Below are 253,750 nucleotides of genomic sequence, written 5' to 3'. Positions count from 1 at the left end.
AGGGAAGGGCTGGCAGCCTTAGTCCTGGGGGGAAAATCCAGTCAAGTGGCCCATTTTTAGCCCCGCCCATTATTAAAAGCCCCTCCTACATTTAATAGGCCACTCCCAACACACACTGTACAGCTGACATTCTATAGTTGAGGCCTGTCTCTACACATCATACGGAGAGGGGAGGTCCGTCCTGGCTGCACTGCCTGCTTATACAACAAGCTACAGCCAGGAAGCTCCTCCGCTCTCCTCCCTCCCCAGATCCTGCTTAAGGCTTGTGGTTCCCCCCCCACCATCTGCTACCCGCCCGTGGACTGCTGCCCCCTTTCGTCATCCTCACCCAGCTCTGAATCCTCCTTCTGCAAATGGCAGGGGAAGGAGCCGGAGCATCTCCTCTCCTACATAGCGCCCCCTACCTCTTACATCCAGTGATGTCACCTTTGTTGTAGACGTTCTCTTTCCTCATCTTCTCCATTCAGACCAGACCGCCATGATGATTTTTCAGCCATCTCCCGTCTCTGCAGAGATTGAGAAACAGACATTAGTTTGCTGCCACCCCCAATACTATACTGCAGAAACAGTCCCCCTGAAATACTACTACCACACAGATAGTGCCCCCAATACTGTACCCGCTATGCCCCCAATACTATACTGCAGAAACAGTACCCCTGGGAATACTACTACCACACAGATAGTGCCCCCTTAAACAATTATTGGCACACAGTGCTCTAAAAAATAACTGCGCCCAGACACTAATAGTATAAAGATAATGTCCCCCAAAAATAATAGTGCTAAGCTGATACTGTGCTAGGGTGCCCCCCAAAATCCCACCAATAGAAATAATTCTCTGCCAGAGCACACTTAGTAGTAATAATGCCCCTATAGTGCCCTAGTAATCATGTTCCTCATAGCCCCCCAGTAGTAGTAAAGCTCCCTATAATACCCCCTAGTAGTACTAATTTTCCCTATAATATGACAGTACATGAAATACCCCCGCTTAGTGCCCGCAGTTGAGCTAATGTCCCCCTGATGTATGCCAGTATAAAATACCCCTATATAGTGCCCCAGTAAATGCACTCATACTGCTCCTCTCCCCCTTCCCCATAGTGTCCCCCATAATATGCCAGTAAAAAAAAATGCCCCTTAGTGCCCCCAGCAGATGCCCCTATAGTGCTCCTCTCCCCCATGGTGCCCCCCCATAATGTGCCAGCAAGAAATGCCCCTATAGTGCCAGCTCCCCCCCCATAGTACAAGCCCCCCATAGTGCCAGCCCCCCCATAGTGCCAGCCCCCCCCCCCATAGTGCCACCTCCCCCCATAGTGCCAGCTCCCCCTATAGTGCAAGCCCCCCCCCATAGTGCCAGCTCCTACCCCATAGTGTCAGCCCCCCCATAGTGTCAGCCTTCCCATAGTGTCAGCTCCCCCATAGTGCCAGCCCCCCATAGTGCCAGCCCCCCCTATAGTGCCACCCCCCTATACTGCCAGCCCCCCATAGTGCCAGCTCCCCCATAGTGCCAGCCCCTCCATAGTGCCAGCTCCCCCATAGTTCCAGCCCCCCTAATAGTGCCAGCTCCCCCTATAGTGACCCCCCATAGTGCTAGCTCCCCCAAAGTGCCAAATCCCCCCATAGTGCCAGCCCCCCCCCCATAGTGCCAGCCCCCCCATAGTGCCAGCTCCCCCTATAGTGCCAGCCCCCCCCCCATAGTGCCAGCTCCCCCTATAGTGCCAGCTCCCCCCATAGTGCCAGCTCCCCCCAAAGTGCCAGATTCCCCCATAGTGCCAAATCCCCCCATAGTGCCAGCTCCCCCTATAGTGCCAGCCCCCCCCATAGTGCCAGCTCCTACCCCATAGTGCCAGCCCCCCCATAGTGTCAGCACCCCCATAGTGTCAGCCCCCCCCATAATGTCAGCCCCCCCTATAGTGCCAGCTCCCCCTATAGTGCCCCCTCCCCCTATAGTGCCCCCCATAGTGCTAGCTCCCCCAAAGTGCCAGATTCCCCCCCATAGTGCCAAATCCCCCCATAGTGCCAGATCCCCCCCATAGTGCCAGCTCCCCCATAGTGCCAGCTCCTCCCCCATAGTGCCAGCCCCCCCATAGTGCCAGCCCCCTTATAGTGACAGCCCTCCATAGTGTCAGCCCCCCCATAGTGCCAGCTCCCCCTATAGTGCCAGCCCCCCATAGTGCCAGCCCCCCCATAGTTCCAGCCCCCCCTATAGTGCCAGCTCCCCCATAGTTCCAGCTCCCCCATAGTTCCACCCCCCCCCCATAGTGCCAGCTCCCCCTATAGTGCCCCCCTATAGTGCCAGCTCCCCCAAAGTGCCAGATCCCCCCCCCCATAGTGCCTGCCCCCCTTATAGTGCCAGATCCCCCCCCCCATAGTGCCTGCCCCCCAATAGTGCCAGCCCCCCGCAAAGAAGAAAAAAAAAACAACACTAATACTTACCTCCATCAGCAGCGATGCAAGCCTCTTCTGGCCTGTGTCCCTGCTGTGTGCTGCCCGGCTCAGGCGTCGCAATGATAATGACAAGAGAAGATACAAGCGGCACTTCTGCTTTCAGCGGTGCGGTGCGCGCGTCCCGGGAGGAAGATCCACAGATAATGGTATAGTAAGGACCAGCACTCGCTTCAGTAATAATTTCAAATAGATTTAATGGTCACATACAAATGATAAGTGACGCGTGCGTTTCGGCTACTGTGAGCCTTTGTCAAAACATAGTGTGTACAAGTTACAGACAATTTAAATAGACCGCGATAGAGCAGGAAATGACATCAGGTTACCATGGCAACATTGTAAACAAAGGACACAACAATGCAGAGATAGTGATAGAACAGGTGGATGAGCAGCTGACATTAATTGCTTGATAGGGCACCAGGCTAGGCACTGATGTAAGCTGTGAATCATATAATGCTGGGGATGTAATATAACATGCTGGATGCTAGTTATTATAACAAACTAATTCAGAGAAAAAAAGAGAAAAAAGAGCATAATTAATTCACAGTACACCATGCTTTACACTGCCACATTTTGCTAAACCTTGTTATATGATGCAAAATACTGAATGCAGCGGTGCTGCTATTATGCGTGGTAAACTTACGCTCTGATCAAGCACTAAATGATATAGATTGGAGTCAAGTTCTCTGTGGAAGAAAGAAAGAGGGAACATGTTGAGAGAGTCACTGCACAATAAAGTTTATAAAAAACTGTTTAAGTCATAATCACGATTTAATCCCTTTGGTTCTAGGGTTTGGAGGCGATGGATCCAGAAGGCTTCTCTTTTTTTGAGCATTTTACACCTGTCTCCTCCTCTCCTGGGCAGTGATACGTGCTCTATAATCTGGAAGCGTAGCTGGGAAATGGCATGTCGGTGTTCCTCAAAATGATGTGGGATGGGGAGTAGTAAATTTTTCTTTCTAATAGTAGATTTGTGTTTACAGAAACGGTCTTTCATCCTCATGGAGGTCTCACCGACATACACAAGACCACAGGGACACTTCAGGAGATAGACAACGAAATTACTATTACAAGTAAAGAAGCCATTTATTTTAAATTTTTCCCCTGTGTATGGGTGGGTGAAGTGTTCCCCTTTAATGACACTAGAGCAGTGTATACATTGAAGGCATGGGTATGTCCCATTCTTGGGTGTTGAGAGGGTGGCCTGGCGCTGGGTATGTCTGTCACTACCTACATCAGCCCTGACTAGGATGTCTCGGATGTTTTTGCACCTTTTGTAGCATATCATAGGGGGAGATTGAAATTCCGTGACATTGGGGTAGGCTCTGCTGAGAATACTCCAATGTTTGTTGAGGATAGTCCTGCATTTGTTGACCCAGGGGTGGTATTTCACCACAAAAGGGACCCGTGGCGGTTTAACACTAGTAGTGGTACTGTCTTTAGGCGGTTTCGCCTGTTGTGTATTTAACAGATCTCGCGGATGTCACGGAATTTCAATCTCCCCCTATGATATGCTACAAAAGGTGCAAAAACATCCGAGACATCCTAGTCAGGGCTGATGTAGGTAGTGACAGACATACCCAGCGCCAGGCCACCCTCTCAACACCCAAGAATGGGACATACCCATGCCTTCAATGTATACACTGCTCTAGTGTCATTAAAGGGGAACACTTCACCCACCCATACACAGGGGAAAAATTTAAAATAAATGGCTTCTTTACTTGTAATAGTAATTTCGTTGTCTATCTCCTGAAGTGTCCCTGTGGTCTTGTGTATGTCGGTGAGACCTCCATGAGGATGAAAGACCGTTTCTGTAAACACAAATCTACTATTAGAAAGAAAAATTTACTACTCCCCATCCCACATCATTTTGAGGAACACCGACATGCCATTTCCCAGCTACGCTTCCAGATTATAGAGCACGTATCACTGCCCAGGAGAGGAGGAGACAGGTGTAAAATGCTCAAAAAAAGAGAAGCCTTCTGGATCCATCGCCTCCAAACCCTAGAACCAAAGGGATTAAATCGTGATTATGACTTAAACAGTTTTTTATAAACTTTATTGTGCAGTGACTCTCTCAACATGTTCCCTCTTTCTTTCTTCCACAGAGAACTTGACTCCAATCTATATCATTTAGTGCTTGATCAGGGCGTAAGTGTACCACGCATAATAGCAGCACCGCTGCATTCAGTATTTTGCATTATATCACAAGGTTTAGCAAAATGTGGCAGTGTAAAGCATGGTGTACTGTGCATTAATTATGTTCTTTTTCCTCTTTTTTCTTTTGAATTAGTTTGCTATAGTAACTAGCATCCAGCATGTTATATTATATCTTTGGAAATATATCATTCAGTGCTTGATCAGAGCGTAAGTTTACCACGCATAATAGCAGCACCGCTGCATTCAGTATTTTGCATCATATAACAAGGTTTAGCAAAATGTGGCAGTGTAAAGCATGGTGTACTGTGAATTAATTATGCTCTTTTTTCTCTTTTTTTCTCTGAATTAGTTTGTTATAATAACTAGCATCCAGCATGTTATATTACATCCCCAGCATTATATGATTCACAGCTTACATCAGTGCCTAGCCTGGTGCCCTATCAAGCAATTAATGTCAGCTGCTCATCCACCTGTTCTATCACTATCTCTGCATTGTTGTGTCCTTTGTTTACAATGTTGCCATGGTAACCTGATGTCATTTCCTGCTCTATCGCGGTCTATTTAAATTGTCTGTAACTTGTACACACTATGTTTTGACAAAGGCTCACAGTAGCCGAAACGCACGCGTCACTTATCATTTGTATGTGACCATTAAATCTATTTGAAATTATTACTGAAGCGAGTGCTGGTCCTTACTATATGCAATGATAATGACGTCATCGCACTGCCTGAGCCGGCCTCTGATAGGCTGCAGGCATTAGTGCCTGCGGCCTATCAGAAGAACAGGGGAGGGACACGCCTCTCCCTCCCCTGCCCCACAGCACACAGCACGGCCGCAATGACATCCAGGGCCGCGCCACCTGTGGTGATGATCGGCGGTGCGGCCCTGAAGAAAAAAAAAATATATATTTTTTTTTTTAAAGACGGGCGGCCCAGTGGCCGTTTATTTCGGGCGGCCTGGGGGGCAATTGCCTCCCTGCCCCCCGGCCCAGCCCGCCCCTGTTCTCCTCTTCAGATGCCGTGGTCAAATGTTACCACGGCATTTTTGCAGTCCGGAAGCGGAAGTCGCGCAACAGCGTTCCCTGACTGAGATCGGGGAACCTGTTATATCTATAAAATAGCCCGAAGCCTCAAGCAGGCTTCGGAGCTTATTTTAGGACTATACCAATACAGGCCACTAGTTGGCAGCATTGTATTGGTATATTGAAAAAAATAAGTTTTTACAAATATAAAAAAAAAAAAAAAAAAAAAAGTTCAAATCACCCCCCTTTTCTTAAAATAAAAATACTTAACCATTAAAAAAAAATAAACATCATGGGCATCGCTGCATAAAATGCCCATACAATATATTAAAATATAACAATATTAATGGCGTAATGGAAAAAAAAAAAAAACAGCCAATTTGCCATTTTTTGTCACTTCAACTACCCAATAATTTTTTTATAGAAAGTGATCAAAAAGTCGCACACACTTCAAATTAGTATCACTAAAAAGAACAGATCGTCCTGCAAACGTACACATAACTACAAAAACGTTATAGGAGTCAGAATATGGTTAAAAAAAATTTCCTCAAAGGTTTAATTTTTTTTATCAGTATTAAAACGCAAGAAAAATTATACAAGTGTGGTATCGTTGTAACCGTACTGACCTGGAGAATAAAGATAACAGGTCAATTTTTCCGCATAGTGTACAGTGTAAAAAATAACCTTTCTCAGAATTGCATTTTTCCCAATTCTACCCCATTAGGAATTTTTTTTCCTGCTTCATACTACATGTTATGCAACCGTAAATGGTGCCATTAGAAAGTACAACTTGTCCCGCAAAAAATAAGCCCTCATAAGGCTATGTGAATGGAAAAATAAAAAAGTTAGGACTATGGGAAGTCGGGGAGTGAAAAACAAAAACGCAAAAAAATTGAAAATCTTGTCAGGGAGGAATCTGAAGTACAGATCCACTGATAACAAGTCTAAGATATCCCTCTTCTCATGGCAGATGTCATGGCCAGGAGAAAATAGCCTTTTAAGGCTAGGTATTTATGTGGGACCTCATCCAGAGGTTTAAAGGGAGATGAGCTTAAACGTTTTACGACTTAGACTAAGTCCTATTTTGACACAGATCTCAGTATGGAAGGTCACATCTTAGTAAACCTTTCAGGAACCTGTTCATCAAGGACTCTTGTGACAAGGATAAACTCAAAGGATAGACTTGGCCAAAATTTATACTTTTTAGGCTGATGTACTCAGGCCTTTTCCAAATCTTTCCTTCAGGAAGCCTAAGAGGCTGATAATCTGCTGTTTGGAACTATCTACTCCTTGAGTACAATTCAAGCTGAATAGATTCACTTGATCCTTGTGTAAGCCTTTTAAATGGATTGAGACCTGGCTATAACAAGGTCTTCATGACTATGTCCGAGAGGCCTGTAGGTTGTTATAGAGGATGTCCAGTTGAGTCTCCCCAGGTCCTGGCAGAGTTGAGCGCTCTACAGTAAACACACACAATTTCAACTGGGGGAAGTGTTCAGATATACTCTTTTCAAAAGGACCTTTTCATGGTTTGAAAACCAGAGTGTGGCAATGTCTTCATGACTGAATCAGAGAGGCCTTTGGATAGTAATAGAGGATGGTCAACCTTCAGGCTGTCAGACTGAACCTTTTTAGGTTCAGAATCAGTTCCCTAGACACACACGACCTGTACTGAGGGAAGTCTCCAGTTACTCCTTTGACTCATCTGAATGAGTTGGGAAGCATGACCTTTTGGTAGATTGAGAACCAAAATGTGGCAAGGTCTTCATGACTGAATCAGATAGGTATCTAGATAGTAATATAGGCTGGTCAACCTTCAGGCTGTCAGGCTGAAGCTTTTCAGACACCCAAGATCTACACTGCGGGACGTCTTAGTAACACCTTCGAATCATCTGAATGAGTTGGGAACCATGACCTCTTTGGCCCGAACAGTATGATAGCTGTACCGTGGCCTGGTCTAGCCTGATTTTCATCAATACCCTAAGTATCAAGGAAACCAGAGGCAAAATGTTGGCCAGCCTGAACCTCCAAATAATGGATATGGTGTCCTCTGCCAAGGGATTGTCCTCCTGATAAAGGGAAAGGAATGTTCCATCTAACTGTTGAACCTGGTCGCCATGAGATAAATCTCATACTTCCCACATCTTGGCGATCTGCTTGAAGATCTCTGGATTCAGAGACTGTTCTTCTGGAACTGCTCCAGTATAGGGTTAATACCACCCAATCCACACCTCCCAGAACAATCTAATAGTCCAGCATAATGAATAAGCGGAAACATAGCAAGAAACTAACAAGCAAAGCAAACCATCTGTCCAAGTCCGCACAGGACAGAAAAAACATAGGGTAGGAGGAGCCAGAAGTCCTTATATAGGCTCACGGGTCTCTAATTAATTAGTAATTTGGTTAAATTAAAAATTCCATCTGTCCTACTTGTTAGACTAAGGACGTACTGAAGCACTATGGGGGCTTTCCCACAGGAGACCATGTTAGATAGAAATAGCTTCTCTCTGGAACAACACATCATGAATAAATGTGCATTTGTGTAGCTATAGGATTACAGAAACAGCAGTTGTCACCAGCCTCCGGAACATCTCTAGCCTGGACAACCCCTTTAAGTACACTTAATCCCCCATCAGGCACAAGAACTACATCAATGTCAGAGTCCACTCCTCATGACACATAGTGACACCTAGTGGTAATCTGTGGAAGTGATGTGCAGCGCAAATAAACGCGAAAATACTGGGCAAGGACTCTCCTGAGCTCCTATATAAAACTACAGAAGACATGAATTTTAAATGTGCATTTCTTTTCATAACTATGTTAGTAGCAGATTTCTACCATATACTGATCAGTATTGTTACTAGACTACGCAGATCCACCAGCAAATTAGGGTTATCTTTGGTGGCAGTATTATAGTAGTTATATTCTTGTACATAGGAGGCAGTATTATAGTAGTTATATTCTTGTACATAGGAGCAGTATTATAGTAATTATATTCTTGTACATAGGAGCAGTATTATAGTAGTTATATTCTTGTACATAGGAGCAGTATTATAGTAGTTATATTCTTGTACATAGGAGGTAGTATTATAGCAGTTATATTTTTGTACATATGAGCAGTATTATAGTAGTTATATTCTTGAACATAGGAGGCAGTATTATAGTAGTTATATTCTTGTACATAGGAGGCAGTATTATAGCAGTTATATTTTTGTACATATGAGCAGTATTATAGTAGTTATATTCTTGTACATAGGAGCAGTATTATAGTAGTTATATTCTTGTACATAGGAGCAGTATTATAGTAGTTATATTCTTGTACATAGGAGGCAGTATTATAGCAGTTATATTTTTGTACATATGAGCAGTATTATAGTAGTTATATTCTTGAACATAGGAGGCAGTATTATAGTAGTAATATTCTTGTACATAGGAGCAGTATTATAGTAGTAATATTCTTGTACATAGGAGCAGTATTATAGTAGTTATATTCTTGTACATAGGAGGCAGTATTATAGTAGTTATATTCTTGTACATAGGAGGCAGCATTATAGTAGTTATATTCTTGTACATAGGAACAGTATTATAGTAGTTATATACTTGTACATAGGAGGCAGTATTATAGTAGTTATATTCTTGTACATAGGAGGCAGTATTATAGTAGTTATATTCTTGTACATAGGAGCTGTATTATAGTAGTTATATTCTTGTACATAGGAGCAGTATTATAGTAGTAATATTGTTGTACATAGGAGCAGTATTATAGTAGTTATATTCTTAACCAAATTTCTTTTTATTCAAAGAATAAAGTACATCTTACAATCACATACCATCGTAGTATTGATGAAAAGGTATTATTACAAACCTTCTATGAAAGTTACAATTATTGCATATTAGTGCATCATATGGTGTGTAAGATAAAGCCAAAAATGTAACAGACAATAAAAGTATAAAACAAAGGGGAGGAAAGGAGGGGTAGGGAGGGGACGGGGGGGGGGGGGGGGGGGGGGATGTTAAGAGTTTTTCCAACTCCGTCAAGTAAACCTTCTATAATTCTTCCAAGGTGACCAGATTTTAAGAAAGCGGGAACGTGTGTAGGATTCCCAATGGGCCAGTTCTTCAAATCTATAGATCTGATCCACCTTGTCTCTCCACATGGAAACAGTAGGAGGTTCAGTCTCTTTCCAAAGCAGCAGAATCAGCAGTCTCGCCGCCGTAATAAGCATAGTGGGAAGATCAGATCTACAGGGAGACAGCGAATCATTGGGGCACCAAAGTAAGATCAGTTTGGGATCTAGCTTAACCTGCGTAACACATACTACATTGATCAATGCTTCTATGTTTGACCAGAAAGCCTTGATCCTCTCACAATGCCACCAAATGTGTGACAGGGAACCTGTATCCTTTTTACACCTCCAACGCTCACTTGGAATGTCTGCATTAAGCCTAAGCAGAAACTCCGGGGATTTGTACCATCTTGTAAGCAGCTTATATGAGTTCTCTTGTATCCTAATACAGCGGCTAAAGCCGTGGGAGTGTTAGAGGACAAAAGCCCTTTCTGGTTCTGAAAGGCGGATGGACAGTTCCCTTTCCCACGAATTGAGAAAGTGTAGCTCAGGAGGGGAGGATGAGAGTAATTCTTTATATATGGTAGACAGTGGTTTGGGGATCCTACGGGTGTCTGATAGCCTTTTATCCCACCAAGAGGGAGGGCTAGAGGTAGTTGGGGGTGGTAGTTTTATCAACTTAATATCCTTCTGCAGGGCAAATCCCTGGAGGAAAGGGCGTTTTTGATTTTGGGGTCATTCAAGACTAGGGTCTAATCCAGGTTCCCATCTGGGGTCCGGATCTCACTTAAAGGAATCTCAGCTAAGAGAGGCCAAATGCCTGAAGGCTTCTTAGCTTCCGGGTGAATGTAAAACTGCAAGGAGGAGAGTGGAGTGCCTGGTATTGGAAATGTAAGCACCTTGGCTTTAAATTGCTTGGCCCATTCAACCAATAGGCTCTTCCAAAGGGGTGATAAGGAGGAACTACCTGGAGAACAGGGGGAAAGCCCCCAAAGGATCCGCTTCATTTTGGTGGAAAGCAGAAAGCGCTCTAGACGCACATATGGAGCACTATAGGCTTTATTGAGGAGAGATAGACCTCGGAATAATTGAAAGGCCGCATAGTAGGAGCCCATGTCAGGCAGACCAAAACCGCCAAACCTCTTCTCTCTGGTCAACACCGAATATGCAATTCTGGAGGGTTTATTACCCCACAAAAAGAGAGAAAAAACTCGGCGAATGTCGACAAAAAATGAGTGCGGCAGCCAAATAGGCAAAACCTGAAGTAGGTACAGAAATTTAGGGGCTATAAAAGTCTTGAGGTAGTTCCTCTTTCCACACCAAGATAGTAGTTATATTCTTGTACATAGGAGCAGTATTATAGTAGTTATATTCTTGTACATAGGAAGCAGTATCATAGTAGCTATATTCTTGTACATAGGGAGCAGTATTATAGTAGTTATATTCTTGTACACAGGAGGCAGTATTATAGTAGTTATATTCTTGTACATAGGAGCAGTATTATAGTAGCTATATTCTTGTACATAGGGAGCAGTATTATAGTAGTTATATTCTTGTACATAGGAGGCAGTATTATAGTAGTTATATTCTTGTACATAGGAGGCAGTATTATAGTAGTTATATTCTTGTACATAGGAGCAGTATTATAGTAGTTATATTCTTGTACATAGGAAGCAGTATCATAGTAGCTATATTCTTGTACATAGGGAGCAGTATTATAGTAGTTATATTCTTGTACACAGGAGGCAGTATTATAGTAGTTATATTCTTGTACATAGGAGGCAGTATTATAGGAGTTATATTCTTGTACATAGGAGGCAGTATTATAGTAGCTATATTCTTGTACATAGGGAGCAGTATTATAGTAGTTATATTCTTGTACATAGGGAGCAGTATTATAGTAGTTATATTCTTGTACATAGGGAGCAGTATTATAGTAGCTATATTCTTGTACATAGGAGGCAGTATTGTAGTAGTTATATTCTTGTACATAGGAGCAGTACTATAGCAGTTATATTCTTGTACATAGGAGCAGTATTATAGTAATTATATTCTTGTACATAGGAGGCAGTATTATAGTAGTTATATTCTTGTACATAGAAGCAGTATTATAGTAGTTACATTCTTGTACATAGGAGAAGTATTATAGTAGTTATATTCTTGTACATAGGAGGCAGTATTATAGTAGTTATATTCTTGTACATAGGAGGCAGTATTATAGTAGTTATATTCTTGTACATAGGAGGCAGTATTATAGTAGTTATATTCTTGTACATAGGAGCAGTATTATAGTAGTTATATTCTTGTACATAGGAGCAGTATTATAGTAGTTATATTCTTGTACATAGGAGGCAGTATTATAGTAGTTATATTCTTGTACATAGGAGGCAGTATTATAGTAGTTATAGTCTTGTACATAGGAGCAGTATTATAGTAGTTATATTCTTGTACATAGAAGCAGTATTATAGTAGTTATATTCTTGTACATAGGAGGCAGTATTATAGTAGTTATAGTCTTGTACATAGGAGCAGTATTATAGTAGTTATATTCTTGTACATAGGAGCAGTATTATAGTAGTTATATTCTTGTACATAGGAGGCAGTATTATAGTAGTTATATTCCTGTACATAGGAGGCAGTATTGTAGTAGTTATATTCTTGTATATAGGAGCAGTATTATAGTAGTTATATTCTTGTACATAGGAGCAGTATTATAGTAGTTATATTCTTGTACATAGGAGCAGTATTATAGTAGTTATATTCTTGTACATAGGAGCAGTATTATAGTAGTTATATTCTTGTACATAGGAGGCAGTATTATAGTAGTTATATTCTTGTACATAGGACCAGTATTATAGTAGTTATATTCTTGTACATAGGAGGCAGTATTATAGTAGTTATATTCTTGTACAGAGGAGCAGTATTATAGCAGTTATATTCTTGTACATAGGAGCAGTATTATAGTAGTTATATTCTTGTACATAGGAGCATTATAGTAGTTATATTCTTGTACATAGGGAGCAGTATTATAGTAGTAATATTCTTGTACATAGGGAGCAGTATTATAGTATTTACAACCCTTCCCACATTCCTCTTGGCAGATCATACAACATGTACTAGTCAGAATGGGGTGGCAGTGAGCAGAGGAGAGAGCTCTTTATATAGTAAAGAGAATATCATCATATAGGACCCTGTCTCCACTGCATTTGATGTTTATGAAATGTTTGTATATCGCTCAGGGAGTGTTGGGCTCAGAATAACTCTATGACACATTTATTTTGTGCCGATGAAATGTCCTCTTCTGCCAAGTGGGTGATTCTGGATACGTGGACGTTTACATGATGCAATGTGTCATTCACAATTAATACATCAGTCATTTCAGATACACCAGTAGGACTCACATTATACTGTAATACCCATGACCTTTGCTACCGGCATATAAAACATTTCCTGCTATTAATGGAGCACAGCAGGGGTGATGTAACGTAGGAGACCTGCTTTATATCTGGTCAGCAAATGACTTCCCCTCCCCCCACATTACCTCACTGATCAACAGCGCCCCCTAGTGAATTTGCAAGAAAAGCTGAGCCCATCTGTGAGGCACATCTATCTATACTTTGGCATAGGGGGTATAGAGGCTGCAGACAACCCCCTCCCCCAGGTCTTGATACCAAGGAGGGGCAGATCTTTTACCTACAAAACTCTACTAGTATGAATGGCAGAAATAACACTTGCCTGTTATAAAAATCTAACATTTTGTCCACCACTAGAGGGAGCCTTATACTATTCTGTATTTGAGTTTCATGCATAAACAAAAGGGGATAAAAGTTTTTGTAATAGGACAACCCCTAAAAGTGGATACATATTGTCGCAGTTATTTTTCTGCAGTAGCCCCATATGGTCACCAGATGGCAGCACTACTCTCAGCATCATTCTCTGTACAGTGTAGTTTATAGACTATTTTAGGGACATTCTTGTAAGCAGATTCATTTGGAAACCTCTAATCCTTTCCCGCCATCTTGAGAGCTTGTTCTTACCCCTTGGCAGCCGGGACTGGTTCTATCAATGTATACCCGGGTTTAGGCGGGCAGGATGGCACAGGGTGAAGTTCTCTACGTACTGTTAAGCAGCACACTGCCTCGTCTTCACTTATCTCTGATACTTCGCTCATGAAAGCGCCACTTAACCTCTAATTTTATCCTTGTCTGAACATGAATTCATTGGATTCCCTGTGGTGTCAGAGGCTGAAGAGGGTCCTAAGCGGCCATAATATCTGACAGTATGAACCTGCGTAACCCGGGTCTACTGCCCGCCTTTCAGCGTCTGAGGTTCTAGCAGCCAATGCCGAGATGCCCATATAATTATGCCAACCACAGTGCCCTCAAATAATATCAGTCGGCCAGATATCCCCATAACATTGCCAATTAACCACAGTGTGCCCATAACAGTGTCATTTTGTCACATATCTCCATCATTGTGCCATTTGCCTATAGTGCCCCCATAATAGTGTCACTCAGACACATATCTCCATAACAGTGCCAGTTCACCATGATGCCTTCGTAATATTGTCAGTCAGCCACATAACCCTGTCGTTTAGCCATAGTGCCCTCATAATAGTGTCTGCTAGCAACAGTGCCCCCTAATAATGCCATCCAACCTGCTATGCTGTGGGCACTACAATGGCTATTTTGGCCCAGTATGAGTGTTAGGCCGGAGAGGGGAGAAAGCTGCTGGAAGACGCCTCTGTCAGCGCCTTATCTCCCTGAGAACAAAAGGATTGGGCATGCTGAAATCCAACTGTCCAATCCTTCTCTGCCCTAACATTAGTCCTGGGTGGGGAATCGGGATGATTGACTGATCCCACCATCTGACGTGTATGACCAGCTTTACTCTTTACGTACATTACAAAGGCTAGGGTAAGAGATAACGACAGCGGGGCCCATGTCAGGGGCACCCACAGGACCTCAGCGGGGGCAGGGTGTGCAGCGCCCGTCACACCATGATATAATCATGAGGAAACCATAAATCATTTTCATGTCCAGGAAATCTAAGTATGAATTAATACGGCTGCCATATTGGCTGTCACCCAGCTTTCCTAGAAGCAGATATCACCAAGAAACAACTAATGTTTTTTTTTTTTTAACAAGACGACTCGAGGATTTCTATGAACTTTTTTATTTTCTTATTTTATTTTGCAGGAATACGCCTTAAAGGGGACCCCCATCCCCGTATAGGGTAACCTTGGCAGTCACCATCTTGTCTGGATCAATACGGGAGCTCCGGGAAGTGCTTCCGTGATTCCGTGAAATCTATATAGGGAATTTCCATGAGCTCAGAGTGGTCCTGCTGCGTATTTATAGGCGGTCCTCGCGGGCTTCCCTCGGCAGCGCAGTCTGCGAGGGTGAGATCTCTGTCGGGTCACTTCTTGGGGCGTTTGCCGGGGTTGCTCCCTTTTCCCCTTGCTTTACAGCCATGTTTCAGGCCTTGTCTCAGGTTGCCTGGGATTCTATACATAGGGCCGAGGCTTTGAATAGGCAGACCGACCCCCCTCTTTGGCCGTGTCATCGCTGTGGTATTTTTGGGAATGGCAGCTGCAACCCCCCCCCCCCCCCGCAGCCTCTTGTGATGTATCTGAAGCTGCATAGCACACAGGTAGAGGGACGCCATAGGGGTGCATGCCAGACCCTCACCAATGGGCACAATGATGGGGCCGGGGCGTACGGACAAGGGGATGGGGCACGCTTAGGAGCGAAGGAGGTCAAATCCCACTGATCAAACATTGATGTCCTATTCACTCAGCAGTTGTCACTTCCATGGCTGCTCTTACCCAGCAGGGGGCGACGATAAGCACAGGCTCAGGAGAATGTTTCCCCCCCAGGGTAGAGAATTGGAAACCTGTGCTTCAGCCTGATGCATGATGGGAGAAACGTCCATTATCAAAAATCAGATCGTAGATGAATAAAAAAAAGATTGCAGTTTTTTTTTTCAGAAACGGCGCCACCCTCAGCCATAGGCTGTGTGTGGTATTGCAGCTCAACTGAATATAAGACACGGCCCATGGATGATAGTTTTGCTGATTAAGGGGAAAAAAAACTATTATATATTTATCTAATCACGTAAAACCCATTAAATATCACACAGACTGTACAGATTATAAAGATGGAGAATATTTGCCTTTTACACGATGTTAAAAAAAAGGATTCGGTGACTAGTACTTACATTGACTTACATAGTAGGGCGCCACCTGGTGTTCAAAGTGTATGGCAATGTGTACGTCCACCGAATGAGCTGAGCCGCTGGTGGACGCACATGCTCAGTCCCTCTCCTCACAGCCAGGTCTTTACACAGGGATCCTCTCTTCAGCCAATAGAAATAGCTTTCTGCTCCGCCTGTCAGGAGCGGAGTAGACCCTCTGCAGTAGTTTAGACTGGATTATATTGTCAGCTGCCAGAGGGGGAAGGAGACTGATTCTGTCCAGAGACCATCAAAGAGGACACAGAAGAGCCCAAAGTTATTTTTCATGCAGGAATCACTGCCAATGACTATAAAGAAGCTATTGCGTCTGGCATGAAAATAAGCCATGGGATAACACAGAGAGAGGACCCGTCACCGCTCCTGACATGGTAACATCTTTTCTCATAACCCTGTGTTGTACAACCATTCCTCTGTTATTCCTACTGGAACGTAATGAATACACCTGGGGGGTGCATCCCTGCACAGCCCGACACTGTCATTGCTGATTGGACCGATATTGTAGGGATACACACTCAATTTATTCCCACATTTTCAGGAGGAATAACAGAGGAACGACACGACGCAGACTTCTGAGAAATGATTCCCCAGAATTGAATATGAATTTTTATGTCTGGAGCGGTGACGGGAGGGGCAGCCATACAGACGCCCTGCAGATCTTGCGGCGCTGGCGCTGACAACAGTCATGGGGTGGTGGCACGGAGCGGTTACAGGAGACGGGTGGTAGTTTTAATGCGTTACGCGATCCGGGTGGGATCAGCGATACCGTGAATTATAAGAGCAGCGCGGAGATACTGTAACAGGCTGGTATGTGAGCGGTGCCAGGCGGCATGCTGTGACAGGCTCATGCCACACGCCAAATATCTTTTTTGTGTCCCTGTCTGTCCTGTCCAGGGGGGTCGGAGTGTCCCTCAGGAGCCGACGTGATGGATCGCAGACCAGTAGAGCGCTGTGATTATGTCGGAAGTGATAGGAGAGGAATGCATCGCTGACATTCATCTGCTCCATGAGGGGGTGTTCTGACCATTACGTTATCTTATACCCAAAAGAAATCCGTGTGGCACGCCCCAGCATACCTCTCTGTGCCAATCAATCACTGGCATGGCCGCCGCACAGTATGAAACAGATCCCGCCAGGAGGCGTTCATGCCCCGGCCTCAGCCTCCACCTGTTTCTGCATTACAACCCTTCAGCTTCTTCTCTCCTGTGTTTCTGGGGGACATGACAGAATCAGCTGCTGGAACATTTTATCTGGAGACTAAAATTAGGATTGTTTCTGGGTGAGGAGGAGCGACTCCGCAGCTCGGATCCACACACGACCAGGACCCCCAGGCTAAGGACCCTTCACCAGACCCCAGAAGTCACCGGCAACTAGAAGACCTCAACTTTACAGAGCGGGAGGGAAGTTCAGCGTTAAGGTAATTAAAGGGATCCTCCAGCTCATACCATGAAGGTGGTCTCTGTTATCAGCCATGTCTGACTATGGTGGTCTTCAGTGGAACGGCTGAGAGATGAATATCTGCCCCCGTTATTTCTGGTATTCACAGTTGATAGGGGTAAGCCTTTGCAAAATATACTTCCCCTTTGCCTCATTTTGGTGGAGGTAAAGGGAATAAAGCAGCTTCCATGCAGGGTCGGCCTGGCCCACCAGAAGATCCCCCCGAGCTATGGTAATATTGGACCCCCAGGGCCCTTAAGGTCCTATGTACAGAGAGGGTGGGCCCTTAGAATCCTTTCCTCTGGTGGGCCCTTAGAATCCTTTCCTCTGGTGGGCCCTAGGGACTTTAGTCCGACGCTGCTTCCATACCATAGGAAAAAAAAATTCCAACCTCAAGAACTGGCGGAGCCCCCAGACCTTGTACATCAGGGGTCTCCAACCTGTAGCTCTCCAGCTATTGCAAAACTACAACTCTCAGCGTGTTCATCTTCCGCGCTCTTTTGTGTCTTCTTTTCCCTTTGGTTATTTTTACAACTTGCAAAGGCAGTTTGCGTTTCAATTTCCTTACCACCCTCTGCTTGCTGTCAGTGCATGGGACAGACTTACACCCAGAGATGAAAAACTGTCCGAGTTTAGTAGGTTTGAGGCTGAGATGACATGACAAAATCAGCGGCAGAAAAATCAGTAACTGAAAACAGGTCCTTTTGGTGGCAGATTTGTAATTTGGTGGAGGTTTTAGAGGAGTTTTTTTTTTACAAGAGTATTAGAAGAGTATTTGGTGGAGGTTTCTCTGCTTCCCCATTGACTTCTATGAAATCTTCAATCAAATCTGCTTCCAAGAAGTAACATCACTTCTCGCGCATTTTTTTTTTAAAATCAGCTACTGAAAAAACTTTGATCATTAAAGTCAATGGAGAAACTGTTGGGGAGTTTTGAATGTGTTTTTAGCAGAGGGAACGCCTTTTTTTAGCAGCTGAATCAATGGCAGATTTTACCCTCAGACTTTGTCTAGGAGGCAATAAGCACCTCAGCAGCAACAAGATTTTGAGTTTGTTACAATGTATCAGCCTGTAGTTTTATAGACTTGACACAATTGTAGCAAAACATTCAGCTGTGAGATGAGTTAAAGGGGTTATCCTGCAGTAGAAAAACATGGCAGATTTTTTTTTCCCAGATAAAGCTCCGCCCCTGTCTGTGGGTTGTTTCTGGTATTGCTGCTCCGTTCCATTGAAGTGAATGGTAGCTGAGCTGCAATACCAGACGAAACCTGTGGGCAGGTGTAGCGCTGTTGTTGGAGGAAAGCAGCCATTATTCTGTAATCCTGGGCAACCCCTTTTAGTCCAGGATGTGCACCTAACCTACAGATGCAAATAGGAATTTTGCCATTCACTGACAGCAAGCAGATGTATGTAATGTCTTGATACACAAAGTTTATTAAACAGTTGCTGATCTTTTTATTATTCAGAGATTATAGGGTTTATCCAACCCCTATAATGCCCTACCAAATGTCTGGGCACCTCATACAGGTTATATTTGCCCCGCTCCACAGCACCCGCGTCTCTACTGATGCCCGCACGGCCGCCGCTGCATCTCCCCATAGCACGGATCAAAACATCCGGGAACGGGGAGGGGCAGCCAATAGCAGGCTGCGACCGGGACGAGTCTTCCTGGCGTCACCCGTCATGCTAGAGAGGCTTGTCCCTGTCGTGGCCCGCTTTTGTTGCCGGCTGTTTTGATCCGCACGGAAGATTCATTGGCGGCCGTGCGGGCATCAGGAACGACGCAGGATGAGGTGCCGGGGCATTTTGGGGGGCAACCCCTTTAAACATGATTCATATAAAACTGTAAAAACCATGAACATTCCATTAAACCGCCATATTGGTCTCAGGCGTTTCTGAATTCTGCTGTATATTATAGCCACAGTTATTTTTTTGTGCTCTGATTTTAATGGTTTATTTTTTTTTTCTTTGCAGGTAGATGGCGGCTCTGTCCCTCCCGCCACAGAACTCACACTTGGGTTTAGACATGCCAGGGAGCGCTCCTCGCTTTCTGTCTTTTCCTCGTGCAGTCACAGCGCCCATAGGCACATATGCCGTCCTGCGGTGTCGGATCAGCGGAGATCCACCGCCCAGTGTATTGTGGGAACGCGTTGGAAACATCCGTCTACAGCTGGACGACAGATGCTATGCTCAGAGAGACGGGGACTGGTACCAGTTAGTGATCAGCGACCTGCAGCTGGAGGATTCGGGCCATTACATGTGCAGAGCTAGTAACTGGTCAGGGGAAGGCTACGCCGGCGCCAAACTCACCGTGACGCTCAACAGTGCCGTGGTCAATGAGCCACGTATTGATCTATCGAATGAAGCATTTCCATCCACAAAGTTGGCCAACATGTCTTCTTCCATCATGGAGCCTTCTATCGAAACAACCCAAGAGCCAACTCCACTGGACGCAACCAACAGCCTTGACCAGCACTCTGAAGACCCCGACGCCGCTCCATGTTTTCTACTCCTTCCAAGGTCACAGAGGTTGACCCGTGGTCAAAGTGGGGAGTTCACATGTAAAGTTTTGGGGAAACCAGAGCCTACGATTCGTTGGGAGAAAGATGGAAGGGGCCTTGAAGAGATTTTTGAAAGGTCTCATTACCAGTTGTCTCCTGGGGGTCACACCTTAAGTATTTTTCAAATTCGCCCCCCAGACGCTGGCGTCTATGTTTCTCGAGCCACTAACTCTGTTGGGCAATGTTTGGCGGCAGCTGTTCTGCTGGTGGACCCGACTCCTCGTCAAGGTCCAGAACCAATTCCGGGGGACCCCCCGGATCAGGTGAAAGTCTTCACAGTCCAAGAAGGGAAACATGCCAAGCTTCGCTGTCTGGTGACCGGTAAACCAAGGCCTGAGATTGTCTGGCGTAAAGATGGACGCGCAGTCAGCCCTGGACGACGAACTCTCATTTATGAAGACCGAGATGGGCACTTTATACTCAAGTTGCTGTTCTGTCGCCAACAAGATCGAGGCTTGTACGTGTGCGGTGCCTCAAATTCAGCTGGAAACACGCTCAGTGCCGTCATGTTACATGTAAGAGGTATGTGGGTGGAGCACGAAATTTAATTTGACTGCTAAATATGAAGTTCCATAATATATAAGTATAGGTTAGCCAACGTTCCTCAAGGGCAGGGATGGAAATAGGGTTGTTTGAATGGTCACAAAGGGCACATAGCTATGAACGGGGCCCCATGTGCATTGATTGGCTTGGCTCCTGGATCTTGGCACCTGGATCCCACACTTGCATGGGTTTTAGCCACGTTCTCAACTTTTTTGGATGGTTATTTCCTAATGTTGGCCCTACCTACATATTTACATAAGGCTAGGGTCCAGGAATTTGACTATTTAAATGGGATGAAGGGGAGGGAGATCGGCTAGAACTATAAACTAGTCAACAATTTCACCTTGAGGGCATATCGGTAGGATGTGTCATCACTGGAGATCAGTGGCGTAGCTAGAAATGACTGGGCCCCACAGCAAATTTTTGAATGGGGCCCCCCTCCCCCCAGTAATTTTTTCGCGACCCCTTCCTTTCATGCCGCCCCCCTTCCTGTGGCTAGTAAAGATCGCTCTCTCAGACCAGGCCCGGCAGCTGCTCCATCCGTCCTGTATATAATTTCATTGTGTAATACTGTTGAGGGGGCCCTGACCAAATCTTTTAGTCCTCCTCCTCCTGGATTGGGCCCCTTCTGGGTCAGGGCCCCAAAGCCTGCTTCCCCTATAGCTACGCCCCTGCTGGAGATGATGGAGACACAGAAATATGCATAGGTGCTGAACAAAGAAGGGTATGAGGTTTTTAATCAAGACTATATGCCGACTTGCTTAATGGTTTAATTTAGATGCATTGCAAAAGTATGCACACCCTTTTAGGGTACATTCACACGGCCAAAACATGGGTATTGGCCGTGTGCGTTCCGGCCAGCCCTATGATAGAAATGCCTATTCTTGTCCGCGATTGCAGACAAGAATAGGACATGCTCTATGTTTTTTACAGGGCCGCGGAACGGAACTACGGATGCGGACAGGACACGGTGTGCTGTCCTCATCTTTTGCGGCCCCGTTAAAATAAATGGGTCCGCACCCGTTCCGCAAAATTGAAAGAAATAGGGTCGTGTGAATGCACCCTTAAAGGGTTTCTGTCACCCTGCAAAACTCATTTTTTTTTTTTTGGATAGTTAGATTGCTCATAGTGCGATATAGCAGAATATAATGCTCTTACTTACTTTCATGCGGCCGATTCTTTATAAAACGAACTTTTATAATATGTAAATGAGGGCTCTACCAGCAAGTAGGGCGTCTACTTGCTGGTAGCTGCTGCAGAAATCCGCCCCCTCGCCGTGTTGATTGACAGGGCCAGCTGGGATCTCCTCCTCCGGCCGGCCCTGTCAGTAATTCAAAAATCGCGCGCCTCGCGTCATTCGGCGCAGGCGCTCTGAGATGAGGAGGCTCGTATCCTCAGCACTCCCTCAGTGCGCCTGCGCCAATGACGTCTTCTCTTTCGGTGATGTCATCGGCGCAGGCGCACTGAGGGAGTGCTGAGGATACGAGCCTCCTCATCTCAGAGCGCCTGCGCCGAATGACGCGAGGCGCGCGATTTTTGAATTACTGACAGGGCCGGCCGGAGGAGGAGATCACGGCTGGCCCTGTCAATCAACACGGCGAGGGGGCGGATTTCTGCAGCAGCTACCAGCAAGTAGACGCCCTACTTGCTGGTAGAGCCCTCATTTACATATTATAAAAGTTCGTTTTATAAAGAATCGGCCGCATGAAAGTAAGTAAGAGCATTATATTCTGCTATATCGCACTATGAGCAATCTAACTATCCAAAAAAAAAAAAATGAGTTTTGCAGGGTGACAGAAACCCTTTAATGGTAGAGGATTTCCAGAAAGTCTAAAATAAAAGTAAGTTATTACACGGCCATCTAATCCCTTGCATTCATTCCCTTTTTTGTACCGTATTGTCTCCTGTATGAATTATGACCCATGCTGTCCCATTTCTCCAGAGGTCGGCGATTGCTTTCCAGCTCCGCTGAGAGATGTCGCGGTGAGGGAGGGGCAGGACGCCATTTTGGAGTGCTCAGTTCCGGAAGGGACCCGGACATCTTGGTACCTGGAAGATCAGAGACTTCATCCAGGAAAACGGCATCATATGGAGGAACATGGTGCCATTAGACGCCTGATAATCCGAGGGGCCCGGACAGATGATGACGGGGTTTATGTGTGTCAGACTCATAGAGGGGCTCAGAGTATTGCAGAAGTCGCTGTAAGAGGTGAGGTCCACAACCACTTATACAATGTCACACCTTCTGACTCTCCGCCCCAACTCTGCCCAAGGAAGGCCACTAAAAATTCCCACAAACTCCAACCTTCGTGCACATTTTCATAAGCCCCACCAACGTTTTGACCCATGTTGCATCTAAAGACAAATTCAAAATTGTACCGGTTTCTTGTTAGCAGACAGCATGTCTGACAGCGGACAGAGCTAAACTGCTGTCTGTTGCCAACGGCAACCAGCACAATTTTGAAAACAGCTCAAAAGCTGTTAAAGCAGGGTAGACTACACTTTTATAGTCAGACTTTAGGTTTTGTAAAAGCTGCCAATGGTATTACACCCATCTATAACCAGAATATGGTATCTCTCTCTCTCAGGGCCCATTGTGAAGAAGTTGCCCCGACGTTTGGAGGTTGCCGAAGGTGGAAACGCAGCGTTTTGTGCTGAGACAGAGAGCGAAGTGGAGCAGGTCGGCTGGACCTGTGATGGTCACATCCTCTCTGAGGATCATAGAACGGTTGTGAAGAGTTTTGGAAGGACGCATGTACTTGTGATAGTCGGGGTGACAAAAAAAGATGGCGGTATAATACAGTTCCACGCTGGGCTTTCTGAGTCCTCCTGTCAACTCAGAGTGAAAGGTAAGAGACACCAATCAGACAATTATGTTATGGGGTTCTTGTGTCAATTATAGATGACTGACCCCCAGTGAGGTGCGAGGTTCAGTGATGGCTCATGCAGATTGTCATTGAGTTCCTCCTAAGGTTTGGGCTTCAAACAGGCTTTTTTTGAGATTTTAAAGGGGTTATCCCATGATTGCTATAAAGAATGAAAATCAGACATCATAGGGTACATGACAATCTGTTTTTAAGGCTACTTTCACACTTCCAGTTTTAATTCTGGCAGGCTGTACTGCTGCTGGATGCGGACAGAACGTCTACCGGCCAATTCTCCTCTTGTCTGGCGGAACAGCTATGCTGGAGTTTCACACCGGAGTTGTGAAAGTAGCCTAACAAAGCAAGAACCTGCCCTGTACCTCACATGGATCCGGAGATCTTCCCATTCATTGATCTGCTGGCAGCCCTGCTGGGTGTGTCTCCTTTCTTAGGGGTTGTGTGCTTTCCGCTGCAGCTCTCTCCCTATCACAGCTCAGGGAGCATGTCCTTTATCAGGGGACATGTCATTTCTAATGACACTGTCTCGCTATCACAGCTCAGGGGTCTTGTCCTTTCTCAGGGGGCGTGTGCTTTCTGCTGCAGCTCTCTCCCTATCACAGCTCAGGGGGCTTGTCCTTTCCCAGGGGGTGTGTGCTTTCTGTTGCAGCTCTCTCCCTATCACAGCTCAGGGGGCTTGTCCTTTCTCAGGGGGTGTGTCATTTCTGATGATGCTCTCTCCCTATCACAGCTCAGGGGGCTTGTCCTTCATCAGCGGGTGTGTTCTTTCTTCTGCAGTCTCTCCCTATCACAGCTCAGAGGCTATGTCCTTTCTGCAGAAGCTCTCTCCATGTAACTATCACAGCTTCTAACTGTAGATAGGGCTGGTGGCAGTTGAAGGATGGAACTGAGCATGTGTGACCACCTCAACGATGTTACTTAGGTGGATAGAAAAATAAGGAAAAGAGCAAACAGCAGGTGGCGCTATACAGATACATTTTATAAAGTAACTCAGGGGCTATACTAAATTTTGAATTACATGCAGTTACAAAAGTATTCAGATCCAGGTGCTAAGTTGAAAAACTTAGAATATTTTTTTTCAAAGGGAAAGCAAAATCATCCATATATAATCGATGGATATCTGACCGCCAACACCCCTGCCGATCAGCTGAATGAATGGCCAGTGACGATGCAGTAAGCTCCCCCTAGTGGTGGCGGCACTCTGTGTCTATGCAGCCGATTTAGTTCTTTGTATTAAAAAATGGTTGGACCTAAATGTGATAAAAGTTGGAGGGTCACTTTAAAAGCTAAAACGGATGCAGTTTATTATGCATTTGTACGCATGGGAATGCTTGGTATCTAAGAGGTTAATCCGAGGGTGCCTCTTGCAGTGCTGAGCCACCTCTTCTATGAATATTGTTGGATTAACAAAATCCCACGTGGCGCAGTCCTGTTACATGTCTCACTAATGAGATAACCAAATGCTCCTCCGTATGTGCAGCCTTCGTCTCCCCTCCAGTCACTCCTAAAGTCACAGCTTCACCTTCTGAAACTTTTCTTCCATATTAGGAAATCAGAGCAATTAAAGGAATAGTCCGGGACACTAGACCGATACACTGTGTCAGGTCTGCTTCAGGGCCTGGGGCGGAGCATGACACAAGGATTCTCTCTATGGTGAGATCAGAATCAATGTCATGCTCCGCCCCCTCCTTGGACACTAACCCAGTGCATCTGTGATACCCAGCGGACAGTATCACACAGCCAGGCTGGGCTTAGATACAGCAGTTCATCAGACAGTATCACAAAAGATGGGCATAGATACACAGTTCAGACGGCAGTAACACACATGCTAGTTTAGATACACTGGCTCTGCAGACAGTATCACACATCATAGGCTTAGATACACTGGCTCTGCAGACAGTATCGCACATCATAGGCTTAGATACACTGGCTCTGCAGACAGTATCGCACATCATAGGCTTAAATAACACTGACTCAGCAGACAGTATCGCACATCATAGGCTTAGATACACTGGCTCTGCAGACAGTATCACACATTATAGGCTTGGATACACCCACTCAGTGAAAATTATTTCATATAAATATAGAATTTAACACAACCTCCAGGAATTCTCTTGTAGACATCTGGCAGATAGATAGTCCCTTACCTAATTGTTCTGTCCATGATTGGTTGGAACAGTGATAAGGGAAGAGCTTAAAGGGCTTCTGTCAGCCCACTAAACTTATATATATTTTTTTGTGTACTTATAATCCCTATCCTGCGATATATCTATACATTATGTTATTAATCATTTTAGTTCAGTAGATATGTCAAAAAACGTACTTTTATAATATGCTAATTACCTGTCTGCCAGCAAATTGGGGCGTCTACTTGCTGGTAGCAGCCGCAAAAAACCGCCCCCTCCTCCTGTTGATTGACAGGGCCAGCCGCGATCTCCTCCTCCGACTGGGCCTGTCAGCATTTCAAAAATCACGCGCCTGTGTTGATTTGGCGCATGCGCTCTGGCCCTGTCAATCAACAGGAGGAGGGGGCGGTTTTTTGCGGCTGCTACCAGCAAGTAGACGCCCTACTTGCTGGTAGACAGGTAATTAGCATATTATAAAAGTACGTTTTTTGACATATCTACTGAACGAAAATGATAAATAACATAATGTATAGATATATCGCAGGATAGGGATTATAAGTACACACACAAAAAAAAAAAAAAAGTTTAGTGGGGTGACAGAAGCCCTTTAAAGGGGTAGTGAGTGGGAATTGAGCTGCGGTACGTCGGCGCGACCACTACACAGTGGACAAATACTTCTGCTTCCCAACTCCATCCACTGTATAGCTTCCAAACAGGCGGCTGCTCATACCAGCTGATCAGTGGAAATGGCGGGTGTAGAACCCTCAACGATTTGATATTGATGACCTATCCTATTGATCTTCAATATATAAAGACCAGAAGACCCCTTTAATGTTACTCTGTCTCCATTTTTCTTTCATAGTCTTCATTGTGAAATGTTAGCCAGTTGTTTAGTCTGTCATGGTTTCTGTCATTTGATGTTCCTTGTTCTCCATTGTTTAGTCTTTCTTGGTCTCCATTGTGTAATATAGCTCGGTCTCGTTGCTTGGTCTCCATTGCTTGGTTTTCCAAGGTCTCTTCTATGTAATGTAGCTCGATCTCCATTATTTGGCCTTTTGTGATTTCTATTGTAGAATTTTGCGCGATCTCCCTTGTTTGGTCTTTCAATGTCCCCATTGTGTAATGTAGCTCCATCTCCATCGTTTGAGTCTTCGTGTCTCCATTGTGTAATGTAATTTGGTCACCATAGTTTGATCCTTCTTGGTCTCCATTGTGTAATGTAGCTCAGTCTCCATTGTTTGGTCTTTCATGGTCTGTGTTGCATAATGTAGCTTGGTCTCCATCATTTGGTCTTTCTTGATTTCTATTGTGTAATGTAGCTCGGTCTCCATTGTTGGATCCTTCTCAGCCATGATTGTGTAGTGTTGCTTGGTCTCCATCGTTTGGTCTTTCTTGGTCTCCATTGTGTAATGTTGCTTTGTCTCCATTGTTCAATCCTTCTTGGTCTCCATTGTGTAATGTAGCTTGGTCTCCATTGTTTGGTCTTTCATTGTTTCCATTGTATATCTATCGTTTGGTCTTTCTAGTTCTCCATTGTGTAATGTAGCTCGGTCTCCATTGTTTGATCCTTCTCGATCTTCATTGTGTAATGTTGTTCGGTCTCCATCGTTTGGTCTCGCTTGGTCTCCTTTGTGTAATGTTGCTCAGTCTCCATCATTTGGTCTTTCTTGGTCTCCATTGTGTAATGTTGCTTGGTCTCCATTGTTCAATCCTTCTTGATCTCTTTTTTGTAATGTAGTTCAGTCTCTATTGTTTGGTCTTTCATGGTTTGTGTAATGTAGCTTGGTCTCCATAGTTTGGTGTTTCCTAGTCTCCATTGTTGAATGTTGTTCGATCTCCATTGTTCAATCCTTCTTGGTCTCTATTGTGTAATGTAGCTCAGTTTCCATTGTTTGGTCTTTCTTGCTCTCCATTGTGTAATGTTGCTTGGTCTCCATTATTTGGTTTTTCTTGGTCTTCATTATTTACTGTTACTCAGTCTCCATTGCTCAATCTCAATCCATTGGAGATAAAGCAGTGAGAGAAGGTGTAACGCACCTAGTTGATCAGTTAGGATCTCAACTGCGGAAGCAATGGACATCCACTATTATCCCACCGCCCTTGTTTTTGGATGTGGGATTCGCGGTTACTCAGTATGTACCCCAGGCGTCTCTCTCAGTCTTGGGCGGAGAGTTTGGGGTAACAAAATCATTTACCGCTATCCCTCTAATTAGTTACTGCCGGAAAGGAAGGTCCCCCAGTATTACAGGAGTCACAAGTTAGTATAAGCTTGTGCACAGTTCAGAGTTAGTATATAGTATGCCCTCAGTTTAGTATATAGTATGCCATAGGTTCAGGGTTAGTATATAGCATGTCCACAGTTTTAGTATATAATATGCAGCAGGTTCAGAGTTAGTATAGCATGTCCTCAGTTTAGTATATAATATGCAGCAGGTTCAGAGTTAGTATAGCATGTCCTCAGTTTAGTATATAATATGCAGCAGGTTCAGAGTTAGTATAGCATGTCCTCAGTTTAGTATATAATATGCAGCAGGTTCAGAGTTAGCATAGCATGTCCTCAGTTTAGTATGTAGTATGCAGTAGGTTCAGAGTTAGTATAGCATGTCCTCAGTTTTAGTATGTAATATGCAATAGGTTCAGAGTGAGTATAGCATGTCCTCGGTTTAGTATATAATATGCAGCAGGTTCAGAGTTAGTATAGCATGTCCTCAGTTTAGTATATAATATGCAGCAGGTTCAGAGTTAGTATAGCATGTCCTGAGTTCAGAGTTGGTTTGGGAATATCGCCTCACACCAGCAGGAACCACCCCACTCTGAGTTCCAGGACCTTAATCAGAGCAGGTAACAGGCATATACTTGCGGTTAGTTGGTCCTGGCTAGGAAGCCAGCAGTGGGGAAGCCAGTGGAAAGTAGGTAGGCAGTCTTTCACAATGTTGTTTGGGATCCAGGTCTGGATATGTGGACAGAGTCCTCAGATGCAATGGAGCTAGCAGGGTGCGCACTCCATTAGTGGAACACCCTGCTTAGCACCTGTCTTCTATTTAATGCCCGGAGGTAAGTGGGCGGAGTCACATGGAGCCGCTGCGATACAGGCTGTACTGTTACAGTACCTCCCCCTTAAGGGACCCCTCCGGGGTACCCCACTAGGAGAGGATCGGTTGGGAAATCTTCTATGGAACAATCTTTGGAGTCTGGGAGCATGAACGTTTTGCACATCTTCCCAAGAGTCATCCTGGGGACCATACCCCCTCCATCTAACGAGATACGTCTTCTTCTGGAATCAATGAGCTGCTCAACTTCAAATTCTTCTTCTCCTTGGACCTCTATCGGTGGCAAGGGTCAAGGATCATTTGATGGGAACGGCCTAGGTCTAAACGGCTTCAGTAGTGACACGTGGAATGTGGGATGTACCTGTAATCGAGTAAGAAGGGTGAGTCTCACCGTGTTGGGGTTAATAATCCTATCTATCGGAAAAGGACCCAGGAATTGTCTTCCCAATTTCTTGGAAGGTACCCCCAACCGAAGGTTTCTTGTTGATAACCAAACCGAGTCTCCGACCTGGTAGGGAGGATTTTCTCTCCTACGACGGTCGTAGTAAAACTTCTGTCTTTCCTTTGCCCGTTGAAGGTTGTCTTTAGCGTCTTAAGGGTAGTTTGCAAAGTGGTCAGATAATCGTCTGTGGCTGGAACGTTTGTGGGAAGGCTGGTTTGAGGAAGAGACCTAGGGTGAAATCCGTAATTAGCAAAGAATGGAGTATGTAATGTGGAGGAAATCGTAGAATTATTGTAGGCGAATTCAGCGAGAGGAAGTAGGCCCTCCCAGTCATCCTGGAGAAATGAGCAGTGACATCTGAGAAACTGTTCCAGACACTGATTCACCCTTTCAGTCTGCCCATTAGTTTGTGGGTGATAGGCGGTAGACATTCTGTGGACGATTTGAAGTGCTCTCCAGAATTTGGATACGAATTGCGAACCCCTGTCTGATATGACCTGGCTAGGAATTCCATGTAACTTAATAATATTAGACAGGAATACGACGGCCGTTTCCTTGGAGGAGGGTAACTTCTTGAGGGGCACGAAGTGTGCCATCTTAGTCAGCAAATCCACTACCACCATGATGGTATTGTTTCCTCTGGAAAGGGGAAGTTCAACTATGAAATCCATCGAGACCCATTCCCAGGGTCTGTTGGCGATGGGAAGACTCATTAGGAGACCATAAGGTCGGTTCCTGTCAGTTTTACATGAGGCACAGGTCTCGCACGTGGAAACGTATTCCTCAATTTGTTTGGTCATCTTTAGCCACCAGAAGTTCCTGCGTATCAGGGTTGTGGTTTTAGCAATGCCGGGATGTCCCGCGAGGGGTAAATTATGGCAAAGTTTGATCACCTGATTGGTGAGGGAGGGTGGTATATACAGTTGGCTGTCCTTGTAAAGGAGACCCTGTTGGTTCTGCGAAAGACCAGGGGGGGTATTAGCATGGTCATTAATTAGAGCATCCTTGAGCTGGGTTTCCAACGTTATGGTGGCAAGGACGAGTTTCTTCGGTGGAATGATCCATGTGGGGGCCGTGTCTGAGGTGCGAATTTCAGCCAGTCGTGACAAGGCGTCGGCCTTCCCATTTTTTGAGCCTGGTCGGTATGTAATTTGGAAGTTAAACCTGTCAAAAAAAAAACTCCACCGTACTTGGCGGCCTGATAGTGTTTTATTGGTTTTCAGGTATTGTAGATTACGGTGATCCGTATAAATTGTGATGGGGTGTTTTGATCCTTCAAGTAAATGCCTCCAATTTTCCAGGGAGCATTTTATGGCAAGGAGTTCCTTTTCGCCTATGGGGTAATTGAATTCGGCGGTATTTAGCGTCCGGGAGTAGAACCCGATAGGATGTAACGGAGTTGAAAAAGAGCTTCGCTGGGACAGAACGGCTCCTATGGCTGCCTGGGATGCGTCTACTTCCAGCACGTAGTGATGGTTCGGATTTGGGAGAGTCAGTATCGGTGCCGTAGTGAACCTGTTCTTTAATAACTCAAACGCTGATTGGGCGTCCTTGGACCAAACGAACTTCGTGTTGACACTAGTTAAGCGGGTTAGTGGTTTAGTGGTAGCGGAGAAATCTTTAATAAATTTCCTATAGAAGTTTGAAAACCCCAGGAACCGTTGAAGAGCTTTCCTGGAATCCGGGATCGGCCAATTTTGGATGCAAGTGATTTTTGAGTGATCCATCTGGATACCCTTGGGTGAAATTATGTATCCGAGGAAGGGAAGAGAAGTAGTCTTGAACACACATTTTTCCTGTTTGACGTATAAGCGATGAACACTTAACCGTGCAAGAACCCAACGGACATGTTTCCTGTGATCGTGTAAGTTATCGGAATACACTAGTATATCATCAAGATAGATGATTACACATACGTCCAGTAGATCCCTAAAGATGTCGTTAATAAAATTTTGGAATGTGGCAGGGGCGTTGCACAACCCGAAGGGCATCACTGTATACTCGAAGAGTCCATACCGAGTGCGGAAGGCTGTCTTCCATTCATCACCTTTTCTGATCCTAATTAAGTTGTATGCGCCTCTCAAATCCAGCTTGGTGTAGATTGTTGCTGTTTGTAATCTTTCTATGAGTTCGGATATTAGCGGCAAGGGGTACCGATTTTTGATTGTTACTTTGTTCAAGGCTCTGTAATCTATGATGGGCCTTAGGCTTGAGTCTTTGTTTCTCACGAAGAACATCCCTGCTGCTGCCGGGGAGGTTGAAGGCTGAATAAAACCTTTTCGTAAATTCTCTTCTAGGTACTGTTTGAGGTGAACAAGTTCTGGTTGTGCCAATGGATAAATTCTACCCGTGGGTATCTCACTACCCGGCAGCAAGTCTATGGGGCAATCGTAAGATCTATGGGGCGGAAGAGATTCCGCCTTCTTTGCGCTAAATACCTCAGCAAAGTCTGCGTATTGGCTGGGAACCTGGTTCACTCCCACGTGCATGAGAGATTTGAGAGGAAAGCAGGTCTCCATACAATAAGGTGACGTAAACTGAACTCTCCCCTGTTTCCATAGGAGGGTTGGCTGGTGTATTTGCAACCATGGCAATCACGGGAAACAATGGAGAGTGTATGATATCAAGGGATAAGAATTCTGTGTGGTTATTTTCACATGTCACCATGAGGGGTTGAGTCTGACTGTGGATAGGACTAGAAGTAGTACCGTCAATGAAACTCACGGATATCGGAACGTTTTTTCTCATGTGGGGAATTTTATTTCGCTCAACCAGATGCATGTCGATAAAATTCCCCGAAGCTCCCGTGTCCACCATGGCTTCAACGATAATCCGGTTTTGGTCCCACTGTAAGGTGAGAGACGTGTATATGTAACCACCAGTACTATTTTTTGTACTGCCTAAGGTACAAAACGTGCCGCTCTTACCTTCGCACTTCTTACGTATCGCTGGGCATCCGTCAACGGTATGGTCAGCAGACGCACAGTATAAACAGAGGTTGAGGTTACGTCTCCTGGCTTTCTCTCTCTCGGTCAGAGGTCCTCGGATCGCCCCAATCTCCATCATCTCTACAGCAGGACCCTGGCTGGACGGTCTTGGGTTGGGTGTGAAGCCTGAGACTCTCTCGGCTCTGCGTTCCCTCAGCCGTCTGTCAATGGTGGTGGCCTTCTGCATCAAGGCATTAAGTGTAAGTGGTAATTCTCCTTGGGCTAATTCGTCCTTCAGGGCCTCGGAAAGACCTAGGCGGAACTGATTCCTAAGGGTGAGGTCATTCCATTCAGTCTCCCGGGCCCAGCGAGTGTATTCCGCAATAAAGTCCTCTACAGGTCGTCTCCCTTGTTTAAGGCTGCGTATAGCGGTCTTAGCGGTCAGCTGTTTACTATGGTCCTCGTAGAGAAGGGCCATTTTTTCAAGGAACAGAGAGAAGGAATCCAGGACTGGGTCTTCCTTTTCTAAATAAGTATTGGCCCATGCTCTGGGCTCCCCCCTGAGGTAAGAGATCATGGTAAGTACTTTTGTTCTGTCAGTTGGGTAAGTCCGGGGCTGCAGCTCAAACATTAGTTTGCACGTGTTCAGGAAATCCCTGAACTGCCTTCGGTCACCCGAGAATATCTCAGGTGGGCTGACCTTGGGTTCTGGTCCATCACGGGGGTGTCCTGGCCCCTGAGTGACAAGTTGCCGTAGTGCCTGGTTTTCTAGCTGGAGATGTTGTACAGTCACGTTGAGGGTCTCCACCCTCTTAGTGAGGGTGACGAAGTGACCTGCAACCTCCGCTGGATCCATGTGGGTTCCACTAATATGTAACGCACCTAGTTGATCAGTTAGGATCTCAACTGCGGAAGCAATGGACATCCACTATTATCCCACCGCCCTTGTTTTTGGATGTGGGATTCGCGGTTACTCAGTATGTACCCCAGGCGTCTCTCTCAGTCTTGGGCGGAGAGTTTGGGGTAACAAAATCATTTACCGCTATCCCTCTAATTAGTTACTGCTGGAAAGGAAGGTCCCCCAGTATTACAGGAGTCACAAGTTAGTATAAGCTTGTGCACAGTTCAGAGTTAGTATATAGTATGCCCTCAGTTTAGTATATAGTATGCCATAGGTTCAGGGTTAGTATATAGCATGTCCACAGTTTTAGTATATAATATGCAGCAGGTTCAGAGTTAGTATAGCATGTCCTCAGTTTAGTATATAATATGCAGCAGGTTCAGAGTTAGTATAGCATGTCCTCAGTTTAGTATATAATATGCAGCAGGTTCAGAGTTAGTATATAGCATGTCCTCAGTTTAGTATATAATATGCAGCAGGTTCAGAGTTAGTATAGCATGTCCTCAGTTTAGTATGTAGTATGCAGTAGGTTCAGAGTTAGTATAGCATGTCCACAGTTTAGTATATAATATGCAGCAGGTTCAGAGTTAGTATAGCATGTCCTCAGTTTTAGTATGTAATATGCAGTAGGTTCAGAGTGAGTATAGCATGTCCTCGGTTTAGTATATAATATGCAGCAGGTTCAGAGTTAGTATAGCATGTCCTCAGTTTAGTATATAATATGCAGCAGGTTCAGAGTTAGTATAGCATGTCCTCAGTTTAGTATATAATATGCAGCAGGTTCAGAGTTAGTATAGCATGTCCTCAGTTTAGTATATAGTATGCAGCAGGTTCATAGTTAGTATAGCATGTCCTGAGTTCAGAGTTGGTTTGGGAATATCGCCTCACACCAGCAGGAACCACCCCACTCTGAGTTCCAGGACCTTAATCAGAGCAGGTAACAGGCATATACTTGCGGTTAGTTGGTCCTGGCTAGGAAGCCAGCAGTGGGGAAGCCAGTGGCAAGAAGGTAGGCAGTCCTTCACAATGTTGTTAGGGATCCAGGTCTGGATATGTGGACAGAGTCCTCAGATGCAATGGAGCTAGCAGGGTGCGCACTCCATTAGTGGAACACCCTGCTTAGCACCTGTCTTCTATTTAAGGCCCGGAGGTAAGTGGGCGGAGTCACAGGGAGCCGCTGCGATCCAGGCTGTACTGTTACAGAAGGTTTCTGCTGTCCCAAAATTCCTCCCAGCCAAAGACAATAGGCTCCTTAGCGCCATCGCTTCCCCATACCTTTCCTTTGTTCAGACGTTCTAAGCATGTAACTGTCTCGAAGGAAAACAATTTTGTACCCTTTTTATTTTAATTAAAAAAAGAAAGTCCAAATAAGTTCTGCAGCAGCCAGCCATAATACATACCCTATCTGTTGCAGAACAGAGGGCTTTAATCATTTCGTGGTTAGATAGTTAATACGATTGAAAAAAGACATAAGTCCATCAAGTTCAACCAAGGTTGAACTTGGTTGTTTGACTTCCTTTCTGAAGGAGATTCTGGTGTGCACCTTTTGTATACTTTTGTCCATATGTAATTCTATATTGGCTCACCCTGTATCATGAGCCAATATAGAACATGCCAATTTCTCTGTTCTTTAGCCAGGGGGTCCAGCATTGCCTCAGCCTCTGGAGAACCATCTAACAGAACACTAGATGTTGGACAACCCGTGTGCCTCAGCTGCCAGGTGCCCAGCTCAGGGGCCAAAGTGCGCTGGATGAAGGATGGCCAGGAGGTGGAGGCAGTAGGACGCATCTCCCTCCAGTCAGATGGCAGAATGAGAAGGCTTCTTATCTCATCACTGGATCGGTTAGATAGTGGGACCTACACCTGTCACCTGGGTAATGACAGCACCAGCTTCACCGTCACTGTGTCTGGTAAGAACGTCTGTAACCCTGTCCTCTGGTCATATATCCACTATGGGGGGAGAGGGGATGGCATTTTTCTTTAAAAAGACCCCCTTTGCCATCCAAATATTATTAGTGCTAATGATTAGATGATGGGTTCTAGTTTAGAAGTGACAATATCTTACCCGAAAAGGCCCATACAAAACTGATAGACTGTGTTATGCTTGATGTAGGGCCTGAGGAGGCGGAGCATGACACAGGAATTCAGACACCAAAGAGAGGATCCCTGTGTCAGGCTCCACCCCTTCAGACTTTGCACAAGGCAAAGCACATCATATCAGTGTTCCTCTAATTTCATGCCAATGATTATCTTCTGTATTGATGATGATGGAACTTGATGTTGGGGTTCTATATTTCTAGAGCCTCCAGTGAAGATCATAAACACTAGTAATAACACAGAACACAAGTGTGTGAGCGGAGAACCCCTGGTGCTGAGCTGTGAGGTGTCCAGAGAGAACGCTCATGTGCGCTGGTATCGGGATGGGACGGAGATACAGGAGAGTGAGAACATCAGGCTGGAGTCAGATGGGGGACATCGAAGACTGATCATTACCTGTTCCAAACCAGCAGATGCTGGAGAGTTTGCCTGTAATGCAGGAGAAGACTCAGTCTTCTACAACGTCTCCATTTCAGGTATAAACCCCCATATTACTGTAGAAAGTCAGCAATAAGATATGGTTAGCACCTAGAAAAGTACTGACAAATGTACGTACATACATATAACCTACTGAAAAACCTACTGATTATGTACATACATTACTTATCCTGTACTGATCCTGAGTTACATCCTGTATTATACTCCAGAGCTGCACTCACTATTCTGCTGGTGCAGTCACTGTGTACATACATTACTTATCCTGTACTGATCCTGAGTTACATCCTGTATTATACTCCAGAGCTGCACTCACTATTCTGCTGGTGCAGTCACTGTGTACATACATTACTTATCCTGTACTGATCCTGAGTTACATCCTGTATTATACTCCAGAGCTGCACTCACTATTCTGCTAGTGCAGTCACTGTGTACATACATTATATTACTTATCCTACACTGATCCTGGGTTACATCCTGTATTATACTCCAGAGCTGCACTCACTATTCTGCTGGTGCAGTCACTGTGTACATACATTACTTATCCTGTACTGATCCTGAGTTACATCCTGTATTATACTCCAGAGCTGCACTCACTATTCTGCTGGTGCAGTCACTGTGCACATACATTACTTATCCTGTACTGATCCTGAGTTACATCCTGTATTATACTCCAGAGCTGCACTCACTATTCTGCTGGTGCAGTCACTGTGTACATTACATTACTTATCTTGTACTGATCCTGAGTTACATCCTGTATTATACTCCAGAGCTGCACTCACTATTCTGCTGGTGCAGTCACTGTGTACATACATTACATTACTTATCCTGTACTGATCTTGAGTTACATCCTGTATTATACTCCAGAGCTGCACTCACTATTCTGCTGGTGCAGTCACTGTGTACATACATTATATTACTTATCCTGTACTGATCATGAGTTACATCCTGTATTATACTCCAGAGCTGCACTCACTATTCTGCTGGTGGAGTCACTGTGTACATACATTACATTACTTATCCTGTACCGATCCTGAGTTACATCCAGTATTATACTCCAGAGCTGCACTCACTATTCTGCTGGTGCAGTCACTGTGTACATACATTACTTATCCTGTACTGATCCTGAGTTACATCCTGTATTATACTCCAGAGCTGCACTCACTATTGACATCCTTCCTATTAAGCTGTCTTATGTCATCTCCCTACTAAGCTCTTGATTCTTCTCATTCTATATCTAGAGCCTCCAGTGAAGATCATAAACACCAGTGATGACACAGATCATAAATGTGTGAGTGGAGAACCCCTGGCGCTGAGCTGTGAGGTGTCCAGGGAGAACGCCCATGTGCACTGGTATCGGGATGGGGTGGAGGTGGAGGAGAGCGAGAACATCAGGTTGGAGTCTGATGGAAGACATCGCAGGTTGATCATCACATGTGCCAAACCGGAGGACTCGGGGGAGTTTGTCTGTGACACTGGTGACGATTCGGTCTTCTACATGGTGTCGGTGACAGGTCAGTGACAAGTTCCAGAGCGTTCACACTTCTGCCTTCCTGTAACCAACAACTAATTCCAACGTCTAGGAGTCTGGTCGGAGAGCAGAGATAATAATAGAGCCTGAGACAAACAACCGGGCGATTAGGTATTAAGATGGGTGTAATGAAGAAAACTCAAGAGGGTGGTGATAAGACAACTGGATCCAGGTCAAGTCACCCCCATTAACCTGGAATGTCCATGACCTAATCATAGGCACAAGACGAGTGGAAAGTGTCCATGATGCGATTTTAGTGGTCGGGTATGAAATAAATATTTTTGGTGTAACGCAGAGCAATGGAACATTTTCAAAACTTTTTTTTACCACAATGAGGGTAAAGAATAATTCTGTGAAAAGGATTTCCACCCAAAAATTCCAAATAGTGGAGGGGGGGGGGGGGGTCACAGACTTGATGATCGGCTTATTGTTAAAGGGGTATTCCGATTAGAACATGGTAGTCCTTATCCAGGATTGTTGTTAGCAGGGGACCCATGTTGTAGGCGGGTACACACTGAGAGAAGGCTGGGCAAACATAAGTAGGCAGGGCCAGCAATACTGTAGTACAGCACAAAATATTGCCCCAACAGAACTAAATACCAAAGTCCAGCATAAAATACTGCCCCCCCCCCCCCAGCTGCAGTGTTTGCCGCCCTGAGGATAGCAATACAGTTGAATGCAGGAGGGCACTTTCCGCCACCGACCAGGTGCATAAGAACATGATCCGTCTAGCATTAATAAATGCTGAGAGTGTCAGACCGCTATGTACTCGGAGGAGGGCTTGGGCAGCCCCCTGAGACATCGGCCCACCGGGTCTATGGCCAGTCTGTCCTTGGTTGTTATATCTGAAAGGTTGGGACGCCCATCGCTAGAACGAGGATGGTGTTCTTCTGATGTTCTTCTGCACAGTTCACCGACACTTTGGGTAAAGAGCCTGTACACAGTATTACAGAGCATCAGGCACTACATGTGCCGCCATATGGAGCCTCCATACCACACTGTAGAATAGGTACAGTATATACTCCACTAGAAGTAATGATGCCATACAATGTCTGAGGGAACATGCCACAATTTATTTTAGCCAGATTTTGTATAGCTACAACATTAAAAAAAAAGGTTTCTATGTAAAAAAAAAATGACCTGATCAGTGATCCCCAGCGATCAGCTGTAATCAGTGGAGAAATACACCAGGAAGCTTTCAATTTCCCTGCAGTGCCACCACAGGGGAAAGGAAGTATTACAAGAATTAGCAATGAGTTCAGTAGTACATACACAAGTGGTGGGTCCTCCAGAGAGCGACAGATGGGGTTTCTTATGTCAATGGGCAGATTTAAGGTCTAGTTATGATCACTATATAAAGCACTTGTCTGTCTTCCTTAGAGCCCCCTGTGAAAATAGTGAACACCAGTGACAATGTGGAGTACAAGTCCATGAGTGGTGAGAGCGTGGTACTGAGCTGTGAGGTCTCCAGAGAGAACGCCCCGGTGCTTTGGTACAAAGATGGTGTGGAGATACAGGAGAGCGACAACATCAGAATCCAGTCACATGGAAGAGAGCGCAGGTTAATTATTTCTACTGCAAGACCAGGAGACTCTGGAGAGTTTTCATGTGACGCTGGGCAGGATTCCATTTTTTACAGTGTCACTGTAGCAGGTGAGTGTTGCTACTCCTCACATACCATGGTCTTCAGTGATCTATCAACTGACATGGGGCCCATGTTGACCTGACAATGCTTTCCCTGCTTCCTGTGACAGTGTCAAAGCCGCTACTTACAGTCACCACTAGAGGGAGCTCATTGTACACAGATTTATAAAGCTCCATTGTGTTCAGCACTGTATAATTCCCTATGCAAGGAGCTCCCCCTAGTGGTGGTAGTATGCAACCATAGTTACATAAATTACCAAGTGCGAAAAACAGAGGCCCTCTCATATACACCTGGAGTAGATTTCAGCTATAACTTACGTCAATTTTCTGGTGTAAATTCTTGTAAATGTGCTGGGTTGTGATGGCCCCAACCCTTAAGTTAACCTCTGCCCACTTTTTTTTTAATAAGTGTTGAAAACAGTGTATAACTAAACAAATAAACATAAAAAGTTGCAAAATGTTTGTGTAAATTGACATTCGCAGCACATTTTGCTACATTTTTACCCCATAAACCTTTTGTAAATGACCCCCAATGCATGTGTCGAATTAAGAATCTGAATTCCACTGTGGATTTTCCACCTGCAAATCTGGACAGAAAGTCTGCAGCATGCTTGTGGCTGTAGCCTGTGTTTCCGGAGGTTCTCAGCACTGTCTCTCTATATATTCACATGGGTGAATAAAGGAATCATTGCCGGAGTGCAGTTCATTTTCTGGATTTATTGCTGGGGTAAGAAGTCTATTCCCTTGGAACGTGCACCTGATTTTTTCTCATCACTGCCAGTGCCGCCATTTTTCCTGGATATATATATATATATATATCATACAAGCAGTAATCATGGGGGAGGGGAAGGGGGAGGATACTTTTCTAGATTTTCTCCTAGAAAACCTTGCAGTCATTCTCTATCTACTGTGAAATGGCTGATAACAGGTAACAATAGACTGTACAACAAATGGAGAAGATAGCCTTCAGATCCGCAGTTCTTACAAAATAGTTCCAAGCTAAAATCTTGGATGATTATATTTCTAAATTCTCTTTTAATCTTATTATTCGGCTTCCAGTATCTTTCTTTTTTTCTTTTTTAACACGCTTGGGATTTTCTCCCCTTTATAGTCAGTCAGCTGAATTCAGAGACCTTTTTATGATAAAAGATAAGCATCTAAGTGTGTCAGCACAGTGTCAGGCAGCAGCCAGGAAAGTGTCAATGATACTGGATGGGGGAACAGCTTTGTATAAATCACCGTCCCCTTCACACGGGGAAGGCATCTCAAAGTCACATCACTTCTTCATCCTCCCTCTGCAGTCTGCACCCTTCAGCTTCTAGATAGAGATTATCTCCGGGAATGTATTCTCCAGCTATAATGTGACAGAATAATAAGAAAAAACGTGTGTTCTGTGAGATGCAAGGTACATTCAGCTCTAGGAAAGGATTTTTATCTCCATATGCGTTATGGGATGGAGTAAAGTTCTAGACTGGAACCAGAGAAGAGCATGAGAGAAATGGATATATATTTAATAAAAATATAAGAATGTAAAAGAAAAGAAAAAGAAAATAACCTTAATTTATATCCCAAAAAGCATCCATTTTGCCTGACCCTCCCTCTCTCTCCTCCAGTGCTGGTGCCTGTGAAACAACATGATTATGTACAATGTCTACAAAGAAGCCAAGTAAACAAAGTTCTACCTCTTTTAGCTAAGCCCCACCCCTGAGGAACAGGAGGAGAGACAGACCACTGATATTTGCAACACAACATTCTCTTGTGGTATTTATGAAGGTTTTCTGTACTCTTTAGATCCTCCAGTGAAAATCGTGAACACTGACGACGATGCAGAACATCGGCGCGTGAGCGGAGAGCGAGTGGTGCTGAGCTGTGAAGTGTCAAGAGAGAACGCTCCGGTGCACTGGTATAAGGATGGTGAGGAGCTGGAGGAAAGTGAAAACATCGTCATAGAGGCGGACGGTTGTCACCGCAGGCTGATCATCCAATCTGCCCAAACCCAAGATTCAGGAGAGTTTATGTGCGATGCTGGAGATGATTCTATTTTCTACAACGTATTTGTGAAAGGTCAGTGACTTGAGGGGGCACCCTTTCTGGGGCTCCTGCCTGATAGTAGCTGGGGTGCCCTTGATGCAGGGTGTGGAGAGTGCGATGGCTGGTGTAGGTGTAGGATACAGTAACAAGACCAGATGTAGAAGAATAAACTGTACACAGTGCAATTCTCTCCCAGATGACGATGTATGGATTTAGGCAAGGATGGGAGTTATGGCTCTCTCTGTAGATTATCTTGCTATAGTCTCTCTGGCTGGCAACAGTAACTTGGCAATAATGGCTGTAATGTCCACTTCGGGATACAAGGTTTTGAAGGCACATCTAGCCAGGACGTGTTCAGGTGTGAAGGTGTCTTAACAGTATCCCTCACAGCAGTAAAGTCTGAATGGCTGTAGTAGCAGGTTACCTTACTGACTCCTATGCTTGGCCATGCAGATTCCAAGTTCTCCTTGCAGTAAATCACACAGAAATCAGTTAGTCTCTGGAACTTGAGGCCTAAGAAGGAGTATGAAGCAACAGCTTCCTTCCTCTCTGAACACTCTCCTAAGACTGACTGAGCAAGGGCTGAACCAGGATTATTAACCCTGGTTGTGCCATCAATCCCCAGCTATGCTGGGGGGGGGGGGGGGGGGGTTAATACATAACATAGCAATATATTAACAATACATAACATTTAATTGACAAGCCATTTGTAGGTAGGTGCTCCGGGGTACTGTACATACAGCTCCTCAATGTTGTCACCCAGTGATTAACCCTACCATTCATTGTCCAATAACCAGTCCATAGGGTGCCATACAAATAATATTGCCACATGACGTTTAAAGGCTATGTACACCTTAGGGGGCATTTTTTTTAACAATTGCATTTTACTCACTCAAAAATGCCTCAGAAGATGTACATAACCTTTAATAACAGGGCCATAAACTAGAGAAGGCATGAGGAAATAAAGAAAGGCTCCCATTAACTGCAGATATGGAAAGAAGAGAGTCCTAGGTTGCATTGTCCTGTCGGCAGTGAATACTGAATAAGCTAAACCCAGGTTTTTTTTGTCATATAAATTTTATTATTTTAACCCTATAATCCTGTACCTCTCTTTTTCTCTGTAGACCCTCCTGTCAAGATAATAAGCACGAGCGACACCAAAGAGATCCTCAGCGGGGAGCGCCTGGAGCTGTGCTGTGAGGTGTCACGAGAAAACGCAGAGGTCTATTGGTACAAGGATGATGAGGAATTACAGGAAAGTGAGAACATCATACTCGAGGTGGATGGTTGTCACCACCGGTTGATCATTCTCTCGGTACAGACGGCAGACTCCGGTGAATTTGTCTGTGATGCCACTGAGGACTCTGCTTTCTTCAATGTGACTGTAACGGGTCAGTTTTCAATAGATATATAAATATAGTACTGCCTTGAATTTTTCAGATTTATCATTCTGTTCTAGGCATCGAGCAACCAGTACTGCAATCCAAGGTTAAAGTTGCATGAAGGTGCAAGTTGTGCATTTGCAGTGCTAGCTGCCTTACTTTACCCACCATAAGTAATATCGTATGTTTGGGAATTGGCTCTGAGTTGAGGTCTATGCTACGCAGCTGTCTTATGCCATCTCCTTACTAAGCTCTTGATGCTTCTCATTCTATATCTAGAGCCTCCAGTGAAGATCATAAACACAGATGATGACACGGAACATAAATGTTTGAGTGGAGAACCTGTGGCGCTGAGCTGTGAGGTGTCCAGGGAGAACGCCCATGTCCGCTGGTATCGGGATGGGGTGGAGGTGGAGGACAGCGAGAACATTAGAGTGGAGTCAGACGGGAAACATCACAGGTTGATCATTACATGTGCCAAACCGGAGGACTCGGGGGAGTTTGTCTGTGACACTGGTGATGATTCGGTCTTCTACACGGTGTCGGTGACAGGTTGGTGACAAATTCTATTATATCTCTGTAAGATACAACATATTTCTCAGTAATATTTGCAGTATATGTGTTGACTCCTTGAATCAGAAGCCCCACCACCACTATGGATGAGAACCACATGAAGACCATGGATTAACATTTTTTGTTCATGTAGACTTCCCAATTTAGTTGGAAATAGAAAGCTTTTTTACCTACCATACCTGTAGTAAAGATACACAATGGGCATGACGTACGTGAGTGTCGTGACATCACAGCTTTCACATGGTGTCATGTCCTTGCTTGACCTCATATGACATAATTTGTCCTGCTATGGCCAGTATGAGACAAAACAGTAGTCTATTAATGATAGTAGTGCTCAAAAACAACTTCTGTGGATCGTGGTTCCTCCCTCGAAATGAAGGAACTCTTGGATGTCCAAGACATCCAAGTGCTTACCAACAAGGCAAAAATTTATGTAGCAGTGACCTTATGGTCAAAAAGATCTAATCACCGTTTTCCTCCCCAGAACCTCCTGTGAAGATCTTGAATGCAGATGATGACACAGATGAAAGGTGTTTCAGTGGAGAAGAGCTGGTGTTGAGCTGTGAGGTGTCTCGGGAGAATGCCCCAGTCCGCTGGTACAAAGATGGGGAGAGAATGGAAGACAGCGAGAGGGTCCGTCTTGAGTCCGATGGGAGACATCGCCGTTTGGTCATCCTCTGTGCACAGACACAAGATTCCGGGGAGTTTGTCTGTGATGCTGGTGATGACTCAATATTGTACAATGTGACTGTGACAGGTATGAACACATTATAACACATGGGGTCATAAGTATGGAAGGGATGCTCTTGCCATTTGTGTTGAATGTTGCACCAAATATACCATAATTCTTTTTATTTTTATGGTTTTGCATTTCAAGTACATTTATTCTAGTGGGAAGGTATAATGGAGATAGACATGCTAAAATAAAGGCCTGCTTTTTTGCAATAGGGCGCTCAAATATGGTGTAGTTTCCCCAGATATATTGCATGTGCCCCATGGTAATGAGTTTGCAATATGTTTAGGAATTGAATGAAAGGATGTGTCGTGCCCTGAGTGAAACACAAGAGAGGCGCTGCTTTCCTATGTTTTGATGTTGGGCATTATGTAATAAGGTCATCATGCAGTATGTATACACATAGGCATACATATTCAAGTAAAATGGATTGAGTTGCGTTAGGCTACTTTCACACTAGCGTTTTTTGCAGATCCGTTATTCTGTTACAATAATACAACCGCATGCATCCGTCATGAACGGATCCGGTTGTATTATGTCTTATATAGCCATGATGGATCTGTCATGAAAGTCAATGGGGGGCGGATCCATTTTCTATTGTGTCAGAGAAAACGGATCCTTCCCCGTTCACTTACATTGTGATTTATGACGGATCCGTCTTGCTCCGCACCACATCGCGGACAGAAAAACGCTGCATGCAGCCTTATTCTGTCCGCGATGGGGATGCAGCCGAACGGAACGGAATGCATTTTGCTGCATTCCGTTCTGTTCAGTTCAGTTTTGTCCCCATTGACAATGAATGGGGACAAAACTGAAAGGTTTTCTTCTTCTATTGAGATCCTATGACGGATCTCAATAGCGGAATTGAAAACGCTTGTGTGAAAGTAGCCTTACCAGTCCATAGGCAAAAGCGGTGCTGTTTTTGGAGGTAAAAATAACACTCTTTTGTTTTTGCCTCTTCAGATGGCCGAAGACATTAGATTATGGTTAGTTTAAATAATGACACTAGGGGTTCTGGAGCAATGATGCCTAATTCTCTAGAACAATGGCTCAATGGCACTTGATGCTCCAGTATATTGTTATTTGGCGCTCTAGAACAATGACTCAGTGACATTTTACTGTGTCGCTTGGGGTTGTAGTACAATGACTCAGTGACACTTCATTCTCTAGAACAGTGGCACTTGGGGCTCTAGAAAAATTACTCAGTAACATAGTTTGTAAGGCTGAAAAAAACATCCCTCCATCCAGTTCAGTCTGTTATCCTGCAAGTTGATCCAGAGGAAGGAAAAAAAAAAACCTGTGAGGTGTTCTGGAAACATTAGAGAAGCACAAGTCTTTCTTTTATAAAATCACTTTAATCTTCGGTAGCAGTATCCATAAATCCTGATTTTTTAAGAGACATTTTAATTATTCAGTATTAGTGGCATTTGTAGCACCAGTACATTGATTCAGTAACACTAGGGACTCTAGAAAAACGACTCGGTGACATGTGAGGCTCTAGAACAATGACTCAATGACACCTAAAGTTCCAGGACAATAGCTTAACGTCATTTGGAGAGCTAGAATAATGACGCTGGGCACTGTAGAACGCTTGGTGGCAAATGAGACTCCAACCACTGATGTCATGATATTTGTTGCTTGTGTTTCCATGAAAATGTCATATACACATGAAGCCATAATGGTGACCCTACAATAAAGGCACATGGTTTTTGTTGTACCATAAACAAAAGGCACCTTCATATTTTGGAGCCTATAAAATTGATATGTAGCATAGGGATATTTAGAATCTATGGATGAGAGCAAAAAACATTACCTGTAACGTTACATGGAGAACTAGTTTTGAACACAATCTGTTTCACTCTCTTTTCTTTCAGATCCTCCCGTGAAAATCGTGAACACAAGTGATAATGTTGAGCACAAGTGTCTCAGTGGAGGGCGAGTGACACTGAGCTGCGAGGTGTCCAGGGAGAATGCCAAAGTATGTTGGTACAAAGATGGTGTGGAAGTAGAAGAAAGTGAGGACTTTATTCTGGAGTCAGATGGAAAATATCATAGACTCATCATCCCTAATGCTCAAGTCCAAGACTCAGGAGAATTCGTCTGTGATGCCAAAGATGACTGTGTCTTCTATAATGTTCTGGTATCAGGTCAGTGGTCTTCTGCATCTCTTTCATATATTGTTTGACTGGTAGAAGAAATTCAAAACTGGAGATTTCCCATAAATTGTGTCTTTTGAGTAAGTAATACAGTCGTGGCCAAAAGTTTTGAGAATTACATAAATATTGGAAATTGGAAAAGTTGCTGCTTAAGTTTTTATAATAGCAATTTGCATATACTCCAGAATGTTATGAAGAGTGATCAGATGAATTGCATAGTCCTTCTTTGCCATGAAAATTAACTTAATCCCAAAAAAACCTTTCCACTGCATTTCATTGCTGTCATTAAAGGACCTGCTGAGATCATTTCAGTAATCGTCTTGTTAACTCAGGTGAGAATGTTGACGAGCACAAGGCTGGAGATCATTATGAAGACAGGTGTCTAAGGTGAAGACAAATAAGTCACAGGGGCCTGATGAGATACACCCAAAATTATTAAAAGAGCTTAGTGGTGAGCTGGCAAAACCGTTAACAGATTTATTCAACCAATCATTAGTAACAGGAGTCGTCCCGGAAGATTGGAAATTGGCAAATTTCGTGCCCATTCACAAGAAAGGTAGTAGGGAGGAATCGAGCAACTATAGACCAGTGAGTCTGACATCAATAGTAGGCAAATTAATGGAAACCCTATTAAAGGATAGGATTGTGGAACATCTAAAATCCCATGGATTGCAAGATGAAAAACAACATGGGTTTACTTCAGGGAGATCATGTCAAACAAATCTTATAGATTTTTTTGACTGGGTGACTAAAATAATAGACGGTGGAGGTGCAGTAGACATCGCATATCTAGATTTTAGTAAGGCTTTTGACACTGTCCCACATAGAAGACTTATCAATAAACTGCAGTCATTGAGCATGGACTCCCATATTGTTCAGTGGATTAGGCAGTGGCTGAGTGACAGACAACAGAGGGTTGTAGTCAATGGAGAACATTCAAAACAAGGTCATGTTACCAGTGGGGATCTGTACTGGGACCGATTTTGTTTAATATCTTCATAAGTGATATTGCAAAAGGCCTCGATGGTAAGGTTTGTCTTTTTGCTGATGACAGAAAGATATGTAACAGGGTTGATGTTCCTGGAGGGAAACGCCAAATGGAAAAGGATTTAGGAAAACTAGAAGTATGGTCAGAACTCTGGCAACTGAAATTTAATGTGGATAAGTGCAAGGTAATGCACCTGGGCGTAAAAACCCAAGGGCAGAATATAGAATATTTGACACAGTCCTGACCTCAGTATCTGAGGAAAGGGATTTAGGAGTAATTATTTCAGAAGACTTAAAGGTGGGAAGACAATGTAATAGAGCAGCACGAAATGCCAGCAGAATGCTTGGATGTATAGGGAGAGGTATAAGCAGTAGAAAGAGTGAAGTGCTTATGCCGCTGTACAGAACACTAGTGAGACCTCACTTGGAGTATTGTGCGCAGTACTGGAGGCCATATCTCCAGAAGGATATAGATACTCTAGAGAGAGTTCAGAGAAGAGCTACTAAACTAGTACATGGATTGCAGGATAAAACTTACCAGGAAAGGTTAAAGGACCTTAATATGTATAGCTTGGAAGAAAGAAGAGACAGAGGGGATATGATAGAAACTTTTAAATACATAAAGGGAATCAACTCGGTAAAGGAGGAGAGCATATTTAAAAGAAGAAAAACTACCACAAGAGGACACAGTTTTAAATTAGAGGGGCAAAGGTTTAAAAGTAATATCAGGAAGTATTACTTTACTGAGAGAGTAGTGGATGCATGGAATAGCCTTCCTGCAGAAGTGGTAGCTGCAAATACAGTGAAGGGGTTTAAGCATGCATGGGATAGGCATAAGGCTATCCTTCATATAAGATAGGGCCAGGGAATATTCATAGGATTCAGATATATTGGGCAGACTAGATGGGCCAAATGGTTCTTATCTGCCGACACATTCTATGTTTCTATGTCAGGCTGATTGGGTTAAAATGGCAGACTTGACATGTTAAAAGGAGGGTGATGCTTGAAATCATTGTTCTTCCATTGTTAACCATGGTGACCTGCAAAGAAACGCGTGCAGACATCATTGCGTTGCATAAAAATGGCTTCACAGGCAAGGACATTGTGGCTACTAAGATTGCACCTCAATCAACAATTTATAGGTTCATCAAAAACTTCAAGGAAAGAGGTTCAATTCTTGTTAAGAAGGCTTCAGGGCATCCAAGAAAGTCCAGCAAGCGCCAGGATCGTCTCCTAAAGAGGATTCAGCTTCGGGATTAGAGTGCCACCAGTGCAGAGCTTGCTCAGGAATGGCAGCAGGCAGGTGTGAGCGCATCTGCATGCACAGTGAGACGAAGACTTTTGAAAGATGGCCTGGTGTCAAGAAGGCCAGCAAAGAAGCCAAGACTGGGGCAAAGTCATATTCTCCGATGAAGCCTCTTTCCGATTGTTTGGGGCATCTGGAAAAAGGCTTGTCCGGAGAAGAAAAGGTGAGCGCTACCATCAGTCCTGTGTCAAGCCAACAGTAAAGCATCCTGAGACCATTCATGTGTGGGGTTGCTTCTCATCCAAGGGAGTGGGCTCACTCACAATTTTGGCCAAAAACACAGCCATGAATAAAGAATGGTACCAAAACACCCTCCAACAGCAACTTCTTCCAACAATCCAACAACAGTTTGGTGAAGAACAATGCATTTTCCAGCACGATGGAGCACCGTGCCATAAGGCAAAAGTGATAACTAAGTGGCTCGGGGACCAAAACGTTGACATTTTGGGTCCATGGCCTGGAAACTCCCCAGATCTTAATCCCATTGAGAATTTGTGGTCAATCCTCAAGAGGGGGGTGGACAAACAAAAACCCACTAATTCTGACAAACTCCAAGACGTGATTATGAAAGAATGGGTTGCTATCAGTTAGGAATTGGCCCAGAAGTTGATTGAGAGCATGCCCAGTCGAATTGCAGAGGTCCTGAAAAAGAAGGGCCAACACTGCAAATACTGACTCTTTGCATAAATGTCATGTATTAGTCGATAAAAGCCTTTGAAACGTATGAAGTGCGTGTAATTATATTTCACTACATCACAGAAACAACTGAAACAAAGATCTAAAAGCAGTTTAGCCGCAAACTTTGTGAAAACTAATATTTTTGTCATTCTCAAAACTTTTGGCCACGACTGTACAATCATATGTGCTCTGGTCCTAGAACCTCCAGCTAGAGATTGGTGATTCCCTCCCTAAATGGTGATGATTTATTAATCTTCTGTCTTCCAGATCCTCCAGTGAAGCTGGTGAATACCAGTGATGACACAGACCTGATGTATCTAACTGGCGAACAAGTGGAGCTAACTTGTGAGGTATCAAGAGAGAACGCCTCTGTACAATGGTACAAAGATGGAAATGTGGTGGAAGAGATGGAAGACATAAGACTGGAATCGGATGGGAAGCATCGTGGACTTACTATTCAATCTGCCCAAATGCATCACTCGGGAGAGTATACCTGTGATGCTGAAGATGACTCCATCTGTTACTATGTAAAAGTTACTGGTAAGCAGAGATGATTTTCCCCACAAAAGTTTTTCCACCCAAATTTTTTTTGGTCTACAACACCATTGATGATGATATCTCATCCTGGAGACTTCTCTACTGGTGGTAGTCCTAAGTGAAACTTTGTCATTGTATACAGACTAGCATTATGAGACTCAATCGCCCAGTTTCCCCAGATCTTCAGATTTGCAGCCACAATTGGCGATAATCATTTAAGGTCAACAAAAGTCAATCACAAAAGCATGTCAAACCAATCCACTCAATCATCCTGGTTGGATCACCATGAATCCAAATTGACAAAACTGAACAGGTCCATTCACCCATCTCTAGTCAGGTATCATAAAGTCCGGACGGTTTGTTGCAGTTTTTTTTTTTTTTAAAAACAATTTTTATTTCGGAAAAATAAGCAAAATACAGTCAATACATCACATGTATTACTCGTGCACGCAGGCATGAGCGTCAAAGGTGAAGTTAAAGCACATTGTACACATATGATGATATTTCCAAATTTTCCATTTTCTTTTATTAAATCCCCCCCAAATAATAAACATACCCACCCTCCTCCCCCCAACTGTTTCCCAACTTGCGATGTCATGACAACATATCTCAGAAGTACTCTCGGGCTATTTATTTCCAGACCCTTATAGCATAAAGTCTTAACCGGTATCATATATTAACGTCCCCCACTTTTAGGCCCTAAATTACCTCTAATCCATCTAACGTCCCCTTCAATTTCCCTTCTAGGTACCATCGTGTGTGCACGAAGGGCATGACTACCTCTATTTTTTCTTCTATTGTCAGCGAATGCTCAATAAACTTTTTCCAAGTACTGAAAAATTGTTTTGCAGACCTTTCTTTGCTATGTTCCACCTCTAGTCTGTCTAAATACATAATATATTTCATCACCCCCATCGCCTCCTGAAATGTGGGTACCGTAGGGTGTATCCAGTGCCTGAGTATGGTCTTTGTAACTGCCAGAAGAAACAAGTGGATACCTTTAACTTGAGTTGAGTGGGATATTTCGCCTTTGTCATCTAGTGGTATGTAGTGGAAGATGCAGTGTAAAGGTGTCAACTGCGGCTTTAACCCCCAAACCTGCTGGATATATTCAACGGTTTCCACCCATAAAGACTTTAGGTTGGGGCAATGCCATAAACCATGGAGCAGGTTAGCTTTTTGCTGTAGGCATTTGGGACACCACCTCAAGTAGTGTGCTGGTGCATCCTTATAGGTCAGATCAAAGGCATATGTTGCCTTGTGCAGTAATCTGAAGTGCATCTCTCTCCACGTTTCGCTGGATATCGCCTGTCTCACTCTCTTCATCCCTTCTCTCAACGGTTTGTTGCAGTTGAGGCTTGAGAGACAGGGTCAATTCAAGGATGGTCTTGCCCAAATTTTATTTCAAGGTGAGAGCCATTAGCGATCATGGGAACGGAAAATGTAGTCAAATTTTTTTTAATTTTTTTTTATCACAAATTGTATTTTGAAATAATTAGTCCCACAAGGACAAATATATTTTGGTAATTTTTTTGCTGTTTTTTTCTTTCTTTCTAGAGCCACCAGTAAAGTTTGTGAATACAAGTGAAGACACGGAACTGGTATGTGTGAACGGGGAGCCTGTGGTGCTAAGCTGCGAGGTGTCCAGGGAGAATGCACGTGTACGCTGGTACAGGGATGGGGTAGAGGTGGAGGAAAGCGAGAACATCAAGGTGGAGTCTGAAGGTCGGAAACGCAGGCTGGTTATACATTCGGCACAGGCACAGGATTCGGGAGAGTATGTCTGTGACGCAGGGGACGATTCTGTATTCTACAGCGTATTAGTGACAGGTAAGACTGTTATACTACTGCTTGATAGGTCTCACTAAACTTGTGCACATAAGAAAATGGAGTTATGGGGTGGAGCACAAATATAAAATATCCTATATACAGTATGTTCTCAAATCAGTGTTCTTCTGTTATCGCCTGTCAATCTCCTCTTAAATTTTCACACAATATCATATTTTCTATCTATCTCCACATTCATCTCGACATCACTCCACCCTCCTACTCTTTTATCATCTGTTCTGGATAAACTTTTCTTTATGATACTTTTTCCTATGAATTATTACAGCCCTGCCTTAAAAATTTAGGTCAGCTACATGATCAACTGCTCTCTCCTCCTCTATATAATAATCACTCCACCATTTTCCACACTCTTTCCACTGTCCTGCAATTTTGTCATAACGTGACCATCCTTCCATAGTATCATAACTTCAATGTCCCTCCATATCATCATTCCTCTGCCCTTCAACATTAGAAGATTAGAGATATAAAAAAGTTGTGATTGGTGGCACTTGGCAAGCCAAGTATTGCTCCCCCACTCTCGTGTGACACGTGATTGCCAGTTCAGTTGGAGGAAGTGGCTTAGTCCATTTGTCAATTCGCGCATTGAGCTATATGCACCGAGCAGTGGAGAAGGCAGAAGCAGTAATAAACTGCTTCTGCCTTCTTCTCAAGTTCTTTGACAGCTGGAAAGCCAATCTAGATCTCCCTGGCAGCAGTATTGTCCTCTGCATACCACTCCCCCACTGGCAGCAGTATTGTCCCCACATGTCTCACCTCTCTTGGAGACTTGCAGGACAGCAGCAGTGAGGCTGGAGTTCTTCTGTGCTTGTCTCCCCTTGTTCTAGGGATTGGTGGGGGTCTCAGCAATCAGATCCTCACCGATCACAACTTTTGATATATTTCTGTGACATATCAAAAGTTTTTTGAAAGTTAGTGACCCTTTAAATCAGTGTGATTCTATTTTCTGCTGTTGTGTCTCTCCATGTAACCATTCAACTCTCCTCCAATATCATCTCAGCTCTACCCTCTTTCCCTATTGTCAAACTCAAACTTCCTCCATATTGTCAAATTTCACCTTTTCATATTGTCAAACTCTTTTCGTCTCATTAGTTCTGCATTCTGTCCTAAAATTCAGTTATTTTCTGTCATAACCCTGTTATAATGGAACAGTATAACGGAATTACTAATGCTGATGCGAACCTGCCCTAAGTCAGCTATTCTTTAATATTAGCATAGCACCCTCCTGCAATCATCACTCCATTCTCCTCCAATAACATCATAACTCCACTGTTCCCAACTGAACATGACACAATGATCATAAAACTATGCGGCCCGTGGCCTAATTTGCCTCTCTGAGTTATTTTCAGCCATATTTAGGTTTTTTTTCCACTAGTCCCGTCATTAATGACATACTGTATATAATAATTATTATTATCTGCATATTTCCAGATCCTCCTACCAAGATTGTGTTCCCAGAAGTCCGATCACAGGAACTGGAGCATATAATAGGAGCGAGGGTGGAGCTGGCGCTGGAAGTGTCACGTACCAGTGGGAAGGTGCGCTGGTTCAAAGATGGACTGGAAGTAGATGAAGATGAGAATCTGCAGGTGATCTCCGAGGGAACTCGCCGCTGTTTAATCTTGTCAAGAGCCAATGTGGACGACTCTGGGGAATACATCTGTGACACAGACAGTGACTCTATCACATTCGATGTCAATATATCTGGTGAGGAAATTCAAAGAGTGTAAATTTACCAAACCCACAGATGCCAGCATCAAACTGGGATATCTTGGAACCAGTAGAAGCACTTATTCTGACATCCCACCCCCTGGTCATTCAGAATATAGACATGACCACGTGGTATGCATTCTGTGTTTACAATGTTTCCTTAACCCCCTTTCTGATGCAGTGATTTTCTGTTTTTTGTCTTTCCGTTTTTCGCTCCCTGCCTTCCTGGAGCCATAACTTTTTTATTTTTCCGTTGACATAGCCGTATGAGGGCTTGTTTTTATTGCAGGACAAGTTGCACTTTCTAATGCATTATTTCACATTGCATAGAATGTAGTGGGAAGCTGGAAAAAAAAATTCAAAATGGGGTTTTGTTTTTACGGCGCTCACTGTGCGGTAAAACTGACTTGTGCTCTTCATTCTCCAGGTCAGTAAGATTACGGTGAATATATATATATATATATATATTTTTTATATTTTTTTTTTTATTATTATTTTTTTAAAAATTTAACTTTTATTTTTACTTTTTTTAGGACCACAACATGCATTGATCAGATTGCAATTTGTTTAGGGTAATGGCATTTTCCCCATTATACTATGCAGAAATAGTTATATTACAATTCAGTATTGCCACCTGCTGCCCTGAATTGTAATATACAAGTAATGAACCTGGAAGCCTAGTACAGGCTCAGGCTCATTTGAAGGGCATCTGAGGGGCTAAATGTTCATGATCGGCATTACCGCCGATCGCGGACATTAGCTGTAGGTGTCTGCTGTATGAAACAGCAGGCACCCACTAGCTATGGCACTCGCTCGACCTCCGGAGCGGGCGCCATCTTTAAAGACCCAACATCCGTCGTACATGTATGGCGGATGTCGTGAAGGGGCTAAAGCAAACATCCATTAAGTAGTTTAGAAATGCTGGATAAGTCAGTACCTAAGGGATTGATTACCTGCTGTGTAGTTTCCTTTTTGGCTGCTTTGTAGCTCAGCTCCATTAGCTCCATGAGAATAACACCTACATATGCCCACATGAAAAGTGAGAAGTCTTGCTCCACACCATATACAAAACCACAACATGAAAAATCGAGCAAGGCAAAATATAAAAATATCAATTCGTTTATTAGTCCAAAATCTCAATTAAAACATATTTCTCGCTAATGTCATTGGGGGACACAGCACCATGGATATACGCCCAGCTACCACTAGGAGGCGACAAAAGGTTGGCTCCGCCCAGGTGGGCTGGGCTATACCCTCTCCACAGACACTAGGCTAATCAGTTTTAGTCTAGTGTCCGTAGGAGGCAGACACGACCTGCTCTTCTCCTGCAGGTCTTGCTGCTACTTTTTTTTTGCTTTTTTCTATCTACCATTCCATGCTATGCCCTCTCCTGGTCTTGTTGGGTCACATGGTTCTCCCGCACCTGTGCGCCCAACTTTTTGCATGAGATTTCCTCCCCACCCTTAGGGAATGCTTTGGGACATCCCATGGTGCTGTGTCCCCCAATGGCATTAACGAGAAAATTGGATTTTTGTACTTACCATAAAATCCCTTTCTCGTTTAATTCATTGTCGGACACAGATTCCACCCTTTGTTTTCATTTCTCTTTCTGTCACCGGGCTGATGTTCTTCTTCCTTCACCGGTCCAGGACATGTTGGTTCTTTGCTTTTGTTTCTCTCTCCTACTGCTATTGGTACAAACTGATTAGGCTAGTGTCTGTGGAGAGGGTATAGCCCACCTGGGCAGAGCCAACCTTTTTCATATCTAGAGTCGCCTCCTAGTGGTAGCTGGGCGTATACCCATGGTGCTGTGTCCCCCAATGAATTGAACGAGAAAGGGATTTTACGGTAAGTACAAAAATCCAATTATCTCAGAAGCATGCTGGACATTGTTAGAGATAGCCACAAAAATGCAGAGTACACATAGTCCACCATCAATGTCATAACAGGTAAGTGTAGTGCAGAATGATGAAAACTCAAAAATAAGGAAAAAATGTACACAATAGAGAATTATTTTATGGTAAATAGGTCAAGAAACGTGCTAAATAATGTGCTAATAAATGGAAAAAAAAACATCTACGGTGCTAAATGATAATAGTAACCAATAAATGGTATATACAGTATATACAATATAGATATATGCACATTTCCTGACCAACAGAAAATAAACTGAATTCGCAACTACAAGAGTAAAAATTTAGAAAAGATGACATCCACAATATCAGTAATGCCTACCCTGTGACATGATGGAGAACACACCGCTAGACAAACAAGTCCACCTGGACGCGAGTTTCACCTACTGGCTTCGTCAGGAGGTGTGTGTGTAATAAAAAGCCAAGTGCATATGTGTTTGCAGCTGTTTGCAAGGCCTATATATGCCTGGCTTTCTATTACTAATTTTATGCTAAAAATAATTTTTCCCAAGCTCTTTATTAAAAAAATATATGAAAAATTGCCAATTGGTAGTGGGTCAGCCATAAATAACGCCATAGTGCTACAGGGGTGTGCCGCTATATTTATTGATTGTGATATACTCTTTATTAAAAATGTTCAGCCATTTCTGAGAAACAGGGTTAAAAATCAGTCTGTTTGCAATCAGTTTCTGCTTTCTTTGCATCCCGTCATCTGATGTCTTATTGGTAGCACTTATCTGTGATCTCCTGACCTCATAAACAGTTATATGAGCCATATTCTTATCAGTTATCAGAGTGCTATTCATGGGCTGTCAGATGATGGGATTCAAAGAAAACAGACTAATTTTTAACCCTGTATCTCCGAAACAGCTGAACACTTTTGATAAAGTGAAGAAATGATTTTTAGCCCACAATGACTAAAATGCAAACATAAAAAAATGCCCCATTAACCTGATTGATGATAACAATGAGGACCCCATTTTTTTTACTTTGTTTCCTTTGTGCTTTTATTAATATTATGCAGAACCTCCTGCCAGGTTTGTAAGCAGCGGCTGCTCCCCTCCTGTACTGCACGTGACTGAGGGGGACCCCCTGTCCATACAGTGTGTGCTGTCTCGCACACCCGATGTCATTCGTTGGTTTAAGAATGGGACAGAAGTGACACCAGATGGGAATCTGACTCTGGACGATGAGGAAGAAAAGTGCTCTCTAAGCCTACTGCGTGCGCAGCCAGAGCACGCCGGAGAGTACAAGTGCAACGTGGAAACCGACTCTCGGACCTTCCAGGTTCATGTTGATGGTGAGTAAGAACTTATAAAGACGCGTGGATGTATGCCGATCAAACACTGTAGTAGCATTTTCATTGTACTTCACTGTTTAAACTTTTTATATTTTTGATTGTTTTATTTACTTTTTATTTTAAACAAAACAAAAACATTTTATTGTGATGGATCTGAGTATAGTGTAATATATTCAAATTGTATCTTTTGATTGTGGTGCTGGAATCCAAGTCAAAAGCAGCAAAATTAGTTGTTACAATAACATTAATAGTTATATTAAAATTAAATAAAATAAAGTTAGATAAAAACTAAAACAGATGAACAGAAAAGAAGGCAGAAGATTAACCATAGAAGGACAAACTCTCCTTTTGTATCTCTGTACAGCACAGGACCTGCTGTATATATTGTATGACCTTTTCTGTACATTGAAAACATTATGAGATGTTTATTTACCTCCTGACAATCGCTCTAGTGCACGAGATGCGGAGATTAGATTATGAGTTCAGCTAGAGACAGGAGCTGGTCTGATAGATTGCTGAGGAATGGGCAGGGGCAGACTGGGGATTAAAGTGGCCCTGGAAAAATAACTGGCCCCATGTTGTAGGCGGGTCCAAATTGACAGAAGGTGGAGCCAGCAATAACACAGTGCAACACAATATACCTCCCCAGCAAAATAGCCAAATACCACAGTGCAGCACAATATACTGCCCCAGCAGAACTATATACCACAGTGCAGCACAATATACTGCCCCAGCAGAACTATATACCACAGTGCAGCACAATATACTGCCCCAGCAGAACTATATACCACAGTGCAACACAATATACTGCCCCAGCAGAACCAGATACCACAGTGCAGCACAATATACCGCCCCAGCAGAACCAGATACCACAGTGCAGCACAATATACCGCCCCAGCAGAACCAGATACCACAGTGCAGCACAATATACTGCCCCAGCAGAACTATATACCACAGTGCAGCACAATATACTGCCCCAGTAGAGCCAGATACCACAGTGCAGCACAATATACTGCCCCAGCAGAACTATATACCACAGTGCAGCACAATATACCGCCCCAGCAGTGCCAGATAACACAGTGCAGCACAAAATACTGCCCCAGCAGAACTATATACCTCAGTGCAGCACAATATACCGCCCCAGCAGAGCCAGATACCACAGTGCAGCACAATATACTGCCCCAGCAGAACTATATACCACAGTGCAGCACAATATACTGCCCCAGTAGAGCCAGATACCACAGTGCAGCACAATATACTGCCCCAGCAGAACTATATACCACAGTGCAGCACAATATACCGCCCCAGCAGAGCCAGATAACACAGTGCAGCACAAAATACTGCCCCAGCAGAACTATATACCTCAGTGCAGCACAATATACCGCCCCAGCAGAGCCAGATACCACAGTGCAGCACAATATACTGCCCCAGCAGAACTATATACCACAGTGCAGCACAATATACCGCCCCAGCAGAACCAGATACCACAGTGCAGCACAATATACTGCCCCAGCAAAATAGCCAAATACCACAGTGCAGCACAATATACTGCCCCAGCAGAGCTATATACCACAGTGCAGCACAATATACTGCCCCAGCAGAACCAAATACCACAGTGCAGCACAATATACTGCCCCAGCAGAACTATATACCACAGTGCAGCACAATATACCGCCCCAGCAGAGCCAGATAACACAGTGCAGCACAAAATACTGCCCCAGCAGAACTATATACCACAGTGTAGCACAATATACCGCCCCAGCAGAGCCAGATACCACAGTGCAGCACAATATACCGCCCCAGCAGAGCCAGATACCACAGTGCAGCACAATATACTGCCCCAGCGGAACCAGATACCACAATGCAGCACAAAATACTGCCCCAGCAGAACCAGATACCACAGTGCAGCACAATATACTGCCCCAGCAGAACTATATACTACAGTGCAGCACAATATACCGCCCCAGCAGAACCAAATACCACAGTGCAGCACAATATACTGCCCCAGCAGAACCAGATAACACAGTGCAGCACAATATACTGCCCCAGCAGAACCAGATACCACAGTGCAGCACAATATACTGCCCCAGCAGAACTATATACCACAGTGCAGCACAATATACTGCCCCAGCAGAACTATATACTACAGTGCAGCACAATATACCGCCCCAGCAGAACCAGATAACACAGTGCAGCACAATATACTGCCCCAGCAGAACTATATACCACAGTGCAGCACAATATACCGCCCCAGCAGAACTATATACCACAGTGCAGCACAAAATACTGCCCCAGCAGAGCCAGATACCACAGTGCAGCACAATATACTGCCCCAGCAGAACCAGATACCACAGTGCAGCACAAAATACTGCCCCAGCAGAACCAGATACCACAGTGCAGCCCAAAATACTGCCCCAGCAGAACCAGATACCACAATGCAGCACAATATACTGCCCCAGCAGAACCAGATACCACAGTGCAGCACAAAATACTGCCCCAACAGAGCCCCAATATACTGCCAAGCAGAACTATATACCACAGTGCAGCACAATATACTGCCCCAGCAGAACTATATACCACAGTGCAGCACAATATACTGCCCCAGCAGAACCGGATACCACAATGCAGCACAATATACTGCCCCAGCAGAACCAGATACCACAATGCAGCACAATATACTGCCCCAGCAGAACCAGATACCACAATGCAGCACAATATACTGCCCCAGCAGAACCAGATACCACAGTGCAGCACAATATACTGCCCCAACAGAGCCCCAATATACTGCCAAGCAGAACTATATACCACAGTGCAGCACAATATACTGCCCCAGCAGAACTATATACCACAGTGCAGCACAATATACTGCCCCAGCAGAACTATATACCACAGTGCAGCACAATATACTGCCCCAGCAGAACCGGATACCACAATGCAGCACAATATACTGCCCCAGCAGAACCAGATACCACAATGCAGCACAATATACTGCCCCAGCAGAACCAGATACCACAGTGCAGCACAATATACTGCCCCAGCAGAACTATATACCACAGTGCAGCACAATATACTGCCCCAGCAGAACCAAATACCACAGTGCAGCACAATATACTGCCCCAGCAGAACTATATACCACAGTGCAGCACAATATACCGCCCCAGCAGAGCCAGATAACACAGTGCAGCACAAAATACTGCCCCAGCAGAACTATATACCACAGTGTAGCACAATATACCGCCCCAGCAGAGCCAGATACCACAGTGCAGCACAATATACTGCCCCAGCGGAACCAGATACCACAATGCAGCACAAAATACTGCCCCAGCAGAACCAGATACCACAGTGCAGCACAATATACTGCCCCAGCAGAACTATATACTACAGTGCAGCACAATATACCGCCCCAGCAGAACCAAATACCACAGTGCAGCACAATATACTGCCCCAGCAGAACCAGATAACACAGTGCAGCACAATATACTGCCCCAGCAGAACTCTATACCACAGTGCAGCACAATATACTGCCCCAGCAGAACTATATACTACAGTGCAGCACAATATACCGCCCCAGCAGAACCAGATAACACAGTGCAGCACAATATACTGCCCCAGCAGAACTATATACCACAGTGCAGCACAATATACCGCCCCAGCAGAACTATATACCACAGTGCAGCACAAAATACTGCCCCAGCAGAGCCAGATACCACAGTGCAGCACAATATACTGCCCCAGCAGAACCAGATACCACAGTGCAGCACAAAATACTGCCCCAGCAGAACCAGATACCACAGTGCAGCCCAAAATACTGCCCCAGCAGAACCAGATACCACAATGCAGCACAATATACTGCCCCAGCAGAACCAGATACCACAGTGCAGCACAAACTACTGCCCCAACAGAGCCCCAATATACTGCCAAGCAGAACTATATACCACAGTGCAGCACAATATACTGCCCCAGCAGAACTATATACCACAGTGCAGCACAATATACTGCCCCAGCAGAACCGGATACCACAATGCAGCACAATATACTGCCCCAGCAGAACCAGATACCACAATGCAGCACAATATACTGCCCCAGCAGAACCAGATACCACAGTGCAGCACAATATACTGCCACTCTGCACCACAGTCTAAAACTGTATCATCACCCTGAGGACGGCAATATAGTGGAATTCAGGACAGCACCTGCGGCCGCTGACCAGGTGCATAGGTGCCTGATGCTCCTACATTAATTAATGCTGAGAGTATTAGATTTTAGGTACCTAGCTGGCGGACAAAAGGAGGGCTTGGGTGGCCCTCTGGGCATCGGCTCACCAGGAAATTTCCCTGTAGGGTCTATGGCCAATCCGCCATTGGAATAGGAGTTGCAATATACGAACACATATGTGGGATAGGTATCAATTTGCATTAATTGTGTTCAGACACATTTAGGTCTTAGGGTGAATATCCTCACCATTTAGTTTTTTTATCTAAATAGGTCAAACATTCTTACAGAAATTCAGACGCCACTAGAGGGAGCAGACTGTTAAAGGGTCAGGTTCTCACATTGTCATCTCAACTGACCCTGTCAAACAAAGAGGAGCAAGGGTGCACAGAGTGGCTTGGGCCCGCCCTCTGGGCACTTAAAGGGATTGGGCCGCCCTCTGGGCACTTAAAGGGATTGTTTCATGTCAGCAAGTGGCATTTATCATGTAGAGTTAGTTAATACAAGCCACTTACTAATGTATTGTGATTATCCATATTGCCTCCTTTGCTGACTGAATTCATTTTTCCATCACATTATACTCTTCTCGTTTCCATGGTTACGACCTATCACGGTCGGCGTGGCTATCACATACGTGACACATAGGGAGGGAACGAGGAAGGCCCTGCCCAAGTGAGAGGGAAGGTGGTGACCCCTGACTCACCTGGCGGCTGGCACCTGGCTGCCCTGACGTCCCTAGACGGGTTCCTCACCCGTACGCCGATCACGTGCCTAAAGCCCTGGCTTTCCCTGAGCTGAGCCCTAGATAGTGAACAGGGCGATGGGAACACTAGTCCGCACCACTAGCTCTAAGGGAAAACACCAAGGGGAGGACAGACAACACAGACTCAACATATAATCCCAGGTGGGCGACAACAGGAGACAACAATAAGCCCAACAGGGATCCGGAGGGTAGCACTCTGGAACGACAACCAGGATTCACAACTCCAGTGGGTCAGTATAGATGTCCAGGCAAGAAGCTCTATAACTGGCAACTAGAGAAGTGTGAGGGGAGAATATAAGGAGGTAGGGAGTGGCAGACAAGAAACAGCTGAGGAGGAGAAGCTACGGATCCCTGAGTGAGACAAAAAGGATAGCAAGGCAAACACAGAAAACAATCACTAAGAAACAACGTGATCTTTAGATATAGAGCGCGCAGCCACCCGCTGCGACTTCCTGACCCCGGGTATAACGGAGTCAGACGTGGCTCTTGATACCCTCGTGACAGTACCCCCCCTTTCACGAGGGGCCTCCGGACACTCAGGACCAGGTCTCTCCGGATGAGAGGCATGGAAAGTCTGAATTAACCTGTTGGCGTTTACCTGACGCTGGAACCCACATTCTTTCCTCGGGACCGTAACCCCTCCAATGCACCAGATACTGAAGAGAGCGGCGGACCCGACGAGAATCAACAATTCTGGCTATTTGAAACTCCAGATTACCAGCCACAATGACAGGAGGAGGTGGCAGCGGCGATGGTTCTAGAGGTGGAACATACTTCTTGAGTAACGATTTATGGAAGACGTTATGGATCTTAAAAGTCTGAGGTAGCTCCAGGCGAAAAGCCACAGGGTTAATGACGGCTACTATTTTATAGGGACCAATGAACCTAGGACCCAGTTTCCAAGAAGGAACCTTCAACTTAATATTCCTAGTAGACAACCACACATAGTCATTCACTCCTAGGTCCGGACCTGGCGACCGTTTCTTATCGGCCATGCATTTATATTTACCACTCATCTTTTTCAAGTTAACTTGCACCTTCTGCCATACCGATGAAAGAGATGAAGAAAACCTTTCCTCTTCGGGAACCCCAGAAGACCCCCCCTCTTTGAAAGTACAAAATTGGGGATGAAAACCGTATGCACCAAGGAATGGTGACTTGCCAGTGGACTCCTGATAATGATTATTTATGGCAAACTCAGCTAACGGTAAATATGATGACCACAACTCTTGGTTTTCAGACACAAAACACCTTAAATATGTTTCTAGGTTTTGGTTGGTACGCTCAGTCTGTCCATTCGACTGAGGATGGAAAGCTGAGGAAAAGGACAAGTGAACCCCCAAACGGGAACAAAAAGCTTTCCAAAACTTAGAAATAAACTGGGTTCCCCGATCCGAAACCACATCGGAAGGGACCCCGTGAAGCTTCACGATTTCACTGATAAACACCTGAGCGAGAGTTTTAGCATTAGGAAGTGCGGGTAGCGCAATAAAGTGTACCATTTTGCTAAACCTGTCTACTACTACCAAGATAACTGTTTTACCCGCCGACAACGGTAAGTCAGTGATGAAATCCATTGACAGATGTGTCCATGGCCTATTGGGGATGAAAAGTGGCAATAAAGACCCTGCTGGACGTGTATGAGAGACTTTCGCGCGTGCACAAGTAGAACAAGTAGACACGAAATCCATTACATCCTGACGCAACCTTGGCCACCAAAAACGACGAGATAAAAGCTCCAAGGTTGCTTTACTACCCGGGTGTCCAGCAAGTGCCGAATTATGATGTTCTTTTAATAATTCAAGACGCAGGTTTAACGGTACAAACAATTTCTCTGAGGGGCAAGAGGCCGGGGCGTCCCCCTGAGCCTCTAACACCTTTCCCTCTAGAACAGAGTGTACAGCAGAGACAACCACTCCTCTTTGTAAAATAGGTACCGGATCACAAACGTTACCCCCTCCAGGGAAACTACGAGATAATGCGTCTGCCTTGGTATTTTTTGCCCCAGGACGATAGGTGATTACAAAGTTAAATCTGGTAAAGAATAGCGACCACCTAGCTTGTCTAGGGGTGAGACGCTTAGCCGATTCTAGGTACAGAAGGTTCTTGTGATCCGTAATCACCGTGACGGGGTGGATTGCTCCCTCTAAGAAGTGACGCCACTCTTCAAGCGCCAGTTTAATCGCCAACAGTTCCCTATTTCCAATATCATAATTCTTCTCCGCAGAAGATAATTTTTTGGAAAATAAAGCGCAAGGACGCCATTTGCCAGGAGACGGACCCTGAGACAATACAGCCCCCACTCCCACCTCTGACGCATCTACCTCGACAATAAAAGGCTGGGAGACATCAGGTTGAATTAGAACAGGTGCCGAGGTAAACCTCTCCTTTAGAGAGGAAAATGCATCTTTAGCGGCGTCAGACCATTTGGAAAAATCTGTCCCCTTCCTAGTCATGTCGGTAAGGGGTTTAACGATCACTGAATAATTTTTAATGAACTTTCTATAGAAATTAGCGAAACCCAAAAACCGTTGTAGGGCTTTAAGGTTCTCAGGAAGATCCCAATCTAAAATTGCCTGGACCTTCCCAGGATCCATGCGGAAACCTGAAGCAGATAATAGATATCCCAGGAACTGTAATTCCTGAACGGCGAAGACACATTTTTGAATTTTCGCATATAATTTATTCGTCCGTAGGACCTGCAGTACTTGCCTGACATGCACCTCATGTGTTTTCAGATCAGCCGAATAAATTAAGATATCATCTAGGTATATGACTACAAACCTGCCGATGAGATGACTAAAAATATCATTAACGAAATGTTGGAAGACAGCAGGGGCATTGGTCAGACCGAAAGGCATAACTAGATTTTCATAATGCCCCTCAGGGGTGTTAAAAGCTGTCTTCCACTCATCCCCTTCCTTGATACGAATCAGATTGTAGGCCCCCCTAAGATCAAGTTTGGAGAACCACTTAGCACCCGCAATCTGATTAAAAAGGTCAGGAATGAGAGGAAGAGGGTATGGGTCACGGATGGTTATCTGGTATAACTCACGGAAATCTAAGCAAGGACGCAGGCCCCCATCTTTCTTTTTAACAAAGAAAAACCCTGCAGCCACGGGTGAAGAAGAGGGTCTGATGTGTCCCTTAGCCAGACTCTCGGAGATATAATCTTTCATGGCTTGTCTCTCGGGACCCGAAAGATTATACAACCTGGACTTGGGTAATTTTGTCCCGGGAATCAGGTTAACCGGGCAATCATAAGGACGATGAGGTGGTAGTTTCTGACAACCCTTTTCAGAAAAAACGTCCTCAAAGTCTGAAATAAATGTAGGTAGGGAAGCTATGGAGGCGATTAAGCAATTGTTATTTAAGCAATTCTCTCTGCAATGCTCACTCCACTCCAATATCTCCCTGGCCTGCCAATCCACCACTGGATTGTGCGCTACCAACCAGGGAAGACCCAATACCACCGGAGAGGGAAGGCCCTCCAGAACGTAACATGAAAGACACTCATTATGGTGGTCCCCTACCCGAAGGTGTAAATTATGAACAATGTGGGTGAGGTTTCTCTGAGACAGAGGAGCAGAATCTATAGCGAATACGGGAATAGGTCTCTGCAGCGTACAGAGAGACAAACCCATAGTGCGGGCAAAATGGGCATCAATCAGGTTTACCCCTGCTCCACTGTCTAGAAAAAAAGAAATAGACTCCGTCTTAACACCAAAAACAATGACCGCTGGTAACACAAATTGAGATGTTCGTATGGAGGAAACGTATACTCCCCGGCTGACATCCTCCGCACAGCCCGGGGTTAGTAGTTTTCCGACGGTCTTTTGTTTTTGAGAAAGGAGGGACAGACATTAATGAAATGACCCTTCCCCCCACAGAAAAAACAAGCCCCCCCCCTACGGCGAACCTCAGGAGGACGGACCTGACGAGAAGTTCCCCCTAGCTGCATAGGCTCATCTAAGTCAGTACAGGCTGACTGTTGCTTGGGAGAGGTAACCAATTGCTCTGGAATTTTCGATCTCTCCCTAAGACGTCTATCTATTCTGATAGAGAGGGACATAACAGCATCAAGGGAAAGGGGGGTCTCATACAGCGCCAGTGCATCCTTAACCCTTTCAGATAACCCAGAGCAGAACTGACTCCTGAGAGCCGGGTCGTTCCACTGAGTATCCGTAGCCCACCTACGGAACTCTGAGCAATATTCCTCTGCTGACCGATCTCCCTGTAGGAGTCTCCGTAACTTCGACTCAGCCAGGGCGACTCGGTCAGGGTCATCATATATGAGACCCAAAACCCCAAAAAAATCCCTCCACTGACCGAAGAGCCTGAGAACCAGGGGGTAACGAGAACGCCCAGGATTGCGGATCCCCCTGAAGCAGGGAAATGACAATCCCTACCCGCTGTTCTTCATGACCTGAGGAGTAAGGGCGCAACTTAAAATATAATTTGCAGGCCTCACGGAACGTCGCAAATTTGTCCCTTCCCCCAGAAAATCTGTCGGGAAGAGCAACCTTGGGTTCAGTGACAACCTGGTTACCCCTAGCAACCGCTGGGGGTGCGGTCTGCTGAATTTGCTGCTGTTGTTGGAGAACAGACGCCTTCAATCCTGCCACCTCCAAAGACAGGCCTTGAAGCTGTTCTGCCAAGGCATCAATAGGATCCATATTGGATTCTAAGTAGAGAAAAAAAAACAACAAATAAAAAATTATATAATTTTTTTTTATTTTTTTTTCTCAAAAAGTAAGGGCCAGTTATAATATCACGGTCGGCGTGGCTATCACATACGTGACACAGAGGAAGGGAACGAGGAAGGCCCTGCCCAAGTGAGAGGGAAGGTGGTGACCCCTGACTCACCTGGCGGCTGGCACCTGGCTGCCCTGACGGCCCTAGACGGGTTCCTCACCCGTACGCCGATCACGTGCCTAAAGCCCTGGCTTTCCCTGAGCTGAGCCCTAGATAGTGAACAGGGCGATGGGAACACTAGTCCGCACCACTAGCTCTAAGGGAAAACACCAAGGGGAGGACAGACAACACAGACTCAACATATAACCCCAGGTGGGCGACAACAGGAGACACCAATAAGCCCAACAGGGATCCGGAGGGTAGCACTCTGGAACGACAACCAGGATTCACAACTCCAGTGGGTCAGTATAGATGTCCAGGCAGGAAGCTCTATAACTGGCAACTAGAGAAGTGTGAGGGGAGAATATAAGGAGGTAGGGAGTGGCAGACAAGAAACAGCTGAGGAGGAGAAGCTACGGATCCCTGAGTGAGACAAAAAGGATAGCAAGGCAAACACAGAAAACAATCACTAAGAAACAACGTGATCTTTAGATATAGAGCGCGCAGCCACCCGCTGCGACTTCCTGACCCCGGGTATAACGGAGTCAGACGTGGCTCTTGATACCCTCGTGACACGACCACCCTGCAATCGAGCAGCGGTGGTCGTGCTTGCACACTGTAGCAAAAAGCACTGGCCTCTCTGGTGGCCAGGAACATGTCAGCGCACATAGGCTGGTGCTTTTTCCCATAGTGTGCAAGCACGACCACCACTGAAGAATTGCAGGGTGGTCGTAACCATGGAAACGAGTAGTGTATAATGTGATGGAAAAATGAATCCACCCAGCAAAGGAGGCAACATGGACAATCACAATACATTAGTAAGTGCCTTGTATTAACTTTCTCTACATGATAAATGCCATTTGCTGAAGTGAGGGAACCCCTTTAACTTACCATTTGCATATACATTAAAAATACTTTTTCTCATTACTTTCCAAAAAAGCCATTGTGCCTGGTTCATCAGGGATTTTTCTGGTGACAGACTCCCTTTACATTCAGTGCATACACAGTCAGCGCCCCCTAGTGATGGCTGTTGATAGGACCTCACTGCCTAAAGAAACGTTTAAATAACAAATACTTTATTCAATATACTATTAAAATGGAAAAAACAAAGGGGAAGCAAAAACCACCCGAATATCACAGGTTCGATTAGGCAGGGAATAAACAGCCAGAATTTTATCATCACTCTGTCTGTGCAGGGGATGTGGCAGAACTCCGGCCATTGCAAAGATACTTTATTATATATCAAATCTAATTACGTGATATAAGAACTTGGTAAAATCATAGACATCTTCAGTGATAACTAATGAACAGCTACTTCAGTTTTTGATAAATGTCTCTTGATGTTGGTAAATCATCTGTCATGTGTGTCCCCTCATCTGTTGGTCAAAGATCAGGTCTACATCTCCATGGTGGGGCTGGATATGGTGGCTCGCTAAGGCTACTTTCACACTTGCGGCAGAGTGATCCGGCAAGCAGTTCCGTCGCTGGCAAAACGTATGCCAACAGATGGCATTTGTAAGACTGATCAGGATCCTGATCAGTCTTAAAAATGCCTGATCAGTCATAAAAAAAAATGCATTGAAATGCGCATGCGCAGACCGGAAGGACGGATCCGGCACTAATACATTCCTATGGGAAAAAAATGGCATTCAGGCAAGTCTTCAGTTTTTTTTTCGCCGGAGATAAAACCGTAGCATGCTGCGGTTTTATCTTTTGCCTGATCAGTCAAAATGACTGAACTGAAGACATCCTGATGCATCCTGAACAGATTGCTGTCCATTCAGAATGCATGGGGATATGCCTGATCAGTTCTTTTCCGGTATAAAGCCCCTAGGACGGAACTCAGTGCCGGAAAAGAAAAACGCAAGTGTGAAAGTAGCCTAAGGGAACTGTGAAGTTCCTCTACACCAGTGTTCTTCAAGATGCCGCACAGGAGAGCATTGTGATAATTAGTGGGGGCCTGTCTCTGACCACAGCGATGGTCTGATGGAGGGTGCTAAGCAAGACTGTCTGCTGTGCTGAAGGTCCAAACAAAGAAGAGGTAGAAAAAAAAGAGTTACTTCAAAATATTATATCCAGAAAGCCATCCACCCATTTTTTTTAAAAATACATAGAATATTCATATGTAGACAGTTAATATGTGCTAAAAAAAAAATTGGGATGGAAGTATCCCTTTAAGAAAATAACTTTAGCATACTTACAGGCCCATCAGTGTGCTCTGCTGTCTGAGGCCCAGAATATACCGAGACAGCCTAGATGTTTAGGGACATATTGCCTTTAAAACCCGTATCCCACATCAGAGTAAGGGGGCATGGCATTTTATGGTATTCCCCATCTCAGCCTGCATTAGTAATCAGATTTATTGGGGAGATTTAGGAAGAGAGCCTTTTCATGCCAGCTGTACCCACCATGGTGGTGAATGTCTTGTGTGATTTCTGCTGCATATGTGGTGTGGTCATTGCCTTACTTGCCTTTTCTCATCATTCTTGTAAATACAATTTGCTTGCAACCTAATTGAAAGGGGGATTGAAACTGCAGTTAGATTCTGTCCCCCCTCCGTTATCAACTGGGACTCTTAATTCCTCTCGGTGTTTGGTTCTTGGAAGAGACTGTAGTGATGTTCTTAGAGCGTGACCAGATCATGCCGCGGAGGGTGTGCACTGTGTCTGAGGACCTCAGGCTGGCCCTCTCTCTGTCCCGATCTGACTCTGAAGTGAGATGGTACAAGGACGGCGAGCGACTACAGGACAATCCGCACATACTAATGGAGGAGAGGGCAGCAGAGCGCTCACTGACCATCCTTGGAGCAGTGCGTGATGACGCGGGGGAATATCTGTGCGATGGCCGCAACGACAGCTTCAGCTTTTATGTCACTGTGGGAGGTAACAGGAGTGACGAAGAGGCACTGCAACCAACACCCTCCTGCATTATATCCCCCTAACACCCAAATCCCTGCATACCCCTTTCCCCAGCCTATGCTGTGAGACACCCAAATTGCATCCCTCTGACATGTTAAATGTCAGCCTCACCCATCAAAGTCTCTTGGATGAAATCACCTTTAAAAGAGATGTAATGAAAATACAAAAATCAAATAATTTCATAAAATGTAAGAAATCAAAAGCAATTCCAGTCACTGTTCAGATTAGCAATAATGGTGCAGCAAATATTTCAGAGTTACATGGCAAAAAACATTTCAAAATATTTTTTTTTGGGGTGGTGTGCTGCCTCCTATGTACAAGACTATAACTACTATAATACTGCCTCCTATGTACAAGAATATAACTACTATAATACTGCTCCTATGTACAAGAATATAACTACCATAATACTGCTCCTATGTACAAGAATATAACTACTATAATACTACTCCTATGTACAAGAATATAACTACTATAATACTGCCTCCTATGTACAAGGATATAACTACTATAATACAGCTCCTATGTACAAGAATATAACTACTATAATACTGCTCCTATGTACAAGATAGAATATAACTACTATAATACTGCTCCTATGTACAAGAATATAACTACTATAATACTACTCCTATGTACAAGAATATAACTACTATAATACTGCCTCCTATGTACAAGGATATAACTACTATAATACTGCTCCTATATACAAGAATATAACTACTATAATACTGCCTCCTATGTACAAGAATATAACTACTATAATACTGCTCCTATGTACAAGACTATAACTACAATAATACTACCTCCTATGTACAAGAATATAATTACTATAATACTGCCTCTTACATACAAGAATATAACTACTATAATACTGCTCCTATGTACAAGACTATAACTACAATAATACTGCCTCCTATGTACAAGAATATAACTACTATAATACTGCCTCCTATGTACAAGACAATAACTACTATAATACTGCTCCTATGTACAGGAATATAACTACTATAATACTGCTCCTATGTACAAGAATATAACTACAATAATACTACCTCCTATGTACAAGAATATAACCACTATAATACTGCTCCTATATACAAGAATATAACTACTATAATACTGCCTCCTATGTACAAGAATATAACTACTATAATACTGCTCCTATGTACAAGACTATAACTACAATAATACTACCTCCTATGTACAAGAATATAACTACTATAATACTGCTCCTATGTACAAGACTATAACTACAATAATACTGCCTCCTATGTACAAGAATATAACTACTATAATACTGCCTCCTATGTACAAGACAATAACTACTATAATACTGCTCCTATGTACAAGACTATAACTACAATAATACTACCTCCTATGTACAAGAATATAACCACTATAATACTGCTCCTATATACAAGAATATAACTACTATAATACTGCTCCTATGTACAAGACTATAACTACAATAATACTACCTCCTATGTACAAGAATATAACCACTATAATACTGCTCCTATGTACAAGACTATAACTACAATAATACTACCTCCTATGTACAAGAATATAACTACTATAATACTGCTCCTATGTACAAGAATATAACTACTATAATACTGCTCCTATGTACAAGAATATAACTACTATAATACTGCTCCTATGTACAATAATATAACTACTATAATACTGCCCCCTATGTACAAGACTATAACTACTATAATACTGCTCCTATGTACAAGACTATAACTACAATAATACTGCCTCCTATGTACAAGACAATAACTACTATAATACTGCTCCTATGTACAAGAATATAACTACTATAAACATGCTCCTATGTACAAGACTATAACTACAATAATACTACCTCCTATGTACAAAAATATAACTACTATAATACTGCTCCTATGTACAAGAATATAACTACTATAATACTGCTCCTATGTACAAGAATATAACTACTATAATACTGCTCCTATGTACAATAATATAACTACTATAATACTGCCCCCTATGTACAAGACTATAACTACTATAATACTGCTCCTATGTACAAGACTATAACTACAATAATACTGCTCCTATGTACAAGAATATAACTACTATAATATTGATTCTATGTACAAGGATATAACTACTATAATACTGCTCCTATGTACAAGACTATAACTACTATAATACTGCCTCCTATGTACAAGAATATAACTACTATAATACTGCTCCTATGTACAAGAATATAACTACTATAATACTGCTCCTATGTACAAGAATATAACTACTATAATACTGCTCCTATGTACAAGAATAAAACTACTATAATACTGCCTCCTATGTACAAGAATATAACTACTATAATACTGCCTCCTATGTACAAGAATATAACTACTATAATACTGCTCCTATGTATAAGAATATAACTACTATAATACTGCTCCTATGTACAGGAATATAGCTACTATAATACTGCTCCTATGTACAAGAATATAACTACTATAATACTGCTCCTATGTACAAGAATATAACTACTATAATACTGCTCCTATGTACAAGACTATAACTACTATAATACTGCTCCTATGTACAAGAATACAACTACTATAATACTGCTCCTATGTACAAGACTATAACTACTATAATACTGCTCCTATGTACAGGAATATAACTACAATAATACTGCCTCCTATGTACAAGAATATAACTACTATAATACTGCTCCTATGTACAAGAATATAACTACTATAATACTGCTCCTATGAACAAGAATATAACTACTATAATACTGCCTTCTATGTACAAGAATATAACTACTATAATACTACCTCCTATGTACAAGACTATAACTACTATAATACTGCTCCTTTGTACAGGAATATAACTACTATAATACTGCCCCCTATGTACAAGAATATAACTACTATAATACTGCCTCCTATGTACAAGAATATAACTACTATAATACTGCTCCTATGTACAAGAATATAACTACTATAATACTGCCTCCCATGTACAAGAATATAACTATTATAATACTGCTCCTATGTACAAGAATATAACTACTATAATACTGCTCCTATATACAAGAATATAACTATTATAATACTGCTCCTATGTACAAGAATATAACTACTGTAATACTGCTCCTATGTACAAGAATATAAGTACTATAATACTGCTCCTATGTCCAAGAATATAACTACTATAATACTGCTCCTATGTACAAGAATATAACTACTATAATACTGCTCCTATATACAAGAATATAACTATTATAATACTGCTCCTATGTACAAGAATATAACTACTGTAATACTGCCTCCTATGTACAAGAATATAACTACTATAATACTGCTCCTATATACAAGAATATAACTACTATAATACTGCTCCTATGTACAAGAATATAACTACTATAATACTGCTCCTATGAACAAGAATATAACTACTATAATACTGCTCCTATGAACAAGAATATAACTACTATAATACTGCCTTCTATGTACAAGAATATAACTACTATAATACTACCTCCTATGTACAAGACTATAACTACTATAATACTGCTCCTTTGTACAGGAATATAACTACTATAATACTGCCCCCTATGTACAAGAATATAACTACTATAATACTGCCTCCTATGTACAAGAATATAACTACTATAATACTGCTCCTATGTACAAGAATATAACTACTATAATACTGCCTCCTATGTACAAGAATATAACTATTATAATACTGCTCCTATGTACAAGAATATAACTACTATAATACTGCTCCTATATACAAGAATATAACTATTATAATACTGCTCCTATGTACAAGAATATAACTACTGTAATACTGCTCCTATGTACAAGAATATAAGTACTATAATACTGCTCCTATGTACAAGAATATAACTACTATAATACTGCTCCTATGTACAAGAATATAACTACTATAATACTGCTCCTATATACAAGAATATAACTATTATAATACTGCTCCTATGTACAAGAATATAACTACTGTAATACTGCCTCCTATGTACAAGAATATAACTACTATAATACTGCTCCTATATACAAGAATATAACTACTATAATACTGCTCCTATGTACAAGAATATAACTACTATAATACTGCCTCCTATGTACAAGAATATAACTACTATAATACTGCCTCCTATGTACAAGAATATAACTACTATAATACTGCCTCCTATGTACAAGAATATAACTACTATAATACTGCTCCTATGTACAAGAATATAACTACTATAATACTGCCTCCTATGTACAAGACTATAACTACTATAATACTGCTCCTATGTACAAGAATATAACTACTATAATACTGCTCCTATGTACAGGAATATAACTACTATAATACTGCTCCTATGTACAAGAATTTAACTACTATAATACTGCCTCCTATGTACAAGAATATAACTACTATAATACTGCTCCTATGTATAACAATATAACTACTATAATACTGCTCCTATGTACAAGAATATAACTACTATAATACTGCCTCCTATGTACAGGAATATAACTACTATAATGCTGCCTTTTACAGTATGTGCAGTATAAAAATATACTGTTGATATTAGACTGGAATTATCGTAGGCTTGTAGGGACAGGTGAGGTGCTGTCACTGTAATGCAGTATATATCATTTAAAGGTTATCATTCTAAAGACATTGTTGGGTGTAATCTCTAACTTCTTTACTGACACCTTCTATTATATTTGCCACCTACATTATGAAGGCTGATGTGCTCATTTCCATAATAAAGCAAACATATTAACAGGTTCCTTGGCCTAACCCACATTGCCTGCTTGTAGTCAAGCTAACCACTTTTCATAAATTTGCAGAGCCCTCCTTTATCAACCTCATCCACCCTTCTGTGTCCTTGCTTTGCCTCCTTCCTCCTCCTGTCATGCCTCCATTATACTGTTCTATGCCTCCAAGAAGCCTCATAACACCCCCCATGCTTGCAATGCCTCCCTGTCAGTGCCTATTCTCGGATGACATTGCCCGTAGTGACGTTTCGTTTGCTGTTTCGGCTGAGAAGGGCTGCATTTCTACTTGCTTGGCGGTCATTTTGTGGTGATTTTGTGTATTCTATTTTTTTGCCTTAATTTACTCTTCTCTCTCTTAGCTCCTCCGGTCACCATTGTGGGCAACACTGGAAGTCCAGAGCACCATACTTTGATGACCGGGGATGACCTGGTGCTTTCCTGTGAGCTATCTCGGCCAAATTTCAAGGTGAGCTGGCTGAAAAATGGCGAGGAGATAGTATCTGCGGGACGAGTCAAAATCACATCTCGAGGAGTTCACCGGCAAATTACCATACAAAGTGTTCGACCTTCAGACTCTGGCACATACACTTGTGATGCTGGCACTGACCAATTACATACAGAAGTCCATGTGGAAGGTAAGGAACCATATGTAGTGTATGGACCATCTCTTTACTTTTGCTTTGGTTTCTATCATGGTGAGGTCATTGGCCATCACATATAATTAAATGTTTTTGATGGTTGTGTCTCTTCAGCACCACGGCAAGTGGAATTTATCACTGAGCTCCAGAACGTCACAGTCCTGGAAGGAGACACTGCCACCTTTAAATGTGTTGTATCTCCGGATGATGTGATCCTCCACTGGGAACTCAATGGATCCCCTGTCAATTCAGACCGAAGAGCCAGCATGGCGAGTAATGGACTTTGCCACTCTCTAACCCTGAATGGCTGTCGCTTGTCTGATTCTGGCACCATGACTGCTAATGCCGAGGGGCTCATCTCACGGGCAAGACTACGAGTGCAAGGTAAGAAGATGTGTTGCTATCATCTGCATTGGTTCCTGGAGCACAGAAGGCCTACGCATTGATGTCAATCTGTAAGCAACCATCCAAGGAAGGGTTACGGTCATGCACAGGATGTGAAAGAGTTGATATTACCTACCAGTAGTTGGGAGTTGTGGTGAATGTCACTTCTTTGGTGTTTTCTCCTCGTTACCATCTAGGCAAACTGCCTTTGCTTGAGGGAAACAGGAAGTGACTTAGGTCCGAAGAGAAAGTATGTTGGAGGAGTTGGTAGTGTTGTTGGAGATGATCATATTGTTGTTCCCACATCACAAGGGCTGCGGTTGGCATACTGAGTGTGATATGTCAACACCGTGGTCAGTTATGTGGGACAGTCTGGGAGTCACAGTAGATAAAAAATGTCCAGTCTTCTTACTTTCAATGTGATGGATCCTGAATTTTTTGGGTTGGACTGTTGGAGTTCTTTAACAAGACTGTGTTTTTTCCCACAGAGGCTCATGTGATGTTTCTTCAAGGGCTGGAAGACACGGAGGTGGAAGAGGAACAGGATGTCACTTTTGAGGTCCGGGTCACCACAGAGAAGGCAGAAGTTCATTGGGTGAAGCAGGGAGTTGTTATTCAGCCCAGTGATAGGTTTACTCTTCAAGACTCTGGGCACAACCATACACTTACCATCCATGGTGTCCAGGCATCTGACAGAGGGAGGTACACCTGTGAAAGCCTCCACGACCGAACCGATTGCCGTTTGAATGTGCTACGTAAGTCTCATTGTTTTTCTGGGAAACCATATTTCCTCTTCCAGACGACTCTAGGTTCACTATTTTTGTTATTCTTCACAACAGCCCGAAGTATCGCAATAAAGAAAGGTTTAACCGATGTGCGATGTAAGGAGGGAAGTGACATCGAGTTTTCGGTGGAATTGTCTCATGATGATTTGAAAGGAGAATGGTGGAAAGGAGGCATCCGTCTGACCTCTGATGAACGGTGCATCATCAGATCAAGTGGACGGCAGCATTTCTTGCGCCTTATAGACCTAATGCTTCCAGATACTTCAGTGATTGCTTTTACCACTGATACTTTACGCACCATGGGGCAGCTGACTGTCATTGAGCATCCACTTACCATTACACAACCACCACAAGACTTTGTTGTTAATGAGTCTGGGCTAGCAACATTCCAGTGTGAGGTCTCCAAACAAGAAGCTGTTGTGACTTGGAGCAAGGTAACAAAAATGATTCCTTACTCTATTATAATACTGCCCCCTATGGATGACAATATGTATTGGCCCATGTAGATATGAAGAAAGGAGAACAATTCTGAAGGGCATCTTGACTGTAGGTTTTCAGAAATGTTCTGGTTCTCTTACAGGATGGAGAAGAGTTGGTTCTGAGCACATTGTGCCGTATGTTTTCTGTGGGACGACGGAGAATACTTCATATTAGCCAGTGTGGCCCTCAGGATGCTGGGACATACACATGCCATGTGGATGACTTGAGTGCATCGGCCACGTTGCGTGTTCTTGGTAAGTCTTCTCAACTCTCCTGGAATATCCCGGAGGCCCCTGAAAATAGGTGAGATCTGAGACACCCTGAAGAGCAGGATGTTTTCAGGAGTCAATGCCCAAGACTGAAGAGGGGTGCCGAAACAGGGAGAGGAGAGTATCTGCACATCTTGTCTGTGGTCTGTATTTTGGGGATAGTCTAATCAGGAGTTTGAATTAAGAGGCAGTCCGGTCTGGAGTCTTGAGAGGGAGTTTGTTTTTGGGGCCTGTGTAAGTTTGAAGGAGTTTGTTTTGGGGCCTGCATAGGTTTGTGGGATCTGGGGAGTCTTTTTGGGGGGTCTGGTCTTGGATTTCTATTTGCTTATGGGTTCTGGTTGGAGTTTGTATTTGCTTATGGGATTGTGATTTTCTTTAGGGGGTCATATGCACTATTTGGGATTTAAATGCTGTCGGTTAAGGGTCTGTTCTATATAAATGTTTCTGAACAGGTACTACAGGGTGGTCCACAAAAAAGTAGCCCGACTCCAATATCTCCAAATCTATCTTAGTTGTCCACAGAAACCAATCAGAGCTCAGCTTTCATTTTTTTCGAGCCCTGTAGGAATTGAAAGCTGAGCTCTGATTGGTTGCTATGGGCAACTAAGTCTGATTTATTATTCAGTCTGATACAAGTGGCTATTGTGTCAGAAAGATGGTGTTCTCCACGGAACATCGAATAGTGATTGTGGAAAGCTATGTACGAAGCAGATCGATTAAGGAAACGCAAGAGACCTTTGCCGACAAGTCCCCAGGAACAAAACCACCAGCGAAACTTTATTTTCTGAGTCTTCTTCGGAAATGACATCAAACTGGCTCTGTTGCAAACATGAAGAAACCGAGGCCTCCATCAATCAGAACGGCTGAAGTTGTGCATGAAATTTAGCAGCGGATTGCAAGTAGCCCCCAAAAATCACCTTGAAGACTGTCTCAGCAAGTTGGTGTATTATGAACAACGTGTCAGCGAGCCTGAAACCGCACCGAATAACGTGTGTGCAGGAAGTGAAAGAGACTGACAAAGCGAAACTTATCAATTACTGGACTTGGTTGCTGACTATGATTGCTGACAGACATTTGGACCCATTGCTGTACTTCATGACGGACGAAGGACACGTAAATTCCCACAATACGAGGTTCTGGTCAGCTGAAAATCCCCATTTGACTCATGAAACACCTTTTCACGACCAGAAAATTGGCGTTTGGTGTGCAGCGTCAGGAACACGAATAGTGGGCCAAATTTTCTTCAAGCCAACTGTGAATGCCACAATTTACCTGGACATCTGTGAAGAGTTTTACAACCAACGAACGCCAGAAGAAAAAATGTCCAACAAGATGGGGCACCACGCCGCACCTCAAGGAACTCACTGGACGGTTCATGAACTATTTACGGAGGAGCGAACTGTGAGTGAGGGGTAATGGCCACCATGTTCCCCAGACTTGTCCACATGAGATTTTTAACTGGGGGGAAATTTAAAACAGAAAGTGTCCGCGAACAATCCACATCCCCTGGAGGAACTCAAGGAGAACATCACAAACACCATCTGTAGCATCACACGCCGTATCAGCCAACAGAATCCAACCTGCCCAAAGATGCAGAGACATGAACGGGGACCACTTTCAGCATCTTCTGTGACTCGTGGGTAATGAAACAAACAACCCACCTGCTCGTTCATCTTGTCATACTATCGCAGGAGGCGGAAGACTTTTTCGTGGGCCACCCTGTGTAACCAATAGCAACCAATCTGAAGTTTCTCATCATCTAGTAAAATGGTTGTAAATGTTCTAAATTTTTGTTTTCACAGAGCAAGAGCCACAAGTGCTGAAAGACCTGCAGGATGTTGAGATCATGGAGAACGACAATGCGGCATTCATCTGCGAATTGTCCTGTGCCCAGGCCAAAGGAGAATGGATCAAAAATGGAGAGAAAATAAAAGTAACATCTACAACAAAGATTCGCCAAGAAGGTATTTATCCCACAAGAGAAAACGTTTAATCAATAGTAAAGTATTTACTAAACTGACAAATAGGGGCCAATATATGCCCTCTGTTATGCCATAAAGGGACATTACACCCAAACTCTATCATATCTTCACTTGCCGTGCAGTTGAATTTAGATTGCCCCATTTCAAGTTACAGGCAGGCTGTCGGCTGAGTGTAGTTTTCATCAATGGAATGAGTGGTTGAAAAGGTCTCTGCCCCTATTATCACTATTTTCCATGCCCTGGTAACCCTAGTAAGTTAAAGGGAATGCCTACCATCTTAGTAGACGCGACTTATTTTATCTGACCTATATATTCATTTTGTAGATCCTTTCCTGTTATTTCTGACACATGGTTTATTCTAATTTTCGCTAAAATTCAGATATATTCTTCACTTGCAGTACCACAGTTCACCACTGCAACTGGCAAATTTGTTCATAGACGGTAATACTATAGCGCCCCCAGCTTTAGTTGAGAGCTATCTTGACCAAAACTCTGATCTTTTACATTCAATTGAAAAGACAAAATTAATGGAAAACCTAACAACGTCTAACAGATCACTTTCCCAGAACGTTAAACACTGCAATGTATTTCATGCTTCTGTAGGAAGGAGACACTTTCTCCTTATTTGTGGGGCTCAATGTGAAGACTCTGGAGAAATTTTCTTTCGAGCAAGAAGAGTAGAGTCAAGAGCTAAACTCAAAGTCAAAGGTGAGAAGCAAAATCTCCTCTGTATGCAAGTTTCTTCAGCAGATTAAACCTTTCCAAATCAAGAAATTCAGCAATCAGTGCAACAGTAACTCCAGACACCATAATATAACATGGCACAGAACATTGGTTGTTGCTTTCCAAGGCATTTTTGGTGGATGACTGTATGACACTAGTTCAGTGTATTCAAAATATTTATTCCTACTTACATGAATATAACTATAATATTGCTCCTATGTACAAGAATATAACTACAATAATACTGCTCCTATGTACAAGAATATAACTACTATAATACTGCTCCTATGTACAAGACTATAACTACAATAATACTGCTCCTATGTACAAGAATATAACTACTATAATACTGCTCCTATGTACAAGAATATAACTACTATAATACTGCCTCCTATGTAAAAGAATATAACTACTATAATACTGCCTCCTATGTACAAGAATATAACTACTATAATACTGCTCCTATGTACAAGAATATAACTACTATAATACTGCTCCTATGTACAAGACTATAACTACAATAATACTGCTCCTATGTACAAGAATATAACTACTATAATACTGCTCCTATGTACAAGAATATAACTACTATAATACTGCTCCTATGTACAAGAATATAACTACTATAATACTGCCTCCTATGTAAAAGAATATAACTACTATAATACTGCCTCCTATGTACAAGAATATAACTACTATAATACTGCTCCTATGTACAAGAATATAACTACTATAATACTGCCTCCTATGTACAAGAATATAACTACTATAATACTGCTCCTATGTACAAGAATATAACTACTATAATACTGCTCCTATGTACAAGAATATAACTACTATAATACTGCTCCTATATACAGAAATATAACTACTATAATACTGCCTCCTATGTACAAGAATATAACTACTATAATACTGCTCCCTATGTACAAGAATATAACTACTATAATACTGCTCCTATGTACAAGAATATAACTACTATAATACTGCTCCTATATACAGAAATATAACTACTATAATACTGCCTCCTATGTACAACAATAGTACATAATACCATAGTTACCAGTCTAGAGGTGTCATCAGTTTGGTGTTCATTTCTGTCCCTCAGTACTCTCTATAATTTCCATTGAGTTTTGATATCAGTCTGATATAATCTTCCTCTAGAGTTACCGGTCCGCATTGTAAAATCACTGAGGGACAAGACGGCTCTACAAGGTCATCGTGTGATATTTGAATGCAAGGTCAGTCCGGCCCGAGCTCGAGTCACTTGGCTGAAAGGCAGTGAAGTCATTCTTCCTTCAGACAAGTATCAGTTCACCAGTGAGGACGCTTATCGTACATTGCTCATCAATGACGTGGGCTCTGAAGATGAAGACATCTATACGATGAAGACCACAGGAGGCCAGAGCTCGGCCCGATTACTAGTGGAGGGTGAGCACTAAAAGCTAGGCTAAATTTGAGAGATGCCAACCCCACTAGTCATGTGTAATACAGTGTAGTATATTGTATATATTATTTTACAGCATACTAGAAGGGCTTTTAGCATACATTAAAATAAGTTTCGGCCAGTTACCATTGCTTGAAGATTTTCTACAAGCATGCTTTAAAGTTTGTAATATTCTCAATGCTCTGAACTCACGTGGTTTGGCCACTTAGGAAGACAGTCACATGTCAAAATCCAGCTTCTACCAACGTAACTTCCTTTACCAGTTTTCTGACCTAGGCTATGAATGGGATGTCACTTCCACTGTAGATAGGGCCAGAACTATTCCTCTCTCTGAACAAACTCTCTGCATCCACCTCATCCACGAATGCGCCAGATAGAGGAATAGTTCTTGCTGCATCCACAGCGGAAGTGATTTCCCATTCATAGTCCAGGCTGGCAACATGGTCTGTGGCACCTGGATTTTTAGAACCGGAGTGTCAAGTGACTGGGTTCCTGGGAGGTCGAAGCATATTACAAACTATCGGGATCCGTGGGTGGGGTTGGCAATGACATCAGTCACAGGCTTCCAAAGTTTAAAAGACAAATACATTTTATTTTCACCAAAAACACAATGGCAGCCAAAGAAACGCAGTCACTTTGAGCAATCCACAGGAACCACAAACATAATGAAAATACCTGCTTGTCTGGGCACTAACTAAACATAGGTTTCCTCCCCTATTAACTCAGAAGAACAATGGAAGATTAGGCTTTACACAGCCAGCAGGTCAAGCAGCTTCCAAGCTCTGACCCTGATTGAGCCTTCCAGCCCTGTCTTTATTCCCCTAGTAACGAGCCCAGCACATGCACCTGAGTTGCAATTGGCTACATAAAAATTTTGAACTGGAGTAAAGAGGGAATGGCAAGTCCCTCTACCAAACTTACCTGCCATTCCATAAAATATCCAGCCCACAAGACATATTTGAGAAAAGGACCTCAGCAGACTTCACTTTGCTGAAGAAGCATTGTGAGATACACTCCCCCTCCAGTACTTTACCAGAAACCATGTTACAAAATGTTATCCTATAGGCAAGTTATGTGTAGGTAAGGTAGATTTGCTGGACCCACTGGGTCCTGGAAAATCCACTTAAGGCACTGATAAAGATCCTGGAGCAAAAAATAAGCTTGTTGTCTCTTTGCACTGGTCTGTTTCAGGTTTAGCCATCCAACTATATAAATGTCTGAGAAATGTAAAAGTGACCGCCCCCGATGATGCTTGTTTCGAGTGTGAGGCGTCCATTCCTCTGTCCAGACCACCACAGTGGAGTCTAAATGGGGTCATGCTGCACAATGGAGGTGACATCATTATCGAGGCCAGGGGGAACCGACACAAGCTTACCCTACAGAACACCTGTCCTGAAATGTCTGGAACTGTGAGATTTACAGCTGGAAAAACACGTTCAGAAGCACAGCTGATTGTACAAGGTATGCAGATCACTCCATATACAGCGAAAGGACCATATCTGTGTATACGTCCTGAACACATTCCAGTCAAAGGCATACAACATGATCTCCCCACACAGCCCTTGTGCTCAACTTACAGTCTATACTTATTTTATGTGCCCATATTATTAACTCTGAAGTCTTTCCAAACATGGTGTACCCACAGGGGTTAATAGACCCACATTCACTTCCCTGATCAGGTGTGGATTTGAATTTTTGGGAGCACGGAAGGAATAAGGTCCACCAGAGAAGATCCTAATGTTCTGTATTGATGGAGTACCCTCCATCTGTACAGAACCTAATGACAAGTGATTGGCTTCAAATTGAACTTTCTGTGGCTGGAACTTATTGTGTCAGAGCCTCGGTCCACTGGAGGATCATCTGGTAGTCTAGAGATCCAGCCCAAAGTTGTTTAGGAGATTGGTTCACCATATTGGATTTTTGAAGTTTAGGGATTCACCATGGATATATTATAACACAAGGGGTAGATCACCTCACTGGCTCCCTCAGTACCCCCTACCGCCTTTCCTTTCTATTTACCAATGTCTCTGAGCTAGGTTCCTTTTACATGGGGCAACTTAACCGCCAATCTAGTGCCAATCGACCATATACAAGTTGGTCGGTGATCATTTAAAGGGAATCGGGGGAGCGGCAGGAAAATCGTTATTGCGATTGTTCATTCCCCATTCACTTTGCCTATTGTCCTTACTGGGGCCTAGAAAGAAGCACCTATATACTAACGTATCTTCTTCGCTTTTGTCTTTCAGAAGAACAATAGGAAGATGTGCCTGTGTAACCGCCTGCATTGTCTCATGTTCCTCACATCCCAGCCCCAGATTAGGTAGAGCAGTGCTCATACCAGTGCCAAATGCCAAGGCTCGGTTGAAGCCAAGCTTTTCTTAAGTCTTTAGGTGTGGGTTCTAGACCCTTGTATTTATTTTTGAACCTTACTCTAAACCATTTCCACCCGTCCCTCCCACCTGGAAGACAGCGAGAAAAATGGAGCAGTATATCTAGACCATCAGAGCGACCAGTGAATGGAAACAAGGACAACTAGAAGGTGCCAATGGAATGACTCAAGGAGACACAGGAGTATGAGAGAACGGATGACAAAGGGGAATGTAGTCAACCAACACAAAAACTTTTTGTACAATGTGCTCTTCAGACATGGGTGTGTTGAGTTTTTTTTTAACAGCTACGGAGCTAGAGTTTAGTCACAGGGTCACAGACACCAAAATCTCACCAATCGATCTTACGCTTGGAAGGACACGTGTGACCAAGGCCTATCAGTCACATCTGTCATTTGGAGGTAAAGGGTCCACTGCAAGATTTAGTAGTCACATTCCACTGTGGAATGCCTCCAGATCAATAGGATGATGGCTAGCGACTAGTTTTGAGGGCACAGCGTCTAAGAGTCACCTATGAAAACAGCCTCTTAATTACTTGGAGATATCCATCCCTGATATGTCCTTTGGTTTTGGTCTCATATATAGCATAGAGTTGGATGTTTGAGACATTGCTCTTGAAGTGGGATTTCCAGTTTTCAGACCATGGAAGTTCATACTGGTGAAGTCTTTGATCTAGGACCACTCCTTATATCCATAATGATAGGCTCTGGATTTTCAATTGAGGATCCACGCCAGAAATCAGAGGCGGACACTGCGATTTCTGCCGCATTTGTGCAGCGTCTGTGCTGGCGGATCCTCGTGAAAATTAGACCCATTCAGTGTGTCTGATCCATGGCTTTTTCTAGTGGAATCAGTGAGAAAAAGGAAAAAAATTTTTACACCATATAGAAAGCCGCATGAAATTCTCTATCAATCCACACCAACTGCATGTCTATGGGGTTTTAGCAACCCTGTCCCATGGTTCCGGAAATATCTGTGGCTGCACGGTAGAGAAGAAAATCAGCTGCAGAAATAAGTGACACAGGGATTAGCCCCGTGGTATCATAATTTGACTAATCCTTGTACAGAGCTCCTGTGGACCTCCTGCACAACCTCAGCAGAATGCAAGGGTATAGCCTTAGAATTCTGTTGTGAAAATACAAATCAGATTTTAATCTGATGTGTGAACATATCTTTCGATTTCCAGTAATAGCACTCTATAATACCCTATTAGTGATGGCCACTCAGACTTCACCAATGTGATCTCATATGTAGCTACGACCTAGAAGATGATTTTGGCTGGACTTCCCCTTTAAGTAGAGATTTACAACACAGAATATGGCTTATGACGTGTTCCTTAGAGAAGGGAAATAATGATTTACAGAAATTCCAAATATATATATATATTTTTTGAAATAAAGGAATATTGCACTCACAGACAGGGAAGGGATAACTGTGTATTTGGGGGGCTGACTGTTTGGAGCTAATGTGTTATCACACTGCTGTGACTTTCTCTACATGTCTCTCCACCTGCGTTCTCAAAGTTTTTGGCCTAATAAACTTGTCCATCTGATCGCCTGTCTTTTCTTTTGGAATATTACAGGCAGTTTCCATGGGGCGGTGGACTTAACATAGAGGCAGGGTATGCACCTGCTGTTCAGCCTTGAGAAGTGGGACACAGCTCTGAACTGCTTCCCATTTTTGCCATTACACAGTAGAAGAGGGCCACCTAGAGACACCCCTAGGGGGAGCTCTCTGCAAATGTATCTATACAGTTGCCCACCAGTTTATATGAACCATATTCAGCGAGCTCCCCCTAGTGGTATCTGCAGGCAGCCAAATCTGCTATCCAGATATGAGAATAGACTTTTGGACTAAAAAGGTGTGGTACGTTTTGCAGTCGCTTAGTGAGACCTATTCTATGGTTATAGTTACGTCCATGCTTTCATATAATGTATGTCAGGGGTGTCAAACTCAAATTCGTCGGGGGCCGCATCAGCAGTTTGGTCCCCCTCAAAGGGCCGGTCCCGGCCTGACCTGCAAGCGCTGACTGGGGTCACATAGCATTATACTGATTTATGATGCTATGTAACCCTTACAGTTCTGGAACGTGTTGGATAACACTGACATAATGCTGTCAGTGTTATCCAACACATTCCAGAACTGTAAGGGTTACCGTATTTTTCGCCCTATAAGACGCACCGGCCCATAAGACGCACCTAGGTTTTTGAGGAGGAAAATAAGAAAAAAAAAATTTGAACCAAAAGGTGTGCTTTTGGTGGGTTTTGAACTAATTGTGGTCTGTGGGTGGCACTGTTATGGGGGATCTGTGGATGGCACTGTTATGGGGGATCTGTGGGTGACACTTATGGGGGATCTGTGGGTGGCACTGTTATGGGGGATCTGTGGGTGACGCACTGTTATGGGGGATCTGTGGGTGACGCACTGTTATGGGGGATCTGTGGGTGACACTTATGGGGGATCTGTGGTGACACTTATGGGGGATCTGTGGTGACACTTATGGGGGATCTGAGGGTGACACTTATGGGGGATCTGTGGGTGACACTTATGGGGGATCTGTGGGTGACACTTATGGGGGATCTGTGGGTGACACTTATGGGGGATCTGTGGGTGACACTTATGGGGGATCTGTGGGTGACACTTATGGGGGATCTGTGGGTGACACTTATGGGGGATCTGTGGGTGACACTTATGGGGGATCTGTGGGTGACACTTATGGGGGATCTGTGGGTGACACTTATGGGGGATCTGTGGGTGACACTTATGGGGGATCTGTGGGTGACACTTATGGGGGATCTGTGGGTGACACTTATGGGGGATCTGTGGGTGACACTTATGGGGGATCTGTGGGTGACACTTATGGGGGATCTGTGTATGACAGTTATGGGGGGGATCTGTGGATGACACATATATAGCATCTTATGCTATGTGTCATCCACAGATCCCCTCCATAAGTGTCCCTGTAGTGTGAATGACCCCCAATACACGGGCTAGGGGCCGGCATCTGCTTTTATAATGACAGCGGGGCCCGTGCAGTGACTATTCTACTACACGGGCCCCGCTCACTGTATAATCCTATGTCTAATAGTTAATTGTAATTGTATGTAATCGCATAAGGAGCGCTGTGTATTACGGTACTTACAACTACAAGCGCTCGCCGCTCTGTAGGTAGCAAAGAGGAGGCAGGAGGCAGGCCAGGAGGACAGGCGCTGGCAGCGTGAGTCATACGTCACGCGCCTGCTTCATTCATAAAGTGGGCGGCGCAGGCGCGTGACGTATGACTCACACTGCCAGCGCCCGTCCTCCCAGCCTCTCGGCGAGCGCTTGTAGTTGTAAGTACCGGTAATACACAGCGCTCCTTATGCGATACACCTGATACAGGAGCCGGGAGGAGCGGGGGCCGCCTGCGGCTACGCGGGCCACATGACGAGGTCTGGCGGGCCGGATTCGGCCCGCGGGCCTTGTGTTTGACACCCGTGATGTATGTAGTCAGTGAAAAACTCACTGCCAAACACTGAGCAATGTGCATGAAATGTTCCTCCAGAATATCTGGGTGAGGGTTTGGTAATCTGCTACTGGCGTCTTGCCTTGTAGGACAGGTTACGGGCCTAATGGCCTTGATAAGTGAGATTATGCAGGTTGTCTGTGTTCTTACACCAGCAGCTGCATTGTCCGTTCATTATTTCTAACATCTTGTTGTCTTGTTCTTAAAGTGCACATCCAGCGAAAGAGCCAGTCTTGCCTGTGCTCCTTAAAGGGCATCTGTCAGCAGTTTTGTACCTATGACACTGACTGGCCAGTTATATGTGCACTTGGCAGCTGAATGCATCTGTGTTGGTCCCATGTTCATATGTGCCCGCATTACTGAGAAACATAAAGTTTAAATATATGCAAAATGAGGCTCTGCTCTCTCTGCAGCTGCCACACCTTCTCCACTTGGATTGACAGGACCAGGAGTGATGATGTTTAATACAGGATGACATTTTTATACTGTATTATACTCCAGAGCTGCACTCACTATTCTGCTGGCGCAGTCAATGTGTGCATACATTACTTATCCTGTACTGATCCTGAGTTACATCCTGTATTATACTCCAGAGCTGCACTCACTATTCTGCTGGTGCAGTCACTGTGTACATACATTACATTACTTATCCTGTACTGATCCTGGGTTACATCCTGTATTATACTCCAGAGCTGCACTCACTATTCTGCTGGTGCAGTCACTGTGTACATACATTACTTATCCTGTACTGATCCTGAATTACATCCTGTATTATACTCCAGAGCTGCACTCACTATTATGCTGGTGCAGTCACTGTGTACATACATTACTTATCCTGTACTGACCCTTAGTTACATCCTGTATTATACTCCAGAGCTGCACTCACTATTCTGCTGGTGGAGTCACTGTGTACATACATTACTTATCCTGTACTGATCCTGAGTTACATCCTGTATTATACTCCAGAGCTGCACTCACTATTCTGCTGGTGCAGTCACTGTGTACATACATTACATATCCTGTACTGATCCTGAGTTACATCCTGTATTATACTCCAGAGCTGCACTCACTATTCTGCTGGCGCAGTCAATGTGTGCATACATTACTTATCCTGTACTGATCCTGAGTTACATCCTGTATTATACTCCAGAGCTGCACTCACTATTCTGCTGGTGCAGTCACTGTGTACATACATTACATTACTTATCCTGTACTGATCCTGGGCTACATCCTGTATTATACTCCAGAGCTGCACTCACTATTCTGCTGGTGCAGTCACTGTGTACATACATTACTTATCCTGTACTGATCCTGAATTACATCCTGTATTATACTCCAGAGCTGCACTCACTATTATGCTGGTGCAGTCACTGTGTACATACATTACATATCCTGTACTGATCCTGAGTTACATCCTGTATTATACTCCAGAGCTGCACTCACTATTCTGCTGGTGCAGTCACTGTATACATACATTACATCACTTATCCTGTACTGATCCTGAGTTACATCCTGTATTATACTCCAGAGCTGCACTCACTATTCTGCTGGTGGAGTCACTGTGTACATACATTACATTACTTCTCCTGTACTGATCCTGAGTTACATCTGTATTATACTCCAGAGCTGCACTCACTATTCTGCTGGTGGAGTCACTGTGTACATACATTACATTACTTATCCTGTACTGATCCTGAGTTACATCCTGTATTATACTCCAGAGCTGCACTCACTATTCTGCTGCTGGAGTCACTGTGTACATACATTACTTATCCTGTACTGATCCTGAGTTACATCCTGTATTATACTCCAGAGCTGCACTCACTATTCTGCTGGTGGAGTCACTGTGTACATACATTACTTATCCTGTACTGATCCTGAGTTACATCCTGTATTATACTCCAGAGCTGCACTCACTATTCTGCTGGTGCAGTCACTGTGTACATACATTACTTATCCTGTACTGATCCTGAGTTACATCCTGTATTATACTCCAGAGCTGCACTCACTATTCTGCTGGTGCAGTCACTGTGTACATACATTACTTCTCCTGTACTGATCCTGAGTTACATCTGTATTATACTCCAGAGCTGCACTCACCATTCTGCTGGTGGAGTCACTGTGTACATACATTACATTACTTATCCTGTACTGATCCTGAGTTACATCCTGTATTATACTCCAGAGCTGCACTCACTATTCTGCTGCTGGAGTCACTGTGTACATACATTACTTATCCTGTACTGATCCTGAGTTACATCCTGTATTATACTCCAGAGCTGCACTCACTATTCTGCTGGTGCAGTCACTGTGTACATACATTACTTATCCTGTACTGATCCTGAGTTACATCCTGTATTATACTTCAGAGCTGCACTCACTATTCTGCTGGTGCAGTCACTGTGTACATACATTACATTACTTATCCTGTACTGATCCTGAGTTACATCCTGTATTATACTCCAGAGCTGCACTCACTGCAACTTTGTTAATAAAGAATAAAATAAAAAAGCCACACGTTACTAGAGAAAGAATTGATAGATAATAACCCTCTTCGCCGCTCAATCCCACAGGAAACTTTCTTTCAGCTCCATTATGAAGGTAGTGAGTTTACCACATCTTATCCGCTAAGAAACCACAAACAGACTTCTGAAACCTCATGGAAATATCGGTCACTTTAGGACGTAAACATATAGACAGAACCCAGGAGAGAAGGCAATCCCTCAGAATAGACAAAGATGAGGGAAGGTCATACAGCTCACCACTGAACCAGGTCCAAATCCCTGGAAGATGTGACGGTGCACGGAGAAGCTGCTCTAGAAAAGGTCCAAGAGAAATCCAGCACTGCGCCTCGATAAAACGGTTCTTTATGGGTCACTTTTTAAAAAGATCCATAAATTGCTTTTATATTTGTTGGGTACAGCTGATTTGCCATTATATTTATTAAATGTAAGTATAATAACACAAATTGTCTGTTGTCTACTAGGCTCAAGGTCTTCTCTAAATGGGGGGGCTGTTCCCATGCAACATGACTGGTCAGGGTGGTCTGGACACGTTATCTCTGGGGCAAACAATGCATTCCAAGCGTCTGTTACAGATAGTTTTTTCTGTGCCCAGCACCTTCTCCGTGCCAACTTTGATAACATTGGAAAAATCTGCAGAAGAAGGACAGAGCATTCTGAGACATCCACAAAGCACAGAGACTTCTTTAGACAGACAGCTACAGTCCATGTACAGTTATTCATAGGACTAAGGAAGAGACGGCCATTCAAGGAGGTCTGCGAGACGTCAAGAGAGATGACATACCCAGTGCCCAGGCAGAACTGAGACACGCGAGACTTAGTGTCTTAGTGACATCTCGTATAGCACAAGAGATATACAAGGGTGAACTTCAAGAAAGCAAGTTATTTGATCAGATCTGGTTCATGTTTGACCTGAAAATGTCATCAATGGTTCTGGTGTTTGTTGTGTTCTTTGCCATAACATTCGCCAAGACAAGCCAAGGTTGTGAGATGCCCAAGGCCGAGCGTCAGTATATCCTGGACAAGGTGAAGACAAGGATTGTGGAGGCACTGGGGTCTCCTCCACCAACCACCGCTACATCCCCAACACCATCTCCAACCCTAAATAGTCCCATCCAGTTGGAGGAGAGGATTCTACGTAAGAGACACAGCCAAAAGAGAGAACATGGTCTGGAGGACACGTCTCAGGTGATATTGTTCCCTACATTAGGTGAGTGACCAGGGCTGGGCGGACATTCGAATCAGATGCATTAACATTGCAACCCCTCGCTGGTCAAATGCAACTCAAGTGTATTATGACCATGGTGGTTGGCACAGTGCCCATGACCATTGTTGCCCAGGGGCCCCAGACCACTTGCATAGCTGTAAAGTGCACTTGAATTTTTGGGAAGGATTACTGCCTCTCCTACTTGTTTTAATAAAATGGTGGTTCTTCATGGTCAAGGAGTGAATTATAGATTTCTTGTCTTATAGTCATGGTAAGGACAACCCTGGTGACCTACAGCAGCTCTTCAGAAAGACAAACAGCTCCACATGTCTCTACCTGTAAGAATACTGGCTATCCTTAAAGGGGCTGTCTTATCTTAGACATTGGTGGCATATCATGAGGATATTGTACACAGTGTCATCTGCACTTAAGTATCAGGTGGTGGCAGGTAGAGGGCTTATAAGGCCAAACAATCAAAATAGAAGATAACATGGCACTCAGCAGAAGTTTTCATCAATAGTAACACAAGCTTCCATTGAGTGCCGTGGTACCTTCTATTTTGTTTATATTGCTAGGATTTGTCACCAATGTCAGAAAGGTGCGAGTCCCACCTCTGGAACCCACACCTATCTCCAGAACGGGGAACCTGAAGTGAGTGGAGAGTGCGCTTGGTCGGCAATTTTCGGAACTCCCATAGAAATGGAGTGCATACTAAGTGCGTTCTCTTTCACTTTTGGGGGCAAGTAGTGAAGATAGGTGTGGGTCTCAGAGGTGGGAGCCGCATCTATCTGACATTGGTGACACATCCTAGCGATATAATCAAAATAGAAGGTACTCAATGGATGCTTGCGTTATTATTGATGCAAACTTCTATTGAGTGCCATGGTATCTTCTATTGTGATTGTTTGGCCTTACAAGCCTGACACCAGCTAATACTCGGAGTGCAGGTGATATGCCACCAATGTCTAAGATGAGACAGCCCCTTTAAGGAAAGCCAGTATTCTTACAGTTGGAGATACGTGGAGAGGTTTGTCTTTCTGTAGAGCTACCATAGGTCCCTGGAGTTGTCCTTACCATGACTAAGGGCTCATGCACACGACAGTATTTTGTGTTCAGTATACTGGCCGTTTTTTTTAGTTCAGTATGCGGTACATATAGTAAACCATTCATTTCAATGGTTCAGAAAAAAAAAAATGGTGTTTCCGTGTGCATTCCGTTTCAGTACTTCCGTATTTCCGTACCGTGAAGAGATAGAACATGTCCTATTCTTGTCCGCAAATCACGGTGCTTGGCTCCATTCAAGTCAATAGGTCCGCCAAAAAATCGGAACACATACGGAAATGCATCCGTATGTCTTCCGTATCCGTTCCGTTTTTGCGGAACCATCTATTGAAAATGTTATGCCAGCACATTTTTTTTCAATGTAATTACTGTATACTGTATATGGCATACGGAAAAACGGACCGGAAAAACGGAAAGGAAACAAAAAACGGAACAACGGATCCGTAAAAAACGGACCTCGAAAAACACTGAAAAAGCCAAACGGTCGTGTGCATGAGCCCTAATAGACAAGAAATCTATAATGTGAGATGGCACAACCCCTTTAAAGAGACCAGCTGTGTGTTGAGACTTAGTGGCAATGCTCCTGCCTAAGCTGCATCCAAGGCAGCCAGAATCCTTCTCCTGCTGATGAGGGTCAAGCCCCCCGAAACAGCTGTCTACAGACAGATATATGGCTCGGCTATTTTCCCATGTCAAATTCCAAGGCTTGTTAAAAAGTCTGACTTTTACTCATAGGGAGTGACTAGTGGCACTAGCGAGATGGTTCTCTTTCCCTGGGAGATACCGCTTTCCACACGTCAGAGTAAGATACTGGGTCACCACGGAATTTGTAGGTTTATATGGGAGTTATCTTGAATATCCTAATACACTCTGACTCATGGGTGTAACAAGGACAGTGCATGACTGAGGCCACTAGTGCCTGTGAGGCGGAATGCCAGGGGGTGCTAACAACCCACTTATTTAGATACAGGGCTAGGGCAGCAAACTGAACTTTTGCCCAGGGTAAAAAGAGGCATCTCCAACCTCTGTGCATATTGTTTTCCCTTGGAGCATTGCCAATAACTCTCCATACCAAGGAGCACTTCCAGTAAGTCTCTATACAGAGCTGTTCTCTTTAAGGAGAGCCAATAAGCTACCTAAGCCATGGGTGAAATAAAATGTGGCCGGGAGGAGGGGGGGCAACCGATTGGGCATGTGCCTTGTATTCTGGGTGTCCATAAGGGGCTATGGAGGCTATAGGTTTTGAAGGATATTGCAGAGTTTTCAGCAAGCTGGCACTGACATAACAGCGGATGTTATCCCAAGATGGTGGAATGCGGTGGGGCGTCATACTGAGTGTAGTTCTCTACAGTTGTCAGTAGGTGTCGCTTTTTCTCTACCATCTACACTGAAGAAGAAGCATCACAGGTCTCATAGACATGTTGAAGCCGTCACCAGGAAGGCTGTAAACACTCCATGTGCTGCCATATGGCATCAAATTCAACCCTATGAGCATTACTTTTTGGGGAGAAATCCTCCATAATATGACATGATGGAACATGTCATGATATGTGATGACCGTATCGTGGTAGGCAACAGAGGAACAGTGCAGGCTAATGAATACCGTAATACCCTTAATATTACAAATGTGAAATTTCACATTTGCTCACTACAAGTTCCCCTCATTTTGATGCTCTCGGATCTTCTCCTTTAGACAGTTCCTTGGTTGCCACAATATATATGTTTCTAGAATTGTCTTGGTACGAGTTCTTACTATATGACCTTCTTGCAGATGTCCTGTGTGAGACTCCAACACTTGAGGACCCCAAGACAGAAGAAGGCAACAGTTTCACCTACATCTTCCGTCCATCTCCTCACATCTTAAGTCGACGAGTCTCATCTGTGCAGTTCTGGTTTTTCAATGGAGGGTCTCCAGCAGACAACTTCACTTGGTACCAGAATTTCTCAACTGATGACCCAAGTGCTCTGAGGTCTGAGCCGTCTACTCAATCCCGTGTGACAGAACTATCACCCCAAGGGTCTCCGACCCTTGGCACTGACAAGTTGAGTGATGATGATGATTCTGTTTCACCTGAGGAAAGTATCACTAAAGAGGAGACTCTTCATAATGTGGTGGACATACAGGTGCTATCACAGAAGGAGCAGGTCACTGTGGCCACATCCAAGGTGGAGAAAATGGATGACTGGATTGTCTTTCACCTGTCCCCTGCTTTTTTGAATTACGTCACAAGAGGTCTTTTTGTTCTGCTAGTTCATTGTCCAACATGTCCTTGCTCCGAGCAGCCTGAACATAACCCCTTCCTCATGTACATTACCCATCCCAGTCAACGTGGTCGGAGGTCAGGAATTCCATGGTCTCCATCTGCTCTGGAACTTCTGCAGAGGCCTCCAGCACCTGGTGCGGACACTACACAATGTCATCGTGGTTCCCTCAACATAACCTTTGAAGAGTTGGGTTGGAACCAGTGGATTGTTCACCCTGGAAGCTTCCAGTTCCACTACTGCCATGGGACCTGCTCCCCAAACCATGGCCTAAGCACGGCTCTACACTGGGGGAACTGTTGTGCTGCACTACCCAGCACCATGAAGCCTTTGAGAGTCACCACCACTACGGATGGTGGATTCTCTTTCAGATATGAAACTGTGCCAAATCTTCTGACTCAAGACTGTGCCTGTAGCTGAATACCTTAGCCTATGTCCACATCTGCATCATGGAATTCTGTTTTTCTGTGGCATCATAGGAGCAGAAAAACAGAACTCGAGTGGTGACTGGTCAGTCACATGACAGACGTCAAAGGTGCCTGGATGACTGACTTATAATGGTGTCCGGAACGTTACCAGAAAAAAATCACTGTATGCTACAGTATATTCTCCTGCAAAAAAAGATGGAAGCTTGGAACGCACATGTAAACAGAGCCTTAAAGATGGCTCTTAGATGACCCATAGGCAGCCACTTGGTTTGCTTCTAGGATATCTATGCCCTTGGCATATGATAAATCAGCTCCAGCAGATTTCACATTTCTTTTTCCAGAAAAGCTCTGAATGAAATGTGGAATCTGGTTGCTATGGGCAACTAAGCCACTTTTTCCTTTACACCAGTTTTGATACATCTACCCCCATTCACTGGTGTTGGAGAACATGTCTCACTGAGAGGCCATGAGTAGAGATGAGCGAACTTCTGTTTTAAGTTCGGCGTCTAAAGTTCGGCTTCCGGTTAGCGGAGGATCCCGATATGGATTCCGAATTCCGTTGTGGTCCGTGGTAGCGGAATCAATAATGACCATTATTGATTCCGCTACCACGGACCACAACGGAATTCGGAATCCATATCGGGATCCTCCGCTAACCGGAAGCCGAACTTTAGACGCCGAACTTAAAACAGAAGTTCGCTCATCTCTGGCCATGAGTGGCTACAATGTAGAGACTGTACTGTAACAGTGTCTGCTCTGGGTTCTGTTGTTTCCTCGCTTTCTGGCTTTTTATAGACAATTCCAATAAAAGATCTGTCTCAGAATTATTTTGTGGCAAGTGCAATTAATAATCACAGATCTTAAAGTGGTTATCCCACGATTAATAATTTTTTTTTAAAATGAAAATCCAATATCATATAGCACATGACAACCTCTTTCCTACAAAGATAGAACCAGCCCTGTTCCTCTCAAGGAATCCAGAGATCCCCCCATTCATTGCTCTAATTGTTCTGCTAGATTTATTCCAGGCTGGCAGCTCAGGAGGCATACACTTTCTCGGGGGAGGGGGAGGGGGAGGGGGGGGGGGGGTTCCCTTTCTGCTGCAGCTGGTGACAGTTGAAGGTTGGAACGAACATGTGCATCCACCTCAGTGAGCCGGACAGTGAGATTAGAATGAATAACTCCGTGCAATTACATTAGTGTTCAGATCCAGGTGCCAGCTTGAAAAATGTAGAATATTTTCCGTGGGACAACTGTTAAGGGATTACTGTGTAATGAAAAGTTATACAATTTTCCAATATACTTTATTCATGGTTTACTCCTGGGATGAATGTCAGTCCTGGTCCTGCGGCAGTCCATTTACACGTGCCGATAATCGAGTGTTCATGAGAACACTTGTACTCGATCACTGGTCCAACTAACATGGCGGCAATCAGGTATCAAGCGTTCATGTCAGCTGATCGCATCTTTTCTCTGGTCTGCAGCACATCTCCCTGCATAGTTGGTGGGTGTGCATCAAAAAATGTGCAAACTGGTACGGGGACCAATGATTCCTTGCGCCCCCATACAGTTTACATTGGGCATTGTAAAATGTATTTATTTTATGCACTTAATTAGCACTACTATATTCCGCAGCACTTTACAGATATTAGCATCAAATTGCCCCCAGTGGGGCTCACAATCTAAGGTCCCTATCAGTATGTGTTTGGAGTGTGGGAGGAAATCAGAGAACCTGGAGGAAACCCACGCAAACACGGGGAGAACATACAAACTCCATGCAGATGTTGTCCTTGGTCGGATTCGAACCAGTGCTATCCACTGAGCCACCGTGATGCCCCTTAAAAATTGGGACTGGTTACGGGCTGAAATCGGCCAGTGCAAAAGGACCCTTACTGTACCGTGTCCTGTAAAGAGCCATGCACCAGAGATCCTGAAATCCACAAGGAGCAGATATAACAAGAATATGGAAAAATGTTCCCTATTCAAAAATAGCCTTTACTTTCTGCATCATTACAATCCCTTTAAGCATTTGCGGTGTATCCCCAAGTGAGTACAGCGCACCCATAGAGACGAATGGAGGGGCAGTGTGCATGCCTGACCTGCTGCACCTTTCATTTAGAAGGGACCCCATCCTCATGATCGGTACTAGGGCTCCCAATGGTAGGATCTCCACCAATATAATATTTATCCCCTAACAAATGGGTAGTTTTGCCATTCTGCCCCAAAGCACTGGTCCTTTAATTTGGGCGTTACTGGCACTATATGGTTGTATTATGGTACGAGTGTATTGTGTGGGCATGGTATGCTGAAATGTTGGATTTCAAAGTTAAAACATGAAACTTTATTGGATATGTATTAAAACTAGTTCATTGGGCCAGAGAAACTATAGAACATCAAAATAGAAGAAAAAAGAAAATAAATTGCTATTGGCCTAAGACCAAATACACATTGTGGCCAAAACGTATTGTCACTGCCCCCTATGACACCTTTTGACATGCAGGGGGCGAATGGTCACAATGTGTTGTGCACTGCAATATAGAAATACACAGGGCACAGAGATACACTGTAGCTAAACAGCTGGCCCCGCACTACGCATGTCCGCTGTTTGCCAGTGGGCATTGTATGGCAGTATTATATGACTGTGTCATGGCCCGACTGAGGGTATATCTGACCTGAACTCACAGCATCAGAAGGATCTAGGGATCTGTGATGTGGGGAGTTCAGGTCAGTTTAAACAACGGTCACAAATAGAAACATAGAATGTGTCGGCAGATAAGAACCATTCGGCCCATCTAGTCTGCCCAATATACTGAATACTATGGATAGCCCCTGGCCCTATCTTATATGAGGGATGGCCTTATGCCTATCCCATGCATGCTTAAACTCCTCCACTGTATTTGCAGCTACCACTTCTGCAGGAAGGCTATTCCATGCATCCACTACTCTCTCAGTAAAGTAATACTTCCTGATATTACTTTTAAACCTTTGCCCCTCTAATTTAAAACTATGTCCTCTTGTAGCAGTTTTTCTTCTTTTAAATATTCTTTCCTCTTTTACCTTGTTGATTCCCTTTATGTATTTAGCAGTTTCTATCATATCCCCTCTGTCTCGTCTTTCTTCCAAGCTATACATGTTAAGGTCCTTTAATCTTTCCTGGTAAGTTTTAGGCCTCATGCACACGACTGTTGTGTGCACCCTTGGCCGTTGTTCCGTTTTCCGTGATTTTCTGCGGACCCATTGACTTTCAATGGGTCCGTTGAAAACTCGGAAAATGCACCGCTTGTCATCCGCCTCCGTGATCCGTGTATCCTGTCCATCAAAAAAATAGGACCTGTCCTATTTTTTGGACGGACAACGGTTCACGGACCCATTCAAGTCAATGGGTCCGTGAAAAAACACGGATGCACACAAGATTGGCATCCGTGTTTGTGATCCGTAGGCTACTTTCATACAGATGGATCCGAAGATCCGTCTACATAAAAGCTTTTTCAGAGCTGAGTTTTCACTTCGTGAAAACTCAAATCCGACAGTATATTCTAACACAGAGGCGTTCCCATAGTGATGGGGACTCTTCTAGTTAGAATATACTACGAACTGTGTACATGACTGCCCCCTGCTGCCTGGCAGCACCCGATCTCTTACAGGAGGCTGTGATCCGCACAATTAACCCCCCAGTTTTAATTTCATTGGTGGCCAGTGCGGCCCCACCCCCTCTATTGTATTAATATCATTGGTGGCCAGTGCGGCCCCCCCCTCCCTCCCTTTATTGTATTATCATTGGTAGCCAGTGTGCGGCTCCCCCTCCCTCCCTTTATTGTATTATCATTTATGGCCAGTGTGCCCCCCCTCTATTGTATTAATATCATTGGTGGCCAGTGTGCGGCCTCCCCTCCCCCCCCCAATACTTAGCAATATTAGAAGCATCATACTTACCTGCTGCGCTGTCTGTGACCGGCCGGGAGCTCCTCCTACTGGTAAGTGACAGATTATTAAGCAATGCGCCGCACAGACCTGTCACTTACCAGTAGGAGGAGCTCCCGGACGGTCACAGACAGCGCAGCAGGTAAGTATGATGCTTCTAATATTGCTAAGTAACCATGGCAACCAGGACTGCAGTAGCGTCCTGGTTGCCATGGTTACCGATCGGAGCCCCAGCGATTAAACTTGGACTCCGATCGGAACTCTCCGCTGCCACCAATGATCGGGGGGGGGGGGGGGGGAGGCCGCACACTGGCCACCAATGATATTAATACAATAGAGGGGGGGCCGGGGGGGGGGCGCACACTGGCTACCAATGATAATACAATAAAGGGAGGGAGGGGGGGCCGGGGGGGGTGCATACTGGCTACCAATGATAATGCAATAGAGGGAGGGGGGCCGGGGGGGGGGGGGGCGCACACTGGCTACCAATGATAATACAATAAAGGGAGGGAGGGGGGGGCCGCACACTGGCCACCAATGATATTCAAACTGGGGAGGGAGGGCGGTCTGCCCCCTGCTGCCTGGCAGCCCCTGATCTCTTACAGGGGGCTATGAGATACGCACAATTAACCCCTTCAGGTGCGGCACCTGAGGGGTTAATTGTGCGTATCACAGCCCCCTGTAAGAGATCGGGTGCTGCCAGGCAGCAGGGGGCAGTCATGTACACAGTTCGTAGTATATTCTAAAATGAAGCGTCCCAATCACCATGGGAACGCCTCTGTGTTAGAATATACTGTCGGATATGAGTTTTCACAATGTAACTCAAATCCGATGGTATATTCTAACATAGAGGCGTTCCCATGGTGATGGGGACGCTTCAAGTTAAAATATACCATCGGATTGGAGAAAACTCTGATCTGATGGTATATTAATAGGGGACTTCTGACTTTACATTGAAAGTCAATGGGGGACGGATCCGTTTCTAATTGCACCATATTGTGTCAACGTCAAACTGATCCGTCCACATTGACTTGCATTGTAAATCAGGACGGATCCGTTTGGCTCCGCACGGCCAGGTGGACACCAAAACGACTTTTTTTTCATGTCCGTGGATCCTCCAAAAATCAAGGAAGACCCACGGAAGAAAAAACGGTCACGGATCACGGACCAACGGAACCCCGTTTTGCGGACCGTGAAAAAATACTGTCGTGTGCATGAGGCCTTATCCTGCAATCCATGTACCAGTTTAGTAGCTCTTCTCTGAACTCTCTCCAAAGTATCAATATCCTTCTGGAGATATGGCCTCCAGTACTGCGCACAATACTCCACATGAGGTCTCACTAGTGCTCTGTAGAGCGGCATGAGCGCCTCCCTGTCTACTGGTAATGCCTCTCCCTATACACCCCAGCATTCTGCTAGCATCTCCTGCTGCTCTATGACATGGTCTGCCTACCTTTAAGTCTTCTGTAATAATGACCCCTAAATCCCTTTCCTCAGATACTGTGACATGTAAAACATGTCCGGAACACATTCATGTGAACAGTCCCTTATTGTGATATTGATGTCATTCAGAACTGCAGATACCAGCCACATAGAATATGGAGCTACCCCGGACAGCAGACCAGCAGTATGGAAGTGCACGTGAGAAAATCTTACTGACATTTAATGCCACTAAAGTGTAAAACCCGCAGAGTAAACGGCAGCTCGGGATCAGCGCCAGAGAATCCTGGGGCATTTAACATTTCGTCATGTAACCTGAGAAGTTGTCAGGTTGTCACCAGCACAGCACAGTACTTGCAGGACCAGTCTGCCCGTCTTGTCCTCCGTTGCTGCCTTTGTAGTGAAACAAAAAACATTGTCTAAGAAACAATTAAATGGGGGCCACAGATGACGGCAAAAGGAGAAAATGAGATAATGAAGAGGTAATAACATCTCAGAGTATGTATACACAAATGTCAGCATCATGTTTACGCCCATCATTTCTAAAAGAGCAATCATATCAGATATTATGTTTTTGTCCTTAAGGAGGCAGTATTATAGTAGTTCTATTCTTGTACATAGGAGGTAGTATTATAGTAGTTATATTCTTGCACATAGGAGGTAGTATTATAGTAGTTATATTCTTGTACATAGGGGCAGTATTATAGTAGTTATATTCTTGTACATATGAGCAGTATTATAGTAGTTATATTCTTGTACATAGGAGGCAGTATTATAGTAGTTATATTCTTGTACATAGTAGGCAGTATTATAGTAGTTCTATTCTTGTACATAGAAGGCAGTATTATAGTAGTTATATTCCTGTACATAGGAGGCAGTATTATAGTAGTTATATTCTTGTACATAGGAGCAGTATTATAGTAGTTATATTCTTGTACATAGGAGCAGTATTATAGTAGTTATATTCTTGTACATAGGAGCAGTATTATAGTAGTTATATTCTTGTACATAGGAGCAGTATTATAGTAGTTATATTCTTGTACATAGGAGCAGTATTATAGTAGTTATATTCTTGTACATAGGAGGCAGTATTATAGTAGTTATATTCTTGTACATAGGAGCAGTATTATAGTAGTTCTATTCTTGTACATAGGAGCAGTATTATAGTAGTTCTATTCTTGTATATAGGAGGCAGTATTATAGTAGTTATATTACTGTACATAGGAGGCAGTATTATAGTAGTTATATTCTTGTACATAGGAGGCAGTATTATAGTAGGTATATTCTTGTACATAGGAGGCAGTATTATAGTAGTTATATTCTTGTACATAGGAGCAGTATTATAGTAGATATATTCTTGTACATAGGAGTCAGTATTATAGTAGTTATAGTCTTGTACATAGGAGCAGTATTATAGTAGTTATATTCTTGTACATAGGAGCAGTATTATAGTAGTTATATTCTTGTACATAGGAGCAGTATTATAGTAGTTATATCCTTGTACATAGGAGGCAGTATTATAGTAGTTATATCCTTGTACATAGGAGGCAGTATTATAGTAGTTATAGTCTTGTACATAGGAGCAGTATTATAGTAGTTATATTCTTGTACATAGGAGCAGTATTATAGTAGTTATATTCTTGTACATAGGAGCAGTATTATAGTAGTTATATCCTTGTACATAGGAGGCAGTATTATAGTAGTTATATCCTTGTACATAGGAGCAGTATTATAGTAGTTATATTCTTGTACATAGGAGACAGTATTATAGTAGTTCTATTCTTGTACATAGGAGACAGTATTATAGTAGTTATATTACTGTACATAGGAGGCAGTATTATAGTAGTTATATTCTTGTACATAGGAGGCAGTATTATAGTAGGTATATTCTTGTACATAGGAGGCAGTATTATAGTAGTTATATTCTTGTACATAGGAGCAGTATTATAGTAGATATATTCTTGTACATAGGAGTCAGTATTATAGTAGTTATAGTCTTGTACATAGGAGCAGTATTATAGTAGTTATATTCTTGTACATAGGAGCAGTATTATAGTAGTTATATTCTTGTACATAGGAGCAGTATTATAGTAGTTATATCCTTGTACATAGGAGGCAGTATTATAGTAGTTATATCCTTGTACATAGGAGGCAGTATTATAGTAGTTATAGTCTTGTACATAGGAGCAGTATTATAGTAGTTATATTCTTGTACATAGGAGCAGTATTATAGTAGTTATATTCTTGTACATAGGAGCAGTATTATAGTAGTTATATCCTTGTACATAGGAGGCAGTATTATAGTAGTTATATCCTTGTACATAGGAGCAGTATTATAGTAGTTATATTCTTGTACATAGGAGACAGTATTATAGTAGTTATATTCTTGTACATAGGAGGCAGTATTATAGTAGTTATATTTTTGTACATAGGAGCAGTATTATAGTAATTATATTCTTGTACATAGGAGCAGTATTATAGCAGTTATATTCTTGTACATTGGAGCAGTATTATAGTAGTTATATTCTTGTACATAGGAGCAGTATTATAGCAGTTATATTCTTGTACATAGGAGCAGTATTATAGTAGTTATATTTTTGTACATAGGAGCAGTATTATAGTAATTATATTCTTGTACATAGCAGTTAGTAGTTCGGGTATGGCTACAGTGGTTGCCCAACAGCTGTTGCGGCCAAGTTCGTTTAGTGGTGATCCCATAGAAATGAATGGGATCGTTGCGCCTGTCTCAAGAAATCCAACACTGCTGGATTTCTTGTGACGGCATGGCAATCCCATTCATTTCTATTGGATCACTGCCACTCAGCAAACCTGGGTGCAACAGCTTTTGTGTAACCAGCGTAGCTGTACACTTAGGCCTCATGCACACGAACGTGTGCCTGCCGGGCCCATGCTGCCGGACCACAATGCATGGGCTCCGACCATAGGGTCGCCTCATGCGGACACATTCACTTGAATAGGGTCCACAATCCGCACCACAAAAAAAATATTGCATGCACTACTTTTTTGAGGTGCTTCCGTGGGGTTCCGCAACAACCTTCCGGACTGCAAACCCATTCAAGTGAATGAGTCCACATCAGGGATGCACGCTGCTGGTGCCCGTGTATTGCGGACCCGCTGTTTGTTGGCCACAATACGGCCTGGCAACAGCCATGTGCATGAGGCCTTCGTGTTAGATTTTATTGGGGGCTGCAGCCATTTTCTCTATGTACCATTAATACAACTAACTAGCAGCTAGTGACACCTGATAATTCGCTAACGCAGAGTGCCAACTAATGAGGTGATGAAATAGCCACCGTTTTCTGGGAGCCTCAGGTTCTAGAGACAAATTGATCTTACAAAGCTTTTCTACGGACGGCAGGCGCACACGAGAAACATCTGCACAGTGTAATATCCGATTCATCAGACTTGAAGCAGGCACGGACGTCACCGGTGAGACATTGGGGGGTAGAAGTCAGAAGTTGACAGTTACCCAAGAAATTGGACTCAATTCAGGAATGTAATGAACCAGATTAAGTGTTCTAAAAGGAAAAGGGAGGGGGCGACTGGACAGAACTACAAGCTGCCATGTGGGACCGGTGGAGGGTCGGACTTTCCTGAGGGCCAAGTGTAAAACCAGGTCAGGAGCTGCCTGAAGAACCAGGACTGGCACTGATCAGACAAAGCACGGACAGATCTGGGATAATGACACAACTATGATCAGTTACTCCGTCTTCACTACGCTGTCTGTTGGATCCTACCCCATTCTTTAGGGCTCATGGACACAATCGTATTTATTTTGCGGTCCCCAAAAAACATGAATGAACATGATGATTTCCGTTTGCATTCTGAAACGGAACAGCTGGCCTGTAATAGAACATTAGTTAGAACAGTAATTGTCCGTAAGGCGGACAATAGGACGTTTTATCCGTTTGCGGAACGGAAATACGTACACAGAATGCACACTGAGTAACTTCCATTGAAATGAATGGTTCCGCGTATGGTTTGCAAAAAAACAAAAACGGACACGGAAAGAAAATACGTTTGTGTGCATGACCCCTTACACTGAAGGTCTGTTCGGTTATGGGCAGAGACAAGTCCTAAGTAAACAGATTGCTAAGCTTTGAGTCAGCAGTGAACGAGGCATGGCACCAGCGTGTGTGAACAGGTCTGTAGGACCAGGAAGATGCAGATATTTGTGTATGTAGGCGGAAAAAAATTAGTGACTCACAGCAACCATCACTTCTGTACGCTCAACTCCACCCTTACCCAAGCCTTTAAAATCAATCCACCCCATGCTTTATACTGCAGCTCTGCCTGTACACTGCGTGCAGAATTATTAGGCAAATGAGTATTTTGACCACATCATCCTCTTTATGCATGTTGTCTTACTCCAAGCTGTATAGGCTCGAAAGCCTACTACCAATTAAGCATATTAGGTGATGTGCATCTCTGTAATGAGAAGGGGTGTGGTCTAATGACATCAACACCCTATATTAGGTGTGCATAATTATTAGGCAACTTTCTTTCCTTTGGCAAAATGGGTCAAAAGAAGGACTTGACAGGCTCAGAAAAGTCAAAAATAGTGAGATATCTTGCAGAGGGATGCAGCACTCTTAAAATTGCAAAGCTTCTGAAGCGTGATCATCGAACAATCAAGTGTTTCATTCAAAATAGTCAACAGGGTCGCAAGAAGCGTGTGGAAAAACCAAGGCGCATAATAACTGCCCATGAACTGAGAAAAGTCAAGCGTGCAGCTGCCAAGATGCCACTTGCCACCAGTTTGGCCATATTTCAGAGCTGCAACATCACTGGAGTGCCCAAAAGCACAAGGTGTGCAATACTCAGAGACATGGCCAAGGTAAGAAAGGCTGAAAGACGACCACCACTGAACAAGACACACAAGCTGAAACGTCAAGACTGGGCCAAGAAATATCTCAAGACTGATTTTTCTAAGGTTTTATGGACTGATGAAATGAGAGTGAGTCTTGATGGGCCAGATGGATGGGCCCGTGGCTGGATTGGTAAAGGGCAGAGAGCTCCAGTCCGACTCAGACGCCAGCAAGGTGGAGGTGGAGTACTGGTTTGGGCTGGTATCATCAAAGATGAGCTTGTGGGGCCTTTTCGGGTTGAGGATGGAGTCAAGCTCAACTCCCAGTCCTACTGCCAGTTTCTGGAAGACACCTTCTTCAAGCAGTGGTACAGGAAGAAGTCTGCATCCTTCAAGAAAAACATGATTTTCATGCAGGACAATGCTCCATCACACGCGTCCAAGTACTCCACAGCGTGGCTGGCAAGAAAGGGTATAAAAGAAGAAAATCTAATGACATGGCCTCCTTGTTCACCTGATCTGAACCCCATTGAGAACCTGTGGTCCATCATCAAATGTGAGATTTACAAGGAGGGAAAACAGTACACCTCTCTGAACAGTGTCTGGGAGGCTGTGGTTGCTGCTGCACGCAATGTTGATGGTGAACAGATCAAAACCCTGACAGAATCCATGGATGGCAGGCTTTTGAGTGTCCTTGCAAAGAAAGGTGGCTATATTGGTCACTGATTTGTTTTTGAATGTCAGAAATGTATATTTGTGAATGTTGAGATGTTATATTGGTTTCACTGGTAAAAATAAATAATTGAAATGGGTATATATTTGTTTTTTGTTAAGTTGCCTAATAATTATGCACAGTAATAGTCACCTGCACACACAGATATCCCCCTAAAATAGCTAAAACTAAAAACAAACTAAAAACTACTTCCAAAAATATTCAGCTTTGATATTAATGAGTTTTTTGGGTTCATTGAGAACATGGTTGTTGTTCAATAATAAAATTAATCCTCAAAAATACAACTTGCCTAATAATTCTGCACTCCCTGTATATATTGGCTTCTGTGTATAAGCAGAAGTTCAGCAGGAAGGCAGTAGATTATTGCTGCGACAAGAAAGCAGGGTCATAGCTGAAAGCATGGCCTCCCACTGCAAACAATGGAAGGTGTTCTCTTTAGTGTGGAAACCAACCAAAAAAAAAAGTCTGACTGAAAGGTTCATTACTGGTGCAGGTTTTGGAATAAAATCATAATTATTATTATTTTTTTTTTTTATTCTGCAGTGGTGTAGGGAGCTTGGAAAAAAAATAAAAAAAGGCAGCACAATTCAGTACCAGCTAAGTACCGGTAGATGAGGATTTTCAAACTATCATGTAGGTGGGAATTTTGGGTGTAAAAAAACGAACTCACCTGCAGTGCAGAGTTTCAAATCTGCAGTATGCGAGTTGCTTCTGGGGATTTCCAGTTCAGATTTTAACCTTTGTAGTGCAATTGGTGAGATTTGGGGCAAATCCGCAACGAAACCTGTAAATTAGGTCTCATGCACATGGCTGTAGTTTTGGTCCACATCCTTTGTTGATCGGAGGTGCACTCATTCATTTGAATGGGGCCACGAAAGATGTGGACAGCACACCATGTGCCAACCACCAAAAATAAATATATTCTCTGCAAAATGGAGATGTATATTCATTTGTAATGAAATGCCGGACGCACATGGCCAATATCTGCGACAAAAAAAACCCAGATACAGCCGTGTGAGGCCTCATGCACACGACCGTTCAGTTTTTCTTGCAGTCTGCAAATTGCAGAGCCACAAAATACGGAAGCCGTCTGTGTGCCTTCCACAATTTGCGTAACAGAACAGGCGGCCCATTGTAGAAATGCCTATTCTTGTCCGCAAAACGGACATGTTATATATTTTTTTTCTGCGGGGCCACGGAACGGAGCAACATTGAAGTGAATGGGTCCGCACCCAAGCCGCAAAACCTGCAGCTCGGATGCGGACCAGAACAGTCGTGTGCATGAGGCCTGACACTTGCAGATTTGGTGCTTAAACAGCATAAGGCCTCATGCACACGACCGTATTTTTTTTTTGCAGTCCGCAAAACGGGGTTCCGTTTTTCCGTGATCGTTTTTTCGTCCGTGGGTCTTCCTTGATTTTTGGAGGATCCACAGACATGAAAAAAAAAGTCGTTTTGGTGTCCGCCTGGCCGTGTGGAGCCAAACGGATCCGTCCTGAATTACAATGCAAGTCAATGGGGACGGATCAGTTTGACGTTGACACAATATGGTGCAATTTCAAACGGATCCGTCCCCATTGACTTTCAATGTAAAGTCAGGAGTTAATATACCATCAGATCGGAGTTTTCTCCAATCCGATGGTATATTTTAACTTGAAGCTTCCCCATCACCATGGGAACGCCTCTATGTTAGAATATACCGTCGGATTTGAGTTACATCGTGAAACTCAAATCCGACAATATATTCTAACACAGAGGCGTTCCCATGGTGATTGGGACGCTTCAGGTTAGAATATACTAAAAGAACTGTGTACATGACTGCCCCCATGACCTGTCACTTACCAGTAGGAGGAGCTCCCGGCCGGACGCAGACATCGCAGCTCGCAGGTGAGTATAATGGTTCTACAAATTGCTAAGTAACCATGGCAACCGGGACTGCAGTAGCGTCCTGGTTGCCATGGTTACCGATCGGAGCCCCAGCGATTAAACTGGGACTCCGATCGGTACTCTCCGCTGCCACCAATGATAGGGGGGAGAAGGCCCACTGGCCACCAACGAGTTAACTACAGGGGAGGGGGGGGGCCCACTGGCCACCAATGAGTTAATTACTGGCCACCGTCTGCATAAAAGTAACCTACGGCCACGGATGCCAATCTTGTGTGCATCCGTGTTCTTTCACGGACCCATTGACTTGAATGGGTCCGTGAACCGTTGTCCGTCAAAAAAAATAGGACAGGTCTTATTTTTTTGACGGACAGGATACACGGATCACAGTCTCGGCTGCAAAACTGTGCATTTTCCGATTTTTCCACGGACTCATTGAAAGTCAATGGGTCCGCGAAAAAAAAAACGGAAAACGGCACAATGGCCACGGATGCACACAACGGTCGTGTGCATGAGGCCTAAAAGTACACTGCCGTGTGCAAATATGCATATAGTCAAAAATATTGCAGGGTCTCTGAAACGTAATACCCTATATATTTCATTTCTGGAGATGCACAATAAAAAAAAAACACTGAGCCGGGTTTTTTTTTTTTTCCTTTTTCTTCAACATTTTATGTATAAAATAAACAAATTCCAGTACCAGAAACTTTTAAGAAACAGATGCACAAAATACAAACCCCCTCCAAGTAACAAATATTCTACAATACACGAGATGAGGTTCTGAGATGAATAGTACGATCTTCAAGCGTGTCCAGCATAGGAATGAATAAAGCCCCCTCCTCTTAGCAGCATATGCAACGCCGCCATTCATTTCAAGGCACTGGAGAAGGGAGCGGAGATGACGTCACAGACTTCCACCCCGCTATAAAGCTTAGCCCTGTCTATGCGCTGGGCTGAACTGGTAAGTGTGTGTATAAAGAATGCAGCCAACAAACTGAGGGGCGCCAAAAATCTATCAACGGTTCCAGTCTAACAAAACTGGCGCCCCCTACCGTGTAGACAGGAAGTTGCTTTTATTTCAGTGGAGTCAAGTGCGCAAAGGGGAAAATTTTGCTTGAAATATGTATTTGTTTTGTACATTAAAGGAGATGTCCAGGGTTACAATAAAAAAAATAAATAAAAAAAATGTCTATTTTCCGTAGAAGCAACTCCGCCCCCTTTTCAGGGGAGTGGGACTGAGCTGCAATACCAGACACAGCCTAGGGCCTCATGCACACGACGTTGTGTGTTTTGTGGTCCGCAAACTGCGGAACGGCACGGACAGCCTATTCTAATCCGCAAAACAGACAAGAATAGGACTGCTTATATATTTTTTGCGGACCACAGAACGGAGCAACGGATGTGGACAGCACACGGAGTGCTGTCCGCATCTTTTGTGGCCCCATTAAGGTGAATGGGTCCACACCCGAGCCGCAAAAAACTGCAGCTCGGATGCGGACCAACACAACGGTCGTGTGCATGAGGCCTAAGGAGAGAATTTTTTATTTTATTTTTTAAAAAGGAGGCGCTGTTTCTGGGAGAAGGAAAATTAAGTTCCTGGAAATCCTTCAAGGACTGGATTGTATTTAGTGGAAATGGGTTAGGTACAATAAAAAGTCAAAAACATTAATCTAAAAAGGAACTTAAAAAAAAAAAAATAATCACACACCTAAAAGAGCTAATAAAAAAGTTTTTATAAAAAAAAAAATATATATATTTATACCAGGGATAGGCACCTCATCTTTCGGTGGGACCCCAATAAAGGAATGTTCAATTCTAAAAGGGGTTATGCAGCCTTAGGTCTGCATAGGCCAGCTGTTGTAAAACTACAATTCCCACCATGCCCTTCTGTAGGCTGATCGCTGTAAGCAATCTTTGCATGCTGGGAGTTGTAGTTTTGCAACAGCTGGAGAGCCGCAGTTTGGCCCTCCCCTAATATTGATGGCCTAAGTCAGAGATCGTCTTCCTGCGCTTCCGTTTGAGAGAGCATAGGTTGGTGGGGCTCCAACAGGACCGCTGTTTGAGGGCCCGAGCTCTGGCAGCTTCTCCAATGGTTTACATTGGTCCAGATATTGGTCCATAGCTCCGTACCTTTAGTAGTGGCAGCGCAAGGTACTGCAGCTTTGTCCCATTCAAGTAAATGGGATGAAGCTGCAAAATCCTGCACCGCTGCTACCAATATTACAGCGTCTGGTGGCACAAAGTGGCTGGGCCGCCATTAATAAATGTAGAGGCTGCAGTGCTTGGGGCGCCGAGAGTCAGTCCCCCACAGACCCAATATGGTTGGCCAACCCCTTTAACTTTTCACTTGCTTTTTTTTTTTTTATAAAAGTGTTCATCACCGCTGACCGAGTTTTTTTGTTTGTTATGTTGCACGTAGATCGGTGCAAATAAAAAAAACTTGCAAACTCTGCTTTAAATTGCACCCTATACTGAGGACTTTCTTACATAGCAATTACCTAACTATCGGCGACTGCTGCCAGCACACAGACTGCAGGGAAGTGCATTTTCCACAGGAGTGACTCGTTAAACTGAAATTACTCACAGCGATTGCCATTTGTGCGATTTTCTAATATATTCTACACAAGAATCTACAAGATGGAGCTCAGCCTCTCAGTAGGAGTGCAGGTCCTTAACTTCAACACCGAGAGGACTGCCGCCTCCTCCTCCCTCCGCTTCCCACAAGAAGACACTTTTGGTATTTGCAAAGGAGAGGGTAATGGAATGTGCAGTTTTCCACCTCTTTGCAGCCGGTGGAGTTTTTACAAGCCATCGAGCAGTAAAGAAAATAAAAAAATATATAAAATGTTAACGAGAAGAGGTCTCCCCCCCCCCTCTAACAATGTAAACTGGAATGGAACATCTCAGCCCTTAGAATAGCTATGCGGCACTGCTGGGCAGGTCCACTACGAGACTGGAGGTGGGGGAAAACCTTTACTGGAATGTTTAATGCTAAGATAAAAAATAAATCGGGGTAAATTTCCCTCCCCGAACCGTTAATGCAATCTCCCAGACCATATTATCTTGTGCATTCAGCGTCGGCACAGCAGACGAGACCCTGTGTGAAGTCTGTACAATATCAGCCTGTGAGACAAAAACACCACGACAGTCACAACAACTGAACAATAATAAAATAGAACAGCGACAATGTCCGCAAATGGCTGGCAGTGGTTGAAGTGTGCCAGGGATTGGACCGTCTGTAGTACCAAGGTAACCAGCTTCAAAAAATAAAATAGTACCGGTAGTTTTCCCTTTTGTTTATCTCCATCAAGGTTATTTGGTTCTCACGGAAAAAAATAATAATAATAAAAAGATAATAAAAATATAGAAAAAAACTGAAATAATTCTCCCTTTGACACTAAACAGAAAGCTGAAATGGGATTAGTACCACTGCCGGGAGTAAAACTAGTCGGAAGGTGCCACCTGCAGTCTTCCATGTCCCGAGAGGTGGCAGCCCGTGTAAACCAGTGGCGTTAACCTTCTCCCACATCTGGCGGCTCGGCGCCGCCCCCTGACAAGATGGAAAATTGAGATTTCAAGAGCTTTCCAAGACACGATGCAGCTTGAGCAGGCAGAACAGCGGCGAGCATGGACTCCGCTCACGTTCCCTTGGGAGGGCAGGAGGTGGGGGGGGGGGTTAGGACCCCATGGCAACTCAATTCCAGTCATAGTATAGGACCTGCAACCCCCCCAAGCTTCACATTTCCCCACCCCCATCTTGCAAGGATCACAAACCTGTAGAGAAAGAAGAAAACACATTGTAAGGACGGGTGGACGTGTGATGATCTGTCCCTTTAAATAAAACCATTATACGGTACAGCTGTGTACAGGACGGAGTGGGCATGCTGGTTTACGGATGAAGGCCCTGTTCACATCAGTATCGCGCCCTACACCAGGTAGTGGCCATAAACGGTACTGCAGCTCTCCGGCATATCTCGCACTTTGGTGGCGTATTGCAAGAATATGCCACCAATGTCTGATAGGGGCAGGTCCCCTCCAGAATAGGGGCCCCCAAAAGCGAAGGAGAGCGCACCGCACATGCGCGGCCACCTCTCCATTCACCTCTATGGGGAGTCGGGAAAGCTGTACCATTCAAAACAACTACTCTGTGTATGGAGCTGTGCTGTTTCGGTGCCTGTTCAAGCAGCCAATTGTGGGGGTGCTGGGAATCGGAGCCCCCACTAATCTGATATCGATGACCTGTCCTAAGAGGAGGTCATCAATATCAAAGTCCTAGAACCCCTTTAAAAAGAGAAATAAAGTATGGATCACCTGGGAAAGTGGTTCTAATTCTCCCATCCACTCACTAATCGCTCAGGATTACATGTAATCCACATACAACAGTCATTAGGTCTTTCTGAATGGGGAGAGGGCGCGGTGGCTTTTTAAAGGGTGTGACATGTAATGCACCTTCCAGATCAACCTCTTGACAGCCCCTTATCTCTCTTATATCCTAAATGAAGCTGTTGCTTTAAGTCAGTGCAAAATGCCCATAGCGACAAGATCTAATACCGCCATCCCTCAACCGATAAAAATTATATCGGCAAAAAATAAATAAATCCTAGTTACAAAGCAAATAAGCGTCCTCGTATGGCTCAGTGCAGGGCCACGCGATGCTGCAAGAGGTCCATCGGCGCTTGTTTAAAAGGCCTTTAAATGGAACAATGCAAAGAGGACAAACGATCCTTGGTACGATTGTTCCCCCCCCCAAGCAGTTTGGTCATCGATCGGTGAGAAGTTGAGACGGCCCAACGATCGGCTGAACAAACATTCGTTCCTAACCACCAGTCAGTATTCAAGGGCCTTAAAGGGAGTGTCAGACAATTCACAGTTAAAGGGGTTGTCTCGTGACAATAACTTATCCCCTATCCTGTGGATAAGGGACAAGAGTCTTATTGTCGAGAAACCAACCGCTGAGGCCCCCTGCAATCAAGAGAACAGGGGCCCATGTCCTGTTACAACAGAGAGACGGACTTACTGTATGCGCGTCTACCACTCCATTCAGGTTTATGTGACTGCCGGAGACAGCAGAGAACGAGCGCTTCATCACCAGGGGATAAGTTGTTGTAATAGGAGAAGCCCTTTAAATCAAGTACAATGCCTTGTAGAGCTAGCTAGGCTGAATGTAATGACGCCTTTCATTTAGCGATCCGTTGCTTCAGTCAGGAGAAAAGGTATTTTTAATCCATATTCAAATAAGCAGTTAAGTGCAATGAGGGCGGGTCCAAGTCAATCTGTGCACCCTTCCTCCTCTGGCTTCCTCTGTCACAGCCCGTCCCCCTCCTTGCGTCCTGCATAGTGACCTTGCCAATCCAGAAACAGAGGGCGCGGTTTCCAGTGGAAGCAGAAGGAACAAGGTTGCACAGAATGGCTTGGGCCCGACCTCATTGCACTTAAAGGAGGAGTTATCCAACCCCTATAATGCGCCCCTTGTATACATTATACTTACCTGCTCCCCAAGACACAACCCGTGAAGCTAGGGAGGCTCATCCCGGTTATCGGCTGCTCCCCCTGTCGCTGGATATTTTGATCCGAACGATGGGGAGATGCAGCAGCGGCCGTGCAGGGATCCGGAGCAACATGGGTGCCGGGGAGCAGGTAAGCATATTGTATATGAGGGGCCCCATTATAGAGGTGGGATAACCCCTTTAGCTTCTCATTTGCATATGAATTAAAAGTGCTTTTTCTCGTTTGCCAAGTGACAGGATTGCCAAGCATCCAGACGTTTCTGGACAGTCGGTAAAAATAGGCGACGTTTTTCCTGTGTCATTGAAAAAATAAAAATAGATGTTTCCGTAACTTTTTTTTTTTTTAGGTTGGCGCCACTTGACTAGATTTTGATTTATATATTTTTTTTATCATTCATTATGGTTTTCCAAGTTGTCCGTGATTTTGGGATAAGTTGAACAGAAGAATTTTTTTTTTTTAAAACACAACCATAAATAAATCTGGTAACCCTGCATCATTACAATCGGCTGAGCCTAGCCCTACCGGACATTGTAGCTGGCCTAACGGTGAATTTTCTGGTGACAGATCCCTTTAAGTAAAACGAATGGATTTAAAACAGTTAACAAGGTAATTGAGGCATCAAGATAAATCCCATTAGGAGTATCGATACCCATCAATTACCAATCATCCCATTTAACTAGGGCTGAAACGATTCATCGATTTAATCGAGGCAAAAAAAAAATCCGTTTAAATCACGTGACCACGAAGCGCGAGTGAAGTGAAGCTTCTCAAATCACCGCTCCGTGGTCTCCCGACTCGGCACCGCGCTGCACTGGCCAGGGCCTTGCGTTCACATCTAGTCAGCGCGCTGGCTGACGCTGTGTGCGACGTCATGTCCCTCCCAGTGCATGCTGGGATGAAGGCGCGTCTCCTGCGGACTCAATGTGTCAGCGCACACCGCACTGCCAGGAAAGGTAAGTATATAGTTAGCGGCAGGGTGGGGGGGCGGGCAGACGACTTTTGATGAAGGGGGCACCCGTGATTTGGTATGGAGGGGGCTGATCTGATGGGAGTGGGGGACATGGTGGATGGCATGGAGACACTGGGGAAGGGGGACATCATGGCAATCTGGATGGCATGGAGGGGCTGATGGCAGTGCCATCATGGGGCACATGGCAATGGATGGCATGGGGGTCTGGCTCTGATTGCAGCAAGGGAGGGTCTGATGGTGACAGTCTGGGGGTCTGATCATGGTGGCATGGGGGTTTGATTGCAGGCTTTCGGCGGGTGGTGGTGGGGGAACGACTGATTTGAGGGCAAGGCTGACTGACTTTGGGGGGGGGGGGGGGGGGGGGGGGGTGCAGTCTTCTCAAAATGCTATGTCACTGTGCAGCTCTTCTTATCTGGATCTCCATTACAGTCAATGGGCATCCAGCTATGACAGATGAAGCCAGGGAACTCCGGCAGTCTGATCCTCCACCAGAACAAACTGCCGGAGTTCACAACATAAACCTTAGATCCACATTCTGGCAGAAGAACAGCCAGCTGGCGTATTCCGTATTGGGTACAGCCGGGTACAACCAGCTATATGCTCTCATTGACTATAATGTGGTCCAAGGCCATCTGGCTATGTTCTGGCATACATGCTGGGTATCGTCCAAATTATTATTTTTTGTCTGGCCAAAACCCAGCTTTAATGCAGTAACAAGTCGGGACCCCATTCTCCCTGTTCTTCTGACAATGTATATTGCAGCTGTAAAAGAAGCCTTATGAGGGTGAGCGCAGTTATGTGCTGTATCACTGTAAGAAATAAAAATATTGTTTTTATAAATACGTTATTTTAAGAAGGTTTCTTATTAGAGTACTCTATTAAATTGTAAAAATAAAAAAAATCTATAGAATATTTGATTACTAAAATAATTGACTACAGCCCTACATTTAACAGATCCATAATACAAAAATTACAAAAATCCAGCAGTTGGTGTCAGTGCATCGTCATGGGCCAATGGACCAATCACAATAAGCAGCAAAGGGAGAAGGCGCCCCTGAGCCAAGGTGGCTCGACGGGGAAAACCATTCTGCGTTGACGATGCATGCCGCTATACTAGCTCATCCAGGCAGCAGGCACACTGCATGTTCTTAGGCTGGGTTCACACGGGCGTTGCGGGAAAATGTGCGGGTGCGTTGCGGGAACACCCGCAATTTTTCCGCGCGAGTGCAAAACATTGTAATGCGTTTTGCACTCGCGTGAGAAAAATTGCGCATGTTTGGTACCCGAACTTCTTCACAGAAGTTCGGGCTTGGGATCGGTGTTCTGTAGATTGTATTATTTCCCCTTATAACATAGTTATAAGGGGAAAAAAAATAGCATTCTGAATACAGAATGCATAGTAAACTAGCGCTGGAGGGGTTAAAAAAATAATAATTTAACTCACCTTAGTCCACTTGATCGCGTAGCCCGGCATCTCCTTCTGTCTCCTTTGCTGAACAGGACCTGTGGTGAGCATTAATTACAGGTAAAGGACCTTTGATGACATCACTCCGGTCATCACATGATCCATCACCACGGTAAAAGATCATGTGACGTACCATGTGATGACCGGAGTGATGTCATCAAAGGTCCTTGACCTATAATTAATGCTCACCACAGGTCCTATTCAACAAAAGGAGACAGAAGGAGATGCCGGGCCGCGATCAAGTGGATTAAGGTGAGTTAAATTATTATTATTTATTTTTTTAACCCCTCCAGCCCTATTGTACTATGCATTCTGTATTCAGAATGCTATTATTTTCCCTTATAACCATGTTATAAGGGAAAATAATAATGATCGGGTCTCCATCCCGATAGTCTAGCAACCGTGCGTGAAAAATCGCACCGGATCCGCACTTGCTTGCGATTTTCACGCAACCCCATTCACTTCTATAGGGCCTGCGTTGCGTGAAAAACGCACAATATAGAGCATGCTGCGATGTTCACGCAACACACAAGTGATGCGTGAAAATCACCGCTCATGTGAACAGCCCCATAGAAATGAATGGGTCGGTATTCAGTGCGGGTGCAATGTGTTCACCTCACGCATCGCATCCGCGCGGAATACTCGCCCGTGTGAAAGGGGCCTTAAGGCCTCACGCACACGACCGTACGAGTTTTGCGGTTTGCAAATTGTGGAGCAGCAAAATACGGACGCAGCCCATGTGCTGGCCACACTTTTTTTTGTGGACACACGGTCAGCATTTTGGGGGACATATTCTATTTTTCGGCAGAATGGACATTCACATGTCCGTTCTGCAAAAAGATAGAACATGCGGAAAACGCAGACCACGGACCCACTGAAGTCAAGTCAAAAAATGCAGGACAAGGACGGAATCTGTATTTTGCAAATCCAAAATTTGCAGACTGCAATATACATACAGTCGGTCGCATGACGCCTAAATCGGGAATCTTATGTAGTGCATGGGTGCAAAAAAGAAGAAGTGGAATGGGCCTTCTCTTACCAGCCTTCTCGCAGACTCCCCCTTTCTCCTGAGCAAGGTTGAGCCTGTTCTGTTCGGCAGCTATGCTGTTGGCCTCGGGACTGCTGCTTCGAGATGCGTTGGCAGTGTCAGCTGCGGGGTTCAGCTGGAAGGCCAAGTCAAGGTGTTCTTGGGCCATCTTCAGGTGCTGCCGTAGCCTGTCCAGCTCATGCTCGTTTGAATGAGTCACGGGCAGCTCGTAGGCCCCGTTCTGGGGATACAACAACTTGCCGTTTGGCACCTTTCCCTTTTTCAGCACCGAGTGGTAGTTGGGAGGCGCGCTGGGAGACTTTTTGGGATATTGCTCTCCCTCAGGCGCTTTGCTCTTCTGCCGGAGAGTGTCTCGAATACCACCGACACCCAAATGGAAGAGCTCACAGAGGTTGAGCAGAAGGCACAGGGCGCTGACGGCATACATGATCAGCAGGAATATGGTCTTTTCGGTGGGACGGGACACGAAGCAATCTACCGTGTGGGGACAAGGGCTCCGAGTGCACACGTAAGATGGGATCACCTCGAAACCATACAATACATACTGCCCCAGGAGAAACCCAACTTCTAGGCAGCTGCGGGTGAGCAGCTGCACAACATAGACCTTCATCAGGCCATCTTGCTTAATGCGGCGACGGCCGTCGTGTTTCTTCTGGTCTCCCTCTTCTGCATCTTTCTCAGTTTCCAGCACTTCGCAGATCATGGGATCTTCTTCATTGTTATCCTCTGCTTCTTCGTAGTCACGCTTTGCCCCGCGATGAACCATGGGTGCCTTTCTCTTGGGCTTGTACTCTGCCCTCCCCAGCTGCCTGCGGTACTCGTCAGGGCGACGCGCAATTTTATGCATGGCGAAGCCCAGGTACATGATAGACGGAGTGGTGATGAGAATAATCTGGAAGACCCAGAAACGGACATGTGACAAGGGCGCAAATGCGTCGTAGCACACATTCTCACATCCGGGCTGTTGCGTGTTACAAACAAACTTGCTCTGTTCATCATAATAGATGGACTCCCCACCCACTGCCGTCAGGACGATCCGGAAAATGATGAGGACCGTCAACCAAACCTTCCCCACGAAGGTGGAATGATTGTTGATCTCTTCGAGGAGACGGGTTAAGAAGCTCCAACTCATTCTGAGCCACAGTCACACCTGGAACGAGAAGAATCGTACAATTAGTCAGACGAGATAGCACAAGTCGGAATGAATGGAGTTTTAAGTGCTAAAAGCTGACAATGTGATGATTTAAGAAACACCCCGACACTCCACAAACATTCATTATTCACAACATCGCTCTCCGGAGGACAATCTAACCATTATAGGACACCACCTAGAAACGGGTGCAATGTTTCCTTAGATGCAGACACCCATCGTCATCCTGCGCAACACCTACATCGCCCTGCAACGCAGAAACCTGGACGTACAGAGTCCTTGTACGTATCGCTGTAGTACATTTTGGAGACGATTGCAATGCAATTTGATTTCGGAAACATCGCAGCTTGTGAACATACCCTAAAGGTCGATCTCCAAAACCCAAAGCAACTGCGCAGTCACAAGGTGTCGTTTACCGAAACGCTCCCCAATTTGCACGCAAATGACCAGGAAGCAGGCGGTCATCATCAAGCCTTAAAAAGCCCCAAATCTTTACACGTAACAGCAGCAGGGCCAGATGAGAGGGCTGCAGATCCCACCGTGTCTGCACATTATGCTGTGGCCCATTTGTCTGGGCAGTCGCCTTCAGCTGAACAAGCATCCTTCCCTGGCAAGAGGCAAACACGTGTCAGCTCAGCGCACACGCAGGAAGTCAGCGCTGTCACCGCAAGTGCAGGATGCAGATGGAGAGGCAGTTATGTACAAGGGAAGGGGGGGGATTTGTGGTCTCACCCCATGACAGCGGGCAACTGATGTAACTAACACCAACGCCGCAAAAATACATTGATCACTTCTTACAGGGATATTCTTATTATGTAACAATATCCCTTATCCACAGGATAACTATTACGTCCTACCACTGGGACCCCCACCGTACACAAAAATGGGGGCCCTGAACTTTGTGGGGGGGGGAAGGGGGCTCCACTAAGTGAACGGAGCGGCTCTGCCATCTCAGAAACTGCGAAGCGCATGCCCGACCGTCCGCTCCATTTCAGGCCTCCCATTCCCTGTGACTGGTGGGGGTCCCAGTGGTAGGACCTAGTAGTTAGCCGCCCCTTATCCACCAGCTTGCCGGAAGGATACCCCCGTTCTCAGAATCAGTGGTGTCCCGGCAGTTGGAACCCCACGAACGGCTATCCCCCTATCCCGTGTATAGGGGATAACATTCAGGCAAGTCATGGCACAACCCCTTTAAGCTGCCCATCTACTTGGCCAAAAGTTTTCCCTCGACGCCACTGACTTGGCCAACCATGCAATGGGGGGAGAGAAGAAAACTGCAGCCAGACACCGCAGGCCTCATGCACGTTAGTAGGAATTTTGTGGTCCGCAAAATACAGATGACGTCCGAGTTGCGTCCATTTTTTTTTTGGCGGACCCGTTGAATTCAATGGGTCAGTGGTCTGTATTTTGCGGACAAGTATATAGGACACGTTCCATCCTTTTTCGGAATGTACAGACCAATGCGGAAGGCACGCGGGTGACAACATATGGCTGCCATTACAGATCCCGCAGCACGTGATCGCCAAGCTCTCGGAAAAGCTGGAGCTTATGGCAAGCAACTGATCGCTGCCACGTTAAAGGGTCCAGCGCCAATCCCGCCCCCCTTGTGGACGCCCTGCAAACCAGATTCTAAATTCTCTGTTCCCAATCTGACCAGATAAGCGGCTCGATCCACAAACCAGTCATGATGGGAAATGGCCGCACTGTAAGTGCAAGTGAGCATCCCAGATGGAATCCCCTAAGTAGCCTCTTCCCGCTCATTAGAGGCCCGATGACCCCGTGACCTCCTTCTGACACCCTCCACAACAATTACCGCTCTTCACTCATTCACTGACCTATAACTGTAACTAGGATGGCGCTTTTAACCCTTTTGTGTCACCTGCATATATTTTTTTTACACGAGTCTAGACTCGTTCTAAACCAGGACAGAAAGCCTGTGAAGAACACCGTTTCACCCATCTGGTATATTTCTGTTAAATTTTGCACTGAGACAAATTACAGCAACATCTGGTGAGGTCCTGACTACGGAGCGCTGCAAGAAGTTACTCAGAGCAGACCTCCCCCCATCTTTAAGACTCCTTTCCCTTGTGCGGCTGCTGCCTAATACTTTCCTCACTGCCGGCTTATGATCATTCTTGCAGTAATGAAGTCTAGCTTTTTTTTTTTAAAGAAGTTAATCTGAACAAGCACAGCTGCAGCATAAAGCATGGGGGACAAAACAGCAGCACAAGACAGGATCTGGGTCAGAACATCCGATCGTGCAGGACGAGCGAGCAAATATCAACCAGTAAGCGACGCAGGTAACATCACTGCCGCCCTGGTACTCGGCAGGCTACACTTTGTCGCACGTGATAATTGCGCAGGATGTGTGTGAAAGGTAAGGCTGCCTCCTCTACACCGTAAAACAAGCAAACAACCGCTGTGTGCTCACATCCCTGGACGTGCCAAGACATCGCACCTGGTTAAACTGGTTGCGGGACGTATTCCCGTGCATCGCTGCAGAGAGGGAAAACCTAGAAGGCGAAACAGGCCCCTCCGCCAATCACATAGGGGCTGGTTCCTGCAGACCCGAGAGAGCGGCCAGGTGCGTGCCGACCACGTGACGCCAAAACAAGCAACTGGGAGATAAGAAACGCGTGACCGGGTCCGAAAAGTTTATCATTGCCCAGAACAGACAGATGCGATTTTTTAGTAACAGTCGCCAGCACGCATCTCTGAGAAAGAACGTGGGGGGGGGGGGAAGAGAGCGAGGTAAAGATGAGCTCAGTTAAATCACATTATATTGGGAAATTGCATGTAAGGCAGTTCCCTCAGGGGCACACAATAAGCTTCCTGACCGTAGCCCGATCCCTTAATATGGTAATTTGGTATGGACGGCCATATACTCTTTCAATGTTTGCATCATTTCAAAAGGTTGAGCTTTTTTTTTTTTTTTTTTATTTCCGGTCATGCACATTCAGGTGTTCCACTATTATTAGTGAGGTTCGGGAATTTTTTATTTTTCCTGAAGATAAGCGGCGCCATTGTTATGCAATAGACAGTTGTCACAACTGGCTATTGCATAACAATGGCGCCGCTTATCTTCAGGGGAAAAAAAATAATAATAATTCCCGAACCTCACTAATAATAGTGGAACACCTGAATGTGCATGACCGGAAATAAAAAAATAAAATAAAAATAAAAAGTGCAATAAGGAGAAGTTTCGGGGGCACAGGGACCGGCTGTTAAACATCGCACACGGACTAAAGAAATTCTACGACTGGGACAAAAGAACAGATTCCTACAGCAGGACAGTGCAAGGTGTGCAACGGGACTATCCCACTGCGTCCATGGGAACGCCAAAGTCAGGGGCAATGGAGCGCTAATCCTTCCCATTCTATTTGCTTATTGGGGAGGGGGGGGGGGGGGGGGTCAATGTCCTCTAATTACAATCACATGAGCTTTTTTTTTTTTATCTCCCAGAGACCTGATTACAGGGAGCTGCTGGAAAGGGTCACACAGAACGAAAACACCGGGTTATACATTTCACACGCCACCATAAAAGACCGCGGTGCCTCCATTTTTCGACCTTTTTTTTCCCGCTTTGACTCCCAAAGTAAAAACACATTTACTGCACTGGAAAGCAAAGTGTTGAAAAAGGGAGCGCCAACATAAAACAGACCACAGAGTTAATGTACGGGCGTGCGAACAGTGCCTTACAGGAGGGCCACAGCGACCACCTCCGCCATCGGGGTATATGCCCACAATGCGCATTACACAGGAAGCAGAAAATCCACAGCGTAACCCACTATCCGCTAAATAAAGTCTCTTGTACAAGGTGCAGATATTTTCAGCTGTGGTGCGGATTTCGCGCTATGCAGCGTGACGATCGTTTCTGCAAGTAACATGCGGATTTGGTGCGGAAACACAAAACTACGCAAAAACCTGCATAAAAGGCACTGCCTTATAGATAGCTCACAGCGCCTTCCTCCAAAAGCTTGATCCTCTATCTGCACACATTGCAGATTATACCCATGTTTTTTTTCATGCGGGAAAAACCTTAAGCATAAGGCCTCTTGCACACAGCCATTGTTCGGCGGTTCCGTGCATTGGGGACCGCACAGGCATCATCCGTGCAGCTGCCGCGACCGATCCAGACCCATTCAATTTGAATGGGTCCGTAGTGCTTCCATTCCGCACCACATTACGGACACATTCAAGTGATCTGTGTGCATGAGCCCTGCCCCCAAGGCCCTGGTTTGGGTCCGCATACGAGCCGCATTTTTTGCAGGTCGGACGCGGACCGATTCAGTTCAATGGGGACACAAAAGACATCCGTTCTGCGGTAAAAAAAAAAAAAAAAAAGGAAGAAGGATAGGACTTTGATGGCCGGACATTTAATTACGCAAAACACAGAAAGCACATTGCCGACATTAGTGTTTTGCAGATCTGCAATTTGCAGATCGCAAAACGGACATGGTCGTGAACATAAGGCCTAATACCGGACCTGCAAAGTGTATGAGATTAGACAAATCTCACTTAGGCCTCATGCACACGAAGGTGTCAGTTTTGCGGTCCACAGAGCATGGATGACGGCCATTTGGCAGAACAGAACTTCCAGCCCTCAATAGGGCAGTCCTATCCTTGTCCGTGATATGGACAAGAACGCGGATGCAGGCAGCAGCACACGGAGTGCTGTCCGCATCTTTTGCGACCCCATTGAAGTAAATGGGTCCACATCCCACCCGCAAAAAAGCTGCTCGGATGCGGACCCAAACCATGGTCGTGTGCACAAGACCTCACAGTGTGCACAAGACGCCCAGTGTGCAGCGAAAAGAATAAAACCTGTGCACCACTTTGAAACATTTTCCGGACCAAAAGCACCAACTCAAGTCTATGGATCCGTGAAAAACAAACAGACAGTACACAGAAGCCACCCATGGTCGGTCCGACTTTCACAGACCATTGCTAGGAGCCGCTCTGGAAATCTTTTCAGCAAATGTTTTCACTCACGTAAAAAAAAAAAAAACTCACGGAACACAATTTTTTTTTTCACAGATGTGTAAACGAAGGCCCCACCATGAAGCATATCCCCATCCGGCGCACCTAACGCACAGGTTGCAAGGACCGCTACAACGTTGTCGTGCAAATACTTCACAGAACTCGGTCCTCAACTGACTCAAGAACAAACATTCTTGTCATTTTTGATCATTTTACAGTCAGAATCTAGGTACCGGGGCCCGGCAGGGCGCATCACCCGGAGGTGCCGGCAGGGCGCATCACCCGGAGGTACCGGCAGGGCGCATCACCCGGAGGTACCGGCAGGGCGCATCACCCGGAGGTACCGGCAGGGCGCATCACCCGGAGGTACCGGCAGGGCGCATCACCCGGAGGTACCGGCAGGGCGCATCACCCGGAGGTACCGGGGCCCGGCAGGACCCTGCTTTATTTTACTTGTTTTGAGAAGAAAACGAATATTTGTAGCCTCCGGGCACAGAAAAGAAAAAACATTGAAAAGAGACAGGAACAAAAAGGGCAAGAATGCAGTGGGGGAGGGTACAGGTGGGGGGTGTCCGGGAGGTGAGAGGTGACATATGGGAGAGTTTAAGACACAGGATTTAATTACAAAAAACACAAAGCCAACATTCATGAACGGAGGAGCTCTGGAGAGGACCATGACCTTCCTGAAACTTGCACCCAAGAGCTAGCAATTTAAAATCTGGGTGGCTGCAATAGTTTACGAGGCAGCTCCAAGATCTCAAGACTGTGGACACGAGAAAAACGCCACGGCCATAGGGTCAGGATACGCCATCACTGGTACCACGGTGAAAGTGGCCCCTAAAGGAGGGAATCGGCAACCTCCGGCACTGCAGCTGTTCTGAAGTTACAACTCCCAGAATCCTCCTTTCACTTCTATGGGAGTTAGGCCTCATGCACACGGCCGCCGTTTTGGCGGCTTGGATGCGGACCCATTTACTTCAACGGGGCCACAAAAGATGCGGACAGCTGCTCCGTTCCGCGGCCCCGCTAAAAAAAAAAAAAATATAAACATGTCCTATCCTAAATAGGCATTTATATTGACTTTTTTTTGCAGATCCGCGGACCGCAAAAATGGAACAGTTGTGTGCATGAGGCCTTACAACTACAACGAAGGAAGAATGCATGCTGGGAGTTGTAGTTTCACAGCAGCTGGAGTACAGGACTTTGCTGATCCCTGCCCTAGAGGGTCTACCTGACTTAGGTCCCTTCAGTTGCACCCAGTAAGTGATCCCAAATCCTACAGAGCAGTTTACAGTATGGGTATTACGTTTGGAGTATATGGCGGTAATATTTGGTACGTCACACGATATATCGGCCTATGGCAGGTGCAGTGTACCCTATGGCCATGTCCGGTATATTTACTACACTTTTGTGGAAGGATTTTTACTAATCTGCAGCAAAAAGCAAGGCCTGGCGTCACACGTGTGAATGAACCCTTACATAAGGGCCAGATGCTCCTCCATCTCAAGACGAAGCCGCATGACACAAAGAGGCATCACATTGAGAAGACAATGGACAATGGACCCGTGCTGCCCCCCAACAAGGGGTCCGACAGAGAACACCAGACGGAAACAAACTGTAAACCTGGACTACGGCCTGCAAGCCTTAAAACAGTGGCGACATTGTACGGTCTGCGCAGCACGACAGGAAATTCCTTTACAGCGCACACGCCGCCAACCGCTAAAAATTAAAGATACGAGGCCTACACCCAGCAACATAAAAACCGCTCTGTGGTACCAGAACGCAGGTTAGGAGACCATTCACGTCCAACGATCGAAGAAAACACTGACAAGATGGAGGAGATTTATCAACACTACAGCAGGGAGAACCGGAGCAGTTGCCCACGGCAACCAATGAGGCCGCTGAAATATGAGACCTGATTGGTTGCTATTGGCAACTGCCCCATCACCATGCACAGTTTTACCACATCTCACCCAATATATACAGTGATGGGGCGGATATCTGGGACCATTGGGTCACTCCTGACCCGACAACTACAAGAAGCATCCAGTGAACGGGGCCGAGTTGTGGTACAGCGGGTACCTGCAGTGCGCCAGGACAGGAGCCGCACTGCCCAAAGAAAAAAAAAAAAAGAAAAAATCTTAAGGGGGCACCCTCCCTTGAATAACACGTTACACTCCTGGCCGCCATGGATGGCATCACTGCCTGCAACCAATGCTCTCCTCAGACACCAGAGCCCCCACGGATACCCTGTAGTCTCCCGACAACGCACCTACCGGGCCGCTGACAACAAACAGTCTGATAGAAGTGAATGGAAATGAAGTCAATGAGGCCATTCACTTACAGGACGGCGACCCAAGCTGGGAAAGATTACCGCCTAGTCCTGGCCAGATCCTCTAGCGCAGGGGTGCACAACGTTTCCTGGTTGGAGGCCACATTGCCAGAATGAACCAATGACGAGGGCCGAAATTAAAATTTAAAGGTGTATTAACAACTGAAATATTGTACTTATGGAATATTGAACACACATTATATACCATTAATGTCTAGTTACACTTCCAGGACTCCCATCTAATGGCAGAAATACATGTAAGCAGCCACAAGACATAGGCATACATGTCTGTTACCAGATGGTTGGGGGCCGCACAGAATGGTATCAAGGGCCTCATGTGGCCCTCCATTTCTTTGCAGCATAACTACCCAATAGGCAATTTTTGAACCATGCCAGGCATCTGTGCCATTTCAGCACCCGGTCTCATTGTTTGCGCCGTGCCTGGCCCCTCCATCCACATTTGCGCCGTGCCTGGCCCCTCCATCCACATTCGCGCCATGTCTCATTATCTGCGCCATGCCTTCCCCCTCCATCCATCCATATTTGCACCATGCCTGCCCCCTCCATCCATCCATATTTGCGCCATGCCTGCCCCCTCCATCCATCCATATTTGCGCCATGCCTGCCCTCTCCATCCATCCATATTTGCGCCATGCCTGCCCTCTCCATCCATATTTGCGCCATGCCTGCCCTCTCCATCCATATTTGCGCCATGCCTGCCCCCTCCATCCATCCATATTTGTGCCATGCCTGCCCCCTCCATCCATATTTGCGCCATGCCTGCCCCCTCCATCCATCCATATTTGCGCCATGCCTGCCCCCTCCATCCATCCATATTTGCGCCATGCCTGCCCCCTCCATCCATCCATATTTGCGCCATGCCTGCCCCCTCCATCCATCCATATTTGCGCCATGCCTGCCCCCTCCATCCATCCATATTTGCGCCATGCCTGCCCCCTCCATCCATATTTGCGCCATGCCTGCCCCCTCCATCCATCCATATTTGCGCCATGCCTGCCCCCTCCATCCATCCATATTTGCGCCATGCCTGCCCCCTCCATCCATCCATATTTGCGCCATGCCTGCCCCCTCCATCCATCCACATTTGCGCCATGCCTGCCCCCTCCATCCATCCATATTTGCGCCATGCCTGCCCCCTCCATCCATATTTGCGCCATGCCTGCCCCCTCCATCCATCCATATTTGCGCCATGCCTGCCCCCTCCATCCATCCATATTTGCGCCATGCCTGCCCCCTCCATCCATCCATATTTGCGCCATGCCTGCCCCCTCCATCCATCCATATTTGCGCCATGCCTGCCCCCTCCATCCATCCATATTTGCGCCATGCCTGCCCCCTCCCTCCATCCATATTTGCGCCATGCCTGCCCCCTCCATCCATCCATATTTGCGCCATGCCTGCCCCCTCCATCCATCCATATTTGCGCCATGCCTGCCCCCTCCATCCATATTTGCGCCATGCCTGCCCCCTCCATCCATCCACATTTGCGCCATGCCTGCCCCCTCCATCCATCCATATTTGCGCCATGCCTGCCCCCTCCATCCATCCATATTTGCGCCATGCCTGCCCCCTCCATCCATATTTGCGCCATGCCTGCCCCCTCCATCCATCCATATTTGCGCCATGCCTGCCCCCTCCATCCATCCATATTTGCGCCATGCCTGCCCCCTCCATCCATCCATATGTGCGCCATGCCTGCCCCCTCCATCCATCCATATTTGCGCCATGCCTGCCCCCTCCATCCATCCATATTTGCGCCATGCCTGCCCCCTCCATCCATCCATATTTGCGCCATGCCTGCCCCCTCCATCCATCCATATTTGCGCCATGCCTGCCCCCTCCATCCATATTTGCGCCATGCCTGCCCCCTCCATCCATATTTGCGCCATGCCTGCCCCCTCCATCCATCCACATTTGCGCCATGCCTGCCCCCTCCTGTCACCTTTTTACACCAAGCCTTCACCCTCTATTCACTTTTTGCACTTTGCCAGTCATTTATTTACCCGCTTCAGACTTCCTTGCGCTCTGCGTTAGCGCAGAGGTATCGCGTCCACTCGCAGGCTGCTCCGGCACTGTCCTGCCCGGGGTCTTCTCTGTCTCTCCCGGGTCCCGCACTGTCCTGCCCGGGGTCTCCTCTGTCTCTCCCGGGTCCCGCACTGTCCTGCCCGGGGTCTCCTCTGTCTCTCCCGGGTCCCGCACTGTCCTGCCCGGGGTCTCCTCTGTCTCTCCCGGGTCCCGCACTGTCCTGCCCGGGGTCTCCTCTGTCTCTCCCGGGTCCCGCACTGTCCTGCCCGGGGTCTCCTCTGTCTCTCCCGGGGTCTCCTCTGTCTCTCCCGGGTCCCGCACTGTCCTGCCCGGGGTCTCCTCTGTCTCTCCCGGGTCCCGCACTGTCCTGCCCGGGGTCTCCTCTGTCTCTCCCGGGGTCTCCTCTGTCTCTCCCGGGGTCTCCTCTGTCTCTCCCGGGGTCTCCTCTGTCTCTCCCGGGTCCCGCACTCTCCTCCCCGGTATATGGAGGCGACACAGGCGCCAAAATAAGCGCCCAAGACAAAGACGCCGGCGGCGGCAACAGCATGGGAGCCGGGGCTTTATGGGCGGCGATCAAAGTGAAGGGTCTCCCCTCCCACCAAGTTTAGGATTTGGGAAGGAGGTCTAGACAAAGAGGAGACTCCCCTCCCCCCGGAGCCCGGCTGATGCTCCCGACTTCCATGCCCCAGCTCCTCACCTCCACTCTGCCAGGCACTGGGCTCCTGCTCTCCTCCACAGGGCAGGGTGGCACTTGGGGGGGAGCAGCCAGGACTATGCTTGGGGTATAGAGAGGAAAGAGCAGCAGCCTGCAGAGGTCAGGAGTGAGGTGAGGATGCCAGCCTGTCCTCCCTGTGTGCCCACCCTATATACCACCCTGTATACCAGTCATCACTCACACCACCGTATTTTCAGTCCCAAATGAGTTTTGCGGAACGGGTGCGGACAGACCCATTAGTTTCTATGGGGCCACAAAAGACGAGGACAGCACACCGTGTTTTGTCCGCATCCGTTGCTCCGTGCCGCAACCCCGCAAAAAGATTAGAACATGTCCTAGGCATTTTCTATGATAACGGCGTCATGGGCCGGTATCCGTGTTTTGCGGATCCGCAAAACACCACATTCCTGTAAATGTAGCCTCAAAAAATCAGGGGCCGCAAAAAAATGTGAGGCTGTCCGCATCCATGCAGCCATTATAGAACATATCCTATTCCTGCCCTAGGGCTCATGCACACGGCCGTGGCCATATTGTGGGTCCGCAATACATGTCCACCAGCCGTGTGCATCACGGACCCATTCACTTCAATGGGTCCACCATCCGGGAGATGCGGAACGGAGGCATTCCTTTTTTTGCGGTGCGGACCGTCGGATGCGGATAAATGGGTCCGCGATCCGCATGCGGCTGTCCCGCGGTCGGTGCCTGTGCATTGCGGACAGCAATTTACTGTAGGCAGAACGGGCACCGGAGCCCTTATGTTCATCGGCATGAGCCCCGAAGCAGTTGCGGCACGTACACAGCCAGTATCCGTATTTTGCGGATCGGGTCCATTACCACAGCAGTGCCCATGTTGCAAACCAAACACAGCAAACCCACAAAACACGGGCACAGGCAGTGACCCACTGACTTCAATCAGTCCATGATCCACGAGATGCAACAAAACACAGGACAGGTGCGGAGGCGCGGACCAGGAAGCACACCGGCAACTGGCAATTTTGCGGTTTTGTTTTTCACTCCCGCCTTCCCAGAGCCATAACTTTTTTTTTCTTATTATTTTTCTGTTCGCATCGCCGTATGAGGGCTGTTTTTTTTGCATAAGAAGTTATACTTTCTAATGACAGCAGTTAATATTGCATACGATGAAGTGGAAAAAAGAATTCCAGATGGGATGGAATTGTAAAAAAAAAACAACACAATTCTGTCAGAGTTTTATGGCTTTTCTTTTTACGTCATTCTCTATGCGGTAAAAATGTACTTGTTCCCCTCATTTTCCGGGTCAGTACGATTACAGTGATACCACATTTATATAGTTTATCTTGTATTTTATTACTGAAAAACATAAAAACTTTTTTTCATTTCACCCCAGCATTTTTTATATTTCCATCTAGGGAGTTATGTGATGGCTGATTTTTTTTGCGGTTCGATCTGTAGTTTTTATTAATACCCTTTTGGAGTGTGTATGAATTTTTAAACGCTTTTTATAAAAAAAAAAATTGGGAGGTGAAGCGACAGAAAGATGGCGAATCGGCCATTTTGATTCTTTTTTTCCCATTACGCCGGTCACTGTACGGAATAAATACGTTTATGTTTTAATAGTTTGGCCGTCTTGGGAGGCAGCAGCGCAGATCATCTTTATATTTTTTATTGGTTATTTTCATTATGGAGAAAGGGGCTGATTATATATAGTTTTTTGATTTTTAAAAACTTTTAAAGACTTTTTTTTTACACTTACATTAAAGGGTCCTGAAGATAGGTCACCAATAAATAAAAAAAAGAAGCAGACAACACCTTTAAGTCCCCTTAGGGGACTTGAACATGCAGTCGTTAGATCACTTCTCCCATACACTGCAATGAATTACCATTGCAGTCTATGGGAGATTCGCTATGTTCCTATGTTGATACAAGCAGGGCTCCATAGGGACTATCGCTGTGGTAGGCATGAGGCCACCACAATGACGTTTGGGCCCTGGTTGCACAGCACTACTGGGGAAAGGCCTCTCGGATGCCGTGGTCACAGCACCTGAGGGGTTAAATGTCTGAGATTGGCGTTAACACTGATGACAGACATTAACTTCTGGCATCTGTTGCGTAAAACAGCAGCCATGGCGTCAAGGCTGCTTCGGTGGAGTTAGGGCTTTTGCAAATGACCAAATGTATCTTGCGGTCCGCAAAAAACGGGTCTGCAAAAAACACGGGTGGCATCCGTGTGCATTCCGGATTTTGTGGAACGGGACAGCTGGTCCCTAATAGAACAGTATTATCCTTGTCCGTAATGCAGACAATAATAGGACATGTTCTATTTTTTTTTGCTAAACGGAAATACGGACATATGGAAATTGAATGCACACGGAGTAACTTGCGTTTTTTTTTTGCGGACCCATTGAAATGAGTGGTTCCATATACGGTCTGCCAAAAAAACGGAACGGACACGAAAAGAAAATCCCAGTCCCAGTGGGACAGTTCTGGATTTCAGATGCTATTACTGGAGGTTTGTACCTGTCCCGCTATTCACATTGGCACACCGCACCCTAGACCTTTGCTCTGACGCTCCTTCCCCCCCAAGCACTATGTAACGTCATGATGTGGGGACACGGTGGTGGTGGACATATGGAAAACTGTAGTGGCCTCAAGTAGCACGTCACCACCGAAGCCAGTCATTGGCTGGTGCAGTACATGCGACCATGGCCAGCCGAAAGTAAACAGCGCAGGAACCGGAAGATGGAGACAGCAGGGGCAGCGCGGAGGACGGCGGGGAGCAGGTAAGTATGAATCTTCTGTTTCAGAGGGCATGCTGCAGGCACTTGATGAAAAAAATACCTATTTCCCGGAAAACCCCTTTGAGATTGACAGCTGAAAGTTCTGCATTTCCTCATTGCCTCCCCCCCTATTGTGACCCTATTGATGACAAACCGTCCCCGATCCAGCGGGACAGTCCTGAATTTCAGAGCTGGAGCTTCTATAGCGCATCGCTCCTCTGCCTGTGCCCGCTCTGCTAAAGCCTGACATAGCCCCTGTATACCAGGCTTTAGCGGAGCAGCGCTGTGCCATGGAGTTCCTACCTGTACAGTTCCTACCTGTGCAGCGTTATGAATTCCGTTGTAGTTTACTTTCCATGATAACGGAATTTTTGGACGGAATGCAAAACGGAAGCCTTTAAGAGGCATTCCGTTTTGCTCCATCCTAATACTTGTCTAGCGCCACAAATAACGGTTCCATTTCGTTGTTTTGTTCCGTTATACATGACGCGAAAAAAATAGTCCTGTCGACAGGATTTTTTCTCCCCCATCATGTATAATGGAACAAAACGGAACCGTTATTTGTGGCCGTAGACTCTGATAACGGAACCTTATAACGAATTTCATAACGCTGGTGAGAACCCGCCCTAAGCGCGGCCGCAGGATAGTCCGTACCCCCATACATAGCGGTGTACGGGACTACGGATTCTGAAGCACAATAGGTGCATAAGCATCAGGCACCTATTTTGCTAGGAAAAGTAAAAAAAACTAAAAAAAATTAATATAGTAGAAAATGTTAAAAACATTTGCAGTGGGTTTTAATAAAGTTTAGTTATAAGTTAAAGTCCAGTTTAAATTGAAAAAAAAAACTGCAAAAGTATTCAAAATGAAGGATGGCTTATCATTTTGGTGGGGAAATAGTTAACCCCCTCCCGTGTTTCTCCTCTGCTTTTCCCCATTATTCTTCCCGGACCCTCCTCCCCCTGGTAACAATCCCTCCTATTTTTCCGAACCAGCCCCCCTCCCCGCTCTACACCCCTCTGTCACTTCCTTGGGCCTCCAGACCTGAAATCTAAAACCTGCTTCGAAAAAAAAAGAAAGAAAAGAACTGGGGCATAAAAAAAACTTGTGGACCGGACGTCCTTGGTGAACAAAGGGTTAAGTCGCACTTGGCGAAAGCTGGGGATCACAATACAAGGAGCTGCAATCCATTGTATAAAATTGGGATTTTTTTTTTTGCGGTAGTGAAATGGCGGTCATGTGACATGAGATGTACACGTGTGATTTCGTACGGCTCTTGGTGGCGATCACCATGGAGCCCCTTATACGTGTCCTCTCTGCAGGAGCCCTTCGCAGTTTCTATTAACGTAATCGAAATGGGCAAATTGCGTTAGAATTAAGGCCACGTTCACACTGGCGCTCTTATGTCTGACAAAAATAACGTAAGCGCCAGATCCGTCACATGATGGACACGAACAGAGCCCACGCGGACCCTCGCTGACCCTAATGGAGTCTGTCAGGTTTCTGTTATGCATTTCATCAGACAAAATAGCGCAGCATTTATCCCGCGTTTTGAACGGAATCTACATAATCTGTGACGCAGATGGGAAAGTGGCCTTAAAGGGAGCCGCCATTTTGTCAGTTTTTTTTCTACAAGGGGCAGATTTCTAAAAACTGACTTGAAAGAGGTGAGCTGTCTTTGTTGCCCATAGCAACCAATCACAGCGCAGCTTTTATTTTCCACTAGCACTCTGAGAAATGTAAGCTCCGTTCTGATTGGTTGCTATGGGCAACAAGACAGTTTTCCCACAAATGTCTGCGATCCCGCAGTTCCCGGTTGCAGCCATGCCGCTACGTGCGAATGTACCGTGTCGTGTGATTTAAGTAATACATGAAGTTGTGGTCGGGCTCCTAACCGCATGTCCCCATGTGAACTCGTTTCTGACGGTCGTAATATTGGGATATATTCGCACGCGGAGGATTTATCGCAGACAAGCTCACTGGAATTCGCACTAATTCACACTGACCTAGTAAAAATCATGTTTGTCACCCCCTACCCGGAGACTACAGCAACCAAGGAACACGCCTCATAGCGAAAATCCTGCACCACTAATTACAGCCCCGTCTCCCAACCTGATCCTCCGCTCAGAGGCACAAAGACGCGGTGGGAATATGTCTCTGAACGAGGGTCAAGATAGACCCAGCTTTCCCAGACTCCTTGTCTCCGTGCTCTTTTTGGCTGTTTTTAAGGCCTCATGCACATGACCGTAGTTGTGTTCCGTGTCCGTTGTTCCGTTATCCGTGATTTTCTGCGGACCCATTGACTTTCAATGGGTCCGTTGAAAACTCGGCTAATGCACCGTTTGTCATCCGCGTCCGTGATCCGTGGTTCCAGTCCGTCAAAAAATATAACCTGTCCTATTTTTTTCACGGAAAACTGTTTGCGGACCCATTCAAGTCAATGGGACCGTAAAAAAACGCGGAGGCACAGAAGATTGTCATCCACGCATCCGCGTCCGTTTTTTGTTCCTATCATTTGCATGGCAAACTTGACTTAGACTTTTTTTTACTTTCCTTCATGTCTGGTGATCCTCCAAAAATGAAGGAAGACACACGGAAACAGATCACGGAACAACGGAAGCAGATTTTGCGAAACGGAACACAACAACGGTCGTGTGCATGAGGCCTAAGTCATATTCATTTCCACGAAAGTTGGGAGACAGTCAGTAGGGTGGTCACCCAGCTTTCCCAGGAACGTATATAACAGCACAGTTTTTGTTTAGGCCTCATGCACACAACCGTTTGTATTTCGCGGATCCGCATACGTATACTGTTCGTGTCGCATGCACATATTTTGTGGCCACATTGATTTCAATGGGTCCTCCGTCCATATTTTAGTGAAATTGGCGCGACGGCAGACCCTTTGAAATCGGACCGCATCCGTATTTTGCGGATACGCAAACTGCCAAAAGGAAACCGTCGTGTTCATGAGGCCTTAGCCGGTCATAGATCTGTGTAATCAATTGATGTAAAGTTTCAGATATGCGCAACTACGGAGCGAGCGGCAAACTACCGTATATACCTGACTCCTCAACCATCATCCGCCATGAAAATTAATCATCATCGCCCCTCCCCCCGCCTTGAAAATGAATCAGCCGCCAAATTCTTATCCCCACAGGTAGCCGGCTTTTGCCATCCCCCCTCTTTCCCGGCTGCATGGAGCTTTAAATGCCCCTTTGTTATTCAATGAGGATTCTCCTCTCAAGCCGAGTGCTTCAGAAAAAGAAAAAAATTCCATTACAAAAACACAACAAAACAAAACAAAAAAAATCTGTTTTACAAAAATAACCTTTTCTTGTTCACTTCTCTGACGCCCTTCCCCTCAACGTAATTTTTTCCTTTCGGGAAAAAAACTAAGTCAGAGCTTTAGAAATCACGATCTGGTTACAAAAACTCCAGACTTTTTAACTTTATCCAAATATTTCCATGAGTGAATCATATGGGACGAGGCATGCAATCTCGGCTGCACGCACTTCCTTGGGGGGTTGTAAATAAAGTTTATTCGACAGAACACGAGGGGACTTGAGATTTAAGTTGTCCACGTGCAAGGTGACAGTGATAAACGTTATTTATACAGATCTGGAGTATCCCTTTAAATTTAAAGGGGATCCAATCCTTTTGGAGATTTTGTCCCTTTTGGATATGTCGTATGCAGATATGTTTCCACATCACCCCTAGAATCTGCTATAGGTTTCCCCTTAACTGTAAAAGATTGGTAACCGAGAATGACCCCCAAAATGCACCATCTGTGCCACTTTAACCCACAGGATTAACCGTACATTTAAACTCCCACCCTATAAATGCTTCCCTAGGGTCCTCTTCATCCAAATTTTGCTCCGTACCCCGAACAGACACAGCTGTCTTTACGATCCTATGAAATAAAACTAGGATGGACGCAGATTTTGACCGCTATCTGATAATTATCATGATGGCGGTTTTCGCTGACCACACAGGAATTCCTCACTGGGATGTGAGGAACCAAGAAACCACATTGTAGCAAACAAAACACCAACAACTGCTCTTCCTCAGCAATTACTATGTAAAAAAATAAAAAAGTTTCAAAACTTTCCCCAAAAAGTTCTCCGCCATATTCCATCTCCCAAATCATCGTTACTTTATGAAGAATCCCCCCCCCCTTAAGCAAGATTGTATCAAGTGAAAAAGTTTGTGCTCCCCTCTCCCTGCTACGTTTTAGACTTGAAGGCAAATCCAGATGTTAGTCCCACACAAGACCCCACATAGTCCCTATGGTGGAAGGCGCAGCCTTACCTTATTAACGTGGCACCCTGCTGTACCCTCTCCCGGGACCCTTCCCTCGTGTCAGCGCAGGCAGATTATTAAGAAAAGTTTACGTAGACTGGGGAAGGATGTGTTGGGATTGCAAGGATTGGGAAGGGGCTGAGCCTGCAGCACCTCCTCCCTGCAGCAGCCCGGCCGCCCCCACCCACCCTCACACTCAGTCTATCCCTCTCCTGCCATCATCAAATATTTCTTCCAAAAATGCCAAGAATTATACTCCGTGGTCTTCAACCTGCTGTTCTTCCAGCTGTTCTGAAACTGCAACTCCCAGCAGGGCACGCTCGGAGTAGTAGTTTTGCAACAGCTGGAGAGCCACAGATTGGAGACCTGCGCCGCGGGAACAGAGTGGCAGAGTTTTGGGGGGGGGGGTCATTTACAAAGACCGTCTTTTATTCCCCTTTTGCGCCGGCTATGCTGACGGAAGATGCGACTTATTTATGACGAAGCGTGTGCCTGGTGGAAAAACTAGACCGATCCCTGGCTGGAGTCGTTTTTTGGCGCCATTTGCACCAGTTTCCAGGCGTAAATGTTCATAAATTTGTTGGGGCCACACCCTCAACACTTGAACGCGACAAAAGAGGGTTACGCAAAATTTTTACGCCAAAAACAGATGTAAAAATGTTTGTAAATGACCCCCTTTGTCTGTAATAGCAGTCATGATGGCTGTGACCCAGCTTTCCGGGAAACAGATAAACCTAATAGGCAGTTGGGTAGCTTGTCAGAAGTGGACGAGTGCTCCCAGTGACTTTTTTTTTTCTTAAAGGGCTATGCGGTCGGCAGGGCGAGCGGGCTGTGCTGCGCTATTTCCGAAACTCCCATAGAAGTGTATAGGGTTTATATGATGACAGGTTTTCCAATCTCAGCCATGAATGACAGATTTAGAATATCCCTTTAATTTAGAGGGAAGTGCTTCCTTCACACACAAATTTGGTTTGGTGAGTGGTGGGTTAAAAAAAAAAAATCTTTTTCTTTTCATGTTACATTCAGTTTTTGATAGTGTTTTAATTCGTGGCTTTTTTTAAATCCGTTTTTAGATACTTTTTTTCTTCTTTTTTTTAAAAGCCAGAGCATAGTGCCATTTAAAAAAAAATACTAAAAACATGCATGTCCGAACTGCATTACAGAATTCCCATAGACTGACAGCTAACATCTGGAGGTGGTGTTTTTGTTTTTTTATAGAAAACAAAACGCACCAAAAATGCATGTTTAAAACCAGCCTTTAAATTAAAGTTAGGCCTCATGCACACGACCGTGCATTTTTTTGCAAACCGCGGATCCGCAAAAAAACGGAAGCCGCCCGTGTGCCTTCCGCAATTTGCTGAACGGAACGGGTGGCCCATTGTAGACATGCCTATTCTTGTCCGCAAAACGGACAAGAATAGGACATGGTATTTTTTTTTTAGCGGGGGCCTCGGAACGGAGCAACGGATGCGGACAGCTTTGCGGCCCCATTGAAGTGAATGGGTCCGCACCCGAGCCGCAAAAACTGCGGCTCGGATGCGGACCCGAAAAACGGTCGTGTGCATGAGGCCTTAGGCCCAGTTCACCCTGCAGATATTGTAATGGCACGGTTTCTAATGTTTTTTCAGGTTGGATGCCACAGACCTGCTAGCGGTTTAGCCCCATTGAATGGCACTAAACAGCGAACGAATACCCGCCGTGGCATCCGTCCGGACACTGCGCCAAGAAAGGACTCTTTTTTTCGTGTGGTTGCGGCTTTAAGCCGCCAGTTGCATGAACGGCAGCACGTCCGCCTGCTGAAAACAATGGGAGGCGGATTCCGCGTGGTTGTTCTGACTTTGCCAAAATTCTGGCGCCTTGTAAATAGGGCCTTAAAGTCCTTTAATCCCACATCCAATAATCCAGAAACTCCGATGATACAAGGCAAAGGATATTTTGTCGTAAGGGTCCCAGCGATCACATTTATTACCTGTTCTGTGGATGGACAATGGATGATGTTGACATCTGAACCCTTCCAGGGACTTGCAGAATGAATCACAGCTTAGTGAGAGTTTAGTGTAGAGAAGTGCTCGTCCCTCCCGCTGACATCTCGCTTCTACTTCTGTTTTGGCTATTTTTGATCATTTATGACCCAAAGTTCTCTGGTATCTTGTGCAATGAGTGAGGGTCCGGACGTAAGAGGTCATATGAGCGAGTATGATGCCGGGCAGCTTCTCCTCGTGACATTAATTATGACATTACATGTACCATGGTAATGAATAAAAAAAAAAAAATCTGTTTAAAAAAAGTGGGTGAAAATCACATATTTTAAATGAATTCTTTCCTCTTCCATTCACTTATTCACATGGCCACAAGCCCATATCCTGGGCATGAAGGTTCAGTCGGCTGGTAGCCCCAACGTTATTTGGTACCATTACCCTTCACGCCCCACCCCTCGGCTATTTTTTTCGTCCTTTCCTTGACTACTTTGCTTTTCTATACATGGTTATTTCTTAAAGTGACCACACACATCAGGTAGATGTCAGCCCCACCTGCCAGTTTTGGCAAGATCGGCAGTCCATTTAGTATATACGGGGGTCACCGGACTTTGCTCCAACAGATGTTGGAGGAAGGGAGGATTAGGTATGTTGGTCTTCAACAAGCCCGATCCCTTGTTCCCACAGGTAGATAAGCCGATGCCAGAGAAATCTAGCAGCAGCTTAAGTCCTTGGGTTGGCCGGAATGTCAATATCTGGGCTCGTCTGAGATTTTTTTTTCTTTTTCTGGTATCCACCTTAAAGCGTCACTGAGCCTTAAATGAATTTTGTATTAAACAATAGTGCAGTGTGTGTACATGAGGAATAACACTATTTCTGGCCATTACTTGTATCTGCCGTTTTTTTTAGCAGGTTTCCTCTGTGCTTTCTAAATGTCTAGTTTGCAGTTCTCTCAGACATGGTGGGTGGAGACTAGCTGCCATCCGCTGCACCCATAGAAAGTAGAGGAGAATCTGCTCCATAACTGTTTCACAGTCACTCAGGAGCTGTGCAGTCTCTTTTTGTCTGTAACTGTCTCATCAGCTCCTGCTCACTCTCCCACACTCCCCCTTCATAGACTTGCACTGACACGTGTAATACGATCCACCTGCAAAGATGATCTGTCCTGGACGGGAATAAGGATAGGCTCACACCTCCACTTAACTATCGACTATAATGGGATACGGATTTCATCGCCAGACCCTATTGACTATAATAGGATCCATCCATTTTCTGGTGAGATGCTGACTTTTGGCCAAACAAAATCTGTTGTTTTGGCCAGATTTGGCCTAGACATTTCTCACTGATAAAACATATTACAAAGTTTCTTGTGGTCGCTTTTGAGTTATGCAAAGCTGCATCCAGATGCAATGTTTTTTTCACGGAAGCCCCATTCGCTTCGACGGGGACAGACTGAGTGAAAAACACAGTATAGAACATGCTGCGATTCTCATGCAATGGAGGAATGAAGCGTGAAAAACAACGCTCATGTGTACAGACCCATCGAAATGAAGGGGTCGGGATTCAGTGCGGGTGCTATGTGTTCACTTCACGCATCGCACTCAGACGGAAAACTCGCTCGTGTGAAAGAGGCCTTACCGTTCTGAAGTTTCATGGATCGGCCTCCTGGGAATGTGACGCTCCTGTTCTAAAAATCCAGGTTTTCGGCCTGGGCTATGGACGGAACGGCACGTCTGAGTTCCTCTCCCTGGTGCATGCACAAACCTCTGAATCCACCTCATCTGTGCATGCGCCAGGGAGAGGAATAGTTCTGGCCCCCGTAGTCTAAAGTGGCGCCCCGTCCATAGCCCAGGCCCGAAAAACCTGATAAAGGACATGACACCAATGGAAGCTGGCTTTTCAGAAGAGGAGCGTCACGCATCGGAACTGGATTCCTGAGAGGCCGATCCCCGCAACTTCGGAACATTGAGTATATTGCAAACTTTCTTCTACAGGTGTGCTATGTGTAACTGTTGGGTCCCAAACCTGAAGGCTGTAGGGGTCCAATACTGACCCCAACGAAGTTTGAAGTTGGAGGCATATAAAGGTACAGTAGATAAAGGTACAGTAGTAGAGGAGAAGTCTCTGCGGCATCCAGCGTCCATCTACAGCACCCCCTAGTGGTGGGCCCCTTGTTTGTATAGCCTGCTATCAGGCCTGCACTTTCATCCTCAGAAAGTATAGAAGATGTATCCTGGCAATGATAGGGTTAAGCCTATTCTACACCGCCCTGTGGGTATCCTTAATTACCAACTTCTTCCCCTCTGATCAGAACAAAACCTTATGCAATGCTTAAAGGAGTCCAGGAAGCTGAGATACGTGGGGCTGTTTGCTGGTGAGCGTCCACACGTAGCAGCTCTGCAGTGACAAAAAAATATATCTAAAAAAATCAAGTAAATTAATTATTGTAATTGGAAAGTTTCCTGGAGGACCATGATCCTTTGCAGTGGGTGTCACATTCAGCGAGGCTGCAGTTGTGGTCACATATGGTTGACAGGGCAAATAAAACCTCCATTTCCTTGTGTACGAGGATGATGTGTCTTTCACTGGGGAGTAAATGACAGTTTCCTTACATTCTGTTTGACTCCACATGTCAAAGATACTTAAAGGAGCAGCGTGTAAAATGACACTTCTTTAAAGAGACAGTCACAGGGTGGAATCCTGAGTGTAAATTGACACGGCAGCAGCTTTAAATTTGGACAGAAGGTCAATTTCCACTTCCTAAAATCTCACCCACCTTGCGGAGACTGTAAAACGCGGCAGATTTCCCACACACAAATTCGCAGCGTTCTTTTTCCGTGTGGACGTACCCTAAAGGTTTGTCCTTAGACTCCTGTGGGCTTCAATAATATTTTTTTTTTTACAATTCACCTGGATTATGGAGAGTTCCAGAAAAACTGCGTTTTAGTGTCCGTCTGACGAAACTGAGCCAAACGGATCCTGGCCCACAATGTAAGTCAATGGGGGACGGATCCGTTTTCTATGACACAATCTGGAACAATAGAAAACGGATCCGTCCTCCATTGACTTTCAATGGTGTTCAAGACGGATCCGTCATGGCTATGTTACAGATAATACAAACGGATCCGTTCATGACGGATGCAGACGGTTGCATTATCTGAACGGATCCGTCTGTGCAGATCCACGACGGATCTGCACCAAACGCGAGTGTGAAAGTAGCCAACTTATATGCAGAATATATCATTCAAAATGCTGGACTGGATAAAGCAAAAGCTGGAATTAGAATTGCTGGAAGAAATATCAACAACCTCAGACATGCAGATGATACGACTCTTATGGCAGAAAGCGAAGAAGAATTAAGGCGCCTCTCGATGAGGGTGAAAGAGGAGAGTGCAAAAGTTGGCCTAAGTCTCGACATTAAAAAAGCTAAGATCATGGCATCAGGGTCCATCCCCTCCTGGTAAATAGAGGGGGAAGAGATGGAAGCAGTGTTAGATTTTGTTTTCTTGGGCTCAAAGATCACTGCAGATGATGACAGCAGCCATGACATTAAGACGTTTGCTTCTTGGAAGGAAAGCAATGACAAACTTGGACAGTGTAATTAAAAGCAGAGATGTCACCTTGCTAACAAAAGTTCGTATGGTGAAAGCCATGGTTTTTCCTGTAGTAATGTATGGTTGTGAGAGCTGGACCGTAAGGAAGGCTGAGCGGAGAAGAATCGACGCCTCGGAACTGTGGTGCTGGAGAAGACTTCTGAGAGGTCCATGGACTGCAAGAAGATCCAATCAGTCAAGAAATGAACCCTGATTGTTCACTGGAAGGAGCAATACTGAAGCTGACCACATAATGAGAAGGCAGGAGTCATTGGAGAAGACCCTGATGCTGGGAAAGATCGAAGGAGAAGGCGACGGCAGAGAATGAGATGGCTGCAGAGTATCATGGAAGCAGCAGACATGAGCTTAGGCAAGCTTCGAGAGACAGTGGAAGATAGAGGGGCCTGGCGTGCCGTGGCCTATGGGGTCGCAAAGAGTCGAGCGCGACTGAACAAAAACATTTCACCTTTGCTTTAAAATAAATGACTCTGATCTGCAACTCTCCAGCCATGGCGCACCTACAACTCCCAGCATCTAGGGCATACTGGAAGTTGTAGTTTTGCAACAGCTGGCACAACAAGGATTTGAGACCACTGCTTTGAATGACAAGAACATCAAAGAGTATCTGTATTGACACTTTAATCCGTGGTGTTCAGCACTTGGCTTCCAGGATTTAGGACTCTCGGGATGCTTGAAAACATGAAAGTCCTGAACGTCATTAAAACGGGAGACGCCGTATCTTTAACACCAGTTCCCACCCAAGTCTTTATGCCTGTCTTTAAAATCTTTTGATTATTTGAAGGTGTTAATAGACTTCCATGTTGACGCCCTGCGACTCCTGCCACCCAAGAAGACACCGGCATTTTAAATGGTACATTAAAGACGGAGGGCCAGGTTACAGATTTTGCATTTGGACCCAGTTTCCCCACGGTACACCTCTGATGTAAATAGCGCCAACATTCTCTTGATTCATCTCATTAATTACCTTTATAATAAATCCAATCACTATTTTTCTGATACATAGCTCCAAATCCTCTGCTTTCTTTCACAAAGCCATAGTATGAAATGATAGAATTCTGACCGCCTGCAGCCACCACTAGGGGGAGCGCAGTGCGTACAGATTTCTACAGCTTGCATTAATGATAATCTGATGGCTGTAAACTCATATGAAGCAAGTTCCCTTAAATGGCCACTCTAGAACCTTTTCTGGGAGACTTACTTTTGTAGCCAGCACCTCCCCACTCAGAACTGGCTGACAACAGTGAGCAACAGCTTGCACTCCATTGCCCATGAAATATGCAGATGATAGACTTTAGGTGTAGTGTTCCTTTAAAAGGGTTATCAAAGACTATAAAATGCCCCCCATATGCCGGGCCCCTCACAATGAATATACTTACCCCGCTGCCCTCCTGGTCCCCGCACCGCTGTTGCTGCTTCTCCCCATGCGCAGATGAAAACATCCGGGGGGGGGGGGGGTTTGCAGCCAATGGCAGATGGGGATGAGCCTCCCTAGCGTCACCCTTGATGCTAGGGAGGCTTGTCCCCGTCCCCGCCTGCCATTAGCTGCTACCCCCCGACACCGTATGTTTTCATCCGAGCACGGGGAGAAGCAGCAGCGGCGGTGCGGGGACCAGGAGGGCAGCGGGGTAAGTATATTTTCTATTACTATGGCATTATTGTAGTTTATTTGGTTTGCAGAGTGCTGTAGCATTGTCTTTTTTGCTATAGATATTTTGCTATATATATAGAAAAGGAAAATAATGGCGGCACTGGGAAAACACAAGGAGGGTGCCTTTCCACACTTGCGCGCATGCTACGGTTACGTCATTTGAGGAAGCCACATCATGATCTTCATGCGACTTGACGCCTGCGCACTGTTTACATCTGAACGCCGGATGTGGCGGTACATGACATGTACGGTACGGATAATCGCACCGGGTATGTCGTCGCTTCCCCCTCCCTTTGACAGCATCATCTCTTCTCGCCCCTCCTACTAATTGTGCACCTGATTTTTATTAATTGATCAATATACTTTTATGTTATATTGGGTTCACTTTATAATGTATTTTGTACACATCAGTGATGTATTTGCCGTTGATATACATGACACTGTTATATATATATTTTGATCTTTTTTACATATGCACTATTTGCACTTTATTGTACATGTTTGCTAATTGATTATACTGTGATGTAATAGGGGTTGGACTATATATACCCCACTTTTGCACTGTGTTCATTGCTTGAAAAAGGCTCTTGTATGAGCTGAAACGTTGCCATCCTCATGGGTGAATAAACACCACTATCTTTTACTTGGAGTGCTGTCCGTTTTTCATCTCTATATATATATATACAAACCGGATTCCAAAAAAGTTGTGAATAAAAACTGAATGCAATGATGTGGAGATGGCAAATGGCAATATTTTATTTGTAATAGAACGTAGATGACAGATCAAACGTTTAATCCGAGTAAATGTATCATTTTAAAGGAAAAATACGTTGATTCAAAATTTCACGGTGTCAACAAATCCCCAAAAAGTCGGGACAAGAAGCAATAAGAGGCTGGAAAAAGTAAATTTGAGCATAACGAAGAGCTGGAAGACCAATTAACACTAATTAGGTCAATTGGCAACATGATTGGGTATAAAAAGAGCTTCTCAGAGTGGCAGTGTCTCTCAGAAGACAAGATGGGTAGAGGATCACCAATTCCCACAATGTTGCTCAGAAAGATAGTGGAGCAATATCAGAAAGGTGTTACCCAGCGAAAAATTGCAAAGACTTTGCATCTATCATCATCAACTGTGCATAACATCATCCGAAGATTCAGAGAATCTGGAACAATCTCTATGCGTAAGGGTCAAGGCCGTAAAACCATACTGGATGCCCGTGATCTCCGGGCCCTTAAACGACACTGCACCACAAACAGGAATGTTACTGTAAAGGAAATCACAGAATGGGCTCAGGAATACTTCCAGAAACCATTGTCAGTGAACACAATCCACCGTGCCATCCGCCGTTGCCAGCTGAAACTCTACAGTGCAAAGAAGAAGCCATTTCTAAGCAAGATCCACAAGCTCAGGCGTTTTCACTGGGCCAGGGATCATTAAAAATGGAGTGTGGCAAAATGGAAGACTGTTCTGTGGTCAGACGAGTCACGATTCGAAGTTCTTTTTGGAAATCTGGGACGCCATGTCATCCGGACCAAAGAGGACAAGGACAACCCAAGTTGTTATCAACGCTCAGTTCAGAAGCCTGCATCTCTGATGGTATGGGGTTGCATGAGTGCGTGTGGCATGGGCAGCTTGCATGTCTGGAAAGGCACCATCAATGCAGAAAAATATATTCAGGTTCTAGAACAACATCTGCTCCCATCCAGACGTCATCTCTTTCAGGGAAGACCCTGCATTTTTCAACAAGATAATGCCAGACCACATTCTGCATCAATCACAACATCATGGCTGCGTAGGAGAAGGATCCGGGTACTGAAATGGCCAGTCTGCAGTCCAGATCTTTCACCTATAGAGAACATTTGGCGCATCATAAAGAGGAAGGTGCAACAAAGAAGGCCCAAGACGATTGAGCAGTTAGAGGCCTGTATTAGACAAGAATGGGAGAGCATTCCTATTTCTAAACTTGAGAAACTGGTCTCCTCGGTCCCCAGACGTCTGTTGAGTGTTGTAAGAAGAAGGGGAGATGCCACACAGTGGTGAAAATGGACTTGTCCCAACTTTTTGGGGATTTGTTGACACCATGAAATTCTGATTCAACATATTTTCCCCTTAAAATGGTACATTTTCTCAGTTTAAACTTTTGTTCCGTGATTTATGTTCTATTCTGAATAAAATATTAGAAGTTGACACCTCCACATCATTGCATTCAGTTTTTATTCACGATTTGTATAGTGTCCCAACTTTTTTGGAATCCGGTTTGTATATATATATATATATATGTGTGTGTGTGTTTTTAAATTAATTAATTTGATTAATTTTGAAATGTATTGTCTTAGCGGTCGAAGCATCTTTTTTTCTTATTCAGAGCTCCATATGCAGTGCACAGATTTAAAAGGTCACTTCCTGCAGCCACCACTAGAGGGAGCTTAGGAGCTTAGTGCATACTGATAATACACTAAAGTCAGAGATAACACAGTATGCGGTATGCTATGCAGAATGATGGAACTAAAAACAGAATGATGAGAAGAGGTGGAGATTCACTTTAAAAGAACAGCAGCTCACTAAAGACCCCCCTTCCCCCCCATGTTACTAACTTAGGGATCACATCCTCCTGCATTCCTACTTCTTATTTCCTCTGCGTATTCGCCACTTTTTGTGGCACCTTAATGTTGAGCTCAGGGTGGCCATATATTGAGCATGTGATCTAAGGATTCCCATAATTCATAGAAAATATCAGTCTGGAGAGCAGGTGGTCCAAGTTGTCTGCACCAAAAGACCTTACTGCTTGAAGGGGAGTACCGGTACAAACATTCATGGTATCTCCCCATTCATTGCTCCAACTGCTCTGCTAGATTTATTTCAACTTATTAGCTTAGGGGATGTGCACTTTCTCAGGGGGGGTGTCCTTTATACTGCAGCTGGTGGAAGTTGAAGGATGGAACTGAGCATGTGCGGCCATCTCAGTGAGCAGGACAGAGAAATTAGAAAAAGTGCAAACAACAGATGGCGCTATACAAATATATTTCAGTGATTAGCTGAGTGGCTATAATAATTTTTTATTACATGCAATTAAAAAAGTATTCAGATCCTGGTGCTGGTTTGAAAAATGGAGAATATTTTCTGTGGGACAACCCACGAGGTGACAGAAAAGGATAACTAAGAACTGAAGTTGGTAGACCTTCAGAGCAGTCATCTCTCACCTCTGTGTAATACAGGGGTGTCCCAGACCTCTATCGTTAACTAGGAAATACAGGGGTGTCCCAGACCCCCATCTTTAACTGCAATGCACTTAAAATAAGTGATTTTCTATCTGTCCTTTGGTACCGGACCACCTCGCCCTGTGAAGACACGTATTTCAGAAATTCTTGAAGAAATATTCATAAGTGCATGAAGCTCAGGCATTTCCACTTGGAGTAATTCCAGGGGATGTAGATCATCCTGAAGGGAAGGGATGGTGAAACGCAATCCAAAGCACGGCAGATCAGCGGGCGCTGGGTTGTTTCATATCTTTCAACATGTCGAATGGCCAGACGGAGAAGATTAAAGGATGCAGGATCGGCTTGGGGGTTTCTGATGCCACCACCAATAGTTTCCCTGGTCTCTACTCTACAACTGAATGCATAAGACTTGCTCGATGAAGTGGATCAAAAGCCCTGAGCTGTTCCCAAAGCTTGCCCATCCTTCCCTCTGACAACCCTCTAAATAAATACAGGGCCCCAAAACTGTCCCTCTGAAGACAGACCCAGATGCCCTAAATTCCAACCACTTAAATACAGACCTAGGGGAGACCCCTTATACAAATACTGACCCCCTGAACAAATACAGACCTCTGACCAGACCCTTTGAATAAACACAGACCCATTAAATACAGATCCACAGCAAAATCCCTAAATAAATTCAGACCCCCTAAACTAATATGCTTACTGACCCCTTAAAAACAGACCTAAGGCCGACTGTATAAATGAATTCAAACCGCAGCCGGAACAGATCGTCAACCAGACCCTTTGAATAAACACAGACCCCCTAAATAATTCCCTCTACCTCCTTGCTGCTCTCTACTGCGGCTTAAGGACCTGCATAGATCATGTGACCATATGCTGGTCCTTCTTCAGGTCTTTTAGATCATTGCACAAAGCAGCTTGGTCATGGTATTTGCTGCAAATCACAGAAAAAACTGTAATAAAATCTCAATGTGCATGAAGTATTCAGGTCAGAGATCACTGCACAAAGCGGTATTGTTGCGGATCATCGCAATGCAACTGCAATCATATATCACGTCTTCGGGCACTTTCGACAGCCGTGGTCCCCCTGGAGGCCACCCAAATCCCCTCATAGACATTTCCTCTGATCCCCTCTGATCAACCTCTCAGACGGACCGCTCCCCACTGTTTTCGGATGAAGGCAGCCATGTTTTTATATCCCAGTACAACCCTTTTAATGCACTGGTGCATATGCGTCACCAGTGCCACCAGTACAGGTCCGTGCCATCACGTCTTGGGGCTTCACCCTAATATAGAGTCACTAAAGACCCGCCACATACATGCCAGGTGCCAGACTCCTGATAATCCATTATGCAACCATTTTTTTCAGATTATCAGGCTTCCTAGGAACAAAATTATTTTGATGATGACTTATGGGTCCTTTATAACAATTACAGGAAATGTTTTGTAACTTTTCTGAGCCCTTAGTCCATATAACAATTGCAAGAGGCATGTTGTTTAAGGTGGTGAGGTATAATTTGGCAACGCCTGCACCGCATGCTGGGTAGAACCGTTCCATTCTGATAACCCAGGGCAGCACGTACTGTAAACACAGCACCAAATATCTAAATCCGGAGTGCAGGATACAACAGGTACGATGGGCACAGTTTATGCAAAATCACAATTACTCAACTTTCTCGACATTCCTCCTGAATACGTGCACTCATACAGGACTGCTGCAAATCCTGTTTTCTGATTGTTTACTTTTTTATTATCCTGGAAAAATGCAACCTGTTTATGAGTCATTTGTCAAACTGTAAGAGTGAGGACGGCTTGAGGTGCGGTTATCAAAACAGAAAAAGCCTCAATTCCGTGCAACCTGAAGAGTGACAGAAACATCTGCCTGAGAATCCGATTTTACAAGATGATAGCTTCTTTAGTGATTATCACATCCAGCTTCCCACAGCAGCGCAGAAAGTGCAGTCAACAGCTGCAGGACTCTGTATCCACCCAGTGTGAACCTCTAGACTAATTGGAAACATAGTGAAGGTCTGTTCAACAGGATGTCGCAAGAGATGATGAAATAAATGTCACAAGTGCAGTATTTACATCCAGGCGTCACACCCTAGAAATGGCACATATGCTCCTACGTACAATAATTACCATAATACTGCTCGTATGTACAACAATATAACTACTATAATACTGCCTCCTATGTACAAGAATATAACTACTATAATACTGCTCCCATGTACAGGAATATAACTACTATAATACTGCTCCTATGTACAGGAATATAACTACTATAATACTGCTCCTATGTACAAGAATATAACTACTATAATACTGCCTCCTATGTACAAGAATATAACTACTATAATACTGCTCCTATGTACAGGAATATAACTACTATAATACTGCTCCTATGTACAAGAATATAACTACTATAATACTGCCTCCTATGTACAAGAATATAACTACTAGGGTTGTCCCGATACCGATACTAGTATCGGTATCGGGACCGATTCCGAGTTTTCTCGGCGGTACTCAGCCGCCGATACCCCGCCCCGATACATAAATAGAATACTATGGGCGTAACTATGGGCGGGGCCCGGTGCAGTCACTGTACTCTTACACCGGGCCCCGCCGCTCACCAAAGTATTTATAAACGTGAATCCTTATCCTGTTTACTAACGCTGCCCTCTCCCATGTTCCCATGTCCCCCCTGTATCCCCACAGCACTTACTTAAGCTTCCATAGCAGGCAGAGCAGACGGCACCAGTAACGTCACTCACTGACGTAGAGCGCCTGCTCCGCCCACTTTATGAGTGAAGCAGGCGGAGCAGACGCGCGACGTCAGTGAGTGACGTTACTGGTGCCGTCCACTCTGCCTGCTATGGAAGCTTAAGTAAGTGCTGTGGGGATACAGGGGAACATGGGAGAGGGCAGCGTTAGTAAACAGGATAAGGATTCACGTTTATAAATACTTTGGTGAGCGGCGGGGCCCGGTGTATTGGGGGACACTGTTATGAGGGGGATCTGTGGATGACATATAGCAGTGTCATCCACAGATCCTCCCCATAACAGTTCCATCCACAGATCCCCTATAACAGCACCATCCACAGATCCCCCACCAAATAACAATGCCATCCTCAGATCCCCCCACCCCATAACAATGCCATCCACAGATATCCCACCCCATAGCAGTACCATCCACAGATCCCCATAACAGTGCCATCCACAGATCCCCCATAACAGTGCCATCCACAGATCCCCCATAACAGTGCCATCCACAGATCCCCCATAACAGTGCCATCCACAGATCCCCATAACAGTGCCATCCACAGATCCCCATAACAGTGCCATCCACAGATCCCCATAACAGTGCCATCCACAGATCCCCCATAACAGTGCCATCCACAGATCCCCCATAACAGTGCCATCCACAGATCCCCCATAACAGTGCCATCCACAGATCCCCCATAACAGTGCCATCCACAGGTCCCCCATAACAGTGCCATCCACAGGTCCCCCATAACAGTGCCATCCACAGATCCCCCACATGACAGTGCGTCATCCACAGATCCCCCAAAACGGTCACATGACATTTAAAAAAAGTATCGGTATTCGGTATCGGTGACTACTTGAAAAAAAGTATCGGTACTTGTACTCGGTCCTAAAAAAGTGGTATCGGGACAACCCTAATAACTACTATAATACTGCCTCCTATGTACAAGAATATAACTACTATAATACTGCTCCTACGTACAATAATTACCATAATACTGCTCGTATGTACAACAATATAACTACTATAATACTGCCTCCTATGTACAAGAATATAACTACTATAATACTACTCCTATGTACAAGAATATAACTACTATAATACTGCTCCTATGTACAGGAATATAACTACTATAATACTGCTCCTATGTACAGGAATATAACTACTATAATACTGCTCCTATGTACAAGAATATAACTACTATAATACTGCCTCCTATGTACAAGAATATAACTACTATAATACTGCTCCTATGTACAGGAATATAACTACTATAATACTGCTCCTATGTACAAGAATATAACTACTATAATACTGCCTCCTATGTACAAGAATATAACTACTATAATACTGCTCCTATGTACAAGAATATAACTACTATAATACTGCTCCTATGTACAATAATTACCATAATACTGCTCGTATGTACAACAATATAACTACTATAATACTGCTCCTATGTACAATAATTACCATAATACTGCTCGTATGTACAACAATATAACTACTATAATGCTGCTCCTATGTACAAGAATATAACTACTATAATACTGCTCCTATGTACAAGAATATAACTACTATAATACTGCTCCTATGTACAAGAATATAACTACTATAATACTGCTCCTATGTACAAGAATATAACTACTATAATACTGCCCCTATGTACAAGAATATAACTACTATAATACTGCTCCTATGTACAAGAATATAACTACTATAATACTGCTCCTATGTACAAGAATATAACTACTATAATACTGCCTCCTATGTACAAGAATATAACTACTATAATACTGCCTCCTATGTACAAGAATATAACTACTATAATACTGCCTCCTATGTACAAGAATATAACTACTATAATACTGCTCCTATGTACAGGAATATAACTACTATAATACTGCCTCCTATGTACAAGAATATAACTACTATAATACTGCCTCCTATGTACAAGAATATAACTACTATAATACTGCTCCTACGTACAATAAATACCATAATACTGCTCGTATGTACAACAATATAACTACTATAATACTGCTCCTATGTACAGGAATATAACTACTATAATACTGCTCCTATGTACAAGAATATAACTACTATAATACTGCTCCTACGTACAATAATTACCATAATACTGCTCGTATGTACAACAATATAACTACTATAATATTGCTCCTATGTACAGGAATATAACTACTATAATACTGCTCCTATGTACAAGAATATAACTACTATAATACTGCCCCTATGTACAAGAATATAACTACTATAATACTGCTCCTATGTACAAGAATATAACTACTATAATACTGCCTCCTATGTACAAGAATATAACTACTATAATACTGCTCCTATGTACAAGAATATAACTACTATAATACTGCTCCTATGTACAAGAATATAACTACTATAATACTGCCTCCTATGTACAAGAATATAACTACTATAATACTGCTCCTATGTACAGGAATATAACTACTATAATACTGCCTCCTATGTACAAGAATATAACTACTATAATACTGCCTCCTATGTACAAGAATATAACTACTATAATACTGCTCCTACGTACAATAAATACCATAATACTGCTCGTATGTACAACAATATAACTACTATAATACTGCTCCTATGTACAGGAGTATAACTACTATAATACTGCTCCTATGTACAAGAATATAACTACTATAATACTGCCTCCTACGTACAAGAATATAACTACTATAATACTGCTCCTATATACAAAAATATAACTACTATAATACTGCTCCTATGTACAGGAATATAACTACTATAATACTGCTCCTCTGTACAGGAATATAACTACTATAATACTGCTCCTATGTACAAGAATATAACTACTATAATACTGCTCCTATGTACAAGAATATAACTACTATAATACTGCTCCTATGTACAAGAATATAACTACTATAATACTGCCTCCTATGTACAGGAATATAACTACTATAATACTGCCTCCTATGTACAAGAATATAACTACTATAACACTGCCTCCTATGTACAAGAATATAACTACTATAATACTGCTCCTATGTACAAGAATATAACTACTATAATACTGCTCCTATGTACAAGAATATAACTACTATAATATTGCTCCTATGTACAAGAATATAACTACTATAATACTGCTCCTATGTACAAGAATATAACTACTATAATACTGCCCCCTATGTACAAGAATATAATTACTATAATACTGCCCCCTATGTACAAGAATATAATTACTATAATACTGCTCCTATGTACAAGAATATAACTACTATAATACTGCCCCCTATGTACAAGAATATAACTACTATAATACTGCCCCCTTTGTACAAGAATATAACTACTATAATACTGCTCCTATGTACAAGAATATAACTACTATAATACTGCTCCTATGTACAAGAATATAATTACTATAATACTGCCTCCTGTGTACAAGAATATAACTACTATAATACTGCCTCCTATGTACAAGAATATAACTACTATAATACTGCTCCTATGTACAAGAATATAACTACTATAATACTGCTCCTATGTACAAGAATATAACTACTATAATACTGCTCCTATATACAAGAATATAACTACTATAATACTGATCCTATGTATAAGAATATAACTACTATAATACTGCTCCTATGTACAAGAATATAACTACTATAATACTGCTCCTATGTACAAGAATATAACTGCTATAATACTGCTCCTATGTGCAGGAATATAACTACTATAATACTGCTCCTATGTACAAGAATATAACTACTATAATACTGCTCCTATGTACAAGAATATAACTACTATAATACTGCTCCTATGTACAAGAATATAACTACTATAATACTGCCTCCTGTGTACAAGAATATAACTACTATAATACTGCCTCCTATGTACAAGAATATAACTACTATAATACTGCTCCTATGTACAAGAATATAATTACTATAATACTGCTCCTATGTACAAGAATATAACTACTATAATACTGCTCCTATGTACAAGAATATAACTACTATAATACTGCTCCTATGTACAAGAATATAACTACTATAATACTGCTCCTATGTACAAGAATATAACTACTATAATACTGCTCCTATGTACAAGAATATAACTACTATAATACTGCTCCTATGTACAAGAATATAACTACTATAATACTGCTCCTATATACAAGAATATAACTACTATAATACTGCCTCCTGTGTACAAGAATATAACTACTATAATACTGCTCCTATGTACAAGAATATAACTACTATAATACTGCTCCTATGTACAAGAATATAACTACTATAATACTGCTCCTATGTACAAGAATATAACTACTATAATACTGCTCCTATGTACAAGAATATAACTACTATAATACTGCTCCTATGTACAAGAATATAACTACTATAATACTGCTCCTATGTACAAGAATATAACTACTATAATACTGCCTCCTATGTACAAGGATATAACTACTATAATACTGTTCCTATGTACAAGAATATAACTACTATAATACTGCTCCTATGTACAAGAATATAACTACTATAATACTGCTCCTATATACAAGAATATAACTACTATAATACTGCTCCTATGTACAAGAATATAACTACTATAATACTGCTCCTATGTACAAGAATATAACTACTATAATACTGCTCCTATGTACAAGAATATAACTACTATAATACTGCTCCTATGTACAAGAATATAACTACTATAATACTGCTCCTATATACAAGAATATAACTACTATAATACTGCCTCCTGTGTACAAGAATATAACTACTATAATACTGCTCCTATGTACAAGAATATAACTACTATAATACTGCTCCTATATACAAGAATATAACTACTATAATACTGCTCCTATGTACAAGAATATAACTACTATAATACTGCTCCTATGTACAAGAATATAACTACTATAATACTGCTCCTATGTACAAGAATATAACTACTATAATACTGCTCCTATGTACAAGAATATAACTTCTATAATACTGTCTCCTACTAAATGCAGCATTCTTATGCACCTTTAGTGTTTTTTTAATGTAAGAAACTTTTCTACATGAAGACATGCTTTTAGATGGCAGAACCGTATGATATGTGTTTTCACCATTGCACACTTCTGCCGCAGGTTAAAGGGAACCTGTCACCGTGATTTTGGGTATAGAGCTGAGGACATGGGTTGCTAGATGGCCTCTAGCACATCCGCTATACCCAGTCCCCATAGCTCGGTGTGCTTTTATTGTGTAAAAAAAACGATTTGATACATATGAAAACTAACCTGAGATGTGTCCTGTACGTGAGTGGAGTCAGGGACAGGACTCATCTCAGGTAATTTGCATATGTATCAAATCGTTTTTTTTACACAATAAAAGCACACAGAGCTATGGGGACTGGGTATAGCGGATGTGCTAGCGGCCATCTAGCAGCCCATGTCCTCAGCGCTATACACAAAATCCCAGTGACAGGTTCCCTTTAAATATCTGGAGCTCTTGTGGAGCGGGTAGAGCTGTTATGAGAAGACATGGAGTACATGGATGGCACGCAGCTATTCTGGAAACAATACAGACTGTGCTGCTGGCAGGACACACGCCTAGATCCTGTTTGGGTGACACTGATGTATCCGGGAATCATTCTATTCACGGCCTGTTAAATTCTGTGTAATAGAGTGCTGACAGCTGGATGATTCCTTCAGGTGCTGGACCAGATTATAGGCAGTGCACATTCACATGCCCGGAGGGTCTTCTTCCATCCCGCACTCCCTGTCGGGCTGGTTCTTTAGATCGGTTGGTGTAACAACAACTCTCAACATGCTCTTACCATTGTCCTGCCAATTCTGTGAGCTGTAATTTCACAAAGCTTTTAAAGGTTTGCTATAGGGACTAGCATTTAGTAGTCAGATCCCTGGAATTCACTGGCCCTATTGTCTTAGAGTTAGGGCTCATGCACACGACCGTATGTATTTTGCAGTGCACAAAAAACTGATCCGCAAAAAATACGGATGACGTCATTGTGCATTTCGTATTTTGCAGAACAGAACAGCTGGCCCCTAATAGAACAGCCCTATCCTTGTCCGTAATGCGGACAATAATAGGACATGTTCTATTCTTTTGCGGAACGGACATACGGACACGGAATGGACACGGAGTAACTTCCATTATTATTATTTTTTTTTGCGGACCTATTGAAATGAATGGTTCCGCATATGGTCTGCAAAAAAAAAAACGGAACGGACATGGAAAGAAAATACGTTTGTGTGCATGAGCCCTTAGTGTCACGGACATTCAGAGACATACAGACGTTCCCGCGACAGGTGGCAGGAGATCTGTGAGACTGGCAACACGTGGTTTGATCTGACATGTTTTCCTTTTGGATCAAATGACGTCTGTGTTGTTTCTGGTGCCTACCTCACCTTACCTCAAAAAATGTTCTGTCTCCCTCCCATTTCTTCTTGTTGCATGTTGAAGCTCTACTTGGAACCTTGTTAAGATCCAGCCATGCTAAATATGATTTTTTTTGCCATTTTTCAAGTGGTCTTCAACTTTTGATCAGGACTGTAGTTGTTTCTCCCACTATGCTATGCGGTTTATAGCTTCTGTTGGACTTGTGGTTAGCTTGTGTTTGGTTCTCGGCTGAGTTCCTGGTGCTACCAAAGCTTCATTGAAGATACTGTTGCTAGAAAAAGTATGTGAACCCTTTGGAATGATATGGATTTCTGCACAAATTGGTCATAAAATGTGATCTGATCTTCATCTAAGTCACAACAATAGACAATCACAGTCTGCTTAAACTAATAGCGCACAAAGAATTAAATGTTTCAATGTTTTTATTGAACACACCATGTAAACATTCACAGTGCAGGTGGAAAAAGTATGTGAACCCTTGGATTTAATAACTGGTTGAACCTCCTTTGGCAGCAATAACTTCCACCAAACGTTTCCTGTAGTTGCAGATCAGACGTGCACAACGGTCAGGAGTAATTCTTCACCATTCCTCTTTACAGAACTGTTTCAGTTCAGCAATATTCTTGGGATGTCTGGTGTGAATCGCTTTCTTGAGGTCATGCCACAGCATCTCCATCGGGTTGAGGTCAGGACTCTGACTGGGCCACTCCAGAAGGCGTATTTTCTTCTGTTTAACCCCTTCAACCCCGGGCCTGTTTTCACCTTCCTGGCCAGGCCATTTTTTGCAAATCTGACATGTGTCACTTTATGTGGTGATAACTTTAAAACGCTTTTACTTATACAGGCCATTCTGAGATTGTTTTCTCGTCACATATTGTACTTCATGACAGTGGTAAAAATAAGTTAAAAAAAAAACATTTTTATTCATAAAAAAATACCAAATTTTCCAAAAATGTTGAAAAATTAGCAAATTTCCAAATTTCAATTTCTCTACTTTTAAAATAGATAGTAATACCTTCAAAAATAGTAATTACTTTACATTTCCCATATGTCTACTTCATGTTTGGATCATTTTGAAAATGACATTTTATTTTTTGGGGACGTTAGAAGGCTTAGAAGTATGGAAGCAAATCTTGAAATTGAATTTCCAAAACCCACTTTTTAAGGACCAGTTCAGGTCTGAAGTCACTTTGTGAGGCTTACATAATAGAAACTGTAAAGGGGGAATATTAATCACCAATATTTATGCAAATATCGATAATTAATATTCATAAATGGGAGGAATCATCTAGTGATAACTCCGCCCATTTATGCCTTTATATATTAATAACAATACCTTCGCTATGCTTCACACTGATCACTATGCTAGCTGCATGCGCCTTACTAAACTAACTATCGCCAATAACCACACGCCACACAGATAGTTATAAACCAAACACAGTATTTATTACTAACAATACACTACGCACGCAATACTAACAATACAGCACTAAATATACAATCCTAAACTACACTACACAGCACAATCCCAAATTCCACCCCACACACTATCTATATAATACAATAATACATTTGCATACACACAAATATCAGCAACCCACCCGCCTGACTAATCACTGTCCCTAAGGGGTACAAGGAGTTAAACACAATGGTGGCTCTGCAGGGGTTATTACCTGCAGGCCAAGGGACACAGGGTTATGAGTTATCAGGACAGTGGTAGCAGGGATCAGGCATTGAAGAGGTTAATGGTCAGGACTCTGCAGGGACAGGGCAATGCAGAGGTTAATGGTCAGGACTCTGCAGGGACAGGGCAATGCAGAGGTTAATGTTCTGCAGGGATTTATTCACCCACTATATGTCACAGTCTAATATTTGCTTATAATTATATATATCTATATCAATGGAATAGATATATATATTTATAGCAGCACACAACAATATAAGTAACAATACACTATTACGGTACTAACTACACTAACACATTCCCATATTCCACCCATAAACTAACTAGACAATTCACACATACAAGTATATAACAATCCCACCCGTCTGTCCTGTACACTGTCCCTACGGGGTATGACAAAGGGTTATAAGGATTTGTTTGCAGAGCAGAAGCATGCTCTACAAAGGAACCAAGGCAGGGAAACAGGGGTTATTCAGGGTTCAGGGGTCTATGGGGGGTGAACCAGGGGAGAGCAGGCACACAGGGAACCAGGGGTAACCAGGGGAGACCAGGGGTAACCAGGGGTGTCTGTACTCACTGTCCCTACGGGGTTAACGGTGGCACTGCAAGGGAGTGCAGGCCACAGACACTATAGATTCAGCACTGCAAGGGTTACTTGCAAGTGAGTGCTGAGGTTTACCAGGGGTACAGCAGGGATCAGGGACACAGCAGGGAGTGGGGGTAATCAGGGGTACTAATAGGGCCACAGGATCAGGGGTACAACAGGGGAATACAATAAGGCAAGGGTTTGGGGGATCAGGGTGTCCAGTAACACGGCAAGGGTAAGGGGTTACAGGACCAGGGGTGATATGTGAGGGGTAGGTAGGGGCTACACAGGTACTTAGGCCTTATCCAGGTGGTCATCATGAAGCTGCTCTCTCCCCTGCGTCTCTGAATCTAGTCTGGTTCCAAGAGAGCGCACCTCTGGCCGGTTCGGGGTTTTATAGCCCAAAAGCAACCCCCTCCTCCTTCCTCAGGGATGTGACATCATAGTGTCACTGTGACGTATGCCTGCCTACAATCCCCAGAGTCCCCCCCCCCCCCCTAGTCCCAAAGATGCTGGGAGTAGTGGGATGGAGTTTTAGCCATGGGCAGAGGTGTGGAAAAACAGGTTCTCAGGTTCTTGATGTCTGGTTAGAAGGTCCCCTCACAAACGGTGCCAAAGCGTCTGATTGCTTTGGGCCTGAACAAAAGGGGACTAGATGCTAATCAGCTGTTATCCTACAGGCTATAACAACTCTGTTGATAACAGTTGGAATTGCATATATGCATATATATATACACAGATGCTTGGGGGCTCATCTATAAACACATACAAAACCGGGGGTATGAATGGGCAGCAATAAGCCCACATACATACTGTCATGCTGACATAAGTGTATATACATAGACACGTGTGCAAATACATACACACATATCTATATATACACACACCCTCGCATATATCTGGGGCATCACATACAGGGGACATATATAAGGGGGCACATATATATACTAATATAAGGGGGATTATAAGGGGGCACAGCTTCCAGGGACCACATATTTCCCACAGGGGCCACCATGAGCCCCTGGGGACCACCATGGGCAGACGTGCGCAGATGCTGGGCACATCTGCGCACATCACCCCATGATGCGGTGGTTAATGTATGCATATATATACCATACATGCCCGCACGTGTTTGCAGGCATGCATGGATATATATGCACACGTCTCAACCGTTCCTCAACAGAAACCACCCAAAAATGACCCCATTTTAGACACTACACCCCTCAAGGTATACAAAACTGATTTTAAAAACTTTCTTAACCCTTTAAGTGTTCCACAAGAATTGATGGAAAATGGAGATTAAATTTCAGAATTTAACTTTTTTGGCAGATTTTACATTTTAATCCATTTTTTCCAGTAGCAAAGCAAGGGTTAAATCCAATATTTATTACCCTGATTCTGAGGTTTACAGAAACACCCCACATCTGATCGTAAACTGCTGTACGGGCACACGGCAGGGCGCAGAAGGAAAGGAACGCCATATGGTTTTTCGAAGGCAAATTTAGCTGAACTGGTTTTTAGATGCCATGTCCCATTTGAAGCCCCCTGATGCACCCCTACAGTAGAAACTCAAAGTGACCACATTTTGGAAACTACGGGATAAGGTGCCAGTTTTATTGGTACTATTTTGGAGTACATATGATTTTTTATTGCTCTATATTATGTTTTTTGTGAGGCAAGGTAACAAAAAAATGGATGTTTTGGCACCGTTTTTATTTTTATTTTTTACAGCGTTTAACCAAGAGATTAGGTCATGTGACTTTTTTATAGAGCAGATCGTTATGCACGTGGCAATACCTAATATGTATACCTTTTTTATTTTTTTCACTTTAGCACAATAATATCAGTTTGGAAGCAAAAAATAATCATATTTTAGTGTCTCATAGTCTGAGAGCCATAGCTTTTTTATTTTTTGACCGATTCTCTCAGGTAGGGTCTCATTTTTTGCGGGATGAGGTGACAGTCTGATTGGTACTATTTCGGGGGGCATACGCCTTTTTGATTACTTGCTGTTGCAATTTTTGTGATGTAATGTGACAAAAATGGCTTTTTTTTTTACACAGTTTTATTTTTTTTACGGTATTCACCTGAGTGGTTAGGTCATGTGATATTTTTATAGAGCTGTTATGGACGTGGCGATACCTAATATGTATACTTTTTTATTTTTTTCACTTTAGCACAATAATAGCAGTTTTGAAGCAAAAAATAATGATATTTTAGTGTCTCATAGTCTGAGAGTCATAGTTTTTCTTTTTTTTGGCGATTGTCTTAGGTAGGGGCTCATTTTTTGCGAGATGAGGTGACGGTTTTATTGATACCATTTTGGGGGGCATACGCCTTTTTGATCGCTTTGTGTTGAACTTTTTGTAATGTAAGGTGACAAAAATGGCTTTTATTTACACAGTTTTTATTTTATATTTTTTATGGTGTTTATATTACCTAATATGTGTGGGTTTTGTTTTTCTATTGTTTATTATAAAATAAGGGGAAAGGGGCGTTTTTTTTCTTTTTTACTTTATTAATTTTATTACTTTATAAATTTTATTAAAAACACTTTTTTTTAAAACTTTTTTTACTTTACTTTATTTATGACATTCACTTTTGGGGGTCTGATCCCCTCTGCAATGCATTACAATACATCTGTATTGTAATGCATTGCCTGTTAGTGTATGACACTGAGTCATACACTGACAGGTTGCCTAGGAGACCGGGCCTGAGGCTGGATCTCCTGGGCACCCGTAGAAGGCAGTTCCCGATGCCGTGCAAGGGGCATCGGGCTGCCTTGTGTCGCATCGGGTCCCCGCCACAGCAGCGCGGGGACTCAATGCTCTCCCTCACCTGACACAAACCTCTTCTATGTCACGGTCAGCACGGACCGCAGCATAGAAGGGGTTAATCCGCCGGCATCGGCTTTTACAGCGATGCCGGCGGATACAGCAGGGGCCCGGCTACCACGGACTGCCGGGCCCCTGCAGTGATCGTGCGCGCACCGCTCCGGTGCCCGCGCAATCACTGTGACGTACTATTACTTCAAATTGCGGGAACTCAGTGGTTCCCATGACGTAACAGTACGTCAAAGGTCGGGAAGGGGTTAAGCCATTCTATTGTTGATTTACTTCTATGCTTTGGGTCGTTGTCCTGTTGCAACACCCATCTTCTGTTGAGCTTTAGCTGGTGGACAGATGGCCTTAAGTTCTCCTGCAAAATGTCTTGATAAACTTGGGAATTCATTTTTCCTTCGATGATAGCAATCCGTCCAGGCCCTGACGCAGCAAAGCAGCCCCAAACCATGATGCCCCCACCACCATACTTCACAGTTGGGATGAGGTTTTGATGTTGGTGTGCTGTGCCTCTTTTTCTCCACACATAGTGTTGTGTGTTTCTTCCAAACAACTCAACTTTGGTTTCATCTGTCCACAGAATATTTTGCCAGTACTGCTGTGGAACATCCAGGTGCTCTTGTGCAAACTGTAAACGTGCAGCAATGTTTTTTTTGGACAGCAGTGGCTTCCTCTGTGGTATCCTCCCATGTAATCCATTCTTATTTAGTGTTTTACGTATCGTAGATTCCCTAACAGGGATGTTAGCATATGCCAGAGACTTTTGTAAGTCTTTAGCTGACACTCTAGGATTCTTCTTCACCTCATTGAGCAGTCTGCGCTGTGCTCTTGCAGTCATCCTTACAGGACGGCCACTCCTAGGGAGAGTAGCAGCAATGCTGAACCTTCTCCATTTATAGACAATTTGTCTTACCGTGGACTGATGAACAGCAAGGCTTTTGGAGATACTTTTATAACCCTTTCCAGCTTTATGCAAGTCAACAATTCTTAATCGTAGGTCTTCTGAGAGCTCTTTTGTGCGAGGCATCATTCACATCAGGCAATGCTTCTTGTGAAAAGCAAACCCAGAACTGGTGTGTGTTTTTTATTGGGCAGAGCAGCTGTAACCAACACCTCCAATCTCATCTCATTGATTGGACTCCAGTTGGCTGTCACCTCACTCCAATTAGCTCTTGGAGATGTCATTAGTCTAAGGGTTCACATACTTTTTCCACCTGCACTGTGAATGTTTACATGGTGTGTTCAATAAAAGCATGGTAACATTCTTTGTGTGTTATTAGTTTAAGCAGACTGTGATTGTCTATTGTTGTGACTTAGATGAAGATCAGATCACATTTTATGACCAATTTGTGCAGAAATCCATATCATTCCAAAGGGTTCACATACTTTTTCTTGCAATTGTAAGTGTTTCCTTTCTTTTTTGTATTTTGTTTATATATATATATATATATATATATATGTGTGTGTGTGTGTTGCCTTTCCCTGTTGTTTGTCATTAGGCCTGAGGGAGACTCCTGTTCGTCCTTCTCTTTGGAGGAACAGGTAGACTCAGTCCTGACATTAGTTCCAGGGTCCTATAGGTTGAGATAGGATTCTAGATATCCGGTGTATGAACTTGCCTACCTTTGGGGCCTGTTCATACTTGTGGTCTGTCAGGACTGGAGTTAGGGTTTTCTCTAGGAGGTGTCCATCTTCCTTCCCTAGTTTCCAGGCCTTATTCTGGTATCCCCTTTCCCTCCTATGCTCGGTGTGGTGTTTTCCTCACACACACGAGCGTGACACTTAGGGGCTCATGTAGGGGTGGGCGATATAGGCGATATGCGATATAAATTTGTGCCACGATATGGATTTTGTGCATATCGCCGGACCGCGATATGATCGCGCTCTCGGCGCGCACCATGTTCTCCTGAGCCGGCCCGGCACAGTGGAGGGAGAAGGAGGGAGTCTCTCCCTCCCCACTGTGCGCGGCTGCCGCTGACCACCAATGAGAACAGAGTAGGAGGGACTGTGGCCACTGCGCCACCAATGAATGTGCCGGCCATATAACCGATCGGAGCCCCAGCATTACACTGCTGGGACTTCGATCGGTTACCATGGCAGCCAGGAGTCACGCTACTGAAGTCCTGGCTGCCATGGTATGTTAGTGAGCAGCATTATACTCACATGCGCCGTGGCCGCCGGTCGCTCCTTCTTCTGTCTGTGCGGCGCATTGCTAATGCTTATAGCATTAGCAATGCGCCGCACAGACCTATGAGAAGAAGGAGCGCCCGGCGGCCACGGCGCACGTGAGTATAATGCTGCTCACTAACATACCATGGCAGCCAGGACTTCAGTAGCGTGACTCCTGGCTGCCATGGTAACCGATCGGAGCCCCAGCATTACACTGCTGGGACTCCGATCGGAACTGCCCACTGCCACCAATGATGGGGGGGAGGAGGGGGACCCTGTGGCACTGCCACCAATGATTAATACTGGGAGGGAGGGGGGATGGGTTTGAGTTACCAGAGGGGGCTGATAAGAGGGAGAGGCTGGGGGGCACATGAGAGGCTGGGGGGCAGATCAGGGGCTGGGGGGCACATGAGAGGCTGGGGGGTGGATCAGTAGCTGGGGGGCACATGAGAGGCTGGGGGCGGATCAGAGGCTGGGGGGCGGATCACTGGCTGGGGGGCGGATCAGAGGCTGGGGGCACATGAGAGGCTGGGGGGCGGATCAGAGGCTGGGGGGCACATGAGAGGCTGGGGGGCAGATCAGAGGCTGGGGGGCGGATCACTGGCTGGGGGGCGGATCAGAGGCTGGGGGGGCGGATCAGAGGCTGGGTGCACATGAGAGGCTGGGGGGCGGATCAGAGGCTGGGGGGCACATGAGAGGCTGGGGGCGGATCAGAGGCTGGGGGGCACATGAGAGGCTGGCTGCCATGGTTAGCTCCCTGCTGTTGTGTGCACAAAGCACAGGGCAGAAGGGAGAGTGTAAAGTCCTGATCACCCTAATAGAGCTCTATTAGGGTGAATATGACAAGGGTACTAGCCCTTAAAGGGAACCTGTCACCGGGATTTTGGGTACAGAGCTGAGGACATGGGTTGCTAGATGGCCGCTAGCACATCCGCAATATCCAGTCCCCATAGCTCTGTGTGCTTTTATTGTGTAAAAAAAAACGATTTGATACATATGCAAATTAACCTGAGATGAGCCCTGTCCCTGACTCATCTCACATACAGGACTCATCTCAGGTTAATTTGCATATGTATCAAATCGTTTTTTTTACACAATAAAAGCACACAGAGCTATGGGGACTGGATATTGCGGATGTGCTAGCGGCCATCTAGCAACCCATGTCCTCAGCTCTATACCCAAAATCCCGGTGACAGGTTCCCTTTAAGGAGGCTAATAGTTATTAAATAAAAAGTAAAAAAAAAAAATGTTTAAACACCCCCCCCAATAAATATAGAAAACAATATATTGCGATATATATCGCATATCGCACATGCTTAAAATTATATCGCAATATAGATTTTAGGCCATATTGCCCACCCCTAGGCTCATGCACACGACCGTATGTATTTTGCGATCCGCAAAACACGGATCTGCTAAAAAAACGGATGACATCTGTGTTGCATCAGTTTTTTTTTGCGGATCCATAATAACAATGCCTGTCTTTGTCTGCAAAACGGACAAGAATAAGACATGTTTTATTTTTCTGAGGATTGGACTTGCGGATATATGGAAACGGAATGCACACAGAGTCATTTCCATTTTTTCTGCGGACCCATTGAAGTAAATGGTTCCGCATAGGTGCTGCAAAAAAAAAAAAGAACGGAAAGAAAATGTGGTCGTGTGCATGAGGCTGTAGCAGTTATAAATTAATTTTCAGTATAAAAATACCTTTCTAATATTTGTATTGCTTCTATGTTTCTCCCTTTGGTTCTTCTTCAAATCTGTGCTGTTTTTGGTGGGCTGTGGACAGAATCAGTCTCCTTCCCCCTCTGGCAGCTGACAATATATTTGCTTCTTCCTCTTCCTGCAGAAGAAGTCTTTACAGCCAAACCACCATGTTACTGCAGTGGTTCTGCTCCTTCCTCACAAGCAGTCTGAAATCTATTCCTACTGGCTGCCCTGTAGTGAACAGAGGACCTGGCTGCGGGGAGGGTGACTGAGCGTGTGTGTCCATTAGCGTTCAGCTCTTTCAGTGGTCATGCACATTGCTATACATTTTTGAACACCAGGTGGCACCATACTATGTAAGCAAATTTAAGCCACTGTTTCAATGAGATCATTTAACTATGTAATGAAGTAATAAGAGAGGCGGATCCTCAACATTCACTGTCAAGAGTGTGGGGTGTACACAGAAACCATAGGGCCCCACAGAAAAATTTTGAATTATACCCCAAATTAATGTCTGTTAGGGTGCCCTCATACGACCGTATGCATTTTGTGGTCCGCAAAAAGCAGATCCGCAAACAATATGGATGACGTCTTTATGCGGACCCATTGTAACAATGCCTGTACTTGTCCACAAATTTTTTTTTGCGGGGCTGCGGAATAGACGGACGGATGTGGACAGCACACGGTGCTCTGTCCGCATATTTTGAATAGGTTCGCATCCGATTGGCAAAAAATGCAGATCGGATGCAGAGCAAAAATACAGTTGTGTGAATAGGGCACAGTTGAACGCCAGTTGTCACTTCACACATGCCTGCAGCCACCACTAGGGGGAGCCCAGTAGATACAAATTTATACTACCATAGAACGCAATAGGAGCTGCATAAATCTTTATGCAGTGGGCTCCCCCTAGTGGCAGCTACGGGAAATTAATTTTTAAACGTGGAGAAGCCGTAAAATCAGCTCAGTGTTGCCCCTTTCCACCGTGGGGCAGTTTTGTGCTCTGCCTTCAAGCAAGGTGTGAGCTCTGGATGGACATGTAGCATGCTGCACAGGAGACTTGCTGTCACGCAGAAGTACAGCGTCTATGGACTGAGATCAAGATTTTGCAGAAGGGTGTTAAAAAAAAAAACTGACTACAATATGTCTAGGACTGTTTGGCTGATCGCCCTGCAAGTGGGACGCATTTAACTCTTGTGTTACAGATGTTTTAAAGGGGAACTCTGCTGGGGGAAAAAAAAATTATTCAATATTGTTACAAGGATTCTCTAACAAAAGTCTGATGGTATTCAGGGTATACTGCTGTTGGGACTCTCAGCAATCTCTGCACTTGTGCCAGTCTTCACCGTCATTCTGGCATTCCATTCATAAACCAGGAGGCCTAGGAAGACCAATGCTATAGAGTGTGGATTTATTTCAGCGCTTGGGATTGTGAAATTTATCGTCTCTAGTCAGGATTAGTAATTAAATATCAGTTTTACTCCAGGGAATCCAGCCAGAAGAGCACCAGTGATTCACTGGGCCAGTCACGGAGTGAACTGGGTGTCGTGTGTCAGAAGTCAGGCGAGTTCAAATGTCTCTGTTTTCGAGAAGATGACTGGGTCTATTCAGACTTTCCTTTTCGTGAAATCTCGACTGCTTTCTGCGATAAGAACTTCCTGACAGAATTTCCATAAGTGAATCTCTGTATACCGCCCTGTTACTTCAATCACGGGGACAGTTCATTGCAATCCAGACATAGCTTCTACTAAAAAGTTAAAGGGGTAGTCTGACATTTTGTTTTTCCAGGAACTTCACAGGCAGTGGCTGGTATTGCAGCTTAAAATTATCCACTATAATGGGGCTAGGGACGCAATACCAGGCACAGCCTATGAACAAGGGTGGCGCTGTTAATGAAAAAAACACAGATAGTTTTTTTCTAATCTCATACAAGCCTTGCTGCTTCATACTGAGGAAGGAAGATGAGGCGAGAGCATTCCCCAGCACTGCTTCCCTGATTTCAAGAACTGGATTTGGGCTCCTTGTTCTCCAACAGCAAATTTGTGAAGACCACGGCGCTTGTGATGGAGTTCCTCACCCGGTTCTCCAGTTTTGAAAACCCATTTGTTAATAGAGGGGGTATCCTTGGTTCAGGATTGGAGAGCGGTTACAAAGAGCATCTCTCTCTCTCTCTCTGGAGGACCTGTCCTGTCCAGTATTACACAGGCCACCCATTAATTTGAATGGACAGTGTGTAATGCTTCATTTCCCCCTGTGGTGGAGCTGCAGGGAAATTGAACACTCACTGACAGATTGCAGCTGATCGCTGGGAATCCCAGCAGGAAGATATACTTTGCAATCAACGTATTGCCAAAAAATAGATGTTGCCTAACATGGAGAACCCCTTTCAGTAATCCCAATTTGTTGGACCACCATCCACCAGTGATTGTGAGCCATTGCTGCAGTCCAATCAACAGGAGAAAGGTTTCTAGAGAACCTTCGCTGAGATATGTGAGAAGATACTATGGGTGGGCTCTGAGCATTGGTGGGTTTTGTGCCATGCCCCTTTGACTGCTATCGGCTTTAATTGAACGTGGGGGGACAATGTTGGGTCATGGATTGGGCATCTATTGGAGAGATGGCAAGAGAGTCCAACGGGATCTGTAGCATGGCTAAAATCGTGACCACAAGGTCACTTTAAAGGGGTCATCAATATCAGAATGGCGGGGGTCTGACTCCGTGCATCCCTGCCAATCAGCGGGGGTCTGACTCCGTGCATCCCTGCCAATGAGCAGATCAGCGGGGGTCCGACTCCGTGCATCCCTGCCAATCAGCGGGGGTCTGACTCCCAGTCTTAATGACCTATTCATTGAACTGGTAACACCTAGATGAACCTACATTACAAACTGCTGGCAATTCATTCTTAACTTCTAGCAGGATTAATAGAGGAATGGGTGCTCCAGAACTGTTACTGCATTCCTCTATTAATCATGCTAGAAGTTAAGAATGAATTGCCAGCAGTTTGCAATGTAGGTTCATCTTGGTGTTACCAGTTCAATGAATAGGTCATCAAGACTGGGAGTCAGACCCCCGCTGATTGGCAGGGATGCACGGAGTCGGACCCCCGCTGATCTGCTCATTGGCAGGGATGCACGGAGTCGGACCCCCCGTGCAAGTAGTTACTAACAGACATGTAAGTAGAGTTTAGAGGCTTGAGTCACCATATCGCTAGGATATCCCACCGATATCAGATGGGACCCACACCTATCTCTAGAAGGGGGACCAAAAGGGAACACCTTGCAATGGATCTTCATGGACCGTGCTGTGAATTCGTTGCAGAATTTGCATGAAGATCCACAACAGAATTTTTTTCAATCGCTTGTAGATGTACCCTTAAGGTGGTGGTGGGTCCTCGGACCAGGCAGGGGTCCTATGCACCTCGCATTGGATAGGTCCTCCACAGTTATGGTCACTGAGGCACGGTAGGGTGCATATCTTTGCTTTTTCGGTCGCCCCCATTGTCCCATAGTATAATGGTTCTTGTACGTCTCTAGATACTCTTCTTATATGTCACTCCCTGCTTGTACCAGTTTGGGCGACATTGTCTTACTCAGGTCCCACCCAGACAGGGGCTTTGTGTGGATGAAATGAATAGGCAAAGGATAAAGACATCTACTACTCCCAAAGATGTTAAAAAGAAAAGAACACAACTCTCATCATTGTAAATTCCAGCATCTAGGGTTTCGCTCCAGTAATAAATCTCTACCTGGGCTGAGTAGCTGGTAGAAGCTTGTGCAAAAAGTCAACATGTTCCGGCATAACTTCTTCAAGGAGATTTGGTTTCTTAGTGAAACTGTTAAAACAAAGGGATATTTAAAACCGTTTATAAAAAGATCTAAGGGACTTGACAGGGTTGCAAAAACAGCTAAAGAGTTACAGTTGCAACTCAGAATATTGCTGAACTGAAACAGTTCTGTAAAGAGGAATGGTCAAGAATTACTCGGGACTTAATTCTTTGTGTGTTATTAGTTTAAGCAGACTGTGATTGTCTATTGTGACTTAGATGAAGATCAGATCACATTTTATGACCAATTTGTGCAGAAATCCATATCATTCCAAAGGGTTCACATACTTTTTCTTGCAACTGTACATGGAGATCACCCAAAACGTCAGCTACGACCTCCCCCACCATGGCTCTACCTTTACAGAGACTCATAATTTGGTCATGCAGGGAGCTGCATACTGAAGTAATGGTGAGTTCAATGGATAAACAGTATACGGTAAGCTCAAAAGCTCCCCCTAGTGGTGGCTGCTGGCATCTTGCATGTGTATTACTGCCATATACTTGCTAGAAAATACTGTAAGGTTGTATGTGTATATTACATTTTCCTCTCTGCTAGTGCCCGCTGCTGTTTATCCTTCTCGTCCACCTTCTCTTGCATTTAGCGGTGGATTATCAAAGTCTCTGCTCTCGTCCCCTTATTGCTAGCATAGTGATCTCATAGTGACGCAGACCAGACCCTGTTCAGTCATTCATATCTACTTCTAAAGACATATACATAGCTATATCTCTCTCTAGACTGTGGAGAAGGAAATTGTGAAGGCATCACATTCCATAGTGCTGTATATTAGCAGAATCGCTGGGGCTGGGTGTGAGGGACTATTTTCTATGCAGGGAAGACCTGACTGCAAGGCACTGTCACGGATGATGTTGCAGAAAGCTGGAACTTATAAATAAACATCCGACTGGCTTGATCCCAAACTAAGGAGCATATGGGTGAACCCTATAAAACCCCTAGTGCTCTCCCTGACTGCTATGCCCATGCAAAGGTCTTTATGGTAGATGATTGCATGCCCTCGTACCTTATACTATGTGACACCTGAAAACCCTATAATAGTGAGGGGACACGACCACCGTCTCCCAGCACTTAATACAGACGGAGTCAGGGTCACCTACAATCAAGCCAGCAAGGAAGCACAAATAAACGAAACAGACTTATCTGAGGAATCAGGAGAAGCAGCATCCAGCAGTGAACAACTCATCCAGGAAGTAGTATAAACCGCAAAGTGAGGCAGTATGGGAGGGAATATAAAGGGAGATAATCAGTGCAAATAGGTAACAGCTGGGAGAAGGAAAGGAGATGACAAAGTGAAACCAAAACAAAGAACGTCATGCAAGAGGTAGCGAAGAACGTCTAACAGACCTTCTCACAGAGCTGGCGGTGACAGGCACTCCTGGCAGACACAGGTCCTTGATGGTCACATGTGAAGAGCTGCTGCCCACCCACAGAAAGGGAAGAGACCAGAGGTGCAGAGGGGTGATTAAAGAAGCTACATAGGGTTAACAGCGCACTTTGTGCCTTCTGTATCTGCCTGGGTTTATACATCAGGGTATGGCACTGTGGAAGAAACAAACGACAGCCTACCTATGGTACTAAGAAATTCTGAGTTGATAGAGGAGCACAGGACCCTCATTTAGGGCAGAACGTGGCTTCAAAGAGTGTCTATGTCTCTGGAGGACCCGGCGTGGTCACACATTACCCAGGCAGTCCATTAAGTTCAATAATAAATATGTAATGCTTCATATTTCCTGTGGTGGCGCTGCTGGGAAATTGGACACTTACAGACAGGTTCTCCATCTGATCGCTGAGGGTCACAGCAAGAGGAAGATGCTTTGATCAGCTTAGTTTTTGAACAAAAGATTATTGTCTGAAGTGAGGAGAACCATCAACCACTTTCGCTCTATCACTTCCTCGTCCTTCCAGCCACCATCACAATGAGTCTTGTAATGGGGCAGGAAGGATTCCCTACTGTATCAAATCACCGTCCAGCCTGACCATCGTTAGACGACCATCATGACCACCTTCTTGCTTGTCATTTGAGCCATGCCCCAGGAACTCCCTCAAACCCACCTGAGGCAGGCCCCTTGTGTGCAGAGCTAACATGAACCTAGCCCATTTTTAGCCTGATAGAGCCTGAATTGACGGGATCGTCTTTGAAAATTGAAGGGGTTGGCCCATCTCACACATTGGTGGCATATCACTGGGATCTACCCCCAATGTCTGATAGGTGGACAGTCTTTGCAAATTCAGGTCTGTTGGCAACTACACTTTGGCCCATTTGACCACACTCAAGTTCACTCTTTGGTAACGCTAATGTTAGCTCTTTGGTAACATGGTAATGTTCCACCACTGGACCAGCTAGGGGCACCTACGTAATCAACACTAACCAAAGAGGGTGATGTGGGTGACTTGTGCCATCTGGTTAGTTCCTTTCCTTACCATGGCGGGGAGCCCGGTGGCATCTTCCTCCCTGATACACTGAAAGCGCACTCTTACCTGTGCAGGGTAATCCCGCCATTGACATTTTTGCATCATTGGCTCATAGGAGCCCATTGTGTTATGCATGGAGAATACATTTACCACATGTTCTCATTCCAGAGCCTCAACAAGGATTTTTCTATCATTCCCCGCCAAAGGCTTTGTAATGCCCTCAGTTCAGACAGATCCAGGAAGGTGCAGGATATGCAGACAATGGTCGCTGTGTTGAAGGTTGCCCTTATGTTATGTTAGCGCGTTGTCACACGGGAAACACGTAATCCTAGATTGTTTTTAATTGGCGTTACATCGTTACCTGAGGAAAACAACCATGTTCTGTATTGCTCGTCTGTGCAAAGAGGTTCGTAGCTATTGGGGGGGGGGGGGAAGGGGCACCTGGGTGGGCCTAAAGGTTCATTTGCCAGAGACAATACTTTATAAATGGCTTGTTAGGTGGGGTCTAGGATAGCACCCCAATTCAAAGTGTACCCTAAATAAGTTTTTATATTGCTTTTGTATATTTTGTAGATTTTTTGTAGATTTTTGCTCATATGTTCTTCTTACTTTTTTTTAGCATGTTTTGCAATTTATCAACTTAAGATCACTGTAAGTTGTCGTACAGACAGGAGGTGGCCACCACGAGAAAAGTAAAGGGGTGTTCCAGGACTTTATTTTTAATTATTCCATCGATCAAAGATATATTTAATATACTTTATTTCAGATAAACTGATGTGGAGATTCAGACCACGTGACCAGATCTCCCCTCTTCCTCTGACCTACTGATCATATGCTGTACATCGAGCCCGCGATCTAGGCCTGTTTGTTTCTTGCCCAATGTGTGTGTTGTCGGCAGTGATGTCATATATATGTGTCTCACTGCGCATGCGCATAGTGTAGGTTCCGCCACAGGCTTTGAGAAGCAGCTCTTAGAGCCTACCAATGTGCGTGACATCAATTCTGATACCAATATTAGGGGAAACATTTGCATCCTGTAGCTAGGAGGTGTACTAAGCAGTGGTCATGAAAAGTTGCTGTATTGGGCAGGTCCAAATGTTCATAGGAGAGTGAACACACGGCATTCTGGGAATTGTAGTTTGTAGCTACATTCTTCAGAGCTGACGTGCCCCTATACCAAATGTTCACCATGTAAACAAGCAGTGAAGGCCTGGGGCATCTGGTGGTCAAATACGTTCAGAACAACTGAAAAGTGAATGAAAGTCCTTTATATTAAACATTTTTCCTGGTTCTACAACCCCAAAACAGTGTTACCTGTGAGGAGTCCATGTAAGGAGTCCAGTGACCCTGCTGCAGAATCCAGGAGTTACAAAGAGTCCACTTTAAGAATCACTGGTCTAGGGAGTTAGTAGTAAATCCAATTCTCGTTTGGCAGTAATGGCGCTCACTGTATCATCGGGTGGCCCGGACTACAGAAGGGTGTTGAGGAGGGGAGAGTGTACAGCCATTGCCTGGTTGAGTTACATCGAGAGCAGTATTGCTTTGACTATACTTTCTTCCACCACTGTGGCTGTCACTTTTATGGTCAATCTATGAAAAATAGACTATAGTGCCAAGTGATTGCTCTAGATCGGGTTATCTTCTTCTGCAACTTTGGGTTCCATCATTGTGTCTTGAACCTGGGCCGAATAGAGGATTACCTGCTACCCTGGTGGGATAGTCCAACTTCGATGCACAAAGCCTAAAATATTAGCCCATTGTACACATAGACAGTTGAGTCCCATTATTGTGACCACTTCCTACTTTTGACGTCGGCAGCTCATGAAGGAAGTCATGTGTGCTGAGATGGCTTGGTGGGTATATAAGGTGTGCTGAGCTGGCTCGGTGGGTATATAAGGTGTGCTGAGCTGGCTCGGTGGGTATATAAGGTGTGCTGAGCTGGCTCGGTGGGTATATAAGGTGTGCTGAGCAGGCTCGTGGGTATATAAGGTGTGCTGAGCTGGCTCGGTGGGTATATAGCAGGTGTGCTGAGCTGGCTCGGTGGGTATATAAGGTGTGCTGAGCTGGCTCGGTGGGTATATAAGGTGTGCTGAGCTGGCTCGGTGGGTATATAAGGTGTGCTGAGCAGGCTCGGTGGGTATATAAGGTGTGCTGAGCTGGCTCGGTGGGTACTCTTCAGCCATCTGAAAATGCACATACTGTAGAGCATCACACCAGAAAGTTACACCAGTACCACTTTAACTACGACCACGAAAATTGCCACCATAATTTGCAGCAGTTGCCACCAAAATTTGCTTCAAAAAAGAGTTCAAGAAATGCACAGATTTCTGAAGCCTTCTAGTAAGATCAGCCCTCGTCCCGGTGTCCAGCACCCCAGGAAGTAAGGCTTTATGCTGATTGAGCGGCCACTTATCGTCTCAAACATGTTTCCTATTTGTCATCAGCTTGTAGCTGGTCTATTTCTTCTCTGCCGCCCTTTGACCTCCTGTAACTGCCCCCCACCACCAGAAACAAAATACTCTTAGTAAACTTTCACCCCTTGACTGGTGCTAGAAACCAAACAGGATGGGTACAACGTGAGTGGATGACTTATGACTGGATTTAAAGGAAAAATAAAATGTTTAAAAAAAACTGTAATTAATTTTTTTTTAAAAACAACCTACAATGAGAGATGGGTCTGACCTGGACCAAGAAAAATATTGAGGCAAAATAAATCAAACCTGAAAACCTTCAGCCACAAGGAGAACATAATGTACAATACATAAGCAAACAGACAAAATGCAGCAGCACCCAGTGGGCGCTAAAATTTATGCAAACACTGTGGCTACCTGGAAACTGGAGCCGGGGCCACATAGCAAATGGGACATGTAGGGCTACAACTAGAGTTGGGGCTTGATGGTAACTGGCTGGTGCTACACCTGGGCCTACTACATGGTGACTGGGACAAGGGGGCTACAAATGCAGCTAGGACTACACTGCAAATTGGCAACTTGGACAACTGGGTCTGTGGCTACATGGTAACAGGGGCAGAATGGGTTAAAGAAATAAAAGAAGCACTACTCACCATTCCCTGCCACTGTTGTTCTTCTGCTTTCCGGACCAGGCACACCATGCAGGAAGTTGCAGGAGATGCCCACCCAACCAGTTAATGGTTGAGCGGTCATTTGCTTCCTGTGTGTCGTGTCAGACCAAAAAGCCTAGACCAGTGGGGGCCCAGTAAGTGGTGAGTTGACCAATGTTTCTCTTTTTTTAACCCATTACACCCCTTTCCTAAAACTTTTTGTCCCACTGAACAACCCTTTTGAATGAATTGCAATATTAATTTGGCCAAAAAATAAAAAATGTAGATCAATTACCTTTGGCCCAAGTCAGAGGGGGGTAGAAGATGAAAGGTCGCCTTCCATGACCTCTGCCCAAGAATGTGATTGCTATTTTGTCTAATTTTGGAGAAAATGATCAGATATTTATGTGATGGGCGTCCATACCCAGGCCTGAAGGGGATCATTAACAGCTGCCCCGGCTCCGGGAATAATCCTCTTATTTTACTCACAAGAAACCCGAGCTTTGTTTTTCATGTTGGAGTTGCTAGAATAAAGCAAACAAGACGAGGACTAATGGACAGCGCTTATCTTGGAGAAATAAAACACATGTCGGCCGCCCTTAGAGGACGAAGGAACGGCTCAGCTGTACCAGGACGAATGCAAGAACCTGGGGAAACCGATTTTTTTTTGACATTTTTTAACTTTCATTTTTAAAGTTGACCATAGTTTAGATTTGGTTATCGATTTGCAGGGAAATTCTGCAAATTTTTAATCAACTTTGTGCTTCAGTTCCTCACCATTTTCAAGATCTGTGCTTGTTGTCAGTGAAATGTGAAACTATTGTTTACACTCAGGGGCTGAGAACCTGAAACCGAAACACATGTAGGAAAACAGAAGCCTAAAGTTGTAAGGACCGAAGAAACAAACGGATTGTTAAAGGGATCTGTCTCCAGGAAATTCAGAGCAAGCACAATACCTTGTAGGGCTGGTTCAGAAGAACGTAATGATACCGTTCACCTAGTGATCTGTTACTTCCTTCTGGAGAAAGTTACTCCATATGCAAATGAGCAGTTAACTGCACCGAGGGTGGGCCCAAGTCAGGCTGCTGCAGAATCAGCTCCGTGGCTCTTTCTTTCTCAGGACTGGTGAAAGTCTTAGGCCTCTTTCACACGGGTGTTGCGGGAAAAGGTGCAGGTGCGTTGTGGGAACATGCGCGATTTTTCTGCGCGAGTGCAAAACATTGTAATGCGTTTTGCACTCGCGTGAGAAAAATCTGCATGTTTGGTACTGTTAGCGCAGTTCGGGTTTGGGTTAGGTGCTGGGTAGATTGTATTATTTTCCCTTATAACATGGTTATAAGGGAAAGTAATAGCATTCTTAATACAGAATGCATAGTACAATAGCGCTGGAGGGGTTGGTCATCACATGATACATCACCATGGTAAAAGATCATGTGACGGACCATGTGATGACCGGAGTGACGTCACCACAGGTCCTTTTCCTGCACACAGCAAAAAAGAAGACAGAAGAGAAGCCGGGCTGCGCGAGCAAGTGGATTAAGGTGAGTTTAATTATTATAATTTTTTTTTAACCCCTCCAGCGCTAATGTACTATACATTCTTTATTCAGAATGCTATTATTTCCCCTTATAACCATGTTATAAGGGGAAATAATAATGATCGGGTCTCCATCCCGATCTTCACCTAGCAACCGTGCGTGAAAATCGCACCGCATCCGCACTTGCTTGCGGATGCTTGCGATTTTCACGCAACCCCATTCATTTCTAAGGGGCCTGCGTTACGTGAAAAACGCACAAAGAGAAGCATGCTGCGATTTTCACGCAACGCACAAGTGATGTGTGAAAATCACTGCTCGTGTGCAGAGCCCCATAGAAATGAATGGGTCGGGATTCAGTGCGGGTGCAATGCGTTCACCTCACGCATCGCATCCGCGCGGAAATCTCGCCCGTGTGAAAGGGGCCTAAGAGCTCAGACTCCAACCAACCATAACATAATGGTATGTCCCTGCAATATGCCATCACTTTATAAAGTGGGAATACCCCTTTAACTCCTTAAAGACAGGGCCAATTTTCATTTTTGTTTTTTACTCCATGCCTTCCCAAAGCTATAACTTTTTCATTCTTCTGTTTGCACAGCTGTATGAGGGCTTGTTTTTTTGCAGGACAAGTTGTACTTTCTAACAGCACCATTTACTATTGCATATGAAGTAGCTGGGATTTGGAAAAAATTGGCAAATGGGCTGAAACTGGGGGGGGGGGAAATGTACTCGTTTTAGGAGTTTCGCTTTTATGGCGTTCCCTTTTTTCTCCAGGTTGGTACGATTACAGCGATACCACAGTTAAAATAGTTTTTTCTTGTGTTTTAATACCTAAAAATAGTAAAAATCTTGAACACAGATTTTTCTATGCAATGCCATATTCTGATCCCCATCACTTGTTTATATTTGTATAAGTCTACAGAGCTGTGTGAGGGCGCATTTATTGCGGGCTGATCTGTTGTTTATATTGATACCATTTTAGATTGTGTATGACTTTTTATTTATTTATTTTTGGAGAGATGAATCAACAAAAGTGGCAAATCGGCCATGTTTATATATTTTTTTCGTTACAGTATTCAATGTACGGAATACATATTTTTATATTTTAATAGTTCAGGCATTTTGGGACGTGGTGGTAACAATTATCCTTATTTATTCATTGTTTATTTTTAATATGGGAAAAAGTGGGGTGATTTGAATTGATATTTTATATATATATATATATTTTTTTTAATTCACTTATTTTAAGTCCCCACAGGGGACTTTAACATATGATCATTTGATCGTTTCTCCCATAGACTGCAATAACATTCTAGCCTAATTATGTTTCTGTAGAGCCCTGTCACAGGCTATAGGAACAGCGCTGTGGCAGGCCTCGGAGCGCTAAGAAGGCCCGAGGCTGTCACAGCAAGCGAACAGCTCCCTCGAACTCAGTGCGGGGGAGCCATTCAGGCCCCTGTAGCGCAGCGCTCGAAGGGTTTCACTGCTCAGATGCCGTGGCCGCACTTGATAGTGGCATCTAAGGGGTTAAATGTTGGTGATTGCCATTATTGCCCATCGTGGACAATGCCTCCAGGTGTCTGCTGCTGAACAAGCGCCATTTTTAAATGCCATGTAAAAGGGCAGTGCATATATTGAGTGTATATATATATATATATATATATATATATATATGTATATTGTGGGGATTCGCTCTGGTATACAGGGTGTGCGGACGCAGTACAGAGGCAAATTGCCAGTTCTTAAATCAAACTTCCGTGTTTATTCACACATAAAGCAAAAACAAAACGTCACTTTGCAGTCTTGGTGTTAGTTCACACACAATGGAAAGTCCACATAGCAAAAATCACCTTGTTGGAAGCTCTGCCTCCAGCAGTCCATAGCAGGCTTTTTAGGGGGCCCGTTTACATTACAGACGGGTCTCAGTCCTCCAGCACGGCACAAGCCTCAGATCCAAGAACACACACGTCCTGAGCTCCACTGTCAGACTGAGATAATCCTCCCCACCTGGCAGTGCTGGCTGGTTTTTATGCCTGGCAAAACCCGGCCTGGAACATGGGGAGTAGTCACCCACCCAGCACTTTGACTACTTCCAGTAAGAGCCGTCCTGGATCAGCTATACAGTCATACTAAGTAACTGCTGCTGACACATAAAAACCGTCTCTTACTCCACCGAAGCCAGGAACCTCGGTGACACATACCTATATATACACCAGCCTAGTTATTATGCTCTCCCCCACCTTCTGTTTAGGAATTGTTTATGACATGGGTGTGTGTGGTGCCATGGTGTATCTGGGGGGTGCTCTCATTTACACATTGGGCAGGAATTCCTTTGTATGTACAGATCCTGAACCTCAGGTGGCAAATTGGCAGTTATCTGTTACATTCTGAGTGCTTGCATTCCGTCACATGCACATGATGATTTCATATCCCTGCGCCTTAGGTTGAGGAGGGGGGAGGTGGGCTGCTATGGGCTTATATTAGCCCAAGCCAGTACAAAGGGTCTCTCCCTCTCTCTCTCTCGCTCTGTTGGGATCATCACCACAAACAGAGGAAGGACTTCGCACATAAAAGAGTGGACATGAGTTGAGCCAAGCCGCCCCCCTGAGAAGCCAGAATCTACCCCAGGACAACGAGCAAGCGAGCCTTAACCCCTGGAAAAAAAAAAACCATACAAGCGAGGATCTTCCCCTAGGAACGAGCATTAACCCCTGGAGAAAGAATCCTTGGATGGCTGAGTAACCCTTTCCGTATCCCCCTAGACCAGTGGTCGGCAAGCCGCGGCTTGCGAGCCACATGCGGCTCTTTTTATCCTTGAATGCGGCTCTTTGGTGCGGGTGGGCGGCCGCGCAGCCATATCGCGCCGCTCAAGCTTGCAAAATGTCCGTCATGCGCCTCCTGCCCCGTCTGTCTGCTCCTTCCACTTTATGAATGAAGCAGGCAGGAGGCGCATGACGGAGGGTGAGATGTCACGCTGCGCACAGCGGCGGACTTTCTGCAGAACACCGGCCATGTGAGGAGTGGTGAAGAGGCCGCCGCTCAGGTCCAGGAGGAGCGAAATGTCCTGCAGCAGAAAGGTAGGAACTGCCCCCGGTGTGTGCACAGCGCCAGGCACTGCCCCGGCCCCGCCGCAAGTGTCCCTGTCTCCTCCCTTCCCCCCACTAATACATTACTTTACTTACTGGAGGGCACTTATGGGGGATATCTGTGGAGGGCGCACTTATGGGGGATATCTGTGGAGGGCACTTATGGGGGATATCTGTGGAGGGCACTTATGGGGGATATCTGTGGAGGGCACTTATATAGCATCTTATGCTATATATGTGTCATCCACAGATATCCCCCATAGGTGCGTCATCCACAGATATCCCCCATAAGTGCGTCATCCACAGATATCCCCCCATAAGTGCGCCCTCCACAGATATCCCCCATAAGTGCGCCCTCCACAGATATCCCCCATAAGTGCGCCCTCCACAGATATCCCCCATAAGTGCGCCCTCCACAGATATCCCCCATAAGTGCGCCCTCCACAGATATCCCCCATAAGTGCGTCATCCACAGATATCCCCCATAAGTGCATCATCCACAGATATCCCCCATAAGTGCGCCCTCCACAGATATCCCCCATAAGTGCGCCCTCCACAGATATCCCCCATAAGTGCGCCCTCCACAGATATCCCCCATAAGTGCGTCATCCACAGATATCCCCCATAAGTGCGTCATCCACAGATATCCCCCATAAGTGCGTCATCCACATTACATCCACATCTGCAGACAAGTTTAATAAAAGTAAAAAATGATAAAGATAAAATGAAATAATAATCAAGATCCAAATAAAAGAAAGTACATATAAAAGTATGTAAAAACACACTCTGGGCTCATGCCCACGAATGTAAGGGCGCCGTGCCTGTGCTCTGGACCGCAAATAGCGGTCCGCAATGCACGGACACAGACCATGGGGCAGCTGCATGAGGATCGCGGAACCATTCACTTGAATGGGGTTCGCGATCCGCATCCGACTGCCCGCACCGCAAAAAAGTAGCGCATGCTGAAGTGAATGGGTCCATGATGCGGGCTGCACATGGCCGTGTGCAGCCCGCATCATGGACCCATTCACTTCAATGGGTCCAGGATCGGGGATATGAGTGCTACAGTGTGCTTCCGTGGTGCTTCTGGCTGTGCCTCCGCACCGCAAAAAGGTAGTGCATGCGCTACTTTTTTGCGGTGCGGAGGCACAGCCGGAAGCACTCTGTAGCACTCATATTCCGGATCCTGGACCCATTGAAGTGAATGGGTCCTTGATGTGGGCTGCACACGGCCAGTGCCCGTGTATTGCGGACCCGCCGTATGCGACCTGCAATATGGCAACGGCGGGCACACGGTCGTGTGCATGAGCCCTAATAGTCCTCACTGGTACTGTTGACGCAATATTTTAGGTTTTAAAAATGTGGCTCTCCAAAGAAATTTCAATCGTGGTTTTGGCGATTTTTGGCTCAGTTGAAAAAAAAGGTTGCCCACCACTGCCCTAGACCAACGAGCATTATTATTAACCCTATCATTCCCTAAATCCCACTGCCACCAATATTATTAACCATTTCCCTATATACCCTTGCATTAATTCAGCGCACACTGTTCAGGAAAGAGGCAGAGTAACAGGGAGAATAAAGAATAAACAGGCGGAGTCAACAATAGCATGATCTACGCTTATTTATTAATATTATTATTAACTGCAAATATTCATAATTAATATTCCCTTTTACACCCCACATTTCTGCTGTATATGTACAGTATGGCAGTCATCCTTAAAGGGTTAAGAGAAAAATGCTTTCACATCTCCAGTTAATATATTGGGCTGGATTTAGATGGTCATTTCATCCGAGCGGCACGTATCTGCTGTAGCAGTAGATGTGGCTGCACCGTTACAGAGCATTCTCCACCATTTTACTTTTGGATATTTCATCTTCTTTTATTATTCTTCCCCAATTCTGTAACAGAGGATGAGACGAGTAATGAAGCCGATATATTCATCATAGACCTCAAAGCAACAGTGCCCCAAGTGGACAAATGGAGAACAGCAACGTTTCATGAAATTTTTATTTATTTTTTAAAACTGCTGTCAGAATGTTGGAAGCATCATATTTGTGTGCAGATGGATGTTTTTTTTTTTTTAAGTATCTGCTGGCACTACCAGTGGGGAGGGGCTGAGTGGGGGCCATTAGAGGCAGAGTGGGGAACACATACAGGTGAAACTCGAAAAATTACAATATCATGCAAAAGTCCATTTATTTCAGTAATACAAATAAAAAGAAATTGCATTAATGCAGCTTAAAATTAGAATTTTGTGAAAAGGTTCAATATTCTAGGCTCAAAGTGTCACACTCTAGTCAGCTAAATAACCCATACCCCCTGAGCAAAGGGGACCTCAAAATTGTGACTTTGAGGTTTCATAAGCTGTAAGCCGTAATCACCCAAATTATAACAAATAAAGGCTTGGAATATCTCGCTTTGCATGTAATGAGTCTCATATGTTAGTTTCAACTTTAAAGTTGCATTACTGAAATAAATGAACTTTGCACGATATTCAAATTTTTCGAGTTTCACCTGTGTATATATATATAAGCAAATATACCTGTATGTAATGGGGCAATATTTATACTGGGGGACAATATGAAGGCTATTTGATGTTCAGAGGGCACTATGGGGAGGAAATAATGTATACTGAGGGCACTGCAGGGATTGGGATTTAAAGGCTATGTACAACTATGGCGGCAATTTTTTTTACTATTGCATTGTACTCATTTTGAACTAAAAATAATTTTCTAAATCGGTCTTTATTAAAAATGATGAGCCATTTTCCCTGCACTACTTTGAGTTTACTAGCAGGATCTCTATTTTCTCTCTTTTCAGTCAGGCAACTAAAGCCCAACTGAAAAAAAAGGGTTTTTTTTGCCTAAAATGAGTAAAATGGGGTGTGGCCTGACTATGGCGGTGTGAGGATGCACAATTGTGGAGCTCCCACCACGAGGCTGAGAAATTGCATGCCAGCTCTCCTTCAGGCTTCATAAAGGCACCTATGGTACGGACAAGAAAGGGGTCCCTAGCGGGCACTCCCTCAGCGAACAGGGTGGTCTACACCGTTATTTTACAGCTGGAGCGGCCAAAGAGGAATAACAAGCAGGCCGCAACCCGGGAGCCGCTCTATTCCGTCCAGCTCAACAGCATGCTACATCCCCGACTCCGGAGGAGTCGACTGCTGAATCGGAAGCACCGCTGTCAACGACGAGGCGCTTACCTGGAGAGTCTCCCTTACTGTGTTCACTGAGTAAACGAAAAGCTCTGCTACAGCGCAGCACCATGAGGCGGCCGCCATTTTGGGATGCAGATCAGATCTCCAATTCTTACCCAGGTAATGCTCAGACCCCAGATAACACAAGCATGGCAGAAGGTGGGAGCCCAAAAGAGGAATGGGACTGGAGGGAGCATATGAAGCTACTACACACTAAGCAATGGAGAAGTTTGTAGAGAGATTGGAAAACTCATACAAACAGGAGTTATCCACGATCAAGGCCAATGTACAAGCTATAGAGGAAAAAGGTGGCATCCATGCAAGACCATACAGCAGCTAAGGTAGAAGAATTGGTGACACAAGGGGAACATAGAGATCGCCATATAAGCCATCTATACCGTTTACATGATGACATAGAAAATCGCAACAGAAGAAACAGCATAAGAATACGCGGGCTCAAGAATCCACCAAAACGGAGGACTTGATTCTTACATTACAAGGCTTATTTAGCGCTATTTTAGAGGGAAAAAAAATCTCAGAACGCCTAGAGTTGGACAGAGCTCACAGAGCCTTAGCCCCCACCAACCCAGACCCTTCCAAACCAAGAGACGTGATTTGTCATCTCCATCACTATGCAGTAAAGGAAGAGGTTATGAAGAAAGCTCCCAACTTCTCTACCATTGATTTCTATGGAGCTACCTTCACAATTCTACAAGATTTATCACGAGCTACCCTGGCCCAGAGAAGAGCCCTTAAACCCTTATTAGACCTCCTCAGTGACATCCCCTACTCTTGGGGGTTCCCGTTTCAGCTAATAGTAAGGAAGAACGGACATCGTATAGAGCTCAGAGACCCTGAAGACCTCAACATGTTCCTTACAGCACTTGACCTACCACCAATTTAGCTGCCTGACTGGCAAAGCACACCTCCTCTTCCTTGGCGCTCAATAATAAGACCTAGGAGCATTCTCCAAAAGCATAGCAACGTGGTTCATCCTACCTGAAGTTACTGCAGAACTTGGAGAATGAAGGCGAATATTTTGGACTCTAGATCACGTTCAGACGAGATGAGTCAGACTAAGTACAGTACAAATATAGTGAAGTTCCTCTACGTCTAATTGTTATATTTAGTTGAATTATATGTATTCCTAAGGTCATCCCTTTCTTCTTAAGGTTACCTAACCAGAACTAGAGTCACTTGGTTTAATAATCTACCAATCTGATGGTCTTGGTCAGAAAGAGTTGATAACAGCTTACAGATGTGAAGAGATTCAGCTAGGCTTCTCAGCCTCGGGGCGGCTTCCTTGTTCGGTCTTTGGAAGACCGTTTTCCACTACACCTCTCGTCTCAATTTTGTTAGAGACGAGGTGCTCTTCTCTTCTGAAGGGCTTTTGACTTGCTATGTTATATATTTTTTCCTTTTTCCTTTCGTTGCCTTCTCTTTTCCCGCCTCTTCCTAGCCAAACCTCTTCCGGACAATTCACTGTCTTGGAGGTCCTCAGTCTACTGTTCAGAAATCACAAGTGTCCAAAGAACTTGTTTAAGTTTCAAGTCGCAGACAGACCCATCCGGACGGTTCCTATTCCTGAAGCTGAGGATCCACGAGAGGATGTACACCATACCTACCAAATATTAGACCAAGTAAAGCACTTACAGGTATTTTGTCCAACTTAGACGCTTTTGCGGAGGGGGTTGTGTTGCTAGGAGGCGATTTCAACATGATCATGAAGCCCTTGTTGGACTCTTCTACGGGTAAAACAACAGTTCCCCGGTCAACAATTCTTAGAGCAAAACAGGCACTACACTCTAGTAACTAGTAGATGTATGGCATATACTACATCCTACAGATAGGGATTATACCTATTTTTCTCCAGCTCACCAATCTTACAGTAGACTAGATAGGTTCTTGATATCTCACCACGCATTATCCTTCCACCCGGACACGCATAGAGGGACTCCAGTCTGGTCAGATCACTCTCCAATTTTTTATGTCGCTAGAGTTACCAGGCCTGACCACTAAGGAATGGACAATGCGACTAAACGAAACCCTTATGCGCGACAGTGTGTGCAAATCTGACATTGCAAATACCATCAAAGAGTTCATTGAAAATCACTCAACTGATGATACGGCTCTCCCACTGCAATGGGAAGCTTTAAAATGCGTGGAGTATTCGTACGTCACGGAACTAGACTTAAGAAGGAAAAGGGAGTTGAGGTGCAACAACTGCTAACTCATAGCTACCTTGGGACAGTCACACAATCACTAGACCCAAAGATTCTTACTGAACTTACCATGTCTAGGGATCAGCTTAAAAGATTACTCTTAGAATCAATTCATAGAAACGCTGAACGATTCCGTAGTTACCTATTCGAACATTCCAATAAACCCGGGAAACCGTGATTCATGCATCCTGGTCAACAGGCTAGCTACATCCCCACCGTAAGAGACAAGAGGGATACACCAGTCCACCAGCCTGCCCAAATAGCGGAGACCTTTAAAACATATTACGAGAACCTATACAACATAAGAGGACAATTGGTCGATATGCGGGTTGAGGACTTTGAGAGTCGGATAAATACTTATGTTGAGGAAACTGCACTACCTTCAATATCTAAAGAGGCGAGTGTGGAGATGGAGGAGGATTTTTCTGATAATAAGAAGATCAGAGAGGTTTTAACTTCTTTGAAGTCCGGGCCCAGACGGCTTCACGTAAAACTTCAAAAACTTTAAAGATCTTCTCGTACCTTTCCTCTTTTTTTTATTTTAAACATTCTTTATTTTTCCATCATATACAAGTACAGTGGGGGGAGCATAACAAATACCATACTCAACATTAATGTATTCAGTCGCTTCATAGAAATATAGTAAAAACAGGTATATTCACAACTCAGGAATCAACAATGCTCCCACGCCCTGTTCCTATTTCCAGTAATAAAGAAAAGTACTACTTTTTTTTCCCTACCCAACCCAGAGACCTTCCCTCTTCCCTTTCTTGTCGGCTTGCCGCCTCCGGAGCCCGGCAGAAACAAAAATAAGCCCATCAAACATGCAACTTCCTCCAACACCCAAATAAACTAAATACATCACTAAAGAGGTGGATATCCGGTCGGGCCCAGCATGCAAACTATAACTATTTTGCCCATGTCCTTTCCCATTGTGCCAACAGTTTTTTCGATATACATGCGATTTTCTCATATTGTTTCACCTTATCCATCAGGTTTTTCCATTCTGTGTCATGGTCTTACCTTCTTGCTGTTCTCCCTCGTTTGACATGTGCTGGCGGCCATCTTGGTTTCTGGGGTTCTTGTAGCCTTCCACCCCGCGGCTCCTCCTTCCCACTGGGAGGAGCTGGATGCCTAGCTCATATATATAGGAGGTCTGTGGCGTCAGTTCCTTGCTTGGTCCTCCTGTGTTCACATGCTTCTAAGACTGCTGCTGCTTCTGGTTCCTAATCCTGGCTTCGTCTGACTTCCCTGCTGGTTCCTGATCCTGGCTTCGTCTGACTACCCTGCTGGTTCCTGATCCTGGCTTCGTCTGACTACCCTTCCGGTTTCCTGACCTCTGGCTACGCAAAGACTCTGCTTCGGTTTCACCATCCGTTTGGACTTTTGCTTTATAGCTTGATTTGCAATAAAGCCTTCTTATTTTCACTTATCTCTTGTTGTACGTCTGGTTCATGGTTCCGTGACATTAGGACCAAGCCATGAATTCTGACGGTACAGGGCCATCCTCGCTACCCACGCTGGTTGCCAGACTTGATCAGCAGGATCACCTGTTGGGTCGGTTCGCTGTGGCGTTGCAAACCCTGCTTGAACGCACGGCTCATTTCGCTCCTACTGCCGCTCCGGTTGTTGCGCCAGAGTCTACCCCGACACCTGTTGTTGCGCCTGCGGTGTTTCGGGGTATGTCCGGTTCTGCCCCTCTTCCACAGCGCTTTGGGGGAGAGCCAACTCAGTGCCGAGGTTTCCTTAACCAGGTGGGCATTTATTTCGAGTTGCTGCCACATGCCTTTCCTACTGAGAGATCAAAGGTGGGCTTCTTGATCTCGCTGCTCGCAGACAAGGCCTTGGCCTGGGCCAGCCCTTTATGGGAGAACAACGATCCGGTGGTTGCCGAGTTTTCCGGTTTCATTGCTTCTCTTCGGAAGGTATTCGATGTGCCGGCTCGTGCTGCCTCTGCTGCGAAGCTCCTTATGTCCATCAGACAGGGTTCACGATCCGTAGCCGAATACGCCATTGAGTTTCGTACCCTGGCAGCAGAGGTGGGCTGGAATAATGAGGCTCTGGTCGCTGCTTTCTCTCATGGTCTCTCGGATGCCTTGAAGGATGAGGTTGCAGCTAAGGACCTACCAGTGGAGCTCGAGGCTCTTATTTCTTTCCTGATTTTGATTGACACCAGACTCAGGGAGAGACCTTCCTTTAAGGAGAGCCTGCGGAGGTCTTCTAACAGATTGGCGCCTACGTTTGCTATCCCACCCGTGCCTCCCTCTCCTCCCACGCCTCCTGGGGATGACTTGTCTGGGGGTGAACCCATGCAGCTGGGGTTTGCTCGCCTGTCCGAGGGGGAGAGGGCACTCCGGAGACGCGAGGGCCGATGCATGTACTGTGGTCTCGGTGGGCATTTTCGGTTGGCATGTCCGAACCGTCCGGGGAACGCTCGTACCAGATCCTGTCGGGGGCAGATCTTGGGTGGAGTCTCCTCGTCCCCGGTTTCCCGTGTTGACAAACCACTGATCACTGTTGTCCTCTCCTGGGTCGGGGGCTCGGTGACGACCCAGGCGTTGGTGGACTCTGGTGCTGGTGGTTTGTTCATTGATAGTATGTTCGCTGCCGCCAATTCCATTCCTCTGCAAGCTCGAGGTTCCCCACTGGCTCTTGAGGCGATAGACGGCAGACCCCTTCTGCCGCCACACGTGACTCATGAGACCCTTCCAGTGGGGATAGCCATTGGTGCCGTTCACAGAGAGTCGGTCTGCCTCCAGGTTATTTCGTCTCCACACTACTCGGTGGTCTTGGGGTACCCCTGGCTCCAGAAGCATAATCCGACTTTCGATTGGAGATCGGCCGAGATCCTCTCGTGGTCACCGCAGTGTGGGGCTAGTTGCATCCATGGGCCTGCCAAGTTGCTGTGTACTTCCTCGGACTCTCTGTTGCCTCCTGAATACGAGGAGTACCGGGATGTATTCGATAAGGTGCGTGCGGTTGCCCTACCTCCGCACCGCCCATACGATTGTGCCATAGAGTTACAATCTGGTGCCGTTCCTCCCCGTGGCAAGGTCTATCCACTGTCGGTAGCGGAGAATGAGGCCATGGAGGAGTACGTGAGGGAGGCGCTTTCACGCGGACACATTCGCAAATCCTCGTCCCCGGCAGGGGCTGGATTTTTCTTTGTGAAAAAGAAGGGCGGTGAGTTGAGGCCTTGCATCGATTACAGGGGTCTCAATCGCATCACGATCAAGAACGCTTACCCGATACCCTTGATTTCCGAGCTGTTCGATCGCCTTAAAGGGGCCACGGTCTTTACCAAACTCGACCTGAGGGCGGCATATAACCTGGTAAGGATCAAGGCGGGCGATGAGTGGAAGACCGCGTTTAACACCAGGACCGGTCATTATGAATCCTTGGTTATGCCCTTTGGGTTGTGCAATGCGCCCGCAGTCTTTCAGGAATTCATCAACGATGTTTTCCGTGACCTGTTGCAGCAGTGTGTGGTGGTCTATTTGGATGACATCTTGGTATATTCTGAATCCATGGAGGCCCACATTCTGGATGTCAGACGAGTGTTGCAACGGTTACGAGAGAACAAGCTGTTCGGTAAGCTTGAGAAATGCGAATTTCACCGATCCCAGGTAACCTTCTTAGGGTACATCATTTCCGCTGAGGGGTTCTCCATGGATCCTGAGAAGGTTTCGGCTGTCTTACAGTGGCCCCAGCCCAGTGGTCTTCGTTCCCTGCAGCGCTTTTTGGGCTTCGCCAATTATTATCGGAAGTTCATCAGGGACTTTTCCATGCTGGCCAAGCCTCTCACGGATCTGACCAGGAAGGGCAGTAATTCCCAGGTCTGGCCGCTCGAGGCCATCCGAGCTTTTGAGACCCTAAAATCCGCCTTTGTGTCGGCTCCCATTCTGTCGCATCCCAACCCTGGGTTGCCCTTTGTCCTCGAGGTGGACGCGTCTGAGACGGGAGTAGGCGCCCTTCTGTCTCAGCGTAGAACACCAGAGGGTCCTCTGCTTCCTTGTGGGTTTTACTCCCGGAAACTGTCTCCCGCGGAGTGCAACTATCAGATTGGTGACAGGGAGTTATTGGCCATCGTGCAGGCCCTTAAAGAATGGAGGCACTTGCTCGAGGGTTCGGTGGTTCCGGTTCTCATCCTGACGGACCACAAGAATCTGACCTACCTTTCTGAGGCCAAGAGATTGACACCACGTCAGGCCAGATGGGCTCTGTTCTTGTCACGTTTTAATTACGTGGTCTCCTACCTACCCGGTTCCAAGAACATCAGGGCGGATGCCTTATCACGGCAGTACTCCGAGCTGTCCAGGGAGGAGTCGATTCCGACCTCGGTCATACCTCCGAATCAGATCTTGGCCGCCATTCGCACCAGCCTGACCTCTCCTCTGGGTGAGCAGATTTTGGCGGCTCAATCTGGTGCTCCCTCTGGGAGACCCAACGGCAGATGTTTTGTGCCTGAGGAGTTGCGCACTCGGTTGTTGCGAACCTACCATAACTCCAAGACCGCGGGGCATCCTGGAAAGAATCAGCTGTCCTGGGCTGTTTCACGTCTGTTCTGGTGGCCTTCCCTACGTTCCGACATCGCCGCATATGTAGCGGCATGCTCCGTTTGTGCCCAGAGTAAGTCCCCTCGGCACCTTCCGTTGGGGCTTCTGCAACCCATAGCTACCGGGGAGCGCCCATGGTCACACCTGGGGATGGATTTCATTGTGGACCTCCCTGCATCCCGAGGCCATACGGTCATTCTCATGATTGTGGATCGGTTTTCCAAAATGTGCCACTGTGTTCCTCTCAAGAAGTTACCCTCTGCACAAGAGTTGGCCACGATTTTTGCCAGGGAGGTCTTCCGGTTGCACGGTTTGCCCAAGGAGATTGTGTCGGATCGGGGGAGTCAGTTTGTGTCCAGGTTCTGGCGCGCCTTTTGCTCCCAGTTGGGGATTCATCTCTCCTTCTCCTCGGCCTACCACCCTCAGTCCAATGGGGCCGCAGAACGATCCAATCAGGCCTTGGAGCAATTCCTTCGTTGCTATGTCTCCGATCACCAAGACAATTGGGTTGACCTCCTGCCTTGGGCTGAGTTTGCCAGGAACACGGCGGTGAACTCTTCCTCTGGGACGTCTCCCTTCTTGGCCAATTATGGGTTCCAACCTGCCGTCTTACCGGAGGTATTCTCTCCCCAGGATATTCCTGCTGTGGAGGATCACCTTTCCGTCCTACGTGCTTCTTGGGTACAGATCCAGAAGTCCCTTGAGGTCTCTGCGCAGCACCAGAAACTCCAGGCTGATCACAGACGAGCGCCTGCTCCTTCCTACCAGGTCGGACATCTGCTCCTTCCTACCTGGGTTCCCTCCGCAGATGTCCGAGCCTTCCACGCACGCTTCCCTCAGAAACCGTTTTTTGCTCCGCGGAGGAGGGGCCCTTGAGGGGGAGGTACTGTCATGGTCTTACCTTCTTGCTGTTCTCCCTCGTTTGACATGTGCTGGCGGCCATCTTGGTTTCTGGGGTTCTTGTAGCCTTCCACCCCGCGGCTCCTCCTTCCCACTGGGAGGAGCTGGATGCCTAGCTCATATATATAGGAGGTCTGTGGCGTCAGTTCCTTGCTTGGTCCTCCTGTGTTCACATGCTTCTAAGACTGCTGCTGCTTCTGGTTCCTAATCCTGGCTTCGTCTGACTTCCCTGCTGGTTCCTGATCCTGGCTTCGTCTGACTACCCTGCTGGTTCCTGATCCTGGCTTCGTCTGACTACCCTTCCGGTTTCCTGACCTCTGGCTACGCAAAGACTCTGCTCGGCTTCACCATCCGTTTGGACTTTTGCTTTATAGCTTGATTTGCAATAAAGCCTTCTTATTTTCACTTATCTCTTGTTGTACGTCTGGTTCATGGTTCCGTGACATTCTGCAAGAGGAGGGGGGGGGGGGGGGGTCAGATGATCCCCACTTTCTTGCAATTATTACTCTAGCTACTAGCATACTTTTCAGCCAAGCTATAAGGTCCTGCCTTTTAGGGTTATCAGATCCCAATGTCCCCAGAATAGCGAGCTCTACTCCCATTTCCGGACCATTACCCAGTTTATTTACCAACAATTCATATATTTCTGTCCAATATTGCTGAATTTCGTACCTTTCCTCTTGAGAGTGTTCAATATCATCTCGCCTAATTGCCCCTTTTCTAAACAAGCACTAGAAGCGCACAAAGTCGTGATCCCGAAACCCAAAAAGGATCCTACTATCTGTAACAACTACCGGCCCATATCACTAATCAACTGTGACATCAAAATGTACTCCAAACTATTAGCAAACCGCCTCAATAAAGTGCTTCCTGGGGTCATCCATGGGGATCAAGTAGGGTTTGTACAAAGCATAGAAGCTAGAGACAATACCATCCGAACAATCAATCTCATCTCCAGAGCAAAGAACTACAGGGATCCTTTATGTCTATTCGCAGTAGACGCGGAAAAAGCTTTTGATAGGGTACATTGGAGATTTAGGATGGCTGCTTTGAGACAGATTGGCCTAGGTTCCAACTTTGTAGAGAAGATATGCGCTCTTTATACCAATCCCACAGCTAGAGTTAGGACTAATGGTATACTCGCCCCCTCGGCTTATTCCTGTCTGATTCCCGACGCGCTCTTACTTTTCTTCCCGCTCCGAACTCTGACAGGAATAAGCCGGTTGTAGAGATAGAGTCGGAGCAGGGTGCGCGCCAGTGGCAGGGGCAGACTGGGCATGCGCTGCTCTTATTGGGAAAAGCAGCGCATGTGCAGTTACAATAAAGCCATGGGCGAGCTTTCTCTAAAGCTCCTCCATGTCGCGTGCAGCCATGGACGAACCGGCTGCACGCAGAGCGGGGCCGAGCTCATTATAAAAACATTACCATTCGGATTTTTTTAATAAACTATATTAGGAAACTCTTTTTTACCCTACCTCCCACTATATAGTGGAAAGTACTTATATAGTGGCCAACCCCTTTAACTATCTTCCCCTGCAGAAGAGAACCTTAGAAGACTTACAGAAATACTCCTTGAAACATTTCTCATGGTTTGGTAGAATGGGCATCTTACCAGTCCCTATATGCGTGCCTGGAAGGTTCTTTGTGGCCCTGGCACGCTTCGTGTGGGGATCCAGTAGAGTTAGGATAAGCATCAAAGTACTGACTAAACCCAGACGTAGAGGGGGACTAGGGTTACTAGACTTAAAGGGAGTCTGTCACCACCATATGGCCATATACAGTGCTTACATTGTCCTATCGCACACCTACACATGAATGTAATGGTACCTTTGTTATTTTCTTTAGACTTGCAGAAGCTGGAAAAACTAAGTTTAATTCATATGCAAATGAGCACTGGCAAGTGCCCCGCGGCGGCGTTCACCGTGCTGGAGCCCAGGCTCTGCCTTTTTTCATTGTTTCCCCGTCCCAGCCTCTGCCCGCGCTCCTATTCCTTTGCATCATCCTTCGGTCCGGCCGAGATCCCGCGCCTGCGCACTGCCTCACCGGGCCGGGGCATGCACACTGCGATGCCCATTGTTGGCACGGCATTGCTTTAGCTACTGCGCATGCGCAAAACCAGCTGCAATGTGGCGTTTGCCGGCGCAGTAGTTAAAGCGATGCTGTGCCCGCAATGGGCATTGCAGTGCGCATGCTCCGGCCCGGCGAGGCAGTGCGCAGGCGCGGGATCTCGGCCGGACCGGGATTTTACTGGACTTAAGCAATCCAGATGTAGCTTCTTACTTCCAAAAATGTGAACAGATCTCCAAAGCTCACCTGTCCACGTGGTGTCAGAAACCGGACACAGACATGTAGGCATTAACCCTTACGCCGTCTCCTGCTAAATAAAAACACCTATATGGAATGGGAGGAGTGCGGATACCAAGAAAAAAAAAGGGGACAGAATGCAGACATGCCTAACTGTGAAGAAATCCACATGATCTATGTACCGGTATAGGTTTTATTTAATACTTTAGCAAAATAAAACTTTTTACTATGAATATTTTTTAAAGGGGTTTTCCCAAGGAGATTTGCTTTTAAAGGGTTTCTGTCACCACACTTTTTACTATTAAACAGGCTGACATTATACATGTGCAAATGTCACCTGAATTTAACTCTGCTATTCTTTTTTTTTCAGTGTGCCCCCATTTTTTAGCAATTATAACTTTTATTATATGCTAATTAGCCTCTAGGAGCGGGGGGGGGGGGGGGGGTCTGAAAAAAAAAGAATAGCAGAGTTAAATTCAGGTGACATTTACACATGTATAAGGTCAGCCTGTTTAATAGTGAAAAGTCTGGTGACAGAAACCCTTTAAAAAGACCATATGATTTTTGCTATATATATTTTTTTAACAACCTCTGGCCCTTCAAAAAGAAAAAAATATATATACCAGCCACCACTAGAGGGAGCTCACTGAATACAGATTTTCTATTGAGCTCAATTGAAGCCGTAGAGCTCCATATGCTGTGAGCTCCCCCTGGTGGTGGCTGCGGACAAGTAGAATTTTATCATTCAGCTCTATGGCTGTGTAATGGGAAGCGGAGAATTTGGAGATCTGCATCAGGAAAACAGAACTTCAACCCCTAAAGATGTATTCTGAAAATCAAAACAAAAAACATGATCTTTAAAAAAAGCTCTAAAATGGAGTAGAAACTTTATTACAGTTTTTCTTAAAACTAGTATATTTCGGCAAATTAGCAAAAGCAAAAAAAAAGGAACAAAATGAATAGTGCAATATCTTTCTTCTCTCCTTGCTAGACGCAGTGGTTCCATCTTCTTCTGTGGGGTCCAGGATTACCAGCCCGTCCCCGTGCGTTACGTTTTCTGAACACAATCCTGCTGTGCCGGAGTAATTCTCATATGCATAATCGCTATCTGGTACACGGCAGATATGACTCTGGTGTTTCATGGGTCACCTGGTTAAATCGTATGTGATACTCCGCTTCCCATGGGACTCGGAGCCACTCAATTATCTCTTTCGGCAAAGCTGGGTCCTCTGTCCACAGAAGCCATGCGCTCTCCTTCTGTTGCGTCTGTAAGTAGACAAGATGTCACCAAGTTGTCACTAACTGAATATGCAGCTGACCCCCGCCCCCTTCTAGCCACTCAGCTGCACCAAGCAGATACAATTTTTTTTCTAAAAACTTTCCACTAAATTGACAACTTGCAGTACCACTTTCCGCCACTGCAAGCGACATACTTTACCATAGACACTAATGCAACAGCGCCACCAGCTGAAAACTTCAATAACACTGGAATATCTGTGGTTTCGGTTGTGTGAAAAATATTTACTTGATCGCTTCAAATGATTTTTAAGGTATGTCAATGACTAAAAAACCCAATTTTCCTTTGTTATCTCTCATCCTGCACCATCTCCCCCCTTCCCCCCTTATCTTTCACATCAGTATTTCTGCAGAATGAAACCAGTGAAGTCACGTTCAGGAATTTCACTACAGGCGGGGTCAGTCATCACCCGTCATAAATCTAAATATTCCCATAATTGCGGTTTACAGCTGTGGATGCTCACATTACCGCAGCATGATCATATTCTCCTCCGTAAAACAGACCTGTCGCACGTGTATGTCCCTTTAAAGAGGACCTGTCGCCCAAAAATGCAATGCAATCTGAAAGCACCGTGTTATAGAGCAGGAGATGTATATATTTGTATGAAAAGATTCAATAAAACCTGTAATTTATACATTTATATCTCTCGGTACAGGAGGGAGGGGTTATCAGTGATTGACAGCTGTGTGTGTATACGTGCAGATAGAGAGACAGCTGTCAGTCACCGATGACTCCTCCTCCCCGGACCGATCGCTCTTCACAGGGCTGCAGATGTAAATGTATTACTGAATCTTTTCCCACAAATACAGTGAGGAACAGAAGTATTTGAACACCCTGCGATTTTGCAAGTTCTCCCACTTAGAAATCATGGAGGGTCTGACATTCACATTGTAGGTGCATTCCTGCTCTGAGAGACAGAATTTAAAATAATAATCCAGGGAATCACATTGTATGGTTTTTAAAGAATGTATTTGTCTTGCACGGCTGAACATAAGGATTTGAACACCTGAGAAAATCTGTCTTAATATTTGGTCCAGAAGCCTTTGTTTGCAGTTCCAGAGGTCGGACGTCTCCTGTAGTTCTTGACCAGGTTTGCAGACACTGCAGCAGGGATTGTGTCCCACTCCTCCACACAGATCTCCTCTAGATCTGTCAGGTTTCGGGGCTGTCGCTGAGCAACATGGAGTTTCAGCTCCCTCCAAAGATGTTCTATTGGATTTAGGTCTGGAGACTGGCTAGGCCACTCCAGAACCTGGATATGCTTCTTATAGAGCCGCTCCTTGGTTATCCTGGCTGTGTGCTTCGGGTCATCGTCATGTTGGAAGACCCAGCCACGACCCATCTTCAATGCTCTGACTGAGGGAAGGAGGTTGTTGCTCAAAATCTCACAATGAATGGCCCCATTCATCCTCTCCTTAATACAGTGCAGTCGTCCTGTCTCCTTCTCAGAAAAGCACCCCCAAAGCATGATGTTACCCCCCCTTCCCCCATGCTTCACAGTAGGGATTGTGTTCTGGGGATGCAACTCATCCTTCTTTTTCCTCCAAACACGACGAGTGAAGTTTAGACCAAAAAGTTCAACTTTGGTCTCCTCTGACCACATGACTTTCTCCCCGGCCTCCTCTGGATCATCCAGATGGTCATTGGCAAACTTCAGACGGGCCTGGACATGTGATGACTTGAGCAGGGGAACCTTCCGTGCAATGCATGATCTGAAACCATGACGGCGTAGTGTTCTACCAACAGTGACCTCTGAAACTGTGGTCCCAGCTCTCTTCATGTCATTGACCAGCTCCCCCCTTGTAGTTCTGGGCTGATTCCTCACCTTTCTTATCATCAGTGATACCCCACGAGGTGAGATCTTGCATGGAGCCCCAGTCCGAGGGAGACTTTAGCCTCTTCCATTTTCTAACGATTGCTCCAACAGTTGATCTATTTTCACTAAGCTGCTTTGGCAATTGCCCCGTAGCCCTTTCCAGCCTTGTGGAGGTCCACAATTGTGTCTGTGGTGTCTTTTGACCGCTCTTTGGTCTTGCCCATGGTAGTAGTTGGCCTCTGACTGACTGTGGGGTGGAGAGGGGTCTACTAAGTTAGATTAATGAGTGGAGTAGAGGTGGACTTTTTAAAGGCATAGTAACAGGTCTTTGAGAGCCAGAATTCTTGCTGTTTCTCAGGTGTTCAAATACTTATGTTCAGCCTTTGCATGCAGACACTGGACGGCGCTATTCTAGCATGCAGGCACTGGACGGCGCTATTCTAGCATGCAGGCACTGGACGGCGCTATTCTAGCATGCAGGCACTGGACGGCGCTATTCTAGCATGAAGGCGCTATTCTAGCATACAGGCACTGGACGGCGCTATTCTAGCATACAGGCACTGGACGGCGCTATCCTAGCATGCAGGCACTGGACGGCGCTATTCTAGCATGCAGGCACTGGACGGCCCTATTCTAGCATGCGGGCACTGGACAGCCCTATTCTAGCATGCAGGCACTGGACAGCACTATTCTAGCATGCAGGCACTAGACAGCACTATTCTAGCATGCAGGCACTGGACAGCACTATTCTAGCATGCAGGCACTGGACAGCACTATTCTAGCATGCAGGCACTGGACGGCGCTATCCTAGCATGCAGGCACTGGACGGCACTATTCTAGCATGCAGGCACTGGACGGCACTATTCTAGCATGCAGGCACTGTACGGCGCTATTCTAGCATGCAGGCACTGTACGGCGCTATTCTAACATGCAGGCACTGTACGGCGCTATTCTAGCATGAAGGCACTGTACGGCGCTATTCTAGCATGCAGGCACTGGACGGCGCTATTCTAGCATGCAGGCACTGGACGGGCCTATCCTAGCATGCAGGCACTGGACGGCCCTATTCTAGCATGCAGGCACTGGACGGCCCTATTCTAGCATGCAGGCACTGGACGGCACTATTCTAGCATGCAGGCACTGGACGGCGCTATCCTAGCATGCAGGCACTGGACGGCCCTATTCTAGCATGCAGGCACTGGACGGCACTATTCTAGCATGCAGGCATTGGACGGCACTATTCTAGCATGCAGGCACTGGACGGCACTATTCTAGCATGCAGGCACTGGACGGCACTATTCTAGCATGCAGGCACTGGACGGAGTCTTATTTAGGACTTGTTATGGCGCTGTATATCTGGCTAGACTTGCCAATCAGGAGACTGGGAAAGCTCGGCAAAACCCATTTAGGATCTGTAATAGCGGCCAAATTGGGTGCCAGCTGCAAACAGCCCAGTTTTATAGACCGAAGGACAGAATTCATCTTGAACTCGGCCAACACTTTAACTGGGAACTGAACAAGAAGCGGACACCCCCCACACGTGTAATCAGCCCTCATCCTCCCTCACCTCCTATCTATCTAATGAGCCTGTAAGCTCCGCGCCAGGAAGGAGGCGAACAGCTCCCCTAATCTGTAGATGTCAGATAACATTAAGTAATCAGCAAATTTAGGGACTGGGGGTTGTTCCTCATCTCATAGGAGGCAGAGAGTGGAACACAACAAACCTCCACCAGGTGCACACGGACACAAAATACAATACGTGACTCGAAAATAAGGCGCTCTGACAAATTAACATCATTTTAGGACCCCCCATAATCCATCAAGAGGAGAAGTTGGGAGCTTCGTACCTCATTATACAGCCTGATACGCAGATGCAGGGGAGCAGAGGTAAATAAGTGCACGGAGCTGATGCTGCTGATCGCCTGCTTCTCTTTCACGCTCACTTTCTCGGGGAGCTCTCTGGCGTCCTCTTCTCCTGCAGGTGGCGCCACATGTAGCCATTGGTGGGTCTCCTCTAGAAGATACATGTGGCTCTGGGTGAGGAGCAGGGACACCGGGGTAGCCTCCTTGGCACCCTGAGCCAGAGCTGCAGGAGACGCCCTGTTACATGCAGGGTGGTCAGAATTAGCAGCCGCGACGTAGGCCGTGTCCTCTGACCATGGGAGAGAGAAAAAACGGGAATGAAATACACGCATGTATAATAACATATGTACAGCATGTACTGGTCACTGCACAGGTCTGTAATATTCATAGAAACATCACATTGTGATATCAGGATATTATGATCAGAGATGAGCGGCGCCTTATGGACACTGCTCATCTCCCCTATCAAGAGCAGCCTGTCACTCATCACTTCTGCAGGAGGCTCCGGTATCCAGCATTGATTGTCAAGTAGTGCTCCCCTATCTACTAATCAAAGAGGTTCTTCAGCAGCTGCAGTGTATTACAGAGTTCTGTGTTATGGCTGCCGCGGCCCCTCTGCCTGCACCCCTCGGCTGCTGCGGAACCGCCTCCTGCACCCCTCGGCTGCTGCGGAACCTCCTCCTGCACCCCTCGGCTGCTGCGGAACCTCCTCCTGCACCCCTCGGCTGCTGCGGAACCTCCTCCTGCACCCCTCGGCTGCTGCGGCCCCTCCTCCTGCACCCCTCGGCTGCTGCGGCCCCTCCTCCTGCACCCCTCGGCTGCTGCGGCCCCTCCTCCTGCACCCCTCGGCTGCTGCGGCCCCTCCTCCTGCACCCCTCGGCTGCTGCGGCCCCTCCTCCTGCACCCCTCGGCTGCTGCGGCCCCTCCTCCTGCACCCCTCGGCTGCTGCGGCCCCTCCTCCTGCACCCCTCGGCTGCTGCGGCCCCTCCTCCTGCACCCCTCGGCTGCTGCGGCCCCTCCTCCTGCACCCCTCGGCTGCTGCGGCCCCTCCTCCTGCACCCCTCGGCTGCTGCGGCCCCTCCTCCTGCACCCCTCGGCTGCTGCGGCCCCTCCTCCTGCACCCCTCGGCTGCTGCGGCCCCTCCTCCTGCACCCCTCGGCTGCTGCGGCCCCTCCTCCTGCACCCCTCGGCTGCTGCGGCCCCTCCTCCTGCACCCCTCGGCTGCTGCGGCCCCTCCTCCTGCACCCCTCGGCTGCTGCGGCCCCTCCTCCTGCACCCCTCGGCTGCTGCGGCCCCTCCTCCTGCACCCCTCGGCTGCTGCGGCCCCTCATCCTGCACCCCTCGGCTGCTGCTGAACCTCATCCTGCACCCCTCGGCTGCTGCAGAACCTCATCCTGCACCCCTCGGCTGCTGCAGAACCTCATCCTGCACCCCTCGGCTGCTGCAGAAGGGGGAAGGGATTATGCTATATACATTATATGTTATGGTTATGACATGTATGATGATCAGCCTTATACATGTAATTAATTTAATTAGGCATCCAAAATCTGATAATCCGGCGCTGGTTTCCAGCACTGAGCAGATATATGTGCTATAATGTGATATATAATATCCTGAGAAGGGCAGAGGTAGCGAAAAGCGTATAATTCTGCGTTGCAGGAAGGCAGAAGATATCATGAATGTTTGTGAGGTGTGGAGTCAGATGGGTACTGTGTGAGGTCCCCTGTGCTCAGGAGCTTACAATCTAATTATTTCTCACCAGCTGCCGTGTCAAGGACGATATTGTTACAGAATATATCAGGGCTCCTTATTTAATTGGAGACATGTCTGAACCTGACCCAAGACGAGGACAAGGTAAGGAGCTGCTCGGGTCCGGAGGCCAGCCCTGATTGCCAACTGATTATGGGCCGGACACAGAATCACACAGAAAGCTGCCGACCTTGATGAGAAATGTCTTACCTTGCATGAAGTATGCCAGTGCATAACAATACCCAGGGGGGCTGCCCGCGCCAAGGCTATCATGTAGGAGATGCCTGCAGCAGAGCAAAGACTGGACGTGATGCGAGGGCACAGGTGTTCATGGTGCAAAATAAAACACATCACATGGACTGCAGACCTTCCCTCATTTGTATGATCAAGTAGTGAATATGACATTGCACTGATGTCACAATGCGATGTCACAGCGCAGTTATAGTGCACACAGTGACGTCCCAGCACAGGGATGAGGCACACAGTGACGTCCCAGCACAGGGATGAGGCACACAGTGACGTCCCAGCACAGGGATGAGGCACACAGTGACGTCCCAGCACAGGGATGAGGCACACAGTGACGTCCCAGCACAGGGATGAGGCACACAGTGACGTCCCAGCACAGGGATGAGGCACACAGTGACGTCCCAGCACAGGGATGAGGCACACAGTGACGTCCCAGCACAGGGATGAGGCACTATTTTCCAATTTATAATAACTCATATTCTGCTAACACTGTAAATAAATGCCCACTGGTTACTTACCAGAGACGGTGATCCGGCGTAACTTCCTCCTTAGGACTGTAGTGCAGAGCGCTCCGATAACGTAGCGGCAGATCTGACAGAGTATCTGAAATTCACACACCTTGATTTTATACTTGAAATACATACCAATATATCACATATGATAGGATAACAACATCCCGCAGCACAGAGCATCGCAGAACGTTCCGTCCTTTATCAATGCTATTATCTGACATGAAGAGCTGTAATCCAACTGCCACTCGGCATACAGGTAAAGTGTTCCTATTGTTTCCTTTATTATCATTATTATTCTAAATGGGTCCAAACCTCGGCGCTGATTAATGCCGCAGTATAAAGTTACAGAAGACAGCGCTCCATTCTGATCCAAACCCCCTGCTTCCACTCACACAGTTACATAATATAATTGTGGCTGCCCGCAGCCACCACTAGAGGGAGCTCACTGCCCAACAGCTTTCATGGAACTCCAATCTGTATGCAGGAGTCTCCCCCTAGTGGTGGCTGTGGGAAGCATCCATTTAACTTTACAGACAGGACTGCTCACCTAATATGTGCTGACTGAAGACGGTGCTGCAGTGGCAGTTTCGGGTCAGTAGAGTGTAGGTGGCTTCAGAGGCTTCAAAACCCAGATATAAACACTGTTGCTGTAGACCCACGTGAAGATGAGTGAGGGAGGTGAGTCCATGAGAATCTAACAGCTGCAGCCAATCACAGGGAGGGCCCCTGAGGTAACACACATCCATATCAGCTTACAGGGGTTGTCACACCATTAAATATTACATTTTTAGTATTATATTTTAAATACTTTCCATTTACATGCATTAAAAAGTATGGCGCCACCTGGTGTTCACAGTGTATAACAATGTGCATGTCGCCCTAATGAGCAGAGTGCCGGTGGACATGCATGCTCGGTCACTCTCCCCACTGCCGGATCCTCATACTTATTCACGGCATAGTGTTGCTTCTATACTGCATGTCAAGGACCAGAGCATAGCAAAACTGAAAAGACTTGTGAGCGAGCATGGCACAGTTAACATCTATCTGCGAGTGGAACTTACTGGGGACTATTTATATAGCTTCCAGAGGGGAAGGAGACTGACTTAGGAACTTAATGGGAACTATATTTACAGCAGACAAAGGGGGAAGAAAGGGGTCTGATTGAGGACTGTACTTACGGCTGCCAGAGGGAGAATGATGCTGATTAGGGAACTGACTGAGGACTATATTTATAGCTGCCAGAAGGGGAAGGAGACTGACAGGCAGGGATGTGTAACAGAGAGGAGTGAAGACATATAAAGTGCCAGCAAGGCGTTTTGGGTGTTGTACCTGCTTTCTCCAGTGCTCTCCAGGAAATAGATCTTCTGATTGGACACCACTACAAGAGCCCAAAACTCTTCCGGCTTCCCAAATCGAACCACAGGGACCTGTGGAAGAGAAGGATATAAATGACGTCCTAGCTAAAAACACAAAAAGGTTGACCTGATTTGGGAGAAGCCAGATATTCAGGCTGTGGACTTACTTTCATGGAACATTGGAATTCTTCCATCTCTCCACCCAGGATTTCCATGTCCAGATACAGCTTGAGCCGGTGATCCACCACCCGGAAATCCAACGTCTGATGTGGACCTACGGAGGCTGGAGGGACACATGGTGAGCGTAGATCTCCTTGGTCCCATACATCCTTATACATTTTCCAATTCACCTCTCATATAACTTACTTGGGCTGACTTGCCAGCCGTCCCGGAGGGGGCCGCTGCTCTGCCTTGGAGGAGGCGTTGCTGTCCTGTACTTGTAGCTGCCCGTGAGGCCGCTAAGGCTGGCTTCTAGGGTGAGCTGCCCATTAGGGATGCTGCTGCTGCCCCCCTCGTCTTGAGGCCCAGTGCAGCTGCTCCCCGTTTCTGAGCCGTCTTCTTCGCCTACATAAAAGGACTTGTGCCGCTCCCCTGCAGCGCCATCTGGTGACTGTTCGGCAGGACTGGCATCGCTATTGTTGTGCAATGGAGCCAGGATGACATGGAGACTCCCGCAGGACGGGCAGCCAACGCCGTCTACAGGGCATGCACAGGAAAATAAAGAGTCACCACTTTAGAAGAGGGTACCTAATACTAGTAAGCTGGGGGGCACCACTGCACCCCTCCAACTCCTACAAGAAAGTCTCACTGAATGGTAACCAGTGAGATTTATGAGGTTACTGATGGCAGTCCTCTCTATGGCACCCCTGCTATGACTGTTGCACAGTAACTGGCAAAAATTCACTGATAAATCTCCCCAAACAGCCATGAATCATCTCATTCCTATTACATGAATAAACTGGCTGCTTGCAGCCACCACTAGAGGGAGCTCAGTACACAGAAATTTATAGTTACCACTGAACTCAATGGAAGCTGTACAAATCTTATGCACTGAGCTCCCCTCAGTGGTGGTGGCTGGAAAATGACATGAATCTGTGTCAGGAAGAAAGAGCATCGGGCCCCATAGCACTGGCACGCATAGCACTGTCCGGTACGCCCCTCACTGGTGGGTATGCAACTGTTGGGACCATTACTGGGATCAGGAAGTAGAATTGTGGGTAATTCGGGAGACAGGATTTCTTTAATAAATGATCGCCAATAAGAATAGAGTAGAAAGAAGTGGGTTGTCAGTTGTCACCTGGGTGGTTGTCATAGGGAGTGTCGGGTGTCTCGGCTTCGGTCGGTCGCTTGGAGTCTGGAGTTAGGATGATCCCGCTGTCGTCCTGCTGGCTGAATTCACCTTTGCACTTTAGGCATTGAAACCTCGGGGGTCCCTGTCCGTCAGCAGCGGCGAACTTCAGGTTCTCCTCCAATATGGGAAGCAGCACGTCAAGAAGGGTCTACACCACAAAAACAGAAGACGTGAGCTGCGGAGGCCACACACCTACAAAAAGTCCAGCGCAAGGCCCGGTATTAACACTACATCTCCCACAATGCACCACAGCAGAGATCCAGTCAGGGATCTGCAACAGGAGATTTAATAGGAAGTCAGCAAATGTGAAAGCAGCTTTGGATGTGACTAGAGACTGAAGACATTGTATCAGGATTTCATGTAGAATTAAAGGTGCTTCACGTGACTTTTTTATCGTATTACTCATTGCAGCTTCCCACTATACATGCGTTTTAATTCCTCAGCATTTAAAAGATTTTTGCTTGCTGTCAGTGAATGGAAGGTTCTTCTTTAGATGCTTTACTTCTCGTGGCAGTTTCTTACGCTTGTATCCAGCTGTATCTTCCGTGAGCCGATACATTGTAACGCACAATTAGGAGAGAGATTTATCCTGCTAAAGCATTGTCTAAATGACTTGGCAGGATAAATCTTTCTCCTAAGGCCTCTTTCACACGGGCGTCATGTATTTGGCCCGGATAAGATGCGGGTGCGTTTGCGGGAAAATGCGCGATTTTCCGCGCGAGTGCAAAACATTGTAATGCGTTTTGTACGCGCGTGCGAAAAATCGGCATGTTTGGTACCCACACCCGAACACTGACTTCTTCACTGAAGTTCGGGTTTTGGTTAGGTGTTGTGTAGATTTTATTATTTTCCCTTCTAACATGGTTATAAAGGGAAAATAATCGCATTCTTAATACAGAATGCATAGTACAATAGCGCTGGAGGGGTTAAATTATTATTTTTTTAACTCACCTTAATCCACTTGTTCGCGCAGCCCGGCATCTCTTCTGTCTTCATCTTTGAGGAATAGGACCTTTGATGACGTCACTGCGGTCCTCACATGGTCCATTACCATGGTGATGGATAATGTGCCGGACCATGTGATGAGCGCAGTGACGTCACCACAGGTCCTTTTCCTGTGCACAGCAAAGATGAAGACAGAAGAGATGCCGGCTGCGCGAGCAAGTGGATTAAGGTGAGTTAAATTATTATATATTTTTTTAACCCCTCCAGCGCTATTGTACTATGCATTCTGTATTAAGAAAGTGATTATTTTCCCTTATAACCATGTTAGAAGGGAAAATAATAATGATCGGGTCCCCATCCCGATCGTCTCCTAGCAACCGTGCGTGAAAATCGCACCGCATCCGCACTTGCTTGCGATTTTCACGCAGCCCCATTCACTTCTATGGGGCCTGCGTTGCGTGGAAAACGCACAAAGAGGAGCATGCTGCGATTTTCACGCAACGCACAAGTGATGCGTGAAAATCAGCGCTCGTGTGCAGAGCCCCATAGAAATGAATGGGTCCGGATTCAGTGCGGGTGCAATGCGTTCACCTCACGCATTGCACCCGCGCGGAAAACTCGCCCGTGTGAAAGGGGCCTAATTGTGCGTTACAATGTATCAGTCCACAGCTCACAGAAGACTCTCTACACTGTAGAAAACCCTCAGCTGTGCAAAGTCTGCGTGGGCTTTCAGCCTCTTCACGCAAACAAGAATGTTTCCATTCACTGACTGCTAGCCAAGATGGGGAATTAAAACTGAAGTGCATTAGAAAATTGCAGAACTGCAACTGGATAAAGGCAAACAGCCTTCTTGAAGACGGAACATAGACGTATTAGGTTGGATTTGCTGGGACATGTAGTTCCCCCAAAGTCCAGCCATTCAATGTGGTTCATCATTTGGGATCCTCATGTAAATAATGAGCCATGCAGTTTAGGGCGTCCTCTTACTAGTGGACATGTGTGGACAGACAGATTGGATCACCGTGAAAGACGGTTGAGACTTTCAAGACAATCCTTAAAAATATGAGAGGAAAAGTCAAGAGTTAAAAAATCCTAATCTGTACGAACCCAGGAGATCGTGTTAAGACGGGTCAACACATGAAAAAGACACGTGCAGCTTAGGACTGATGTGGTCGGACATGTCGCTGCCTGCAGTCACATCACACAAAGAAAGATAGAAGACGTGGACTTTGTTCGGTGATGCAAATAGAAGATACATGGAAAATAAAGATTTCCATCACTGTAAGGGTTAAACAGGACGGCCCTATATATACAGAAGAGTCTGTTAATAATCCTGGAATTGAAAGGCTAAATTCCCCTATGAAGAAAGAGGAGTTTTTTTAAATCCTGTATTATACTCCAGAGCTGCACTCACTATTCTGCTGGTGCAGTCACTGTGTACATACATTACATTACTTATCCTGTACTGATCCCGAGTTACATCCTGTATTATACTCCAGAGCTGCACTCACTATTCTGCTGGTGCAGTCACTGTGTACATACATTACATTACTTATCCTGTACTGATCCTGAGTTACACCCTGTATTATACTCCAGAGCTGCACTCACTATTCTGCTGGTGGAGTCACTGTGTACATACATTACATTACTTATCCTACACTGATCCTGAGTTACATCCTGTATTATACTCCAGAGCTGCACTCACTATTCTGCTGGTGGAGTCACTGTGTACATACATTACATTACTTATCCTACACTGATCCTGAGTTACACCCTGTATTATACTCCAGAGCTGCACTCACTATTCTGCTGGTGGAGTCACTGTGTACATACATTACATTACTTATCCTACACTGATCCTGAGTTACATCCTGTATTATACTCCAGAGCTGCACTCACTATTCTGCTGGTGGAGTCACTGTGTACATACATTACATTACTTATCCTACACTGATCCTGAGTTACATCCTGTATTATACTCCAGGGCATTCCCTGCTTGTTTAGTGTACGCACAGAGTTTGCTTTGATGATTTGGTACAGCAAGACTGCTCAATGTTCCCAATGAGATAAGAGAAATGTGACTCCACCAGCAGAATAATGCATGCTATAACTCAGAATCAGAAGAAAATAAAGTTATGTATTTACAAGGTAACTACAGGTGTATTCAAATTACTACTATAATACTGCCTCCTATGTACAAGAATATAACTACTATAATACTACATACTATGTACAAGAATATAACTACTATAATCCTCCTCCTATGTACAAGAATATAACTACTATAATACTGCCTCCTATGTACAAAAATATAACTACTATAATACTGCTCCTATGTACAGGAATATAACTACTATAATACTGCCTCCTATGTACAAGAAAATAACTACTATAATACTGCTCCTATGTACAAGAATATAACTACTATAATACTGCTCCTATGTACAAGAATATAACTACTATAATACTGCTCCTATGTACAGGAATATAACTACTATAATACTGCTCCTATGTACAAGAATATAACTACTATAATACTGCCTCCTATATACAAGAATATAACTACTATAATACTGCTTCTATGTACAAGAATATAACTACTATAATACTGCTCCTATGTACAAGAATATAACTATTATAATACTGCTCCTATGTACAAGAATATAACTACTATAATACTGCTCCTATGTACAAGAATATAACTACTATAATACTGCTCCTATGTACAAGAATATAACTACTATAATACTGCTCCTATGTACAAGAATATAACTACTATAATACTGCTCCTATGTACAAGAATATAACTACTATAATACTGCTCCTATGTACAAGAATATAACTACTATAATACTGCCCCTATGTACAAGAATATAACTACTATAATACTGCCTCCTATGTACAAGAATATAACTACTATAATACTGCCTCCTATGTACAAGAATATAACTACTATAATACTGCCTCCTATGTACAAGAATATAACTACTATAATACTGCTCCTATGTACAAGAATATAACTACTATAATACTGCTCCTATGTACAAGAATATAACTACTATAATACTGCTCCTATGTACAAGAATACAACTACTATAATACTGCCTCCTATGTATAAGAATATAACTACTATAATACTGCTCCTATGTACAGGAATATAACTACTATAATACTGCTCCTATGTACAAGAATATAACTACTATAATACTGCTCCTATGTATAAGAATATAACTACTATAATACTGCTCCTATGTACAAGAATATAACTACTATAATACTGCTCCTATGTATAAGAATATAACTACTATAATACTGCTCCTATGTACAAGAATATAACTACTATAATACTGCTCCTATGTACAAGAATATAACTACTATAATACTGCTCCTATGTATAAGAATATAACTACTATAATACTGCTCCTATGTACAAGAATATAACTACTATAATACTGCCTCCTATGTACAAGAATATAACTACTATAATACTGCTCCTATGTATAAGAATATAACTACTATAATACTGCTCCTATATACAAGAATATAACTGCTATAATACTGCTCCTATGTACAAGAATAACTACTATAATACTGCTGCTATGTACAAGAATATAACTACTATAATACTGCTCCTATGTACAAGAATATAACTACTATAATACTGCTCCTATGTACAAGAATATAACTACTATAATACTGCTCCTATGTACAAGAATATAACTACTATAATACTGCTCCTATGTACAGGAATATAACTACTATAATACTGCTCCTATATACAAGAATATAACTACTATAATACTGCTCCTATGTACAAGAATATAATTACTATAATACTGCCTCCTATGTACAGGAATATAATTACTATAATACTGCCTCCTACGTACAAGAATATAACTACTATAATACTGCTCCTATGTACAAGAATATAACTACTATAATACTGCTCCTATGTACAAGAATATAACTACTATAATACTGCCTCCTATGTACAGGAATATAACTACTATAATACTGCTCCTATATACAAGAATATAACTGCTATAATACTGCTCCTATGTACAAGAATATAACTACTATAATACTGCTGCTATGTACAAGAATATAACTACTATAATACTGCTCCTATGTACAAGAATATAACTACTATAATACTGCTCCTATGTACAAGAATATAACTACTATAATACTGCTCCTATGTACAAGAATATAACTACTATAATACTGCTCCTATGTACAGGAATATAACTACTATAATACTGCTCCTATATACAAGAATATAACTACTATAATACTGCTCCTATGTACAAGAATATAATTACTATAATACTGCCTCCTATGTACAGGAATATAATTACTATAATACTGCCTCCTACGTACAAGAATATAACTACTATAATACTGCTCCTATGTACAAGAATATAACTACTATAATACTGCTCCTATGTACAAGAATATAACTACTATAATACTGCCTCCTATGTACAGGAATATAACTACTATAATACTGCTCCTATATACAAGAATATAACTACTATAATACTGCTCCTATGTACAAGAATATAACTACTATAATACTGCCTCCTATGTACAAGAATATAACTACTATAATACTGCTCCTATGTACAAGAATATAACTACTATAATACTGCTCCTATGTACAATAATATAACTACTATAATACTGCCTCCTATGTACAGGAATATAACTACTATAATACTGCTCCTATATACAAGAATATAACTACTATAATACTGCTCCTATGTACAAGAATATAACTACTATAATACTGCCTCCTATATACAAGAATATAACTACTATAATACTGCTCCTATGTACAAGAATATAACTACTATAATACTGCCTCCTATGTACAAGAATATAACTACTATAATACTGCTCCTGTGTACAAGAATATAACTACTATAATACTGCTCCTATGTACAAGAATATTACTACTATAATACTGCCTCCTATGTACAAGAATATAACTACTATAATACTGCTCCTATGTACAAGAATATAACTACTATAATACTGCTCCTGTGTACAAGAATATAACTACTATAATACTGCCTCCTATGTACAAGAATATTACTACTATAATACTGCCTCCTATGTACAAGAATATAACTACTATAATACTGCTCCTATGTACAAGAATATAACTACTATAATACTGCCTCCTATGTACAAGAATATAACTACTATAATACTGCCTCCTATGTACAGGAATATAACTACTATAATACTGTCTCCTATGTACAGGAATATAACTACTATAATACTGCTCCTATGTATAAGAATATAACTACTATAATACTGCCTCCTATGTACAAGAATATAACTACTATAATACTGCTCCTATGTACAAGAATATAACTACTATAATACTGCTCCTATGTACAAGAATATAACTACTATAATACTGCTCCTATGTACAAGAATATAACTACTATAATACTGCTCCTATGTACAAGAATATAACTACTATAATACTGCTCCTATGTACAATAATATAACTACTATAATACTGCCTCCTATGTACAGGAATATAACTACTATAATACTGCTCCTATATACAAGAATATAACTACTATAATACTGCTCCTATGTACAAGAATATAACTACTATAATACTGCCTCCTATATACAAGAATATAACTACTATAATACTGCTCCTATGTACAAGAATATAACTACTATAATACTGCCTCCTATGTACAAGAATATAACTACTATAATACTGCTCCTGTGTACAAGAATATAACTACTATAATACTGCTCCTATGTACAAGAATATTACTACTATAATACTGCCTCCTATGTACAAGAATATAACTACTATAATACTGCTCCTATGTACAAGAATATAACTACTATAATACTGCTCCTGTGTACAAGAATATAACTACTATAATACTGCCTCCTATGTACAAGAATATTACTACTATAATACTGCCTCCTATGTACAAGAATATAACTACTATAATACTGCTCCTATGTACAAGAATATAACTACTATAATACTGCCTCCTATGTACAAGAATATAACTACTATAATACTGCCTCCTATGTACAAGAATATAACTACTATAATACTGCTCCTATGTACAAGAATATAACTACTATAATACTGCTCCTATGTACAAGAATATAACTACTAGGGGGCGGAGCCTGGCTGTGTAGGGGGCGGAGCCTGGCTGTGTAGCTGAATGGCTGCTAGTTTCTGAGCTCCTCAACCTTGCCGGTGTTTTAACCCCTATAATCAGCTTACAGCACCGCTCTAATGGGCAAAGTGGGTAAAGATAGATCCAAGGATCCAGCAGATCCCACTCCAGTTCGGTCCAGACAACCAGATATGGACCAATTTCTAAGAAAACAGCCGAAGCTCCGGTCGGCTGGGACACCTAAGATGGCCCCGGCTCAGCTATCTGACATGGAGGAGGATTCAGATGCCGGGAGTGTCTCTGATGCTTCTACCTGCAGATCGCGCAGACAGGGGAGATCCTTCACTAAAGCTGCACTTCTTGAAGTGCTTAACTCAGCATTAGCCCCTATAAAAAAGGATCTGTCTGAAATCAAGGAAGACCTGAGGAATATGGGGTGTCGGGTGTCTGACCTGGAGAGCGCACAGGAAGCTGCTCTGCAGAGAGAGGAGAAGTCATACAATGTGATCCGATCCCACACCGACCTGCTAAATGAAGCTCTCCTAAGAATTGAGGATCAGGAGAATCGCAGCCGCAGGAAGAACCTGAGGATTCGCGGCCTCCCGGAATCGATTGCCAGTGAGGCGCTTGATAAAGTTGCTCGCGAAATATTCGCGAATATTCTGGGTGCCGAAAAATCGGATCGGATAATAATCGAGCGCATACATCGAGCGCTTAGGCCCAAACCGAAAGCTTCAGATCCTCCTCGCGATGTAATTTGCGGCCTCCTCAGCTATGTCGATACAGTCGCACTGATGAGAGCCAGCAGAGAAGCGGAGCAGCTACAGCATGAAGGTACGCCAGTCCTGTTCTTCCAAGATCTGGCCCCATCCACACTGGCTAAAAGGCGTATTCTTCGCCCACTCCCGGACGCCCTTAAAGCTGCTGCCACCCCATTCAGATGGCTGTACCCTTTTGGCATTGCAGTCCTTAAAAACGGACGCCAAATCACTATCCGCTCGCCGACGGATCTACAGGCTAGCTGGTCCCAGCTGGGGTTAACCCCTATCAAGATACCCTCGTGGATGCCGGCGGATCTAGAAGACCCACCCTTACCGCCACCCCATGCGGGTGAACGGCGCTCCGTCCGCACAAGAAAAGGGCCCAAAACCAGGGCTGAAAATTCTGCTCAAGCTCCGACCTGAATATAGGACCGTGAAGAGGTTCTCTGCGTTTTCTGTTCCAGTTCCACTCTAAGTATACGGGACTCTGTGCCTTATTGTCCGTTTAGTGTTTAGTAATGGATCCCTCTTCTTCCAGGCTTTTATGGTTATTACCATGGTCTGGTATTTCCCACTCCCTGCTCTCACCTTAGTTTGCAGGGGTTAACCCGGCTTTACCTACGGGTCACCCTTCCCCTCTTGATGGTCAGTCATTGGCCCTCTTTAGCTCTGCGGGACCCCCCACCTGACAGACCCCGGCTGGTGATGAGAAAGGGTCGCCTCACAGTCAGGTGCTCAGTGGAGCTTCTGTTACAAGCTTTGTTTGCACTATTGTTATGTTCATTAACCGTTTGTCTCCCCTCCTTCCCTCTTGTGTCTCACCCTCCCCATTGTAGTCAGATGTCATTTAGAGTCTATGTAGATGCTGATTGTTTTCTCTCACTTACAGAATGTCGTCCGTTGTGATATCTTCCCTGAACGCCCGGGGAATGAACGAGCCTTGCAAGCGGTCCCAAATCCTGGCCCTTTTACAAAGGGATAAAGTGTCTATAGCATTCTTCCAGGAAACCCACTTCAGAGAGGGTAAGACCCCCAAATTGCCCCCCAAAAGGTTTTCCCAATGGTTCCACAGCACGTATGGTTCGGCTAGCAGGGGTGTCAGCATAGCGATCCACAAACAGCTCCCCTTCAAGCATCCTGCCGTCTCCTCGGACCCTGAGGGTCGTTACCTGTTTGTTAAGGGCACTATCGCTGACACGCCTGTTACCCTGGCAACTGTATATGCTCCCAATAGAGGGCAGGTTGCTTGGCTCGTTCAGACCCTTGGCTTGTTATCCACCTTTAAGGAAGGTATGGTGATTCTAGGCGGCGACTTCAATGTCACCCTGGAGCCTTCCATAGATTCCTCAAATGGGAAGTCCGCCATCACACATGTACGCTTACGGCGCCTCAAACTCGCCTTACATAGGCTTGGTGTTATAGATATTTGGCGCACCACAAACCCCTCTAGTAAGGACTACACCTTCTACTCAGCTGCTAAATCCTCCTACCATAGACTTGACTATCTATTCCTGTCTAAAACCCATGCTAATAGGGCTATCCGATCCCACATAGGGAACATCACCCTGTCTGACCATGCCCCGGTATTCCTGAGTGTTTCTCTGCAGGACCTCCCAAAGAGGGAATGGAATTGGCGTATTAATGACACCATTATCTCTGACCCTTCCCATGTCGCTAAATTGTCCTCTATCATAACTGAATTTTTCACACTTAACCCCCTAGGCCCGGACGCACCCTCCCCCTCCATCACTTGGGAGACCCACAAGGCAGTACTGAGAGGTGAGCTGATAGCTTTAGGGGCTCATATTAAAAAGCAGGGGAACCAAGCAGTAGCGGCCCTCCTCTCCCAGATACAGGCGCTAGAAATAACGCACAAAAACTCGCAGGCCCTTAGATGTGCCTCGGACCTCTCGGAGGCTCGCACAAAGCTTAAGAATTTGCTGAATGTCACGTCAGCCAAACTACTTTTACGGGCCAAATTTCGGTCATATGCCCACGGAGATAAGGGGAATAGGCTAATGTCAGCCTTAGTTAAAAAACAGAAAGCTGATTCCTTTATCGCAGCTGTCAAGGATGCCAAAGGTACGCTACATAAAAGCACCTCAGACATAGCGGATTCCTTTTGTGCCTTCTATAGGGACCTATATAACTTAGAGCCACCAAACCAACTCTCGCCAGCCCAATTAGGGGAAGCAACTGAGAAATTCCTCTCCTCCCTCCAGCTGCCTACTATCACCCCATCACAGTTGGCCCAACTCTTGTCCCCCATCACGGATTCTGAAATCAGCAAGGTCCTCTCCTCCATACCTTCCGGGAAAAGCCCAGGCCCTGACGGCTTTACCATCTCCTACTACAAAACCTTTAAGCACATCCTGATCCCACATTTTAACATCCTTTGTAATTACTTGCTCCAAGGAGGCTCCCTCCCCCCACAATCGCTTTCGGCCCATATCACAGTAATTCACAAAGAAAATAAGGACCCCCTAAACTGCGGGAGCTACCGCCCTATTTCGCTTTTGAACACTGATGTGAAATGGTGGGCTAAGATTCTGGCTCATCGGATCCAGTCGGTTCTCCCTGACATTATCAATAAGGAGCAGGTAGGATTCGTCTCTGGCAGACAGGGGAGTGAAAACACGGTCCGCGTCATACACTTAATCACGCATGCTCGGCGGAATTCTATACCGCTAGCCCTTCTCAGTACAGATGCAGAGAAGGCCTTTGACAGGATCAACTGGCATTTTATGTCTCGGGCACTGTCAAAATTTGGCCTTCCGGACCAGTTCATCCAGTCCATCTTCTCACTCTATTCGCTCCCCTCTGCCAGGATTCGGATCAATGGCGCACTCTCTCCAACCTTCCCCATTACCAATGGGACGAGGCAAGGCTGCCCACTATCACCGGCCCTTTTTGTTATTGTTATGGAGACACTGCTGGCTAAAATTAGGCAAGATCCGGACATCCAAGGGATCACCTTGGGATCTCATACCCATATGACAGCTGCCTTTGCAGACGACCTCTTGGTCATCACGTCCAATCCCACGACCTCATTTCCCAGGCTCCAAGCTCTTTTTGAGGAATATGGTTTGGTCTCTAATTTCAAGATCAATTATGGTAAGTCACAGGCCCTAAATATTTCCTGCTCAGCCACTTCCATAGAAATGATCAAACGCTCCACGGCATTCTCGTGGGCTCCCAAGTCAATCCCATTTTTGGGCACCCATATATCAGCGAATCCTGAGGACCTTTACGAGCTTAATCAAGCCCCTTTACTTAGAACCATTAGAGCACACCTGCAATCCCTAAAACTCCCGTTCATTTCGTGGATTGGAAGGAAGCATTATATTAAAGCCTTGATTGTCCCTAGACTACTTTACTTCATTCAAACACTACCTATTTGGCTACCCCATTCCTTCTTTGTGGAGGTCCGCAGAATCTTCTCAGCATTTGTATGGTCGGGTAAGTCCCCCAGAATAGCATACACCACCCTCACTCGGGAGAAAAGATTGGGAGGTTTTGGCCTGCCAGACATATACCTTTACTATAAAGCGGCAATGATAAGCAGAGCTCTAAGCCTCCTCTCCTGGCGCCCTCTTAACCTTGTCTCCCAATTGGAGTGTGATATGCTCACCTATAAAGATAAACTGGTCTTATGGGGTTTGCGGAAAAGTACTGCTAAGGCTACTTTCACACCTGCGTTCAGGTGTCCGCTCGTGAGCTCCGTTTGAAGGGGCTCACGAGCGGTCCTGAACGCAGCCGCCCGGCCGCAATGCATTCTCAATGGAGGCGGATCCACTGAGAATGCATCCGCCTGCCAGCGCTCAGCCTCCGCTCAGTGAGCGGACACCTGAACGCTGCTTGCAGCGTTCGGGTGTCCGCCTGGCCGTGCGGAGGCGAGCGGATCCGTCCAGACTTATAATGGAAGTCAATGGGGACGGATCCGCTTGAAGATGACACCATATGGCTCAATCTCCAAGCGGATCCGTCCCCCATTGACTTTCAATGTAAAGTCTGAACGGATCCGCTCAGGCTACTTTCATACTTAGAAAATTTTCTAAGTTTTAATGCAGACGGATCCGTTCTGAACGGATGCGAACGTCTGCATTATCGGAGCGGATCCGTCTGATGAAACATCAGACGGATCCGCTCCGAACGCTAGTGTGAAAGTAGCCTAATAACATTTATGCCTCGCATCTGTGGAAGGGCTTACTGCTAGAGTGGTCGAAATTATATCAGGCCTCAGTTCTTAAGTTCCCTAGTATGAATATCCCCCTGCACCTGCTTCAGGCCCATATTCATCCCGCCACCACTGCACCATCAGGAATTTGGGCCCTACTATCTAGCTTAAGGTTACAAGATATTATATCTGAGTCTGGTGCTTTAAATTGGAGTGATGTTTTCGCTTTTTCCTTTTTGGCAGTTATGGCCTTTAAAAAGGACCTAAAGCTTATTGAAAAGGTCCCACGACCCACAAATGATCCCTCATGGATGGAGGGGAAGATTTCAGTAGGCCAACGCCCGCGGAAGCCTCTCTCCACATTATACAAGGAGCTGCTTTCCTCCGCCCCTCCAGATCTATGGTTTCTCTCAGCTTGGGAGAAGGAGTTATCCATAACTTTGTCAGAACCTGAGAAAGCTTTTATCCTCACACACTCACATGGATTCAACCGTTGCATTAAGATACAAGCTAACTCCTACAAATTGCTCACAAGATGGTATAAAACACCAGAATATCTACATAAGATCAATCCTGATATCCCCGACCATTGCTGGAGGTGCGGAGGAGATGTTGGTTCTCTTTCTCATATATGGTGGAGTTGTGAAAAGATCCGGCCTTTCTGGATAGAGATCGAAACTATTATAAATAAGATCTGTAAAAACCAGGTTAGATTAGACGCAAAGCTCCTAATGTTATGGTGTCCTAATGACACGCTGACCCCCTCAAGGTTAAATCTCCCGACTATGCTTATAACAGCAGCTCGCCTATTGATTCCATTGTTATGGAGAAATGATTCTCCTCCATCCCTCTTGATGTGGACCGAGAAGGTGGATCAGCTTTACCAGTTTGAGGAGCTTGCACACTGGGAGACTCACTCTAGAGCAAAGTTTATCAAAACATGGTCCCCTTGGAAGCTTTATCGTAACTTCTAGATTCACACGAAGCATATGATAGACATCTATTACCCCCCTACCTTACCTTCTCTCCCCCTTCCCTCTTCCCATGTCTTGTCTTTACTTTTCCGTATTAATTACTTTTATGCACATGTTAATGTGTTATTGAGTCATGTCGCCACTGCACTTGAATTGATGCGCTTAGTGAATAAGCATTTGTCCAGCTGCGCCTGGTATTTAAGTGATGGATTTGTCACATGACCATTTGCGTTTTCTTCAATAAAAAGAAATTTGATTAAGAATATAACTACTATAATACTGCCTCCTATGTACAAGAATATATCTACTATAATACTGCCTCCTATGTACAAGAATATAACTACTATAATACTGCCTCCTATGTACAAGAATATAACTACTATAATACTGCCTCCTATGTACAAGAATATAACTACTATAATACTGCTCCTATGTACAAGAATATAACTGCTATAATACTGCCTTCTATGTACAAGAATATACCTACTATAATACTGCTCCTATGTACAAGAATATAACTACTATAATACAGCTCCTATGTACAAGAATATAACTACTATAATACAGCTCCTATGTACAAGAATATAACTACTATAATACTGCTCCTATGTACAAGAATATAACTACTATAATACTGCTCCTATGTACAAGAATATAACTACTATAATACTGCTCCTATGTACAAGAATATAACTACTATAATACTGCTCCTATGTACAAGAATATAACTACTATAATACTGCCTCCTATGTACAAGAATATAACTACTATAATACTGCTCCTGTGTACAAGAATATAACTACTATAATACTGCTCCTATGTACAAGAATATAACTACTATAATACTGCTCCTATGTACAAGAATATAACTACTATAATACTGCCTCCTATGTACAAGAATATAACTACTATAATACTGCTCCTATATACAAGAATATAACTACTATAATACTGCTCCTATGTACAAGTATATAACTACTATAATACTGCTCCTATGTACAAGAATATAACTACTATAATACTGCTCCTGTGTACAAGAATATAACTACTATAATACTGCTCTTATGTACAAGAATATAACTACTATAATACTGCTCCTATGTACAAGAATATAACTACTATAATACTGCTCCTATGTACAAGAATATAACTACTATAATACTGCCTCCTATATACAAGAATATAACTACTATAATACTGCACCTATGTACAAGAATATAACTACTATAATACTGCTCCTGTGTACAAGAATATAACTACTATAATACTGCTCTTATGTACAAGAATATAACTACTATAATACTGACTCCTATGTACAAGAATATAACTACTATAATACTGACTCCTATGTACAAGAATATAACTACTATAATACTGACTCCTATGTACAAGAATATAACTACTATAATACTGCCTCCTATGTACAAGAATATAACTACTATAATACTGCTCTTATGTACAAGAATATAACTACTATAATACTGACTCCTATGTACAAGAATATAACTACTATAATACTGCCTCCTATGTACAAGAATATAACTACTATAATACTGCTCTTATGTACAGGAATATAACTACTATAATACTGACTCCTATGTACAAGAATATAACTACTATAATACTGCCTCCTATGTACAAGAATATAACTACTATAATACTGCTCCTATGTACAAGAATATAACTACTATAATACTGCTCCTATGTACAAGAATATAACTACTATAATACTGACTCCTATGTACAAGAATATAACTACTATAATACTGACTCCTATGTACAAGAATATAACTACTATAATACTGCCTCCTATGTACAAGAATATAACTACTATAATACTGCTCTTATGTACAAGAATATAACTACTATAATACTGACTCCTATGTACAAGAATATAACTACTATAATACTGACTCCTATGTACAAGAATATAACTACTATAATACTGCTCCTATGTACAGGAATATAACTACTATAATACTGACTCCTATGTACAAGAATATAACTACTATAATACTGCTCCTATGTACAAGAATATAACTACTATAATACTGCTCCTATGTACAAGAATATAACTACTATAATACTGCTCCTATGTACAAGAATATAACTACTATAATACTGCTCCTATGTACAGGAATATAACTACTATAATACTGACTCCTATGTACAAGAATATAACTACTATAATACTGCCTCCTATGTACAAGAATATAAATGCTATAATACTGCTACTGTGTACAAGAACATAACTGCTATAAGGCCAGTCTTAGACGAAGGAGTTCACTGCATGTGTGAATAATTTCTCGTTATGAACTCTGCTCCACTGACAGGATCGGAGGGCGATATAATGATTTATAATGCTGTGTGTCCCTGCCAGACCTTAGATCTACTGAATTGTACTGAATAGCTGCATAAAAAGGTTGTTCCCCTAGAAGTCAGCCAAGAGTGAGATAATACTGCCTCTACGTGCTCCCCCGTTCTCACCGTTACAGAGATGTCTTCTGTGTTGTCCAGCACCACGTAGCTCACACACTGCTTGTCCTCACACACGGAGTGAAAGCTCAGCGTCAGCAATGGCAGCTCCTGCGCTTCCTCCTGTAGAAGAACAGACCGTGAATCACCTGTGCACAGGTTGCGTGCGGCATTGCAGCTCAGCCCTCTTCTATTCACTGCAGTCCATCTGCAATACCAGACACAACCCATGGACAGGGGTGGCGCTGTTTCTGGATAAGTCATTCTTTTTTAATCCTGTAGAACCCCTTCAGGCGAGCCATAAACAGAAAACAGCACTGCGGTAACTCATCCTTGAACCTCCAGAGATTACACATCTGTCCTGTTTACCAGATGGACACACGTGATGGGGTTGTCAGATCTCTGTTCTGTGCTGAGCCCTGCACGAGTCTCACCTGACGGGGAGAGATGAACGAGCCGCGACCATCTTGCTCGGTCTATACACATGCATCTTGTACTCACATTCCACTTCCACTGTGTGGTTGCCGTCTTGACATCTCGCAGGCTCCGGAGGTCTCTCCTGACCAGAACCCGTCCGCGCTGCAGATCGATCTCTAGGAGATACTGCCGCGTCACACGGAGGAAGACCCATGGCCAGTCTGGGTTACGTGGCTGTCCATCCACTACCGGGCACACGGTCACCGGGGAACAAAGGGCATCTGGTGTAAGAGAATGTCACATGAGTTGGAGATGGGGGGGGCAGGCCGCCGCGCAGAGGGGAGGGGGCAGGCCGCCGCGCGGAGGGGAGGGAGCAGGCCGCCGCGCGGAGGGGAGGGGGCAGGCCGCCGCGCGGAGGGGAGGGGGCAGGCCGCCGCGCGGAGGAAAGATGCTAATGCTGGGCGATTATTTGTTTTGGAATCTGAGGAATTCCAGCCTTGTACTCATGGGGGTCCCAGTGGTTGCCCCCCTCACCATTTGTTAAACCTAAATAATATGCTATAATGCAGGCATCCTCAAACTGCGGCTCTCCAGCTGTTGTAAAACTACAACTCCCACAATGACCTGCTGTAGGCTGTTCGGGCATGCTGGGAGTTGTAGTTTTGCAACAGCTGGAGGGCCGCAGTTTGAGGATGCCTGCTATAATGTCTTTAGTGGGCTTTACGCCTTTAAGAAGTCTCCCAGGAGGTCTGGCACCAGATAGTTCGTTCTTCTTGACTCACCTTCTATAACGTCCTCCTCTTCTTCCTCCTTCCTGCTCTTCTCCTGCTGCCGCCATACTCCATCCTCCAGAACATCCTCGATCTGTTCTATTAACACATCGGCGGCGACCACGGCCTCGACCTCTGGGCCGGGTGGTTTCGCCAAGCTCGGGCTTGAGATCTCGGTGAGGTGGGAGCAGATGTCTGCTACGATGGGCGTTTGTATAATTGTGGGAGAGGACTGGGCCTTGGTGAAGGGTGGAGAATGTCTGACGGGGTCCGGACTGTTCTTTGTGGGGTTGTCTTTACTGAGCTCATCCTCCAGGTGAGGTCGGTACTGCAGCCAGTCCACCCCAAACTGATCCCGAAAACTGTCTGTGCGCTCAATGTCCTTCTCGTGCTGCAGGACAGATGCTGAAACGGGAAACAGAACCTGATGGGAATGTATCTCTGGGCAATTCTGTCCAGTCTGACCCATTATAGACTATTCTGAGAGAAAAAAAACATCATCATGGATTCTGAAAAAACTAAAGCCATGACAATGATGTGAGCAGACTGCTTCTTTCTGCCATCAAAGGAAGTCTATCAGCAGTTCTGACCATGCTATACTGCTGACAGAACTAGGTAGCGGCTGGAGAGAGCAGGGCAAATACTTTTGTGGAACTTCTCTGATCGGTAGTGTGAATATGAAGTTTTATTCTGCTCCTGCTAGTGCCAAGGAGGCGGAACTTCACTGGGAAGTGCACTCTGCATTGGGCTGCTTCATAGCCCCTCCCCTTTGAGTGACAGCTGTGGCATCCAACCAGGTGAGCACTATAGCTGGAGAAGGAAGCAGCTCAATGCAGAGAGCACTTCACAGTGAAGCTCCGCCTCCTGGGCACTTGCAGGAGCAGAATAAAAGCACATATTCATACTACTCCTGATAATAATAGCTCCACAAAAGGTATGTTTGTCTTGTTCTTTCCATACCAAATATTGTTCACCTGTGCATCATTCCTGCTGTCTAAGCAGCACCTTGAGATGCCACACCTGTGAGGTGGGATGGATTATCTCGGCAAAGGAGAAGTGCTCACTAACACCGATGTAGACAGATTTGTGAACAATATTTGAAAGTAATGGGTCTTTTGTGTATGTAGAAAATGTTTCAGATCTTTGAGTTCAGCTCATGCAACATGGGAGCAAAACCGAAAGTGTTGCATTTATATTTTTGTTCAGTGTAAATATTGTTATTTAGGGATTTATTTTTTAATTATACGGAAAGTGGGGCGATTTTAACTTTTTTTTTTTTTTTTTTTTAAATATTTAAAACATTTTTGTGATCATTTTGTGCCTCATATAGGAGTTTATTAATTATATATTTTAATTTTTAATTTTGGTTTATCAGGGATTTTATATTTTAGTCAACTTTGCTCATTTCTTATCCTGGCCTGCCATCTGGTGGCCAAAATAATAATTGCAGCAAGAACACTTTCCTACTCATCAGCAAGGCAAAGAGCGTTCAGGACAACTACCGGGGCATCGGTAGGAAGCCAAGAAGCGCAAGCTTCCGTGTTTTTGTGCATTTAGGCGCAGTGATCTCACTTGAACACGGCATTTAATTACCGCGATCGGCATTATTACCGGTCACGGCAATTAGCCGCAGGTCTCTGCTGTGTGAAACAGCAGAGATCTCCTGGCCATGACGCCCGCTGCATGTGCGAGCGGACGCCATGTTCGCACATCGCTCCAGCGCCGTACATGTACGTCGCTGGTAACAAACAGGTTAAAGGGGTTGTTTCACCACAAACTAGCCGCTCGGTAAGAATGTCTCTCTCCTGAGGATGGACCCCTTTAAAGGGGTTCTGCACTTTGTTTAAACTGATGAGCTATCCTCTGGATAGATCATCAGCATCTGATCGGCGGGGGTCCGACACCCGGGACCCCCGCCGATCAGCTCTTTGAGAAGGCAGCAGCGCCGCGGCCTTCTCACTGTTTACCGCTGGCCCAGTGACGTCACAACTAGTATCAACTGGCCTGGGTGGGGCTAAGCTCCAATCAAGTGAACAGAGCTTAGCCCCGCCCAGTCCAGTGATACTAGTCGTGACGTCACTGGGCCAGCGGTAAACAGTGAGAAGGCCGCGGCGCTGCTGCCTTCTCAAAGAGCTGATCGGCGGGGGTCCCGGGTGTCGGACCCCCGCCGATCAGATGCTGATGATCTATCCAGAGGATAGATCATCACTTTAAACAAACTGCAGAACCCCCTTAACATCTGAGAAAAATGTTACAATTGACTGAGGGAGCGGATTTCCCCGGGGCGCACGGCCGCTCCATTTATCTCTTCAGGAGTTCCGGAGGCAGCTGAGTTCAGGGTTAATTCCGGAAACTCCCAAAGGAATGATCACATACCCGACCTGCTGCTCTGTTCATTCCGGAGGGCTCCAAGAGGTACAGGGCCCCCATTCTTGTGATCACTGGGGGTGAATAGGGGATAACTTTTACCAACCAGAAGACCCCTTTAACTGTTTGTACCATTATCGAAAAAAAATGTTATGTCTACGGCCAAACCCAGCAATGCTTTACAAGCTGCATCTTCCGTCACATTTAAAAAAAAAATCAAGTGCACATTTCAACCACAAGAGGGCGCAGGTAATCCAGAGGAGAGGCTATGTAGACTGCACTGACCGATGGGTTGGCTCCGCTGCTCACACTCGCTGTCGCTTCGCTCAGAGATGCTCGCTCTGCGGACTTTAACCTGCCAAGCAAGGGAGCAGGAAAAAAAAAAAAAGGTAACAACAGAAAATGGACGAGAAGCCTTCACTTCACATCATCTTTAAAGCTTTTTTTTTGCCAGGGGTTGAATAATTTTAACATACACAAAAAAAAAACAGAATTTTATAAATATCCTCATCCTGTCCTCCCATACTCCTAGATTTACACACTTGGTGCACTGTGACGTTACCCAGCACCTAGGACACTGGCTGACCTGTTACACTGCCGAGCGCACATGTTGGTCCCATGTTCATATGTGCCTGCAATGCTGAGAAAAATTATGTTTTAGTATATGCAAATGAGCCTCTAGGAGCAACGGGGGCGTTACCATTACACCTAGAGGCTTTGCTCTCTCTGCAACTGCTGCGTCCTCTGCACTATGATTGACAGGACCAGGCAGTGTAAAAGTTATCACACCTGGCCCTGGCAATCCAAGTGCAGAGGACTCTGTAGTTGCAGAGAGAGCAGAGCCTCTAGGTGTAATGGTAACGCCCCCGTTGCTCCTAGAGGCTCATTTGCATATATTGAAACATCATTTTTCTCAGCGATGTGGGCACATATGAACATGGGACCAACACAGACGCCTTCAGCTGCCGAGCGCACATGTAACAGGTCAGCCGGTGTCATAGGTACAGAACTGCTGACAGATGCCCTTTCAAATGTTTTCTAATATATGTATAAAGTTTCAAGCTGAAGCCCAAATCTGACCGGGGCCTAAGACAGACAACACGAAGCGGTAACCATGACACCCACTACTCGTTAAGTATAAGTATGTGCCCCCACCTTGGACTTCTTGCGCGGGATGCGTTTCGAGGTCGTCCTCTCTGGAGCGGAGCAGCTGTCGGTTAGATCCCCGGTGCAAGAACTTTCTGTTGCTGAATTACTCGGCTGAGGAACCACAACCCTCTCTCTGAACGGGGGCGCACTCTGTCGGGGGGGACACAAGACCCTCATGTAAGACTTCACATCTGAGCGAGTACCTGAAGCGTGCAGTATAGGAAATCCAGTGAACTACAATGCTGGGGACAGATAGCATGGAAATCCGCTGCCACTGCAATGATTTCCTGCTACACAAGCAACTAATCTGTCCAAGCAGAGCTGCTGTGCAAAGAATGGGGGACAGATCAGACAGCCTGACGAGATGGGTGGCTTTTTGACTAGCGCGCACTCCAACAGACAATGCAGCCAAGCTGGAGCCTCTGATGATAGCTGCGATTTCCGACTCCACAGACAAAGCTCATCTCACCATCGTCTCCAGTCCAGACAGCGGCTTCCCGTCCAGCAACACCTGACAACATGAAACAGAGGGAATGAGCACAAACCTCGCTGCGTCCTGTCAGATGAGCCCTAAACCGCTACTCACCTTGTCGGAGACTTTAGGGGACAGGTGCTGGGCTGCAAACATTCGATAGTCTTTATGGAAATACAAGGGATTCCCCTCCAGAAAGAGCTGCAAATGCAGACATAATTCAGAATATGGAATGTTCCTTTAAATGACAGAATTCGCTCTCCCGCAGCCACCACTAGGGGGAGCTCACTGCACATGGACTTCTACAGCTCCCCGAAACACGAGATCACAGTGTACAGCCTCTTGCACATGAACGTTGCGTGCCCACGGCCGTATTGCGGCCCGCATAGGGCGGGTCCGCAATACACGGGCGCCAACCCGTGTGCACTTCGCATCGCTGATGCGGACCCCTTCACTTGAAAGGGTCCGCAATCACGGAGATGCGGAACGGAAGCACGGATCGGAGTGTTTCTGTCCGTGCCTCCACACCGCAAAAAAAATAAAAATAGAGCTTTTTTCGTGGTGCGGACGGATCACGGACCCATTCAAGTTGAATGGTTCTCGATTCGTCCCGGCCGCTGCACGGACGTTGCCCGTGCATTGGGGACCGCAATGGAACGGATGCACAACGTTCGTGTGCAAGAGGCCTAAGGGTACATTCACATGCAATTTGCGGTCCGCAATCTACGGGCACCAGCCGTATGAATCTCGTATCGCGGCACAGATCCATTAACTTGAATGGGTCCGCGATCCACAATATATGGCAAAAGATAGGACATGTCCTATATTTTGCGGTGCGGAGGCACAGACCAAAATACCCACGGACTTGCTTCCGATCCATCTTGAGGATTGCGGATCCATTCAAGTCAAAGGCCGCTGTTTGCAGTCCGCAATACGGGCCGCCTACAATCGTGTGAATGCTGCAAAACTGCAAATAGTGAAAGTGAATGGGGTCAATTTGTGACCCGCAAGTTACCGCAACCCGACCGTCTCAAGAAATCTAATCCTGCTGGATTTCTTGTGACTGTTGGGTCACAGCGGGACTACTACCAATAAGATAATGATAACCTGAGCACAAGCTCCCCCTAGTGGTAGCTGCAGACAGACAGAAGTGTACGCTTTACAGGCTATCCCAAATGTTTAAAAAGTTACAGAACTTTGCGAACAGTCCTGACTACAAATCGCCTACCGTTCTGTGTACACAGCTCCTACGCAGATCTGTGCGTCTTCATGGTTACATAGTTATTCTGCAGACAATTTGAGAATGTGCACGTTCCTTACATACTAGTGTCTCACTGCGACTAAACCCGGCCTATAATCACAGACTGCGAGGCCAGGGGTGGGAGGAAAATTAACCACTCGTGGTTTCCATATGGCGGCGCGCTGTGTCTGTATACGGACATTACCTTCCTGAGTTTCTGCATCTGGGCCAAGACTGTAAGCTGTGCGTGCTCCACCAGAAGATTGTAGGACAAGTCCAGGTGCTGCAGGTTGTACAGATGCTCTAGTCCTACAAAGATCAAAAACACCATCAGAACCCGGCAGCGCTTTAAAAACCGCGCGGTATACCGGGAGTACGCATGTACATGTGGACTGACCGCTGGTGCTGGACAGCTGGTTGTGCCTCAGGACGACGGTGTGGAGCTGGGCCGAGGACTGGACGCTCAGCTCTGGGACGGACGCCAGAAGGTTGTAGCCCAGGTTCAGATACTGAAGCTCAGAAAGAACCTGCAATTAGAAGGCGGAGGAGATAAGCGTGCAAATAAGAGCGACCCCCGAGTGCACCCGACCAGGTGAAAGGTCGCACCTTCAAATACGAGCCGCAGTCCTTGAGGAGATTGTGACTCAAGTCCAGGATCCTCAGGCTGTTTAATAATTCCTGGAGGAAAGAAAACCTCATCAATAGATTCACAGAAATGTTCTCCTGATGAATAAAGATCTCTGCTTGCTGGCAGTGAATAAAAACGGACCTGTTTACATCCCATTCTTCCTGAACCTAATACTTCTCACTGCCAAGAGTCTGTTAGAATTGTGTTCAAACTAGACAATCCTCCGTTCCGAGTTTGCTACAATGTATCAGGGCAGGAGAATGTATCAGCCTGCAGTAGAATAGTACGTTTTATCAGAGCTTTTTGTGATCTGGAGAATCCATTTAAGCTCACAGACAATTATCTGGACTTTATTCATCAATACGAGAAGTATTCAGGTGGCCACAACTTCGACATGGGAAAAGTTATTTTTACCTGTCTGTGGTTACAAAAAAAAAAAAAAATTATACTGCACAATCTTCAGTCCTTTTTCAGACACCCCCCGATATTCAGATGACGACCTGCTCCTCATTTGGACATGTCCCTCCCAGTAATACATGCTGGATCTGTGTGTCCAGGATGCTGCTGCCTTCCCCTTGCAGACTGTGCTTTCCTCTCCATCTACAAGCCTGTGGGAACTGTATATTCGGGTACAACCCCCTCCTCCTCCCTGCTGCTATATCTAACACAGAGAAGTGAAGGGGAGAGCCGAGCGAGCAATCAGCGCTCTGGGGGACGATGTTACATTCAGCAGCGGCGAGGTGAAGGACTTACACACACTCTGCAGGAGTAAAACCGTAGCAAATTTTTAATGCCGACTCCTTAGAAAGTTGCATTTAGTAAAGACGTCCGTCGTCTTTCGATAGCACTCGGATGAACTTTTGGACCGAGCTGTACTTAGGCCATGTGACTGCTGAGCGTGAGGTCCCGGACCACGGAAGAGGCCACAGATCTCAGAGGCGCTTTCAAACAGCTGATCGGCGGGGGTGACGGGTGTCGGACCCCCACTGATCAGATATTGATGACTTATCCTGAGAACGGGTCATCAATATTATACTCCCAGAAAACCTCTTGCCTCATCTGACACATTGGTGGGATAGCGCTAGAATACGATGTCAGACAGGTGCGGGCTCCACACCTATCTCCAGAGCGGGCGCCTGAAAGTGAAGGAGAGCGCAATGCGCATGGGCAGCGTGCTCTCCATTCATCTCTATGGGACTTCTGAAAATAGTAGTCCTGTAGAAATAAACGGAGGGCGGCCACGCATGCACAGCCGCTCTCCGCTCGCTTCAGGTATCCGGTTCTGAACATAGGTGCACCATTTTGATAAATTCGGTGAAATTTGCGCCGACCTGTCATTCAGACTGTTGTGCATTTCCACGAGTGTACGAGGTATCTGATGATACTATATTCAATATGGATGATCATTGCCTTTAACAGCATGAACCTGAAAAAAAACCAAGATGGGTTCATGGCAAGTTCAAGGTGTTAAAAGTGAATATAAAGAGAACATTAGACTTTTAATTATTGCTTAGAGACATGGATTTATCTATAGGGAGTGTACTGGTTTCTCTAAACATGTCTGCCTGAGGAACAATGATCTGATAAGAAGAGATGTCCATAAAACACATCTGGTGTGGAACAGATATCTGTTCATATATTTATATTCCTGTGTGCATTTATTTAGCGTTTGAACTTATTAATGATTCATATATAATATGCAATATTGATATATTATAACCAAATATTGTTAATGTATATTCTATACCGTGTGTATCTCACTAAGTGGATATATAACCTTAGGAAGAGATGTAGAAGAGCATTTAAGTTGAATTTTCCTAATAGGATCCATTCAGAGGAGCGGAGACAGTTCGGGGACACAAACCAGGAGAAAAGTTAAAAGGTTATTGTTCTTTTATCCGACCATAAGGCCTCCTGCACACGACCGTATGGCTTTTTCAGTGTTTTACGGTCCGTTTTTCACGGATCCGTTGTTCCGTTTTTTGTTTCCGTTGTGTTTCCGTTCCGTTTGGCATATACAGTAATTACATAGATAAAATTGGCCTGGGCATAACATTTTCAATTGATGGTTCCGCAAAAAACGGAATGGAAACGGAAGACATACGGATGCATTTCCGTATGTGTTCCGTTTTTTTGCGGACCCATTGACTTGAATGGAGCCACGGAACGTGATTTGCGGGCAATAATAGGACATGTTCTACCTTTAAACAAAACGGAAAAACGGAAACAGAATGCATACGGAGTACATTCCGTTTTTTTTGCGGAACTATTGAAATGAATGGTGCCGTATACGGAATGCAAAAAACAGCCAGTAAACGGAAAAAAAAAAAAAACGGTCGTGTGCAGGAAGCCTAAATAAGATGGTATGTAAACTGTCAAGCCGGATCCGTGATGTCTGGGAAAGTGATTCTAAAGTGTCAAAAAGGTATCCCTCCTAATTGATCTAAGTTGGGAAAGGTTAAAGTTTAAGTTGTGCAATGAAGCCACTTATGTGTGTTAATCCTTAAAATGTCTGAAATTATTATGTGGTACAACAGTGCCATCTGGAGGTAGATGGAGTATGTCATTTTCACCAGTAGTTCAAGGGTTAAAATGACATCATTGTTATCTGCATTACGAATACACCCACCTTGTCTGATTGGAAATCCCTAATCTAGAAGGGGATGGGTTCTTAGATAACATGGGGTATAAAGTATGCAGTAAGAGGTTAGTACTAAGAACTAAACTAAACTACAATTACAACACAAGAAAAAACTTGCTACAAAGAAACATTGGCACAGAGAAAAATTGCCCATAAGAAGGATTCACCACAAAGAAACTTGGATTCATTTTTGTCTACTGGAAAAGTTTTTGAGAACTGATCACACCCGAAACTCTGTTCATCCTTGACCCGGTAACGTATATTGTACTTACTGATCGTGGTATTAATAAGATATTCCTCTCGGCATATAGTCAAGAGTCCCCATTAGGGCTGCACGATATATCGCAAAAATAATCGAATCGCGATAATCGCCAAATGCGATATGGCGATTCGGCCGACCCGAAAATGCCGCGATTATATATGAAGGGGCCCCTATTGAGAAAATGTCCTCTCTCCTTTTGATAAAATGGCCAGCCTCTGTACTCACTTTCACGATGAATGCACTGCAGCGAGCGGCAGCGAGCGAGCCGGCCGGCGCATGACTGACGTCACTTAGTCACGCTCCTGCTTCCTGAATTAAGTGGGAGGAGCGTGACAGTGACGTCAATCACGCGCCGGCCGGCCCGCTCGCTACCATGCATTCATAGTGAAAGTGAGTACAGAGGCTGGCCATTTTATCAATAGGAGAGTTATGTGCGCAGTTTAGGACACATGAGGGGACACATAGGACCATGAGGCGGACCAGCATAAGATGCTATATGTGTGTCTTATGCTGGCCCCCCTCATGGCCCTATGTGTCATAGCACAGATCCGCCCCATAACAGTGCGTCATAGCACAGATCCGCCCCATAACAGTGCGTCATAGCACAGATCCGCCCCATAACAGTGCGTCATAGCACAGATCCGCCCCATAACAGTGCGTCATAGCACAGATCCGCCCCATAACAGTGCGTCATAGCACAGATCCACCCCATAACAGTGCGTCCTCCACAGATCCACCCCATAACAGTGCGTCCTCCACAGATCCACCCCATAACAGTGCGTCCTCCACAGATCCACCCCATAACAGTGCGTCCTCCACAGATCCACCCCATAACAGTGCGTCCTCCACAGATCCACCCCATAACAGTGCGTCCTCCACAGATCCACCCCATAACAGTGCGTCCTCCACAGATCCACCCCATAACAGTGCGTCCTCCACAGATCCACCCCATAACAGTGCGTCCTCCACAGATCCACCCCATAACAGTGCGTCCTCCACAGATCCACCCCATAACAGTGCGTCCTCCACAGATCCACCCCATAACAGTGCGTCCTCCACAGATCCACCCCATAACAGTGCGTCCTCCACAGATCCCCCATAACAGTGCGTCATCCACAGATTCCTCATAACAGTGCGTCATCCACAGATCCCCCATAACAGTGCGTCATCCACAGATCCCCCATAACAGTGCATCATCCACAGATCCCCCATAACAGTGCATCATCCACAGATCCCCCATAACTATGTCATACCCAGCCGCGTCAGTGGCTCATATGGGAAAATCCAAGCAAATAGACCTCTAGCACAATTCCCTTAAAATATCGCATCGCATACACCACCATCTAGTGGTGGTTTGTTGGTACTGCGTCAATTTGTCTATACATTTATCTTATGTCTGTTTTGTATTGGATTTTACTCATTTATAAATAAATTATTACATATATTTTTACATAAATATCTGTCCCTTGCTTCACTGATTGCACAAAACGAATTGAGATTCCTTATCAATGAACTTAGAGGATCCAATCATTTTATATTTTATTTTTCTAGGATCCTCTCTTTTATACGAAGATTAATTTTATATAGAAGATAATTCGACAAGACACAGATGGTAAATCTCTCCGATATAATTTTTAACGCCAAATCTGGAGGTTGTCGGATGTGTGTCTGTAGCCAGGGGGGGGGTGACAAATGTGGGTTACAGACACGACCCCATATACACCCCCCCCACCCCCCCAGCAGCGCTCACCAGGGACTGATCCAAACTGCGGATGGTGTTGTAGCTGAAATCCAGAGTGTGAAGCTCCAGCCACGGCAAAGCCGAACTCAGATCCCCGCCACAAAGAGAGAACACCTCCTGCCGGGGGACAAGTATTAACAGTACGTTATGTATCTGCAGCCCCTAAATATGCTGGGGGGAGGTGAATGTACTACTTTTTGGTTTTACGCAAATGAGGCTTAAAGGGGTTGATCGGGACTTTCAGATCGATGGCCTATGCTCAGGCCTGACAACCTGCACCCTGGCTGATTGGCGGCTCAGGCTCCATTCTGCAGTGGATGGAGCTGGTTACATTCACTTCAATGGGAGCAGCGCTGCAGTTACCAACTCTGACCACTAGACAATGGAGGGAGCTGCGTAGTTCTGGCTCCTGAGTGACCTCGGAACAGCTGATTGGTAGGGGTGCAGGGTGTCAGACCCCTGACGATCAGATATCGATGGCCTACAAAAGTCAAGGGTCAAAAATATCTGACTTTCCCACTGCTAAGCACGCTCTCCACACCCATTCTATTGAGCAGCTACTGATGGCTGCAGCTATGTTGCTCTTAGGGTCTTTGGAGGGGGGACACTAACTTCAGTTCTCGGCCGCGCACCCCCTGGCAGCTCCTCCACTTACCTCTAAGCTGGTGACACACCGAGAGCAGATGAGAACCTCGAGCTGTGAATAGACAAATCGCAGGCCGCGCAGACAGTGCGGGGGGAGGCATCGCAGCTACGACAGAGGGAGATTACAGTCAGCCAATAGGGGCCATATACTAATAAAGCAGTATACAGGAAGCTCATCAGCTCCCTCTAGTGGTGGCTGCAGGAAGCCAGAATCCTATTTGTGTCTGTGCGGGAGGTGTGGAGCTCTGGATCAGAAAAACAAAGCTCTGTCTGCTAGTAAAAATATCATTAAAATGAATTACATAAAATAAAATAATGTAGGGCCTAATAGATAACATTGTGTTAAAAGGTGAAGATTTAAAAAAAAAAGAGTTGTGTCATCTCAGACAATGGGGGCATATCTCTAGGATAAGACCCCGTTGTCTGATAGGTGAGCGTCCCAGCGCTGGGACCCTCACCTCTTATATCGAGAAAGGAAGCCTCGAAAGTGGTGGAGGAAACACTGCGCATGCGCAAGCCACCCTCCATTAATTTCTATGGGGCCACTGAAAATAGCTTGGCTATTTCCGTCCGGCCCATAGAAGTGAATGGGAGCGGTGGCCGGTCATGCGCGGTGCGCTCCCATTCACTTCTATGGGGAGAACGCTTGGTGGTGGCCGGACCGGAGACCTCCAGCCACCACTTTTTGCGGGGCCTCGTTTAGTATATAGGTGCAGGTTCCACTCCTGTCAGACAATGGGGGCCTATCCTAGCCTCCATTGTCTCAGGTGAGCCAACCCCTTTAAGGTGTACGTGACCTATTTTGCAGGATGGGGGTCTATTGTGGTGCATCTGCTTTAAGAATGGTTCTCTTAGGCAGGGAAGTGAAAGAATACCATGGAAATGGAAATTCCTTCAATCAACAGAACCTGGATTATCAGCTTTCCAGACTATTGGATGTGGGTCTGTGCACCACGAGAGGCTGATCCAGTGGAAAGTATTCCGGCTTGTTCAATAAAACTCAGATTTTTGCATGAAAGCGTAAACGGAGTATATCAATTCTTTTAATCTGGTATTGATGGGACATAACATGGATTCGCAATTGTGTGATGTTCGTACTGCGGTTTCACCCCCATAAGGAGAAAATTGCTGGCGAGAACTCGACTTGACGATGAAATGGGAGCGCGCCGTCGGTGTACACTAATTTATAATAAAATGTTCTAATATATGCTGAGAATCTATAAAAGTCACAGCTCATGACACCACCATCAGGCTGACAGAGGTATTACACTAGGATGATCGGCGGTATTGTCTATTATTTCTAACTGTTATTCTCACCTCCAATGACCTCAAAGACTTAAAGGGGAAAATATTCACTTCAAACTGTCGAGGACACTCGTTAGGATGAATAAGCTGCAAAAAAAAAAAAAAAGCGAGATACAGACATGAGCATTCTAGGAAATGGGTTTCCTCGTGTCTACACGTTACAGCCCACATGGCTCCGTTTCCCACATAGTCACATACTGCGACATTAGTATACAGCAATGACCTGCAGCTTCTGCAATCGGTTTATAGAAGAGGCGGAGCCATGACAACCTCTGTCGCTTTAGGAAGTGCAGCAGTGACTGGTGTTTGAGGGATTCGGATCTGGTAAATAGCGAGGAACGAACCTTCAGGGCCGGAGTTTTCTGCAACACGTCGAGCAGGAACTGAGTCCGCAGGATGGCGACATTGTCGGCGGGGTGAGCTGGAAGTGCCTGGAACCCGGGGCCTGGTCCGCGAGGAAAGAGCTGTTCAAAGAGGCGAGTGACCACCTGTAGACACGGGGTGAGGAGAGAGAGGACGTGGCTGCCGTCCAGCACCGTGTCTCCTGAAACAAGCACAAAAACATTACTGTCAGGTGCACAGGACCAGGGTCTAATAGTGCAACCTACCTGCACCTAATAGTGCACCACCCTGTCTAAAGACCCCCAGAGCCCCTCACCGCGGCCGGGGACCCCCAGAGCCCCTCACTGCGGCCGGGGATCCCCAGAGCCCCTCACCGCGGCCGGGGACCCCCAGAGCCCATCACCGCGGCCGGGGACCCCCAGAGCCCATCACCGCGGCCGGGGACCCCCAGAGCCCATCACCGCGGCCGGGGACCCCCAGAGCCCATCACCGCGGCCGGGGACCCCCAGAGCCCATCACCGCGGCCGGGGACCCCCAGAGCCCATCACCGCGGCCGGGGACCCCCAGAGCCCATCACCGCGGCCGGGGACCCCCAGAGCCCCTCACCGCGGCCGGGGACCCCCAGAGCCCCTCACCGCGGCCGGGGACCCCCAGAGCCCCTCACCGCGGCCGGGGACCCCCAGAGCCCCTCACCGCGGCCGGGGCCCCCCAGAGCCCCTCACCGCGGCCGGGGACCCCCAGAGCCCCTCACCGCGGCCGGGGACCCCCAGAGCCCCTCACCGCGGCCGGGGACCCCCAGAGCCCCTCACCCTGGCCGGGGACCCCCAGAGCCCCTCACCCTGGAGTACCTCAGGAACGGTGCCTGTGGGCGCACACGGGTCCCGAACGTACACCTACCATGGTGCCGCAGAAGCCAAGCAAGGCCTTGGACCATGGACTCCGGAGCCTCAGGCTTCATTTACCTGAAAAGAGATTTTAAATTATAATTTTTTAAATGACATAAGAAATGCGCAGGATTCACTCAGCGAGCGCCAGGATGAGACACGCTCCGCCCGGCAGTATGCCAGTAGTAATAAACGAGCCCCTTTCCATTTTAATACCTTCACCATTTTCAAGATTATTGCTTGCTGTCAGGAAATGCCTGAAAATCCACAAAGACCTGGTGCTTTTCACAGCTGAGGTTCTGCTACAACTGCCTCCAGAATAATGATACACAGTCTGTACTCCTGACTGATACACTGTAACAAACCATCAGTACAGGAGAGAGAGAGAGATTTCTGCTGTCTATCTCACAGAGAATTGTTGACACTTCGATCCAATTGTATCTCTGCTTGCTGTCAAGCGGGAATTCTGAAAACTCTGTGTGCCCCGACAGCCAAGAGTTTGCTACAATGTATCAGTCTAATTAAACTGTGAGCTAAAGGGCACCCTGGAGACAGTATCTATTCACCGACAGCAACCAGAGATCTTGAACACAGCAACACATTTAAACCCAAAATATATTAGAAAGCTAAAGAGCTTGATATTCTATATCAAATTAATGTACATTCATACAAATCATTTTGCATACATTTTAATAATTCTGCATATAATAATAATGCATTGCACACACCCATCCCCCCACCCCCCCGATCAGCTCAGCAGAAATAATTGATTATGAATAATCAGAGAATCTGATTGTACAATTAGATCTGCATCACAACACAGAGGATCTGACAGTTTCACTTTCCCCAGACAGAGTGACTCCCTACAGAGATAATAATCTGCTCTCCATCCATTCTCACCTGATCCAGGGTCCCACGTTGCTCTGGGACCAGTTTCCGGTCACCTGCAGCGTCCTGGCGGCTTCTGCCCCCAAAATCCCCCTCGTCTCGTCCACTCTGACCAGCAGTCACACGACCACACTGTAAACTTCCGGTTTCTGCTTCAGCCTATGAAAGTGAAGCCAATCGCTACTACACCCGCCTCCCAAACATCATAGAGAGCCATGGGTCAGAGAAAGAGCGCCCAGATGTTTTAGCCTGTCTCCTGATATGTACCATAGAGTCGGGTGAGCGCGTGACCAAAAAACCTCACAACTCGTACAAATGCTTCGCACTGTTTGCAGGCACCATAGAGAGGAGGGGAGGAGCGGCTAGTATCTTCTAGAGTCCTGCTATTTACCATAGTGTTTAGTAACTATAGGTAAACACAGTAGCCTCCCAAACATCATAGAGGAGGGGAGAAGAGAAGGAGCGGCCATTATCTTTTCCTGTCTCCTACTATTTACCATAGAGTTGTGTATATTAGCTAAATTTGTTGAAAATGTGAAGTATTTGTAATTTCTCCCCCAGGAATTGCAATGCTAAAGCTATGAGGAGTCTATAGGCAACAGTGTGCAACTTCTATCCCTCCAGCTGTGGTGAAACTATAGGGTTGCCACCTTTCCCAAAAAAATACTGCCCAAGTTAAGCCACACCCCAAAAAGTGGTTTAACATTGGGTGTTAAGTCGCTATGTCATAATGTGGCTCCCAGTATTAATAGTGCCCCCCGGTACTATTAATGCCTCCAAGAATGGATAATGCCCCCCATTGGTGCCCCCAGTAATAGCAATGCCCCCATTAGTGCCCCCAATAATATTAATGCCCCTACTAGTTCCCCTTGATAATATTAATGCCCCAATTAGTGCCCCCAGAATTAATAGTGCCCCATTAGAGCCCCCCAGTAATATTAATGTCCCTATTAGTCCCCCCAGTAATAGAAATGCCTCCAGTAATAGTAACACCCCCATTAGTGCCCTCCAGAATTGCCCCCTTGGCCGGTGAGATACCGGCCAGGTGGCAACCCCAACTATAACTCCTTGTGTACAAGATCTGGATCCTCAATATTTGCCATCTCTCCCGGAACATCCAGGAGGCTTCAGGGAAAAGGTTTACCCATAGTTGTGTGTGGCACCAAGGCTGCGTCATAAGACATATCCGTGTTTGCCAAATAAAAAGTATTGGGGCGACGCATCAAAACACGAAGGGGCATGACAGGAAATAAAAGGGGCATGACTCGGGAAAAGGGGGTGCCACAAAAATGTTCCATCACTCTCTCCTGGAGCCATCTGACAAAAAGTTTTCAAGTATGGGATCCCCCACATTTCAGGTGAACAGAATTTAGATCACCCAATGAAATGCAGGGGTCCAGGTCTACATTATTACCTATATACATCTGTGGCAGCCCCCAAATACTTACCAATCCGGTGCCCAGCACTTTCTCTGTCAAAATACCCTGACAGGCATAAACAGTGTGTGCCCCCCTCCGTGCCTTATATACCCCTAATCAGCGCCTATTTCAGACGTCTCCCTGAAAAACAGCCCATACTTATCTCTTGCGAAGGATGATACCGAAATTCTGTGCACGTGATGCGATATCGGTGGGTGGGTTTCCACAAGCTGGCAGCGATGCATTAGTGGCAAATTTGTAGCTTCACGGAGGTATTCGGCTCAGGACAGGCAGAATTTACCAGGATTGTCTCTGAAAATTAGGGACAGTCCCTGCAAAATTGGAACTATGCCACGTGGTCAGGGTGGCAGCCGCCTTTTGGAAACCCAGGCTAAGGGCGGGGCCATACAGCGACCTTGCCCATGACAAACGTCTCTGTGCAGCAGTGCAGCCTCACCAGTGAATCAGGCCGCAGTGTGACTTGCAAGTTGCCACAACCACAGATTTGTAAAAATTCTAACACTGCTGGATTTTTGGCGATTTTGCAATTGCGCCAACTTGCAAAACGCACTGTGGCCCCATTTACTTGTGAGGTTGCTCTGCTACACAGATCTTGAGTTACATTAAGTTATCCCCTATCCACGGGATAACAGATCACTGGGGGTCCTACCGCTGGGACCCCCACCGATCACGAGATTAGGGGCTTCATACCTCTTTCAGCCCCCTAAAATAAATTAAGTGGCCGGTTGGGCATGTAGGTGGCGGCTCAATTCATATCTATGGGAGTTCTGGAGATAGGCGAGTACAGCGCTCCGCTATCTCCGGAATTCCTATAGAGATGGATGCATGCTTGACCAGCCGCTCCATTAATTTCAGGGGGCTGCAGGGGGTCCTCGTTCTCTTGATTAGTGGAAGTCCCAGCAGTAGGACCCCCACCGACCTAATAGTTTTCCCCTATCCTGTGATTATTGTAACTGGATTATTGTAACTGGATATTTGACATCAAAGGAAGGAAGAAATACATCCAATGTAGGAAAACATCTCCACTTGCTGTCAGTGAATGGGAATGTTCTTTTTCCTCACATTCAGAGGCTGAAAACCCCATACAAACCCCTTACCTCACAGCTGAGAGTTTGCTGAATGTGAACAGTGCTCATGGTCAGCTCTGTACATTCAGCAGCCAAGTGAACATTATAATCAGAGCATAAAATATTAATGGCAGAGAAAAAAAATAGTTGCTAAGGCAGGGAGTGTTCTAAAAGAAGAAAATAAGCTTTCATCACCAGCCTGATCCCAATAATTCCAGCTGCAGTGCTCCGTGCCGGTCTTGGTTTCTGGCTCTACGGAGCTGTCGTCCCTGACTACCACTTGTGATAGCTGCAGCTTATAACTGGCTTCAGTGGTCATTTGGGGGAGGGCAGAGTCCCACTGCAGACCAGAAGTACACTGCAAAGGGGTTAAAATATATTTTCTGTCACACACACAGGGGGTGGGGTAGTGACCGCTAAACTCCACCTTCACCCCTGTCCCTGCCTACTTGCCTCGCAAGTCCTAGTGACAAGGGACAACTGGTCGACAAACCCTTAGCTTGGATAGTGCAGGGAAGACAAACAACACATAAACAGAAAGGTCAAACAAGCCGCGTCAAAACCAAGAGAGCAGATAAGGTACGGGAGGAGCAAGCAGAGAATCGTCAGGACAAACCGAAGTCAAAACCAGGAGAGCACGCCAAGACCAGAGGATGAGACGGACGGGAAATCGGAAGCCAAACCAGGTGAGTATCATGCCGGAAGGACCTCAATAACAGGCATTCTGTGGCCAGCAGATTGCCTGTTTAAATAATAGAGCACTGGTGGAGTCATGTGACGTGGCCAGCGTCACATGACTCCTTAGTTCTGAGGCAGCCGAGCGCCGAGTGATCAGCTCGGTGCTCAGCCCTATTGCGGTTGTCATGGGAACGGGTGACGCGGGGCGTGCTGATGATTTAAGCCCGCCCTGGCTGTCCCCGCTTCCTAGAACACTGCATCGTGACAGTACCCCCTTCACGCGTTGCCACCGGACCCAAGGCCCCAGACGACAGCTTCTCAGGATGTTCCAAATGACATTTTTTAACAAGTCAAGGCACCCATGACCTTTCCTCCAGACCATAGCCTTTCCAGTGTACAAGATACTGTAAGGAGTTGCGGACTCTCCTAACATCCAAAAATTTTGAAACCACAAATTCCTTAGAATTATTAACCAGTACTGGCGGCAGAGCGGGCTGTGAAGAGTAACATGTTTTTTTCAGCAGAGATTTATGGAAGACATCTTTGCCAAGAAAAAGACACTGGGATTTTTTAATGCGAATTTTAAAGTGCATGTTTGTATGTACTAATAAACCTTTTAAAATAGTTATCGGAGCTTCACTATGGTAGGAGCCACTTGTATCCACAGAAATTTTTAATTAAAAGAAGTCGGGAATACTAGCAGACTCATCTGGTGTGTGCTGGAATTAAGTCCGTGGTTGAGCCCTGTGTGGTGGTGTATGAACGTGGACCTTCGCCGCGAAAAACCTAACAAGCCGCGGAGGATATCTTAGATACGCCTGTTGTTGGTGGAGTGCCGTGTAAGTACAATCTGTGCACTGCAGGGCAGCACAACCGTACGGATTTACACTATTATCATTTTTATAAGTTGCAGGATATCTACAAATAGGACATCTGCAGACCTCGGTTCTTTTCTAAAAGGAGGAGAAAAAAACTGTTTGTATACCATCTATTTATGACACGCGCGGTCCGAACCCTATATGTTTAATCTAAATGACACTGGATTGATTACCTCCAATATCTCCTTTTTGGAGTTTACCTTAAGAGGCACATTCATAGTGGATAGCCACACCTGATCTCCACCCTGAAAATCCGTCTCCCTAGAATGTCTCTTATTAGCTTTGATTTTTTGATTATTTTGAGCCTTCTCTAGGTTCGACTGAACTCGGGCCCAAAACTGTGCACAGTTCAGATGAGACCTTATCCGCCTCAGGGTTAGACGAGGAGACAGATGACCCAGAATGAAAACGAGGATAGAAACCGTAGTTACAAAAGAATGGGGAGACACCATGTACCATCTTACTGAATCTGTTGACCACTACCCAAACAACAGTCTTACCCTCAGCAGCTGGCAGATCCGTGATGAAGTCCATAGAAGTATGGGACCAGGGTCTACTGGGAATGGGTAGGGGTCGCAGTTCACCAGCAGGGCGAGTTCTAGGGGTTTTGGACTTGGCACACACCTCGCAGACCAACACATAGGACTTGACATCCTTAAATAGGGTGGGCCACCAATAAGACCTGGATACCAACTCTTTACTACACTTGATACCAGGATGTCCACACAAAGCAGAGTCATGACACTCACCCAACAGCCGGAGACGGAATTGTTCAGGAACAAACAACTTATCTGTTGGTGTGAGTGCCGGGGCCAGATGTTGTTCGGTCTTGGGACACGGCTGCTAAAAAGACACTAGCTGGTAATATGGTTTCAGGCGGTGCGTCCGTAGGCTGAAACGCACAGAAACTCCGGGATAGAGCATCTGCCTTCACGTTCTTACTTCCTGGCCTGAAAGTGATGGAGAAACAATGCCCATCTGGCTTGATGGGGATACAACCTCTTAGCAGACTCAAGAAACATCAGATTTTTGTGATCAGTAACATTAGTAACACAATGTTTAGCCCCCTCAAGAAAATGTCTCTACTCCTCAAATGCCGATTTAATGGCCAGTAATTCACGATTCCCCACATCATAATTTCTCTCGGTTGGAGAAAATTTTTGGGAAGAGAAGGTACAAGGCCTTAAATTGGTAAGACTAGTGGGACCTTGAGAGAGGACCGCCCCCACTCCGTCCTCAGAGGCATCCACCTCCACAATGAAAGGTCTCTCTTGATCCGGCTGAATCAAAACTGGGGCGCAGCTGAAAGCCTTCTTAAGGCTGGGTTTACACTTGAGCGTTTTACAGCGCGTTCAAATGCGCTGTAAAACGCTCAACACATGAAAACCAATGCTTCCCTATGGCCCTGGTTCTCACTTGAGCATTTACAGCGCGTTTGAACGCGCTGAAAAACGCCCTATGCTCAAAAAAGTTCTTGAGCTTCTTTGGGGCATTTTGTCGTGCGTTTGCGGCCATAGGATTGCATAGGAACGCGCAAATATGTTCTTTTGCGCGTTTGTGACCAGAAAAACGCGTGTTTGGCACATAGCAACAGGCAATAAAAGGCCACACCCTAGTGAGAGGCAAATGTCTAGCCTGACCAAGATGCTGTCAATCACTGCTGTCAATCACACAAATGCGCGTAATACTACTATGGACAAAAACGCGCATAAAACGTGCGACAAAAACGCGCGTTAAACACGCATATCAAATACGCTCAAGTGTGAACCCAGCCTAAGTGTCTCAAAAGCTTCAGTAGCCTCAACAGACCAGTTCTCCAGGTCCGCCCCTTTTTTGGTGAGGTCGGTCAAGGGCCTAGTAATTACCGAAAAATTATTTATAAATCTACGGTAATAATTAGCAAATCCTAAAAAACGTTGTAAGGCCTTTAAGGATGATGGCCCTACCCATTACAAAATTGTCAATACCTTGCTGGGATCTATTTTAAAAGCATGAGGAGTGAGGACATACCCAAGATACAGAATCTCTTGTACCCCAAAAACACATTTCTCCTGTTTGGCCGTCAATTGATTCTTCCTCAAAACCTCCAACACTTGTTTCACATGAGACACATGACTCAAAATCAGGGGAAAAAATCTAAACATCATCAAGGTAAAAATGAACTGAAAGTAAAAGGGGTGGTTTATTTCTGGTTGGTAATGGTGAGGTGCTACTAGCTTGAATTGAGGACACCCTACCTCAATCAACAAAATGGATAAATAATAAATAGAGTAAGCGAGCACTCACACTATGGCATCAACTATATAGGTTTAATAGTATAATGTAGCAATAGATTGTAAAATATAGAATGTATTATAGTTAGTCAGCCGAAATCCTAAAATAATAGCAGCATATATATAGGAAGCCTCAGCATAAATAGATAGCAGCAATGTGATATCACAATGGTAGCAGCATATAAAAAATAGTCTAAATAAAAGCCAATGGTGACAGGTATGCAGATGGTGATGATAGTAAAAATGAAAATATAAAATGGGTGATATAAAAATAAATAGTGTAAAAAACTAATAAAATCAAAAAAAGTTGTGAAAAAATGTCCAACACAAATCCATACAATATGTGACTCTCTTGGTCAGTGTGCAATAGGTAAAACACTCCAAATGATATGACAAAAATATGTGTCGGGGGTTCTTGATTATTAGCTATACGCTGATAGATGCTTAATTTTGCTTCCTTCCGTATATTTCAGATACAACCGCTGATGGCAAATCGTCCCAATAATTACTAGGTGCATAAAAACTGTAACATCTCGTTTCACGGTATGTTTATATCAGTTAATATAAGTACTCAATATAGCGATTAATCCAGTGTATTCCAAATAGGACTGGTGGTGGAATATCGCAGTAGATAATAAGTGCAGGGGATCTGTATCGTCTCCCTTTGCAAAGTGCTTGTATATATTAATATATCATAGACGCAGCAACTTCATGTTAGTATTCCAATTGTCTCAGGATGTTGAGCCTGCAAATAAAGTCACCTCCTGTTTAATATATTTCAGAAGGGGCTGTTGGTGGGGTATCCCGGGAGGCGAGCTGGAGATGCCGCAACGCCTAACTCCTCGTGTCCTCCGTCGACCGCACCACGTGTCGCGATGCTTCAAGTGAGACTTCCGCTTTGTTAGCGTGATCGTCTTGGTGATGAGTAATGGAAGTTGAGACAGCTAGATTCAATGTTCGGGTAGTATAATCTTTAAAATTGCATGGCCATGCATATAAAGTTCTTTGTAGCGGAGGTATTATAAAAGTGTCCAATATACCAGACGCGTTTCGAGATGATTCCACATCCCTTCCTCAGTGGTCATATTTTGAAACTTCAAACCTCCTTCTTTTAAATCCTCTAGGATCCTCCATAAACTGTGGTCACTGGATTGAAATCCAAGATTGGATTGAAATTTCAAACTATCGCTTTGATGCGATTTTGTTGCGGTTTTGTTGCGTTTTTTTCTTTTAGATGCGTTTTTTTTGTGTAAACCATAAATCAAGCTGCGATACATGACTGTATGTGATAAAAATACAATCTGATGTTCAGAACCACACCAATTCACAGAGATACCATAGGATAGGTATACATCTAGGATAATATAAAATGTTGCTAAGATATTACTAAAAAAATAAATAAATAATCTAAAATCAGTATGGGTGATTGAACTGGATGTCTGATGAACTATGTTGAATCCTATTGTGTCAGAGAAATCGTGGAAATAGGAAGAGGTCCCAAACCAGAGGGAGGGTCACAGTGCCGATAGACGGCCAGACATGCGACTCACCATCGGGGATGGGGCATCAACCTTAAAGAAATCCGAACAGTTCTAATTCAGAATTCAGTCCGAATGGTAATAGGGATCCGAATTCATATATCTGTCTAGATTCTGCTCTAGACATTTTTTTTATGAAATTGCCTCCTCTCCAAGGTAAACAATTACAAATTTACCCAAGAATTCTCTAAAAATATCATTCATAAAGTTTTGAAACACAGCTGGCGCATTGCTGAGTCCAAAAGGCATTACAAGGTATTCGAAGTGTCCAGCTGGTGTATTGAAAGCTGTCTTCCACTCGTCTCCCTCCTTAATTCGAATCAAGTTATATGCCCCCTTCAGATCAATTTTAGAGAACCAGGAAGCACCCATTACCTGATTAAACAAATCAAGAATCAATGGAAGGGAGTATTGATTCTTGATCGTAATCTTATTCAACTCCCGGTAGTCGATGCAAGGTCTGACAAAGAAAAATCCTGCCCCCATAGGAGACACAGAAGGCCTAATGTGTCCCTTACTAAGACTCTCTTCCATATAATCTTCCATGGCCTTGCGTTCAGGTCTGGAAAGATTATAGATACGTCCCTTGGGATATCTTGCCCCCTCTACCAATTCAAAGGCGCAATCATAAGGTTTATGGGGCAGTAGCAACTCGGGGTTCGAGGAGGAGAACACATCCATATATTCCTTTAACCACTTCCCATCTGGGCTATTTGCCCCCTTCCTGACCAGGCCTAATTTAGCAAATCTGACATATCTCACTTTATGTGGTAATAACTTTGGAACGCCTATACTTATCCAAGTCATTCAGAGAATGTTTTCTCGTGACACATTGCAATTTATGATAGTCATAAATTTGAGTCAATATATTTCACCTTTATTTATGAAAAAATCCCAAATTTACAAAAAAAATTGAAAGCGATACCTCATAAAATATTTATTACTTAACATTCCCCATATGTCTACTTTATGTTGGCATCATTTTGGAAATGTCATTTTATTTTTTTAGGACGTTAGAAGGCTAAGTTTAGAAGCAATTCTTCTAATTTTTAAGAAAATTGCCAAAACCAACTTTTTAAGGACCAGTTCAGGTCCGAAGTCACTTTGTGGGGACTATGTCCCATTTGAAGCCCCCGTGATGCACCCTTACAGTAGAAACTCCCAAGAAGTGACCCCATTTTCGAAACTAGGGGATGAGGTGCCAGTTTTATTGGTACTATTTTTGGGTACATATGATTTTTTGATCATTCATTATAACACTTTATGGGGCAAGGTGACCAAAAAATTGGTTGTTTTAGCACAGTTTTTATTTATTTATTTATTTTTACAGCGTTCACCTGAGGGGTTCGGTCAAGTAACATTTTTATAGAGCAGATTGTTACGGACGTAGCGATACCTAATATGTATACTTTTTCTTATTTACACTATAATAGCATTTTTGAAACAAAAAAAATGTTTTAATGTGTCCATGTTCTGAGAGCTATATATTTTTTTATTTTTTGAGAGATTTTCTTATGTAGGGGCTCATTTTTTGCGGGATGAGGTGACGGTTTTAATGGTACCATTTTGGGTCATATCACTGGGTCGATCATGTGATATATTTATAGAGCCGACCGTCACGGACGCGGCAATACCAAATATGTCTTTTATTTTATTTTTTCTATTTTTAATTTTTTTTTTTATTCCTTACATGGGGAATTTTTTTTTTTACATGTGAAACCTTTTTTTTATTTTTTAACACTTTTGTTATTTTACACTGTTCATCCCCCATAAGGTTACACAAGCCCTCTGGGGGACATTTACTTCACTTTTTTTTTTACTATTGATTTCTCCTGTAACTGGGGCTGACATAGTAGCCCCAGTTACAGGAGAAATGCACCCCCCAGAGAGGCTGTACAATACAATACAGAGCTGTACAGCCTCAGAGCAGGGCTGATCGAGGTCTCTGAAAGACCTCACAGCTCCTGCACTCACCGGTCCCGGCGATCACATGACCGCCGGCCGGAACAGGAAGCGCATAGCGCTTCCTGCTCTGTATACACAGATCTAGAAGGCAGGGACACCTGGGCACTGTCCCTGCCTTCTCTAAGGGTTACCCTGCTGTCACTGACAGCGGGCAACCCGATCAGCAGCTGCACGATTAGCGTACAGCTGCAGTTTCTGAATGGACGTTCAGGAACGTCCATTCAGAAATATAGAACCACCTCCCGGACGTTTTTAGTCTATGGGCGGACGGGAGGTGGTTAAGAGTAAAGGCAATGTATTGGATTCTGCTGAGACCCCCGCTTGCATTACAGACAAGCACGAGTCGCATTAAACCCCCCATTTCACCAATTTCCCTTTGGTCCAGTCAATAATGGGGTTATGTAAGTGGAGCCAAGGCATTCCCAGTACCACCTCTACTGGTAAGTTTTCTAGAACCAACAGAGAACACATTTCAGAGTGGCACACCCCCACAGTCAAGGATATCTCAGGGGTAGAATACTTCACAGTACCACCCACCAGGGGGGTGGAATCGATAGCCATGATGTGGATGGGTGTGGGTAATGTCAAAATCGGAATACCCAACTTTAATGCAAACCTCATATCAATAAAGTTGGCAGCAGAACCTGAGTCAATGAACGCATTACCAGAACATTTGTTAATACCCATGGAGACAGTAATGGTACTAATAACTTTTTCTTGACCACATTAGGAAATACCTGGCTCTTAAGCTCCCCCGTCTTGGTAGATTTACCGGAAGAAGGTTTCTTGGAGTATTGGACTCGCCACAATAGAAACAAGCCCCTTGTCGGGAACGCTGATCTCTACGAGTCATCCCGACCTGCATGGGTTCCTCAGAAGAGAAATCGGCTCTGCTCACAGGACAGACCTCTGACTGAAGCACCTCCTGGGGAAAAAAAGAAAACGTTCCTGTCGTCTCTCCCTAACACGTCTGTCAAGTCGAACAGCGAGTGTCATAGTCTCTTCTAATGTCTCAGGAAGCTGGTAGTTCACTAACAGGTCTTTGAGATTTTCAGACAACCTTGACCTGAATTGGCTTTTTAGGGCTGGTTCATTCCAGCCAGAAGGAACACACCATCTCCTGAACTGGGTACAATACTCTTTGGCAGGTTGGTCTCCCTGTACCAAAGCCTTAAGAGCGGTCTCCGCTACCATAGCCCAGTCAGGTTCATCATACAAGGTACCCAGGGCCTGGAAGAACCCCTCGACAGAGCTGAGACAACCAGCGTCAGCAGGCAAGGAAAAAGCCCAATCATGGGGATCTCCCTGGAGACGGTAGATTACAATGCCCACGCGCTGGCTCTCAGAACCGGATGACAAGGGGCGTAATCTGAAATAAAGTTTACAATTCTCTTTGAAAGAAATAAACTTTTTACGGTCACCTGAAAACGGTTCTGGAAGCTTAATCTAAGGCTCCATGTGATGACTAGATACATACGGAGTGAAGGCACTCTGTCCTGACTCATGTAACTGAATTCTCCCCTAATTCCTGAACCATCTGAGTCAGATTAGAAACATTCTCCATCAGGGTAACCAAAGGATTCATGATAACAGTGGTAATGTAGGCCTGTTATTCTGTCTACTTGCCTCGCAAGTCCTAGTGACAAGGGACAACTGGTCGACAAACCCTTAGCTAGGATAGTGCAGGGAAGACAAACAACACATAAACAGAAAGGTCAAACAAGCCGCGTCAAAACCAAGAGAGCAGATAAGGTACGGGAGGAGCAAGCAGAGAATCGTCAGGACAAACCGAAGTCAAAACCAGGAGAGCACGCCAAGACCAGAGAATGAGACGGACGGGAAATCGGAAGCCAAGCAGGAACAAACAAACCAGGTGAGTATCATGCCGGAAGGACCTCAATAACAGGCAATCTGTGGCCAGCAGATTGCCTGTTTAAATAGAGCGCTGGTGGAGTCATGTGACGTGGCCATCGTCACATGACTCCTGAGTTCTGATGCAGCCGAGCGCCTAATGATCAGCTCGGTGCTCAGCCCTATTGCGGTTGTCATGGGAATGGGCGCGCTGATGATGCGAGCGCGCTCCAACCGTCCCCGCTTCTCAGAGCACCGCATCGTGACATTTTGTTTATGGTACATACATTTCTGTATATTTATGTACTATGTGTTAACAGGCCATATTCTCAGCCACCACTAGATGGGGCTGGTGTCACCCTCTCTATACAGGATAGGAGGAGTTAGAACAGATCATACCAGTTCAGACCTGTCCTGTGTCAGAGCAGAAAGGACAGAGCACATGTCAAGTGAAAAAGCTGACATAAAAGCCAGCCCTGGATAAGATGTCATCCAGGACCAGGCCACAAAAGAACTTTAATGGAAAGGCAGGCCAGAAGAAAGAGAGAGGTGCAGAGTACAAGTTCTGTAGAAGTGAATTGCATTACAAGAAGCTTATAGACTCTGCAGCCACATTGCCCAGTTACAAAAGGCCGAAATCTGGGTATGTCCACTGTTCCACATCCCCTAGAGGACATTGTGGAAAACTTAAACTGTGAGTACAGCAACCTGTTCAAAAAAGATATAGAGCATAGTCTGACGTTTAGGGTCTGCCCTGTGGTTGCATCATACCAGAGAAAGTAAGTGTGCACCCTCATTCTTGAATGCTTATGCAAAAGTCTACAGTAGTACAGCTAGAATGGCTTTAAATTAACAACTTGGCCTATAACCTACCTGTGCAGACGTTTCACCCATGACAACTGTGAAAAGTCCATTTGTGTAACACCTGCCAGTCCATCGCATGCTGAGAACAGTAACTGATGTGCCTGAATGTAATTATATTCAGTAAAGAATCGTTCTGCTGTTCCTCTGGCCTCAATATTCCCTGCACCGCCACACTAAACCGACATCTACAGCTGCACAAAAGGACCCTGCCTTGCACCTCACTGCAACCTTCAACATCAAAAGTATCTGAAACGACACCAGGAGGACCCCAAAACCAGAGAATGCCCTGAAGGGAAGAACAGGTGCAGCCTTCCTATCACTGCACGGCCCAGAGTACTACAACCACCATTCTTGCTACTATCACTCCTCTCCTCCCCCTCCATTCCTGGGCAACTGCAGGAGTAGCGCAAAACATCACTGCAGAGAGACTGGCTCTGCAGCTATTTTTTGCAAGACCTCAATGTCATGGACGTTCCCGCGACAGGTGGCAGGAGATCGGTGAGACTGGCAACACGCGGTTTAATCTGACATGTTTTCCGTTTGGATCAAATGACGTCTGTGTTGTTTCTGGTGCTTGCTACACCTTCTTTCCCCAGGTGTGGCTATTAGGGCCATTTAACCTTCTCTATTTATAGTTGCTTCTCCCACAATGCTGTGCGGTTTATAGCTTCTGTTTGGACCTTTGGATAGATTGTGGTTGGATCTCTGCTGAGTTCTTGCTGCTTCCATTGCTCCTTTGAAGTTAAGTCTTTCCTTTCCCTTTTGTATTTTGTTTGGGTTCTGTGTGTTGCATTTCCCTATTGTTTGTGTTAGGCCTGAAGACTCCTGTTCGTCCTTCCTTTTAGAGGAACAGGTAGTCTCGTCCCTACGATTAGTACCAGGGTCCTATAGGGCTTGATGGGACTCTAGGTATTCCTGCGTATGAACTGTTCATACTGGTAGTCAGTCAGGATTTTGGTTAGGGTTTTTACTAGGAGGTGTCTATTTTCCTTCCCTAGTTCTCAGGCCTGATTCCTCCCCCCCCCCCTTCCCTCCTATGTTTGGTGTGGTGTTTCCCATCCACACCGAAGCGTGACACTGAAAGATCAGCAGGGTGCACAGGAGCAGCGATGTTGGAATGGCAGGAGATCGTATGAGTTAATAAGGTTTCTTTCGTTATTTTAGATCCCTGCATCCAGGTTAAAATGTCATACTTACTGTTCCAAACCCCCTCCGTTCCAGCACTGCCACTCCACTCCTCCCTGCTGGACTCTGTTGCCATGACTTCAGCTATGATGTGCCCGTATACCACACTGGTTCATAATGGTGATTATAACTTTTTTATGATTTTAATACCTTCCCATGCCTTTTACAAATCATTTCTTTCTTTAAGGATTTCTTTTGAAGAATTCCACCATTAAATCGGCAGAAATCCGAGCCTGGCCCTTTAAGAAATCATTAGCTCATTTAACACTGGGTGATTTGCAGCTTGTCATGGGTTGGTAACTAGTGCTGGAACGTCACGCTGTTCCCTTGCCCAGGCCACCAACCAGTAATGATCTGATATTGAGTCTATGTAAGCACAAGTGGACCTTCATTTATGGGTCAGTGACGATGAGGAAAGTTATTGTTTACCAGTGCGTGATCCAACATGCAGGAAAAAATAAGCCAAAGGAGTCCAAAATGTATGGTTAACATGAGAGCAAATATAATCAGACTCCTGCAATGTGTTCTGCACTGATCCTGAGTTACATCCTGTATTATACTCAAGAGCTGCACTCACTATTCTGCTGGTGCAGTCACTGTGTACATACATTACATTACTTACCCTGTACTGATCCTGAGTTACAGTGGATTTAAAAAGTCTACACACCCCTGTTAAAATGTCAGGTTTCTGTGATGTAAAAAAATGAGACAAAGATAAATAATTTCAGAACTTTTTCCACCTTTAACACCTTAAGGACTCAGGACGTACCGGTACGTCCTAACTTTAAAAGTACATTGCGGCGGGGACTAATAGGAACAGGATGCCCGGGGGGGGGGGGGGGTGTCATGTGGCTGTAGGGGGGACCCGATGGCATGGAAGGCATCGCGCTGCTTCCGGTGACGAGCCTGTGAGATCTAGCCCTCTGGATCTCACAGGCCGGAAGCTGTATGAGTAATACACACAGTATTACTCATATAGCCAATGCATTCCAATACAGAAGTATTGGAATGCATTGTAAAGGATTAGACCCCCAAAAGTTCAAGTCCCAAAGTGGTACAAAAAATTAAGTGAAAAAAAAAGTTGAAAAAATAAAGTTTTCCCCCCAAAAAATTAAACGTTTAAAGTAAAAATAAACAAAAACGTCATTTTCCCCAAATAAAGTAAAAAAAAATTGGTAAAAAATAGGGGGGAAAAAAAAGTATACATATTAGGTATCGCCGCATCCGTATCGACCAGCTCTATAAAGATATCACATGACCTAACCCCTCAGATGAACACCGTAAAAAATAAAAAATAAAAACTGTGCTAAATAAACCATTTTTTTGTCACCTTACATCACAAAAAGTACAACAGCAAGCGATCAAAAAGGCGTTTGCCCACCAAAATAGTACCAATCTAACCGTAACCTCATCCTTCAAAAAATGATCCCTTACCTGAGACAATCGCCCAAAAAAAAAAAAAACTATGGCTCAGAATATGGAGACACTAAAACATCATTTTTTTTGTTTTAAAAAAACTTATTGTGTAAAACTTACATAAATAAAAAAAAAGTATACATATTTTGTATCGCCGCGTTCATATCGACCGGCTCTATAAAAATATCACATGACCTAACCCCTCAGATGAACACTGTAAAAAATAAAAACTAAATAAACCATTTTTTGTCACCTTACATCACAAAAAGTGTAATAGCAAGCGATCAAAAGGTCATATGCAACCCAAAATAGTGTCAATCAAACGATCATCTCATCCCGCATAAAATGAGACCCTACCTAAGATAATCGCCCAAAAACTGAAAAAAACTATGGCTCTCACAATATGGAGACACTAAAACATGATTTTCTTTTTGTTTCAAAAATGATATTATTGTGTAAAACTTACATAAATAGAAAAAAAGTATACATATTAGGTATCGCCGTGTCTGTATCGACCGGCTCTATAAAAATATCACATGACCTAACCCCTCAGATGAACACCGTAAAAAATTTTTAATAAAAACTGTGCTAAATAAACCATTTTTTATCACCTTACATCACAAAAAGTGTAATAGCAAGCGATCAAAAAGTTACACGCACCCCAAAATGGTGCCAATAAAACCGTCATCTCATCCCGCAAAAATCATACCCTACCCAAGGTAATCGCCCAAAAACTGAAAAAATTATGGCTCTCAGACTATGGAAATCATTGTGTAAAACTTACATAAATAAAAAAAAAGTATACATATTAGGTATCGCCGCATCCGTGACAACCTGGTCTATAAAAATATCACATGATCTAACCTGTCAGATGAATGTTGTAAATAACAAAAAATAAAAACGGTGCCAAAACAGCTATTTCTTGTTATCTTGCCTCACAAAAAGTGTAATATAGAGCAACCAAAAATCATATGTACCCTAAACTAGTACCAACAATACTGCCACCCTATCCCGTAGTTTCTAAAATGGGGCCACTTTTTTGGAGTTTCTACACTAGGGGTGCATCAGGGGGGCTTCAAATGGGACATTGTGTCAAAAAAAACAGTCCAGCAAAATCTGCCTTCCAAAAACCGTATGGCATTCCTTTCCTTCTGCGCCCTGCCGTGTGCCCATACAGTAGTTTACGACCACATATGGGGTGTTTCTGTAAACTACAGAATCAGGGCCATAAATATTGAGTTTTGTTTGGCTGTTAACCCTTGCTTTGTTACTGGGAAAAATACATTAAAATGGAAAATTTGCCCAAAAATTTAAATTCAGAAATGTCATCTCCATTTGCCAATAACTCTTGTGGAACACCAAAGGGTTAACAACGTTTGTAAAATCATTTTTGAATACCTTGAGGGGTGTAGTTTCTTAGATGGGGTCACTTTTATGGAGTTTCTACTCTAGGGGTGCATCAGGGGGGCTTCAAATGGGACATGGTGTCAAAAAAAACAGTCCAGCAAAATCTGCCTTCCAAAAACCGTACAGCATTCCTTTCCTTCTGCGCCCTGCCGTGTGCCCGTACAGTAGTTTACGACCACATATGGGGTGTTTCTGTAAACTACAGAATCAGGGCCATAAATATTGAGTTTGGTTTGGCTGTTAACCCTTGCTTTGTAACTGGAAAAAAATTATTAAAATGGAAAATCTGCCAAAAAAGTCTCTATTTTCCATTAATTCTTGTGGAACACCTAAAGGGTTAACAAAGTTTGTAAAATCAGTTTTGAATACCTTGAGGGGTGTAGTTTATAGAATGTGGTTTCTATTATGTAAGCCTCGCAAAGTGACTTCAGACCTGAACTGGTCCCTAAAAATTGGGTTTTTGAAAATTTCTGAAAAATTTCAAGATTTGCTTCTAAACTTCTAAGCCTTGTAACATCCCCAAAAAATAAAATATAATTTCCAAAATGATCCAAACATGAAGTAGACATATGGGGAATGTAAAGTAATAACTATTTTTGGAGGTATTACTATGTATTATAGAAGTAGAGAAATTGAAACTTGGAAATTTGCCATTTTTAAAAGAAATTGGGTAAATTTTGTATTTTTTTTATAAATAAAAATATTTTTTTTAACTTCATTTTACCATTTTAACAGGGGTGTGTAGACTTTTTATATCCACTGTACATCCTGTATTATACTCCAGAGCTGCACTCAGTGTTCTGCTGGTGGAGTCACTGTACATACATTACTTATTCATTATATCATTATACATTATATTACTTATCTTGTACTGATCCTGACTTGCAGACTGTGTTATAGTAGAGAGCTTCATTCACAGTTGTGCAGGCTTCAGAGCTTAAATCCCCAGCATTTCTTGCTGCTTTAATGTCTGCCTACTGTTGCATTTCTGGGAAGTATCTCTGTTTACCAGACACTGTATAGTAATCTAATGTAGGAAAATGCAATACTTCCATTTAAAAGAGATCAGCTAAGCTGTAATGAGTGTATCTGTTGACAGACTTGCTGACTGTTTTCAATACCAGTATGTACCAGTATGTTACAAGAATATAATGATAGTGAGTGGGATACAGATTGTCCATATTCAGGCAGGCTCATCTGTACTGTGGCCACAAAGCTCAGCAGGATTAGTTATATGGCAGACACCTGCAAGCGCAGCTCCTGACATTTTGGGGTCCATCAAGTCCTGCTGATGTATCTGTCATTTTGACTGGAAGAATAGTGATGCATACAGTTGATCGCTGGACGGCCCAACAGTGGAATGATCTTGGATCAGGTCATTTTCTAACATAAAGGGGTTGTAAAAAGAGGACATCCCCTTTTATTTATGAAAAGTTTATGACCACTTTATAACCGCAGATCAGTGGGGAATCCTGTCCCTGCTCTGACTCTATATATGGATATGTCCATATACAGTAAAGACCAAAAGTTTGGACACACCTTCTCATATAAAGAGTTTTCTTTATTTTCATGACTATGAAGGCATCAAAACTATGAATTAACACATGTGGAATTATATACATAACAAACAAGTGTGAAACAACTGAAAATATGTCATATTCTAGGTTCTTCAAAGTAGCCACCTTTTGCTTTGATTACTGCTTTGCACACTCTTGGCATTCTCTTGATGCGCTTCAAGAGGTAGTCCCCTGAAATGGTCTTCCAACAGTCTTGAAGGAGTTCCCAGAGATGCTTAGCACTTGTTGGCCCTTTTGCCTTCACTCTGCGGTCCAGCTCACCCCAAACCATCTCGATTGGGTTCAGGTCCGGTGACTGTGGAGGCCAGGTCATCTGGTGCAGCACCCCATCACTCTCCTTCATGGTCAAATAGCCCTTACTTTCAAAGTTTTCCCAATTTTTCGGCTGACTGACTGACCTTCATTTCTTAAAGTAATGATGGCCACTCGTTTTTCTTTACTTAGCTGCTTTTTTCTTGCCATAATACAAATTCTAACAGTCTATTCAGTAGGACTATCAGCTGTGTATCCACCTGACTTCTCCTCAACGCCACTGATGGTCCCAACCCCATTTATAAGGCAAGAAATCCCACTTTTTAAACCTGACAGGGCACACCTGTGAAGTGAAGACCATTTCAGGGGACTACCTCTTGAAGCTCATCAAGAGAATGCCAAGAGTGTGCAAAGCAGTAATCAAAGCAAAAGGTGGCTACTTTGAAGAACCTAGAATATGACATATTTTCAGTTGTTTCACACTTGTTTGTTATGTATATAATTCCACATGTGTTAATTCATAGTTTTGATGCCTTCAGTGTGAATCTACAATTTTCTTATTAATGAAAATACAGAAAACTCTTTGAATGAGAAGGTGTGTCCAAACTTTTGGTCTGTACTGTATATAGAATCAGTGTTATAACCATGAAGGGGGTATCCCCAAGAATTGTCAGTATGCTTGGGGACACCATGTGTATTTAAAGGGAACCTGTCATCACCTTTATGCTGACCTCGATTAGGGCAGCATAAGTTAGTGGCAGAAATGCTGATCTCAGCGGCGTGTCACTAATGAGCTAAAAGTAAGTGGTTGCCGAGAACCAGCATCATAATCATTACATCACAGGCCTGGAAAAGAGTCAGATCTACCTGAGAAGAGTCCTGGTTATTCATAATCTCCCGCTCTCTCACCCATCTGCTGATGATTGGCAGTTCTCTCCTAGAGAGAAAGGGAGAAAACTAGGTAGAAGACTGTCAGTCATCAGCAGGTGGGCAGGGAGAGCAGGAATTCATGAATAACCAGGACTCTTCTCAGGTGGTCGTGACTCTTTTCCAGGCCCTGTCTGCAATTATTGTGATGCTTCTCGGCAACCGCTTTTTTTTAACTTATAAATAACAGACGGCTGAAATCAACTGACCTGTCTCTACTTTATTCTGCCGTTAGTATGGGCAGCATAAAGTTGATGACAGTTTCCCTTTAAGTCTAATTACCCTCTCTTTCTGAAATGTTCCTGATGGCATTTGAACTCACAACCTTCTACATTAAAGGCAAGAACTTTAACCACTGAGCTATTGAGCTCAATGCTAAGCTGTGACAGAAATACCTCATAGTAGATTCTCATGTACAGTATTAGGTATTCCTATACAGCAAAAGTATCATTTTATTTTTTGTTTTAGTAATTGTAAAAAAAATGTATGGCACAAAATAAATGTGTAATTACTAAAAAAATATATATATGTGAATGCATAATATGTGGGAAACTACGACTGAGGTTTTTAGCCATAATATATGTACAGCAGGTTAACATGAAGCTCGATAGCTCAGTGGTTAAGGTTCTTGACTTTAACGTAGATGACTGCGAGTTTGAATCCCAGCATAATCATTAAAAAAATAGAGGCTAAATAAAACTTATATAGACACACCAACCTTTTTGATTTGTGTAACTATTATTTTTTGTCGGGAAAGGTGGCAATCCTAACAGAACCCCTGCTCCCAGGTGACCCCCATAACTTTTTTTATAGTTATATCTACAGAGATGTGTGGGGGCTCATTTGAGGGAAATCTGTCTTTTTTGACAATACCATTTTGGGGTGTGTATGACTTGATCACTTTTTATTCAATTTTCTTGGGAGATAAATTGATGAAAAAATGGCAATTCAACCTTTTTAAAACATTTTTCTGTTACATCCTTTACCATATGGGCTAACTTTTTTAAAATATTTTAATAGTATGGGTGTTTTTGCATGCAGCAATGCCCATAATGTTATTCTTTTTTTGTTTATTTTTTGGAGGGAAAAGTGGTGTGATTTTACTTTTTATGTTTTTTTTATATTTAAAAAAAAAATTTTTAATTACTTTTCATCAGATTGCAACTTATACAGAATCATGGAAATTGCTCTATTATTCTGTATAGAAATCACTATATCACAGTTTAGTGCTGCCACCTAGTGGCCTGAACTGGGATATACTTATAATGAGCCTGGAAGCCTAGTACAAGCTGCTGCTCATTTTTAGAACAGGGTGCTTTCCCCGATCTCCGCTGGGGAAGGCACTTCTGAGCAGGGAGCCTACACTTCCGTTTTTAACACTCTCAGATGCCGTGGTGACATTTGAAAAATCCCACAAGGGGGCCACTGAGATTTATCACCCAAGGGCCCACATGAACCTGGAGCTGGCCCAGCTCCCCCCCTAATCACCACACCTATTCATCATTACTGTGCTCTGACATTGAATGAAGTGCAGGAACTGCCGGAGGCTCCGGGGAGCGATCAATTACTAGCCAATCAATAATTACACCAAAGGAAAGTATTGATTTTTTGTATTTCAGTTATGTCTGTTTGATGCCAAAAGTATACTGTGTATGCAACAAAAGATAAATAGTCTACATGTCTTGCTGGACCAGGAATACATAGAAAATACCATAATAACCAATTTAGATGTTGGTCCTACGTTGACCTCTACTCAGCGTCCTAGAGAAAGAGGGGAACCATCTCATGTGTTACTCTACATTCTAATAATAGAACATGTGCCCCCGATTGTCATCACTGGGCCAACAGGATGGTTGAGGAACGTCATGGAAATCCATGAACATGTCCCGGGGACATGGAGAACTCAATAGAACAGGCGGGTAGCGACAACACAGAGAAGACACACCAGATGGACACGCTGGAGACAACACCAGACCGTTAAGCTAAGGTTGAGATAAGGGAAACTTTTTTGGGATGGAGTTCAGAAGAAGAAGGTAGACCTTACATAGACTAGGGCTGCTATGTATTGACCTTTACTAGTTAATCTTCTAGCAACCATTCCAGTTCCACTAGGCAGGAAAAGAGAAGGAATTGGGTAATTTAATACGAAAGCAATTTTTGAGGTTCCTTAGTCTTCTGATTGCAAGCACTATGTCTTGTGCCATTATTTGGCTACATGTCAGGTGAAGAAGTCCACCTGTGATATGTGGACATTGTGCGAAGTATCCAAACCCTGCCTTGAGTAGCAGACCCTTTTCCTGAAAATATCAGAACATTGTAGGGAGACCAAGGTACGGCCAACGCCAAGAGTAAGACCAAGAGGTTGATTTCAAGGTAATAATCAAGGATAAGTAGGATGAGAACCATACAAGAAGGAGACGAGAGTGAGGGGAAGGAGGAAGCCTCCAATGATCTGGTCAGGAAGGAAAGTTCCAACCAAAATATTAGGGACTCGGTAGGACATGAGGACTTTGAAGAGTTTGTCCTGAACTTTGAGGATTATGATCTTTGGGAATCCATTAAAAACCATCTGTCTCATCCAGATGGAGATAGAGTCGGTGAGTAACATTCTTCTGTTTCAATTATGTTTATGAAATATACTTTTGTTTTATTACTATTTCAGCCATTTATAAAGGTAAAGTGAAGATAATGTTCCCAGTGCTGCTTGATATTTCTTAAAAAGGTTATCTCATCAGAGACAATTCAGTTCAGTTTCGAGCTGCAATAGTGATGACTTCAGTCGTCATGGGTCCAGCCCCTGACACCCTCAACGAAGAGCGTGGGGGTTTGGATTGGTGATGACAGATTTCACAGGCTCCAATGGTTTGAAAGTCCAAATCACAGCTTATTTAGTCCAAGAGTCAGAGTATTGCAGTCAATTTGGAACAACTTCACAGGAACATAAACAAAACAAAACACCTGCCTGTCTGGGCACTAACTATACAGAAGGTCACCTCATCTAGGTACTTCAATACAAATAGGGGTGTCAGACTTTCCACATCCCACAGGTCATGCATCTTCCAGGCACTGAAACTGAATGAACTTTTCAGCCCTATGTTTATTCCTCCAGTAAGGAGGCTAACACGTAAACCTGGGTTTGCGTCAGACTAGGGGAAAGTGGTGTACTGGAGTGGGGAGGGAATGCCAAGTCCCACTACCAACACCTAACTGCCAATCCATAAAAATCCAGCCCATGAAACACTTTGAAGAAATGTGCCAAACTACACTTTGCTGAAACAACCCAGTTTACCTGGATTCTTTTACCTCACCCATCTGAGCATTCTTGGTGAGATATATACCCCTTAAGTACTTTTCCAGACACTGTGTTACACAGTGAATTTGCAGACAGACAGACATGAGGCTTGAGTCCTCCAGAACAGGAGCTGCTGTTATATAGTAGCTCTCTACTATGGCTCATAGAAGGGGATGCTGAGTTGTGATCTCCCTCTTTAACATCCATATGCAATAATAGGTCATGAGAAAAGCTATTTAATACAGTTTATACCAAGTAAATTGAAAGAGCTTCTCAACCTAACTATAGTTTGTAAAAATCTGAATAATAGTGCAGGCTGAGAAGGGGGATGGCATTAAAGGGACACTTCCATCAGAAAGTGGTATTTTGTTTAACCCTTTCGCTATGGCGCTGGAGCGATAGGCAAACATGCTCGCATGTGCAGGGGGCGTCATGGCCGGGAGGTTTCTGCTGTTTCAAACAGCAGAGACCTGCGGCTAATTTCCGCGACCGGCAATAATCCCGATTGCGGTAATTAAAGGGCTTAGATGCCGTTATCAAGTGAGTTCATGACATCTAAATGCTCAAAAAACCCGGAAG

At 44.8% G+C, this 253,750-nt stretch overlaps 5 protein-coding genes across 10 annotated transcripts in view; 3 read left to right on the top strand and 2 right to left on the bottom strand.

Moving 5' to 3' along the window:
* The first annotated feature begins 16,968 nt into the window (after window positions 1-16,968).
* Window positions 16,969-83,301, top strand: OBSL1 (obscurin like cytoskeletal adaptor 1). The gene is made up of 27 exons (XM_040440710.1): window positions 16,969-17,357; window positions 19,351-20,459; window positions 22,423-22,689; window positions 23,069-23,329; window positions 34,443-34,718; window positions 35,109-35,381; window positions 36,582-36,854; window positions 38,252-38,524; window positions 40,307-40,579; window positions 41,671-41,937; window positions 42,208-42,480; window positions 42,986-43,258; window positions 45,109-45,381; window positions 48,629-48,901; window positions 50,456-50,728; window positions 52,175-52,450; window positions 55,391-55,666; window positions 73,560-73,835; window positions 73,953-74,222; window positions 74,711-74,977; window positions 75,062-75,441; window positions 75,588-75,741; window positions 77,559-77,720; window positions 78,342-78,446; window positions 79,626-79,892; window positions 81,100-81,369; window positions 82,155-83,301. The coding sequence occupies exons 2-27, from the start codon at window positions 19,355-19,357 to the stop codon at window positions 82,163-82,165; spliced, it is 7,347 nt and encodes a 2,448-aa protein (XP_040296644.1). The 5' UTR covers window positions 16,969-17,357; window positions 19,351-19,354; the 3' UTR covers window positions 82,166-83,301.
* Window positions 83,302-89,067: 5,766 nt separating this feature from the next.
* On the top strand, window positions 89,068-93,747 carry INHA (inhibin subunit alpha). Its single transcript, XM_040440321.1, has 2 exons — window positions 89,068-89,532; window positions 92,363-93,747. Exons 1-2 carry the CDS (start codon window positions 89,226-89,228, stop codon window positions 93,271-93,273), a joined length of 1,218 nt encoding a protein of 405 aa, XP_040296255.1. The 5' UTR covers window positions 89,068-89,225; the 3' UTR covers window positions 93,274-93,747.
* Window positions 93,748-98,220: 4,473 nt separating this feature from the next.
* LOC121008145 (gap junction gamma-1 protein-like) lies at window positions 98,221-135,432 on the bottom strand. Of its 5 annotated transcripts, XR_005780520.1 has the most exons (5): window positions 133,366-133,492; window positions 115,070-116,228; window positions 109,515-109,861; window positions 101,695-101,697; window positions 98,221-98,232 (listed from the first exon to the last, which is right to left on the bottom strand). XR_005780520.1 is itself a non-coding variant. In XM_040440514.1 (3 exons), the coding sequence occupies exons 2-3, from the start codon at window positions 116,208-116,210 to the stop codon at window positions 109,854-109,856; spliced, it is 1,149 nt and encodes a 382-aa protein (XP_040296448.1). In that variant the 5' UTR covers window positions 116,211-116,228; window positions 135,326-135,432; the 3' UTR covers window positions 109,213-109,853. The 5 variants fall into 5 exon arrangements, 4 of the variants coding, with proteins under 4 accessions (XP_040296448.1, XP_040296444.1, XP_040296446.1 ...); XM_040440514.1 differs by lacking the exons at window positions 98,221-98,232; window positions 101,695-101,697; window positions 133,366-133,492 and adding an exon at window positions 135,326-135,432 and having other exon boundaries at window positions 109,213-109,861; XM_040440510.1 differs by lacking the exons at window positions 98,221-98,232; window positions 101,695-101,697 and having other exon boundaries at window positions 109,213-109,861.
* Window positions 135,433-189,990: 54,558 nt separating this feature from the next.
* LOC121007767 (serine/threonine kinase 11 interacting protein) lies at window positions 189,991-230,727 on the bottom strand. Of its 2 annotated transcripts, XM_040439958.1 has the most exons (25): window positions 230,575-230,727; window positions 229,688-229,752; window positions 228,793-228,992; window positions 228,461-228,535; window positions 227,154-227,249; window positions 226,508-226,615; window positions 221,833-221,904; window positions 221,624-221,753; window positions 221,432-221,535; window positions 220,101-220,187; window positions 219,984-220,025; window positions 219,521-219,664; window positions 218,651-218,720; window positions 216,011-216,403; window positions 215,313-215,509; window positions 214,824-214,934; window positions 199,256-199,457; window positions 198,325-198,654; window positions 198,126-198,241; window positions 197,933-198,030; window positions 197,151-197,329; window positions 196,610-196,694; window positions 196,056-196,129; window positions 194,081-194,385; window positions 189,991-190,386 (listed from the first exon to the last, which is right to left on the bottom strand). In XM_040439958.1, exons 2-25 carry the CDS (start codon window positions 229,746-229,748, stop codon window positions 190,225-190,227), a joined length of 3,441 nt encoding a protein of 1,146 aa, XP_040295892.1. In that variant the 5' UTR covers window positions 229,749-229,752; window positions 230,575-230,727; the 3' UTR covers window positions 189,991-190,224. The 2 variants fall into 2 exon arrangements, with proteins under 2 accessions (XP_040295892.1, XP_040295893.1); XM_040439959.1 differs by lacking the exons at window positions 189,991-190,386; window positions 196,056-196,129 and having other exon boundaries at window positions 194,262-194,385.
* A 21,547-nt stretch (window positions 230,728-252,274) lies between these two features.
* Window positions 252,275-253,750, top strand: part of SLC4A3 (solute carrier family 4 member 3) — a 25,297-nt gene continuing 23,821 nt past the window's right edge. The window contains exon 1 of the mRNA XM_040439650.1: window positions 252,275-252,476. Within this exon, the coding sequence (XP_040295584.1) occupies window positions 252,275-252,476 (202 nt within the window). The remainder of the gene's footprint in view (window positions 252,477-253,750) is intronic.

This window comes from Bufo bufo, chromosome 7, assembly GCF_905171765.1.
Source record: "Bufo bufo chromosome 7, aBufBuf1.1, whole genome shotgun sequence".
Taxonomy (NCBI): Eukaryota; Metazoa; Chordata; class Amphibia; order Anura; family Bufonidae; genus Bufo; species Bufo bufo.
Note: the sequence above shows the minus strand (reverse complement) of the source record. Positions and strands in the feature narration are given on the sequence as shown.

Bases quoted from the DNA above. Each gene is read 5' to 3' on its own strand.
- INHA (XM_040440321.1), top strand. From the start codon at position 89,226: ATGTTTGACCTGAAAATGTCATCAATGGTTCTGGTGTTTGTTGTGTTC. The intron at 89,533-92,362 runs GTGAGTGACCAG...ACCTTCTTGCAG, and splicing joins GATATTGTTCCCTACATTAG to ATGTCCTGTGTGAGACTCCA.
- OBSL1 (XM_040440710.1), top strand. From the start codon at position 19,355: ATGGCGGCTCTGTCCCTCCCGCCACAGAACTCACACTTGGGTTTAGAC. The intron at 43,259-45,108 runs GTATGAACACAT...CTTTTCTTTCAG, and splicing joins GTACAATGTGACTGTGACAG to ATCCTCCCGTGAAAATCGTG. The intron at 74,978-75,061 runs GTAAGTCTCATT...TCTTCACAACAG, and splicing joins TTGCCGTTTGAATGTGCTAC to CCCGAAGTATCGCAATAAAG.
- LOC121007767 (XM_040439958.1), bottom strand. From the start codon at position 229,748: ATGAAGCCTGAGGCTCCGGAGTCCATGGTCCAAGGCCTTGCTTGGCTT. The intron at 221,754-221,832 runs GTGCGACCTTTC...TTCTAATTGCAG, and splicing joins ACTGCGGCTCGTATTTGAAG to GTTCTTTCTGAGCTTCAGTA. The intron at 220,188-221,431 runs GTAATGTCCGTA...CTGCATTTGCAG, and splicing joins AGATGCAGAAACTCAGGAAG to CTCTTTCTGGAGGGGAATCC.
- LOC121008145 (XM_040440514.1), bottom strand. From the start codon at position 116,210: ATGAGTTGGAGCTTCTTAACCCGTCTCCTCGAAGAGATCAACAATCAT.